A 288358-nucleotide genomic window follows, 5' to 3' on the forward strand; every position below is an offset into this window, starting at 1 on the left:
AGAAATGTTGGGAGGGAATAGAGTTATGCAACCCCAGAGCCATGTGAAGGTAGTCCTGCATAGGAAAGTTTTTTGTCCGTCCCCCCCATGTCTAATGTTTTATTATGTTTTTATAGATGTTGGAAGCCACCCAGAGTGGCTGGGGCAGCCCAGGCAGATGGACGGGGTATAAATAGGAAAATTCTTATTCTTATTTTTATTATGTACAGTGGTACCTCGGGTTACAGACGCTTCAGGTTACAGACTCTGCTAACCCAGAAATAATACCTCAGGTTAAGAACTTTGCTTCAGGATGAGAACAGAAATCCTGCACCAGCGGTGCGGCAGCAATGGGAGCCCCCATTAGCTAAAGTGGAACCTCAGGTTAAGAACAGTTTCAGGTTAAGAATGGACCTCCAGAACGAATTAAGTTCTTAACCTGAGGTACCACTGTAATAGGACATCCCTATTTTCTTTGGAGAAATATTGGAGGATATGTAGGACTTCCTCCCTAGTAAGAGTGTTTGGGATCTCAGACTAATACCTTACCTTTTCTGAGATGAGAACAGATACAGAAAAGAAGCCTCCTTGGGCTGTGGATGGACAATCATTTCCTTATGGAAACAGAACATTCCCTGCCCCTTTGCACTACTCTGGCACCGACCCAGAACTATGACTAGCAGCTTCATATATGTGCAAACATAAAGTGGGGGAAGAGGGTTGCTGTAGGGGGAAATAGCCTGTCCACTGTTCCCAATTGTAGCATACCCTCCAACATTTCTCTGATCAAAATAGGGACGCCCTAAGGAAAAGGGAGGGATGCGGGTGGTGCTGTGGGTAAAACCTCAGTGCCTAGGACTTGCCGATTGCATGGTCGGCAGTTCGAATCCCCATGGCGGGGTGAGCTCCCGTCTTTCGGTCCCAGCTCCTGCCCATCTAGCAGTTCGAAAGCACTCTTAAGTGCAAGTAGATAAATAGGTACCGCTTTATAGCGGGAAGGTAAACGGCGTTTCCGTGTGCTGCGCTGGTGCCGGCTCGCCAGAGCAGCTTCGTCATGCTGGCCACGTGACCCAGAAGTGTCTGTGGACAGCGCTGGCCCCCGGCCTCTTAAGTGAGATGGGCGCACAACCCTAGAGTCGGACACGACTGGCCTGTACGGGCAGGGGTACCTTTACCTTTTACAAGGAAAAGGGGGATCAAATAAGAAACTAGGATGGCTTCTGTAAATCCAAGACAATCTCTAGAAAATAGGGATACAGTGATACCTCGGGTTACAGGCGCTTCAGGTTACAGACACTTCAGGTTACAGACTCTGCTAACCCAGAAATAGTACCTCGGGTTAAGAACTTTGCTTCAGGATGAGAACAGAAATCACATGGCAGTGGTGCAGCGGCAGCGGGAGGCCCCATTAGCTAAAGTGGTACCTCAGGTTAAGGACAGTTTCAGGTTAAAAAAGGACCTCCAGAACGAATTAAGTTCTTAACCCAAGGTACCACTGTACTTGGAAGTTCGGTTGTAGTACTTGTGTGGGCCAGGCACCCCTCCCCCCACGTCCAGAAAGAACAGACAGAACAACATCACTTGGGGTCAAATCAGGCCAAAACCTTATCGATTCCAGATGTAAAGGTTTGGCATAGGCATTGGGTATAAAAATTGCACCTCCAGCCCACCTGCTGGGGTATACGTTTTGGGGTCAACCCGAGGCGAAGTGGTCCTATGGCACATATCAAGTAGGAACCCCCTGCGGCATTGCTGCCTTGAGGAGTGCTATGACCCTAACCTCTGCCTGGGCGTCTGGACAGAAGCAACTTCCACTGGATGCCTTCAAGGGGATAACTCTGGAAGACTGGAGGGGCAGGCAGAGGCTACAACCTCCCATCCACCAAAGAGTAAGGCTTACCCAATGCCTAGCCACCAAAGATGAAACAATTGCAATGAGACAGGCAAAACCAAGGGAAACAGCCAATTAGCCCAATGGACAAATTCCTGCCTGGTCTCAGATACAGTGGTACTTCGGGTTACAGACGCTTTGGGTTACAAACTCCGCTAACCAGGAAGTGGTTGCTCCAGGTTAAGAACTTTGCCCCAGGGACTTCCGGGTTAGCGCCTCTGGCAATGGCTGAATTCCTCTGATCGGGAGGAACTTGCTCCGTGGAGTTTAGGGTCTGGCCGCCACGGCGAAGGCAGAGACCCACTAAAAACCACAGGCGGGAGAAGCCTGTGGACGTGGGATTCGGCTGGCACCTTTTGCGCCTCCCCTACTCGCGGGGAAACCCGGTTTCGGGGATCCAGAGCGACGTGGGGTGAGTGGCGTGGTGCTTTGAATCGACTGCTTTTTTCATGGAGTGAAGCCGCATTGCTGTTGCCGGAGAGCGCTGACTTTTTCCTGTGGACAATTTGATCTTGAAACAACTACCCGTGAGTAGAACGGAAAATTGGATTTTTAAACGTCTTAATTTGGCATCGAACGGGGGAGGTTTTAAACAGGAAGTCCGCCTCCCCTTTTTGTAAATAGACTAAAGCAAAGAGGTTGCAAGCTAAAGTCTTGGAAAGTCTTTTGTAAAGAATTAAATTTCCATCGGCTAAAATTGTTAAACACCCCTTGGAAGCAGGAGAAGAGGGGGGAAATTTTAGATCGTCTGAGCCTGCAGGAGAGAGAGTGAAGAAAGATAAATTATCACCGTTTTGAACCTGGAAACGGGCTGCCAATAAAATTGACGTTTTGGGAAAGTTCATTGACTGTGAATAAAACCTATGTGGACAGATAGCTAAACAAGAGAAATATATTGTTTCCATTGTTTCCTTCTGCGCTCAAAAAGAAGCAAAAGTAACTGAAAATTGAAACTAATTTTGTTGCTGGATCTGCGTTTAAAAGGATTGATACAAATAGAAATTGTTTCCTCTAGAGGGAGTCTTTGAAACTGTTACAGGAGTGGATCTAGGGAATTTCCCAGCTGCAGAGATAAAAGACCGTGAGAATCAGGGATTGACCTTGAATGGCTAAGAATGTCGACAGAAGAAGCCTTAGTGACTGCATTTTGTAAGATAAGTGCTTTATTGGATCAGCTTCATAAGAAGACAGATGTTATGATTATTAAAATTGATAATCTGGGACAAAAAGTAACTGACTTGGGACAAAAAGTGAACATCTATACAGAAACTACGACATGGCAAGTTGTGGAGAAGGCGAGGGAGGAAGTGGTTGTTGAACCTCAAGTAATACAAGTGGAGAGAGCCCCAGCCTTACAGAGGCAATTTGATGAATATAAGTTGTTGCCTTCTATGACTGAATTTAGAGAAAGTCAGATTTTGAGGATCGGAGCCTTGCTTGGACTGGAGAAGGAAAGATGGACAGATCCCCTTATACAGGGATGTTCTGGCTTTTGGGATTTGGATCAGGAGGAGATCGGAGTTGTGGGGGCCTCCAGCTTTGGAGGGATTTTGAAACATGTCCCAAAATATCTTTTGGACTTTAATTTTGACTACGGAGAATGGGCTGACCTGTCGAGAAGGAATAAAGACATTGTTAGGTTGGAGCTTCCCCGAGATCTACTCCTCAGCGCCAAAGGGAGGAAATTAAGAACAAGATCAGCAGAAGATAAAGTAAAGCGTATGTATAAATATGAAGAAGATCCGCAGAAGGGACATGGAAAAGAGTTAAGAGCCTCGGACAGAAGATCACCAGGTTGATGGACCATATGGAATTGATAGAAAGGACTGGCAGAACCAGGGAGAAGAGACGGTGGAAGAAGATTGGAAAAAAAGTTTAAAAGTTATTTATAGAAATATTGTAAAATTAATGAGTGTTAGAAAAATCTTGGAATGAAATTACATGGCTTTAGTAGAAATGATATAAGGAGTTAAGTACAAATAAGTTTTATGGTATTAATGGTAAGATAAGGTTAAAATAAATTAAGATAATTATATGACAGAAAACAGAGAAAGATGGAATGGATTTGCTGAAATAATTAATAACTAGAATACAAAAAAGGGAGGTGTGAGGAGGTCGATGAAACAAGTAAATGAAAGACAAAGAAATGGAAAAATTGCATGTGTTTTCAACTGTTTTTGCTTTTATTTTTGTTTTGGATGTATTTTTTTGTTTTTGTGTATTGTAATGTATTGATTTGTTTTGTTTAATTTTCTTTAATTTTTTTTCTTCTTCTTTCTGTAATCTTTAAACTTTTAATAAATATATTTTTTATTTTTTTTTAAAAAAGAACTTTGCCCCAGGATAAGAACGGAAATTGCAAAAGCGCGCCTCAGGTTAAGAACCGTTTCAGGTTAAGAATGGACTTCTGGAACGAATTAAGTTCTTAACCCGAGGTACCACTGTACAACGACCAACAAATATTCCATAGCAAGGTCAAGCACACAGCATGTAAAACCAAGGCATAGGGAAGGTGGGTAGGAGATCTGACTTGTAACTGCATGGAGAGGTGGATGCTGGCTGCCAAAATATACCCCAGAGGCAGATCAGAGTGAAGCCTACTGTCTTCGTCCAATCTGCCACCTGGATGGAGCTAGCCAAGCAGTCTGCTTGTGATTGACCAATTTGTGGGCAGGCTATGATCCACTTCTCTGGCTGGTGCAAGGTCCATTTTGGGGTCGCACCAGCTAGGGAACCTCCCCTCCTCCTCGTCGGATCCTGATGCGGGAAGGCACCGTCTTGCAATGTTGCCTAACCAACAAGGGCAAGGGGTCTTCCCCACGTCTCATGCAAGTCAGTGAAGGGATGAGATTGGCTGGATCAGATTTTAAGTAGCTTCTGGTCAAGTCAATTTTACGATCGCAGAAAAAGGATAGGAAGGAGGAATGCTATTGACCATGTTGGAGTGAAGTAGCTCATGCTTTTCCAACTTATTAACAATTTACAAATAAGAGCAAGTTCTTTGGAGATATATGGTATGCATTTAAAGTGCTACATGTACATGAGTAAATCTACACCATCTTAGTAAAGGTAAAGGGACCCCTGATTATTAGGTCCAGTTGTGGACGCCTCTGGGGTTGCGGCACTCATCTCGCTTTATTGGCCGAGGGAGCCGGCGTACAGTTTCCGGGTCATGTGGCCAGCATGACTAAACCGCTTCTGGCAAACCAGAGCAGCGCATGGAAACGCTGTTAACCTTCCCGCCGGAGCGGTACCTATTTATCTGCTTGCACTTTGACGTGCTTTTGAACTGCTAGGTTGGCAGGAGCAGGGACCGAGCAACAGGAGCTCACCCCGTCGTGGGGATTCGAACCACCAACCTTCTGATTGGCAAGTCCTAGGCTCTGTGGTTTAACCCACAGTGCCACCCACGTCCCAAACCATCTTACTTCACTGTATTAAAAAAAATTTTAAAGAAAAAAATATGAAGCATTTTAAAATGCTCTAGGGATGGTTTTTGTGTTGTGTGGTTTGTTTGTTTGTTTTGGGTGTGTGTATGACTAATGATATAGATTAGAGGTGTGCATCAGGTTCAGATGAATCCAACATCCCGAGCCACATCAATCTGATTCAGAGGGATTTGAGAGGCATCCAAGCTAAAGTAGCTTCCCTTTGATTCACACCAAACAATCTGGATCATCCTGAAGCCTCACAAACCATTCAGAGTTTCAGAGGCAACGGGAGAGGCAAACCGTGTGCCAGCAAAAGTGACAATGTTTCTCCTCAAACTTTCCATATAAGGGCGGGGGGGAAACCAGGATGGGACAAACGCAGAGGGAGAGAGATTAGTGGTGTACTTTTGTGACTGACAGCTTTGGCTTCCAACTGGAGAATAGTTTACTCAGGGGCTCTCCTTTTCACTTTTGATCACAGAGCGAAGGGAATTTGAACAAGGATGCTCCTATACCAGCTGCTGCCTGTTCAGCAGGGGACTACAGCTGACAACTCCCCGAGTAGGCATGTGAAGTCCACCAAGTCCGAACAACCTAGGTCAATCCAACCAAGCACGTTTCCCCTGGCTGCTTGGTAGAGCAGAGGGTAAGGCATCCCTTCCTGCTAAAGGCAGTGGACGACCTTGGCATCTCAAATTTCAGCAGTGCTCTGTGCGACACCAAAATTCACCCCCCGCCTTTTCCATTCAACATCACAGTTGCAGCACCCCCTGTCGAGCCACTGAGGCTCCATGCCCAGTGTGACCGAACTGGTTGGGCTCTCTTAAAGTTGCCTCTTTTAATGATGATGCCTTCGCAGTAGCTTTGAGTAACTGTGCCACTGGCTCAATGCATGCATAAAACCCCAGATTCAATCCTAGCAACCTATGGAGTCAGGCCATTGGATCAGCTAGCTCTGTAATGTCTACACTGACTGACAGAGGCTCTCCAGATGGAGGTCTTTCCCAGTCCTACCTAGAGATGCTAGGATTGGCCCTGGGGCAATCTACATACAAAGCAGATGTCCTACCAGTGAGTCACAACCCTTCTCCAAGTAGTGCTGAGAATGGCTGGAACTCTGGAGAGCCACTGCCAGTCAGTGTCAGAAGTACAGAGGTAGGTGGATCAGTTTGCTCTGCCTTGGTATAGGGCAGCTTCCTATGTTTCGAATAAACAACTAGGGAAGCATAACTGGTGAGGGAAAGAAATGGCCATGCCACCTTTCTCCTGCAGCATAATGGAAAACCCAGTGGTGAGCTAGGCTGCCCGCTCTGAACCAAAGAGTGAGAAGGTCACATCCTGTTTTACTGAAAGAATGTACCGTATTTTTTTGCTCCGCAAGACACACTTTTTTCCTCCTAAAAAGCAAGGGGAAATGTCTGTGTGTCTTATGGAGCGAATGTGTGGTCCCTGGAGCCAAATTGCCCAGGGGAGAAAAGCAGATCATGCCTTTTTTTTTTTTTTTTTTTGAAAGAGGGAAGTGGGTGTTGAAACAAAGCCGCTGATCGTTTGCCGATTGGGGAGAGAGATAAGGGACGCTAGAGATAAAGGAGGCTGCCTGGGAGGGGGGAGGTAAAGACAGCAAACTTGCAAAGGGGGGAAACAGGAAGACTAAAGCAATAAGGAGAGAAATTTGAAGAAAAGGAGGAGCAAAAAACTGCTCCAGCTAAGGTAAAGACACTAAGGCAAACAAGAGGGAAGAGAGTGTTGAAAGGAAACAGCTGATCGGTGGGATCAGGAGAGAGATAAGGGAGGCTAGCGGAGGCTGCCTGGGAGGGGGGATGTAAAAGCCCATGGATCCTCAGGATTTTTACATTGGGTCACACCAAATTCACCCCAAATTCACCATCAGATCATATAGCATGTCCATGGCTACAGCCTGCACCAAAAAAATCACACATCCACTGTTTCCTGGGGCTGCAATGGTGCAAAAATGTGGTTACAAAGCACGGATCCACATGGATTCTCAGGATTTTTGCATTGGGTCACCCTAAATTCACCGTCAGATCACATGTCTGTGGCCACAGCATGAACCACAAAAATCATACATCCACTGTTTCGTTCAGAATAGTTTTTTTTCTTGTTTTCCTCCTCTAAAAACTAGGTGCGTCTTATGGTCAGGTGTGTCTTATGGACTGAAAAATACAGTAGGTGAAGGGGTACTTTGAGGGACTTTGAAGAAGACAAGTAGGGTTTTAGGGTTGCAACAAACACACCAAGGTTGGTGTTCAGCACCGTCGCATGGGGAAAAGTACAGCCGTACCTTGGATCCCGAACATCGCAAACCCGGAAGTGAGTGTTCCGGTTTGCGAATGTTCTTTGGAACCCAAACTTCCAGTGTGGCTTCTGCAGCTTCCAATTGAGTGCAGGAAGCTCCTGCAGCCAATTGGAATTCGCGCCTTGGTTGTCGAATGTTTTTAGAATTCGAACGGACTTCCGGAACGGATTCTGTTCAACAACCAAGGTATGACCATACTGCAAATTTCTCACTGAAGAGGGACAGAGAATCCCTTTTAAAAACACCCCACATTTCAAAGGCTCAGAATGTAAGATGTCCACAAGTGTCCATCTCATATTTTCTCAAAAGGGTGTTAATCACCCATTCCATCAAGGATGAAACACTTAAAAGTTTCTTTCTGTTGTGCAGGTTATTGACTTAATGGTACCTCTACGGTGTATGCATACAAACTGGCCACCAAACCAAAGCAATGAGGGAGCAAATTTTTTTGGCTCCTCCAAATTGTCCTGTGCCCATCCTTCTGAAATTTGGCAGATTTCTTATCTAGGGGCACCTCTATGACATATGCCTCTTTCATGCAAATTGGTCACAAAACAATGATTAAGCAAACTAAGCAAAGATTAAGTGAATAGTGTATTTTTAAACCACCCTGAAACTATAAAGGCTGCCCTTGCAGGAAAAATACAGCAGAACATCTCCTGAAATTCCATCTAGTTCGGCCACTAAACAGAAAAGTTATAGACGGCCCCTAATTTTTTTTTAAAAAAGAAAGCTAATTGCAATTGTTTCAGCAGCTTTAATTTCTGCAATTTTACTGCATACAATAGTTATCTATTTATAATTCTATCGTGAAATTGCTCTGTGATGCTTCTTAGGAAGCAATTCACAAATGAAATAAATAATAATATTAAAATGTACTTTTAACAAAATTGTACAATAAGGTTTGGAAAAATTTGTGGTCTGATTGGTAGTTGCATTCCAACCTGCATATAATCTTGGAACTAGTGAATTAGATTGGTTTGCTTTAAAATGTGAACCAAATGTATTTCTCCTCCTTCCCTCCACCCCCCCCCCACTTATGAGATCTGTTCCTTCCTACCTTGGTTGACTTAGTCTTCCCAGTCTTGGTTTACCTCATTCCTAGCTCCTGGCTGAGATCCTGGTCTCAAAATCTTGGTTTTCTAGCCTCTGTGATCCGGATTCTAGCCAATGGGGTGAAGGGACACTCCTTTCTGACACCCTTCAGCACTATTCTAATTGTCACTTGCCTATTGGATGCCGGAGAGCAAGGAAGGCGGGATCTTTCTTTTGCACAGTTCCCTTGGGAACCAAAGATGAAATGGTACTGGTAATTCCAACAGCTGCCATGTGGGGGCAGCCCTGTGCCCATATCATGTGGGGTTCCTCATCTTTCAATGCCTCATAGTCTCAGATCTGTTGGGGGGGGGGTTGCTTGTCCCTAAAAACAAATTCAAGATGTAACAGAGAAAGGGGGAAAATGTCAAATGCAACTATCCTCATTTTCATAATGTTCCCCACTCCGCAGGCCACAAACTCACAGATAATGGCAAGAAATAGTGCCACCAAAGTGTTGTTTGGCCCTGACATATGTGTGGGGTGTGTTGAGGGCTACAGTCTGTTTCAGACAGCAAAAGGGCTTTCATTGAACTTCTATCCCATAAGAAATAGAATTGTAGAGCTGTAGGAACATGCAGCTGTCTTTGGCATTATCAGCACCATGCTCTAACCCATGGGTAGGCAAACAAAGGCCCGGGGGCCGGATCAGGACCAATTGCCTTCTAAATCCGGCCTGCGGACGGTCTGTGAATCAGCATGTTTTTGCATGAGTAGAATGTGTGCTTTTATTTAAATGCATCTCTGGGTTATTTGTGGGGCATAGGAATTTGTTCTCCCCCCCCCAAAAAAAATAGTCTGGCCCCCCACAAGGTCTGAGGGACAGTGGACCAGCCCCCTGCTAAAAAGGTTTGCTAACCCTTCTCTAACCATTTGAGCTACACTGACACCAGGAAGAGCAAAGAAAGACCATCAGTTCTAGTACAATGCATGCTGTGATACAAACTACAATATTTCCAGAGTTTAGTGTATACTGAGAAGCAAGCAAGCAAGTCTCTGTCCTGAGAGCAGTCTTGCATTCTTGAACCACCAGCCATGAACAAGTTAATAATAATAAAAAATAGACAGCATAATGGGCCACACAGGTGAGTGTTAGGGGTGAGTGAGTCTCCAGTTTTTATTTCCCCATTCATAAAGTTCAGTTCAACATTTTTCGGCGTCAGTTTGCAATTTTCAGCAAAAGATCCTGGTGAAAGGTTATCAGCTTTTCCTAACAGAATACACTTCTTTTCAGTGTGTGCATTTGAATACACACTTTCCCTGAATGTGAATTTTTTTGTACACAACTGCATCACAAGGTTTGGAGAAGTTAGAATTTCAAAGGATAGCTCTGTTCTGCTTGGCATATTGTTTCAGGAAGTGCAAATAAGGTAGGTTCACCTAAAAAAATTAACCAAACTGAATTTCTCCTCCACTCATACTGGGGGGTGTAAAACAGAAAGCTGCAAATCCTGTTGTCCACAACACAATATAGCCTTTGAACTCCCTGAGCGGGCGCCACTTAGTCTAGGTCTTGAGAGGACTTGGTGTATTTAAACATGTTTGCTTCAGACTCTAATTTCTTCCAAAGCAGGCAAATGTTTCTTTGCTTCTTTATCTGCCCAGCTAATATCATATATGCCAGAATAAATGGATGCAACAGATTATTCTGCTGGGGGGTATTCAGATGCTCAGTTACTCATTGTGTACAGTAGGACAGAGAAACTGTGGCCCTCCAGCTGTTGATGGACTCCATCTCTGTTCAACAACATCTGGAGGACCACGGCTCTATTCCTGATGAGCAGGAAAGAATACATTCCCCATCATTTCCAAGTTCAATCAAGTTCCTGACGGAAGGCAAGAATATCCCACTGGAATATCTCTGGAAAAGGACCACTAGACAGAGCAATTTTGTTAGGGCTTTGTTAATTAGTCAAACGAGTTTCAATTTATTCATTAGTTGATACAATCTGCCCAAATATGCATATGTGTAAAACAATACCTGTGGTGAAAACAAAGCATTGATTTTGGGATATTTAGCTGATGCATGCACATTTCATAGCAGTACTTGTCTTAGAAGAGGCAACAGTGGCACAGACAAGGCAGGACTTTTCGACAAATGTCCAAATGCACTATCTCATCATTCTTCTGAAAATGAACAGAAGGGCTCTCAAACTCAGCCGGTTTACCAAATTTTAAAATAATACAACATCTAAAAAGGGGAGCTCATGTAAGACCATCAAGTCTAAAATGACCTTCTACTGAGAGGCATTCCTTCCTTTCTAAGATGGGAGGTGGAATGCCTCTTCTAATACAGTGACCATCCCCTTCATTTATAATAATAATAATAAACAACTTTTATTTGCATCCCGTCCTCCTGCTGAAAGCCATCTAATTAGATGGCTTTCGGCAGGATTAGGGTTGGGAACAGTAAATGCTCATCAGGCCCAACTGTTTATGCTGTTCTTATACGGACCTGTGAGAATGTAAGAAGTTACATTAAACATATTTAACATTTTTTTGAACTACCAGTTTTGCTGCCTGATTAATCAGGAGCACCTTTTTAACTGAGCAAAGTTGTTGCTATTTAATGAAAGATGTAATTTTTAAAGTATTTAAACTGTCACAACAATGGTTAAATACTTAATTGTCAAAACAAATAAAACAAACTCTGTTTTGAAATGCCTTGAAATGTTTGGAAATAACAAAGGTAAGCTGAAAAAAAATTAGGAGGCTGACCTGAATGTTCAGTAATAAGCTTTTGTTTGATGTTGTTGTTTTTAGGACAAAAATAGGGCCTTGTCACGCAACTAAATTGTCCCCCAAACAACTTCCCCAGTGCTTACCTGTCCATTCACTGTTGTTCACCATTCAGATTGGCAGACTTCTTTTCATGGAAACAGTACCATTTTCAGGTATCTAGGGAGATTTGTCTGCATCTCATTCAAGGCGAGTTAAGCTAGTGCTTAGTAAGGGAACTGCATTCACTCCGAATTTAACTCCGTTTGCCACCAGTGACATCATCATGTGAGGTCAAAGTTGCTCATGAAATGTGTCATTCCCTTCATTTTCATTCAGCCCTATAACCAACTAATATAACTGATTCACCAACTAAGCATTGCAGCCATACAAGTTGTATAAGAGGCAAATTTATTCCCAATTGTAGCTTTATTTTTTTTATCTCAGCAGGAGTTAAAGCGTGGCCAGACCAAGAGAGCTGGGTATTGTAGCTTCTTATCTCCTCAAAGCACAAGGAGAGCAGCATTTGATTAGCATGAAAAGCTCGTGATTTCAAAGCCATGTTTGGTATTTAGGCGGTCACAGTGTCGCAAGTCTTGGTTTGTCCTTTTCACGGTTGGATCTGCAGTGTGTTTTCATGGGGCCTTCTCGAAATTGATCCCCCCACCCACTACTTTATTGAATGAACATCTTATGTGGAATATAAGCCAGAGACTATGAATGCCACTTGAGTGTTTTGTCTCCTTGTGGCAAATACAAGTTTCATTGAATGACAGATAGGAGACCAACCCAAGAGGCATTGTTTATTTGTCCCTCTCTGACCAGAGTTGCGAGCCATGCTCTGCCATTATGCTGTGGGTCAAAGCAAGATCATGTCAATGCCCAATTATGCCTTTTCTTTCCTTAACTGCTCAAGAAATTAAAAGCAAAGACACGGTCACTGTGGAGTCACTGCGCTTAGATTTATGGCTGGGGTGTCTGATTGATCTCAATCCCAGCCTGGGAGGAGTGTGTGAGCTGACTGTACTATATCTCTGCAGAGCTGCAAAGGTGCCCTTAGCCTGCTGTTAAGTGAGAGGGGGAACAAATGAAGAATCACACAGGGGCCCCAACAAGCCCCCCAGACCCTCCAAGTGTCCCTATTTTCCAGGGACAGTCCCGGATTTATAGAAGCCACCCCGGTTTCTGATTTCATCACACAATGTCCTGTTTTTCCTTAGGATGTCCCTATTTTCATCAGAGAAATGTTGGAGGGAATGGGCTACTCCCCCACCCCCCAAAAATGCATTTTGAAAACATGATGATTAAAATATTACTTTGTGAACAAAATCTGGGGCCTGAATTATGTAAATGCCTCGGGAATCTATCCCACGAAGCCATTCCGAATACAGTGGACTCTCGGGTTGCGAACATGATCCATGTGGGATGCACGTTCGCAAACCGCAGTGGCGCGTCTGCTCATGCGCGGGTTGTGATTTGGTGCTTCTGCACATGCGCGACCACTGAAACCAGGAAGTAACCCATTCCAGTACTTCCAGGTTTTGACAGTCCATAACCTGAAAAAATGCAACTTGAAGTGTCTGTAACCTGAGGTATGACTGTAAAGGGTGCTATCGCTAAAAAGGCCCTTGGAATCAAACCCACAAGAATTCTACTGAAAATGGGATGAACCCTGATAGAAATCAAGCTTCAGAAGGCTGTTGAATGACAACATGCCTGACCTTGGGCCAGGCTGGCTGGGGCTGCATGTTCTCCATCTCTGATTCGGCAGGTGTGGCTCAAGACTAGACTTTGTGGGCAAAGCCAAGGCAAAGCTAAGCACTTTTCTGCACTGAATTTCAGCAGGGCTTCATTCTCCTTCACTCCACAGCTTCCTTTGGGGGTGGACTGATAGAGTTGCTGAGCACATGTCTCTCATGGATGTTCAATCCCTGGCACCTGCAGTTAAAAAGATCAGGTAGTAGGTGGTAGGAGACACCTGTGACTGGAACCCTGAAGAGGTGCTACCAATGAGAGCAGATGCCAATAAGCAAGAAAGAGACTTAGACTGACCTGGCATAAGCATCATCATCATCATCATCATCATCATCATCATACTCCACCCATCTGACTGGGTTTCCAAAAACTTTCCAATACAGGGCTGCCTTGAGATGACTTCTAAAGGTTACTTATATCCTTGACATGTGATGGGAGGGGATTCCACAGGGCGGGCACCACTACCGAGAAGGCCCTCTGCCTGGTTCCCTGTAACCTCACTTTTCGCAGTGCTGGACCTCAGTGTCTGGGCTGAATGACGGGGTGGAGACTGGGGGCCATGAGCAGGGGAATGCTGTTGGGCTCATGGCCTGCTTGTGGGCTTCCCAGAGGCACCTGTGTGGCCACTGTGGGAAACTGGTTGCTGGGCTGGCATTACATTCACATCATACATTTAAAGCACTCTTATAACAATTTAACAGCCATGGCTTCTTCCAAAGAATTGTGGGATCTGTAGAAGAGTTTGGATTTGATATCCCACTTTATAACCACCTAAAGGAGTCTCAAAGTGGCTAACATTCTCCTTTCCCTTCCTCCCCCACAACAAACACTCTGTGAGGTGAGTGGGGCTGAGAGACTTCAGAGAAGTGTGACTAGCCCAAGGTCACCCAGCAGCTGCCTGTGGAGGAGCGGGGAAGCAAACCCAGTTCACCAGATTACAAGTCTACTGCTCTTAACCACTACACCACACTGGCTCTCTTGTTAAGTCTTGTTAAGCATCTTGAGCAGGCATAGACAAACTCCGGCCCTCCACATGTTTTGGGACTACAATTCCCATCACCCCTAGCTAACAGGAACAGTGGTCAGGGATGATGGGAATTGTAGTCTCAAAACATCTGGAGGGCTTGAGTTTGCTTATGCCTGATCTTGAGAGTTGTTAGGAGACCTCTCACAGAGCTCCGATGACCAGCATGCTTAACAAATTCCTCTCCTTCCTTGGAGGTTTTTAAGCAGAGGTTGGATGGCCACCTGTCAGGGATGCTTTAGCTGAGATTCCTGCGTCGCAAGGGGTTGGACTAGAGAACCCTCAGGACCCTTTCCAGCTCTGCAATTCCATGATTCTATGAAATTACAGTTCCAAAGATTCTTGCAGGGTAACCATGATTGCTAAAGAGCACTTTGAAAATTTGGTGTGATTGAGACCTGGATGGACTTTTGGTTGGATGTAGCATGACTTTTCTATGATCTTATCCCTAGCTTCTGTATCAGGAGGACATCCTGCTAGTGAACCTCCTTAGATGACTCCTAAGATTAAAATACCAAAGGAGTAAGGCACTTGGTCACTGTGGGGAACAGGATACAGTGAAGTATGACCTAGGCAGACAACTGACTTGATCTGGCAGGGCTGTTTTTTATCTTAAGCCACCCTGCTAAGTTGCTTTGTGAGGACCTTCCAGCTGCATTAAAAATGGTGATTGCAAATTGGAAACTGGAACTCTTCAGTGACTAAGGGTGTTTTTTTTTTTTTTTTTAAGACCTTGAGGCACTTATGAGTTATGTATTGCATCAAGAACAAAAGCCATTAAGCTTGTGATCTGCACAGCGGCTCCTGGAAGGCTCAATTATTGCGAGCACGAGAGCACGGGGACCTCAGTTACAGAAAGAGGATTTGCAACCCTACACAAGAGGGCCAGATGACAATGGGAGCCATGGCTAATTGCAGCCTGAAGGACCACAGTGACCCCTCCAGTGTCAACATCCCTTCAGACAACCTTAGTAAAGCAGGAGTATAAAACAATGGTGATTTCTGCCCCTTTGCTTGTTAAGACCTCTCTTCAAAGGATGAGATGTGTCCCGACTGGTTACAGTTTCAGGATGTGCCTTTAATCAAGTTGCATAGAGGCTGAGATATACTTCTGGTCCCTCCAGACATCCCTTTTGTTGTGAAGTAATGATTATTTGCACTCATGATGGTATCAAGGTGGTTATAAACAATCCTGCTTTCAATACCCCTTGCCTGCAAAGGCTTTGGGGTGGGCATATTGCTTTGTATCCAACTGCTGCATGTCCTGCAACTTCTAGCTGAAATCCTATGGATTTTTGTACCACAGACATTCCAAATTATTATTATTTCTCCCAGCTTAGCCGTGTTGCAGTGCAAGGCTGCCCCTCCAGATGACAATGGGGAATGATTGCAGGACAACCAATAAAGTAGAACTCCATGTGTCCAGTCCAGCATAAATCTACCACAAATGTATTAGCAATGCTTCAATTACATGTTGCACAATACACCCCTTACAAAATGAGCCTGGAGGGGGCCCTTATTTTTTGTGCGGAAAAGAGGGCAAAAAGGTTAACAAGCAACTGTTGCTTGGGAAAAGGTCATCGGTGACCATCTTAATCTCTTTCCCAGCTACATCATTTTGTGGTGAAGATAATGACAGCGCAGAAACAATTTCTCCACTGGTTCTTTCTGCCCTTCCTTGCTGTTTGCCTTCTTATCTTAGGGGTGCCAAATGACTTTGGGGAGGAACCCTGTCTGGCTTGCTCTTACGCAATTCCTTCGCAGCAATTCAGTCTGCAGAAACTGGCAGGAAGGTGGCACTTGGCCATAAGCATGATCACTGGCCAATGTCTGCAGACCAAGCTGGTTGAAAGGCACAGCGATAAGGCGGATAGTGGTGGGAAGTGGGGAGAGGAGAGAGAGGTGGGGAAATATTGTTTAAAAAGGTGTAGTTGTAGGTATAGCAATGTATTCAAATCTGAATTGTCAAATTGTGTTATTATTGCTATTATGGTTTTTGTTGTATGTGTCTTTTGCGGTTGATGTTTGTATAAAAAAAATGAATAATAATAATAATAATAATAATAATAATAATAATAATAATAATTTATTATTTGTACCCCGCCCATCTGGCTGGGTTTCCCCAATCACTCTGGGCAGCTTCCAACAAAGATTAAAAATACATTAAAATGTTACACATTAAAAACTTCCCTGAACAGGGCTGCCTTCAGGTGTCTTCTAAATTTCAGGTAGTTGTTTATCTCTTTGACATCTGATGGGAGGGCGTTCCACAGGCCACTACCGAGAAGGCCCTCTGCCTGGTTCTCTGTAGCTTTACTTCTCGCAATGAGGGAACCGCCAGAAGGCCCTCGGCACTGGACTTTAGTGTCCCGGCTGAATGATGGAGGTGGAGATACTCCTTCAGGTATACTGGACCGAGGCCATTTAGAGCTTTAAAGGTCAATACCAACACTTTGAATTGTGAATTGTGAATTGTGCTCAGAAACCTACTGGGAGCCAATGTAGGTATTTCAAGACCAGTGTTACGTGGTCTCAGTGGCTGCCTCCAGTCACCAGTCTAGCTACCGCATTCTGGATTAGTTGTAGTTTCCGGGTCACCTTCAAAGGTAGCCCCACGAAGAGCGCATTGCAGTAGTCGAAACAAGAGATAACCAAAGCATGCACCACTCTGGCAAGATAGTCCACGGGCAGGTAGGGTCTCAACCTGTGTACCACATGGAGCTGATAAACAGCTGCCCTGGACACAGAATTGACCTGCGCCTCCATGGACAGCTGTGAGTCCAAAATGACTGCCCCCCTTTAAAGGCACAGTAAAGAAATGTGGCAACCCTATCTGGTCTTCTCAGACCCTCTTGTCCTGGGGAAGGGTCATAGCTCAGTGGTACAGCATGCATATATTTGTAAATAAACCACATATCCTAAAGACACTACAGTCTCCACTGGGCCTCACTCCAAAGGAAATATGAACCCTGGGTAAGTGCCTGGAATCCCTGGAATCTTGCACCACTTGGAGATTGGCATAGCATACAAGAATACTTTTTTTTTGCAAAGCATACAGTGGTACCTTGGGTTACAGGTGCTTCAGGTTACGTGTTTTCGGGATGCGCACTGCGCCTAACCTGGAAGTACCGGAACGGGTTACTTTCGGGTTTTGGTACTTGCACACGTGCTGAAGCACTAAATTGTGCTTTGCGCATGTGCAGAAGCACCGAATCGCGACATGTGTGTGCGCATGTGCAGACATGGCACTGCGGGTTGCGAACGTGCCTCCTGCACGGATCACGTTCTCAACCCGAGGTTCCACTGTATTCCGCTCCATCAATATTTATGTTTGCCCTAATACATGCATCGTTGTATATTTTCACAAATATCTGCATTTTTTTATACACACTTTACATTGTAGGGCACATTACTAAGCTGCAAAATTCAGAAAAGTGTGAAATTTGAAGGGTAACTGTGTTCTGGTTCGCATATTGTTTTGGAAAGTGTGGATTAGGTAAATTGCGCCTTTAGACGTGAACTGAATTTAATTGGTCCTTCACCCCTATGACATGGACTTCCTTCCTGGTCCACCTCCCTGTTACATGCTGGAAACCCAGAGCTACAGCATCCCCAAGAGGTGGCTGTTCAGCCTCTGCATCAAGACCTCCAGGCCACATAGGAGCTCCACTATGGATACTGTTTTCTTTGGGGGGGGAGTCTTAACCTCATGAAAGAGATCTAGCCCACAGGGGAAGCCTTGGGAAATCAACCATGCAGCTTTCATCCATGCCTGGAAAATGACAGGAAGTCCCAACATACAAATCTTCCAGCAGAGGGCATCATTGAACTATAATAGGGAAAGCACCTGCATTTATTTATTTTTTTAAAAACGGTGACAGCAAATCTCCATTGTTGGAACAGTTTGGAATTGCAGATTACAGGCAGAACTAAATGCTAAGGGAGAGGGATACACAGGGTCTTTCTGTAGGTGGAGCTATTTCTGCCCCTGCCATAAATCAAGTAGATAAAGACATTTGTCTGCTCTATTTCTGGCATTTTAACCCAATTCTTCCAAGGAGCGTGAGGTGGTGCATACACACTCACACACACACACTCACACACCCAACTGACATATCTCCATCCCCATTCCAGGAGAGTGTGGCTTAGGGGGAACCTGCAGGAGCAAATAGAGAGGTCTGGGGAGATGCTATATTGATCTAAAATATTTTAACGTGGTAATGGTTGGAATGTTGTGTGGACCACTCAACCTTTCACAACTCTGCACGTGAACTCGTACTCTTTTTCAGTCACTTTGGGGGCATCTCGCCATTGATGGATATACAGTGGTACCTCTGGTTGAGAATGGGATCCATTCCGGAGGCGCGTTCACAACATGAAAAGCCCGCAACCTGAAGCGCCGTATCTGCGCAGGTGCGTAGCATGATTTGGCGCTTGTGTGCATGTGCGAAGTTCGATTTAGTTCTACTGCGCATGTGCAAGAATTGAAACCCGGAAGTAACCCTTTCTGGTACTTCCAAGTCGCCGTGGGACGCAACTTGAAAAAACGTAACATGAAGCAAACGTAACATGAGGTATGACTGTACTTGTTTGCGCATTCAGATCTGAGCTAGGTGAACCAAATGGTCAGACTGAGCATGTCATATTCCTGCAATCCTAGGAGAAAAACATTTGATCTGCATGCACAAGCAGCCTCCATTGCATGTTAGTTTGTAGCATAAATGTCCAGTGTTGTTCTATGCACATGTAATAAACAAAGAACACCACCTGGGGCAGAGGGAATACTCTGATGGAAATATATTCAATTTACTCAGAGGCGAATGGATTAACACGAGAACTAGGGTTATTAGAGAACTAGGCAATATTAGTCTTTGACTGGAATTTAATCGCTCACTTTTCAGAGATCCTTTTATTCTGTAGTTTGTGGCTCGCAGCCAAAGCTTTCAATAGGGAATTTACATTGTTTGCAAATCGCTGCGTAAGTTTACATTACCGGACGACAGCATTAAATAGAAACCTCTCTGTGTTAGCTTAAGGTGTTAGACAAATAAAACACCTGCCTGCCTACTCACGTATGTGGAGATTTCCACCGAAGCCTGGAGATATACATCTCAAGGCTCCCAGACCCAATGACCAAACCAAATTATTCCTTTCTTCCCTCTTGGAAGCAGGGTGGGTAGCTGTTGCAATTTTCTCATGGCCTTGCCCGAAAAATTAAATAAATCAGATTGAACATCTAGAAATAACACCCATTAACCATAGCAGAAGTGGAAACTGCAATGAAATGTTGCAGTGTGGCAGGTTCATGTTTACTGTGCCGGTCATTCATTCATGCCCTCCTCTACAAGAGCACCTGCTTTCCATGCAGAATGTCCCAAATTCAACCCCCAGCATCTCCAGGTGGGGTTGGGAATATCCCCTGCCTGAAATCTCGAAAAGCTGCTGCCTGTCATTCTAGACAACACTGACCTGGATGATCACTGAGCACACTCCATGTTGAGTTGTTTTCTGAGAGTTCTCTTCCCTCTGCCTCCCCCATTTAGGGTTTTTACCTCCTAAATATTTCTGATATAGTGGTACCACAGGTGGTACCACAGGTTACAGACGCTTCAGGTTACAGACTCCACTAACCCAGAAATAGTACCCCGAGTTAAGAACTTTGCTTCAGGATCAGAACAGAAATCGCGCAGCAGCGGTGCAGCGGCAGTGGGAAGCCCTATTAGCTAAAGTGTTGCTTCAGGTTGAAAACAGTTTCAGGTTAAGAATGGACCTCCGGAACGAATTAAGTTCTTAACCCAAGGTACCACTGTACTTCTGCATGTGAAGGTTTTTTATTTGTTTGTTTTAATATCATTTGAAGTTGTGTGTGTTACCCCCTCCCTTCCAAAAACCAGACTGGGTTCCCCACAAGTCAGATGATACCTGCCTCTTTTGTAGTGATGGGAAAGTTGTGCCCCTCCTTGTAATGTTGTTGGACTCCAATTCACATCACCCCCAGCCTGTGTTTGGTCAACTGTCAGGATGATGGGAGTTGTAGTCTAAGAAAATCTGGAAGGTCACAGGCTCCCCATCCCTATTCTCTGTCTTTATTCAGCAGCGGCAGAGATTTTAGAATAGGGTCTCTAGCTGTAGCATTATGAAATCTGCTTCTGGCACAAATATTCATTGTCTTGCCTGTACTCTGTTCATTGGTTACATGGGATTTTCTTACCTTTATTTGTCTGCCAGCCTTGGAGATTACCATTATTACCATTTTGTCATCCCTTCCAATAATAGCTGAACAATTATTTACTTGTGGAATACACTCCGTATCTGGTGCACATTTTTCACATCAGCAAAGAGAGGTGGAGTGGATAGGAAATTGTTTAAGCACATGCATACCTTGAATTTCTTGAATAATCCCTGCAATCAGACTTTTCAGATGCAGCGTGAACAGGAATGATGGGAGTTGTAATCCAACAACACCTGGAGGGCTACCATTTCAGTCCCCCACTCCTGATATTCTGTTTTAGGGATGGAAGAGAAATTCAGTTTTCATTCAAAGGTGAACCTACCTAATCGGTACTTTCTGAAACAATTTTTTAAAAAGCAAAGCACAATCCTCCTTCAAAATTCACAGTTCTTTGAATTTCTCAAAGAAGTTCTCCAGCCAAGTACTGTGCACAAAACCCCCCAGCATGCACTCAGTTCAAGTGCCAATAAAAATACAGATAACAGCAAAAATTACATACAAAAATGCATTCTTCCAGGGGGAAACTGTTTTACAAAAAAATTAAAAAATATGCATATTGAGCAAAATTGCAATCACATGTGAAAATTGGGAGAAATTTGCACTAAAGTACTGATGAATTTTCATGTGGACTTTTTAAAAAAAGAAAATTCAAATGTAGAATTGTGGAGAATGAAATTTAAGACTAGAAAACTGGCATATTTAGTCATCTCAACTCAGTTTCCAATATGTGCCTCAGCTTCTGGGAAGCCCCAGGCTTATTCCTCAGCCTCACACCAAGAGTAGAAGCTACCATCCTTCTCTGTTTTGTTCTTCTTTAAAAGACCAGGCCCTTGACACACTCCAGCTCTGTTCCTCATAATGAGGGAGAAGAGAAAGCGAAGGAGGCACAAAGAGCTGTTCATCCATTCTGTGTTGCTTTTTCCTGAACGGCTGGGCTTCAGAGAAGTCTTTTTTTGAACGTCAGCTTTGCCTCACGAGGGGATGAGAAGAGGGATCTGCTTTCTCACGAGAACAAGAAGAGAGAGCTGCCATTCCCCTCCATATACTGCTGCAGTCGAGTTCCAGAAGTTTCCAGCAAAGGAGAAACCCCAGCCTGTTTATTGTGGATGTGAACCTGTGGAGGCTCAAAACCCCTAACTGCAGTTAATATCAGCAGCCATCTTAGACACACCCACAAAAGGCTCCTCCTCCTCCACACACGCTATTAGGAGGGCGCTCTCGTACCTTCTGCTGCATGTCACCCCAATCCCTGAATGTTGAGAGATTTCAGGGGTTCCACGCGCTTGCCCATGGTTCATGTTTCCTTTGGAAATGAGGCACAATGGAGACTGTGGTGTCTTTAGAATAGATGGTTTATTTATACATATATACAACTTGAGCCTATGATGAAGGGGCTCACAGCAGTAACACCCCAAATGGGTCTCGTTTCCCAAATCCTTGGATTCAAACATACATCAAATGTTGCTCTTTCCCTCTGTCTTCTCCCAGCTTGCTCCTTTACATCTGGCCCAAAGCACTGCAACTCAGCTCTAAACTCTGGCTTCATACTTCAGATTATTCACGAGCAGGGGCCCCACCCATTTGCTCTCATTCAGTGCTTGCTTATTTAATTAATTTATACACCGTTTTGCTGCTGGGTTTAGGCACAATAACCTGTCTAAATAGATACGATTATTATTTTTTTGCTTTTTGTGGGCTTGAAACCCCCACAAAACTCCATACATATGACTGTGCTTTGTCTTTTGCAAGCACCAGGCTCTCATGTCTCACTTTGGGAACCTTCAAAGACAGATTATGGTAGGGGATTCTTATGTTTAAAAGTGGGGGAATGGACTGCTACTTCCATGTGCTTCCATGGCCTTAGAGTCATAGAATCACAGAAGTGTAGAGTTGGAAGGGACCACAAGCGTCATCTAGTCCAACCCCCTGCAATGAAGGAATATTTTGTCCAACATGGGACTCAGACTCACAATCCTGAGATTAAGGGTCTCATCTTCTGTTGACTGAGCTACCAAAGCCTTGGAACTTGACAGCTGTCAAATGCTCTCTGAATTTTGGCCAGCAACAAGAGGAACTGGAGGTCAGTTATAGTTTCCACTTCATTTTTTAAAGGAAACCTCCAGAATTCTAATTCCCCTTTCTCTGGGAAATAGTTATTAAAAGTTGCCAGTGAGCAAAAAGGATCCAAGTATGACAAGTTCTCTCATCCAGATGAGATAGTAAGCAAAGGCCAAAAATCATTTGTTCTCTGCCCTATCATTTCCCAGGAATCTCCGCTGATTAACTGCTCTCTTGGGGAGTCAAGAACACCTGCAGCACAACGCAGTTGAAGAATGTATTTGCTTGATAAAATGTGGAATAAAGAACAAGAATTGCCAGCCGTTCCCTTGCTAAGGTCCAGCCCACCTCACCTAGAACTCATGTCTTCTGATGCCAGTAGCATAGGATGCATGGCTAAAGTAACATGGTGATGACAGAAAGGCTCTCTGCACGTGCTCAGACACTGTGAAAAATTCAAAATGATGGCTGCATGGTGTTAATCAGCTGTGGCTACAGTTAGAAGAACTCTGCCTGCCAAATATGCCAAAGTCCAAAAGGCCATGGGTCTATTTGTTCAAACCAGGGATGGGAACTTGGAGCTTTCTAGATATCATTGGACTCCAATTCTTCCCCAGCCAGCATGGCAATGAACAGGGATGATGGGAACTGTAATCCAACCACATCTTCCCTTCTTGTGTGACACCTTTTCTCAGGGTTATGGCTCTGCCATCACCTGTTTTTGGTTTTTTATGGCATCTCTCTCAGCCAATCTCCTGAGGAAGCTGGCGCGACTTATTTTCTAGCCCTTGTGAAATCCATTGATCAAACCCCACATTTACTGCTTTCAGAAATTATGGGGAGAACCTGGCACCCAGGAATTTTAAGGGATATTTTTTACCCCTTGCAAACCCATAAGTGAACATTGCGGGACAAGGCAGGGGAGATTGTAGTAAAACCTAATGTTGTTGGCAATGGATCACTCTTTTGAATTATAGTAAATGATGTGACCTCTTCATGGATCACTGCCTTGTCATGGCGAAGGGGCTTGAATGGAGAAGCTATGAGCTATGCCATGCAGGGCCACCCAAGACAGACAGGTCATAGTGGAGAGTTTTGACTACACGTGATCCACCTGGAGCAGGAACCGGCAAGCCACTCCAGTATCCCTGCCAAGAAAACTCCATGGACAAAAACAACAGGCATAGAAAAGTTATGACGCTGGAAGATGAACCCTTCAGGTCGGAAGGCATCCAACATGCTACTGAGGAAGAGTGGACATTAAGTACATTAAGAGCTGCTGAAGCGGCTGGGCCAAAGCCAAAAGGTCACTCAGTTGCGGATGTTCCTGGAAGTGAAAGGAAAGTCCAATGCTGTAAAGAAAAAAAATTGCATAGGGGACGACAGAGGACGAGATGGTTGGACAGTGTTCTTGAAGCTACTAACATGAGTTTGACCAAACTGCGGGAGGCAGTGGAAGACAGGAGTGCCTGGCGTGCTCTGGTCCATGGGGTCACGAAGAGTTAGACATGACTAAATGACAACAAAAATGATGTGAGGTAGTCTGTGGCCTCAGGATAAAATTTGGGGGATGACAGCCAGGGACTGGTAGGGTGAGGTGGGGTCAGTGATGACATGGTTGGTGAGTAAAATGAGACATGAAAGTAATATACAAATGGGAAGGCAAAAGAAAATAACTAAGGAAGACAATAGGTAGGACAAAAGTATAAAAGATCCTTTAACAATGTAAACAACACTTTAATAAATATTATTTTAAAAAACAACAATGTAAACAACACAACACACACATCCCAATTCTTTTTTATTAAAAAATAACAATAACAATAACAAAAAAAAATCCCAGAACAGTTTAGCTATCAAAAGACACCAAGAATGTGTGGTCCTTTCAAGTTGAGTGGAGCAGTCAGTCTTTAGAGGAGGAGGAGAAAGATGGCAGAAAGGGGTGAATCCTGGGGGAAGTGTAAGGTGAGAACTTTGTTTTTCTGAGAACAATGACAACGCAAGACACTGGGCGCAGAGAAATACCACCTATAGCAGCCAAGAATGAATGATTAATATTAGTCGAACTTAAGTTGCACTTTCAATCATGAAAGGAGTTTTGGGGACGAATAAAGGTCAAGGTCCATTGCAGTAATTTCACAATAAACTAGTTGGGGTTTGGTTGTAAGGTATTTGGCAAAGTGAATGATTTAGCAAGCCAATTTTGCACAAGGTGATTTCGAAAGCCAACGAATTCTAAAATTTCAGAGAGCTCAATTCCTGCAGCCATCAGCCCTAGCAAAGCATGGCCAATGGCCAAGGGTGACAAGAGTTTAGAGTTCAAAAAGTGAAATTCCGGACACAAAAGTTGTCGAGCTTTTTTCCTACTGCTTCCAACTGCAAGCTTGTAAAGGGCTTGTAATTCTGCAACATCTTGAGGGTACCAGCTTGATGTTATGCTTAACCATGCTTTGGCCTTCAGGGGCAGCAACGTGGGGGATCCTCGCTCAACACAACTAGAAATGTGGCTGAGATGAGTTGGACCTGCTTCCCATTCTCAGACTCTGAGCTCCATCCCTTTCTGGTGTCACCTGGCCAGGCAGAGGTGGGGGGAAAGCAAAAATCACTGGCATCTATTCTTCTGCCCCACCCCCACCCCACCTGAGGTTTGTATGAATTTAAAGGATCCGCCCAAATCCCTGGCTACTGGTCTTTAATCTCTTCATGATAAATTGAAGTTTCTTAATAAAACGGCAGTTTTCTGAAATCATTACCACATCCTGGATGAATTCCTCTTAAACTTGCCTCATCTCCTTTAGCTATTCCCTAAAACGGTATCAAACATTTAAAAAGGAAAAAGAAGCAACAATTGCAGAGCCTCTGTGCTGAAATAAGTAATTTCTCATTAAAATGGAAATTCTATTTTAAGCGCAATGACCTAAGGTTAACCTAGGGTATTGGAAATCCTATTAGACTGCAGAAATCCCTATTAGTTCATTTAAAATTTCCTGGCTCTTGATGGACAAAGGACACAGATCTGGATCTCGTTTTCTACTAAAAGCTTTACAGAATTGTAGAACTGTAGCGTTGGAAGATACACCAAGGGTCATCTAGTCCAGCCCCCTGCTAGGCAGTAATATCACCCATATCCATAGGATGCACAGGCAAAGCAAGGAGCACTGGTGCAGCAGGTGCAGGACCTGGCTAGGTGAGTGGAGGCATTGATCCAACAGCTGACATGCCCCCTGCATTCCTGTTAGAAATGAGTGGGGCAAATGGGGCTTTAGCAGGGAGGCAGCTTTGGATTGAGCAAGCAAATGAAAACCCACATGGGGGTTGGGGTTGAGTTCATGCTGACACTGGCATTTCCATGCCCCAGGCAATGGAGGGGGTGGCCATGCTGGCTTAGAATTGGACTGGGCACCCATCATCTCCTCAGTGGGCAGAGGTCAATGCCATACCCTCTAATGTTTCTGTGGTGAAAATAGGGACGTCCCATTCCACAATGATAATTTTCCTGTTTATACCCCACTCATCTGACTGGGTTGCCCCAGACACTCTGGGCAGCTTTCAACATATATAAAAACATAATAAAACATTAAACAGAAAACCCCCCTTCCCTATACAGGATTGCCTTCAGTTGGCTCAGGGGTCGGATAACTCCATAACCTCCAGCATATCTCCAATGAAAATAGGGACATCCTAAGGAAAAGTGGGACATTCAGGGATCAAATCAGAAACCAAGGCAGCTTCTCTAAATCAGGGACATCCCTGGAAAATAGGGGCACTTGGAGGGTCTGCGATGCAGATGAAGGCTCTGGTGGTGGAACAGGCTGGACTGGCAAACAGCTACAGCTCTCTCACTTAATGAAAAACAGGAGCAGAAATTACGGCTTAGCGCAAGTTGGCTAAGGGAGTGGTATTGCAGTCCGATACGGTCACAGCGAGTCAGGGTGGCCTCTTGACTTCAGCACAGCCAGGGAACACATCACTTCCTCCTCTACCGGCCATGCTGGCTGCTGGTGCTTGTCCGTGGTTGTAGCTCATAGCAGGTGAGCCAGAGGGCAGGGTTTTGGAATTCAGGATACACACCCAGTGCCTATGCTGAAGCCTGCTAACATCTTTAATCAACAAAGCTGTGATCTGTTGAAATCCTGTCTAGTTGCCCTGTGGCTATGGCATCTTTATCATGCCTTCACCCGGGGGCATAGCTAGCTGATCCAGCACTCGGAGTCTGCCTGGTGGATGCAAGCCCCACGCTGTCATTTCAGGAAGAGCAGGGCCCCGAGCCACCGCGTCACTCCCAGGAGAGGCACATGGCTCAGGTGCGCTCAGGTGCGCTGCAGGCCAGGCCCCGCGGCACGTGCCGCCCCCTGCGGTGTGCCATTTTGTTACCCCCTTAGGGATGACACCCAGGGTAGACCACACCCCCACACCCCTTCCTACCCCCTTGCCTCCACCCCACTGCATGTGGCTCCCCTGTACTCGGACCCACAGGTAGAGACTACCTTTCATAAATAGGGACATGTACTGGGGAGGGAGAGGGAAAATAATCTGAATTTCACTTATTGATTTGAACAAAACATCTGTGGGTCTCTGGTCTAATAATGCATTTCAGCAGGCCCTTCCAATGAATACCACAATTTCTGCAAATTGGACCACAATGTCTCAAGTTTCGACATCTCATTCCAAAGAAATGTACAGTCCCTAAAACTGCACCAGGCCCCTGGGGCATGAGGACATAGGGAGGTGCCTTATACCAAATAAAACCCTTGCCCCATCTGGCTCGCTATTGTCTGCCCCGACTAGCAACACTTCTCCACAGTTTCAGTCAGTGGATGCCCCCAATCACACCTGGAGTTGCTAAAGATTGAACCTGAGACCATCTGCATTCAGCCATGGGCCTTCCTCATCAGTATTGCAATAGTTAGGTTGTGAAACGAGTAACTGCTCCGAAAAGAACACAATGCACTGGAGTTGACACTTGACGGGCAACCTACCTTTTGACTCAATTTGGAATCTGATTAGCCAATTACATGCATCTTTGCTGAATGCTCAGAAACAGGCCAGGTATCTCCCCCCACACCACCCCATATCACCCCATCATTTTCAACCAGCCTCCACATCCCTACCCCCAAGACTTGGACAAGCAATTTTTAAGGCTTTGGGGATCTTCAGGGAAATCTGGTCAAGTCCCTGGAGATTTGACAAGGAGCTCTGCAATCAGAAGGCTCAGGTGAGCAAGGTCCAAGAAACGGGTCAGCCTAAATGACTGACATCTTGTAAGCCCTCTTCCTAACACTTTCTCGATCTGCCTTATGGCTATGCCAAAATGCTCTGCCCCAAGGCTTGACATTAGATGGAAAATCAATGGTTATACTATTAGAACTTAAGGGCAGAGCTTTAAATACCTTCACGTAGGATAATGCCACAGACAATGGGGAACTATAATGGCCACAAGGGGCATGCAGAATATTTCGCTACCTCTTGTATTTCCACAGTTTCTCTAAACCAGAGTTGGGATCTTCAAGCATTAGGGGGGTGTCACCCTACAGTCCTCTCTATCTGGCATGGGGGCTCTCCCCATGCCACACCCCTCCCCAGCATTGATTCACACTTTTCCATGTCGAAGGGTATGCTCTTCTTGAATGTTTTTTGTCTGACTGGAATCTGTTCATAGTGCTCTTGGTGGATCTCACAATATGGCTGCTCTGTGGTTCATGGCATAACACAAAATGGCTCACTTACCTGTTACAGCTCTGACTTCACCCATGGGTTAAAAACACCCAGGGTGGCTTACAACAATTAAAGCACAATATTAAAAACAGTTTTAAACAACTTTAAATTACAGAAATAAGGTGGGTTCTAAAAATATTATTATTACTATTTATTGAATTTATATACTCCCCTATACCTGGGGGTCTCAGGGCAGTTCACAGAATAAAATCAAGATAAAAAAACCACAAAATACATAATAAAAACCAAAACAACTCAATATCCCCCCGATTTGCATAGGATGTAAATCAGATAAACCAAAGGCTTGGTTAAAAAGGAAAAAAAATTACCTGGCGCCTAAAGATGTATAATGAAAGCGCCAGGTGAACTTCCCTGGGGAGAGCATTCCACAGAGGGGGTGCCACTGCAGAGAAGGCCTGTTCTTGTGTTGCCACCCTCCAGACCTCTTGAGGAGGAAGCATACAAAGAAGGCCTCAGAAGATGATGTCAGGGTCCGGGTGGGCAGTGGCGGAGCTAGCTGCTCGGGCACCCAGAGCGGCACTCACGGGTGGGATGATTCACCCAGTGGGCAGGGCAATCCTCCCAGGGGGTGATTGGTGTGTGGCGATCTGCCCACGGTGGATTTTGTCACCCCTCTCTGGGATGACAACCGGGGAGGACCACCCCCTGCCCCCCTTCCTATGCCCCTGCAGGTAGGCTTATATGGAAAGAGGCGGTCCTTGAAGTATTGCGGACTCAAGTATCAAAAGTTGGGGTAAAGAGGTAAGGAGGTATGTCTTTAGTATTTGCCAGGAGTTGTATAATGAAGGTGCCTGATGCACTTCTGAGGGAAAGGAGTTCCACAACTCAGCAGCTGCCCCAGAGAAGGCTCTCTCCTGGGTCACCAGACCCCAAGCTTCTGAGGGCAGTGGGACAACCTAGAAGGCCCCATCTGCTGACCTTAGCACCTGTGTGCTCCACCTGTAGGGAAGGAGGTGACCGTTTAGGTATTTGGGCCCTGAGTCTTCTAAAGCCCTAAAAACGAATGTGAGCACCTTGAATTGGGCCTGGAAATGAACTACCAACCAGCCCAGCAGTTTTCAAACAGGGCTTATGTGAGATTGGCCAATAATCTGATTGCTGCATTTTGCACCAATTGAAGTTTTTTTGAGTCATCTTCAAGGGCAGCCCCATGTAGAGTGCATTTTTAAATTTTTATTTTAAAAAGCCTAGAAGTTACCAGAGCAGGAAGTCCAATGACCTAGTCATCTCTGTCCAAATAGTGCCACAACTGGCGAATCTGCCAGAGCTGAAAAAGGCACCCTTAGCCACTGAGCTTACCTGAGCCTTCAGTGATGGTGTTGAATCCAGAACTTGGAACTGTGTAGGACACTACAGAACATCTCTATCTCCATAGCTAGTTCCTTGAAATGGCCCTGGAGGTAGGAATGGAATCACTGAAGCACAGTTCCCACAACCTCCAAACCCTTGGGATGCACCCGTAGGATACAATGGTCAACAGTATCAAAAGTTGCTGAAAGATCAAGGTGAATGAGCAGTCCCCACCATCTCTTTCCAAATATCCTGCTTTTTCAGATCCTTGCAACACAGCTCACAAATGGTATATATATATATATATATATATATATATATATATATGCGCGCGCACACACACACACACACATACAGACACTGAAGCAAAAAACTGAACCAAGCCACACAAATTAGAACTGGGTGTGTGCAGGAAGAAGAGAGAGATAAGATTTTGGGTGGAGGGCAGGATCAGCCAAAGTTCACAACTGAATTATATGTGCAACAATGGTTTCATATTCTCTATCCTACCATTATTTGACCTTTGTAGTGTCCCTACGGCTGCTTCTAAATTACTGAAGAACTTCCTCCACAGTTTGGTGGAACTGGACTTACTTAAGACACCTCGTCCCTATAAAAAGGGAACGAACGGTGAAGAGATAGAGGGGTGGGTGGGCAGAACCCTCCTTTTCTCTCCTTCGCCGTGCCGCAACAGGTCTACTGAAGGGCTGAAGGTAAGATATTGCTTTGGGTTCTTTTTGTCAACCACCTCTCCTGAATGAAGCCAACCAAGGCCGTACCTGAGCTAAGGGACCTTTTCTGGTCGCCACCATTAACCATAATGATGGTGACCAGAAGGTAATTTTAAATTCATTTTTAAAATAACAACAACAGCAGCAACAACAACACTGTAGAGTTCTTTCACTGCAACAATATCGTGCTTGCTTCTTTGCTTCATTATTTTTAAAGACTTCTGCCACTCTACTTCCTGAGCAATTCAATGATGATACTAATTCAACATACTAAAACAATATTTCGAAACGCAATCCCAAAATTCAGAAATGCGGAACCTTCTCCAGCTTGAGTGTCATATTCGCTCACAGGCAACTTTCCAGGAGCTGCTTATCAGTGGTGGATGAGGCTCATATCCAGGGCTTATTATTCTGTATTTTATATTGGGTGTTTTCTTTAAATGTTGTACGTTGCTTTGAATCCTAACTTGGGAGAAAGGTGAGATACAGTGGTACCCTGGGTTACAGATGCTTCAGGTTACAGACTCTGCTAACCCAGAAATAGTACCTAGGGTTAAGAACTTTGCTTCAGGATGAGAACAGAAATTGTGCGGCAGCAGCGGGAGGCCCCATTAGCTAAAGTGGTACCTAAGTTTAAAAACAGTTTCAGGTTAAGAACGGACCTCCAGAAAAAATTAATTTTTCTAAAAAATAATATTTATTCCAGTTTTAAAGGTTACAAAAGGAAAAAAGAAAAAACACCAAATTAAGCAAGAAAAAACAAGACAATACATCACAATAGGTAAAAACAAAAAACCCCCCCCACACAGAAAAATACAAACAATTAAGAAAAAACAACAACAAATCAAACCTTCCCATAACTTATTTTTCATTTGCTTGTTTCCTTGACCTCCTCACACCTCCCTTTTTTGTATTCTAGTTCAGTTAGATATTTCAGCAAATCCTTTCCATATTTGTTTTTATCCTAATAATTTATCTTAATATACTGTAATTTTACATTCTCTTCTTTCACCAATTAACAATCCATTTTTACTTAGTCCTTTATAACATTTCTGCTAAAACCACATAACTTCATTCCAGCATCCTTCTAACATTCCTTAATTTTACAATGTTTCTGTAAGTAAACTTTAAATTTCTTCCAATCTTCTTCCACCGACTCTTCTCCCTGGTCTCGGATTCTGCCAGTCATTTCTGCCAGTTCCATGTAGTCCATCACCTTCATCCAGAACAAATTAATTTTTTAACCCGAGGTACCACTGTATAAATATATAAAACGGACAAATAATAATAATAATAATAATAACAATAATAATAATAATAAAAAATAATTGCTGCGTGAAGAGCCTTTCCTCTGCCATTAAACAGCTTTCCTGGGCCTGCCTACATCTCCTCATGTTGCAAGGTCACCTACTGGCAGCCACACAAACTGTGCTGCATGATGACACCTTACATTTTCATGTATATAGGAAGATAATATGCAGCTCCCTGGTGGGGCCCTAGCAAATGGGCTGTGGGCACAGCATCGGATATCAGTCAGGCTCTCTCATCACCAATACTAGCCCCATGCCTTAATGTAACCAATAATGTTATGGACTACATCTCCCTTTTGTACCACTGCACGTGTCACAATGCAACCCTCTTTGGTGCCAGCCCACACTGCAGAAAAAACATTCTCTGCCTGTATGCTAGTCCAGTGAAATCCAACAGTTTCCTTGTTATCAGGCCGTTGTTGCAGGGCCATTTATTTCAGAGCTAACGAAGCATGCAGACTAGTTAATTGCTCAGTCCTGGGAAAACATTACTACATTTCACTAGCCTAATAAAACTCACTCTTCCTTTCCTCCACGACCACCACAAGCACAGATTTCCATCTCCAGTTGCGACTTTGGCAGTGTGCCACATCATGTAAACCTATGCATTCTGGGGGGTGACCAGGCCCAGAGAGCCGCAGATATGAAACTAGAGATAGGAAGAAGAATTGAGCTTGGGAATACTGAGCAACCTTGCAGCGATTCACATCAGGGCTCTCCCTATCATGGCCATACTGCTAACTGTCCTGATTTGACTGGGACACCCCAGAATTACAGAAGCCATATTGACTTCTGATTGGATCCTGGGATGTCCCATTTTGCCGATTATTACAATAAACTGTCATGAAATTCTACTCATATTGAGTAGGGGAGATTCCAACGTATAGTTAGCAGGGTAAAAACTTAAAACACATTGAGTGAGACTAAAGAAAATATAAATTTTTTTTGGAAGAATTGCTAGATTATATTTGAATGAGTGGACATGAGATTGTAAACAAGTTGATAATTTGTTTGGAAAAAACTTTTAACGATGTAAATGGGAGCGGGAGACGCGAGGGAGTCCAAAGAAGTGATGAAACTATGTTTGTGACAGAAGTAAGATTGTTTATTATTTGTGCATTTATATTTAAAAACTTTAATAAATATTTAAAACACATTGCAGGATTCCTCCCAAAATAGACCAGAGGTGATTAATATTTCATCCAACAGAGCTTTACTGCTGCTGAAGGCAAATGAGTGTAATGGTCACAGATCCAATACATACAGGATTGGCACCGTCCATAAGAAATCCAGTTGCAACAGACTTAACCTAAATTTACAATAACTTATAGTAAGACTAAAACCATAACATGAAGCATACTATGTACAGAACACCACACCAGAAGGAAAGAGAGATAGAAAGTGAAACCCAGGCTCCTTCTGGTCTTATTATTATAGCCAGCATGACCTTGACAGAAAGAGATAACAGAACCAGTTTAAGCCAGCTGTACTCAGCTTCTCTGAAGCAATAACCCAACCATCATGAAGCGTCTGCTTGTTTCTAGGCAGAATAGAAACTTACGTGTCAGCACCAGTTTCTTTCACACATAGAAGCTCCCAGATCAATACTTTCTGTATCAAGAAATGCAGACTGACATAAACAAATACATATTTCTTTACTGCCAAGAGCTTGGGGAGGGGGGTTACCAGTGTTAGGTAAAAGGAGAAAATTCCTTCCAGTAGCACCTTAAAGACCAACTGAGTTAGTTCTAGGTATGAGCTTTCGTGTGCATGCACACTTCTTCAGAAGTGAGCTTTCGTGTGCATGCACACTTCTTCAGAAGTGGTATCTGAAGAAGTGTGCATGCACACGAAAGCTCATACCTAGAACTAACTCAGTTGGTCTTTAAGGTGCTACTGGAAGGAATTTTTTTATTTTGTTTTGACCATGGCAGACCAACACGGCTACCTATCTGTAACAGGTAAAAGGAGATGTTTGAACCAGATGGTCAGAGCCAGGATAGGTTGGTGGGGACTGAATTATACCCTGAATCATAATATCTGAACTACTTTATTTTGCTGTCTTGCAGCCATGGCAAGGAAACAGCTACTGCTTTGGACCTGGTTGGCACTTCTATGTGGTGAGTTTGGAATTAACCATGAACTTGCAGGTTGACCCATCTAGGCAGACACTCCTTCCAGTTTTGTACCTGGTCACAACTTTCTCCCAAAGAACAATTGAACTGCTTACCCTACGCCGTACAGAGTCACAGCCTGGTATGCCTGGTACGAGTCCCAGCACTCTTAGAATATATAAATGACAGTTCCCAGGATTCTTTGGGGGAAGCCATAACTAACAGTAGTACAGTGGTACCTCAAGTTACAAAGGCCTTAGGTTACAAACGCTTCAGGTTACAAACTCTGCTAACCTGGAAGAGTTGCCTTGAGTTGAGAACTTTGCCCCAGGATGAGAATGGAAATCATGTGCCGGCGGCACAGCGGCAGCAAGAGGCCCCATTAGCAAAAGCACGTCTCTAGTTAAGAAGAGTTTCAGGTTAAGAACGGACCTCCGGAACGAATTAAGTTCGTAACTGGAGGTACCACTGTATAAGGGTGCTACAGACGCATGGTGTGGGTGTGACCTCTTCGGGGCAATTAGAGATATTGGCAGAACACTAACTTGCTCAGAGCCTGGCAAATTCCTCTTGACAAAAGCGTACAGTGCATGGCGATGGATATCCTGTTTGTTGTGGGGGGAAAACATGCCTTTCCCCTGCAGTGGTGGGGAGCCTATGGCTGATGATGCTCAGCTCCCAGACCCTGTGATCATCATCTGAGGCCCTTCTTCATGGGCCACCTCCTCCATGAGAGGTCCAGAGGGTGGGAACAGTAATAATGATCAGCCTCAGACAGCACAGCCAATATTCATGGATGATAGTGGTAGTCCATTAGAATCTGGAGTTCACCAGTTCTTCATCCGTGCAGCCAAGTATTTACAAAGTATAACTCTGCAGTGTGTCTTTTCTCAGGTCACTTAACACTCTGCTATGAACACCAAGCTTTAACAGATAAAAGAGGCAGCAATTATTCATCTGTTAAGGCTTGGTGTTTGTAGCAGAGTGTTGAACATTTCAGGGTTCAAGTCATCTTCCATACTTCCATCATCTTCCAGACTGATGTTTTAATGTACTTTTAATCATTTGTTGGAAGCCACCCAGAGTGGCTGGGGAAACCCAGCCAGATAGGTGGTGTATAAATAAATTATTATTATTATTATTATTATTATTATTATTATTATTATTATTATTTCATTCCCATATGACATTTTTTTTAAAAAAACCCAGTTTTTCAATAAAGCAATTATCTCTTTGCCTCCCTTTCCTGGCCCTAATTATATCTTTAAATTTTGCCATCTTTATTAAATCCCAAAATTTAATCATCCAGGTTTCTAATTCAGATGCTTAGAAGTCACTTTGCTTGCAACAGTTTGTGTAGAGAGCTGCATAAATTGCTCTATTTGGAACCGCCCAGAGTGGCTGGGGAAACCAGGTATAAATAAATCATCATCATTTTCCCCTCATGTTTAGGCCATGCATGTGAGCTGCTATTAAAAGATTAATACCCATTTTGTTTAGCTTCCTGAAATGCCACGTCCTTGATATAACCAAGTAGCATTATTAAAGGATTCCTTTAATTAATAATTTTGATTCTATTATCACAATTGTCCTGTCCTACGAGAATATAGTCAGAGGAGTACACAATATTTCAAATGCTACAACACCATGTGATTATGGCACCGTATTGAGCTGTGTTGAACTTTGTGCAGCTTCACATGTTTAGCAACCATCTGAAACCTCACACATTAAAAGCACACAAGGTAGAGAGCTTAAAAGACCTTTCTGTGTTTGGTTTTCCCAATGCGGAAAGAGCTTTTAAGTTTTCCACATTGTTTACCGGGCTCTGGGAGGCTCCTGGAAGATATTGTGGGGCTATCCAAGATCTTGTGAGAACCTCCGAGAGCCCAATAAACAACTTGAAGAGCTCAGAAACTATCTGCTCTACATGGGGGGGGGGGGCAAGGCTCAGTCGGTGCACTGTTCTGGAAAGGTAAGATTTCTTATGAAGAGTTGGTTCTGAGGATTGTTTTGACTATACAGAATTTCAGCTTTCACTATCTCCAGAATGTAATCCCTGCGCAAGCTACAAGTTTCACTTTGTTAATTATGCCTTTCAGGGTATTGTGGAGCAAGTTCCTGTGGGGAAGAATTTGTCACAGCCTTCCTTCAGAACCTCTTGGAAAGTCAACCCAATCCTAAGTTTGAGTTGCTTATCACTGGATATCATCCTGCAACAACCGTTACGGTCACAGCGAACAAGTCTACATTCAATAAAAAGGTTTCTGTCAATAAGCAGACAGTGTCAGTTGAGGTCCCAACCTCTTTGGAGATGAAGGGGACTGAAATCTTTGATGCAGCTGTGTGGATTCAAGCTGACAAAGAGATCTCAGTTGTTTCCCACAATTACAGGATCTCCACAAGTGCTACCACAATTGTGTACCCAACTCATCAGTTGGGCACATCATATTATGTGGTAACCCCAGTGGGGAATGACGCAAACACTTTCAAGGAATTTGCAGTTGTAGCCTATGAATTCCCCACTCAAGTCACTATTCACCTGAAAGGGGCTGTGACATTCCAAGGGAAGGTTTATGCTGCAGGGAGCAGGCTTGTTGCTGACCTCAAAGCCTTCCAAGCAATCCAGCTGCAAAGCTCAGCTGATTTGTCTGGCACCAAGGTTGAATCAGTTGCGCCCGTGGCTGTTTTGAGTGGGCACAGCTGTGCCAAGCAGTTCTCATATTGCGACCATGTTGCTGAGCAGCTCTTGCCTGTTTCCAGCTGGGGCACCACCTTCATAGTTCCCCCAGTGCCCTTCCAAACTCAGACTGACATTGTGTATGTCGTCGCTTCCCAAGATAACACTTTGATCCAATACCAGTCTGGGGCCACTCCAAGCTCCCGCCGTGCGGTGGCTGGGGAGGTCATCCAGTTTCAAATGCAGCCATCTCAGTCCTATTTCTTCTCTGCCAATGCAGGAATCCAGGTCCTTTTCTTCTTTGCTGGTAACAGCAAGAACTACGACCCTTTCCTCATCAATGTTCCTGCTCTAAAAAGCTATTGCACATCATATCACATTGATGGGATTAAGGAGTTTGATAATTTTGCTGTCATCGTAGCAAAAACCTTAGATTCATATGGGATCACACTAGAGAAGAGAGCCATTACAGATGCCAAGTGGACACGCATCCCTGGAACAGAGTATTCTTTCAGTCAACTTAGCTTGGGCAAAGAAACCAGTGCCCTCTCTGTAGAGCATCCCAGCACTCCTTTTGGGCTCTTCATCCTTGGAGGTGCATTTGCTGATGGCTATGGCTCTGTGGCCCTTTGCTCTTGTGGTAAGTATCCTAAGTTGCACATATAATTTGTGCATTTGTGCTATGAATGAGTAGTTTGATTATCTTCTCTGTACTTGAGAACAGAATGTGCTCTTTTTTTTTCCATAGAGAAAGGAACATGACTATAGGCAAAATTTACTGTATAAATCAGGAATGGAGACCCGGTGGCTCTCTGGATGCTGGATGCAACTCTCATGATCTCCAGTCAACATGACCCATAGTGAGGGGTGATGGGAATTGTAGTCCAGCAACATCTCACAAGGCACATGTTCCTCATTGCTGATATAGGTGGTTGTAGGAGTAGCAGCAGCAGGAAAAGTTGCTCTTATTGATCTTTATGGCTATTTCCATGTTGCAGCAGAAGAGGAATTGAGTTACATGGGCAAGGAAGGCAAAGGGAGGGTATATTAGCACATCTGCATAGAAGACTTCCTCCAAGCAGCTCAGGAAGATGCATATGAGGCTATGTTTCATGGCCGACTCTGGGGTTGCGGCACTCATCTCACTTTACTGGCCAAGGGAGCCGGTGTACAGTTTCCGGGTCATATGGCCAGCATGACTAAGCCACTTCTGGCAAACCAGAGCAGTGCATGGAAATGCCGTTTACCTTCCCACCAGAGCGGTACCTATTTATCTACTTGCACTTTGACGTGCTTTCTAACTGATAGGTTGGCAGGAGCAGGGACCGAGCAACGGGAGCTCACCCCATCACGGGGATTCAAACCACCAACCTTCTGATCGGCAAGCCCTAGGCTCTGTGGTTTAACCCACAGCGCCACCCACGTTAGGCTAAAAGAATTCAGAGCACTGTCGAGGACTATCTTTTAATAGTTTGATCTTGCACCGTTAACTGGGATCTTCTCTCTTTTGACAGCAAAATCCTGTCCTGAGAACAGCCATTATGAAGCCTGTGGGTCTCCATGCCCAGCCACCTGCAGCGACACAGTTGGGCCCAAGGACTGTTCCTCGTTGCCTTGTGTGGGGGGCTGCCAATGCAATAAGGGCTTTGTGCTGGATGAAGGGGAATGCATTCCCACTACGGTCTGTGGGTGTGTGTTCGAGGGGGACGCCTTCTCCCCCGGTGAGCAGTTCTGGGCAGACAAGACATGCACAAAGCGCTGCATCTGTGATGCAAAAACCAGAGATGTGAGGTGTTGGGCAACAAGCTGCAGAAGCTGGGAGCGGTGTGAGGTGCAGAATGGAGTCCAGGACTGTTACCCTTTCATACAGCCTCCGCCCACCAATCCTGCCCCCACAATCCCCACAACCCCGAGTTACCCAACCACCACCATTTCCCCTACCAGGAATGCCACCTGCTCTGCTTTCGGTGGCCCCCACTACCTTAGCTTTGATGGCCAGAAGTTTGACTTCATAGGCACCTGTGTGTATCAGTTTGCTGCGCTGTGTGAGAAGCGGAGGGGCCTGGTTGACTTCCAGGTGCTCGTCCAAAATGACCATCGAGGCAGCCAGTCTGTGTCCTTTACCCGGCTTGTAGAAGTGAAGGTTGATGGGGCATCCATTGTGATCAGCAGAGACAACCCTGCAAAAGTCGTGGTGAGTTTTGTTGAATAGTTTGTTTAAATGTTAGGGTTCGTTATTGTATCACAGGATGTGTGCCACTTTAAAAGCCAGGGTCCTGACCTAGTTTTTACAGCTGTGTAGAAGTGTAGCAGGTGCTGATAAGTCACTGTAATTAGCTGTGTCAGCAATTGTGGATGATGTATAATGTGCAGTATGTAGCTTACTCTGCCCTGGTGGATGGATGGGCCATCATTATGGACACTATGTAAGATGTATGTTAGAGGAGTTTTCTTACTAAACCATGCAAAGATATTTTTACGTCTCTTCAGTGTTTCCATTTGTGTGGTCTACTCCGCACCCACTCTGTGGCATGTTTCAAATGCCCAATCATTGAGGTGGGGAACCAAATGCAGCCCTCCAAGTCTTCCTGGCCCTCAGGACTCTCCCAACAGTGCACCCCCTGCCCTGCCATACTTCTCTCCAGGGTACATCCTTCCCTAACCTCACTCTGTAACCTCCTTGAGTGCTTTTCCTGATTTGAATGTGTCCGTTGAATCCTAATAATGTTTTTCTGGAAGAAAGATAAAGAGGGATATATGAGCACGTGTGAAACTAGCCTACTGTACAAAGGTAAAATTAGCATTCATTGCTCTGCCCACTTTTGCTTTTGGCCCCTCCCACCTGTGGCATGTGGTTCCCCAGGAAGTTCCCAGAAGGGAATGTGGCTCTCAGCCTGAAAAAGGTTCCCCGCTCCTCATCTGGAACATCACAGTTGGAAACTACTGAGAACAGTGGAGGGGATTATTATGATAATTAAGGTAAAGTTGTACCTTGCTGAACGCCTTGGAGCTCAGACGTTTTGGTTCCCAAACACCGTGAACCCGGTTTGTGAATGTTCTTTTGGAAGCCGAACATACAACGGGGCTTCTGTGGCTTCTGATTGGCTGCAGGAGCTTCCTGCAGCCAATCAAAAGCCACGATTTGGTTTTTGAACGTTTTGAAAGTCGAACGGATTTCCGGAACAAATTCTATTTGACTTCCAAGCTACAACTGTTCTTGGCATGGTTCCTTTCCTCTCCATGGCTAGTGCCCAGAAGAAAGATGAAGTGGGCTGTGTCCATTTTTCATTGCTTTTGCAAAGAGTCCATTTTGTGATTATATGAAATCTATTTTCCAGCAGTATTTCTTTTTTAATATGAAGTATTACGTTGGACAAAAAAATCCTGCATTGCAGGGGCATTGGACTATAAGAGTTGAATTTCCTACCCCAAATGATAAGTTTTGCTGTTGACCTCTGTACTCTGGAGCAGCCTTGGTTAGCCTTATGCATTCCAGATAGTATTGATCTCCCAAGGATCAGAATGCATAAGGCTAAGCAAAGCTGCCACAGATACATCAAGTATCACAGAATCATAGAGTTGGAAGGGACTCCATGGATCATCTAGCCCAGCAGTTCTCAACCTGTGGGTCCCCAGATGTTGTTGGACTACAACTCCCATCATCCCTGACCACTAGTCACGCTGGCTAGGAATGATGGGAGTTGCAGTCCAACAACATCTGGGGACCCACAGGTTGAGAAACAATGATCTAGCCCAACTCCCTGCAGTGCAGGAATACGTACCCATACGGGGATCAAACCCGTGACCTTGGCATTATCAGTACCACGCTCTAACCAACTGAGCTAACTGGCAAGGCTATTACAAAGGCACTTCTGAAATGTTCCCCTTTTAAAATGGGCTCTAGGTGAATGGATTGCTGACCAACCTGCCCTTCAGCATCGGCAACGGCAGAATCTCCATATACAAGAGAGGGCAAGAGGCAGTGGTCCAGACAGACTTCAAGATGACCATCACCTTTGACTGGCAAAGCCGCGCCACTGTGACTGTGCCCAGCAGCTACGATGGCGCCCTGTGTGGTCTCTGTGGGAACTTCAATGGCAACAAGCAGGATGATCTGATCATGAAAGATGGCACAGTGGCTCCAAGCCCATCGGCCTTTGGTCAGAGCTGGAAAGTGCGGGAGGTGCCAGGCTGCAGTGAGGGGGGCAAGGGAGAGTGCCCTGCACGGCTGACCATTGAGAAGCGTCAACGGAGCCTCAACAAAGAGTGTGGGCTCATCCTAGCCAAGGGCGGCCCCTTCAGAGAATGTCACAACAAAGTGGATCCAGAAGGATACTTCCAAGATTGTGTGTACAATTATTGCTTCTTTGATGGCCAACAAGCTGTGATCTGCCAGGTCATTGCCAGCTATGCTTCAGCGTGCCAGGCAGCTGGGGTGAACCTCTATCCTTGGAGATCGGACACCTTCTGCAGTAAGTGCCCAGAGCTGTTTTCTGAAATTCCTCAGATCTTCATAGAACATGGTAATTTATCTAAAATGGCACACAAAGTTACCAACCCTGCTTTTGCTTCTGAAATATATATACAGTGGTACCTCAGGTTACATACGCTTTAGGTTACATATGCTTCAGGTTACACACTCCGCTAACCCAGAAATAGTGCTTCAGGTTAAGAACTTTGCTTCAGGATGAGAACAGAAATTGGGCTCCGGTGGCGCGGCGGCAGCGGGAGGCCCCATTAGTTAAAGTGGTGCATCAGGTTAAGAGCAGTTCAGGTTAAGAACAGACCTCCGGAACGAATTAAGTACTTAACCCGAGGTACCACTGTACTAACTTTGTTTCTGTGCCATTTTGGGTAAAACCTTATGTCCAAAAATCTCCCTGCTGATGATCTGCCTTGAAGCAGATGGTTGGATGTAGCAATGACCCCAGTAGTGGCCAGTGGCATGGCCTGGACAGGGCGGCCTTGCTTATGCAACATTGGCAAGCCAAGCAAGCAATGCTGCCTTGCCTGTGCCCCAGGGGCTCCTGATTGCCCCACCTGGCCCCCTGCGCAAACATTCACTTCTTCAGTGATCAGCTGCAAAGGAGCAGGGGACTTTTGTAAATCAGCAGAGGCACCCACTATGAAAAATAGCACATACTACCATTGAAAAGGGGGGAAATGTAAATGTGTTTTGTGGGGCATGGACCCAGATGGGAGTAATAGGTCAAAGACCAGTTCACAGCCTGGAATCTGCCTTCAAACTGTCCATACAATGCTGGGGAACATAGGAGCCAACTCCTAGGGGCCATAGGCTCCAACTCCATGGGGTTGAGGACATCTCCTCCCTGCACAAAATATGTGGGGACAGGGCTGAGCCACGCCCCAGCCCATCTTGAGGGGTCAGGCCTTCCTGGGCCTCCACACAGTGGTGGCAGACCTAATCAGGCCTCACAGCCTCTTCCCAGTGCCTGTGACATCACACATGTGTGTCACACTTTTGATGTCATGAGCACTTGATGACCCCCTCCCCATGTTGGGTGGAACACAGCACCTCTTCTAGGTCCAAAGTCCCTCCATGGCCCCCAATAAAATATTTGAAGAGGAACGCCCCCCCCCCAAGTAATTGCCATTCAAATGGTGTGGATGCACCATAACCTGTGATCAGTTATGGGGGGTTGGGTTTACCTGCCCTCCCCTGATATTTTATTGAAGTTGGCGCCCCTGCAGGGGAATTACAAGTAGGACACTGCTATTGTGCTTCTGTCCTACTTGTGGACATCCCATTGTCATCTGACTGGCCACTTTGAGAATAGAACGGAACGCTGGAAGCCTTTTTGAGGCCCATAACCTCTGTTAGCAGGTCAACCCAGAACTTTGCTTTTTCAGCCATGTTCTTCCTGCCAGTTTTTTACCACCTTGCTTTGCTTTGGTAGGTCTTTCTTGTGCTCCAAATAGCCACTACGAGCTCTGTGCTAGCGGTTGCGCCAAGACCTGTGTTGCAGCCCCATGTCCCACTAAGTGCCAGGAAGACTGCGTGTGCAACAAGGGCTTCGTGCTGAGTGGTGACCGATGCATCCCAGAATTCCAGTGCGGTTGTCTCCACCAAGGCCAATACTACCAGGCAGGAGATACGTTTTACCCCTCGTGTCAGGAGCGTTGCACATGCCAAACTGGGGGGAGTGTGAGCTGCGTTGCATTCTCCTGTGGCCCCAATCAGGAATGCCGGTTGTCAGATGGCATTCGGAAATGCCACCCAGTTGGCAGCGCCACCTGTTCTGCTTCAGGTGACCCTCACTATCTCTCCTTCGATGGACTGGCCTTTGACTTCCAAGGCACCTGCACCTATACCTTGGCTAGGGCCAGCGGAAACAGCCAAGGTTTGAAGCCCTTTATTGTCAATGTGGAAAATGAGGCCTGGGCGGATGGGAAGGCGTCTGTCACCAAGATGGTCTCGGTCAGGGTCTACGGTGTGACACTCACATTACTACAGAACAAGGATGGTCAAGTGCAGGTGAGTCCATGCTAAAAGGGGAGGACAATCTTTAAATCTTTACTTATCCCCACCCCCTTTTCCCATTAAGGCATTGTTTTTGTTCATTTATTCAATGAGTCATGAAAACATCTGCCAATTTCTGTTTCTCTCAGTTTCTAATTTTTCCAGTCCTAAGTTCAGCTGTGCGCATTATTGCGAAGTTCTCTTAACATGCAAAGTTTTGTATGCAGATTCGTTTAATATACATTTTGTTGCAATCAATTTTTCCTACCAGGATGCATTTTGTATGTTGTTTTCACTAATAAGAAGCTTTAAAAGTATGCATTAAAGGACACTTGTACGTATTCCTGATGTCCGAAGAATAAACGGACATAAATCGGACATCAGGAATCACAAGACAGAGAAACCAGTAGGAGAACACTTCAATCTCCCAGGACATTCTATACAAGATCTCAAAGTAGCTGTTTTACTACAAAGGAATTTCAGAAATAGACTGGAAAGAGAAGCTGCTGAATTACAACTTATCACCAAACTCAAAACCATGGAGAAACCTGGTCTGAACAAAGACCTTGGATTCTTATCTCATTATACATGACAAAGCCATTTTTCACCTTTTCACCCCTTGCTTTTTCCTGTAAGACCTATTGCAGTCGTTAAGAGTCGTCAACAGGCTCATCACAGCTATCTGCCAATCACCCATTCCCACCACCCTTCTGAGTAATACCCCTCCCCACCTTCTCACTATATAGAAGGGTCTGGTGACTTCTGTTTCAGTGTATCTGAAGAAGTGTGCATGCACACGAAAGCTCATACCTAGAACTGACTTAGTTGGTCTTTAAGGTGCTACTGGAAGGAATTTGTTTTGTTTTGAGTATCATAGGCAAGAGCAGCGTGAGCCCCTCTCTTCCACCATGCGGACAGCATTCTGTTTGCATGATTCTTACCCTCTTTTCTTGAAGAGGAATGAATAATGAAATCTGGGCTTCTGTGTGATTGTACGCTTATGCAGAAGATCAGATTGGCACTGGGAGCAATCCATGTATGAGAGGGGAAAGTCTTGCGATTCTGTCTCTGGTAAATTTATGAATGGGCAGAGCACTTAAAGCAGAGATGGGGAACCTGTGTCCCTCCAGATGGGACCAACTCCTGTTATCCCTGACAATTGATTCTGCAGGCTAAGACTGAGAGGAGTTGGAGTCCAATAACCAAGGCAAGCTCACCCATGAGGGAAGGCCTCGGGTGGCAGGATCCATAGGGGCAGCACATCTGGCCTTCAAAAATGCATTGCCTGCTGCTGCTGCTGTCACAGAAGCAACAATAGCTGCTGCACGCTCCTTGAAGGCCAGATCTGATGCATCTACAGAAACCCCCACCCCATGGTCCTCTACAGTGGCCTCTTGGTGAGTAGGAGGCACTGCTGGTCTTCTAAGAAGGAAATGGTGGGGCTGCCCTCTGGAGTCTCCTGGGCTTTGCACCTGACTGGCATGATTCAGAGTAGAACCCTCCCACCTCCATTGTGTCCTTTGATACCCACTTCAACCATCAGGTAAGGTTCCTTTGATTCTCTCCTGCCCCAGTTCTCAATGTAGATCTTCAATCCCTCCTTGTTTCTGATGTAGATTTTTATTGCCCCCTGATTTGTCAGTAAGCTCATACACACAAACTCTCTTCCTCTCATGTCTATAACACCCATAAAGGGGCTAATACAGGCATAGGCAAACTTGGCCCTCCAGATGTTTTGGGACTACAACTCCCATCATCCCTGACCATTGGTCTTGTTAGCTAGGGATGATGGGAGTTGTAGTCCCAAAACATCTGGAGGGCCAAGTTTGCCTATGCCTGGGCTAATATATCAGAGTAGTGGGATAAAATACTGTCCCTGCATATGCTTCATGAACATTCTTCCAACATTTCTGCAAGAAGCCAGCCCTACTCAACCGGGGGATGTTCTGTTTCTTTCTCCCAGGTGAATGGCCAGTTCTACAATCTCCCCATAACCATTTCTGCTGACCGGATCAGAGTCTATCAGCATGGCACCGAAGTCCTGATAGAAACTGACTTTGGTCTCATTGTGAATTACGACCTGGTTTATGACATAAAAGTCACAGTCCCAAGCACTTACCAGAACCAAGTGGAAGGCCTGTGTGGGAACTACAATGGGAAAAAGGAGGATGACTTCTTGCTCCCCAATGGCAAGACAGCCTCTGACGTAGCTGTGTTTGGCGCTGCTTGGAAAGTTCAGGTCCATGGGGCAGTTGAATCTTGCTCAGATGGATGCTCTGGAAGCGACTGCCCAGTCTGCGAGGAAAAGAAAAGGGAGGTCTTCAAACAGCGCCACTACTGTGGGATCCTCACTGCATCTGATGGCCCCTTCAGTGCTTGCCACGGAAAGGTCGATCCCAGGCTATACTTCAGCAACTGCATCTACGATCTGTGCCTGGGTGGCGGGGACAGCAAGGTGTTGTGTGACAGCGTCCAGAGCTATGTGTCTGCCTGCCAAGTGGCCAAGGTCTCTGTCAAGCCCTGGAGGAGCCCTTCCTTCTGCCGTAAGTACTGGGGACTGAGCAGTGCTGTGCTTTTAACTGGAGAGGTGAAAGGAGAGCAGACTCTGATCTGACTCTCTGTGGCTTTGGGACACAATCCAAGGTGTGTGTGGTCAAATGCACCCGATACATTTCAAGTCCTCATGTGCTACCCCTACCAATGCCTAACCACCAATCCCAGGAAGTTGTGACAATTTGCTACAAGGTAGGATAAAAAACCAAGTGGCTGATGCCAATTTGCCAAGTGGAAAAATTCCTACCAGGCCCCTTAACAGCGACCAACCAAAGTCTATAGCAAGGTCTTATGAAACCTAAAGGGCGGGTGGGTGGGAAACCAGAGGAGCTCCGGCGGCAAAAGAGGGAGATCCTTGGCAGCGTCAATGCTAAATAGCGCAAACCACGCCTTCCCTGGGCCAGCCGATTGGCTGGCTAGGGAGATGACGCAGCCAAGGATTCCCTCAATGGCGCAGAGGCTGGGACCCAGCCCCCGCGCACGTGGGGAGGGGCGTGAAGCCCGCAACCCCACCTCCTCTCGAGCTCAAAAGTGGCCTTATTAGCTTGTTCTTATTCTTGTTTTTATCATGCATTTTGTGTTTTATATTGTGATTTTATCTTTTGGCACACCCTGCAGGTACAGGGCAGTGCACAAAATTAATTTATTAATTAATGTAAGAATTTTTAATAATTAATAATTCTAGCCAGGCAGAAACACTCAAGCCGGCTGCATAGCAGGGTTGTGTTTTCTGTAGTTTACTAGTCACACTCTCTGATTTCATTCTCCAGCTTCCCAGTCATCTTAAGTATCGCTGGGTATCTTTTTGCCTAATATGAGTGTTTTTCTTCTGTTCCAATTTAGCTCTGCGCTGCCCCGCCAACAGTCACTATGAGATTTGCGCCCAGCTCTGCGCCACCTCCTGTGCCAAGATCACAGACTCTAGGAAATGTCCGGAGACCTGTGCTGAGGGCTGCCAGTGTGATGATGGCTTTTTCTTTAACGGTGTTGGCTGTGTCTCTGCAAAAGACTGTGGGTGCTTAAAGAATGGACGCTACTACAAGGTAGGTGGCTTTCCAAACCTTATCTACCTCCCTTCCTTTTCAAATCAAATCCTCCAGCAGGATAGTTTAGGAGAGCCAGGATATGTCATGTAGCACACATAGCTCCAAAGAGGTGAATGGCCAGGAGGGCTTCGGAAGAAAGCAGCCAGATGCCCGGCCTGAGGAACTCTCTCCCTCAAGATGCCAGGAGGAAACAAGAAAGCTTTGACTTATGATTTATTCAGTCACTGCGGTAACAGACAAAGCATTTCAGTCTTCCCTCCATGATTGAGTTGCTCACTCTGGCTCCTCCTCCTTCCCCCTTCCTCAACAACATTGCTCCCTACGGAAGCCTCCTGTTGCCAAAGGTCTCTGCGTACATCGCTCTTGTACCCTTAACGACCGTCACATTTTAGGGGACGGAGGGTCCTCTATGCTGTCTACTGAAGTGTTTGCTGGCTGCTCTATCTCCCCCCTTACTTCTCCTTACTCCATATAGCTTGGCTGCTCGCCAGTCTGTGCTTCGTTATCTCCCTCATAGCTAGGCTGTAATTCAATACTGTCTCTCTCTCCCCTGTCAGCTACAGGAGATGGGGGAGGCGATCTCCACCACTCCTCTGCCTCTTCATTCCAGTCCCTGACACCAGAGGACACCTGGTTGGCCCATGGGGACGCAAAGGGCAGTTCTGTGGGTGGTCTTTGCACAGCCCTAGTGGATACTATTAGCAGTACACAACTACATCTCTATTGTATATCTGATTCTGCCCATATTTTATCACTTCTTCATTTTATTTTTTCCCAAATTTCCCATCAGCCCAACGAAAAGGTTCTGCAAAATGTATGCCAGGACAGCTGCCGTTGCATCCCAGGCCAGGGGGTTATCTGCGAAGCCCATAGCTGTGCAGCAAACGAGAAATGTGAAACCATAGATGGCGTCATGATATGTGTAAATAAGGGTAAGGAAAGATTCGTTCAAGAGAGTGGTGGGCAACCTGTGACCCTCCAGATGTTGTTGAACTACAATTTACCTCAGCCCTGAACGTTGTTCATGGCACAGATATACTGGCAAGAGATGTCCTGTTGTCTTTCGCCATGCCTAAAACTCAGCTCCACCTCTCCACTGATAGTTGCCATCCCTAAATAGCATTTAGCACTTTCTCATATTTCCTCCTTCCTTTTCAGATCCATGTAAATCCCTGAAGTGCCGAGAAAAGGAAACATGCAGGATTGAGAACGGCCAAGCCAAATGTATCCCAGACTTCTCAGGAAGCTGCTGGGGCTGGGGGGACCCACACTATCACACCTTGGACACCTTGAAGTTTGATTTCATGGGCACCTGCTCTTACACTATTGCCAAGTACTGTGGGAACGATGCTACGCTGGTGCCTTTCACTATCGATGAGAAGAATGACAACAGGGGCAACCAGGCTGTGTCCTACGTGCGTCTGACCAACATCTATGTCTATGGGTACAAGATCTCCATCCACAAACAGGAAACTGGAAGAATCCGGGTATGTTAAATAGTCAGGGGGGAACGACCCCACTGAGTGTAATGGAATTCATTCCGATATACAGCACTTTGAAAGCCCAATATTGGGCTAAAAGGTAAAGGTAAAGGGACCCCTGAACATTAAGTCCAGTTGCGGATGACTCTGGGGTTGCGCCGCTCATCTCGCTTTATTGGCCGAGGGAGCCAGTGTACATGTGGCCAGCATGACTAAGCCGCTTCTGGTGAACCAGAGCAGCACACCGAAACACCGTTTACCTTCCCACCGGAGCAGTACCTATTTATATACTTGCACTGATGTGCTTTCGAACTGCTAGGTTGGCAGGAGCAGGAAGCAAGCAACAGGAGCTCACGCCATCGCGGGGATTCGAACCACTGACCTTCTGATCGGCAAGCCCTAGGCTCTGTAGCTTAACCCACAGCGCCACCCGCGTCCCTTAATATTGGACTAATGTAGAACAAAAACAATAAGGAGGGGGAATAGAAGCCAATGATTGCAGGCCAGTGTCAAGAATTCAGATAACTATACAGTTCAGAAAAATGTGGTAATCGCCAACACACAACTTTGCATTACACTGAATAATGATGCTATAAATGCTGCAAAGTGAAAACTGAATGGTGCACAAATACACACACAATTTGAATCCTTGTCTTGAGCTCATGAGTTCAAGCTGGATTATGAGCAGCTGTTAGTACTTTTGGAGTTGGCTTGGTTATGGGCGCCCTTATGTGAACGCACTACTAAACCAGAAGTGTTCACTTGACTTGTCTGGCTTGCCAAGTAATGTTCCCAAGGACCATTGAACAGTTTAAGCTACCAAAAATAGATAATTGGTCATGCAAAGCAGAACAATGGATAGTGGTAGTTGGCAAAGGTCTCAGTTCCTTGTGAGTCACCTGCAGTCAATAGGTTAGGTCAGGGATAGGCAACCTGTGTCCCTCCAAGTATTGCTGGACTACAACTCCCATCCTCCTTGACTATTGGCCATGCTGTCTGGGGCTGATGGGAGCTGTAGTTCAAGAACATCTGGGTGCCCTACAGGTTCCTCATGCTTGCAGATTTCCCAGCCTATGTTTAAACAAGGCCTTGTTATGAGTAATGTTGTCTGATCATGTAAATAAGTCATGGTCTCTTGGGATGAAATGAGCCATCGCTAACAAAGGCGTCAATGAATGAGAAGGTGGCTGTGACTCAGCTCAGCAAACATGAATCAGGATGATGTCAACCACCAGCAAGTACAAATGTAGCCAATTAAATAAGAAAAACATCCAGGCTGGATTTGGCAGAGTTCCCTGATTTACATTATGAAGGGTAATTCCGCCCATACAGGGAACTTATCTCTTTCTCTGTTTATCTGTTGCCTGTGTGTCTTTGTCTATCTGTCTGTCTCTCTTTTAGGAATACAACCTACAAACAGCCAACCTTGATGTTAAATATCCCACTCCAACCTTTTACAGATATAGTCTAGAAGAGTGTCATCTTAGAAGATGACATCTCAGAAGAAGAAGAAGAACCCAAAGGGGTTGTCAAAACTTTTCTGAAAATAGGCTGTTCTGTTCAATACTAAATCCAGTATTGGTCAGTGGGATGGGGCAGCATCACTGACCTAATCTCCTGTCACTTGTGTCACTGTGGCTTTATGGGAGGGCTGAGACCACAGCAAGCTCAGTGCAATGAAAATGCACCAGCAGGAGCACTGGATTGGCACCATTGGTGTGTTTGCCTTTCTTCAGCCTCACTAACCCCTTGACCCTCCCCTTCCTGATAAGCCGCAGTGATGCTGGCAGTGGGAGGTCAGGTAAGCGCTGCTACTGCATATACTGCTACTGGTCCCAATGACAACTTTAACATCAAACAACACAATTCTAACCAAATCTACTCAGATATGAGTCATATTGAATTCAATAGGGCTTAGTCCCAGGTATGTGCAGTTGGAACTGCAACCTCAAGCTTTGTGGGATTGTATGGCACGGTTTCTAAAAAGCCTCCAATAATTCCTGTGTGTGTTCTGTCTTGCCATTCTGCCTCTAGTTAAATGACATTGTTACCAGCCTACCACTGACCCTTGAAGATGGTAAGATCAAGCTGTACCAGAGTGGTTCCTATGCTATCCTGCAAACAGATTTCGGCCTCCAAGTATCATATGACTATAACTGGTATCTGCTGATCACAATCCCCAGTAGTTACTATGGGGCCATTTGCGGACTGTGTGGAAACTTCAATCAAAACCCTGCAGATGACATGACCTACCCCAATGGCACAAAGGCTTCCTCCATCGAAAGCTGGGCCAGCAGCTGGAAAGTCAAAGACGGGGACCCCTTTTGTTGGGATCACTGCCAAGGGAATTGCCCAACATGTGATGAGAGCAAGAGGGAGCGGTATGGAAAGGAAGATTACTGTGGGCTGATCAGCAAAACTTCAGGGGGGCCCTTCAGAGAATGCCATGCCAAAGTGAATCCAGATGACTTCTTTGATAGTTGTATTTATGATGTGTGTCTCAACGGAGGGACCAAGAAAATGCTTTGCCAGGCCTTGGAGGCCTATGCTAAAACCTGTAGGAAATCAGGGGCCACCATATACGATTGGAGGACAACCTCTGGCTGTGGTGAGTGCTCTTCCTCTATACAGAAACACAATAGCTTAGTCCTCTCAGTAAGGCTTATAGATTATTGCAGCCTGTGGATATGGACATGCTGTTTGAAGAAGCACAGCCGGCCACCTGCCTCCTTCGCTCTTGCCCATCTTGGCTTCTTCAAACAAGCCATAAGGGATTGACCAGGTGGGTCCAAGGAGTGATTAATGCTACACTGGAGAAGGGCGAGGCACCAGAAGTTCTACAATGTCTATCAGCCAGTAGCAAATACCTCTTTTCTGGGCAAGGTGCTTGGGGAGGTGGCGGCAGTCTAGCTTCATGCATGTTGGAGGAAGCTGATTACTTGGAACCATTCTGGTTTGGCTTCAGGCCAGGTCATGGCACTGAATGCAGGGAGTGCAATCCTGCTCATTCTCCTTGATTTTGATATCTCAGTGGCTTTCCATACTGTTGACCATGGGATCCTTCTGCAGCATAACATGGAGGGGGAGGTTTAGTAGCACTGTACTTCAGTGTTTCTGCTCCTATCTCTGGGGCCATTTCAAGAAAGTAGTCATGGGAGGCTTCTGTTCAGCACCATGGGAGTTGCCTGTGGTGTCCCACAGGGTTCAGTCTTGTTCCCCATTCTGTTTAACATGTATATATACAGAAGCTGACAACACTGATAGCCGAATCTTATTTTATGCTGGTACCCTCTACCTCTACCACACCAAAAAGCAGCTTTGTTTCATCCCTAAATTTCCAAAGTACCTGTACGTCTAACATGAATTACACCAGCTTTTGCCAACTTGAGGCTTTAGCACATTCTATCAGTAGTTAGACCCCCGCTGTTCTTCTCCTCCTTACAGCCTTGCCGTGCCCTCAGAATAGCCACTATGAGTTCTGTGGCAATGCCTGCCCTGCCAGCTGCGCCGACCGCAAGGCTCCCTCTGCCTGCAAACAGCCATGTGTGGAAACCTGCCAGTGCAACGATGGCTACGTCCTCAGCGTTGAGAAGTGTGTGCCTGTCGGGAGCTGTGGCTGCACCTACAATGGGCTCTACTACAAACCCGGAGAAGAATTCTGGGCTGATGAGACCTGCGGTTCCCGCTGCACATGTGATCCCACCCTGGGCATCGTGGTGTGCAAACCAGCTGGCTGCAAAGCTAGTGAGCAGTGCATTGTGGTCAACGGTGTCCGGGGCTGTCACTCCAGTGTTTCTGCTACATGCATAGCAACTGGGGACCCTCACTATACCACCTTTGATGGGAAGAAATTTGACTTCATGGGCACCTGCATCTACCAGCTGGCTGGGGTCTCGTCTAAGGACCCGACTCTCAAGCCTTTCACTGTCACTGTGGAGAACAACCACCGGAGCAGCAACACAGATGTTTCCTACACCAAGGTGGTGACTCTGAAAGTCTACAATGCAACCATCATGTTGAGCCAGGAGTATCCACAAAGAATCCAGGTACTGACATGGGCAATAGTTGGATGCATGTTTTGGTTCCTTGGGTCATCACAGGATCCTTTTAAATGGTGCCTGTGGCTCCAAGGGTGGAGTGCGGGGCTTGCCAATGTTGTAAACGTTTCATTTATTTCACAGAAGTTACACCCCACCTGATTGTAATGAAACCTCTGGGTGGTTTACATGAAATATTGGAACAGTTAGCTACAAGTGATTAGCACTGTTTTAAAAATGCTTAAAATTAATCATAGACTTAAGTGAATTTACAGCAAGTTGGCATCTATGCGTCTTACTAAGCTTGCCTAAGCCAAATTGTTTTAAACCAGCACCAAAAAGGATACAGTAAAGTTACCTACCTGATGTCAAGGGGCGGGAGGTTTCAAAGTGCAGGTGCTGCCACAGCAAAATACAATTTTCTTATGTAAACACTCATTGAAGTACCTCTTTCATTTTGACAGTGGTGATGGTTTTACTCAAAATATACCCATTGAAATTAATGGCTATAATTCAATCATGCTCATTAATTTAACTGTGTCTACTTATTTGGATGACTGGTGTTCACCAATGTTGGATACATACTATAGCAGTGGTGATGGTTCCTTTGCATCACATTCCAGGTTAATGGCATTTTTGTGAACCTGCCTTTCTACCAAGGAGACAAGATAAAGGCTTATATCAGTGGTGTTCATGGCTTCATCAAGACTGATTTTGACCTGATTGTCACCTTCGACTGGAACAGCTACGCCAGAGTCACTGTACCCAGTGCATACGCCAATGCCGTTGGTGGCCTCTGTGGCAACAACAACTTGAACCCCAATGATGACTTCATCATGAAGGATGGGAGACAAACGTCTAGCATATCCCAATTTGCAGAGAGCTGGAAGGTGGCGGAGGTCCCTGGTTGTACACCAGGTTGCACAGAGAATTGCCCACCATGTGAAGAGGCACAGAAACTCCCCTATAAGGGTGACCGATTCTGTGGGGTCCTCATCAAAAAGGACGGACCATTCAGGCAATGTCATCAGCTCATCGACCCAACACCCTACTTCACTGATTGCATCTTTGACGTCTGCCAGTATCGTGGCCGGCACAGCATTCTGTGTGATGCCATCAGTGTTTATGTGGCAGTGTGTCAGAACCTAGGAGCTGTGATTGAACCATGGAGATCTAACAATTTCTGCAGTAAGTATCACCTCCTGGTGCTGCTTTAGCATAGGAATATGAGGAGCAACCTAATGCCAAGTCAGAGCATTCTCTAGCATCTCAGACAGGGGCCCTTTCCTAGTTGTATCTGGATATACTAGGGATTAAACCGAGTACCTTTTACCCCTGCCATGTTTTGCTGTAGGGAGTTGTGTGCCAAATGTAAAGGTGCATGAGCCGAAAACAAATTGCACAAAACCTTGACAAGTGTAAAATTTGAGGTTTGGAAGTAAAATTTCTCCTCTCTCCAAATGTTTTTATTTCAGTACTAACTTGAATCATGCTCAGAGCAGGCTAACTATAAATATCGGAAATTCTACCTCAGGTCCATTCATTTCAGTGGGGAAACTTTGAGTACAGTTTAGTTGGATGCAACCCATAGTGTATAGATTTCAAAGACTACGTGGAATATTTCTTAATTTGTTTGATCCTCTGGACTTGTCAGCCAACATTTATGTCCTGGCATGTACAGACCACTTAAGAATTCAGATCCACCTGAAAGATCCACTCTGTTAAAAAGGTCATATAAGAAATTTGACATTAGATTTCAAGTGTTTTGAATTTACTGATCTCCGCATCAATTTCATTTCAACCCTAATCATTCATGCCCCTGGTTCAGATCTGTCCAATTTTTAGTCTTGATCCCAGAGAACAGCTGGGCAGCACTATCGATCTTAGTCTGATCCATCCAGACATTATGAATGGTGTTACATCTTTAATATCTGTGCTTGGTATTGTTCAGCAGTTTTAGGTGTTGCAGGACAAAGCCAGGTAGTAATAGAAGTAGTGATAGTAGTATTTGCACAGACAGACATCTATGTTGTTCAACTACTTCAGTAACATGGGAAATACAGTAAGCCCACAACTTATGCATGGGTTACATTCTGGGGATTGCACCAAAAGTCAAATTGCTTATAATCAAAACACATTTGAACAGGCAGGATATGAATTAATGAATTAATGAATTAATGAATTAATGAATTAATGAATTAATGAATTAATGAATTAATGAATTAATGAATTAATGAATTAATGAATTAATGAATTAATGAATTAATGAATTAATGGTGTGTGGAATTGCCAAAGTCATTCTTCCTGGAACCCGAGCCCCCTTTCCTCCCCCCTTTTCATTTATTTATTCTTATTTGCCAAGAGCATAAAGCGAAATGTGCACAAGTTAAATGCATGAAGTCGTGAGCTTGCCTTATGAGAAAGCTGTTTTCCAGTCAGACTAGGATCTGCTCTAACCAGCAGATGTCACTCTGTAGACAGAATCTGCAACAGAGCACAACAGACCTATTCAACTCCAGGTGTCCAAAGAACCAGGTGTCTGCCAAAATAACTTACATGCTAGCTTGAAATTCTCCACATTCTGTTCTTGTCCTTTCTTCTAGGCCTTGCCTGCTCACCGAACGCTCGCTACGAGCTCTGTGGGAACGGCTGCCCTGCCACTTGCCGTGGTCTCTCGGCTCCTGAGGGGTGTGTGACGTCCTGCAAGGAAGGATGCTATTGCAAGCCTGGGTTTGTCTTGAGTGGGGACCAGTGTGTCTCTGTTGGCAGTTGTGGCTGTGAGCACCAGGGCAACTACTACAAGAAGGGAGAGGTTTTCTACCCTGGTTCCTCTTGCCAGGAACGATGCCAATGTGCAGACAATGGAGTTGTCAAATGCCAGAAAATCTCCTGTGGGCCCCACGAGGAATGTAGGGTAAAGGATGGTGTCCCAGGCTGCCATGCAGTAGGGTGCGGGAAATGCAGTTTGGCTTTGGGCTCCCACTACGTAACTTTTGATGGACGGGCCTACAACTTCCAAGGAACCTGCACTTATACTTTAGCTAAATTGCAGGGGAAGAATTCTCAGCTGGCAAACTTCTCGGTGTTGGTGGAGAATGACAGGTCACTGACCAAGACGCTTATAGTCTCTTTTCATGGATACACTGCTGTCATTGAGAGGGCGATGAAATGGAAGCTCAAGGTAAGTCCTGTTCCAGGTTTTGTCTCTTCATGGTAGAAATGGTGACAAAGTTCACCTACAGTTTCAGGAGCCCTGGGGAGAACTTCATCTCCCATTGTCCCCCATTCCCTATCAGTAGATATTGACTAATCTGCTGATTTTGTTTTCCCTCCATTTCTCATTTCCCCCAAGTTCAGTTCTCCAGATTTCTGCAGCAATATGTGATTTTTTAAATTAAATTAATGTGATTTTTTAATTTAAAAAATCCTCATAGAAATCCATCAACATTTTAGTGATACGCAGTCTCGATTGCTCAAAGATTGTTAAAATTTAGAACTTCTTTAAATAATAAAATAAATAATATACACATTTTGGCAAGCAACATTCCCCAACAGAATGTATTTTCATATGTTATTCTGGCCAGTAAATTACATTTATGAACATTTCCCCCAAATATATGTGTTTTTATACACATGCATTGGTTGGAGAACTGCATTGTAAAATCTGGAGAATTGATCATTTCTTAGAGGAGCTGCATTTCATTTCATGTATTGTTTTTGGGAGGTGCAAATTCAGGAGTTCGCCTTTCAAATGCAAGCAAGAACAAATTTCTGCCGCATCACACTGTAAGCAAGTGTGGTGGGGAGGGGAGAAGGGTAGGAGAGGAAAACCTCTCTCTGCTTTCCCTTCCGTATTCTGTAGCTGTTGCTCCTGCTAAGTGGAGACACTGAGGGTATGGCTGCATGGATTTTGCACATGGGTTCATGCAATTCTACCATAGCTGTGGGATTTGATCCTGAGTGAGAACAGGCAAGCTCCATCCCTCAGTTCTTTCAAATAGACCTTAAGGATTTCCCTTTTGACTGTAGTCTTTAGTAGCTAACAAATTATGACTTGGGCTGTAGTAATGGTATTATGTGGGCTGGCTCTGAAATATTACAGTAGTGCTGGATTATTATTATTGTATGTTTTATGCTCGCTTTTAATGGTCTTGTTGAAGGAAACATTTAAAAGGGGGGTTTGATATTGTGCTTTGATATATTGATACTTGATGCATCAATATTGTGTTGTTATAGGGTTCCTTCAGATGACCTCCTTATTGAGCATCCATCCTGATTTTCTCGTACAAATCTTGTGCGCTGGCTAGACTATGTCTGATCTTCACTGAGCATTCGTTCTGATTTGTTTTCAGGCAGGTCATATGCCACCGAGTATTCATCCTAATTTGCTTGAGGGGCATTTACACATCTTCCTGTTAAACATTTGCTCATTCCACACATTTCTGTGGGTTTCCCCACCACTTTCCTACCTGAAAAAAGTCAATTTTTAAAAAAGTGGATTTCTTGCCCTGGGGAGAAAGCGTACTTTAATCTGCTTCAATTAAGCAAACTTAAATTTCTGGCATGTGTTTGAATCCTTCCTGCAGTAGCAGCCTGCAGTAGCAGCCTGCAGTAGCAGCCTGCAGACACCCTTAGTTCAAAAACTGTGTTAGGAGGTATCCCCCCCCCAAAAAAAAATGTGGTTGATAAATCCATTTAACAATAAATAATAGTAATTTAAAACTGTCCCCTTACATGGTCACCTTCTCTGTGGTTAATGCAGGTGGATGGACAGCTCTACACGCTGCCCATGAAGACAAAGGATGGGAAACTCTGGGCCAACCAGGAAGGCAATAATATCATTGTCCAGTCTGACTTTGGTCTCAAAGTCCTTTTTGATACCTTTTCATACATCTTGGTGTCTGTCCCCAGTAACTACCAGGGACATGTCACTGGCCTATGCGGTAATTTCAATAGTGACAGGACCGATGACTTTACTCTACCTACGGGGAAAAGCACCCAGAATGTGATCGAGTTTGGGGCCTCTTGGAAGGTTCCCATTGATGGTGTCAGATGCTCCGATGGTTGTGGAGATAAATGCCCCGTCTGTGATGCAGTCAAGACAGCGCCGTACCGACCTGAGAGTTCCTGTGGAATGATCCAAGCCCAATCCGGCCCCTTCAGGAACTGTCACTCCTTGGTAGACCCTACCGAATTCTTCAACCACTGTCTGTATGACATGTGTGCAGCCAATGGTGCCAGAGAAACTCTCTGTAGGAGCATCCAGGCCTACGTCACTGTATGTCAGGCTGCAGGAGTTACAATTGGAGCCTGGAGAACAAACAACTTCTGCCGTAAGTTTGCACAGCAACCTGAAGTACCACCTTCTTTTTTATCCCACCCACTCACACTGATGCTTAAAATATTCATTCTGCTATATTAGACAAGATGTTGCTCTGCATGTGCTGCTGGACTACAGCTCCCAACAACTCTGGCCATTGACCATGTTGACTTGGGCTGATGGGAACTGGAGTCCAAAAACAACTGTAGGGCACCATATTGGCTACTCCACTATGTCAGAATAGACAGCCACTTTGATATATGCCATTGGGAGGAGCACAGTGGGAGAACATGGTCAACATTTAAATCAGCATTTCATATTCTCCAACATTTCTCCAGTGAAAATAGGGATGTCCTGCTCCATAATAATAATAACAATAATTTTATTATTTATACCCCACGCATCTCACTGGGTTGCCCCAGCCACTCAAGGTGGCTTCCAATATACATAAAAACACAATAAAACATTAAACTTTTAAAAAACTTCCTTATACAGGGCTGCCTTCAGATGTCTTCTAAAGGTTGTATAGTTACTTATCTCCTTGGCTCGGCGGTCACATAACTCCATTCCCTCCAATGAAAATAGGGATGAAAATAGGGATGTCCTAAAGAAAAGCAAGGCATTCTGGGATCAAATCAGAAACTGGGATGGCTTCTGTAAATCCGGGACTGTCCCTGGAAAATATTTTTTTTTTTTATAAATATTTATTAAAGTTTTTAAATATAAATGCACAAATAATAAACAGTCTTACTTCTATCACAGACATAATTTCATCACTTCTTTGGACTTCCTCACGTCTCCCGCTCCCATTTACATCGTTAAAAGTTTTTTCCAAACAAATTATCAACTTGTTTACAATCTCATATCCACTCATTCAAATATAATCTAGCACTTCTTCCAAAAAATTTTATATTTTCTTTAGTCTCACTTATCATCAAATTTCAAATCTAATTTAGTGGTGGCCAGTTTTTTATAATCTAGCATCCTTCTTAGCATTCAACCAAATTACAATGTTTTTGTAGATACTTCTTGAATTTCTCCCAGTCTTCCTCCATCTTCTCTTCTCCCAGGTTACGGATTCTGCCTGTCATCTCGGCCAGTTGCATATAGTCCATCAGTTGCATCTGCCACTCTTCCAGTGTGGGTAGATCTTGAGTTTTCCAGTTTTTTGCGATGAGTATCCTTGCTGCCGTTGTTGCATACATAAAGAATGTTCGGTCCTTCTTTAACACCTTCTGGCCGACAATACCCAGAAGGAAGGCCTCTGGTTTCTTAGTGAAGGTATACTTAAATACCTTTTTCAGCTCATTATATATCATTTCCCAGAAGACCTTCACCTTAGGGCATGTCCACCAGAGGTGAAAGAATGTTCCTTCGTTTTCTTTACATTTCCAACATTTATTATCAGACGAATGGTATATTTTGGCAAGTTTAACTGGGGTCATGTACCATCTATATATCATTTTCATTACATTTTCCTTCAGAGCATTACATGCGGTGAAGTTCAGCCCAGTGGTCCACAACCTTTCCCAGTCCTCAAACATAATGTTATGCCCAATGTCCTGTGCCCATTTTATCATAACCGATTTAACCATTTCGTCTTGTGTATTCCATTTTAACAGCAGGTTATACATTCTTGATAATACCTTAGTCTTTGGTTCTAACAATTCAGTTTCTAACTTCGATTTCTCCACCTGGAACCCTAACTTTTTATCATTTTTAAAAACTTCTTTAATCTGAGCATAATGTAACCAGTCTCGCACCTTATCCTTCATTTTCTCCAAACTCTGCAATTTCCAGTTGTCTCCATCTTTTTCTAATATTTCCCAATATTTTGGCCATTTAGCCTCCATATTGGGTCTTTTTAGGGCCTTAGCCTCCAGAGGTGAGAGCCACCTTGGAGTTTTATTTTCCAGTAAGTCTTTGTATTTTGTCCAGACATTAAACACTGCTTTCCTGACAATATGGTTCTTAAAGGCCTTATTGATCTTAACTTTGTCATACCATAGGTATGCATGCCAACCAAAAGCATTGTTAAAACCTTCCAAGTCCAACACGTCAGTGTCTTCGAGAAGTAGCCAGTCTTTTAGCCAGCAAAAAGCTGCGGCTTCATAGTACAACTTTAAGTCTGGCAGGGCAAAGCCCCCTCTTTCTTTCGCATCTGTTAATATCTTAAACTTAATTCTGGGCTTTTTGCCCTGCCAGACAAATCTGGATATATCTTTCTGCCACTTCCGGAAGCACTCCGTTTTGTCCACGATCTGTAATGTTTGAAACAAAAACAACATTTTTGGCAATACATTCATCTTGATAGCAGCAATTCGGCCTAACAAAGAAAGCTTCAATTTTGTCCAACTATCCAAGTCTCTCTTAATTTCAGACCAACATTTTTCATAATTATCCTTAAATAGACTCAGGTTTTTTGCTGTTATGTTTACCCCTAGGTATTTTACTTTTTTAACCATAGTTAGTTCTGTTTCTCTCTGAAACCTTTCCGACTCTGTATCTGTCAAATTTTTTCCCAACACTTTAGTTTTCTGTTTATTTAATTTAAATCCTGCCACCCGACCAAAATCCTGTATCAGTTGTAATACTCTTTTCGTACTAGATTCTGGCTCCTGCAGAGTCAAAACTAGGTCATCTGCAAAAGCTTTCAATTTGTATTGTTTCGCTCCGACCTGAATCCCTTCCACCAACCGGTCCCCTCTGATCAAGTTCAAGAGCACCTCCAGAACCGAAATAAATAACAAAGGGGAAATCGGGCAGCCTTGTCGTGTTCCTTTTTCAATTTTGAACTCTTCTGTGACCACATTGTTAACTATTAGTTTAGCCTTTTGTTCTGAATATATTGCGTCAATCCCATTCTCAAACCCCCGTCCCACTCCCATTTCATTCAAATTTCCCTTCATAAATTTCCAAGAAATATTGTCAAAGGCCTTCTCCGCGTCTATAAAAATTAACACTGCTTTTGTATTTATATCTGTTTGCAAAAGTTCCAAAACGTCAATAATGTTCCTAGTATTTGCAAACATATGTCTACCTGGGAGAAAGCCTGCCTGGTCTTTATGAATTACTTCATTAAGAACTCTTTTAAATCTACTTGCCAAAATGTCTGCAAATATTTTGTAATCCACATTCAGAAGGGAGATGGGACGATAGTTTTTAAGTTGTGTCTTTTCAGCTTCGGATTTTGGTATCAATGTGATAAAAGCTTCCTTCCACGATTCCGGCGCCTTCTTCCCTTCCATAATTTCATTACAGACCTCCATCAATGGTTGGATCAGATAGTCTTTTAGTGTCTTATAATACTTGGAGGTCAGACCGTCTGGCCCTGGATGTCCCTGGAAAATAGGGACACTTGGAGGGTCTGGCATTTAGATCAGGGTGAGAAATGAGACCCTCCACACTGCTCCATTTGGCCTATTAAGCCATTTTGGTTAAACTACACTCATTTGCCCTACATAGACCTGATATCAGCTATGATGTCAGGTGTGGCACAGGTAAGAATGAGGCTTGGCCAAAAGGGGCTTTGCAGGCCCTGCTAACTGAGTCATGGTTTTCCAGGAGTTTTGGAAGTACTTTGCAAGCTTTGCACATTGTGCCTGGCATTTGAAAAGCACTGAGCATAGGACTTACAAACCGCTTTGTGCAAGTGCTTTCCAAATGCTCCACCACCAGCTGGAAGCACTGTGTGCTTCCCAGTCCCGTGTCAATTTGCAGATTGATGGGTGTTTGGGACATACTAGGCAAAGCGCTTTGCAAGCTTTTTCAACTTTGACACTTGTGAAGCACCTGACATCATTATGACATCAGATGATGGGCAGGTAGGAGGTCCCACTCACCTGTCAAAGTTGTCCTGCGGGGTTGGGGAAAATAAAGCTCTGGCCTGCTTCTCCAGCCCTCATTTTGACGATGCAGCACCTATGTCCTTTTATTGCTGCCCTTAAAAATAATCCCTGATACAGGACAGTAAAGCAGCCAGAGATGGAACGGTGAGTGGAGAGGTGTCCTATATGGATGAAATGCTTCAGAATTTAAGAATGGTTAGCTGTACCTGCCTGAACTGTTCCTGCCTCTTTTTTTTTTTTTTTTGCATTTTAAATTTTTTTATTAATTTCATTCTAAATACAATATATCCGAAATACAGAACTTTCCATTCATTTTTGACTTCCTTCAGCGACGTTGACATTCCTTCGAATTTGAGTCTTTGAAACACATTCCATCCTTACATATTGCCATACATATCTCCCTTTATACATTATTTCGATTTGAACAATACTTGTTAATTCTTTACAGTGCCTCTTTAAAACCCACTAGCGTTGTATTTACAAAACATTTATTCTCCAGATAACCCACAAATTTCCCCCAATCTTCAATAAACTTTTGATCTTTTAGGTATCTTAATTTCCCTGTCAATTTATCCAACTCAGCATACTCTGTCAGTTTTGCTCTCCACTCTGCAACTGTTGGCATTTCTTCCTGCTTCCACCTCTGGGCTATCACAATTCTGGCTGCTGTGACCGCGTACTGGAATAGTTTACAATCCTTTCTCCTGATGTCCTTTCCCATAATACAAAGTAGAAAAGCTTCTGGTTTTTTAACAAAAGTGTAACCTAGCATCTTTTTCAGTTCATTATATACGTCCTCCCAGAAGCTTTTAACTTTCTTGCACTCCCACCATTGATGATAAAACGTCCCCTCCATAAGTTTACACTTCCAACACTTATTGTCTATCTTATACATCTTAGCTAATTTTACAGGAGTCATATACCACCTGTATTGCATCTTCATTACATTTTCTTTTAGTAGTGTACAGGCTGTAAACTTTATATTCACTCTCCACAGCTTTTCCCAATCTTCCATTTGGATGTTATACCTTAAATCCCTTGCCCATTGTACCATCACTGACTTCACTTCCTCATCCTTCGTATTCCACTCCAGCAGTAGTTTATACATTTTGGAAAGGTTTTTGTAATCACTATTTATTATCTCTTTTTGGAATATTGATTCTTTTTCTACGTATCCTCTTTCCTTCACCTCTGTTTTAAACATCTCATTTATCTGGAAGTAATGCAGCCAACCTTGTGTGAGCATTTTGACCTGGTCGTATGGTTTAACTTTCCACTTCCCTCCTTCATATACAACCATATCTTCATACTTCCCCCATTTTTCCTTCATGTTAACTTTCTTTACACCTATCATCTCCTGTGGGGACAACCAGTGTGGTGTTCTTGGTTCTAATATATTTTTATATCTGTCCCAAACCTCTATTAATGGTCCTTTAAAAATGTGGCTACCAAATCCCCTATGCACTCTCTTTTTATCCTTCCATAAATACGCGTGCCACCCAAACCTGTTGTTGTACCCCTCCAAATCTAATAACTCTTTGTTCTCTAACTTTACCCAATCTTTTAACCAACACAGACATGCTGCTTCGTAATAAAGTCTCATGTCTGGTAAGGCGAAGCCCCCTCTTTCTGTTACGTCTGTTAACAACTTAAATTTAATTCTTGGTTTCTTCCCCTCCCAGACATATCTGGAAATCGCTTTTTGCCATTCTTTGAAGTCCTTTGTTCCTTTTAAAATGGGCAATGTTTGGAACAGGAACAACAACCTGGGTAGCAGCATCATCTTCACCATGGAGATTCTTCCCCAGAATGATAGTTTCATCCTGGTCCAGAGCGTCAGATCTTTTTTAATTTTATTCCACACCGGTACATAGTTATTTTGGTATAGGTCGATGTTTTTGTTGGTAATCCAGATACCTAAATATTTTATCTTTCTGACAACCTCAATTTCAGTTTGTTGTTGCAGTGTTGTAACCTTATCTTGCTCCATATTTTTAATAATCATCTTGGTCTTACTCTTATTCAATTTGAAACCTGCAAGATTCCCGAATTGTTCGACCTCGTCCAGAAACGCCCTTATACTTTCTATAGGTTCTTCCACCGTTAAGACCACATCATCTGCATAGGCTTTAACCTTATACTCATTAAGGCCTAAAGTTACCCCTTTAATTTGTTTGTTTTGTCTGATTACATTCAGTAACACCTCCAAAACCGTTATAAAGAGCAGAGGCGAGAGCGGGCAGCCCTGCCTCATTCCTTTACATATTTTTATATCCTCAGTAATCACATTATTAATTATCAATCTCGCCTTCTGCTCTGTGTAAATTGCCTTTATCCCATTTAAGAACTTTTGTCCCACCTCCATAGCTTCCAAATTCTTTAACATAAATTCCCAAATTACATTATCGAAGGCTTTCTCCGCGTCTAAGAAAATTAAACTTGCTGGTTTGTCACATCTATCAGAAAGGTACTCAATGATGTTAACTATATTTCTCGTATTGTTTCTTATAAACCTTCCAGGAAGAAAGCCCGCTTGGTCTTCATGTATCAACTTTATTAATATCTTTTTTAATCTTTTAGCCAAAACTCCAGCGAATATTTTATAGTCCGTATTTAATAGGGAGATGGGTCTATAGTTCTTGATTTGAGTTAGGTCCGAGTCTTGTTTTGGGATGATTGTGATAAGGGCCTCTTTCCAGGAGCCAGGGATGTCTTTTCCTGTCAAGATGTTATTCATTACATCAGTTAGCGGCGTCATTAACGTGTCTTTCATTTCTTTATAGTAACTTGAAGTAAACCCATCTGGGCCCGGGGCCTTTCCTCTTTTTAATTCTTTTATCACTTCTTCTACCTCTTCTCTACGAATTGGGACATTTAGCTGTTCTCTTTGATTTGATGACATCTTCTTCACCATCTTTTCTTTTAGGTATCTTTCTATTTTTCTCTTATTGTTCCTTTCCTTGAACCTATACAGTTGCTCATAGAAATCCTGAAATCCTTTTCTAATTTCTTTCGAATCAGTTGTTTCTTTTCCATTTATTATTATTTTACTAATTGTATTTTGCTCTTTCCTTTTTTTGACTTGCCACGCAAGCCATTTTCCTGACTTATTTGCATATTCAAAGTTTTTTTGTCTTAATCTTTTGATATTCCACTCAACCTCCTTATTAATTATCATTGCGAATTGCGTTTGAAGGGATTTTATTTCCTGCATTATCTTTTCGTTGTTTGGTTTTTTAATCAGTTTTTGTTCATAGTCCATAATCTGTCCCAAAATCTCTTTTGACCTCTTTTCCTTAATCTTGTTTTTCAGTGCGTTTTGTTGGATGAAGAGGCCCCTCATTACAGCTTTACTTGCATCCCACACCGTACTTGTTTTCACCCCTTTATCTAAGTTATCCAAAAAGTATTCCGCTAATTTCTTCCGTATTCTTTCAGTAAATTTTTGATCATCCCATAGATTATCATTTAGTCTCCATCTAAAAGTCCGTTCTTCTACTCCCTTCATCTCCATTTCTATTGGGTTATGGTCTGATATAACTTTGGCCTGAATTTCAATTTTCTTTATTCTTGGTGTCAGCTCACTCGATATCCATATTTGGTCAAGTCTTGAAAACGACTGATTCGGTTCCGAATGATAAGTGAATTGTTTCTCTAGGGGGTGTTTCAACCTCCATATATCTATTAAGTTGTAATTTTTAATCAACGTAAAAAAGGTCTTGGGAAGTTTTCCTTCATTGTTCTTTGATTTTCTTAATCTGTCCATTTCAGTAGAGGTCACATCATTCATGTCTCCCATTATAATAATTTTCTGGTCCGCATATTCAAATAACTTTTCTTCCAATGAGCTAAAAAATTGTGTCTTATTTCCATTAGGTGCATAAATCCCTACTATTATCATTGTTTCACCTTGCCAGCGAATGCGCACCGCAATTATTCTCCCTTCCTCATCCTTAAATAGTTGGTGAGCTTCGATTTTATTTTTAATATAGAGTACTACTCCCCTTTTTTTCTCTTTATCTGAGGAGATAAATTCATTCCCTAGCCTCCTATTGATCAAAATTTTCCTGTGTTTCTTAGCCACATGTGTCTCTTGAAGGCATATGACATCTAGATTTTTCTTTTTTAATATATGCTCAATACCGTTCCGTTTCTTCTTATCGTTCATCCCATTGATGTTCCAACTCCATAATTTTAGTGTCATTTTTTTTTTTTTTTAAAGAGTTAACCACTAGTTAGATTTGGGTTTAAGTTTAAGTTTTTAGCTAAAGCCTTTCTGTTTCTTCTTCTTCTTCCTCTTCTTCGTCTTCCTCCAACTTTCTTCTAATCTGTTCTTCCTCTTCTCCCAGCTCTGAGTCCTCCCTCTGTCTTGTTCCACCTTCAGCTCCTTTCAGTTCCTCCTCTCCTTGTTGAAGTTCTTTGTATCTTCTGGTAAACTTTCCTATTTCCTCTGGGCTTGTTAATCTTCTTTTGACTCCTTTATAGAAAAAAGAAACGCCCTCCGGAAATTCCCAGCGGAAATCTATCCTGTTTTTTTTAAGCAGTTGCACCAGTGGTTTATAAGATTCTCTCCGTTTCAAGAGTCTTATAGGTATATCTTTGAAAATAATTACGTAGTTCCCGTCAATGTACAGTCTCTTCTCTCTGTTCCTCTGTAGAATCAAATTTCTCATCTCCCTATCTTTAAATGTGATTAGGCAATCCCCAGGAAATCTCTTTACTTTACTTGACTTAATTTTCATCCTGTAGGCATTTTGTATTGTCTTTGCCACCTCCTCTTCCTCTAACTCCATCCATTGTGCTATCTCTTTTATTAATCTTTCCTTTATATTTTCATTTTGTAGTTCCGGGATCTGTCTAAATCTTAAGTTCACTTCTCTTTGTTTTAATTCATTCATCGCGATAGAATCTTTTAATTCTTCCTGTGTTTTACTTAAATCTGCTATTTCATTTTTCATTTTTTCTTCTTCTCTTTTCATTTCTTTCATTTCCTGTTTAGTCTTTTTAAATCCCTCGTCTACTCTTTTCGCTACTTCTTTAATCTGTCCTTTAAGCTCGCTTACTGTCTCCTCGATTTTCTTGTCCATTTTTCCAATTTTGTTGTCTACCTGTTCTAGTTTTGTCTCTAAATTTTTCTCACTTTGCTTTATTTCTGCAAACATCCTCAATATTTCTGTTCTAAATTCTGTTTCTTGTTTTGATGCTCTCCTATCTGTTGGGGTTCCCCCCTCCGTCCCTTTTTTTTGATTGTATGACATTATCACTGGTCTCTGAATAACAAATATTCCTCTAAACTATACCTGTCTAATATTCTTATCCTTACTAATTACAAATACTATATTTGACCACCAATGAGCATATATCGAGTCTCAAACATCTGCCATCATATGCCAATAATAGAGAACATAACTACTAATAGTAAAAGTCAAAAAGAAAACCAAATCAAAAAAGCCAGAGCACGGGATAGTGCCTCCAGTTCCCCTCTATTTATAGTATTTGGTCTGTTATCTCTAGCCCCCCCCCAATGTTAAGGCAAGTTGTATGATCGCTGATTCTTAAAAATAGTCAATTTGTAGTCTTCTTGCCCCTATTCGGGCTAATCCAACCGTGATCTTCTTGCCCCTATTCGGGCTAATCCAACCAGGGTCTTAATGACCGTGGACCTTCTTTATGGATTTATGAGTCCGTGCCAGTCCCAATAATGATGATAAATAGCGATATGACGGCAGTACTTAAAGCTTCATATATAGTCCAAATTTAGATATCAATTTTAATATATTAACTGTTTTCAAGTTACCTATTCTTTACTAATAAAAATTCGTATTCAGAGATATTAGTCTAGCAAGTAAAGTGAGATTTCTGCAAAGCTATCGCTTTACCGGTAGTCCAAAAAAAAAGAAAGTCCAGGAGAGACTCAGCTAGAAATTTCCTCAGTTATCAAATAAGGCAGTGCAGTGTTAAGCACCTACCTTCGTGATAGATGGTCTATTTTCGCCCCCGAGAGAGTTTCTTATTTAGCTTTCCGAACAAAAAAAAAAAAAAAAAAAGTGGAAGAAGAGTGGCCACACAGCAAACATACGGTAGTAGGGTGAGGTAGCCCCCCAACGCTAGGGGTTATTTTATGATGTTTTATACCCCCAAAGTTAAACGTTTTTCCTTTTTTTTAAAGCCACTTAGATATGGCGTCTGCAGCTCCGTTCCTTTTCTGCCTTCCTTTCCTCCGCAATTAATATGGCGTCGGAGAGTCTTCTCACTGTTTAACTTTTCCACAGGGTTCTAAACGACGATCTTCTCTATATTTTCCGGGGTCTCCTACACTCTAGAGACTGGGTTCCCCTCTATCACGCCTCTTCTCTGCTCCCTCTTGACTCCCCCCTTTCCTTTAGAAAGAAAGGGTTTCTTTTTAAACTTTTAACTTATAAGTCCTGTTCCTGCCTCCTATAACCCCTGGTCCTCTCTCTCCTTCTTCTCAGCTCTCACTTGCCCGCCCAACAGCCACTACAAGTTGTGTGCAAGGACCTGTGGTTCCACCTGTACCAGCTTGTTCACTCCGGGCCAATGCTCAAAGAAATGTTTTGAAGGTTGTCAGTGTGACAGTGGCTACCTGTTTGACGGTGACAGGTGCGTGGCAATAGAGAACTGTGGCTGCGTGCATGAGGGGCGCTACATCAAGGTAAGTCCAGCACTTGTGGAAACTGTTGTGTCTGTGCATATGTGTGTGCCACTTTAAGACCTCACGCACACTTCCCTTTGCCCTGCTGCTTTCCACCAGGAAAACCCACGGTTTAGCACTAAATTGGAACAAATGGCAATTAGGTATTCTGCAGATTGCTCCAATTTAGCATTATAGAAAGGGTTTTCCAAGGGGAAGAGGTGGGGCAAAGGCAAAACAGCTTGGAAAGCACAGGACAAGTGGAAAACATCTAGGCAAGGGACAAGCGGAAGTCTACATGAGCCCTTAGTGAGTCTGCAAGGGCTAGTATCTCTTCCCTCCATCGGATTGCCACTCATGCATTGCTTTGTGCTGAACTCAAATTTTCACAACAGTAACATAGGTGAATGTACCAGTATATGCATGCTTGTAAGTGAGGGGCTTGAAGGAGCACACCATGTCAAAGGGTGGTTGTCACCTTCTCATACCCACCTCAGCCTCATAAAGGACAGCTGGTGAGGCTGACAGCAGCAGCAAAACACAGAGAGACGAAAAGGAGGAAGAGTTGCTGATAAAGGCCAAGATTGTGGAGCAAAGGAGATACAATAAGAATATAGGGAGGCAGCCTCTGGCCCAGCAAAACTGCTGGGACAGAGTACTAAAGGAGAGAGGGAGGACAGCAAGAGAAAGCTGGCTGTTGCAGAGGCCAAGGAAGGAGGCTGAGGGAAGCAGATGTGAGAGGAGCAGCTGGGAAGGAGAAAGAGATGGGTGGTGAGGGAGACCTGAGGTTATAACAAAGGTAACTAAGAAGGCCTGCACATCACAGCAGAAAACCTTTGATAAGAAAAGCGCTTTCCTCCTTGAGGAGTTGAGGAGCCAAGAGGTGGAACCTGTAATAAGCAACTGGCTCTGTGAAAATCCTTGGAGATGATGGACACAAGAAAACTTAACATCTGAAATAATTAGTATTATTTGAGTAGGAATACAATACATTGCACCAGAGTGCGAGAGGGTTAGGCACACCACTGATCTGCACTGAACTGTTGATGGGCAATAACTCCTGTTTTGCCTTTTTATGGTTCTTTATACTGGACAGTAGACAGGCCTTCAAACAGAGGACTGCAAAGGAGGACAGATGGGCACTCTATTCCTTGTCCAGGTTGTGCTCCAACAGAGCTATATAACCTCAGCTATATAACAAAGCTTTATTTGACCCCTGAAGAACAGGGTTTCACCTCCAAACATGTTGAGCACAAAGGAGTTAGTGAGAGGATGGATGGACTGAGTCCAGACCTGCCCACTGTATTTGGGGAGGGGAAGTTATTTGCTTCCATTTTGGACTTTGACAAGGGGCCAGAAAAATCTGAAAGGCTTCTGGGACTTTGTGTGATCCTGATAATGTTATATGCAGCATGCTATGACATATAAATCTGGACCCTTTGAAGAATCCAGATTAGATTCTTCCCTATTCTCTGCCCCATTGAATGTTGTTAACAGGGATAGATATATCTGTCTCTTTCTGGTCTATGTCAGTTTCACATCCATTGATTAGCATGGCATAGAGTTCATGCGAAAATAGTATGAAACGTATTAAAGTACAAAATCTGACCTATTTTAATATCCATTTTACTATCAATTTATCATTTATGCAGCACTGGTGTACTAGATTGTAGCTTTATAGAGGTAATTATAAGTACTCAGGCTTGTACATGTTGAATTAAAAATAATAATATTTTAAAACATTTGCATTTAAATTTTAATTCTTTTTTCTCCCCTCCCTCTCTCTTGGGCTGTAAATCTTACAGGCTGGAGAGAATATTGTCTCAGAAGACTGCCTGAAAAAATGCACCTGCCGCCCATCAGGCCAACTGGTTTGTGCAGAAAACAGTTGCCAGCAAGGAGAAATCTGTGCCCTCCATAACGGTGTGCGCGGTTGCATAAGGCCAAACGGAGAGTGTGCCGTCCTCCCTGGAGCACACGTGACTTCCTTTGACGGTGTCTCTGGGAAAATTCTATATCTAGGGGCTTATGAGGTTGCAACCCTTTGCAATGGCAGTGACCCCTCTTGGTTCAAGATCGTGGCAGTTGTCGACAAACACGACAGCTGGGATTTGCCAGCAGTGACAACGATACATGTATTTTTCAAAGGCCTGTTTCTCACTGTAAAACCGAACAAGGAGGCATGGGTAAGTTCCCGGTGCAGGATCCTGGCTTGCGTCCAATGTTAGTCACACACAATGGACAGGACTAACTTAGGTCCATTCATTTCAGTGGATCGACCCTGAGTAGATTCAATGTTGTGCTGCCCAAGTGCAAAGCCTTGCTAGGCTTTCACCAACAGAGCAACAGGCTTCTTTAAGCAACTAGTCATCCTGGCCAAGGTGAGAGATGCTGGGAATTGTAGTTGAGCAGCATCCAGAGATCACATTGACCAAAGCAGGAGAGGGTAAACTGAGGCCATCCAGTCATCTCTATCTGGCCCATGGGACTCTTCCTGGGTCACTTCCCCTTCCTTGGCCACACCTCTTATCATAGCACTTCAGCAGGAATAATGCACATGGGTTGCCTAGATGGATAATAGAGAAGGGACATCATATTCAATCATCATCCCTTTATTATTATACCCTGTCTGTCTGACTGGGTTGCCCAAGCTACTCTGGACTGCTTCCAACATATATGTATATAAAAAATTAACATAATTATAGCCTACACTGTGGATTAAACCACAGAGCCTAGGACTTGCCGATCAGAAGGTTGGCGGTTCGAATCCCCGTGACGGGGTGAGCTCCCGTTGCTCGGTACCAGCTCCTGCCAACCTAGCAGTTTGAAAGCACGTCAAAGTGCAAGTAGATAAATAGGTACTGCTCCAGCGGGAGGGTAAATGGTGTTTCCATGTGCTGCTCTGGTTCACCAGAAGCGGCTTAGTCATGCTGGCCACATGCTGGCTCCCTCGGCCAGTAAAGCAAGATGAGCACCGCAACCCCAGAATCGGGCACGACTGGACCTAATGGTATGGGGTCCCTTTACCTTTTATACAAAGATAAGTGTGTGGCCATCCATTGCCTTGGCTCTTTTGCCTCTGGTCCCACCCACTACTGGCACGTGGCCCCCCCATAAGGGAATGTGGCCCTCAGGCTGAAAAGGTTTCCCTGCCCTGCTCCACCCATTAACCCAACACCTTTCTCCCTCCTTTTCTGCACTTTAGGCCAATGGGCGCAAAATTACGCTCCCAGCAAAGGTCTCTGAAGATGCCCACATGAGCCTCTCTCAAGACGGGATAACTATTCATTTGGCCTCTGAAGTAAAAATTCTGCTCGGACCTCGTGGGGAAATGAAGGTGAAAGTCTGTAAAAGCCTGGCAGGAAAGCTCTGTGCCTCCTGCGGGAACTTCAATGGAAATCGCTCTGATGACCTGAAGCTGCCCAGTGGGAAGGTAGCAAGAAGCTTGTCTGAGGTCATTGCTGTCTGGAAGGAGGGGGAATTCTGTGCTAAGTGAGCGGCTCTGAGAAAGGTCTTTGACCAAAGAGGACATGTAAGTGTTGCAATTATTCTAACAAGTATATATACCTATTAAGAAGTCATTATGCTTTCTGAAAAAATTGATTTCAAATATCAGTGTATTTATCCATACATACTCTATGTCTAAAAGCAATCCATTTGCATGTTGCAAGTGTGGTCATATCTTCTATCCTTCATGAGCCAGTGTGGTGTAGTGGTTAAGAGCGATAGATTCGTAATCTGGTGAACCGGGTTCGATTCCCCGCTCCTCCACATGCAGCTGCTGGGTGACCTTGGGCCAGTCACACTTCTCTGAAGTCTCTCAGCCCCACTCACCTCACGGAGTGTTTGTTGTGGGGGAGGAAGGGAAAGGAGATTGTGAGCCGCTTTGAGACTCCTTCGGGTAGTGATAAAGCGGGATATCAAATCCAAACTCTTCTTCATTCAGAGGTGGGCATGGTACACTGGTACCTTGGTTCTTGAACTTAATCTGTTCCGGGAGTCTGTTTGACTGTTCCGAGAGTCTGTTTCAGAAACCAAGGCACGGCTTCCGATTGGCTGCATGAGCATCCTGCACTTAAGCAGAAGCTGTGTCGGATGTTTGGCTTCTGAAAAATGTTCGCAAACCAGAACACTCACTTCTGGGTTTGCGGCATTTGGGAGCCAATTTGTTTGGCAACTAAGCCGTTCGGGAACCAAGGCACGACTGTATTATCTTTCCAATGTATCAGTATCAGTCTTTTAGCAGAAGTAAGGCCATGGAAAGTTGCTCATTAGCTAAAAAGGCACTCAGAGCAGTTTTCAAAAATTGGTTATTAAATCCCTGCCTGCAGACTTGCAGTCTAAAAGGTCATGACACAAAAGGGGCGAAACCAAGAATAAGAGGAAGGATGGAAAACTCAAATGCAGACTCAACTCTTCGAGTTACGGGTCTTGGGGTTTTCTAAGTTCTTGTCTTTTAAAAAGAGCAGCTCTCCCTGGAAGCATCCTTCCATCCCAGATCAAATCTAGGAGCAGAGAAGGTGACAGTGTCCAGGTCAGGAGGACAAGGCAGCTCCTGCCATGCACCCTTTCCCCAGAGAGCAGGCTGGATGGCAGGCAGCCTGTCCCTACAGACAGAAAAAATAGCATCTGGTAGCAAACAGCACGTTGTAAAACCAGGAGTAATTGATTAATTACACTCAGAGAGCAAAGTCATTGCAAATTGAGCCGTTACGTGTTAAATAAAATTCTACAGTGCTGCGGGAAGCATTGGGAAGATTCTCACTGAGACATAAATACACTCACATTGCCTTCTTCACAATTTTCTCTTCTAGTGAGGCCTAAAAAGTGCCTGAAGCAAAATGAACCCCTCCCTATGCTGCTTCTGGGAGAAACTTCGCATTTAAGCTCTGGGGCAAAATTTCTTGGTATGGCATATTCCCTGGCTTCACAGTTCAATGTTGCTCAACCTGTTATCAAGTTTACTTTGACTGCCTAATAAAATGATGGCACTTTTGCTTAAGAATCAATAAAGCTTTTTTTTTTTTTTTTTCAAACTTCACTTTGTTGGCATGATTTTAACTCTGGGAATATGCAGAGATGTGAGAGGTCTGGTAGGAAGGCGATGTTCAAGCAAGAAGGCAAGGAAGCAATATGATCTAGAGCAGTGTTCTTCAACCTTAAGTCCACAGAGCTTGTTGGACTACTCTTCACCATAAGGTCCAAGGGCAGACTACAATGCACAGTTGTAAAAACCGCTACAATTATTTGCGAAACAAAAACATTCCAAATGGAACAGAACGGTTAATAAATGCAGCAGAAAAGGTGTGTCCCACAAAACATTGCTTTATATAAAAGCGATATAAAATAAATAGCCATATAAAATACATGCATAAAGCAGTATAAAATATAAATAAAGCAATATAAAATATGCTAGGTTCCCTAAAATAAGCAGCACATATACAAATACAGTGGTGCCTCGCAAGACGAAATTAATCCGTTCCGCGAGTCTCTTCGTCTTGCGGTTTTTTCGTCTTGCGAAGCACGGCTATTAGCAGCTTAGCGGCTTAGCGGCTTTAAGAAAAAGGAAACAAACTCGCAAGAACTCGCAAGACGTTTCGCCTTGCGAAGCAAGCTCATAGGGAAATTCGTCTTGCGGAACGACTCAAAAAACGGAAAACTCTTTCGTCTTGCGCGTTTTTCGTCTTGCGACGCATTCGTCTTGCGAGGTACCACTGTAACAGTGGTACCTCGGGTTAAGTATTTAATTTGTTCCAGAGGTCCGTTCTTAACCTGAAACTGTTCTTAACCTGAAGCACCACTTTAGTTAATGGGGCCTCCTGCTGCTGCTGCGCTGCCGGAGCACGATTTCTGTTCTTATCCTGAAGCAAAGTTCTTAAACCGAGGTACTACTTCCAGGTTACCGGAGTCTGTAACCCGAGGCGTATGTAACCTGAAGCATATGTAACCCAAGGTACCACTGTACATACAACAGTACATATCACAGTTTCAAAATAAAAAAAGGTAAAAGACCACTGACAGTTAATTCCAGTCACAAATGACTTTGGGATTGTGGTGCTCATCTCACTTGACTGGCCGAGGGAGCCGACGTTTGTCTGCAGACACTTTTTCCAGGTCATGTGGCCAGCATGACTAAGCCGCTTCTGGAGAAACCAGAGCAGCACACTGAAATGCCGTTTACCTTCCTACTAGAGCGGCACCTATTTATCTACTTGCACTTTGACGTGCTTTCGAACTGCTAGGTTGGCAGGAGCTGGGACCGAGAAATGGGAGCTCACCCCATCGCAGGGATTCGAACTGCCAAGCCCAAGACTCAGTGGTTTACACCACAGCGCCCCCCCCCCCGCATCTCATAACAGTGGTGCATTAATACCCATATCCATCTCTCTAAGTCTCCCAAATACCGTCCCACTTCATTCATTTCTTCCCCTTTGCTCACATTTTCCTTTCGTTTCCACAATTATAAATTATTTTGTTATGTTCAACAGAGACCACTATTCGTCAGCTGTTCCCTCAGGGCACCATCTGTTTCCACTCCCCTTCTTGCAAATAATGATGAACAAATGTTGGCTCTGGGGTATGTAATGGTCCGTACAGGCTTGAGACTTCTACTCTGGGATCAGTCCAGCGGAATCCTGAACCTCCTCTTACGCAAACCCATGAAATTTGGCTTCCACACTTTTTTGTTGAACTTGGCAAGAACCTCGCCGAAATCTGTTGGTTTGGAATGGGCGGCTGAGACTCAGCTCAGTCTAGGGACTGAGTTGGCCATGGTCACTTTGGTGGATGACATTTACAGATGTGTGTGCTCCACTATGGCCACATGCACCATGCCATTCATTTGAAGTACACTTAACACACATTTCATAGAATCATAGAGTTGGAAGGGAACCTGGGGATCATCTAGTCCAACCCCCTGCAATACAGGAACATGCAGCTGTCCCTTACGGGGACTGAACCTGCAACCATGGCATTATCAGCACCATGCTCTAAGCAACTGAGCTATTTGAAGTGCATGACTTCTCCCAGTGAGTCCCTGGAACTATAATTTACAAGTAGAACTATGAGAGGCCCCAGTCTGATATCCTGCAGACCCACAGCCTTTTGAAGGGGTTGCCAACCTGGTGCTTGCAGGAACCAATACATTTCCGAGCACAATTCAAAGTGTTGGTGCTGACCTTTAAAGCCCTAAACGGCTTTGGTCCTGTATACCTGAAGGAGCATTTCCACCCCCATCGTTCAGCCTGGACACTGAGATCCAGCGCTGAGGGCCTTCTGGCGCTTCCCTCATTGCGAGAAGTGAGGTTACAGGGAACCAGACAGAGGGCCTTCTTGGTAGTGGCGCCCACCCTGTGGAACACCCTCCCTTCAGATGTGAAGTAAATAAGCAGCTATCCTATCTTTAAAAGACATCTGAATTCAGCCCTGTTCAGGGAAGTTTTTAATATTTAACGCTGTACTGTTTTTAACACTTGATTGGGAGCCGCCCAGAGTGGCTGGGGAAACTCAGCCAGATGGGCGGGGTATAAATAATAAATTATTATTATTATAACCAGGGTGCCTGCGAAAGTTTTAATTGGTGGCCCTGGGCAGAGATCTCAAACAGTGTGCTTTCTTTCTTTTCTTTTCTTTTCTTTTTTTAAAGTCTTTTTTTAAAAGTGTGATGCAAACATTCATTGCAGGCGATTGGACTAGATGACCCTCATGGACCCTTCCAACTCTACAGTTCTACGATTCTGTAATTCTATGAGAGGATGGCTACTCTTCTAAGTGGTTTCTGTCAAAGGAGCTCGGGTAGCTGTTCCACCTCACCAGTGCCAGATTTACGTATAAGCTAAACAAGCTATAGCTTAGGACCCTACTCTTTTGGGGGCCCCCAAAAAAATTAAAGGAAAAAAACTGGATGCACATTTCCAAAATATAAGATACAAAACAAATAAAATAAAACCTACATATAGCAACAGTTTTTTGTGTTGTGTAGGCTCCTATGTTGCAAATATGGGCCCCACCTGCTAGCCTGCTCTCTAAAATATCACTGGTTTGCTCATTTCTATATATAGGGTACCTACATTCTGCATGGACTGGTTGCATGGTGTTACGGTAAAATCTGGGTGCGAGGCTGCTCTGCCACCCAGCTCGTCGGACTAAGTCCGCGAGTCCCTGCGGAGGAAAATGAGCTCAGCCGGAGACAGGAGCAAGCTGCAGAAGATCCAAGTTTATTGCACAACAGGTTCAAGGCGAGATTGAACAGCGAGAAAGGGGTGACATGAACTTTTGAAACTTCCCTCCATGTCCCAGAATACAGTGCAAAATACATCCCAGTTACATCATGAATACATTAAGAAGAGGTTGGGTTACACAGATTACATCATGAATACTTTAAGAAGAGGTTGGGTTACACAGGATTAACATATGGAGGAGGGAGGGGGGAATATGCAGAGCTGGAGATATGCGCAGATAAGCACATCCTGAGTACCTGTGATGAGAAGACAATGGTCCATGTACGCATAGTCTGCCACCTGGCATTGCCCGGAGGAAAGGCTTGGCAGAGTGATTTCACAGGATTAGGGTCTTGACACCTTGCTTGAGGGATTATGGAGGACAGGAGAGGTGTCATGGAGTCCTAGAGAAATTGAGCAAATTGGCACGTTGATTTTCTATGAATTTTATAGATTTTAGTCCCTTTTGACATTGACAATTGGAAATAAATGGATATATTGTAGCGAAGAAGAAGGTGAAGAAGACATCCCCCCCCTTCCGTATCACATGGCAAAATGTCATAATGGCTTTTGATACCTATTAGGTCCATAAATCACCATATAGCATATATTCAACACAAAAACAGTGACAATTTGGTGTTGACAAAGGACGGCTAGACATATAAAGGGCCCCATTACCTTCAGTAGCTTAGGGCCTCATCAAACCTAAATCCGGCCCTGCACCTCACAGTGTTTTTAGCCAGTAGCTGCTCAGGCACAGAGCTTTAAAGTGTGAGACCTTTGCCTAGGAAGCACGGGACAAAAGGTAAATGTAGATGAGCCCTCCTTTTGCTAAATACCTCTATCCCTGGTAAACTCCTTTTTTCTACCACAGGGATGGAGAACCTGTGGCCTTCCAAGTCTTCTTAAACTACAACTCCCATCACTCCTGGCTGTTGCCCATACCGGCGGGGGCTGATGGGAGTCCAACAACATCTGGGAGCCACAACTTTCCCTTCACTGTGTATCAGAGAAGTATCAACAGACTCAGGATATATTCGATCCGAAACCAGCATGATCAAGTATTCCAAAAGGACTGGAGTAAATTTATACGATATTTGAAATATTACTCTAAGCAATTTAACATCACTAGCAGGGTTGTCTGAAGACTTGTAATGAGAAACTTTCTCCCTTTTTATTTTAACCTAAATTTTAATGTATTTTTGTAATGAGTAAAACTAGAATTGGAAAACGTATAAAATGCAATGATATAAAGTTGATTTTGAAAACCATAAGGTGGGAGGGAAGGAAGTCGATGGGCTCTAAAGAACCAGAGAGGTAAAGTGGATAACAATGATATGATTGTATATTATTAAATGGAAAACTAATAGAAATTATATACAAAAATGGGAATAACACTTGTAGTTTAATGGTGAATTTTGGACACTATGGAGATGTAAAAGATTTGGATTATCATAAAAGATGCAGGAGGAAATGATTAACAATAGGACCCACAAAGGGGAGGAGGGAAGTCCAGGAGATTCTTTGGAATCTTGTTTTATGTTGTATGTTGGATATGTGTTTGTAAAATTTTAATCTGAAAAACCAAATAAATTAATTTTTTTAAAATGAACTGGAGTATTGTGAAGGAAGGTATGCCTGAATGACTAGTGAACAGGGCTTTGTTTTTAGATGGAGATGCAATTATTTAAATCAGATATTTTTTGCAGTAAGCCCACATGAAAATTGCAACCAATATCCTAATTGGTTCCAAGAGAGGAAAAAGGGATGGTTTGCTTTGGTCATTGGGTCTGGGCGGCTTGAGGTGTACGTCTTCAGGCTTCAGTGGGAATCTCGTATACGTGAGTAGGATGTCAGGTGTTTTATTTGTCTAACACCTTCAGCTAACACAGGAGAGGTTTCTGTTTAACTCCATCCTCTGGCAATGTAAACTTACACAGTGATTTACAAGCAATGCATATTCCCCAGGGAGAGCTTTGGCTGAGAGCCACAAACCACAGAATAATAGGCTCTCTGAAACTTCGTAGTGAGCGGTTAAATTCCAGTCAAAAACTGATCTTCCGGGACAAGTCCCTAGGTCAGGAAATTAAATATATTTCCTTCATCATTCCGCACATTCAGCAGGTGTTGTTTATTTGTTTGTTGCATGTGCATGGAACAAAATTGGGCATTTATGCTATGAACCAGCAATGTGCAAGCAAAGGTTCTTGTGCTTGCAGAACAAGTGATGTGCTCCTAGAAACCAGGGGAACTGCAGAATCAGACCATTTGACCCAGCATTGTTTACACCAGGGGTGGGGAAGCTGTGGCTCACCATGTGCCAAATTTGGCCCAGCAGGAGTCCCAATTTGGCCCATGAGGCTGTTTTTCACAAACCATGCCCACCTGCCCCACACCTGAAGCCATCTAGGATGTCAAGTGTGGGGCATGTACTGACTTGGCTACAAAGGGACAATCTGGACAATCAGTTAGCTCCTGATTGTTCCTTTTTTCTTATGTTTTAGCGGTGATTTCAATGCAACCCACTTCAAGGTAGCGATTCCTGCAGCTGGTAGGCTTGACTTCAACACCCATCACCTGATGGTCATTGAGCTGATGAGCAGCTTTGCAAATGCCAAGTGCAGGGCTGAGAAAGCCCCTTGTGCTGTGGTTCCCAAGCACTCGACAACCAGCAGGGGTGGAGATACATAACGAAAACATTCTCCACGCCTTGTCTATACTGACTAGCAGTGGCTCTCCAGAATTTCAGATGAGGGTCTCGCCAAGCATTATTAAGAGTTTCTGGGGATCGAACCTGAGACCTTCTGCATGCAAGGCAGGTGATCCACCACTGAGCTGTAGCCCTTCCCCTGTAATGCAAACAGACATTGGATTCCAAGTACTATGCTTTTTCTCTATGGGTTCTTTATAGGGATGGGGGAGAAATCCGATTCAGTTCATGTTGAAAGGCAAATCTCATGTGAACTTTCTGAAACAATATGTCAACCGAAACACAGTCATCCTACAAAATTCACATTTCTCCGAATTTTGTAATGTGGTTCTCAGAGCCCCTGTCAGGTTGGGGGGAGCAGAAAGTGGGGTCTCAGGGAAGGCATTGGTGGTGGACCCTTGCAGGACTCAGGCAGTTCCCCAGGGATAAACAACAAAGATCCCCTGTGTTGCAAACAGAATAATCTATCAACCTCAAAGCAACATGGTAGGCTAATATGATTACAGTGGTACCTCAGGTTAAGAACTTAATTTGTTCTGGAGGTCCATTTTTAACCTGAAACTGTTCTTAACCTGAAGCACCACTTTAGCTAATGGAGCCTCCTGCTGCTGCTGCACCGCCGCTGCTCGATTTCTGTTCTCATCCTGAAGCAAAGTTCTTAACCTGAGGTACTTTTTCTGGATTAGTGGAGTCTGTAACCTGAAGCGTCTGTAACCTGAGATACCACTGTACAACACTTCTATATCACTACTGAATTGATTTACAATCAGATAGCCTACAATATATACATGATGACACCAACTAAGATAAGTTAAGAAAATGTCCCAAAGTAAGGGATTGTTTGGTTAGTATAACATCACAAAGAATCACTCAAGCTTGAGGCAACATGCCTTCCAAGGTAAGTGTAAAGTCAGACAAAGCACAACTTATGCAGTGTTTTGCAGGGAATAAGTTGAAGGATGTTGGTGCTCCAAAAACAGCAGCAGGACAGTCCTTCCAGGATAACCGACTGTTTCAAATGTTCTTCCTCAGCTGATAATAATACCAAATAAAACCAAGTACATTCAAATACAATAAATGAGATGATATACTTGAACATTCTACAAATGGTTATTACACAATAAGAGATACATTACCAAATAAAATGTCCAAAAGGGTACACAGGATACAAATGGTTCAGCTTTCACTAATCAGTGTAATTAGCTGACACTGTGAGCTAAAACATGGTTGCATACCCAGGGATGTCAGGTGCTCATGCCAGACTCTTAATCTCAGGGTCGTGGGCTTGAGCAAAAGATGTTGAGCAAAAGATTCCTGCATTGGAGGGGCTTGGACAAAATGACCCTCGTGTTTCCTTCCAACTCTATGATTCTCTGTCTCTATGTCTCTGTGCCATGGCCTTGAGGGTTAGGGAAGGGGAACATGGTAGCACGAGAGGCAGCAGAAGCAGGCAGTTGATGTGAGTGTCTCTGAGCCTTCATGAGCGCTCAGTTATCTGAGGTTTGGACAAGGGGAGTCTGGTTCTTAAAGAGAGCCATGAGTCAACAGGGGACATTTTTGCTATACCCCCAACCATGAGATGTTTCCTGCAGCAACGGAGCTTTGTGGCGACCATATGAATCAGGAAAGAACAGGAAGCAGTTTGTGCTGTTTGTGCGGCTGCAATTGCTTTGTGTTGTGTTACAGATAAGGGTTCTTGGCATATGGAGAGAAAGTAAACAGAGGAATAACTATTTGGCGTGGCTCCACTAATAAAGAGGGCTTAGCTTTTCTAGGGCAGCAGCAGTTGCGGCCCAGCTTGGGTGCTGGTGAGCCAAGGGGTAACATAGTTGTCCTGTGTGGCCGGCTGTCATCGTGGCAGCTGTGGGTGCCGGTGGGATTGCCCGCCAAACAGGCCAATCTCAGCCCTGGGGGTGTGGTGGGGCTCTGGCAGCAGACCTGTCAGGGTCTGTTATGCCCAGGTAACAGACCAAAGGCAGCTGTGCTACAATTGGGCAGTGCAGTCACAAACTGGATGTCCCACCTGCCCACCCTCAATGCTGTGGCTCTGTCCATGGCCAACAGGGCACATGTTTAGCCTTGCTGTGGAATTATTTGATCACTGTAGTTGGGGCCGGAAAGGAATTTCAGCCTGTCTGGGTTTTTGTTTTGTTTCATTTTGGCTTTGCCTTATTTGGAGCAACTGTCATGACCTTTGGTGGGAAAAGGCATAGGGTTGGATCCTTAGCCTAAAGCTAAGGATCAAATTCAGCTTCAGGATCAAATTTCAGGGTTAAAGGGCTCCAGGGCGAGTGTTATGTCCTGAAGCCATAGAAACACCTCAAATGGTGACCTGGAGGGTTTCGCCTCATTATGACTTGTGTTCTGAGGGGCTTCCTTATCACTAGGATCAACTATGATGGATTATCATCCTGCAGGCGCATTGGCTAATTCAGGATACATAGCCAATGCCTGCTTACATCTGTAATCAATAAAGTTGCGGCCATGTTCAATTCCAAAACGCTGCTGTGCCATTCTTGCTGTTCTTACACATCCACAATCCTTACAACCCCGCGGGGCAACCCCTGGCCTGCTGTGCTGTGGTTCACAATAGCACCAGCTCATTAATGTGCTAAGTGAGACCCCTAAGGCAAATTGCTTTTCATGTTACCCAGATATAAGCAGGAAACACCAAGCATAAAATGAATTCCCCTCCAATTTGAGTCATTTCAGATATATTGCAGCAGCAGTTTCCTGAATACACAGGGGTGAGAAGCAAGCTTGGCTTCCACATTCATTCTCTTGTGTTGCTCAATCCAGCAAAATCTGCAACTCATGCTGGGTATGTGGGACCATGAACTAATTTGTTTGTCTCAGGTTCTCATTTTTTCCAGTCTGAGATTAAGCTTGTTACATTCCTGCACCAGTAGTTCTTTTTAAAAGTCTAATACATACATGATTTTTTTTCAACATTTCCCCAAATGCACATACTTTCGTATGCAGTTTTGCTTATTTTACAATATCCTATGGCTCAGCCAGAAAGTATGGATTAAACAAAACAAAATAAAAAAACTCAACTCACTGGAAAGGAGTAGTTTTGCATGAACTAGGATTGTTGAGCTTTTTTGGCATAATCGCAAAAAAGACATTTTTGAGGTATTTTTTTTTTTAATCACCGGAAACGACGCTGTTGACATGGGTTACCAGTATTCCGGCTATGTCTGGGAAATTCCAGGTGTATGGCAACCCTAGGATGAGCCCGGCAATTACACATTTTAAAAATATTAAAGTCAGTTTGTGCATTCCCACATTAGTTCCCTTTTTAAAAAAAAATAAAAAAAATAGTCCTTTTGAAAGTTGTCAGCATCTACGTGTACATTTCTCCCAGTGTAGATGTTTTTGCAAACAGTTTCCTTTGACATAATGTCATCTTTTTCATCTGTGGTATCTGACTTCACTGGAGAAAAAGTTGATGCAGAGATAAGGTTTCATTCAGCAGCTCTGTTTTTGTACCGGGTGCACAATCCAGGATCTTGAGTTTGTTGTTTGCTCACAAGTAAAGAGTGATGCCTGTCATCCTGAGCATTTCGTGATGTCACAGCCCACAATAGTCACTTTAAACCCTCAAGTTTGTGCTCTGCACAGATGGTCACAGCAAAGTTCTGGTGGATTCTTGCATCTACTGCAGCAAAACGGTCACACTCTGTGTGCTCCATTTGTCCTCAAGCGCTACGTGAAACTAATGGAATCTCATGGGAAACGGCCCATTAGCCTGTAAGTGCTAGGTTGGCTCACAGAATTATGAAGGTGGCCTCTATGTCCCCACAAATGTCATTGGTTGGATGACTGAGTTGGCCACCCCTGGCCAAGGCCCTCGGTGTAACATGCAACACAAGGCATCAGATAACAGAAAACATTTGCAGTGGGTGAGTTCCAGTGGGTGGCATGAGCTCTTAATCCTCTTGACTGACATGACTTAAGTCAACAGAGGGTTAAGGAGCCATGACTGCCGAAATACATTCCCATCCCCTCCCATGTGAAAAGAGGCAACAAATATTGACCAAAGGGCTCAGCAAACTCTTTTAAGGAGGGGGTTCCAAGAAATGTTAGAGTAAGAGGTGCGGTAGCACTGAGTAGTGAAGACAGGGGCGTGTGGTGTGAGAGCAAGAAATGAAGGCTGGAGACGTTAATAAAGGAAGATCCTCTAAGCTAAGCTAAGAGGAAGGCATGCTGGGCAAATCCTCACCTTGATGAACCTATGTCCCCACTGCAGAAGGATGTGCAGATCCAGAATTGTCCTCCATAAACACCTACAGTCACACTTGTTTTTAAAAAATAATTTTTATTAAAGATTTCTTAATTTACAAAAATACATGCATTGTCTCTTTTTCCAAGCTGCGTTTTCTACAGGTCAGTTTCATTTGTTGTGAGACATTAGTGTTATATACAATGTTAGGTTAGGAAGAAGATGGGGAGGGGGAATGGGGAGTGGGGTGGGGTCGGGTGGCAATGCTACAATTCATCTACTTAGTGTATGTGTGGGGTTTTGTGTCAGCGTCAGTTGTGTGTGTTCTCTTACTATTCACTTGTTGTATTTCCTTGGGGGTGGCCTTGGGTTTGGTTGGTTGTCTTTGGTTGGTTGTAGTGAGCTTTGTTTTTGTGTGTGAGTGGTGTGTGTGTGTGTGTGTGTGTGTGTGTGTGTGTATTTGCCAGATTGATTCATATGCTGTTGGCAGGTTCTTGTTGTTGTCTTGTTGGGCTGTGTATGTGATAAAGGGTAACCATACCGGGGCAAAAGCATCTTCTTCTATTTGTACCCGTGTCAGTTTCAGTTTGTTGGTACCTACAGACACACTGTCAAGACCATATTCATTGAAGACAATCTAACTCAGCTACAAGTGAGAAGAAGGAGGAGGAGGAGGAGGAGGAGGAGAAGGAGGAGTGGTGGAAACTGTCAGGAAGTTTTACCCCCTAGACTGGTAGCATGTAAGGCAGGCAGGAGGGGGCTGGCTGAGGACACACTGAGGGCACACATTATCATTAATTCCATTTATTCAGAATTAAAAACAGCTGCAACAGAGTACAGCCACAGAGATAGGGTGAAACCGGAAAGCACATATCTCAGGTGTCAAAAGACCGGGGTTAAGAGGGATGTCTTCTGCATTCACCAAAAGCTGTAATGAAGAAGCCAGGCATATCTCTGTGGGAGGGAGTTCCACAACCGCAGAGAATGTCCCCTGCCAGGCCACCACTACAAAACCTATGTGGAAGGTGGAACTACCAAGAGGGGCTCCTCTGATGATCTTAATAGACCCAGAGAGGATCTGTAGGAAAGGAGGTGGTCTTTCAGATTTTTTGGGCCTAAATAATGTAGAGCTTTGAAGAGTAGCAATAGCACCTTGAATTGGGCTTGGAAGCAAAACGCCAGCTAGTTCTTAGTACAGTGGTACCTCAGGTTAAAGATGCTTCAGGTTAAAGACGCTTCAGGTTACAGACTCTGCTAACCCAGAAATAGTACCTCGGTTTAAGAACTTTGCTTCAGGATGAGAACAGAAATAGTACGGTGGCGGCGCAGCGGCAGCAGCGGGAGGCTCCATTAGCTAAAGTGGTGCTTCAGGTTAAGAACAGTTTCAGGTTAAGAACGAACCTCTGGTACGAATTAAGTTCTTAACCTGAGGTACCACTGTATAAGAGGTTGGTTGGGCAGTGGTGAGGCATTTGTCCTAATCAATCAGCTTCCACTGGTGGGGATTACTTCTGAGTAAACCTCTACAGGATGCATCTGCAAAAGAGGATGCACTACATGCCCTTTTAGTACTGTTGGGATGAAATTCGAGATTTTCTCCAGAAAGCCTCTCTTGGGCCCTAAGCACACTGTGCTGAGTAAACCACACTGCCCCAAGCACTCCAACTCATGATCCTTTAAGTAATCCAAACTTAAACACGTAAACACTTTCGTGGTAAGGAGAATTCCATGTGCACTGACCCAAATCTGGGCTTACTGTCCCTCCTCCAGGAAGCAATGACTCAACCTATCACACACCTCCGTATATGCTACCTTAATGTGCTGGGGACTCCCTCCAGTATAAATGTGGCAAACTTGTCACCGAGAGAATTAGGAGCTTCCCAGCAGGTAAGTGGACTTTTCTCTTTAGACACATGTGAAATGAACATGGGCGGAGTGTGAGGAAATGGATAAGTCCACTGAGCTTTCTTTGATTATGTGCTATCCAGTTTCAGAATTCCGTATGGAGGCTATATTCAAAATTATATCTTAATAGATTTGCAAATGAAGTAAATGGGGGAAACATACTTTGTTTTTAGAGGAAAAATATACTTCACAGCAAGCATCGTCTTAGAAGAAGCACTCTGTGCTTCACAAGAATGAATTGGGAATGCCTGCTTAATACCCATTCTTGTTATTTTTAATGATATAGTAATTTTTAAAATAAAATAAAATAAAGTGATTCATCCATCAAAGACTTTTTATTCCATTTGTTCCTAACCGTTTAATCCTATAAAATGAGACAGCCTTAATAGATAGATGCAGTATTTCTTAAAGGAGGGTTTGACATATTTATTCATTCAGAAAGATTTGCAGACCACTTAATCACAAAACTCTCAAAGCAAAAATTATCAGTAAAATTATCAACAGAACACAGCTAAGATTCAAAACCTAAAAAAAGAGAAAACACAGTTGAAATCAGTCAACAAAAGCAAAAATTGGTACAGAAATAAGCTTTCCGTAGGTATCTAAAACAGTACAGTGGTACCTCGAGTTAAGAACTTAATTTGTTCTGGAGGTCCATTTTTAACCTGAAACTGTTCGTAACCTGAGGTACCACTTTAGCTAATGGGGCCTCCCGCTGCCACCATGCGATTTCTGTTCTCACCCTGAAGCAAAGTTCTCAACCCAAGGTACTATTTCTGGAGTCTGTAACCTGAAGCGTCTATAAACCGAGGTACCACTGTATAGCAAAGGTACCTGCATAATGTTAATAGACAGGGAGCTCCAAAGCATAAATGATGCCATGTTGAAAGGCTGACTCCTTGCAGATGCAGAATGAATATCATACTGTATGCCAGTAAAGGAAAAGAAATAATACATTCACATATTTACCATTGGCTCTAGTTTGGTCCTTACTCTTTGATGCACTTGCATCGTAAGGTTGATCACCAAAGTGCCATTCCTTTTTCTTCTCTTCTTGTTTTGCAGCCATGGGGATGAGGATGCTGCTGCCAATCGCTGTGGGGCTCACCCTCCTCGGTGGTGAGTAGAGACTTGGGTGGTGTGACTAGGAAATTGTCCAAGGACGAAAGTCTGCAAATAGGAGGACTGAATGGGCAACCCGCAATTCAGCCATGTGACCAGATAACAATTGGTAGCAGATAAGAGTCACATAGTTGGGGAGATCTATAGGCAATGTATCCATGCCTCTGATGAGGTTTGCCACAAATTAAGTGAATTGTCAGGAGTACAGGCTTTGGATATGGGATGGTTGTGGGCTTAGTGATTGAAAAATCTAGGCAGACCCTCAAATCATGTACTAGGATGAACATCTTTCAGGTGCTAGCCAGTGAATTCTACTTGTTTTGTGAGCCCACCTGGAGTAGGAATCACCACTTAAAAGGATCACAGGGCTAAGAGTGTCTTAACCCCTACCCTGCCTGAGACATTTGTGGGCTTCTGCAAGCCAGGGTAGATAATAAGACTAGACGGGCCAAGACACTTCAGTGTGTAGTGATATGTGTACCTGTGTGCAGGGCTGGATTTAGGTTTGATGAGGCCCTAAGCTGATGAAGGTAATGGGGCCCTTTATATGTCCAGCTGTCCTTTGTCACCAACAAATGGTCACTTTTTTGTGTTGAATATATGCTATATGGTAATTTATGGATCCAATAGGTATCTAAAGTCATTTGCACATTTTGCCATGCAACCAGTCCATGCAGAATGTAGGCACCCTATATATAGAAATGAGCAAACCAGTGATATTTTAGGGAGCAGGCTAGCAGGCGGGGCCCATTACTTACATCATAGGAGCCTACACAACACAAAACACTGTTGCTGAATGAACTTTTATTTTATTTTTTGTATTTTATATTTTGGAAATGTACATCCAGTTTTTTTCCTTTAAATTTTTTGGGGGTCCCCAAGAGAGTTGGGCCTAAGCTACAGCTTGTTTAGCTTATATGTAAATCCAGCACTGCCTGTGTGCATGCAAGGACGCTGAATATGAGGGTGTGAATAAACAGAGTCAGAATCAAATGTACTATTCCTGAGCAAAATCTGGGACCCTGAGAATTTAATTATTCCTCCCTGCTACTCTTTTCTTTTTTAAAAAAGAGCAAGTTGAAAGTTTAAAAAGAGCAAGTTTCCACTAGCCAGTGGAAAGTATGAGATATTATTATAGAAGAGAGTGTCAGTTTGAAGTTTCAGAAAGCAGAGGATATGTCTACACCTGATTCCAGGTAGGCCCTAATTGACAGAGGCAGGACCCTTTACTGAAGGAACAGCCTAGAGGGAAGCCCTCCCTTTGAAAGAGTCCCCTATTTGAAGGGATGATTAGACTCAGCTACACAGCTGCAAATAAAACGTTTTAAGTGTGTTGTAAGGCACATTATACAATGGTGGCACTAGATGGCAATGGTCAGTTACGGCAAATTCAATATATTTTTCAAAACATTTTTTTAAAGCATTTTCACACTATTTATATGTGTGTAGATTCCACCTCAGCCTCATTTAAAGTTAAAGAGATGCCTGAAGTATCAGTAGCAGCAGTAGCAGTAGATAATCAATGAAATCCAGCAAGCAGGTTGTTAGGGGGCAGCGAGGCAAGTCTGGATTCAGTCTCCCTTTCCCCAGCAAAACAGCTGAGGGCCAGAATGAAGCCTTTTGAAAAAGAGCTAACTACACATGTATGAGAAGCCCAGATATTCTGCATGAGCCAGGGGCTCATGGGTCTGCCAGTATCTTCTCTGGCACACATGACCTCTGTCTATGCCACCTCAAATATCCACAATGCATGAGAGAAGTGTTTGCTTTTCTCAATCAGTTCCTGTTTGCTCTGGCTTAGCCTCTCCTGCTTTGAACACAACCCCTTAGGCATGCCCACATTTTGTTGGGTGTGAGGATTGGACGCTCACCATCTTTTCCCTGCTGAACAGAGGGACGCGGCAAAGAATGTCTCTCTGTGGGGCTGATGTCACTGCCTCCCCCTCCAATCTTTTGTGGTCCTGTCTCTTTTTCTGCTCTTCTAGATCCATTTTGTGTTATGCCACCCTTTTGACATCCATTTTGTGAGGGGTGCCCATGGCACTTTCTCAAATTTCCAAAAATGCCTATTGCACTGGGAAGCTGGAAACGTCTGACATGGGGGTACTCTGTTAGATAATGTAATAAGTATTCTTATTTCTGGGGTGTGTAAAGAAATGTTTTGATGGGCTAACCCTTTGGTAGGGCACATTGTCAAGATTTTCAGGCATTAATTGGGTATTTGGATGCTTTTACTGCCTTCCCATAAAGTCCTTGTTCAATTAAAGGAAAAACAAAATATTTATTTCCCACTGTCAGATATTTTGGTGGGGGGATTTTATAGACCCTGTCATAATACCCAGACATCATATTGTCCAACCTTTGGAGATCCAAACCCAGAGGTATGTCTTCTGGGATGTGCTCCTGGGCAAGTCAGGTGACCCACTCCTACCTCTCCAAATCTCATGAGGTGCCTAAAAACACACGAGATTGCAGCCCCCCAAAAGTGCTTTCTGGGTTGCAGAAGGACAGTGGAAGAGCATGCTTGCTTTTCTTTCTTTTCTTCCAGGCTTCCATGCTGTAATGCCCACTGGCCGGGAGTTCATCACAGCCTTCCTGCAAAACCATAAGCTGGACTACTCTGAAGCTCAGTTCCAGCTCTACATTTCTGGCTACTCACCTTCTACCACCGTCACCATCTCAGTCTACAAATCTAAGTTCCACAGCCAATTCCCCCTTGCCCGGGGTCAGACCGCAAAGGTGAAGATACCAGCTTATGCGGAGATGGCCGGCACAGCTAAATTCTGCTACACCGTCGTGGTGAAAGCTAACCAAGACATCTCTGTGTTGGCTCTCAACTCCAAGAAGAATACAGCCGACACCACTGTGATCTACCCAGTCCACAGCCTGGGCACTGAATACTACATCCTCACACCTCCTGGAGAGCTGTCCAATTCATACAAGGAGTTCTCCATCATTGCATGGCAGGACCTCACTGCGGTGGAGCTCTATCTCAAGGGCAGCGTGAGATTCCAGGGGCGCATCTACCCAGCAGGCAGCAAGCTGAATGTCGTCCTTTCTCCCTATGAAGCTATCCAGCTCCAGAGCCGCCAAGACCTCTCTGGAACCCTTGTAAGATCAGCACGGCCAGTGGCAGTGCTGAGTGGGCACACTTGCGCCAATATGAACACCAATTGCAACCATGTTGTGGAGCAGCTTCTGCCAGTGTCTAGCTGGGGCCGGGCCTTCTTTCTCCTCCCACTCTCTTTCCAGACAAAGTATGACCTTGTGTACATAGTGGCGTCCCAGCCCACCACAGTCACCTGTGTCTCTGGTGGGATCCATACGAACTACAACCTTGTGGCCGGGCAGGTGCTTCAGCTGAAAGTCTCACGTTCAGGTCCCATTTACATCACAGCCAACGTGGGCATCCAGGTCTTCTTCTTTTGTACCGGTGGTACCCATTCTGGCCTGACCTTCGACCCCTTCCTCCTTAGTATCCCTGACGTGTTCAGCTACTGCACATCTTACACCCTCGGGGGCCTGGAGGACTTTGACAATTCTGCGTTCATCATTGCTAAGACCGCTGCTGCTTCTGGGATCACCATGGATGGTCGTGCATTGAGTGGCACCTCTTGGAGACAGATTCCAGGAACAGAATACTCCTGGAGCGAGTACAGTCTGGGGAACAAAGAAAGCACCCATTCCATGACACATCCCAGCATCCCCTTTGCCCTGCTAAGTTTTGGCATTGCCAGCAGGAATGCCTATGGTGCATTGGCACTCTGCCATCGTGGTGAGTTGTGGGGCTTGTTAAAGTGGGAGATCAAGGTGCTGAATTTCCATTGAGCAAAGGATGATCAGCACTGCAGGGTCCGAATCCCTGCACAGCAATGGAACTCAATTCATGATCTTGGGCCAATCTCTCTCTTTCAGTGTAACCAACCTCACAGGGCTCTTGAGGAAATAAATTGGGCTTCCCTCCTTGTGCATAGTTTCTTGGAGAAAGGGTTGGATACAAAGATAGTCTCCAGTTCATGGGAACATAGGAATATAGGACCTGCCTTAGAATCATAGATTTGTAGAGCTGGAAGTATCACCTAGTCCAACCCCCTGCAGTGCAGGAATCTCAACTAAGGCATGCGTGACAGATGGCCATACAACCTCTGTTTGAAAACCTTGCATGTAGGAGAGGTCACCACCTTCCAAAGTCTGTTCCTTATACTGAGTCAGACCACTGGTCTACCTAGCTCAGTACTGTCAACACTGATGGTCAGTGGATCATCTGCCATAGCAGTTTCCCCCTCCCCCCACCCCAGTCTTACGTAGTCTTCCTGGATTGCCCACATGACAAGGAGAGAGAGTGTGCAATCAGGACTGAGTAGCTGACAGTCTTAGTAATATACAACTCTCTCGTGGCTTTTCTGCCTGGAAACACATGGGAGGGACCTCTTGCCATAGCAACACATTTGGACTGCAGAGCACTGGCCAGATAAGAGAAGATGGACAGAAATGTCACCAGGAGCTTCTCTAAATTCAAATGTTAGTAGAAAATGTGTGCAAGGCAAGAAAGCGTGTGTAGCTTTGAGATTTTGGGGGGAAATCTTTTTTTAAAAATTCCTTGAAATTCTCCTTGGGAGGTCTTTGCCCTATAGCCCCAAGTGCAAGAGCCTTTGCTGTGTGCAGTGCCTATATAGCTGTGCATGCCTAGGTAGGCAGCCCCTTGCAGATGTTGCCTTGAGCATGTGCACATCTAGAGGATTTAGCTAGCAGCATGCATGATGTTGAGGGCCTGAAACATTGACATGGACCCACCAACCTTCATCTCCAAATGTTTGGCGTGTATATGGAGAAGGTCAGACAATGGGAGGACAGCTTAAGTACTGCTATCAGAACTTTATCATTTAACTTGTTGGATATGTTGGGCTATACAGGGGAAAACGTTGGCTTCCTCCATCCCTCAATCTATTGCTCTGATTGTGTCGAAGGCCACCCATTCGACCTCTCCCCCCCCCTCTCTCTCTCCTTGTGCCCATTCTCTTTCTCTCTTCCCCACTGTTATACTAACCCCTCCTCTGTTCTTCCCAGCCTCTCAGCCTGTCCCCCAACCATCCTGCAGTTCCACCAAGTGCCGGAAGAAGGAGACTTGCCAGATCAGGAATGGACAGCCTGTATGTGTGGCACAGTCTACTGCCACCTGCTGGTCTCTGGGTGACCCCCATTACCGTACTTTTGACAAGCAGAAATACAACTTCATGGGCACCTGCACCTACACGCTGGCCAAGACCTGCGGATCAGACACGACACTCCCTGCTTTCCACATCACAGCCAAAAATGAGAACCAAGGCAGACGGAGCGTGTCCTTCATAGGGTTTGTGACGGTCGAGGTCTATGGATACCACATAAGTGTGGCCAGAAAGGAGTATGGCATAGTCAGGGTAAGAACAATAGCATTCCATTGTCTTAACTGTATGAACCAGGGCCCATATCAGGCTAGGGATGAATGGGTCAGTCAACTTCCATTCTGTGTCACTTTTGCATGTGCTAATTACACTGAGGACTGATTATCCTATTAGGACTATCCCTCCTGATATTTCTGAATGGGCATGTGTAGTTCTATTTTAAATAGCTTATTGCGGCACACCATGACTTGGATTGCATAGGTTGGGTGCCACACTGGGTGTGGCTAGTCTTGTTTCACAGGAGGTAGTTGGAACAACTCCCAACTCTATCCTTACCCTACACTAGGGGCTTCCATAATGCATATCTAACAGTAACATATTCTGTGCCAGGTGAATAACCAACGCTCCCGGCTGCCCATCTCCCTGCAAGAGGGGAAGCTGCGTCTATACCAGAGCGGGACCTCTGTCTCCATCGAGACCGACTTCTCACTGAAGGTTTCCTATGACTGGAACAACCGCCTCTGGGTGAAGATTCCCAGCAGCTTCTTTGAGAACGTTTGCGGCTTGTGCGGTAACTACAATGGTGACCCTACTGATGACTTCAAGACCTCGGCTGGGTCCTTGGCCCCCAGCCCTGTGGAGTTTGGGAAGAGCTGGAAAGTGGAAGATGGCAACAAGCTCTGCTGGGATGACTGCCATGGAGAATGCAAGAAGGTCACTTTGGAGGTGCTCATCAAATACAAAGTGGAGACTTTCTGTGGCTGGATCAGCAAACGGGAGGGCGGCCCATTCAGCCACTGCCACTCTGTCGTTGACCCTGAAATCTTTGTGGAAAACTGTGCCTATGACCTCTATATCTACGAAGGCCACCGAGAGACTTTGTGCCAAGCACTGCAGAGCTATGCCGATGCCTGCCAGAGGGAAGGCGTAACCCTGTTGGACTGGAGAAGACTCACAGGCTGCTGTGAGTAGAATTAATTGCTTATGACCGGGGTCCCCAAGCTCCTTTGGGCCCAGGATCACATTTGGAAATATAAGAAACTGTTGTGGGCACTACAAATTGCCTGTTTCCCAGAAGAAAAATTGGTGGTGCTCATAATGCTTTCCTTCCCCAAAATTCAAAACACTTATACATTGCTCAAAACAAATAAAACACAGGAGGCAACTGAATTAAATAACACTGTAAATTAAATAACAAACAATTTGCCTCTATTTCACAACACCCAGCCTCAGCAGCTTAGGGCATCCATCTCAATCTACCTAAAGGCTGTCTTACCATTGGTGCTGGCATAATAGGTGTGCAATCTCTCTGATAATAAATCCCAATGAAAAAGAAAGGGATTGTGGATAATTGTGCCCTTATTCTTCTCTGTCTCTCTCTTTTGCAGTGCTCTCCTGCCCTGAGAACAGCCAGTACAAGCTCTGCGGCTCAGCCTGCCCGGCCACTTGCAATGACCAAGCTCTTCCTTCCAACTGCTCTTCATCACGCTGCGTGGAAACTTGTCAGTGCAACGAGGGTTTTGTGCTGGAAGATGGGAAGTGTATCCCCAAGGCAGCTTGCGGTTGTGCCTTCGAAGGGAAGCTCTTTCCCCCTGGCGAGCAGTTCTGGGGAGACAGCACATGCACAAAACGCTGCGTCTGTGACCCGCAGAGCAAGCAGATGAAATGCCAGCCTGCCAGCTGCAAGGCTGGGGAGCAGTGCAGGGTGGAGAATGGCCTCCAGAACTGCTACCCAACTGGCTATGCCACCTGTTCTGCAGCCGGTTACTCTCATTACCATGGTTTTGACGGTCAGAGTTTTAACTTCCAGGGCACCTGCCTCTACACATTTGCAGGACTCAGCCAGAAGCGCAACGACTTGGTGGATTTTCAAGTCTTAGTCCAGAACTCGGGCCAGGGCAGCTGGTCTGCATCCCTCAACAAACTGGTCAAGGTTCAAGTCTATGGCCTGGAGATAACAGTCAGCTGGGCTCATCGTGGAAGAGTTCTGGTGAGTCTAAATGAGGCCTCCTTTGGTGAGCGAGTCTGTTAAAAGCCTGCACACATCTATGGAGCACATATGCGTGTGCCCCATCCCCATTCCACCCTCTTCCACCCTCCGTTCCACCCTCGTTCTGCCTTCTTCTGGGTCCAAAAGAACACACATGTCGGCGATCGCATGTAAATTTTACGCACCAAAAATGTCTTTGCTAAGCCATCGTTTGGCATAGCTCAAAGCCATAGCACCAGATTTTGAGCATGATCTTCCCCACTCACCCTTCCCACTTTATCTCTCCTCCCAGGTGAATGGTTTGCTGACCAACTTGCCCTACAGGATGGGCCTGGACCAAGTCCTCATCTATCAGAAGGGCTGGGATGTTGTGATCCAAACAGATTTTGGCCTCACCGTCAACTCTGACTGGCAAAGCCGCTTCACGGTCACTGTGCCAAAATCCTACGAAGGGGCCCTCGGTGGTCTCTGTGGCAACTTCAACAGCAACAAACAAGATGACTTGGCATCCAGTGACGCAGCCTCAGGTTCGACAGCCTTGGGACGGCGCTGGAAGGTGGCCGAGTCCCTGGGATGCAGAGAAGTGAGCCCCAGGATGTGTCCGGACTTGGAAAACATTGCCCAGCGCCAGCGAGGCGTCAGTGCAGAATGTGGACTCCTGGTGGACAAGAGTGGCCCGTTTAGGGAGTGCCATAGCAGAATTGACCCTGAGGTGTTTTTCCTGGACTGTGTTTTTGACTACTGCACCTTTAATGGTCAGAAGGCTGTGCTGGGCCATGTCATTGCTGCTTACACTGCAGCCTGCCAAGCCATACAGGTGACCATATATATCTGGAGGATCCACATATTCTGGAGTAAGTATGATCCAGTTTGCTCCAGTTGTGAAGAGGGTGGAGCTCCCTAGGGCAGTTTTTTAAAAAAAGCTTGGGCCCCTCAATATTGCTGGATTGTGTAGAATAGGGTTAGTTTAGAAGGTGCAAGGCAAGTTATATGGCATAAAGGATAGGAGCGATAAAGATTTGATCCAGTTCTCGCCTGAAGGCGAAATTACACAATTCACGCTTTCCAAAGCAATGGGTGAACCAAAAGGCAGCCATCCCTCAAAATCTACACTTTTCCAAATTCCACAATGCATTTCTCCAGCCAAGTAATGTGCTCCAAAAATGCATATATTAGGTAGGGTAAAGGATAACAAATGAATACATCAATGACAATAACATAGGGGGGAAAGATGATATAAAAGGGGAAGTTGTGTTAAAATACGTAAGGAGAAAGTTGCTCTAAAATGCTGGAGAATGTTTGTGGGAACATTTGGGCATTGTTTTTTAGGTGGGGGGGGGTTGCAAACTGATGTGGAAATATGGAGAACTGGGTTTAACATTGGAATAATGAGAAACCAGAATTGGCAGATTTCCCTGTCCCTACATATTGCTCTTTCCTCCCATGTCTCATTCGTCTCCACCTCCCAGCATCTGCCTGCTGAGACAGCCCTCAGCCCTGGTTCCAACCCTTCCATTTCCTCTTCACTCTCTCACAGTTTTCCACATCTGCAACAGGCAGCCAATAATCTGTGCCCCCCTAAGCGTGCTCTGTCTCCATTGGGTTGTTTAGGGCAGGTGGGTTGCCCCTTAAGGTTCTCCTGAGCCTGCTGACATCTCCCTTTCCTGTATGGGTGGGTGATGCAGCTTTGGCTACATAAGCAACAGCACTCACACCCCAAACATTGGAAACAGGGGGAGCAACACTGTCACAACAGCCTGCGTTTATGTTAGTCTCTGGTGTAGTAACGGAAATAGAAAAGTTGATGATATTGATGGGAAATGCATTTCCTAACCCTCCCATTCCAGAGCCGGTCTGTCCCCGAAACAGCCACTATGAGCTCTGTGCCAGGAGCTGCCAACAGACCTGCAGCAGTCTCTACTCCCCTCTGCCTTGCTCAGCACACTGTGCAGAAGGCTGTGTCTGTGATGAAGGCTTTGTGCTCAGCAGCGACCGCTGCGTCCCCATGTCTCAGTGTGGCTGCGTCTACCAGGAGCAGTACTATACAGCTGGGCAAACCTTCTACCCAACCAGCAAGTGCAACGTGGAGTGCGTGTGCCAGGCTGGTGGAGCGGTTGCCTGCAAGGAAATCTCATGTGGCCCTGGTGAGGAGTGTAGGGCAGTGGACGGCGTCCATAAATGCCACCCCGTTGGCTCAGCCACTTGCTCAGTCTCTGGTGATCCCCATTACATCTCCTTCGATGGAGTACGCTTCAACTTCCAGGGCACCTGCACCTATGTCCTTGCTAAGGCTGCCATCACAGACAAGAAGAACTTGAAGGCTTTCACCATCACTGAAGAAAATGAGGCCTGGGGGAGCAGAAAAGCCTCGGTCACCAAGATGGTCTCTGTAGAAGTCTATGGCACCACACTGACTTTGATCCAGAACAAGAAGGGACAGATCAAGGTAGGTGTCTGCATGCTGTCCATGCTCTTATCCAAGGAGCTCTGGGCAGTGCACATAAATGGACCCCTGACCATTAGGTCCAGTCGTGGCCGACTCTGGGGTTGCAGTGCTCATCTCGCTTTACTGGCTGAGGGAGCCAGCGTACAGCTTCTGGGTCATGTGGCCAGCATGACTAAGCCGTTTCTGGTCAACCAGAGCAGCACATGGAAATGCCATTTACCTTCCCGCTGGAGCAGTACCTATTTATCTACTTGCACTTTGAGGTGCTTTCGAACTGCTAGGTTGGCAGGAGCAGGGACTGAGCAATGGGAGCTCACCCCGTCGCGGGGATTCGAACTGCTAACCTTCTGATTGGCAAGTCCTAGGCTCTGTGGTTTAACCCACAGTGCCACCCAGGTCCCTGGGCAGTGCACATACTTCTCCATTTTAACCCCAAGGGTCTTCTTCTTTCTTCTTCTTTGGTGATCACTTGTAACTGAGTAAGGTTGTCTTCCATAAACACGATTTTAACAATGAGTCCGTAAGTGACTGTGGAGGCCAATTCTGGATCCACGTGTCCTTCCACAGTGGGGACATAGGTTTCCAGCCAGGGAGTTGATCATGGTGAGGGTTTGCCAAGTGTGCCTTCCTCTTAGCACGTTTCTCCCTTTCATCCTGAGTTTGAGTGTCTTCAAAGTCCATGACACCTTTGGTAAAGGCTGTTCTCCAATTGGAGCGCTCGCAGGCCAGTGTGTCCCAGTTGTTGGTGTTTATACTACATTTGTTTAGATTTGCCAAACTCCAAGGGTGGGGATGCCTAATTAGGCAGACCAGGCTGTTTCGGCCAAGTCACACCCACCTGCTCGTTACATTCACCCAGGGCTTTATTCCTGCCAGAACTCACTGGAACTCAGTTCTGGCACCTCTCAGGTGGGCGCCATTGCTATTATAAGAGAACAAGGGAGATATTCATAGTGAGTTCCGGCACCTCTTTCTCTAGAAAAATAGCACTGCCTACACCTGATGTTGTATATGCATTTGGGGTATTTCTGAGCCAAGAATTGCATCGCCAAATTCAGAGATGTGTGAGAGCCGACAGATAACTGTGTTCTGATCCAGGTATTTGTCCAGACAGTACACATCGGATGGAGTTTGCCATCTACAGTTCATTTTATACAGCTAATTATAAGGAATTATATCTAACACTCACTCACACACATGTGTATGTTTAAAATTAGGGTCACAACTATCCTCTCTGAATTTTTAATTGTGTCATTTTCGGTTTCACTCGGCAATTTTATCTCCTCGGTGGTGCTAACATATATTTGCACTTTTGTACACAAAGTGCAATGGCCAGGAGCTCATGCAAACATAGCTAGCTGTATATATTATCTCCTGAACATCTTAAGTCAATTAAACATTAATAAAGCTATTGCTTAAACCAATGAAAAGTTACAGCCCTATCATTTCAATGAAAAATTCAGCTGCTATGTTTGAACATGAGATCTACTTCACTGAATAAATCCAGACTTGGGAGAGAAAGACCAGTGCTTTAATCATGGCTCTAGTTCTACATTAGTATATCCCAAGAAGACCACAGATGCATTTGACCTTGGTTAGGGCAAAGGAAGTTGCCTTATACTGAGTAAAACTTTGGTCCATCCAGTTCAGTATTATTTGCTCTGCAATGACATGGAGCAGCTATCCAGCATTTCAGACAGGCAGTTTCTTCCTGCTCTACCTGGAGATGCTGGGGAATGAACCTGGGACCTTTTGCATGCAAATCATGGACACTACCACTAAGCTGTGGTCCTGTAGTTTTTGTGCTGAAGGGGTCGCACTACTCAAAAATAACCAGTGATGAGTGTCTTAAGCACAAGAGCCACCAATTCAGCAACTTTGAGATGGGGCTGCTATAATACAATATGTCTTCCTTAGCGTCCAGGAAGTATGACCTTCTGCCAAGTTCCAATAATACAATTTGCACACTAGATTTGCATGTGAATGGATCCGTGTGAGTGGATATGTTTACATATGTCTGTACACAAGAATCTGCTTTCCAACAGATCTTAAAGATAACTTTGCTCATGAGCTTGTTACATGTTGTACCATTCACAAGGTGCCCCTGTGCATGCAAATCCTCTGAAAATGTCAACTTAGGTGGAGTTCAACAATACTTGTGAGAGAAGGGCCTATTGCTGGAGGGTCAAAGATCCCTGAGACCAGTTTTGTGTCCTTTGAACATCTGCACTTAGAGACAACATGTCCCCTTCTTCCAGGTGAACGGAGTGTTTCATTCCCTACCTGTTGAATTTTCTGGTGGCCGTCTCAGAGCTTATCAGCATGGCACTAAAGTCCTGATAGAAACTGACTTTGGTCTCATTGTGAGCTATGACCTGGTTTACCGTGTGACAATCACCGTCCCAGGAAGCTACCGGAACCAAATGCAAGGCCTGTGTGGGAACTACAATGGGAAGAAGGAAGACGACTTCCTGCTCCCTGATGGCAAGACAACCTCTGATGTAGCTAAATTTGGTGCTGCCTGGAAGGTTTCAGTCCCTGGGGCAGTTGGACCTTGCTCAGATGGATGCTCTGGGAGCAGCTGCCCAGTCTGCGAGGAAAAGAAGGAGGAGGTTTTCAAGCAGCGCCACTACTGCGGGATCCTCACTGCATCGGACGGCCCCTTCAGTGCTTGCCATGCAAAGGTGGACCCCAGTGTGTACTTCAGCGACTGCATCTACGATGTGTGCCTGGGCAATGGGGACAGCGAGGCCTTGTGTCAGAATATCCAGAGCTACACGTCTGCCTGCCAAGAAGCCGGGATCCCCGTCCAGACCTGGAGGAGTCCATCCTTTTGTCGTGAGTACTGAAAACTACAGGTAATATTATTATAAAAAAAATCTTTTTTGAAATATGTCATGTACCTTTTTCTTCAAACCTTTCTCTGTTGCAGCTCTCAGCTGCCCTCCAAACAGCCAATATTCACTCTGTGCTGATCTCTGCTCCACTCACTGTGCTGGGATCACCGACTCCAGAATATGCCCTGGGACATGCGCAGAGGGCTGCCAGTGTGATGACGGGTTCTTCTTTGATGGCCTCGGCTGCGTCACAGTGGAGACCTGCGGGTGCAATGACAATGGAACATATTATAAGGTGCTTTCCCCTAAAGGAGATAGTGTTGCATTGCTTTGAACAAGTGCAAGGTAGGAAGTTCCCTCTTCAGCTATTTAAAGGGCTATTAAACCAGGAGTGCAGAACCTTAGCACTAGGGGCTAAGTGTGGCCCTCCAGGCTTCTCTATCTGCCCCTCAGGACACTCCCCTCTCCCCAGGCCACACCCCCTCACTGACCCTGCACCACACCTTCCTTGAGTGTTTTTACCTGGCTAGAATGTGTCCTTGAACTCATAATGCCTCTTGCTTGTCTGGATGGAGGATAGAGAGGAATGTGTGAGCGTGTGTGGGAACTAGACTACTGCAGAAAGGTGAAATTAGTTTATATTTAAATTCCACCCACTTTTACCCTGGCCCTGCCCACCTCTGGCATGTGGCCCTCAGAACATTGCCCAGAAGGGAATGTGGCCCTGGTGAGCCACATTTATTTTCTGTTGCTCCGGAGGGCTGAACACAAACCAATAGGCTCAAATTCCGAGGAAATAATGATGTAACCTAAACAGGTATACTGGGCCAAGGCCATTTGGTAGTTGGCCAGATATTCTCTTATCTTCCAGAAGAAGGCAGACTCTAAGCTGCAAATGGCTACATTGGCACTGGGATTGGGGAAATAGCACTCCTTTAGGACTGCTACTATTTTCTTGCAGGTTCCACTCATGGGTGGTTCATTTCTCCTCCACCACCATTGAATCGCTATGGCCCAAAGTCACCCAGTGAGCTTATGACCAAGTGGAGGTTTGAACCCTGGTCTCCCAGGTCCTGGTCAAACACTCTAACCACTACACCACACTAGCAGATTGTACCCATGATATAAATATATGGGAGCCTAGATTCTTGAGTTCACTTTCTAGAATGATCTGGAAGAGGGGGAAGTGATATCGCAGGTAGAGCACATATGGTTTGGGAACCTGTTCCTCAGTCTGGCCTTCACATAACTGAAATATGTGCTTACCAGTAAATGCTATGGTGGTTGGTCATTTAATGGTTTGCTTTCCCCTTGGCAAATGCCTCGGCAGCCCCATGAGAAGGTCCTGCTGAATGAATGCCAACAAATCTGCAGCTGCATCCCAGGCCGGGGAGTCACCTGTGAGTCACACAGCTGCACCAGCGATGAGGCCTGCGAGGTCCAGGATGGGGTCATGAGCTGTGTCAATAAAGGTGAGAGGCTGGATGCATTTTCAGAAGGACAATTTGAGGACCTGGCTGACCCAGGTCTCAACTAGGGATGGGGTGGGGGGGTGTCAATTTAGTTTGCATTCCAAGATGAAACTACTTAACCCACACATCCTGAAACAATATGCAAACTGAAACAACGCCATCCTTCCGTGTCCAGTCTTCTCTGAATTTTGCAATGCAGTCCTCCAGGGAAGCCATTGTCAGCTTAGAAGTATGCCGCTTTTCCACAATTGTGCCCAAAGTGGTCCAAAATGCACAACACTAAATATAACCATTAAAAATAAGCATATCAAGAAGCACAGAGAATGAGTGAATAATAATATAAATTATGTGCAATGGAAAGAAGTTATCCTAGATTTACAGCTTTAATCTAGAAATGTGTACGGAATACATACAAATAGGTAAAAAGTATGTAAAATGCATGTATAGTAGTGCAGAAATATTACACGGCATGCAAAAATAGTAGGGGAAATTATTTGCAAAATTGTGCATATTAAGCAAACTTGCATAAATAGGTACCTATATACTGGGGAAAATATACACTAGCATGCTGGTTTCATGAGGGCTTCTTAAGAAAAATCATAAACTGTTGTGGAAAACAATTTAAGACTGGAAATATGAGAAACTGAGAAAAACTGAAATAGATAGATCTGCCCCTCCCTAACCTCAGCTCCCTCCAGGACTGCTGCATGCAGAGTAATAAATGTAGCACTTGGCATGATGAAGGCTGTGGTGATGCACACACTGAGCATCCATTGGGGAGTTGCCATTGAATGCATACCTTAATGTGTTCTGGGATCGCGTGTCTGTCTTTCACATTTTTATGCCCATAGGGCACTGTTGTACATGGGTTGCCTTTCAGAACACCTGGCTCTGATCATAGAAATTCTGGTTAACTTCTGGAGCAGTCCCAAAACACAACCATCAGTACACATAGACTCACAAGTCATTGAAATGGACCTGGGCTGTCACCATAGGGCTGTTGGCTTTTGGCCCCCTCGGGAAAGGCTGACTCCTCTTCCCAGGCGCTGGGGCCTGTAGCCGGTGATATGCCCCTAGCTGGTCTTCTGTCAGTCCAGGGAGATCGGTAATTAGCGACACCTCCCTTTTGAGAGATGCACACTCCCTTTCCCCTTGCATCTCAGCAGAAGAAAGAAACACAGTCCGAAAGTAGTCTAATTCATTCTACTTTTATTCCTGGACTGTACACTGTACATGAGCTTGCACAAAGCATGTCTGCTCTCTCAGAACTGTCCGTACAACTGACTCACTCTCCCTTTACAGCAACAACAGGAAGGTCTCAAGTTACACTGAGAACATAACTTTGAGAAGAACGTTGAACATCCTGTCTCACGCTCAGTCACATCATAAGAATCACATGATATAAACAATGAGCTGCTAGTTCGCAGCTGCTGAGCACTCATATTACAACAAGGGTGTCATATGTTCAATGTCCATGCGGTGATGTACACCTCTTTTGCCAAAGGCTTCCCATGTGGGACCTCTGCTTCTGCATCGAGCCCACAATGGTCCTTTTCTTTCATTTTAGATCCTTGCAAAGCCTTAAAGTGCCGGACCAAGGAGACGTGCAAGCTGGAGGATGGCAAAGCAACATGTGTCCCAAATTACAACGAGACCTGCTGGGGCTGGGGAGACCCGCACTACCACACTTTCGACGGGAAGGACTTTGACTTCCAGGGCACCTGCACCTACACAATTGCCAAGTATTGCAGCAATGACACCACCTTGGTGCCGTTCACGGTGGAGGCAAAGAATGATCACCGGGGGAGCCAGACCATGTCCTACGTGAGACAGGCCAATATCTATGTGTATGGGCACAGCATCTCCATCCGCAGAAAGGAAGCGGGCAGAATCCGGGTGAGTCTTTGCAGTGGTGTCTTCGAATTACAGAACTGTGGAGTTGAGAAGGATCCCAAGGGGAATCTACATACATCAGGACATGCTACAGAGGAGAAAAGCCCTCTGGGGTGTTCCTGATGGTGAACCTGAGAGACAGGTGTGATCCTGCAAGCCTATCCATTGGGCCCTCGGGACTCTCCCCAGAACATACACTTTCCTGGCAACACTTCCTTTTGCTTAGGCACACACACTAGTGTGGAAATTTGGGGGAATAAAATTATGCTGGGAAAATGAGATTCGGAGAGAAACAAAAACCAACATATTTGCCCAACCTTAGCGTGGAAAAATAAATGCTATATTCACTGAATTTTATATGGATGTATGAATGAATAAATTTTAATTCTTAAAGTCATAGGACATCATAATTTGGATACAGCAAACAATCATTTTGACAAATTAAATAAACAAATATAAATGCAAAAAAAAATCTCTGATTATTATTCAGTGCTTTGTTTTCTGGGCTACTCAAGGGTATGCAGTACCGGCAGCTTTTTCTCCTCCCAAATGTTAAAATGTACTTACTGTAACAACTATATGGTAAGTACCGACAACTTAAAAACAAACAAACAAACAAACAACATTGTTGTTCTTGTTGGTGGTGTTGTTGTTACCTTTATTTAGTTATTGCATTTATTTCCCTGGTCTCCCAGGTCCTAAATAGTGACTGTATTTTTGCCTACAAATGGTACATATCTGGTCCAGGAGGGGTGTTTTTGACAGGGACTGGAGAACAGTTAAGGGATGTGTGCCAAGGATGCTTATGTAAAGGGCAGTTTTGCAGGCAGTGGGAGACAGTGTCAAGGTCCTAAGCTGGCAATCAAGGGTGCTATTTCAGAAACTAGTGTACTGATGACTTTCTCTCCCCTGCCTACAGTTGAATGGTATCATCACAAGCCTGCCTGTAACTTTGGAGGATGGGAACCTGTGGCTCTTCCAGAGTGGCTTAAACGCTGTGCTGCAAACCAACTTTGGCCTGGTGGTGACTTTCGACTGGAGCATGATCCTGGAGGTCACTTTGCCCAGCAGCTACCACGGCACCATCTGCGGCCTCTGCGGGAATTTCAACCAAAACCCAGATGACGAGATGGTGACGCCCACAGGCCACAAGCCTACTTCTGAGGTGGAGTGGGCTAAGAGCTGGAAGGTGAATGACCGCGACCCTTTCTGCTGGGACGTCTGCGATGGGAACTGCCCGACGTGTGAAGAGAGCCAACGGCAGCTCTTTGGAAGCGAGGAGTTCTGCGGGCTTCTCACCCAGCTGGGAGAGGGACCCTTCCGCGAATGCCATGACAAGCTGAGCCCCGACAACTTCTTTGACAGCTGCCTCTATGACGTCTGCCTCAACCACGGGGCCAAAAACATCCTGTGCAAAGCGCTGGAAGCTTATGCTACTGACTGTCGCAAGGAAGGCGTGGTCATCCACGAATGGAGAACACGGAGCGGCTGCGGTGAGAATGAGTCAGGGAGGGAAGCAGCTCCCCTGCATTGTGCTCCCAGTCCTCAAATGCTGATCCCCAACAAAGTTTCATTGGGCCGGTTTGCTAAGCTAAACCATGGCTAAGCATGAAAGAACAAACGTGCAGGCTTGCAGAGTGTGTGTTGGGGGGGGGCATGGCTGCTTTGTTCCCCGCACAGCCCTTCAGCTGCTGCCATGCTACCCAAGGCTCAGCTATGGTTTGGTTTAGTGCTAAGTCTAAATAAACAACAACAACAACAACAACAACAACAACAACAACAATAATAATAAATTATTATTTATACCCCGCCCATCTGGCTGGGTTTCCCCAGCCACTCTGGGCGGCTGCCAACAGAATATTAAAATACAATAGTCTATTAAACATTAAAAGCTTCCCTAAACAGGGCTACCTTCAGATGTCTTCTAAAAGTCTGGTAGTTGTTTTTCTCTTTGACATCTGGTGGGAGGGCGTTCCACAGGGCAGGTGCCACTACCAAGAAGGCCCTCTGCCTGGTTCCCTGTAACTTGGCTTCTCACAGCGAGGGAACTGCCAGAAGGCCCTTGGCTCTGGACCTCAGTGTCTGGGCTGAATGATGGGGGTGGAGAAGCTCGTAGTGAATGCCATGGTGGGGCAGTGGTGCTTCCTTGACCTCCCATTGGTTGCAACAAAGCTGCTTACCAGGACGATTAGGGCAAGAATGGAGGTGATGTGGTCAGTGCAGTGCAAAAATAAAATAAAATTGCCCCACGGTGATTTCACCCCCCAGCCTCAAACTCCCAGGAAACAGCAGTGATGAAACTGACCAGGGGTCAGGGGTGCACCACAGCCACCACACCATCCACTACTGCAGAAGACAGCTTGCCCTCTGGGGTGGAGGAGGTAGAGCAAGAGCTGAGGTAGCCTTTGCTTGCTTCCCTCTCTCTCCTCCAGTCCTTCCAGCGGAGCAGTTTATGACAGGTGGCTTTGTGGAAGTGTGCGGGGGGCAAAGGGGATAGTCTACCTGGAGCAGGCCCTGGGGTGGTCTTTGCCTGCCTCCTTGTCTCACGTAATCCTTCCCACTTGATTGTGAATGACAGATCCTGTGCAGGTAGGGAGAGGATAGACTTGCTGAAGTAGACCCTGAGGTGGTTTTTGTCCTCTCTCTCCTGTGATCCTATCCCTAGTGTCAGGCTTCGGAGAAACGGCTTCCTCTCCGCCACCCTTTGGCCGTGCATCGGCAGAAGAAAGCAATTAGAGTCCCTTACCAGTTTAAGGGGATGTGGGTGGTGCTGTGGTCTAAACCACAGAGCCAAGGGCTTGCCAATCAGAAGGTTGGCAGTTCAAATCCCTGTGACGGGTTGAGTTCCCGTTGCTCGGTCCCAGCTCCTGCCAACCTATCAGTTCAAAAGCACGTCAAAGTGCAAGTAGATAAATAGGTACCACTCTGGCAGGAAGGTAAACGGCGTTTCCATGTGCTGTTCTGGTTCGCCAGAAGTGGCTTAGTCATGCTGGCCACATGACCTGGAAGCTGTACACTGGCTCCCTTGGCCAATAAAGTAAGATGAGTGCCGCAACCCCAGAGTCGGCCACGACTGGACCTAGTGGTCAGGGGTCCCTTCACCTTTACCTTTACCAGTTTAAGATTGTTTTAATGGTCACAGCAAAAGAACAACGCAGCCATTCTCAGAGTAAAGGTGCTCCCAATTAAGCTTCCCTCCTACTCCCCCCCCCCAAGTTATCTTCATCGCTTCCCCCTTCTGGCACCCTGATCTCGCAACCACTGAGCCTTCTGCGTAGCAACCTTATCAGCTCTCCTTGCCCTTGGAGATAAAAGCTGGACACTTTCTAGCGAAGGGAAGTCAGTTATCCCTCTCTCCTAGCTGTGCCCCACTCAGCTCTGCCCAGCTGTTGTTCTCCGAACTATGTCCCTCTGCAAACCAATTCTCTAAATCTATACTGCTCCACTGTTCCTGGAGAGCTTCTGTCAGGAGCAGCAAGAGGGGGAGGTTCCCACCATTCTTCATCAGAGCTGTAATCCTCAGTCTGGTCTCTGACACCTAGATTAGTCAGCGGTAGATGGCCATGAGGTGGCAGTGCTGGTACTTGATCTCTCCTTTTGTTGCAAAGTCTTTGTTGCTTTGCCTTCAGCTTTGTCGTGTCCTGAGAATAGCCACTATGAGGCCTGTGGAAATGCCTGCCCAGCCAGCTGCTCTGACCGATCTGCTCCTTCGACGTGCGATAAGCCCTGCGTGGAAACCTGCCAGTGTGACCAAGGCTACGTGCTCAGCACTGACAAGTGCGTCCCTGTGAAGAGCTGTGGCTGCACTCACAATGGCCTCTACTACAAGCCGGAGGAGGAGTTCTGGGCCGATGAAACCTGTGGCTCTCGCTGCAGGTGTGATCCCAGCCTGGGCATGGTGGTGTGCAGTCCAGCCAGCTGCAAGGCTAGCGAAAGGTGCATGACAGTGGATGGCATCCGGGGCTGCCACCCCATCAGCTATGCCACTTGCACAGCAACTGGGGACCATCACTACACCACCTTTGATGGGAAGAGATATGACTTTTGGGGCACTTGCGTCTATCAGCTGGTTGGGCTCTGCTCCAAGGACCCAACTCTCACTCCGTTCACCATCTCGATCCAGAACAGCCAAGGCAGTAAGACGATGCCTTTCTCTTCTGTGGTTACCTTGGACATTTACAACAGAACAGTTACGATCAGCCAGGAGCATCCTCACACAATCAAGGTATCGGGGACATAGGGAAAAGAAATGGTATGGGATAGTGCAGGCATGGGGACCCTGTGGCCCTCCAGATGCCACTGGGCTGTGATTCCTTTAGGAATTGATTTAGACACTAGGAGAAGATATATTGTTTAGCTACTATCTTTCCTTGCTCACGAGAGGAAGATCAGCAGTGCACTATCCTTGGAAGCTTAAACTTGGAAGCAAAGACAAGGTTGATTTAACTTCCTCAAAACAATGATCCAGGATGCTTTAAGGCAGACTGGATTTTCCTTGGATTTACCCCTTTTCTCCCTCTTAAAAATAATAGCTGCACATAGACATTGCTTTTGTGAAGAAGCAAAAGTAGTATTTACTTACATACGTAATCTAGGTCTTAAAGCAGCAGCTAAGTAGCAAAGTAAAGGCAGCAATAAACATAGGAAATTGCATCAAATTAAGTCAGATCAATTGACCCATCTAGCTCAGTACTGTTGATGCTGACTGGCATCAGTGGCCTAGGTTTTCAGAAAAGTTTTCACACTCACCCTGCAAGTTACATGGAGGTGTCAGGGATTGAACCTAGGATCATCTGCATGCAAGACAGATGTTCCACAAAACAGCTAAGGCATAGGCTGTGACATATTTGGTTCATTTAGAAGCACAGAATTGTAAAGTAGGAAGAGACCACAAGGATCATGTAGTCTAAACGTCTTGCAATGCAGGAATCTTTTACCCAATGTGGGGCTCAAACCCACAACCTTGAGATTAAGAGTCACGTTATCTACTGACTGAGCTATACCTCATGGACAATATTCCTGTATCTAAATTCTCCAGTCAACATAAGCAATGGTTGTGGTAGTGAGAAGTGAAGCTCAACAACATCTGAAGTGCCGTAGGTTCCTCCTTCCCAGCAATAGATCTTTTGGTCAAGTTCTTAATCCACCCTCCTCTATCGTCTTCTTTGGGTTGGCAGGCTATGTTTTGGCACCTTGACAACATTTTCTCTGTCTCCCCTAGGTGGATGGAGTATTTGTGGATTTGCCCTTCTACCATGAAGATAAGGTGAAGGCCTACATCAGCGGAGCCCATGTCCTTATAATAACCAACTTTGATCTTACCGTGACCTTTGGCTGGAACAGACTGGTCCACGTCACTGTTCCCAAGAGTTACCGCAATGCGCTTTGTGGCCTCTGTGGCAATGACAACCAGGACTCCAGTGATGATCTGATTATGAAGGGCGGAAGCCCAGCTGCCAATGTCAACCAGTTTGCAGAGAGCTGGAAGATAGGCGAGATCCCTGGCTGTGGGAATGGATGCACCAGCAACTGCCCTGTGTGTGAAGAAGCACAGAAACAAACCTACAAGGAGGACCGGTACTGCGGGATCCTCATCAGAAAGGACGGGCCATTCAAGCAGTGCCACAAAGCTATAGATGCAACAGCCTACTTCGAGGATTGTGTTGTTGATGTCTGCCGATACAAAGGCCACCACGAGACACTCTGCAGTGCCATCAGTGCTTACGTGACAGCCTGCCAAGCTCAAGGCATCCAGATCGGGCAATGGCGATCAGCCTCCTTCTGCAGTAAGTATTGGATCTGCTTCAACAGGGTAGCACTTATCTAAATTGGGCTACAGTGATTTTTGAAATTGCTACTAGCATGCAGAGTTTCTGCTGTGGTGCTTTGATTGTTCTCAAGCTAACTTTTTAGACTATCATGGAGTGTGGTTGTATTTAATGGGGAATTGTGCTTGGAGTAGACCCATTGAAATCAATGGGCTTGTCATATTCAGAGTAGACCCATTAGAATTGATGGGCTTATATAACTAGTTGAGTGGGTTGTATCTAACTTACTCAGAGTAAATCCATTGTAAATAATGGATCTGACTTGGTCAGGTTTGGGTTTATTCAAAGTAGAACTGGCATTGGGTACAACCCATTGATATTATTGAGTTTATTCTGAGTATGACTTAGTTCAATACCACCTAATATTCTGAAATAGCCTTTAGAGGGGTTATTTACATTATTCTGAAGAACGTTTTCTAAAAATGCAGTTTATACATTTACTAAACTTAAATTTGTGGGTGAAACAACCAGCCAAACCATGGTTCCCAACAACACAAGGGGTCAGTAATAGATGGGGTGAACATAGAATCATAGAATTCTGTGACGGAACCCCAAGGTTCATCTATTCCAAGCCCCTGCAATGCAGGAATAATACACTGCACATATATTTTAGCCTAAAATCAGGCTGGCAAAGTTGGGAAGGGGATTATTAAAATTAAACTAATTCAGATGATTTTGTGTGTGTGCATGACAGAACAGAAAGTCCTGGCTGATTCCACCTGGCTAAGATAACACCTAGCATTGATACCCCCTACCCCATCTTTTCCTCCTCAGCTATTCATGGTCTCTGATGTTTCCTTCCAGGTCCTTCCTGCCCCCGTAACTCCCGCTATGATCTCTGTGGCAATGGCTGCCCTGTCACCTGCCATGGCCTCTCGGCTCCAGATGGGTGTCAAATGTCCTGCAAAGAGGGATGCTATTGCGATGCTGGGTTTGTCCTGAGCGGAGACCAGTGTGTCCCTGTCGGGGACTGTGGCTGTGTGTACCAAGGCAGGTACTACAAGAAGGGAGACAGTTTTGTCCCCAGCGCCTCCTGCCACGAAAGATGCCGCTGCGGAGACAACGGAGCTGTGGAGTGTCAGAAGGTCTCCTGTGGGGCCCAAGAGGAATGCAGGGTGGAGAATGGCATCCAAGGCTGCCACTCCATCAGCTGTGGCAAATGCAGCGTGGCTGGAGGAACCCAGTACCTTACCTTTGACGGACAGACCTTCAACTTCTTCGGCTCCTGCACTTACACCTTGGCCAAAGTCTGCAGCAAGAATCCCAAGCTTGCACACTTTTCAGTGGTGGTGGAGAATGAGGGGTCAGGTGACAGTGAAGTTGTGCCAAAGATGGTTGTTGTCACTGTGCATGGTTACGCCATCAGTTTTGTGAAAGGAATGACCTGGAAGGTTCTAGTAGGTATCTTGTTCTGTTCATCTGCTAGAAGTAGTCTGCTTCCTGTCCACATGTGAACATCACATAGAGACACTATGTGAAAGTCTCCCACTTCCTTGTGGCACTGTTACCTTTCCACTGGCCACTGCTGATCTTCTGTCGCTAATTTCCACCAGGTCTAAAAGGTCTGTAGCCCAGTCCAAGAAATAGTGGACATAGGGAGCTGTCTTACACTCAGTCAGACCATTGGTCTATTTACAGTATTTTTTTGCACCACAAGACACACTTTTTTTCCTCTTAAAAAGTAAGGGGAAATGTCTGTGTGTCTTATGGAGCAAATGTGTGGTCACTGGAGCCGAATCGCCCAAGTGTGGCACACGCCGTTGCCCCGCCCTCCTGGGTTGCCGGCAGCCTCCCCTTTCCCCTGAAGCCCCGTGAAGGTTTGGGAGCAGCAGGCAGGCTGTGCGATGTTGCCTTGCACTCCCGGGCTGCTCTCTTTGAGAGAGGCTTTGCTGACGGCCTCCCCTTTCCCAACTGCTCTGGGGATGTTGGCCGGAGGATGGCGAGAAGAGGCAGCTGCCGAGAGAGGGGAGGGACAAGGACGGAGAGAAGGGGGACCGAGAAGTGGGGTGAAGGGAGAGCAGGTAGGTTGCTGTGAGTGGAGAGTCACGGTAGAGGGCAAAGGAGAGGCAGCAGCAAAGGGGAGAAATCGCAGATGTCACCTGAGGAGTTTGGGTGAAAGGGATGGAGAGGAGGAGGCTGGAAATGGGGCCTGTGCTGCTTGGGGAGGGGGAGAAAAAAGTGGGGGGAGGGAAAGTCTCCCAAGTCTCTGTGGGAGGAGAGCGATCCCTGCAGAGGCTTAGGGGGCTTGGGAAGGAAGCTGTATGGTTGCCAGGGCGCAGCTTCCTTCCCAAGCCCCCTAAACCTCTGTGGGGATCGCTCTCCTCCCGAGAAGGCTGTGATTCAGAATATATTTTTTTCTTGTTTTCCTCCTCTAAAAACTAGGTGTGTCTTATGGTCAGGTGCATCTGATGGCCAGCAGGTCTTAGTCCTACCTCGAGATTGAATTTAGGAACTTTTGCATGCAAAGCATGGAAAGCAGATGGTCTGCCACTGAGCTACTATTGACAACTCGTATGGAATATCCACCAGGCTGGGCTGTCTCCAGGTTTGAGGGGGGCCTTGAATAAAGTTCCTTCTGGCTGGTCCCCTCTCCTATAGGAAGGAGAAGCAGCAGACAGTAACATCCCAAGCACCATCTGGTGTCTGGTTTTAGCTGCCATTTATATTTCCTACAATGCTTCAAAGTGACGCTAAGATGGCAGTTCACACACGCAACTGCTCAGCACTGACTGGTGCATAGAAAAGCTTTTTTAAAAAGTGTCCCAAGGCATGCACTAGTAGTGGGCTCTGCCAAGATCTCATGGCCCCAACATCTGCCGGAGACTTCAGAGTACTGATGCTGGTCCTGCCACCAACTTAAAAGTTCAGCGTATGGTTCTTAACTATATCTCCATCCAGCATTGCAGGTTACAGCAGGATAAGAGGAAGCATGAGTGAATCGGGCTTCCCCTTTCTGTATTCTCGTTGTATTTTATTTATTTGACAATATTAATATACTCCTGAATCAACTAAAACTTCTAAGTGGTTTACATAACACAATATAAAATACTGATTCAAATCAAACATTAGAGACAAATGGGCATAAAATGTGTCAACATATAAATAAAATCAGCAATTTGAAAACAGATGTACATTTTAAAAAATGCATGTTTTAAAAATTACATGCCTGGGTAGACTTGGCTAAGCTGTTGATTTATTTATCATGATTTGTGTACTGCTCAGTTATCAGAGCAGTCTACATCAAACAATGCAAAGCATTCATTGAGACAAAATCAAATGAAATCAAATGTCGATATCAAATTTATCAAGGTATAAATAGAACCAGCAATTGAAAAACAATTACACATTTACAAAATGACATGCTGCAATGTACAAAGTGGTAACTACTGCTCATGCATCTCCTTATTAGATGTTCAAATTTGTACAAACATGGAGGCCTGGGGACAGTAAGTTCCCACAGTTTGACTGACTCGGTCGTGCTTCCCTCCCTGCTGTATCCAGAAACACATGAACTTGCACCATTGTCTGTCTTCATTCTAATACAACGGCCCATGTACTTTTCTTTTCTCTTCTGTCTGATCTGCATAGGTGGATGGAGAGATGCACGCCCTGCCGCTGGTGATAGACAGGAGAGACGTTTGGGTAAATCAGGAGGGGAAGAATATTGTCCTGCAGACAGATTTTGGCCTAAAGGTCCTCTTTGATTCCTCCCGCTACATTCTGGTATCTGTTCCCAGCATGTACCAAGGTCAGATGTGTGGCCTTTGTGGCAACTTCAACAGTGACAGGAGCGACGAATTTCAACTGCCCGATGATAAGAGCACTGGGAACGTGACAGAGTTTGGGGCTTCCTGGAAAGTAGAGCTCAATAATGCCGGCTGCTCAGATGGCTGTGGTAAGAAATGTCCCTTGTGTGGTGCTGCAGAGACAAAGCCGTACCAGGTCGAGAGCTCTTGTGGGCTGATCCAAGCCGCGTCAGGCCCCTTCAGCGAATGCCACTCCTTGGTAAAGCCGACTGAGTACTATAACCGTTGCCTCCATGGCATGTGTGCTGCCCATGGGGCAAAGGACATCCTCTGCCAGAGCCTCCAGGACTACGTTGCTGTGTGCCAAGCAGCTGGAGCAAACATCAAGGCGTGGAGGACAGCCTCCTTCTGCCGTAAGTTTATATGTGGATCTGCTTCTCCATTGGTGGTTAGCTTATACTATAGGCCTGCAGCGTTTTATGGTTTCTCAGCTTTTTCTGCCGTTCTGGACCCAAATGCAGGTCCCCTCTCTGTTCACGCTCTCTGGGTTTTCCACCTCCCTCCTTCCTGACAGGCAGTGCGGTGCAGTGGTTAGAGCATAGAACTAGGGCTGGAGAGGCGCAGGCTCATATCCTAATTCAGCAAAACAAACAAACAAAACTTATTGAACAGCATTGGGCTAATCACTTTATTTAACCCTCCAGCCCCACACACTGCCCTTAGGCTTGTTTCCTGCCCTGTCTCTCGCTAGTGCCTAGGGATGGAGGAGACATTCAATTCAGTTTGCATTTAAAGGCAAACCTAACTACTTCAGACTTTCCATTAACAGTGCACAAACTGAAACAAACTTTGCTCTCCTCTGAATTTTGCTATGCGGTTCTCCAGCCAAGTAATGTGGACAAAAATACACATACTGTGGTTGGGCATGCGTTTAAAAATGAATAAATGCATAAGTTGGTGAAAAAAGCATCTTTAAATGCACAGTACCTCAAGTGGTACCTCAAGTTACAAATGCCTCAGGTTACAAACTCTGCTAACCTGGAAGAGTTACCTCGAGTTGAGAACTTTGCCCCAGGATGAGAATGGAAATCGTGTGCCAGCGGTGCAGCGGCAGCAAGAGGCCCCATTAGCGAAAGCACGCTTCTAGTTAAGAACAGTTCAGGTTAAGAATGGACCTCCGGAACGAATTAAGTTCGTAACTAGAGGTACCACTGTACAAACGTAATTCATTCTGGAGGTTCTTAACTTGAAACACTTGGCAATCATATCACTTGGCAATTGTATCACTGTGTTTCCCTTCTCTCTCCAGCCCTTGCTTGCCCTGCCAACAGCCAATATGAGCTGTGCACCAGGTCTTGTGACCTTACATGTGCAGGCCTTTCTGCTCCCACCCTGTGCACCAAGAAATGCTTTGAAGGCTGCCAGTGCATTGCTGGCTTCGTGTCTGATGGGGAAACCTGCGTGCCAATGGAAAGGTGTGGCTGTGTGCATGACGGGTACTACATCAAGGTGTGTCCAATATATTCCTCTTTCCTTTTTATTTAATACATTTATTTATTTGGTTTTTCCGATTAAAACTTTACAGTCACATGTCTCCGATGGGCGGGCTCTTCCCTGGACTCCAACTCTCGGGCCCCAGACTCTTGGCCCGACGCCCCTGAGAGCCTAGCGCCCGGGTGCCCCACATGGTTAAGACAGCCCTGTGTCCAACATGAAAACAAGATTCCAAGGAATCTCTTGGCCTCCCCTCTTCCCCTTCATGGGTCCTATCGTTAATCATTTCCTCCTGCATCTTTTATAATAATCAAAAATGTTTATCTCTCCATTAAACTACAAGTGATATTCCAGTCCTATTAATGATTTTAACTTTTTAAAAGTTACATGACAAGAGCTAGAGCTGTTCAGAAAATCTCTCTCTCATCCAACTTTCGCAGAACCATTTTCCCCTGTGAAAATATTCAGGGAAGGAGGATTTTCATCTGTTTTGGAGGGAGAGGAAGAAATATCAGGGCATGTCAGAGGGCTGGCTTACCTTTGCTTGTTTTTAGACAAGTGGACCAAAGGCATACCCTCCAAAATTTTGAAGCCCAAATCTGGGATGCCATCTTCCCAGACACTGTCTTCCCAATTTTTATCTTGACAGCATGGTGACCATTTTGGTTCTTTTCACTTTGAGGCATTACCAAATAGAGCTAGGCCAAAAATATCAGCCCAGCTCTAGTCAAAAGTTTGACGACCTTACCTTTTCCTATCAGTTCAAAAGCTACTATTGATCAGACCAGCGCAAATAATCAACTTGCATGTCTGGGGATTCCCCTGTAGGCTGAAGAAAGCATCGTCTCCAAGGATTGCTCTGAAAAATGCACCTGCCATGCCTCAGGCCGGCTCACCTGTGAAGAATTCACCTGCAAGAAAGGAGAGGCATGTGCCCTCAGGAACGGCATGCGGGCCTGTGTGAAGCAGGAAGGCCAGTGTACCCTCACCTCAGGAGCCCAGCTCACCACCTTTGATGGTGCCTCGGGGGAAATACTCTACAGTGGTGCCTATGAAGTGGCTTCTCTCTGCGACATCCACGCCCATACCTGGTTCCGAGTGGTGGTGGATGTCAAGGAGTGCAGTGATGGAGACGTGATGGCTGGGGCTGCAGTCTATGTCTTTTTCCGAGATGCCTTCATTGCCATCAACAAGAACAAGGAGGCTTGGGTAAGAAGCCCTGACTTGATCCTTCTGGTCATGTCGGTTGGTGCCTCTGCCCACAACCTGGTTTGGGGTTCTGACTCCCAACTCAAAGGCTCGTGAGCTAAGCAACCTTGATATGTGCCATGTTCTCTTTCTCTGTCTGTGTGCTCCAGGTGAATGGACAGCCAGTGAAACTCCCAGTGACTGTCTCTGAAGTTGTGTCTGTGAGCTTCTCCCAGGATGTGGTTGCAATCAGCCATGGGGCTGGTCTTCAGGTTCTCTTTGGACTCAGAGGGGAAGTGACAGTGAAGGTCAAAGACAGCTTGGAGGGCAAGCTTTGTGCTTCCTGCGGAAACTTCAATGGTGACAGCTCTGATGACCTGATACTACCCAACGGGAAGGTTGTGACAAACATCGCTGAGGTTATTGATTCTTGGAAAGCCAGAGACTTTATTGGCTGGTGAGTCACTTCGCAGTTGTTCCAGTGCTCTGTTTCCTAACCTAGACATTTGCTTGCAAATGGCAGACCTGTCATCTAATTGAGGAAGAGTTTTGAAACCACAGCTCTTTCCTTCCAACCCCTAACCCCCTTTTTGGGCACAACAGTAACCATGAAAACTAATATTAACATCCAGTTTAATTGCCATGTCTTCTTGTCCCAAAGCATCCTTGGGAATGGTAATTTTGTGAGGGAGCTAACTCTTTGTTAGATTTCTGGAACTGGGATTCCCACTGGGTAATTGGCTAATTAATGATGGCTGAATAGAACTCAAAGCGCCTTTGATGCATTGCGTAGGCTTGCCCTTAGGACAGCCTTTCCTAACCTGGTGCCTCCCAGACATTTTAAACTACAACTCCCATCAGCCCTATTGGACTATCTCCAATAGTCAGAGAATTTGAAAGTTGTAGTCCAACAATCTCTAGAGGTTGGGGAAGGGCTGCCTTGGGAGCTTGAGAGGTAGGTTTCAAACACTGTCTTTGGCTGACCCACTCCTTGGATCAATGAGTAGCCAAATTATGTTTGAAATGGCTAAAAATAGAACAAAAATCCTCTCTCAACCTGCAGTTTTCCAGGCACTGCCATGTGAGCTTAACTGCACCTGGAAACATTCACCCAGGTGTGTTCCTGGTTTTAGACTTGACTGTTAGATCTTGGCTACTAAAGGCTAAACCACGTATGACATGGGAGATCTACAAATGGGTCTCCCACCATTTTTTAAATTGTTTTTTTTTTTTTTTACTTTAAAGAAGCCTCTGTTTTTTTGACACACCCATTTATTTCTGCTATTCCTATTCTTAGTTGGGGCAATCATCTATGCTGCTATTAGGCCTGTGGTGAAAAATATATAGGTGCTTTCATGATGTCTGCAGTGTGGGGCAGGCATAGTGGTTTAGATTTGGATTAAACAGTTTAGGAATAAAGAGCTAATGCCCCATCCTCCCCAGTAGCATTGCCCTAGTCAAAAAATAAAATCAACCTTTTTTATTAAAAAAATATGTCTAGACAAAGGTCTTTCATTCCACCTGCTATCTGATCCTTGTAACTGAGGTTGCCAAGGATTGAACCTGAGACCTTCTTGTATGCAAAGCTAGTGCTCTGCCACTAAGCCAGGGGTGGGGAATCGGTGACCATCCAGATGTTATTGAACTCCAACTCCCATCAGTCCCAGACCAGCAAGGCTAATGGCCAAGGATAATGGAAGCTGATGTCCCGTAACAATGGAAGATCCACACTTTCCAAACTAAACCATGGACCTTCTGTATTGCCTGCTGAGTACCTCTGGTTTTTGGATCACAAAGGCCAGCTGACAGCACAATCCTAGTCATGTCTGCTCAGACACAAGTCTCAATGGGGCTTAATTTCGGGTAAGTGGTTAAAGGACTACAGCCTAATTCTTTTTTGTCTCTCTGCTGCAGTGAGCAATAGTTGGAAGTGACCATCAAGACTGGCACCTGCCTGTTGCACCAGTGATAGCTGCCTGCAGCTGCTTTTTACAATGTTGCTTTGGAGCATGGCTACATGTCAAGCCTGAGTAAGCTGCAAAAAGACATGAAGGATGTTATGAAATAAATGTGCATGGTGAATGTCAATAAAGATATCTGCAGATTTGTCTCTAGAAAAATAATTCTGACCATAGGTAGAAGCCTTTGAGATTCTCAATCGGGAGGCTGGGCTGATGTAAGCCTGCAAGTTCCTTTTAAGAGAGGGGTGGGGGAGAGATGATTGATAGGTGCAGTAGACTCAGTGGTTTACCAGATCCTTTAAGACGACCTCAGGGAAACAGCATTTCCTTTAGATTGCCTTCCAGCCAGTGCTTCTTACATCACACAGCCCAGTAATAAATAACAGCTGATTGGAGCAGATCATGTGAGCGATGATGGCATGAAAATGACCTTCTACATGTCTTTGGCTAACACATGGGAGAAACTTGATTGGAATGAACTTTTACACTTTTCTGAATTTTCCAATATGCTTTTTTTGGCTGCAAAACTTGCTAAAATATGTAAGCACATTTATTTTAGGGTCAAATGCATTTGGAAATGCATGCATTGAGGAAAAACATCTGTATTTCGTTGTAAAAGACATATTTTATATATAGCTACAAATGTTCACACACTTTTTAATTTTTTTGAAAAATCACACATTTCTGTGGGAATGTGATGGATAGAATTGACTCATGAATGAACAGAAGCCAATGCTAGTCCTACTCAAAGTAGACCTTTAAATGCTCGCACATGACTAAGCTATGTCCATTAATTTCAATGGGTCTGCTCCAAGTATAACTTAGTTGGAGACCCATGAACTGTAAATAGACTCATCCGTATTTTCCTGCTTCTATTAATCTCAAATTGTGCAGATGACATTTCATAGCAGGCCCACCTTAATGGTCCAAGCTAAATCAGACTGGATAGACGTTTCATAGCATCTGCATCCATCCTGGGTGTGCAAGAAAATGAGTTTGTACAAACAACAGAAGTCTGTCAAAGGGTTTACTTCTTTATAGATAAGGACATGAATTTATAGCGCTTGGTTAGAGTGCAATAGGTTTACACATTTTCATCTTTGAACATCCTGAGATTCACAAGCCACCAAGGGATCAGATGCTGAGCTCTCATCAAACGTCAGGAAACATTTGGACAGGCTGAAGATAAAGGACTTCATATTGCTAGAACAGGTCAAAGGTCCGGCTGCTTGAGCACATTTGAGTCCCACAGTTGCCAGGCAGATCTTCATGGAAAGCTGACAAGCAGAACAAGAAGCTGAGAGCTATTTCCCCTAATTGTTTGTCTTCAGAATGTGGTACACAGAGCTACTGCCTCTGTACATGAAGGCTCCATTCTCAGTTATTGTAGATAATCACATTCCATTTATTAACTGGATGCTCCACTCGTGCAGGAACTTTTGGATGTTTCTTTTTTTAAACCAAATACAGCATTGTTCTAAGGTGCTTGTGCATCCAGTGCATGCTTCCAGATTGGGATTTTAGATATATCTAGAGAGGAAAAGGCATAAGAAGAGTTGTGTTATGCAGAGGCCATGGGCTGAGCCTGTTTTCGTAGATGCTCTAGTTGCACAGTAACACAGGTGCCGAGTTGCACTCAGCATTGAGGGGACCCAATGCGTGCAGAGGAGGCAGATCATCAGGAAGGTATGCTGGCAATCCATCTGAGATTGTCAAAGGGACATGCAGGGCTAAGGTGTCCCTTTGAGGATCAGGAAGGTGTGCTGGCGATCTCAAATTGGCGCTGGTCATTTGGTTTTCTGCCAGCTATGCTTCCCAGAATGCTTTGGGAACAACACGACGTGGCATTGCTCTCAAGGGCAAGTGGGATGTGTCTAGTAGTGGGATGCTAGCAGGACACATTAAAGAAAGAAAGAAATTGGGGTTGGGGTCAGAAAAAAGGTTGGTCTTCTCATAAGTTGAAGGAATGGAAATAGCAACTTCCGCTCCCAAAGATGGTTGCTTTGCTTCTCCCCTCCCAACTCCTGGTACTGTGCTTCTGCAAGCCAAGTGATAGTTTGGCTTAGTGTGTTTAGCTTACTCTAAACAAACCATGGATTGGGCCCTTAGAAACAACAGCAGTCTGGAGAGTCACTTACCAGTCTAAGGAGTATCTCATGTGCAGGTATCAGTAACTGTAGAAGCAAGCAGAGGAGAGAGAATTGTGAGGCTAGCCCTCAAGGTGTGCCATCTGGCAGCCCAATGTTTCTTCCTGTTACATGCTTCTAACACTGACTGTATGTATCCCTCTGCATAGCATGTGCGTATTTTGGTTTGGGGCTGAGGAGTGGGAAATAAAAAGTCCTTGTACAGTGGTACCTTGGGTTAGAGAAGCTTCAGGTTACAGATGCTTCAGGTTACAGACTCTGCTAACCCAGAAACAGTACCTCGGGTTAAGAACTTTGCTTCAGGATAAGAACAGAAATTGTGCGATGGGAAGCCCTATTAGCTAAAGTGGTACCTCAGTTTAAGAATGGTTTCAGGTTAAGAACGGAGCTCTGGAACAAATTAAGTTCTTAACCTGTGGTACCACTGTAGCTGCTTAACACTTGCAGGAAGTGCTTGCAACCCATTTCAACCCAGCAAGGTCGAAACCCCATCTGCACTAGACATTTGCAGCAGTATGATACCACTTTAAGCAGTCTTGGCTCCCCCCTCAAAATCCTGGGACTGTGGTTGGTTAAGGATGCTGAGAGTTCCCAGGAGACCCAAATTCATCTCAGAGAGCTACAGTTCCCAGATAACAGCCGATCCCTCTCAGTGAACCCTAGAAATTGTAACTTTATGAGAGGAAAAGGGGTGGCCTAAAAATTTTCAGCACCTTTAACAAATTACAGTTCCTAGGATCATTTTCTAGGGAGGCATGACTGTTTAAAGTGGCATGATGTTGCTTGCTATGCATAGTGCAGATGGGGCCTTAGAAAGGGAAGGAGGCGAGCCGTGCGAGGAAGTGGGGTGTTAGACCTGGTGTGAAATATATGGGGGTGAAAATTTGAAGAGAAGCCAATGGTTCGGGAGGCACAGAGCTGCCTTTAGGCAGGCATGATGATGATGATGATGATGACTGTTTGTTATTTATACCCCGTCCATCTGGCTGGGTTTCCCCAGCCACTCTAGGTGGCTCCCAACAGAATTAATGATAATAATAATAATAATAAAGAAGTGATAAAACATCAGACATTAAAAACTTCCCTGAACAGGGCTGCCTTCAGATGTCTTCTAAAAGTCAGATAGTTGTTTATTTCCTTGACATCTGATGGGAGGGCATTCCACAGGGCAGGTGCCACTACCGAGAAGGCCCTCTGCCTGGTTCCCTGTAACCTCACTTCTCACAGTGAGGGAACTGCCAGAAGGCCCTGGGAGCTGGACCTCAGTGTCCGGGCTGAATGATGGGAATGGAGACGCTCCATCAGGTATACTGGGCCGAGGCCGTTTAGGGCTTTAAAGGTCAGCACCAACACTTGGAGTTGTGCTCAGGAACGTACTGGGAGCCAATGTAGGTCTTTCAGGACCGGTGTTATATGGTCTCGGCAGCCACTCCCAGTCACTAGCCTAGATTCTGGATTAGTTGTAGCACTAGGGATAGCCCTGGAGAGAAGTGATAGTCATTTCTGCAAAGTATAGCATATTCTTCACATGCAGAAGGTCCCAGGTTGAATCCTGTGCACCTCTAGTTAAAAATCTGCCTCACTGCTTGAGAACCTGGGAAGCTGCTGCCAGTCTGAGTAGGCAGTGCTGTGCTAGATGGACCCTCTGACCTGAGAGAAGGCAACTTCCCCTATGTCCCTATGAGTGTAGGCTAGTTCTGTAGCCTAAAGCTACTCCCGGCTTCCCCAACCTGGTGCCCTCCAGACGATTTGGACTACAACTCCCATCATCCCTGGCCATGGGAAGCAACTGTTGAGAGTTGGAGCCTGATACGTCTAGAGGGCACGGAGCTGGGGGAGGCTGTTTTACCTTATCACAAAGAGCCAAGAGCCACAGTCGGACCTACTCACCACTCTAAGAAGTCCCTAGCCTTCCAGGCATCAACGACCTCAGCAATGTCTCCTGCAATCTGACCACTGGGCAGCCGCAGGTCATCTGAGACTTGATTGTTGAAGTTCCCACAAGGGGCACACAACTTCCCTGCCAGGCTCTCCGTGACTCTCACGGTCACTTTGCCGTTGGAACCGAAGAGAACTTGCATCTGGGAGCTTTGGTCAATGACAGTGGTGTCCTGAGATTCAGTGATAGACACGGCGTTGGAGACATTCAGTGGAAGCTGCACCAAGAGCCCATTGACCTGAAAGGCAAAGAGGACAGGCTGAGGCAGAATCCTGCTGAGAATCATTGGGGGTGAATGGAATTTGTTTCCTAATTCCAGAAGGAGAAGAAAAAGAGGGGCAGATCAAAGCACAAACAGGACATACATAACAAACTTTTGAATAATTATTATTATTATTATTATTATTATTATTATTATTATTATTATTATACTTTGCCTTTCTCCCTGACTCACGATAGCTTACAGATAAAAATAAGAACTGCTAAAAACATAGAAAATACAATCATTAAAAACAATTAAAACATTGATGGAATTAAAATTATATGCATATATGAATTCTATTAAAGCCATATCAATAATTACAATAAAAACAGCACCAGCCCTTTCATTAAATGATTGATACAAACTAGAGATAGACTGATTGGTCCATCCCTAACCCAGCATCCTGCTTTACAAAGTGTCCTGCTAATTGCTTCCAGGAAGCCCAGAAGCAAGGCTCTTCTATGCTTTATCTCCCAGCAACTGATATTTAGAGTAGGGATGGGTGAATCTGTCAATTTTGGGTTCACCCAGTTTCTCATTTTTCCAGGCTAAAGTTGAGTTCTCCACATTTTTGCATCATTTTGCAACTCTCTTTAAGTCCTCGTGAAAATTCACCAGCATTTTCATATGAATTTCTCTTCATATACATGTGTTTCTATGCAGATTTGCCTCATATACACATATTTGCAGAGCCATTTTCCCCAATATAATGCATTTTGTATGCTCTTTCAACATATGCATTTTATGCACTCTTTACCCCAGTACATGCATTTGTGCACACATTTCTTGTGCACTGTACTGCAAAATTCAGAGAACTGCAGGTGTCAAAGGATGGCTGTGCTTAAGTTCTTACATTATTATTATTATTATTATTATTATTATTATTATTATTATTATTGAAAGTGAAGTAGGTGGGTTTTGCCTTTGGATGTGAACCGACACCCATAACATTTGGGCTGTAGGTTCCACTGAACTATCGTGGCCTACAGTGGCTTACCCAAGTCTCCTTGTAGTTGGTCACTGAGATGAACGCTTCTCGGAAGAAGATATAGACGGCTGTCCCAGCTGGCACAGTGTCTTCATTGCATTCACTGACATCCACCAGCACCTTGAACCAGGATGGTGACTGCTCATCGCAGTAGGAGGCAATCTTGTAGATGCCACTAGCAAGCAGTTTCCCTTTGGCTCCATCAAAGGAGGTGAACCAGGCTCCTGGGCTGAGTGTGCAGTGCCCTTCCTGCCTTACACAGCTGCGGACCTTGTCTGTGAGCACACAGGTCTCCCCTGCAGCACAGCTGGTTTCTGCACAGGTGAGCTGGCCTGAGGGACGACAGGTGCATTTTTCTGAGCAGTTATTGGAGATGATGGTCTCTCCAGCCTGGAAAGAAATTCCAGAAAGATGATAAGACTTCCTGTTGAAAATCAACTTTTAGATATCAAAACCAATACCGTAAATCCAGGAGGGAAGGATGGGTTGAAGGAGAGGACAGGAAATAGAATCAAAATTATTTTATTTGTTTATTAAATTCCTTTCCCACTCTCCTAACCAAAGAAAAAAAAGTACTTGAAACCTTTTTAAAAAAGAAGATCGAAGAACATTATTAAAAATTAAGAACTTCTCATCTTGCTTTTCAGGCCGAGGGAGCCAGTGTTTGTCCACAGACAGCTTTCCAGGTCATGTGGCCAGCATGACTAAACCATTTCTGGCACAATGGAACACTGTGATGGAAACCAGAGGTCATGGAAACTCCATTTACCTTCCATCCACAGTGGCACCTATTTATCTACTCACACTGGCATGCTTTCAAACTGCTAGGTTGGCAGAAGCTAGGATAGAGCAACGGGTGCTCACCTCATCATGAGGATACGAATGGCTGACATTCTGATCAGCAAGCCCAAGAGGCTCAGTGGTTTAGATCACAGTGCCACCTGCTCCCCTACTTAAGAACATTTTAAAACCAACCACATATCCCTGCAGCTGATTATTTCAGTGTGGCTGAGAACAGTCTCTTTCAGCCATGAAATGAGCATAAACATGGTGGGGTTTTTTGTTTTAAAAAAGACAGGTGACATCTCCAGGGAAGGCATTTCACAGGCAAGGAACTCTCACCAAGAAGGCCCTGCCATGTGTCCAATGATGGTTGTATAGATCCATGGTGATCAAACTTTGATACAAAATAGGCAGCTGCTGCAATGGAAGCAAAGACTGAGAAACAAGAGGCCCTCTCCTGTTTTATACAACCACCACCATAAAATCAGCACATACACCATAATCTGGCCATTGCAGCAAGACAGACAGACAGACAGACAGACAGACAGACAGACAGACACATAGATATAAATAGATATACGTGTGTGTGTGTGTGTGTGTGTGTACATACAAAAGTTCCTCTAAACTGTGTTACAATCACTGCACCGCTGAGGAACCTTCTGCTTCATAAACCATCACCAACCTTGATGTAGCGCCCATCATAAGCACAGCCACACTTGTCCATGGACACACAGTCTTCCCCATCAAACACGTAGCCGGTGTCACACTGGCAGCCTTCAAAGCAATCTCCGGTGCACTGAGATGGAGCAGATAAGGCAGCACATGTGAAATCGCAGGATCGGGTGCACAACTCATAATGGCTGTTAGCTGGGCAAGGTAGAGCTGAAAGGAAGAAAAGAAGGTGTACAGAATGAGATGATCTGCACTCAAGGGTTACCTGCTGTACAGCTCTCCTTCGCCTATGCTAGAGCTATGTTATCTGTCAGCTCTTCGTAGCTCTCTGACTGTATTGGCCTTTGAGGGCTAATGGGAGTTTGAATCCAACAACATCTGAAGACTTGGCTCCCATGATGTATGAAAGTGTTCTTCAATCTAGTGTTCTCAAATGTTATTGGACTACAACTCACCATCCCTGATCATTGGCTATGCTGATGGGAATTGAGTCCAACAATAGCTTGAGAGCCAAGGCTGATGAGCACTGATGCATGCCATGCTGAACTTCTTGGAGGAAAGGAGCAATGGAAATGAAATTCAGCAAACAGAATTATACAAAGAACAGTTGTTTCTTCTTCTCTCTCTAGTACTCTAAAAATATGTCAAGAGCTAGTGTAAAGCAACATGATGTATCTGAAAAGAGAGACCCAACTTAGGCTCCCCAATCCCTCCTCAGACACAAAATATACTGTATGGACTTGGGAAAGTACAGTACAGTGTTACCTCGGGTTAAGAATTTAATTCATTCTGGAAGTCTGTTCTTAACCTGAAACTGTTCTTAACCTGAAGCACCACTTTAGCTAATGGGGCCTCCTGCTGTCACTGCTCTGCCGCTGCACGATTTCTATTCTCACCCTGAAGCAAAGTTCTTAACCCGAGGTAATATTTATGGGTTAGCGGAGTCTGTAACCTGAAGTGTATGCAACCTGAAGCATCTGTAACCCGAGGTACCACTGTAATGGTCTTTCAGATCTGGTTCTTCCTAATGTGATCCCCCCCCACTACTTGTGCCCTTAGCTGTGTAAGAGAGATCAAATCGCAATAAGATATGTCTTCATAGAGTTGGAACAGTCAAGCAAAGGTCTGCAATACATACTTTTGTGACCCAGCTTCATTTAGACTTACAAATTATCTCTCACCATTCAGACATTAGACACGTTCTCAGTCAATGGTGCCAACAGGAGACCTTTCTCTCATGCCAAACAAGAACAAAACAGCTTTAGAGGAGTGATTTTCCTTAGGGATAGAACATATGAGGAAAGGGTTGAAATTTGCTGACTTACAACAGAAGGAGGTCGTTCTCCATGCTCCAATCTTGACTCCAGCCAGTTGGCATGCAGCTGCATAGGCTTGAAGGCTTCGGCAGAGAGTCTCTGCAGCTCCATCGGCCACACACATGTCATGCAGGCACTGCCTCAAGTACTCAGCAGGGTTCACCAAAGAGTGACAGTCTTTGAATGGACCTGTCTTGGACTGGATCATTCCACAGGAGCTCTTGGCCTCGTATGGTGCTGCCTGCGCTGCAGCACAGGTGGGACATTCCACACCACAGCCATCAGAGCAAATGGCACCATCCACAGGGACCTTCCAGGAGGCTCCAAACTCATCCACACTTTGGGTGACTTGTCCATTAGGTAGCATGAAATCATCACTCGTGTCACCATTGAAATTGCCCCCAAGTCCACACATATGTCCCTGGTAGGTACTAGGAAGAGACACATGGACGAACGAGGAGGTATCATAAAGGACTGTGAGGCCAAATGATGAATGAACAATGATATTGTTCCCCTCCTGGGTGATCCAGAGTTTCCCATCGACTGTATTCATTGGCAAAGTGTAGAGCTCTCCATCCACCTGTGCAAACAAGAAATCATATTAGCTGGATGGAGGTCTGGTTTTAAATTCAAAAACAAGTGGTCATCACTAGGAAGTACATACCATAGCTTTCCACTTCATCCCTCTTTCAAGGGCAATGGAGTGTCCGTGAACAGAGATCACAACTGTCCTTGTAATAGGAGAACGTCCATAGTCAAGCATGCCGTTCTCCACCAACACAGAGAACTTCACTAGATTAGGGTCCTGGCTGCAGACTTGGGCTAAGGTGTAAGTACAGGAGCCATGGAAATCAAAACTTCGTCCATCAAAGGAAATATAATGGGGGTCACCAGATGCTATAGTTGTGCCATACCCCACGGGGTGGCAGCCTTGGATGCCATTCTCCACCCTGCACACCTCATGTGCTCCACAGGAGAACTGCCCACATGTAGTAGCTCCATTGTCCAGACAGCGGCACTTCTCCTGGCAGGAGCTACCAGGATAAAACTCCTCTCCCTTCTTGTAGTATCTGCCCTGGAACATGCAGCCACACTCTTCTGGAGGGACGCACTGATCCCCACTGAGGATGAAGCCAGTATCACAAAAGCACCCTTCTGTGCATGGAGCCTCACACACTTCCAGAGCTGAGAGGCTGTTGCAGGTGGCAGGGCAGCCACTTCCACAGAGCTCGTAGTGGGAATGGCGTGGACAGGGAGTGCCTGGAAAAAGAAGCAAGGAGGAGGAGAGTGACAGCCATTGCAGATTAACAGTGAGGATGCATCCAACCTACATTTCAAACAAAGGTTATTTTAATGGAAATTTTAGTGGTCTTGAATAGTGGGGAGGGAACACTCATCCAGGAAGAGAGATGTGTTCATTGGGATTCCTAATGTTTTCTGGAAGGATGATGGGACTGAGTGGCTGGAACAGAACAAATGGCCTACATGAGGACTGTATTGTGTAAGTATCATTTAGAGCGATAGTGCAATAGGACTTCCCAGAGTACACTGCAATTAGAGACAAGCCGTTCTGGGACGCATTTCCAGTAAAGAAGAGAAAAGGGAAGGATGATACTGCCGAAGGGTCTCTTATGGGAATACCATAGAAGGAGACTATTAAGCTAGTAGACAGCTGTTTTTCAACAGAGGATTTTGTGTTCTGTTGTCATAGCCCAACTGAACAACAAATGATTAATGTAATGCATAGCCAATAGGGCTATGTATCCTGAGCTCAATGCAGCATTTTGGATTGCATGCCCTCCAATGTTTCTCTGATGAAAATAGGGATGTCCCACTCCATAATGATAATTTTACTATTTATACCCCACACATTTTACTGGGTTGCTCCAGCCACTCTGGGCAGCTTCCAACATATATAAAAAACCCCAGTATAAAACATCAAACATTTTTTAAAATTTCCCTATACAGGGTTGCCTTCAGATGGCTTGGAGGTCAGATAACTCCATGCCCTCCAACATTTATCCAATGAAAATAGGGACATCCTAAGAAAAAGTGAGACATTCTGGGATCAAATCAGAAACTGCTTGTCTAAATCAGGGATGTCCCTGGAAAAGAGGGACACTTGGAGTGTCTGGGATTGGCCTAAGGCTGGCCCAGATCTGGGTCCTAAATTGATTAAGAAGCCAGCATTCATGTTTAATTAGAGCTTCACACCTTATGGTGGCCTCCAAATGATGTTGGACTTCAACTCCCATCAGTCCTGGCCTGTATGAACAATGGTCAGTGATGAGGGGGCAGCAAATTCTAGAGGGCAACATGTCAGCTATCCCAGTATACTACATGAGTTCCCACCCAACCACTGCTTGCTAAGTGTTATTGCTTATTGCAGTTGTAGATTTTTCTTGGAGCATTTCAGTCCCAATGAGGTTCAGAAGTCTGCAATCTGCTTCCAAAAGATGTCGTCATGAACTGGTCATTGAACTGATCAATATTGTCACCAACCTTTCCTTCTCGCCTTAAAGCAGAAACAGAAGGAATCCCAAACAAGGTTTCTCAGATCAGTTCTGAGGCTAAATTGGCTTTGAGGGTGAATTTTTATGGCCTGTGTGCAATTGTTTAGATTATCAAAAGTCAAATACAGTATTTATTTCAACTCAAAAACTGTAGGAAATATTGGCGCGGGGATATGCCACTCTACATAGTCTAATGCAATTTTTATTCCTGAGAATCTTTAATTATTATTATTTTTAAATAACATAAATTTGGAAGGTCACAAAAGTGATGCCCTCTCTTCAAACCACATTTTCAACGAGGGGCAAGGCATCTGCCCTCCACTTACAAGGGTGGGGAGCATGATACCCGGGGGGGGGGGGGCTGGCTCGAAACACTTTGGCACCTGAAACAAACCACAGAATGGCACCATCCCTCCCTGCCAGGGAAGAAGAAGTGAGTGAAGATCTATATCAGGAACAAGGAGGAGAATAAAGGTCTACATCAGGAGCAGCTGCCCCTGTGGATCCTGCTGCCTGAGGCAGTTGTCTCACCTTGTCTCATGGGTGGACCAGCCCTGTCTTCAACAGTCACTTAACTAAAACTCCCATTATCGCTGACTGACTGGGGCTGATGGGAGGTGGAGTCCAGGAACATTTGGAGACCCTCAGATTCCCCACTCCTGATACATGAGGCAAAATCATGGTTTTGTACCTTGGACTGGTGCATATATTTTTAGCATTCAGTGGATATTTGACACATGCTCATGCAAAGGCACATGAGCACATGATGCACAGATGCAGGAGAGCCCAAACTTACTGCAAAAAGAGGCTGATCTCCATTTCTCAACCTTGACGTCCAGTGCTTGGCAGGCTGTCACATAGGCACTGATGGCACTGCAGAGAGTGTCATGATGACCCTTGTATTGACATGTGTCAAAAACACAGTCCTCAAAGTAGGATGTTGGGTCAACGGCCTCATGGCACTGTCTGAGCGGTCCATCCTTCCTCTTGAGGATCCCACAGAACTGGTCCCCCTTGTAGGTCTGCTTCTCTGCCTCACTGCATACTGGGCAGTCACTGCATCCTGCGGAGCATCCTGGGACCTCCTTCAACTTCCAGCTGTCTGCAAACTGGATTTCATCTGTCGTCTGAGTTCCATCCTTCATGACAAAATCATCACTGGGATCCTGATTGGCATTGCCACACAGTCCGCACACAGCATTGGCATAAGTGTTAGGAATAATGACCCTGGCATAACTGTACCAGTCAAAGCTGACTCTCAGATCAAAGTCTGTTTTGATGAAGCCATGGACTCCACTGATGTAGACCTTCAGTTTATTTTCATAGGAGAACGGCAGGTCCACAAAGACTCCATTCACCTGGAAAACATTGAAGTGACCACACATAGGGTTTCAGTGAAACAACTTCAGGTAGGGCTAGGTAAGGCTCCCTGTCTGAAACTCTGGAGAGATGCTAGAACTCACTATTGACAATACTGAGCTGGTTGGACCAAAGGTCAGTATCAGTATAAGGTAGCTTCTTATCCTCCTATGCTCAGAAGACCTTCTATTGAGAACACTTCTGAGATTTTTCTTTCCCACACTACTAGGACACTGTAGAATTTTCTCTGAATATTCTCCATCATATGTGTGTCAGCCAACCACGATTTCTCCTGATTCCTACAATGCCTTCGAATGACACCAGATCTGGGGTATTGCAAAAGTTGAAAAATAGTGTCCAAGTTGCTACCACAGATGCTGCTATTGTCATTTTAAGCAGCAGCAATGAACAAACAAACAGAAAATGCTTGGGAGGGGGAAAATGTGCTAATGGTAAGTCCAACCCCCTGAGGTTCCCTGATTTAAAGCTTCCCCACACTTTCCCATCCTCCAGCATTCTTTTTCCCTTTGGTACCTTAATCTTGCGTGGATGCTCTTGGCTCAGACTGATGGTCATGCCATAGACCTCCAGAGTCACCACTTTGGTGAAGGACACTGCCTTACTCCCTCGGTTGTTGTTCTCCACTGTGACCAAAAATGGGGTGAGGGTGGGGTCCCCGGAGCAGACCGCTGCCATCTGATAAATGCAGGTGCCTTGGAAGTCATACTTCCTCCCATCAAAGGTGGTATAGTGAGGGTCGCCAGTTCCTATGCAGGTGGAGTATGTCGTCCCCTTGCAGCGGCGCACACCATTCACCAGGGCGCATTTCTCATTGCCTTTGCAAGCGGCCTTCCGGCATCTCACTTGGCCCAGGCTTGGATCACACTTGCAGCGAGACTGGCAGTTCTCATCGGCCCAGAACTCCTCTCCAGCCTTGTAGCGAAGGCTGTTATGCATGCAGCTGCAGTTTTCAACAGGGACACACTTGCCACCATTGAGGACGTACCCATCGTTGCACTGGCAAGTTTTCACACAAGGATCTTTGCAAGCAGAGGGGGCTGACGGTTCAGAACAGGTTGCTGGGCAGGCATTTCCGCAGGCCTCATAGTGACTGTTTTCAGGGCAGGTGTCGGCTGCTGGGTGGCGGGGAAGAATGGATTAGATTTTATAAGATATTACTTTTACATATCAATTAGACAAGTAGCACGTGGGACTCACAGTCAGTTTTAGAAACTAAAAAATAGGGAAGGGACCCAAGGACCCAAATGCTAAATGCAGCTCTCCACACCTCTCTATCTGGTCTACAGAGCTCTCCTTGGACCACACACTCTCTTCATATGGCCATCAATGGCCCTGCTTTGCACCCTGGGCATTTTTGCCTGACTGTAATGCATACTTTGATCATTCTTCTTGCTGATCTGGATGGAGGGTACAGAGGGGTGTGCTACTGTGATGCTTCACCCACTTTTGCCTCTGGCCCTGTCCACCAGTGTCGTGTGGCCCTTAGAAACTTGCCTAGAAAGGAATATGGCCCTCAGGATGAAGAAAGTTCCCCACTCCTGGCATAAAGGTAACTAACCTGCTGATGGACCAAATCCTACTTGGACCAAGTCTGTTGATAGAATTGTAGAGTTGGAAGAGACCATGAGGGTCATCTAATCCAACCTCCTGCAATGCAGGGATCTTTCACCTAAAGTAGGGCTCAAATCCACAACCTTGGGATTAAGAGTCTCATGCTCTACCAACTGAGCTATCCCAGCAGTTCAATAATTATTGTCTAGATGCATAATGGGGGCAGCAGTTGCAGGTAATCATTGCACACCCTGGGACATGAGCCTAAAGAACTGTTGCTGGCCCCTCTCCATTTTCCCAGTGGCCCTGGTTGCTTCAAGAGCATCCACAGAGACTGTACATTTTCATGGGGCAGAGCAATGCAGGAAGAGAAAGCCACGGGATTAGCTGAGGGTTGCTTTACTCTGTAGGGCAGGCATGGGGAACCTGTGGCCCTCCATATATTGCTTGAACTGCAGCTCCCCTCACCCCTCAACATTGGCCATGGTGGCTGAGGCTGTTGAGAGTTGGATCCCAACATCTGGAGAGCCACAGGGTCCCTTAAGTCCTGCTCTAAGGGAGCACTTCCTGTAACTCCTTGCCTCTGCTTCCTTGAACCCCAACCCTAAACTAGGTTTGCGACCACTTCTCATTTCATACATGCAGTGCTGCTGTGGATGGGTTCACCAGGTGAATGATGGACATTTTCTTGGGGAGTGATTTCTTCAGCATACGTCTCATTTGCCTGTTGGTCAGGATGGGCTTGTCCACAACCGGATGTCACCTTCCATTCATCAATGGCAATGCCCTCTTCTTTGCAGGCAGTGGCATATGTCTCCACTATTTGGCACAACACATCTTTGTCCCCTCCTTTTAAGCACATCCCACTGACACAATCATTAAAGTAGCTGGTGGGGCTGACGGTGGGGTGGCATGCTCCAAAAGGGCCTCCTGAAACTTGGCTGATGACCCCACAATACCTTTTGCTGCCAAACAGTTCCTCCTGTCTATCACTGCAGGCCAAGCAATCTCCTTGGCAGGAATCTGAACAGGTAGGGTCCTGATCATCGACCTTCCAGCTCCTGGCCCAGTCCCCCACTGAGGAGGTAAAGGTACCATTCAGATAAGTCATGTCATCATGGGGTTCGGTGTTGAAGTTCCCACAAAGCCCACAGGTGGCTCCATAGTAGCTGCTGGGGAGAGTTACCACTACAACCCCGTCAGTGTCATACATCACACGGAGGCCAAAATCTGTTTCAATGATGGGCAATCCATTGTTCTCAAAGACCTTGATTTTTCCACCCTCCAGAGTCGCAGGGATGCTAGCTGCCACATCATTCACCTAAGAAGAAAAAAGAAGGGGTAGCAGGGTAAGGAAGAGACACACTTTATAGTCCTCTCTGGCAAACTTTGTCCCCTGGATAAGTCATCACTTTGTGCCATTGGTTAATATCCTTAAAAACAGGTACCAAGGCTGTCTGGGAAGTATGCCCTCCATGTAACAAAATAACCCTTTCCTCTTTTGGTGCCTGGGTCACCATGGGGCACTGAGAAGTAGGCTTCCTCCGAATGAGGAGGCTCAATTTTTCCAATTGACCCCTTCTCCCTCTGGGTACTCCATGAATGTGTCAATATTTTTTCATGATCACACCTAGGCTTGTGGCCATCTCCTCAGCCTGTAGCTTCCAACCTTACTATGGATACATTTGCACCATACATTTAAAGTGCTTTTACATCATTTTAAACATGCATGGCTTTCCCCCGAAGAATCCTGGGAACTGTAGCTTGTTGAGAGTTGTTAGGAGACCACTATTCCCCTCACAGAGCTACAGTTCCCAGAGTTCTTCAGTAGGCAAGATTTATTGTTAAACCACTCTGAGAATGAACATGTCTTGAGGTGCCCTTGTTTTTTCTGATTCCTATTAGTGCTGGTACTGAAAAGAGTCACTGGGACGAAACACTTGTGGTCTCTGACTCTCCTTATGCCCCACTTTTAGCATTTAAAGGACCACAAGATATTTGGAGCTATTTGCAGCTCATTTAACAGATTATTTGGGGTTATGGCAGGGATGATTGCAGATTCATTGAGATCCCTCGAGTTTTTTCACTATCGTTACTGCAGCTCATTATGCACTTCTGACACCATGTAACAATTCTGGGTCTGCAGACAGATATGAGGAATTATTTGGAAGTACCTGGGTCACGGGACTCGGGTACCCAAATTACCAGCTTCTTAATAATAAGGGAATAGATCCAAATTACGAACTCTAATGTGGTCTCTCTCACCACCCCCACTAAAACTATGAATGGAAATGACCCAAACCAAGGAACCTGGATTCTTACCATGAGTTGGACACTTTCTCCCTTGTTAATGGTGACCGTGTGACCATACACTTTGAGATGGCTCAGCTGCATCTTGGTGGCATCCTGACTGTTCACATTGCTGCTCTTCTCCTCCAATGAGAAAAAGACCAGTGTGGAGTCACTGCCACAGTACTTTGCAATGGTGTAGGTGCAGGAGTCTTGAATGTCCACCAACAGACCATCAAAAGTCTGGAAATCCTGGGCAGCAGAGCCCTGGCAGGTCCCCATGTACTCATGGACACATCTCGCTTGACCATTCTGCACCACACATGTTTCCTTTGTCCTGCACTGGAGATTTTTGCAGGGATCTGTGAGAGGAAAAAGCAACCAAGTCATTTTAAATAGGTTCAGGTAGATAATGGCTTAAACATTAAGATAAAGTAATACGAGAAAGTTCACTTAGGCCATAGAAGTCTAACATGAAAAGTTATGAGTAGGAGTGGAAATCATATGGAGGTTTGGGGAATGCAAAATAAAGAGCATGGGGAATAGTGTAATCCCTCTCCTTTCCTATAATCTTTTGATATGATCAAAGTATTTCAAAGTATAATACTTTTAAATTTAGGTGCTCAGAAAAAATTGCATAGAAATTGATCAATAAGAGTAATTTAAATGATGTACAGGATAAGTTATGGTTTTTATAAAATTTTATAAGTGAAAATGAGGAAATATGTGCTATTTTTCGTAGTTTTGAAAAGTTCCTATAGTCTATTTATTGTAATTTATGATATATGAGAATAGTGCTTTTTAAAGCATGTGGGGGCCCAGTTTTCAACACTGCCTTGCTATATTTTCTATAAAAGTGTGGTGTGTGGGTGTGTGTGTGGGTGTGTGTGTGTGTGACTGACCGTAATAGAGCTGGGCTCTATCACATGGAAGTTGTTTCAGTTTGCATACTGGTTTTAGAAGTGCAAAGTAGGTCATTTCTCATTAGCATGCAAGCAGGACTGAATTTCTCTTCCAACCCTAGCCCCAGACAACATGGTCAATGGTTTGGGATGATGAGAAGATCTAGAGGGCACTAACATTGCCTATCCCTGAGTTGAAGGATGAAAGAAGAGGAGAGGGAAGAAGAGGTGGGGAGAAGGAGGGGAAAGGAATCCCATTTTACCATTTGCACAAATAGCTGGGGAGCCATAAGCCTTCTCATTTCCAATTCCAACACTCAGCAGCCCAAAGGGGGAAGAGGCATGTTCTATTGTGTGGACTGTATATCCCTGGCCCAAGCTGTGTGATGCCCAGGAGTATTCAGTGCCAGACACCAGCTTCCACTGAAGACCACTCAGTGGTCTCTTATCCAAGGTGATCCCAGAAGTCTCTGAAGATTTTGCAACGATAAGGGCATAGTTTTCAAAATGGTCGTGCCCATAGATGTGGTAGGCCTGACAATAGCTGGAGATGTCAGGGACTGCCATGAAGAAAGGGTCATATTGGAGGTTCCCATAGGTTCCGCCATCACTGAAGAACATCACCTGGACGCCAGAACTAGCTGATAGGGACATGGCAGTTGTCCCTTGAATGCCATACATTGTCGCCCGGGCAGCAGGCAAATTCCGGCTTCTCTTGCTCTGTCCCATCTGAGTATTGGCATGAGTCTTTTGGGAAGTGGAAACAAACACCATGTCATACTCCATGTTAAAGGGCAAAGAGGGAATGATGAAGTTGGTGCCCCAGCTGGAAACAGGCAAAAGCTGCTCAAAAACATGGTCACAAGCATGGACTTGCCTGGAGACGCATGTGTGTCCACTGTAGACGGCTACTGGTTTCTGGGAGACTATTCTAGTGCCTGAAAGGTCCACTTGGCTTTGTAGCTGAGCAGCTTGATAAGGTTGGAGTGAGATGGGGAGCATGGTCCCCCGGGGATAGACTCTTCCTTGGAACGTAATAGCCCCTTTCAGGTAGACTTCAACTGTTGTAGGTTCTTCCCAAGCTATGATGGCTACCTCTCTGTAGCGATCTGTGCCCACGTTTGGGGTAACGACGTAGTACTCAGTGCCTAAGCTTGCTACGGGATAGACAATGGCGGTGTCGGCTGTCTGGGGTTTGTAGTTCAGAGAGAGAATGGATATGTCCTTGTCAGCCCGGACAGTGAGCGTGTTTTCAAAGACAGTGCTTCCAACCATCTCCGCCTCTGGTGGGATTTTCACTGACAGTGTTTGGCCAGCATTCACCTCGGTCTGTACTCTTAAGGCAGGCCGCTTCATGGAGATAGTAATGGATGTGGCAGGAGCATACCCAGTGATGAGCAGCTTAAAATCTCCCTGGAACATCCGTGGCAAGCCATTCTGCATAAAAGCTGTGATGAACTCTCTTCCTAAGGGGCTAGAGGAGACTGTGACAGGGAGCATGTTGAACATCATCCAGGCAGGACCACTTGAAATACCTAAATGGGGGGGAGGGAGAGGAAGTTTGAGAAAGTCAATGAAACTTTTCATTGTGGGCTAAAAACTATTAAAGTAGGGCTCCTTGAGGAATTCATTAACTGCAAATTGCTAAATGAATTCAGAAGAACCCTGTTGAATGTCTAATTCAGTATTCTGTTCTCACAGTGGCCAACCAGATGTCTGTGGCAAACCCAAAAGCAGGAGTTGGGTGTGATACTCCAATCCTGATTGCAAAACCCAGTAAATGGCATTTAGAGGCAAAATGCAAGAAAAATCCAGCATGCATTGCACTTCAGTTGCAAAACCAGGAGGTTCACATCTCAGTTAAAGAGTATGCTGTGAGCTCAGCTTTCGCATAACAGTCTTCACCAAGTTGACTTGCGGCAGAATTCTGGACCAAAGGATGCTTGCTCTGGCACAAGTCAGGTGGTTTGTGCCAGAGCGCTTGGGACAAAAAAGAGAGAGCACCCCAGTTTTGGTCCCCAAGGTTTTGGAGGGTATGACACTGCATGAGAAGTGAAAGAGAGCTGCATGAACTGGGAAGAGTTGCAAGGATGTTTGATGTCAGCATGGCAAATAAAGTCATTGGTAAACAGGTCAGGGAATCCAATCTCATTCACAAAGGAGAAGATTTGGGAAAGGGGGAGGCAGAAGAAAGCACAGCAAGTGTACAGCCTTGTTCATTCTCTGGATTAGAGCCAATAGTATTGAACAGACTCCAGAGTTTTGCTGATTTGTGCTGCGTTGATGTGGAAAGATTCCTATATGTGTACAGCCAGGATTTTGGGGTTTTGCTGCCAGCTTTGGGAGAAACGAAAGGATCTTGCTTGTATTCACAAGGGGCAGAGGTGTTAAGACTTTTGTCTAGTTACCCTCCCTCTTTGACACCCTACAAAGAGACCAATGAGCATCAGTTATGCAACAGAGTACTCACCCCATAGTAAACAGAACCTGGTCCAGAGATTGATCATCCCCATGCTTGACAACGCACTAACAGCGGCTGCAAAATACATTTTGTGATTAGATTAGAACACTTGGTCCTTCCAAGAGAATAGCCACCCACCCAACATTTGCCAGATGAAAAGAGCTGGAGGTTTTCGCAACGCAAGTTGTCAGCCCAAACTGTGTTTGTGAGCAAGTGAGTCAAGTTCAACTGGGGTCTGCGTGATGCAGAAGCTGCAGCTCTTCATATACTGGTGAGTAAATCCCAGTAAGACCAATGGGCTTTCCCCACACAGATACGTGAATGAATGCAGCCATACTTCCCTGAAATCTGGAGAGGTGTTTTGTTTGTTTGTTTGGCACATTGCAAATCTACAGAACTTACATTACACAGAGTCTCACTCCAAAGAGCCTCTCCTCTTTTCTTTTAGTTAGCACATTTTAATAATTTTTGTACATAGTCATGGCTACTAGCCAGAATGGCCATGTTCCACTGCCACTATAAGAGGCAGCCTGTCTCTGAATATCATCTGGTGGCAACTGCAGGTGGGCAGAGCGCTGTTGGGTTCAGGTCCTGTTTGCGGCTTTCCCACAGGCATCTGGCTGGCCACTGTGAAAACAGAATGCTGAACTAGATGGGACATTGGTCTGATACAGCAGGCTCCTCTTATGTTCTTACACACACTTCAAGTCTATTGGGGGGGGTGTCATACCAGTGGTGGACATTGGGGCCTCAAATTTCACTGGCACCCTGTGTGATGCAAAATTAGCCCCCCACCCTGACTTTTAAGGTTCCACTCTAAATCATAGTTCAGCTCAGTAGGAGAACATTTGTGTTTCATGCAAAAAGTTCCAGGTTCAAGTCCTAGCATCTTCAGGTAAGGACTGGAGAGACCCTTGTCTGAAACCCTGGAGAGACATACCGCTTTTCAGTGTAGACAGCCCTGATCTAGATGGATCAATGTCTGACTCAGTATAAGGTAGCTTCCTATGTTCCTAGGTGTTTTCAAGTATGGCCACTACTGAAAGCAGGATTCTGAATTAAGTGGACCCTATTGGTTTGATGAAGCAGGTCTTCTCTGGGCTGCAACTCAGAGCACTGTCATGGTCTGCAACATACATCTGCAAAACACCCTCCTCCTTCAGTTTTGTTAGGCTGGCAGGGAGATAGCAACCCAGAATTACAGGAAATATTGTGACCTTGCCCTCTTATGTCAAAACAGAACATAGGCATGGTTCAGTCTGTCTCTTGGACTGTCTTGCAGGAGTGGAGAAATTGTGGTCCTCCAGATACTCTTGGACTACAGCACCTCTCTTACATTTTTTTAAATCAGTTTCCAATTACAGTCCAATGCCAATTTATAATACAATTATTAATATCAATCATTCAAATACTAAATTATGTAATTTAGATAAAGTGGCTCCCCTGCATGCTAGATTTGATGGCTTGATTATTTTCTTTATTTCTGTGTTACAAAATCTTATTAATTTCAATTGCATTCCGGTCATAATAACAAGCCCTTATATAACAACTGCAATATTAATAACTTCTACTTGTGTTGACACATTAAATGATTTATAAAGCTACAAGGGAGGAACTCAGACTGTATCCTAGTTCTTCCTGTGTGGGGGTGTCTACATGAGTCAAGGAGAAGAGTGTGACCAGGGGTGGTGAGGGAGGTGGGAGGCTGAATGCGGGGAACCCCCCTCCACAAAGCAGGGAAGGATTTGGTGTCATGAGAGAGAGGGTATTCCCAACCCCCCCCCCAACCTGTCCTTTATTTTGCCCTACCAAAGGTGGCAACCCTAGTGGCCTGCTATCAAATCTGCTGTTTCTACAGTGGTGCCCCGCAAGACGAATGCCTCGCAAGACAAAAAACCCGCTAGACGAAAGGGTTTTCCGTTTTTCGAGGCGCTTCGCAAGACGAATTTCCCTATGGGCTTGCTTCGCAAGACGAAAATGTCTTGCGAGTTTTTTCCCTTTTTCCTCCTTTTTCTAAGCCGCTAAGCTGCTAAGCCGCTAAGCCGCTAATAGCCGCTAAGACGCTAATAGCCGTTAAGACGCTAATAGCCGCTAAGCCGCTAATAGCGCTAATCCGCTAATAGGGATGCTTTGCAAGACGAAAAAACCGCTAGCCGAAGAGACTCGCGGAATGGATTATTTTCGTCTTGCGAGGCACCACTGTATATGGGAATGGGAATTTCCCCTCTCACCAGATTTAAGAACAGTTTTTGCTGGAGTTATTCATATGGAGTTATTCATATGGAGTTATTCATAAAGAAAACCCACACCATTTCTTACCTTCAGTTTGCTTGTGTTTCTGATGCACTCGAATCGAGAACAGAGGGAGTTGCTGCTGCAGGATCCCTTCCTCTGTCTTCTCCCTCTTCCATAGTTTCCCTTTATATAGGGAACAAATGCCAGTTCCAGGAACTCCCCAATGGGACTTGAGGGTTGATGGATTCTTTTTTTCTTTCTTTTTTTTGACCAGAATTTATTTAAATTAAAATGGGCTGTGAAGATAACAACCAACTTGGGACCTGAGATTCCTGGACCAGCCCTTTTCCTGATGAGACTGCAGTCATGTCTTTGGTTGTGAAATGTTTTGGCCATGGGAAAGCCACTGGTGATTAATAGGAAGAAATGATAACATATTCTGGCATCCCCCAAACCAACCTGCTCACAATTCACCACATCTAAGCCAACGACAGAAGATAAATTATTTATTGGGTGTCAGAGCAGTGACATAGTTAGCAAATCTGGTGCAATGAGCAAGACCCCAAAGGCTTACCAGAAACCGCAGGACATAGGTCTGAAAACTGAACATCCCACTCCAAACCAGCAGATTCCAGTGAGCTGGTTGCCAAGTTGAACAAACAAATGGGGAAGCCAAATTTCATGTGTTTGTGTAAAAGGAGGTTCAGGATCGCCCTGGACTGTGCCCAGATTAGGAGTCTGAGGCCTGCGTGGACCATTAGAGCCTGAAAAGCCAACATTCGCTCATCATTGTTTGCAAGAAGGGGAGTGGAAGCAGATGGTGCCCTGAGGGAACAGGATAGCTGGCAAATAATGATCTCCTTTTATCGTAACAAAACAAGTTGTAAGGAAATTAAAGGAAACTATGAGCACAGGGGAAGAAATGGATGAAGGCGACAAATGGTATTTGGGGGATTTACAGATGGATCCTCTGTTTTATTAATACATAAGCATTTTGATATAGCAATATGCATTGTTGTATGTCTCTGTATATGTGCTGGTTACTTTGGGAAAGTCAGAGTGTTATATACCTATATGTATATTTTTATGTTTCTTTATTTATATTATTTATTGCTTTATGCAATAAAGCATTGTTTGGTGGGGCCCACCTCTCTTGCTAACTTTACACTGTTCTCTTCCCTTTGGAACAGCTTTACTCATTTAATAATTGCAATGGTTCTATCTATCTTTACAGCTCTATATTCTATTTTTGTAACCCGACCCGGGACCTTATGGTGGACGCCAGCAAAGAAATCTTATAAACAAGCAAACAATATGCTTACAAGTTTTTTTGTCAGGGAAGTGGTATGCAAATCTCATCAAATAACAAGGAAATTATTGATGGATTGATTTGTTTGTTTGCTTTTTTGTTTAGCACAATGTTTCTGCACCACCAACTCTCACACACAAAAATCATGGTGGCATGAAATAAAACAATCAGAACACCATACATATATAAAATTCGGAACAAATGTTCAGCTCTGAATCCTAGATCAATGGAGCTAAGATAATGACCAAAGAGAATTGCACATTTCATAGCCTAGGGTGCATAGTGAGGGCCCCCGGCTGCTGAGCAAGTAGGGGTGCTTACAGGTTGACAGCCCCGGACCCCACTGACCACAGTACATTGTTCACTGACTGCAGTTAGCTTGTTTGCAAACCACTCTGCCCAGGGTGGATCGCATGTGCAGTGGGAACCATAGGTCTCATCAGCCCAGAACTCCTCTCCGGGTTTGTAATAGAGCCCATTATAGGTGCAGCCACAGCTCCCGACAGGCACACACTTCTCAACGCTGAGGATGTAGCCATCATTGCACTGGCAGGTTTCCACACATGGCTGTTCTCAGGCAGAGGGAGCATTGCGATCGGCACAACTGGCAGGGCAGGCACTGCCACAAAACTCATAGTGGCTATTCTGAGGGCATGGCAAGGCTTTGAGGAGGAGAAGAATAGCAAGAATTTAACAACAGATAAAATGGCCTTCAGTTACTGCCCAGAAGCAGCCACTTTGTTTGACAATGGGCGATGCTGTTGTTGTTTAGTTGTTTAGTCGTGTCCAACTCTTCGTGACCCCATGGACCAGAGCACGCCAGGCAGTTCTGTCTTCCACTGCCTCCCGCAGTTTGGACAAACTCTTGCTGGTAGCTTCGAGAACACTATCCAACCATCCTGTCCTCTGTCGTCCCCTTCTCCTTGTGCCCTCCATCTTTCCCAACATCAGAGTCTTTTCCAGGGAGTCTTCATGCTACAGTAATCTTAAAAGCTGGCATGCAGTGCTGGAAGGCAAAAAGGTGGAAATATTGGGAGTGGGAGAAACCACAGGATATAGGGATATTTAAATAAGATGTAGCTTACTTTAACCATACAGTCTAGTAGCACAGAAGACTAATAATAATAAATTTTATTCATACGCCGCCCTCCCCAGCCATATATTATGCACAGATTGGGATACTTACTACAGGAGCAAAGGGCTGTGGAACCAATGCCAATGAAAGGTGAGACTCCAAAGATCAAGAGTCCAAAAGGAGTACTGGGATGCTCTACAGAGACAGCATTAGCATTTCTGCCCAAACTGAGCTGAAAAGAATATTCTGTTCCAGGAATTGGTCTCCACTCAGTGTTTGTAAAGACTTTCTTCTCTAATCTGATCCGACTGGAAACCGAGGTTTTGGCTTTGACCACAGCAAAGTTTGCAAACCGTCTTATCCCACCAATACGATATGATGTGCAATAGCTGGTTAAGGCTGGAATATTGATGAGGAATGATTCATGCATGACGTTTTGGTTTTTTGCACCAGTATAGAAGAAAAGGACCTGGATTCCTGCATCGGCAGAGAAGTAAAGTGGCTGAGAGGGTTGCATTTTGAACTGGATGACTTGCCCAGCATTTGCCTGACGGGAACCCTGAGTGCTCCCAGAATGGTATTTGATCAAGGTATTTTGGGAAGCAATGACATACACAATGTCAAATTTGGTTTGGAAGGCGAGGGGGATGGGAACTATGAAGTTGGTACCCCAGCTGGAAACAGGCAAGAGCTGCTCAACAACATGGTCGCAAGTTGTGAATTGCATGGCGCAGCTGTGCCCACTCAAAACAGCCACAGACACAATTGATTCAACCTTGGTGCCTGATAGATCAAATGAGCTTTGAAGCTGGATTACTTGGAAGGCTTTGAGGTCAACAACAAGCTTGCTTCCTGAGATCGAAGGTACATTCTTTCACCTTTGGTGGACATGCCCAAGGATTAAGACTTTCTGGGAGATGATCTATAATGAAATGAAAAAGGTATTTAAATATACCTTTCTGAAGAAACCAGAGGCCTTTCTCCTGGGCATGGTCGGCCAATTGGTGTCAAAGAAGGATAGAACTTTATGTATGCTACAACAGCAGCAAGAATACTTATTGCAAAGTACTGGAATGGCAGATGAAGGTGATGGACTACATGGAACTGGCGGAAATGACTGACAGAATCCGAGACCAGGGAGAAGGGTCGGTGGAGGAAGATTGGAAGAAATTTAAAGACTATTTACAGAAACATTGTAAAATTAATGAATGTTAGAAGGATGTTGGAATGAAGTTATGTGGTTTTAGCAGAAATGTTATAAGGGTTTAGGAAAAAAATAGACTGTTAATTGGTGAAAGGAGGGAAAGTAAAGTTATATCATATTAAGAGAAATTACAGAACAAAAATTGGAAAAGATGGAAAGGATTTGCTGAAATAGTTAACCGAATTAGAATACAAAAAAGGGAGGTGTGAGGAGGTCAAGGAAACAAGCAAATGAAAGATAAGTTATGGGAAGATTAGTTGTGGGTTTTTGTTTTTTGTTTTCTTTCTTCCTTATTGTGATGTGTTGTTTTGTTTTTGTTTAATATGGTGTTTTTATTTTTGTTTTTTGTAACCTTTAAAATTTTAATAAATATTATTTAAAAAAAAAAACCAAGCTTGCTTCCTGCAGGATAACCCTTCCCTTTGAATGTCACAGCCCCTTTCAGGTGAATAGTGACTCGAGTGGGAGATTTATGGGCTACAACTGCAAATTCTTTGAAATTGTGAGGCATGTGATTGCTTGCTGGGGTTACCACATAATACAATGTGCCCAGCTGTTGGACTGGGTACACAACTGTGGCAGCACTTGTGACGGCCTTGTAATTGATGGAAAAGACAGAGAGGTCTTTGTCAGCTTGAATCCACACAGTCTGATAAAAAATGTTGCTCCCCCTCATCTCTGAGGAGGCTGGGACCACAACAGACACGGTCTCTTTCTCATTGACAGAAACCATTTTCTGGAATGTAGACTTGTTCACTGTGACTGTGACGGTGGTGGCAGGTTGATATCCAGTGATAAGCAGCTCAAATGAAACATTGTGCTGGCTTGGCAAGTAGTTCTTCAGGAAGGCTGTGACAAATTCTCTCCCACAGGTACCGGTACTTGCTCCACAATACCCTGAAAGGCAGATTGAAATGGATAATCAGACAAGTGCAGACATCTCAAAGCTGTGCTCTAAGAAGTTTTGTTTGTGGTCTTGAGAGGCCTGAAGAGAAACTTCACTATCTAATCCCTCTTGTTCTAAGCAAGCTGAATTGAAAGAGCATCTGGTAAACATGTTCCTTCCTTTCACTATAAACCTCTGCCATCTTCCCTTATCATGTGTAAACCTAAAAGTAAACAGAAGAGCATCTGACAATTCCTAGAAATAATCCACCAAGATATGATTATCTACATGCCACTCCTTTCTATACCACCCAACCCCCATAATTACCCTCAATATATCTTATAGCTCTACAATTCTATGATTCTAAGTTTCAGTTGTCTGACACTCTTGCCAGCAGAATTCAAAATAATCTTTCCCCCATCGCACTTGGACAACAGAATAAGATTTTTCCAGAAGCTATTTCACAGAAGAAGAAAATGACAAACTTTTCGTGGCTTTCGTGGCACCATTTAAAAACTTTGAACACTCATTCACTGTTAGGAAGCCAGTATTTATAGTTTTTGTTTCTATGTTAATTTTAAAGCCAAATTTAGCCATAAGATGTGATGCTCTCTCCTTCCTAGTTAGGCATCTTTTGGATACCAAACAAGCCTCATCCTTCACATCTAGACATTTTATAATAAACAGCAGTTCATATAACTTTATGTCACACATCGGAAAAAATGAGAGTGACATGAATTGGAAACATGGCTGATTAATATTTGGCAAAGAGACTATTGTTTTATTGAAAAAATGAGGTTTTAAAATATGTTGTTGTTTAGTCGTTTAGTCATGTCCAACTCTTTGTGACCACATGGATCAGAGCACGCCAGGCACTCCTGTCTTCCACTGCCTCCCCAGCTTGGTCAAACTCATGCTGGTAGCTTCGAGAGCACTGTCCAACCATCTCGTCCTCTGTCGTCCCCTTCTCCTTATGCCCTCCATCTTTCCCAACATCGAGGTCTTTTCCAGGGAGTCTTCTCTTCTCATGATGTGGCCAAAGTATTGGAGCCTCAGCTTCACGAATGGAGAGGTTGGATCTTCTTGCAGTCCATGGGACTCTCAAGAGTCTCCTCCAGCACCGTAATTCAAAAGCATCAATTCTTCAGCGATCAGCCTTCTTTATGGTCCAGCTCTTACTTCCATACATCACTACTGGGAAAACCATAGCTTTAACTATGTGGACCTTTGTCGGCAAGGTGATGTCTCTGCTTTTTAAGATGCTGTCTAGGTTTGTCATTGCTTTTCTTCCAGGAAGCAGGTGTCTTTTAATTTGGTGACTGCTGTCACCAAAGCATTCTGGGGCAGGGGGTGTACTTAATTTTCTGGGATCTTCTTAATTAGCAAACCTGTGTTTAAAGAGCAGGTTGATATTTACTAAATAATAAAATGTAAGGAAGTTGTCATGCTGCTGTTTGTGTATCTACCCACAGGTGGTGCTACAAACTGCAGCATGATGATGGGACAGCAGTGTTGGAGGAAGAGGGAGACAGGGCAAAGGCAGGCAGGAGCTCAGTGAGTGAACAAGTGCCCCAGACAGGCAGGTGAGCAAGGTGCCCCAGGTAAGCTGCAGAGCAACAGCCAGACCAGGGCAGCTCCCCAGGAACTGAAGCTGCTGCTGTTCACCTCATACCTGTTTTGACCTCAGCAAATTCAGAGGCCAAGGAAAAGAGAAACAGATGTGGCAATTTGCCCAAGATGAGCCACAGGCTGTGCAATGTCAGCACACCATGCGACATGTGCAAACAACATCAGCATGCCCCATGGCAGATGCGCATGACGTCAGCATGCCCTGCCGCATGCTTGTCCTGTGTCACATGCCACAGTGCATGCTGATGTCATGGAGCATGCTGATGTATGCTGTGGATACATGGAACTTTGAGGGGTCCCAGGCCCTTTGCTGAACTTTTTTGGGGGGCACCCCTCTTGGCCCCCTTTACTTGGCACTGTTGTTCCTGACCATTGGCAGTGCTGGCTGGGACTGATGGGACAACATTGGGACATAGGTTCCCCACCATGGTAGGGACTGGGCATGTGGTAACTCGGCCAACAGTCTAAGGTTACCAGACGTCCCCGTTTCCTGGGGACAGTCCCCAGATTGACAAATCAGTCTCCATACAAAATCCATTGAAGTTGATAAGTGTCCCCCGATTCATTGAAAAAAATCTGCTAACCTTACACTAGGCTCTGTGCCAGATAGCCACAGTCATGGAGTAGATTTTTCAGTCAATGAAAAATGCACCAGGCTGTGAGTAAGTCCCTGTTCTGTCAGCATCTGCAACTGCCCCACAGAGACAACAGTACAAGAAAAATCTCCCTTGTAGGGTCAACCTGCCAGTTGCTGGTTAGTACCAAACTCACCATATAGGAGCACTAGCTAGTTCCAAAGCAGCAGCAGCAGCCTCTTTGCCATGACTACAAAACAGCAGAAGAAAGTGGTTCAGGTAATCTGCAGATTTAATATAAGTTTCCCCTTCCCCCGGCACTCTGATCATTTGCTCCTTGAACATCTACAACATACCTTCTAGAGCCTGCAAGACGACATATGAATTCTGGCTCCCACAGCTCCTTTTACCTAGCTCAACAAATTGTAATCATTCTAACTCCATTTCTTTCAAACAGCTACAACTACGGTTATACAAAAAGCTCTTTTGGCTAGTTCAAGATGTTTCACAAGGAATTAATTCCACTTTTTGCTCATCCCTTTACAAAACAAAGTTAGTCAGTTCCCATCGAGTTGACAGTTCAGCTCAGGTTCCTTCAAATGATTGTTGTCAAAAAGTTATCAGCATTCAGAATGCTAGAAGCTGCTCTGCTAAATATGCTTAAGAAGACTAGTAAAACGTCAACATACACAGTGGAATACGAACTGATTAATTTATTTTGCTCAACAATTCTGTTTTTTAAACTTAAAGGCCAAAAAAAGCCTAAAGCTAAAAGAAAAGAAAAAGCAGGTGTAAGAGAATGAAGCAGCACACAGACACAGAGTAAATGATATAAAACCAGAGCAGAGCAGCACACAGACACAGTTTAATTAATTTAAATCCAGAGAAGAGCAGCACAGCACAGCACGCACGCACACACAGAGTGACTGCCTTGAGGTCGGAGAAGTGCAGCACGCGCACCCACAGGGGCTCTATTGCTGTAAAGCAAAAGGCTTCAGAAACAGAAACGAAGCTAGGAACAATCAGGTAAGAAAAAAGGGGGAAATTAGAAGGCGAAAGAAGGCAAGACTTCCCTTTCTCAGAAATCTTCCTCAAGGTCCACGTGGTCGCTTCTCGCTGCAAGAACACGGAAGGGAGGGAAAAAAAACAACCGCTCAGCTGCTGGGCGAGGGGAAAAGAGGGCGGTCCCTGGGCGTGCCTGGCCTTAAGTAGCCCAGGCCGCGCCTCCCCTCGCCCGCCGATTGGCGGGCTGGGTTGCAGGCACGCCCAGGGATTCCCCAACTCTCGCGGGGGGCGAGGGAAGCCCCCCGCGAATGTGGGAGTGTCCTGCCCACAACACCCTCTCCTCTTCATGCTCGGAAAGGGCTTTGTCGTGTTGTGCTTTAGAACTCCAAAAGTTGATCACACCTTAACTCATTCTTTGCCAACATGGTGTCCTCTAGATGCTTTGAACTACTGCTGCCATTAGTCCCAGCTGTGGTTGTAGTCCAAAACATCTGGAGGGCACCAGGTTGGCAAAGCTCTCCAGTCACTTCCACCGGCTGTATAGTTCTGAGGTTTGAACTTTTATCTTCCTACCAAGTGGCATGTAAATCTTACAAAAAAAAAACCCATTCCAAATGGCTCTTCTGCGGGCCAAGGAGCACCAGGCATGCAGGTTGTTTACCTCACCCAACATCAAAGCAACACTAACTCAGCAAAGAAAGGAAGTGATCTCACTCACCTACTGAACGCATCTCACTAGTTCAGCATTCACAGGAGCTGGGCTTCTATAGTAGCTTATCCTTTAATGGCTCAGCCAGTGTCATAAGACTTTATAACTGATAGTTCTAAACAGGAAATCCTGCTAACTGACAGCCCTAATATGACACTGTGCAAAATCTATAATCCAGCCAATGTAAATAAGAAACAATCTGCTTTCTCCTAGAATTTAGTAAATAAGGAACTACTTTCTTTCTCCAGAACTTCACAAGCGTTCAAATTGCCACATAGAACTTTGCAGCTTGCATAGCTATGATGTACAAAATGTGTTTTTTATTTCTAAAAAGGCAAAATTATTAGTAGCAATGGAAAGAGAACATTTTGTGGTGTAGGTATGACTCGAAGTAAGAGTTAGATAAGCATAATCCTGCAGTAGCAGGAGAGGTTTATTGGCCAATCTCACATAAGCCCTGTTTTAAAACAGCTGGGCTGGTTGGCAGTTCATTTCCAGGCCCAATTCAAGGGCTTTAAAAGACTCAGAGCCCAAATACCTAAAAGGCCACCTCCTTTCCTACAGGTGGAGCACACAGGTGCTATGGTCAGCAGATGGGGCCCTCTGGGTTGTCCCACTCTCCTCAGAAGTTTGGGGTATGGTGAGCCAGGAGAGGGCCTTCTCTGGGGCAGCTGCTAAGTTGTGGAAATCCCCTCCCTCAAAAGTACATCTGGCACCTTCATTATACAGCCCTTGGCAAATGCTAAAGACATACCTCCTTACCTCAACTTTTGATACTTGACTCCACACGTTGGAGGGGGTTTTTCCTCTGGTGGCAGATGACAGAAACTATGACACCACGAGACCGGTGTAAAACCAAACCAAATAAAGGTTTTATTACAAAACAAGAAACAACAAAGCTGGTGGGTGTTTTTCCTTGCAGGCAAAGTTCAAACTGCAACTTTTCCTCCTTTTGTAGTCATGACCAGCTGTACCCAATCTGCCCAAAGCTCACAGAAACAGTTCTTAAAGGTACAAACATCTTTACTGTTTCTTTGCAGAATGACTCCCAACACCACAATACCTCAAGGACTGCCTCTTTCCATATGAGCAGGGGCATAGAAAGGGGGCAGGGGGTGGTCCTCCCCAGTTGTCATCCCAGAGAGGGGTGACAAAATCCACCCTTGGCGGATTGCCATGCACCAATCACCCCCTGGGTGGATTGCCCCGCCCCCTGGGTGGATACTCCTGCCCCTGAGTGCCGCTCTGGGTGCCCGAGCAGCTAGCTCTGCCACTGCCTATCCAGACCCTGAGATCATCTTCTGAGGCCTTCTTTGTATGCCTCCTCTTTGAGAAGTCTGGAGGGTGGCAACACGAGAACAGGCTTTCTCTGCAGTGGCTCCCCGTCTGTAGAATGCTCTCCCCAGGGAAGTTCATTATACACCTTTAGGCATCAGGAAAGAAATTTCCTTTTAAACCAGGCCTTTGGTTTATCTGATTTACATCCTATGCCCTTTTTTAAAAAAAATGGGGGGCAGGGGGCTATTGAGTTGTTGTTTTTGTTTTTATTATGTATTTTGTGGTTTTATATCTTGATTTTATTCTGTGAACTGCCCTGAGACCCCCAGGTATAGGGGAGTATATAAATTCAATAAATTGTAATAATAATATTTTTAGAACAAAAAAATTCCTTCCAGTAGCACCTTAAAGACCAACTAAGTCAGTTCTTGGTATGAGCTTTCGTGTGCATGCACACTTCTTCAGATAAATATTTTTAGAACCCACCTTATTTCTGTAATTTAAAGTTGTTTAAAACTGTTTTTAATGTTGTGCTTTAATTGTTGTAAGCCACCCTGGGTGTTTTTAACCCATGGGTGAAGTCAGTGTGAGAGCCAGTGTGGTGTAGTGGTTAAGAGCAGTAGTCACGTAATCTGGGGAACCGGGTTCGCTTCTCCGCTCCTCCACATGCAGCTGCTGGGTGACCTTGGGCCAGTCACACTTCTTAGAAGTCTCTCAGCCCCACTCACCCCACAGAGTGTTTGTTGTGGGGGAGGAAGGGAAAGGAGAATGTTAGCCGCTTTGAGACTCCTTAAAGGGAGTGAAAGGCGGAATATCAAATCCAAACTCTCTTCTTCTGAAGTCAGAGCTGTAACAGGTAAGTGAGCCATTTTGTGTTATGCCATGAACCACAGAGCAGCCATATTGTGACATCCACCAAGAGCACTAAGGACAGATTCCAGTCAAAACACTCAAGACGAACATACCCTCTGACATGGAAAGGTGTGAATCAATGCCGGGGAGGGGTGGGCTTGGGGAGAGCCCCCATGCCAGATAGAGAGGCCTGCAGGGTGACACCCCCCTAATGCTTGAAGATCCTAACTCTGGTTTAGAGAAACTGTGAAAGTACAAGAGGTAGCGAAATATTCTGCCTGCCCCTTGTGGCCATTACAGTTCCCCATTGTTGTGGCATTATCCTACGTGAAGGTATTTAAAGCTCTGCCCTTAAGTTCTAATAGTATAACCATTGATTTTCCATCTAATGTCAAGCCTTGGGGCAGAGCATTTTGGCATAGCCATAAGGCAGATTGAGAAAGTGTTAGGAAGAGGGCTTACAAGATGTCAGTCATTTAGGCTGACCCATTTCTTGGACCTTGCTCACCTGAGTCTTCTGATTGCAGAGCTTCTTGTCAAATCTCCAGGGACTTGACCAGATTTCCCTGCACATCCCCAAAGCCTTAAAAATTACTTGTCCAAATCTTGGGGGTAGGGATGTGGAGGCTGGTTGAAAATGATGGGGTGATATGGGGTGGTGTGGGGGGAGATACCTGGCCTGTTTCTGAGCATTCAGCAGAGATGCATGTAATTGGCTAATCAGATTCCAAATTGAGTCAAAAGGTAGGTTGCCCGTCAAGTGTCAACTCCAGTGCATTGTGTTCTTTTCGGAGCAGTTACTCATTTCACAACCTAACTATTGCAATACTGATGAGGAAGGCCCATGGCTGAATGCAGATGGTCTCAGGTTCAATCTTTAGCAACTCCAGGTGAGATTGGGGGCATCCACTGACTGAAACTGTGGAGAAGTGTCGGGGCAGACAATAGCGAGCCAGATGGGGCAACGGTTTTATTTGGTATAAGGCACCTCCCTATGTCCTCATGCCCCAGGGGCCTGGTGCAGTTTTAGGGACTGTACATTTCTTTGGAATGAGATGTCGAAACTTGAGACATTGTGGTCCAATTTGCAGAAATTGTGGTATTCATTGGAAGGGCCTGCTGAAATGCATTATTAGACCAGAGACCCACAGCCAAGAGTTGGATGTTTTGTTCAAATCAGTAAGTGAAATTCAAATGATTTTCCCTCTCCCTCCCCAGTACATGTCCCTATTTATGAAAGGCAGTCTCTACCTGTGGGTCTGGGTACAGGGGAGCCACATGCAGTGGGGTGGAGGTAGGGGCGTAGGAAGGGGTGTGTGGTCTGCCCCAGGTGTTATCCCTAAGGGGGTAACAAAATGGCACACTGCAGGGGGCGGCACTTGCCGCGGGGCCTGGCCTGCAGTGCACCTGAGCCATGTGCCTCTCCTGGGAGTGACGCGGTGGCTCTTCCCGAAATGACAGCCTGGGGCTTGCATCCACCAGGCAGATTCTGAGTGCTGGATCAGCTAACTATGCCCCTTGGTGAAGGCATGATAAAGATGCCATAGCCACAGGGCAACTAGACAGGATTTCAACAGGTCACAGCTTTGTTGATTAAAGATGTTAGCAGGCTTCAGCATAGGCATTGGGTGTGTTTCCTGAATCGACCAGCCCCTCTGGAATCCAGCGACAACTGAGGCCTGGGCTTGTATAACCAGAGAGTGGATCTTGTTTCCTTCTGGTCATCTTCCAAAACCCTGCCCTCTGGCTCACCTGCTATGAGCTACAACCACGGACAAGCCCCAGCAGCCAGCATGGCCGGTAGAGGAGTCTGTGCTGAAGTCAAGAGGCCACCCTGACTCGCTGCGGCCGTGTCGGACTGCAACACCACTCCCTTAGGCAACTTGGGCTAAGCTGTAATTTCTGCTCCTGTTTTTCATTAAGCAAGAGAGCTGTAGCTGTTTGCCAGTCCAGCCTGTTCTGCCTCCAGAGCCTTCATCTGCATCACAGACCCTCCAAATGTCCCTGCTTTCCAGGGTGGTTCCTGATTTAGAGAAGCCGTCCTGATTTCTGATTTGATCATTTTCCTTAGGATGTTCCTATTTTCATTTGAGAGATGCTGGAGGTTATGGAGTTATGAGACCCCCGAGCCAACTGAAGGCGATCCTGTAGAGGGAAGAGGGGTTTTCTGTTTGTTTTTTTAAAGTTTGATGTTTTATTATGCTTTTATATATGTTGGAAGCTGCCCAGAGTGTCTGGGGCAACCCAGTCAGATGAGCAGGGTATAAACAGGAAAATTATCATTGTGGAATGAGACGTCCTTATTTTCATCACAGAAACCTTAGAGGGTATGGCATTGGCCTCTGCCCACTGAGGAGATGACGGGTGCCCAGTCTGATTCTCAGCCAGCATGGCCACCTCCATGCCTGGGGCATGGAAATCCCAGTGTCGTCATGAACTCAACCCCAACCCCCTTTGTTTGCTCAATCCAAAGCTGCCTCCCTGCTAAAGCCCCATTTGCCCCACTCATTTCTAACAGGAATGCAGGGGGCATGTCAGCTGTTGGATCAGTGCCTCCACTCACCTAGCCAGGTCCTGCACCTGCTGCACCAGTGCTCCTTGCTTTGCCTGTGCATCCTATGGATATGGGTGATATTACTGCCTAGCAGGGGGCTGGACTAGATGACCCTTGGTGTATCTTCCAACGCTACAGTTCTACAATTCTGTAAAGCTTTTGGTAGAAAACGAGATCCGGATCTGCGTCCTTTGTCCATCAAGAGCCAGGAAAATTGAAATGAACTAATAGGGATTTCTGCAGTCTAATAGGATTTCCAATACCCTAGGTTAACCCTAGGTCATTGCGCTTAAAATAGAATTTCCATTTTAATGAGAAATTACTTATTTCAGCACAGAGGCTCTGCAATTGTTGCTTCTTTTTCCTTTTTAAATGTTTGATACCGTTTTAGGGAATAGCTAAAGGAGATGAGGCAAGTTTAAGAGGAATTCATCCAGGATGTGGTAATGATTTCAGAAAACTGCTGTTATATTGTTGTTGTTGTTTAGTCGTTTAGTCGTGTCCGACTCTTCGTGACCCCATGGACCAGAGCACGCCAGGCACTCCTGTCTTCCACTGCCTCCCGCAGTTTGGTCAAACTCATGCTGGTAGCTTCGAGAGCACTGTCCAACCATCTCGTCCTCTGTCGTCCCCTTCTCCTTGTGCCCTCCATCTTTCCCAACATCAAGGTCTTTTCCAGGGAGTCTTCTCTTCTCAGAAGGTGGCCAAAGTATTGGAGCCTCAGCTTCACGATCTGTCTGTGCTGTTATATTAAGAAACTGCAATTTATCATGTAGAGATTAAAGTCCAGCAGCCAGGGATTTGGGCGGATCCTTTAAATTTATATAAACCTTTAAATTCATACAAATCTCAGCTCTACCAGAATCCTGGTAAGGTGGGGGGGGCAGAAGAATAGATGCCAGTGATTTTTGCTTTCCCCCCACCTCTGCCTGGCCAGGTAACACCAGAAAGGGATGGAACTCAGAGAATGGGAAGCAGGTCTAACTCATCTCAGCCACATTTCCAGTTGTGTTGAGCGAGGATTCCCCACGTTGCTGCCCCTGAAGGCCAAAGCTGTGGTTTAGCCTTCCATCAAGCTGGTACCCTCAAGATGTTGCAGAATTACAAGCCCTTTACAAGCTTGCAGTTGGAAGCAGTAAGAAAAAAGCTCGACAACTTTTGTGTCTGGAATTTCACTTTTTGAACTCTAAACTCTTGTCCTACCTATTGTCTTCCTTAGATATTTTGTTTGGCCTTCCCATTTCTTTATATTACTTTCATGTCTCATTTTACTCACCAACCATGTCATCACTGACCCCACCTCACCCTACCAGTCCCTGCCTGCCATCCCCAAAATTTTATCCTGAGGCCACAGACTACCTCACATCATTGTTATGGATTGGTCTCTCCCACAAACGCAAGACAACTCTGACTGTTTATTATTTCAGATTTATTGCTAAAACAACAAACTAAGATGGAGCTCCTCTACTCATCCATCCTCCCCAGAAGATGGAGTTGTCCGGACTGAGCTCCTTCCCCAGCATGGAAGCCCCCACCTTCTCTTCCGGTATCTTTCATGCATCTCTGCCACTTTTGAAATCCTACGTGATTTGGCAGAGCATATTTCCTGCATTCCAACATCTTGCCCACTATCGTAGTTCTAACACATCTGTCTGTCCCTTTGGTCAGAGCTCAGATTACAGCTGCTCTCCCCCTCCTCTCTGCTTTCTGCTGTTAAATGTCCTCTCCCTGTGCCTGCTTCTCCTCCTCCTGTCAGCACCTGAGCTTCTCTGATACTGTCCTATTGTTCCCAACCAGCATGGCCAGTAGGCAGAGATGTTTGCAATTGTAACTGAGCAGTTCAGAGTGTTAAACTGGCTGGTCTAGGCCAATATTCCATTTTTAACAAAGGACCACTCCGTAGCTAGTTGCAAAACATCTGAAAATCATTTGGAGGAGGAAATCGCTCAGATCAATGCTGATTTTGATGCCACAGTTGAATCAGGCTGGGTGGAGCTTCCTGAAGCAATATTGAATTACACCTTGGCATCAGTTTCAGGATACCCTCCAACACTTTGAAGCCAAAATCTGGGATGCCACCTTCCTGTTTTTTTATTGTGAGAGCTCAACAAACATTTTGGTTGCCGCAATTTTGTGCCACAGACACCCCCCCTTTTTGGGCACGGTGCCCAAAAGCGTGTGTTTGGGTGTGTCATGCAAGATTGCGGCTCCAAAAAACCCTGTATTTTTTGGGGGGGGGGAGAGACTTGAGCTATGAAATTACACGAGGTCACAGCACCCAAAATGATTACCATCCTCTTGTAATAAAAAGTGGGGTGTCCTCATTTTTCTAGGACACTTGGAGGGTATGGTTTAAATTGCTGCATCCTAAGAATGGACACTTGTAGTGGCCAGGCCATCAACAGGCCCTCTTAATCGCTTTCTGTCATGGCTGGTAAAATATAGTGGGAAAGGATTGACAGGATGGGCCCAGAGAGTGGTCAATGCTTTATTAAAGGAGAAGGTCATGACCATTGCCTTGAAAGAGGAGACATGGCTCCTCTTATAAAGGCCTTTCCCCCCAAATCCAGAGATTTAGCAAACTAACATCCTGTCTCTTATATTCCCTTCCTTGGCAAAGTGATTGAGAGGGTCTGGCTATCCAGGTGCAAGGTCTTGAAGGAAGCAGATAGTCTGGAACCACTCCAGTCTGGTTTGGAAGTGAAACAACCTTGACTATCCTGATTAATGACCTTTATCAAGATTAATGATCCAGTGAGGTGTTGTGGTTAAGAGTGGTAGTCTCGTAATCTGGTGAACCGGGTTCGCGTCTCCATTCCTCCACATGCAGCTGCTGGGTGACTTTGGGCCAGTCACACTTCTCTGAAGTCTCTCAGCCCCACTCACCTCACAGAGTGTTTGTTGTGGGGGAGGAAGGGAAAGGAGAATGTTAGCCGCTTTGAGACTCCTTCGGGTAGTGATAAAGCGGGATATCAAATCCAAACTCCTCCTCCTCCTCCTCCTCTTCTTCTTCTTATCACTGCTGCTGGGTAAGCCCACCAGCGCCCACCCATGGAGGATGGGAACCCACTAGAGTGTAGTTGGGCCAGATGGTTGCTTTGTAGCCAGGCCAGTACATGCCACACACCCGACAACCCATATGTCAGCAAGTGTGGGGCAGGTGGGCATGGTTTGTGAGAAATGGACTCATGGGCCAAACTGGGACTCCTGCTAGGCCAAATTTGGTGCATGGGCCAGAGGTTACCCATCCATGGAGTAGACAATACTGATTTAGATGGACCAAATGGTCTGATTCAGTATAATGCAGCTTTGCTGCAGGACACACACAGTAAAAGAAATATATTTAATTTACTCAGAAGAGGATGGATTGACATAGGAACTCATCTTGGACTATCAATCTAACTGGAACTTAATCTTGGCACCTGGCTCCGGAATTTACACTGCTGTTAAGACACTATGTAAGTTTACATTGCAACTATTTACATTACATTAAGCAGGAACTTATTCTGTGTTAGCTGATTGTGTTAGACAATAAAATATTTGTCTGTCTACACATATATTTAATTTTTTTAATAAGAGAAAATAAACATTTAACAAATCCATCATTTGCTGTATACCCTAGGGACTTTCCTTTTGTTGTCTGATATCGTTGTATGTCTTCCTCCCATTTCTGATGCTGATCTACACTTCTCTCATTTCCATATTTCCCAAGTGAAGATCAGCATCAGGAAGAAGGGAGGAGTGAGGATCAGCATCTGGGTTGGGGGCACGTGATGAGCCTCAACAGTATGTATATAAGCACCCTTAACAAACTACAATTGGGGTGGTGTGCCAAAATGTCTGAGGACCTCTAATACCAGGTGGCAGCCCAGTCAACCCAGGAGGATGACAATGTGTCTCCTAAAGCCAGTTTTCAAGCTCCTGTTTGCTGCTTCTGTGGAATAAATCAAAGAAGGACGCTTTGAAATCTGGCTGTGTCACACATAATATGAACCTTAATTTATATAATCCTCACAAATCTATGAGGCAAATGTGCCTCTGAATACCAGAAGGACTAGTAGAAGAAAGCTACTGCCCTCATGATCATCTACTTAGCAATTGTAAGAACAGAATGCAGACTAGATGACTTTGGTCTGGTCCAACAGAGCTGTTCTTAGATGAGAATGAGCACCAAATCCATACCTTTAGTACTCTGATGCTGAGCACAATTTGGAGTCTAGAAGGAAATTCAGCATTCTTTGTCCCCAAATAGTCTTGAGTGACAACACCCACCATCCTCAGTTAGCTTAACTAATGGTCAGGGATGATGCAAACTGTGATCCAACAACATCTGGGGACCCATCAGCTGGATATCACTCTAGACCATATTGTTTCCTTGACTTCTTGCTTGAATATAACAATTGTTAGAGCTTCCCGCACCCCACAGTTATTTTTGCATATCCACAGAGCTAAAATCATGATGAACAAAGTAATGTCAATCCTGAGAAGTTCCTACACCCAAAGGATTTATTGATTTTTAGGGGAAAGTGTCATCATTTTTTGTGTGTGTAATCAGAGTCATATTGATAGAGGTTTGAGCAATACGAAAATGTTTTGCAGGTGGGATGTTATACACAGAAGAATGTTGCTCAAGAACTTGCATGCAAATAGTTGCCACGGATGATTGAGCAGAAAAGGGAGGGTTCCACTTTGGCTCAGACAGCTTTTAGACATCCCTGTAAAATAAGATTGTGAAGAATGTAATGTGAGCTTGTTTATGACTCTGTGACAATCTTCACAACACTTCCCGCCCCACTGTAGATTTTTTTTTTAACACTAGCAGAAAGTGCCCGGCATTGCTCAGGAATCCTAAGAAACCAACAAATACGGAGATATAGAAATGGATAGTGTAATTTGTTCATTTTGAGGGCTGTGTCTGCCCTCCTTCCCCAACTCAACCCTGAACGACTCATGGAATGCCCAACCATGAACAATTTGAGGGATAGGGCTAATGCAATTTATAGTTTTTTGAACCCTATATGATTGGGAAAGGGGCAGAGGAAGGAAGTGCTGTGTCGTTGTCCCTCAACCAAACTGAAGAAAACAGAAAGTCTCAGTCCTGCTGTGCATTGCCTTGCAAGCATGTTCTCTACACAGAGCATGACGGTAAAGCAGATTCTTGCAGCCAGCAGTGTTGCACCATTGGTGGGCTGCTCCTGCACTGCCATAGCATGGACTCAACCACCATGACATGCCTGCTAACCATACCCTCTTTCCCCTTCCTCCTCCTGCATCATTGCCCCCAACGTATCTCAGCTCATTGGAGTACAGGTCCCAGCCACCCTTGCCACTGACAACAATATCCCACTCCAGGCTGATCTCACTTGCTGCAACCACTGCCACCTGCATTTATGGAGAGAAGTTGCCTGAGCCAGCCCTGCCTCACTCACTATCACCTCCCAAATTGACTCCTCCATCAGCCATCAGCATCACTGTGGAAACCATAACTGCTGGCAGTGAGAAACCATCCAACCACCAGTGCTGGCACAACACAGGGGCAGTAGCCAGTATCTCTCTCCTCCCCTCTACCCCACTGGTCACAGGGCTAGCTCTCTTCTTCCTACCTTGGGACCTCTGCAGCGCTGTCAACCCCTCTTTCAATACTGCTGGGGGTAAGCTTCCCCAGTGTAGTGCCTGCGGGTAACATGTTTGTGAAGCAGTCCTGGGCAGCCAGCAGGATTTCATCCTCTGCTCACCAGCCAGTAAGTGGAGAATTCAGTCCTGTATAATTTGACTGTGTGATTGAGTTCTCCTGCTAGGAACAGGCATGTGCAGCCCAAGTGCAATGCAGGGCTGTTTGAAAGCCCTTTTGCAAACAGCCCTATCTTGCTCTTTGCAGAGGCTGCCTGGCTGTCCTTTTTCCTTCCCAGCGCCCCAACCTAATTTGGTCAAGGCCATGTTCTGATCTGGAAAATTGTTTGCTGGTTCCCTGATTTCCTCCTCCAACACCAAGAGGAGTATGCTGTAATGTGCCTGTTTTACCCCATGTCGCCTTTAGGCAAGACCTTTCCCAGAATTGCTCACCTGCCAGAGAAGTCCTCAGCTTTCCAGGCATCAATGACCTCAGCCATATTTCCTGCTATCTTCCCGTTGGGCAACTTCAGATCATCAGCACCATTTCCATTGAAGTTCCCGCAGGAGGCACAGACTTTTCCTTCCAGGCTTTTACTGATTTGCACTTTCATTTCCCCACTGGGTTCAAGGAGAATTTTTACTACAGAGGCTAATTTAATCACAATCACATCCTGAGAGAGGCTTATAGAGACATCTTCAGAAAATGTCACTGGGAGTGTCCTTTGGCGCCCATTTACCTGAAATGCAGAAAAGAGGGTGAAAGGTGCTGAGCTAGAATAGGTGTCCCCCCATTTACTCAGGGGTTACCTTCTAAGGCCCAATGCACATAAGTGAAATCACACAAAATGGGGAGCAACCTTAAACTGCCCAGGACTGCAATACTTCAAGGACCGCCTCTCTCCATATGATCATCCTCTAAGCCCCTTCTTCATGTGCCTCCTCTACAAGAGGTCCAGGGGGTGGCAACATGAGAATGGGCCTTTTCTGCAGTGGCTTCCCATCTGTGGAATGCTCTCTCCAGCGAGGATCACCTGGTGCCTTTCTTATACACCTTTAGAAACCAGGAGAAAACATTCCTCTTAAACCAAGCATTTGGGCTGATTGACGTTCGATGCCCTTTTAAATGTGCTGTGGAATGGGGTGGGGCGGCATTTATTGGTTTGCTTCTGTTCTTATTTCTATCGTGTATTTTGTCTTTTTTATTATATTGCAATTTTATGTCGTGAAGCACCCTGAAATCTACAGGCGTAGGACGGTGTATAGAGATTTGATAAATAAATAAAATAATAAATAAATAAACACCCTTTCAATGCCCTCTCTGCCGTTCTCTCTTCCATCCATACCAAAATAGCTGTATCCAAAAATATGCACAACTAGTGTTGAAGCTCTGGGGCTGGCAGGAGGCTGGAGGACACGCAGGAAAGTACGCCACCACACATGTCAGCTGTTAGGCAGGGAGGCTGAACAGCCTAAACAAAGCCCTGTTACGTCTTCAGTCTCTTTGGGGCTTACGTAGCCCTTAATGAAGTCCTCTTTGGACTCCAGGGATGGTCTCCCCACAAGTCACAAGGACTCTCCAACTCTCTCTCTCCATTTCTGGGTTTGAACTGAGTCACAAAAGTCAGGCTTCTAAACACATAGGACTCTCTCATCCATTCAGGCAACCAGAAGGTATTTTCACACCTCAAGGGGTATGGCCTGGGAAGGGGGAGGTCCAGAGGAGAGTCCTGAGAGTCAGACAGAAGGACTCAGAGGGCCACATTGGCTCTTGGGCTCAGGTTCTCTACTTTGAGATCAGGGGAGCCAACATGGTAATCGCTGAATGTAACTGAGCAACAATTCCCAACAGCACTGACTATGGCCAGGATAGCAAGTTGCTTTTTAAAAATGAGGAAACCCTTTTGCCCTGTGGGTGAGAGCTTGCATTGGGCCAGCATACAAATGCCGAAAATAAACAAACAGATAAACAAGGGGTTGTGTCCAACTCATGTCTACACAGAGCAGGCGTCTTGAAATTAACGGACATAGTTTAATCATTATGCAAATATGCCATTGGATGAAATCTGAGAACCTGCCCAAGGTCAAACGACCTTGACAGATTAGAGAACTGGGCCAAAACAAACAAGGTGAATTTTAACAGGGACAAATGTAAAGTATTGCACTTGGGGGGGGGGGGGAATGAGAGGCACAAATACAAGATGGGTGACACCTGGCTTGAGAGCAGTACATGTGAAAAGGATCTAGGAGTCTTGGTTGACCACAAACTTGACATGAGCCAACAGTGTGACGCGGCAGCTAAAAAAGCCAATGCAATTCTGGACTGCATCAATAGGAGTATAGCATCTAGATCAAGGGAAGTAATAGTCCCACTGTATTCTCACCTCACCTGGAGTACTGTGTCCAGTTCTGGGCACCACAGTTCAAGAAGGACACTGACAAACTGGAACGTGTCCAGAGGAGGGCAACCAAAATGGTCAAAGGCCTGGAAACAATGCCTTATGAGGAACGGCTAAGGGAGCTGGGTTATGTTTAGCCTGGAGAAGAGGAGGTTAAGGGGTGATATGATAGCCATGTTCAAATATATAAAAGGATGTCACATAGAGGAGGGAGAAAGGTTGTTTTCTGCTGCTCCAGAGAAGCGGACACAGAGCAATGGTTCCAAACTAGAAGAAAGAAGATTCCACCTAAACATTAGGAAGAACTTCCTGACAGTAAGAGCTGTTTGACAGTGGGATTTGCTGTCAAGGAGTGTGGTGGAGTCTCCTTCTTTGGAGGTCTTTAAGCAGAGGCTTGACAACCATATGTCAGGAGTGCTCTGATGGTATTTCCTGCTTGGCAGGGGGTTGGACTCGATGGCCCTTGTGGTCTCTTCCAACTCTATGATTCTATGATTCTATGATTCTATGATTCTATGATTCTATGATTCTATGATTCTGTGATCTTACCCGTGTCTCCTTGTTCGTTTTTACAGTGATAAAATACATCCCTTTGAAAAACGCATGTATTGTTGTCACAGCTGGCAAATTTGAACCGTTGTGTTCCTGGACAACTGCTACAATCCTGAACCAAAAGGGGTCGTTGTCGTTGCAGAGGGATGTAACCTCATAGGCTCCTAGGTTGGAAATTTCCCCTGAGGTTCCATCAAAGGAGGTCAGCTGTGCTCCAGGGGTGAGGATGCACTCGCCATTTTCCCTTATGCAGGCACGCAGACCGTTGTGGAGGGCACAAATCTCTCCTTTCTGACAACTGTTTTCTGCACAAACCAGTCGGCCGGATGGGCTACAGGTGCATTTTTTCAAGCAGTTGTCTAAGACAATATTCTCTCCAGCCTGGTTGATTTACAGCCCACAAAGGGAGGGAGGGAGGGAGAGAGAAGTAGAAAAAGTTAAAATTTAAATGCAAACTTTAATTATTTTTTAATAAGATAAAAAAGAAATCATATAAAAACAGACATTCAACATATACAACTGTGTACTTAGAAATACCTCTATACAACTATATTCTAGTACACCAGTGCTACATAGTTGATAAATCAATAGTAAAATAGGTCACATTTTATACTTTAATATATTCATTCATACTCTATTAGTATGACATTTATTCCAAGTTCTCTCTCTCTCTCTCTCTCTCTCTCTCTCTCTCTCTCTCTCTATATATATATATATATATATTGCACCACCGGCTTCCACCTGTGTCATTTTTCTTTATAATTTCCATATTTCTTTAACACTATTGTCAGTTTGATAAATGCCACCTTTCCCCATAATCTCCTAGCTAATTCCTTCTTATTCAGTTTATAGCTATCCTTCCAAGCTTTTGAAAATGTTTCTTAATTGTCAGCGAGGTTTCTAGCTTCCATGAACATACCCTGCTATATCTAAAGCACAGATAGCCAACATGGTGCCCTCAAGATGTTGTTGGACCCTCCCCCCAAACTCCCATCAGCACCAGCCAGCATGGTCAACAGTCAGAAATGATGGGAATTGTAGTCCAACCATATCTGGAGAGCATCATGTTGCTACTCCTAGACTAAAGGAATAAAAGGAAGAAGGGGGAGACTATGCCAGTACATGTATCAACATATGGGGTTTTGTTTTGTTTTGTTTTGTTAAACTATTAATTCACAAAAATATAAAATGAGAGCAGGATCCTGAATGTAATTCTATAGTATAGAAGAAGTATAGTATAGAAGCAATGGCCTTTCTGTCATCCATGAATTTTGTGTGGGGAAAACAGTAAAATGTGCGTGAAGGACATATTTAAATATTTTCTGCCAATACAAATAAACAAAATTGGGGATTAATGTAGTAAGGGCATGGAATAGAATTATGAATTATGAATCACTGCATGTGAAACAGATGAGCCAAAAATAGACTAATATAACCAACCCTGTTACCAACACAAACATTAGCAGCAGTATACCACTTCCAATAAACTTTTCTGGCTTTCAGAGTCCAAAATAGAGTTTAAAAAAAAAAAAAAAACTCCACCTCTACAAATGTTGTTTGCAGGCAGGTTTGGACTCAGTCTAAAACCATCCTATTGCTAATTCACTTGTTCCCAAAAGGAAACTCTGTTCATCAGTGGACAAGGGACTTGGGGTTGGACTCGATGGCCCTTGTGGTCTCTTCCAACTCTATGATTCTATGAGTCGTCATCCAGTAGAGGATGGCAATATGAGAAGGGTATTTTTTTGTGATGGCTCTATCCTTGTGGAATCTTTTTTTCTCTTGATGATGCATTGCTTCTTCTGGGGTCTATTCATGAAAAACATGAGGCCTTACAGGCTGACTTACAAGAGGCACAAGCGAATGCACAAACATCGCTGTTTTCACAGCTGTTGCAGTTACCTTGATGTAGCGTCCATCATGCACGCAGCCACAGTTCCCCATTGCCACACATCTGTCACCGTCAAACAGGTAGCCGCCATCACACTGGCAGCCTTCGAAGCAATTTTGGGTGCACCGAGGCAGAGTGGATAAGCTGGTGCAGGTGGAATCGCAGGTCCTTGTACACAACTTGTAATGGCTATTGGGTGGGCAAGTGAGAGCTGAAATGAGAGTGAAGATCAGCGATTGAAGGAGTCAAATGCAGTCCAGGCAGGGATGGTGTATTGGCTAACTATTTTTAATTATAGAAGGGGTTAGGAAAGCATTTCATCCATATTCATTTGGATGCACAGTACGGGGGAAAATTATAATTAAAGTTAATTAAAGTCCTACTCCGTGTTTTTAACTGGCATAATAATCATGATTCTATTGATTAGGTCCTGGAAGGAAAAGAAGAAGATTAGAAGATGTAACTGCAGGTTCCTGCTGTGCAAACTTACGACAGAAGTTGTTTGTTCTCCAGGCTCCAATTGTAACTCCTGCAGCCTGACATACAGCTACATAAGCCTGGATGCTCCTACAGAGAGTTTCTCCGGCACCATTGGCTGCACACATGTCATACAGACAGTGGTTGAAGTATTCAGCAGGGTCCACCACGGAGTGACAGTTCCTGAAGGGGCCAGATTGGGCTTGGATCATTCCGCAGGAACTCTCCGGTCGGTACGGCGCTGTCTTGGCTGCATCACAGACAGGGCATTTATCTCCACAGCCATCGGAGCATCTGATACCATCAATGGGAACCTTCCAAGAGGCCCCAAACTCTTCCACATTCTGGGTGCTTTTCCCGGTAGGCAGAGTAAAGTCATCAGTCCTGTCCTTATTGAAATTGCCACATAGGCCAGTGACAAGTCCCTGATAGTTACTGGGGACAGACACCAGGACATAAGAGGAGGTGTCAAAAAGGACTTGGAGACCAAAGTCAGACTGGACAATGATATTGTTGCCTTCCTGGTTGGCCCAGAGTTTCCCATCGTTTGTCTTCATGGGCAGCGTATAGAGCTCTCCATCCACCTGCATTAACCACAGAGAAGGTGACGGTTTTAAATAATAATAATTATTAATGTTTATTTAATGGTGTCTTGGACTCCATTTCAGGTGGAAATTCCTCCCAAAGCAGGTTACAAATGAAAGCTGCCTCTAAATTGCTCCTGTTTTGTGGGAGGAATTCATGCACACACCAGAAATGCAGGTTTATGCAATCGAACAGGATTAAAGCACCCTGTCTCCCCAAGGTGACAAATCTACTTAAAAACAACCAAAATTCTAACTTTTCCAAAACTGCATTGCAGTTCTCCAATCCCAAAAGTGGACAAAAATGCATATATTTGGAGATGTACATTAAAACCCACATTTAGGTGAAAATGACAAATAGAAATGCATTATATTAGAGAAAATTGCTTTCAAAAATGTGTCCATTTGTTTCTTTCTTTGTTTGTTTATAGCTTTCATAAACTGCTTTATGTTTTATCAAATCTTTAAGCGGTAAAAAAAGGGGGAGGGTTGTTAAGAGAAATTTGTACTTAAAAGCAGGAGGGTTAAGGGGAAAAAAAAAAAACAATTGCGAATTGCCACAGAAATCTGGAAACCTGAATTCAGTACTGGAAAAATGTGAAATTGAGAGAAACGAAAACTGTCAGTGATGGGGCACAAGGGACAGTGGGAGATGAAATTCTCCCAAGGACTCCTGCAGTTGTAGGAATCGTGGGTGAACTATGGTGGCATTTCTACTTCAGAGAGACATACCTTGAGCTTCCAGTTTGTTGCCTTCTCAATGACAGCAGTGTATCCATGAAAAGAGACTACAATCATCTTAGTCAGTGACCTTTCATTTTCCACTGACACGGCAAAGTTTGCCAGCTGAGCATCCTCTCCTTGGACTTTAGCTAAAGTATAAGTGCAGGTTCCTTGGAAGTCATAGGCCCGTCCATCAAAGGTTAGGTAGTGGGAGCCTGCGGCCAAACTGCAAGTACCAGACCCTACAGGATGACAGCCTTGGACACCGTCCTTCACCCTACATTCCTCATGGGGCCCACAAGAGATTTCCTGGCATTTGACAACTCCATTGTCTGTACATTGGCATCGTTCCTGGCAGGAGGAACCGGGGTAGAACTCCTCTCCCTTCTTGTAGTAGTTGCCCCCGTGCTCACAGCCACAATTCCCAATAGGGACACACTGGTCCCCACTGAAGACGAACCCTGGATTGCAATAGCATCCTTCTTTGCAGGTCATTTCACACCCATCAGGAGCCGAGAGACCACGGCAAGTGGCAGGGCAGCCATTTCCACAGAGCTCGTAGTGAGAGTTAAGTGGGCAGGCAGGGCCTGGAAGAAAGGACAAAAACAGAAAGTGGTGAATTTCAAGCTAGTATAGAAGTTTTTTCAGAAGACGTCTGATTCTTTGGTCACCTGGAGTAGAATAGGTCTGGTGTGCTCTGTTATAAAGTATGTCTATGGAGTGACATCTGCTGGTTAGAGAAGATGTTAGCAAAGGTTGCCATAGGATTAAATTGTATTTCGATATACCATAAGCCCGCAACATATGGCATGCACATCCTTGGAGCAGAACATTGTAAGGGAAGATGATTAGCTCACTGGTAAACAGGACGTTTTTCATACAAAAGGTCCCAGGTTTAATCCCTGGCATCTCCAAGTATGACTGGGATAATGTCCATAACTGAGAGTCTGGAGAGCCAATGTCAGTGTCAATGTCAATGTCAATGTCAACAGTAGATGATCTGAACAGGTGTCACGTTACTGCTTATGTTCCTCTGCTAAAACAGCTTCAAGAGGCAATACTTACTGCAGAAAGACTCTGTTCTCCATTCTTCAAGCTCAATGTCCAGATCCTGACAGGCTGCCCCATAAAAGCCGATGGCATTGCACAGAATGTTCTGCAGGCCATGATACTGGCAGACATCAAAGATGCAATCATTGAAGTAGGGTGTTGGGTCGATGATCTCATGGCAGTGCCTGAAAGGCCCATCCCTCTTGATGAGGATCCCACAGTATTGGTTGCTCTTATAAGCTTGTTTCTGTGCCTCTCCACATGGTGGGCAATCGGTGGTGCAACCCTGTGAACAACCTGGGACCTCTGCCACCTTCCAGCTCTCTGCAAAATGGAATATGCTAGGTGCTTGTCTCCCATCCTTCATGGTCAAGTCATCACTGGGGTTCATGTTGTTGTTTCCACAGAGGCCACAAACAGCATTGGCATATGTACTGGGTACAATGACTTTGACATAGCTGTTCCAGTCAAAGGTTACTGTCAGGTCAAAATCAGTCTTGATGAAGACCTCACTCCCACTGATATAAGCCTTTATCTTGTCTTCATGGTAGAAAGGCAGGTTCACGTAGACTTCATTAACCTGGAATGTGATGCAGTAGGAATTGTTACCACTGCTCTTACCAAGTGGTTGTGTCCAGTATTAGTTTTAGAGAAACAGACCCATTGAAATTAATGAACAAGAAGCATATAACATAAAGACTATAAGGTTTCTCCTGATTCACATGTTCTGGAAAAATAGAGCATAGTACCATCAACAAACAGATGGCACCTTGCCCCCAAACTCCTAATGATCACTCTCAGTGGCTTTAGATAGCACTGGAGATAAAATAGCGCCCTGCAGCATCCCATAACATAGTCACTGAAGAGCCAAAAAGCACTGTCCCAGTTCAGTCCTGGAGGTAGAATTGGCACCACTGTAACACAGAACCCCCAATTCCCATTCCTTGGAGGGCATGAACTTCAGAGTTGGCCCAACAGCAGCCTCCACATGGATATTGAAATCACCTAGGATTATTCTCCTGGGGTCCTCCAACAATATCACAGAAATGACCCTGACCAGCCTGATTGGTGGTATTGCTGGGCAACAGGGTTCTTGGTAGACAGTACTATCCCCAACCTGGGAAGACCAACTCATTCCCTACAGACCCTCTCAGATGTTAAGATTGGCAAATCAAATTACCTCTTGGTAGTTTGTGGGTGGATGGGATCTGGTAGCAGTAATTCTCTGTGGTAGCTCTTAAGCTGTGAAATTCCCTCCCTGCTGAACTTCATTTGACACATTCATAAGTTCGATTTTGTCATGTGCTGAAAACACATCTCTTAACCATATATATATATATATATATATATATATATATATATATATATATGGATGCAGGTTTTGGTGTCCTCGGGTGTCTTCCCGTGTAAAAGTTGGGGTGTCTAGGCGACGTTTCGACGAGGTCTCACTCGTCATCTTCAGGCTGGTGCTTTCGGCTTCTTGTTACTGGAGCAGCTCTGCTCCAGTAACAAGAAGCCGAAAGCACCAGCCTGAAGATGACGAGTGAGACCTCGTCGAAACGTCGCCTAGACACCCCAACTTTTACACGGGAAGACACCCGAGGACACCAAAACCTGCATTCCTGTACCCGTGAAAATCTACGAAAGCAAATATATATGGATATATATATATATATATATATATATATATGTGGAGTTTGGAACAAACAGGGTTAAAACTCCGTGGTGCCCTGCATCTGGGAGGGGCCGGAAGCAGGGCTCTACGTCACAGGCTTTGTCTGTGAGAGTTACGTTCAGTTCTCACTGAGAGACGGAGAGAGACGCAGCTCAACTGACAGGCTGTGTCTGTGTGCTTTTGGAAGCACGGAGAGATGCCAGAATGGCGGAGTCTTCTGACGGGAAAAAGACTGATTTATGGCTTGTAAATAAACGCTTCTAGAGATAAGAACCGATCTGTTTTTTGGACTTGATTTATCCCTTTCTCACATGGACTCAGGACCGCTGCATTTACTCTGCTAGGCCAGCTCAGAGCTTCCAGGGATACGGAGCTGAACTGGGAAGCTTGCTGGACCCAATATCCGCAAAATATATACTGTGATGTATATATATATATATATACTGCGATGGATGTGTATTTTACAGATTCGCTTTTTTATCTGACTCTAAATTGTTTTAACTCTTTTTAATATTGTAATTTTAAGTTGTTGTAACCCAACTTATGAAAAAAGGGCCAGTGAAAAATCTAATCATCGTCCTAGGCTCCCATAATAGTTTCTGGATCAGATAAACTCATTGTTCTAGGCAGCTGGGGGCCCTGCCCTCACTGCTCACAAATCATGCTTGTCCCATACTTAGGAACTGGATCTGACAACTCTTGTGGCCGTCAACAGCACATATCTAATGCTGAATTTTGCAGCACATCGAGCTTACTTCATCTATACTTTGCATGTCAACAGACCCTGTAGTTCAAGTTACAATGTCCCATGGGGTATAGTGCTATTTGTCACAGATAAACCATCCCCTATGTCTAATGCAGGAACTGCTTCAATGCTTACTTAGAAAACTAGCAAGGTACCCTGCCCAAGAGCCACCCTCTGAAACAGCCCTGTAATGACACTAAGAGGAAAACAACCATACATTCACCAATTGTCTATACCTGGATCCTGCGTGGATACTCCTGACTAAGTGTGATTACGACATTGTAGACCTCCAATGTCACCACCTTGGTGTAGGACACATTTTCGTTGCCTCGGTTGTTGTTCTCCACATTGACAGTGAAAGGCCTGAGAGTTGGGTCCTTAGAGCACAGCCCAGCCAGTTGGTAGACACAGGTGCCCATGAAGTCATATTTCTTCCCATCAAAGGTAGTATAATGAGGGTCCCCGGACGCTGAGCAAGTAGCGGTGCTTACGGGATGACAACCTCGGACCCCATTGACCACAATGCACTGCTCACTAGCTTTGCAGCCAGCTGGTTTGCACACCACAATGCCCAGGGTGGGATCACATGTGCAGCGGGAACCGCAGGTCTCATCAGCCCAGAATTCTTCTCCAGGTTTGTAGTAGAGCCCATTGTAGGTGCAGCCACAGCTCCCAACAGGCACACACTTGTCGATGCTGAGGACGTAGCCATCGTTGCACTGGCAGGTTTCCACACATGGCTGTTTACAGGCAGAGGGAGCCTTGCGGTCGGCGCAGCTGGCAGGGCAGGCATTGCCACAGAACTCATAGTGGCTATTCTGAGGGCACGGCAAGGCTGTAAAGAGGAGAAGAACAGCGGGAGTCTAACAACTGATAGAATGTGCTAAAGCTTAAGTTGGCAAGAGCTGATGCTGCTAATATTGTACATGTCATATACAGTGTGTGTGTGTGTGTGTGTGTGTGTGTGTGTGTGTGTGTGTGTGTTTAAGAATGAATTCTTGGGTCACAAGATCCAAATTGGGAGCAAGTATTCTTTGGTGAGAGAACCCTAGCAGAGATTTAAAATCACAAAACATGCAGCAACGCCAAATGTGAAAATATAGGCTATAAAGACTTTTAAATATGCTCCTCCAAGTGAGTTCCAACCCCTACCCCCAAGTTTATTTCCCTCTTCCACCAGCATAGGAAAAAGACCCCACATTTGAGAAGTTTTAAAAAGAGCTTACTTGCTCAGAGTCATGTGAAAGTTGCACCGGCAGTAAAACTTGGCTTAGTTCCAAAGTGGGGAAGAGCACTCACCACAGCCAGAGGCTGTCCTCCAATCGTATATGGTGGCACCCTCTTTCCTACAGGTTTTAGCATAGGCCTCCAAGGCCTGGCAAAGGATGTTCTTGGCTCCTCCATTGAGACACACATCATAAATGCAGCTGTCAAAGAAGTCATCTGGATTCACTATGGAATGGCATTCTCTGAAGGGCCCCCCCGAGGTTTTGCTGATCAGCCCACAGTACTCTTCCTTTCCATACAGCGCCCTCTTGCCCTCATCACATGTCGGGCAATTCCCTCGGCAGTAATCCCAGCAAAAGGGGTCCCGGTCCTTGACTTTCCAGCTGCTGGCCCAGCTTATGATGGAGGCAGCCTTGGTGCCATTGAGAAAGAGCATGTCGTCTGCAGGGTTTTGATTGAAGTTTCCACACAGCCCGCATGTGGCCCCATAGTAGCTGCTGGGGAGAGTGATCACCAGGTGCCATTGCCAGTCGTACGTTACTTGGAGGCCGAAATCTGTTTGCAGGACAGCATTGGTGCCGCTCTGGTACAGCTTGATCTTGCCATCTTCAAGAGTCAGTGGCAGGCTGGTAATAGCATCATTTAACTAGAGACAGGATGTCAACACACACATATGAATTATTGTTTTATTTTTCCTTTGTTTCCATGCAGCCATGTGTCTAAGAAACAGGAATAGACAAGCTGATCCTAGCCTTAGACTCTTAGACTGAAATTCTAACCCCACTTACGAAGGAGTAAGCTTCAATGAATTCTTTAGACAAAGACTGGGGAATCAGCAGGCATTTTAGCCATGGCCACAAACCCAGTGACAGGGAATCTATGGGCCATCCAGGTGTTGTTGGACTACAATCCCCATTAGTGCTAGCCAGCATGGTCAATGGTCAAGGATGACAGAAGATGTAAACCGTTCCCAGCCCCTTCCCTAAGCTATTACTGCATGTGATTCTCAGGGAATTTACACTTTCACCATCTACCTCTGTCCATGGTACTGTTTCACATGAGCAAGCATTACTTTAGATAGGTTAAGTTTTTTAGTGGACCTTGGGAATATTAGTTGGCAGCGCAAACAAGTCTGTTGGGCTTAGGTGGCCCAAGTGATCACTTATGTTTGGGCAGTGCAGTCACATAGGAGGGTCAAAGTCAACTATAAGGTGTAACCAAGCCAAATCCAGTTGCACTAGCAGCTGCTCCTACTCTGGTTTCAAACCATGAGCCCAAGAAAGGGACTCAGATTGTGTTTATCTGTACACCATTTGGTTGCCAACTTGCAGTATTTACGGAATCTTTTTAAAATGCAAACATCACAAAACAAGCTCCTCATTGGATCCTTATTGGGTAGATCTAGAGCACACATTTGCCATGCCGAAGCATCAAGATCAGGTAGATCCTGCTATGGTTTCTTGTGACCAGCTTTGAAAATCAATATTATGCCAAATAGGATTGAAGCTTCATCACATCACATTCCCCCGTTCCCCATATTCTGCCAGCCACAAAGGAGAAAGAGATCGGATGTCTGGATAATGAGGGTCTTTTAATCATGCAAAGTGGCATGAAGGTCAATAACTTCCATCATTCGGAGTGGTATAGAGGTTCAATAATCTCTTGAGAGTGACCTGCAAGCACTAGTATTTCTTCTCCCTCCTGATATAGCTATTCCTTTCATGCTACTTTAGACTAATATCGGGCTCTCAAAGTGGCTATATATTGGAATGAATTCCAGTACATTCACGAAGGTTATCCCATCCCCTGAATATTTAACATACCCGGATTCTTCCAGTTTCCTGTTTGTGGATGGAGATCTTGTACCCATAGACATAGATGTTGGTCAGACGCACATAGGACACAGCCTGGTTGCCCCTGTTGTCATTCTTCTCATCAATAGTGAAAGGCACCAGCGTAGCATCATTCCCACAGTACTTGGCAATAGTGTAAGAACAAGTGCCCTGGAAATCAAACTTCTTTTTGTCAAAGGTTTGGTAGTGTGGGTCCCCCCAGGCCCAGCAGGTTCCTGTGAACTGTGGTTTGCATTTGGCTTGGCCGTTCTCCATCTTGCATGTCTCCTTTTCTCGGCACTTCAGGGCTTTGCATGGATCTAAAATGAAAGGCATGAAACGTGAGCAGGAGCTAGAAGTCATTCCGTAAAAACCTAAAGGTGCAAAGGTGGAGGGAAGTTTTATCCATTAGCAAAAGGGCATAGGTGGGCAACATGGTGCCCTCTAGAAGTGGTTGGAGTCCAATTCTCATCAGCTTCAGCCTGCGTGGTCAAAAGTGATAGGAGCAAGAAGATCTGGACGGTAACATGTTGGCTGTCTATGTGACAGGGGAAGCAACACACAACCCTGCCTCATATTTATTAGACTGGAATGTGCCCTTGATCTCTGATATTGCTTCTTGCTTGTTGGAATGAAAGACAGAGAAGTGCAGGTAAGTTTGGAAAATCTGCCTGCTGTACAAAGGAAAAATGTAGAATTGCAGCTCTGTCTACTTCTGCCTCTGGCACCACCCAGCAAGTGGCTCCAGAAGTCTGCCCAGAAGAGAATGCTGCCCTAGAGCTTTAAAAAATGTACCTTGCCCATTATTTATAGACTCACATACTACATTCCTCATATAAGGTGCTATAATTTCCCAGCACATCAGTGCCAAGACCAGGGGTTAGGCACAATGAGAATTGTAATCCAGCAACATCTGAAGGGCCACAGGGTCCCCACCCTTCGCTTGATTGACTCTCTCCTTACCCTTATTAATGCAACTCATGATTCCATCTTGGACCTTGCAGTTCTCATCGGCAGCGCAGTTGTGGGCCTCACAAATTACTCCCTGGCCTGGGATGCAATGGCAGCTCTCCTGGCACACGTTCAGCAGAACCTTCTCATTGGGCTGTTGGGAGATTTGGGAAACAATAAAATAGAGCAGCAACAGTAATCCCATCAATGCTTTTCTGAGGTATAGCTTGAATGGGAAGGGTCTGAGCATTGGAGGAGGAGCGAGATTCCTTTTAACAGAAAGGGCTGTTAAGCAAAAATGGTGAAATGGGTGCATGAATGAATCACCACCAACTGCACATCACGGTGTGTTTTTCCCCCCATCTCAGCTCCCAATGCCACAACTCCTCAAGCCTTTCAGTTGAGATAATTTGCCTATTCCACAGCAAGCAGCCAGGTCAAATAATTTGCATGCATGTACAGATGACTCTCGGGGGACGCGGGTGGCGCTGTGGGTAAAAGCCTCAGCACCTAGGGCTTGCCAATCAAAAGGTTGGCGGTTCGAATCCCCGCGGCGGGGTGCGCTCCCGTTGCTCGGTCCCAGCGCCTGCCAACCTAGCAGTTCGAAAGCACCCCCGGGTGCAAGTAGATAAATAGGGACCGCTTACTGGCGGGAAGGTAAACGGCGTTCCGTGTGCTGTGCTGGCTTGCCAGATGCAGCTTTGTCACACTGGCCACGTGACCCGGAAGTGTCTCCGGACAGCGCTGGCCCCCGGCCTCTTAAGTGAGCTGGGCGCACAACCCTAGAGTCTGTCAAGACTGGCCCGTACGGGCAGGGGTACCTTTAACTTTACTTTACAGATGACTCTCAGCTTATGTTGGGTTTATGTTCCTTGAGGTTGCATGTAAAGGCAAAATCACACAAAGTCAAGATGACCCCTGGAATTGCCCCCACTGTCCAAGATCTCACAGGTTCTTGGATGGCCAGTGATATCTTGTGGGAGCCTCCCAGAGGCCTTGTATGTCTTTCTTAGAGCTGGTAAACAAAGCAGAAGGATTAAAAGCTCTTTCTTCGAAGAGTTTTCCTGCCCCGCACCTTGCTTACTGGGTTCTGAGATGGTCACATGAGCGTTCTCAAGGCTCCTGCAAGATCTCACGATAGCCTCCAGTGCCCAGTAAGCCAGGTTATCCCACCCCTTTCTAATTATTTTTCAGTGATCTGTGCAAAGGAGTAAGTAAAATCACATTAAGTCGACTACATAAGCAAGCTGTTAGTAGTTCTGTCCTATCGTTACACTTAAGTTGCACGATTCCGCCACCTGATGTACCAGCTCCTACCAATGACAGTTCATTTTATTTATTCCATATTTCAAAAAACAGCCATTGAAACATTTCAAGACCTGAGAAATTCTGGAGATGATCACAACAGCTTGTGGTTTGGGGTTCAAAGAATGTGCAACTGGGAAAGCATGCTCTGGAAAAAGGGTTCAGAAGATCAGCTACCTTGTAGTAGCGTCCATTCTTTAAGCACCCACAGTCTTTTGCGGCGACACAGCCAAGGCCGTCGAAGAAGAAGCCATCATTACATTGGCAGCCCTCAGCACAGGTCTCCGGACAGGCTGCAGGGTCGGTGATCTTGGTACAGGAGGTGGAGCATAGGTTGCTGCAAATCTCATAGTGACTGTTGGCTGGGCAGCGCAGAGCTAAGTGAGGAAAGAAAGAAAAAACATCCATGTTAGGTGAAAGGCTCCCTGGTACTATCTGGGATGGCTGGGAAGCTGGCAAGTGAAATGCAGAGAGAGTGGCTGTTAAAGGGCAGAAAATGTCTTTGACAGCTGTTGTTTTTGCAAAAGACGAAAACAGAAAGCTGACGCTAGGATGAATTTATGTTCCTTAACCCCACTGTTTTGATCATTTCTTCACTTATCTCATATATTTTTGCTCCAGCCATTGAAAACTTGCCCATTCAAGACAATGGAGGTTTTTTAAATATAAAAAATGCTTAGGTTTCCATAGGGAGAGGAAGTAAGGAGGATAGTAAAATGCTTCTGAGATCTTGTAAAGGCAATTTGAGCAGTGGGACAAACCCAATCTCTGAGCAATGTGAGATTCCAGGGTTTACCTAGGGTTTGATTTTCTTGGAATGAGGGTCAGCAGTGACTGTGATGTGTTTATGATATATGGCTTATTTGCACATACAGTTGTACCTTGGTTCTCAAACAGAATGTTTTCCCGGAGACCATCTGACCTCCGGAACTGTTCAAAAACCAATACATGGCTCCCAGTTGACTGCAGGAATGTCCTGCAGCCAATCGGAAGCTGCAAAAGCCACGCCAGATGTTCGGCTTCCAAAAATTGTTAGAAAACCAGAACACTCACTTCCAGTTTTTGATCGTTCAGGAGCCAAAACGTATGAGTTCCAAGGCATTCGGCAACCAAGGTACGACTGTATGTACAACCCTAGCCTATGATGGGGCTCACAGCATTAACATCCCCAAAATTCTTGCTTATCCCAGAGCCACAGTCCTGGATTCAAGCAGAAATCCAGTGTGCCTCTCTTTCTCCAGCTTCTGCCTGCAGCTTGCTCTCTCTCTCTCTCTTACACCTCTGGCCCTTGTCCTTCTCACCAACAGCCAGGGGAGAGGCAGGGGCCACCTATGTGCCTTCTGGCACAAAGCAACTTCCTTTGTTTGTTTGCTGTGTATTCTGAGAAGTGTCTTGCTAGGTACCAATTGGTCTACAAGGCTGCTGACTCTCTCTGGCTCCTTCGGCTGCATTTCATCACTCAGACACAGACTGAGCTCTCAGACTAACTGTCCTTGCATACCTGCTTGATTTCCTGCTTTCCAGCATACCTTGGTTCAAGGATGGTGAACCTAGGGACCAGCCCCAAATATGGCCCTGTCTATGGCCCCAGAAGGTTGCCAAGAAGGAATCACAACCCTTGTGCTGAACAAGGCCCCCACCCTACCAACTTATACTGCTGGTTCTGGCAGGAACTCATTGAAAACAATTTTCTATATACCTCTGTGATTTGAGCTTGTCAGTAGGTTGTGGAACACATAGTCAAGAGGGTGGTGAGTTCAGTCTCTGCACAGCTTGAGGCAGTTAGAGCCTTACAAATAAACACACACCTCTAGATGTGTGCCAAAGTGACGGGGGTCATTTCAGTTTCTGCTCCCATTTCTCTTCTCCCCCGAATGTTCAGTCCCCAGTACTTACGACAGAAGGAAGGGCTCCTCCAGGGCTTGACAGAGACCCCGGCCTCTTGGCAGACAGAAACGTAGCTCTGGATGCTGTTGCACAAGACCTGGCTGTCCCCGTTGCCCAGGCACACATCGTAGATGCAGTTGCTGAAGTACACACTGGGGTCCACCTTTGCATGGCAAGCACTGAAGGGGCCATCAGACGCAGTGAGGATCCCACAGTAGTGGCGCTGTTTGAAAATGTCCTTCTTCCTTTCCTCGCAGACTGGGCAGCTGTTCCCAGAGCATCCATCTGAGCAAGATCTATCTGCCCCAGAGACCCGAACCTTCCAGGAAGCACCAAATTTAGCTATGTCAGAGGTTATTATGCCATTGGGTAGCAGGAACTCATCGTCCTTCTTCCCATTGTAGTTCCCACAGAGGCCTTGCATCTGGCCCTGGTAAGTGCTTGGGACTGTGACCGTCACGTGGTAAACCAGGTCGTAGCTCACAATGAGACCAAAGTCAGTTTCTATCAGGACTTTTGTGCCATGTTGATAGGCTCTGATCCGCCCAGCAGAAAAGGATATAGGGACGGTGTAGATCAAGCCATTCACCTGGAGGAAGAAAACAGAACATTCACTGGTTGAGTAGGATTGGCCTAAGGGTTGTTTCTTATGTTGCAAACTCATACTCAAAGGATTGGCAGCTGGGGGGCACCCCCCCCCTATATTAGGAGACATTTGCAATAAAATGTTAACAAGTTTTCATTAGAATTCTTGGGAGAAATACCAGCTGATACAGAAATGTGGAGAACTGGACTTAGGACAGGAAATATTAGAGAAAGAAGCTGATGGACTTGTCCTCCTTAATTAAATAAATGAGCCAAGACAATGTCTTAATGTGGAAAAAAGATGAATGGCTAAAGATCTAATGATTTGCCTCTCCTTTCTGCATGGACTCACCTTCACTTGACCTTGCTTGCTCTGCAGTAATGTGAGTGTAATGCCATAGACAGTGACCGAGACCATCCTGGTAACAGCAACCTTCCTATTCCCCCAGGGCTCGTTTTCCACGTTGACAGTAAAGGCTCTCAAGACCCGGTTGTTTGTGCTGACCTTAGCCAAGGTATAAGTGCAGGTGCCTTGGAAATCAAAGGCCAGTCCATCGAATGAGAGATAGTGAGGGTCACCTGAAGCAGAGCAGGTGGCGCGGCTGGTGGGGTAGCAGTTCTGAATACCCTTCTCTACCTTGCACTGCTCCCCTTTCTTGCAGCTGGCGGGCTGGCATTTTATTTGCTTGCTCTGTGCGTCACAGATGCAGCGTCTCGTGCACGTCTTGTCTCCCCAGAACTGCTCACCGGGCGAGAAGGACTTCCCCTCAAACACGCACCCACAGGCAGCCTTGGAGATGCATTTCCCAGCATCCAACACAAAGCCCTCATTACATTGGCAAGTCTCTACGCAGGGCATTGAGGAACAGTCTTGGGGCTCAGCTTGGTTGTTGCAGGTTGCAGGGCAAGGAGATCCACAGGCATCATAATGGCTGTTCTCGGGGCAGGATTTGGCTGTCAAAAGAGACAAGATGATTGTCAACAAGGCACAATTAGAAGACACAGGGAATCTGAGAGTTTGTTAGGATATTTCCGTTCCTCCTTAAAAAGGGAGCAGGCTGTTGTGTGTCACAAGCCTGCGTACTTCCTGCTAACAGGGAGTTTCCATTTCGTATATAGCTTTTGTTTTCTGTCTGTTGCCTCCACACGAAGGCAGGCAGTCATGTTTTCCAGTCCTTTGACTGATACTGTTTCCTCGGGAGACCGGGAGGCGTCGTGGAGGCATGATGGCCTCTGACTCCCTGACAGTATCCCAACAAAGTTAAGCTATATTTTGCTAATGTGGGACAAGGGAAAGTGTACTGAACCATGTTTTTATTTTGATTATGTATTTTGTGGTTTTTATATTTTGATTTTATCCTGAGACGTACGAGTATAGGGTGGTATATAAAGTGGTGCCCCACAAGACGAATGCCTCGCAAGACGAAAAACCCGCTAGACGAAAGGGTTTTCCGTTTTTCGAGGCGCTTTGCAAGACGAATTTCTCTATGGGCTTGCTTCGCAAGACGAAAATGTCTTGCGAGTCTTGCGATTTTTTCGCTCCCCCCCCCCTTTTTCTAAGCCGATAAGCTGCTAATAGCCGCTTTGCCGCTTTGCCGCTAATAGCCGCTAAGCCGCTAATAGCGCTAAGCCGCTAATAGGGTTGTTTCGCAAGACGAAAAAACCGCAAGACGAAGAGACTCGCGGAATGGATTCTTTTCGTCTTGTGAGGCACCACTGTAAATTTAATTAACAGCAACAGCAATGACCAAGATGTCCTTAGCCTGGCCTGCCTCTCAGAGTATTGTGCGAATCAAATGGATGCACCAACCGTAAGCTGCCAGGAAGATGTATTCAGTACAGATGTAACATTAAACTAAGGTTTGCAGAGTGGGCCCTCTTGGTAGTTCTGCTACCCTTGGAAGTTTGGGGTTGTGGTGGCCTGGAGTGGCCATTCTCTGTGGCAGCTGCCAAACTCTGGCATTTTCATTGTACAGTGGTACCTCGGGTTACAGACTTTTCAGGTTACAGACGCTTCAGGTTACAGACTCTGCTAACCCAGAAATAGTACCTCGGGTTAAGAACTTTGCTTCAGGATGAGAACAGAAATCACGTGGCAGCGGGAGGCCCCATTAGCTAAAGTGGTGCTTCAGGTTAAGAACAGTTTCAGGTTAAGAATGGATCTCCAGAACGAATTAAGTTCTTAACCCGAGGTACCACTGTATAGCTTTCATCATATGCTGGAGACTTCTATTTTTACCCTGGCCTTTGGCATATGTGTGTGTATATATATGAAACCCAGTCTATTCTGGGTCTGGAAACCAAGTCTTATGAGGAACGGTCGAAGGAGCTAGGTATGTTTAGCCTGGAAAAGAGGAGACTGAAAGAAGGTATCATAGACATCTTCACATATCTCAAAAGCTGTCACATGGAAGATAGAGCAAGCTTGTTTTCTCCTGCTCCAGAAGATAGGACTCGAACCAATGGCTTCAAATTACAAGAAGGGAGATTCTGACACTCACAGCAACCGATGGGGGTTCTCCAGTCCAAGACAGCAACTTGCTTTTCCCGACAAGCTACTGCATAGTTATTCAGTGCCTCACAAAGAAGCTCCTTCAGGCCATCATTCATGCAGAGGTCATAGACACAGTTTTCCAGAAAAGGGCTGGGGTCAATCACAGCATGACACTTGCTGAATGGGCCATCTTCTCCTTTGCTGAGCCAGCCGCAGAATGGCTCGCCTTCATACTTCTTGACCATCTCTGGGGAGCAGCTTTTGCATTCCCCATGGCAGTCATCCCAGCAGAACCTGTCGCCATCATCCACCTTCCAGCTCTTTCCAAACTCAATGGGGTTGGGAGCCAAGGCCCCATCGGGGGTGCTGAAGTCATCAGTGGGGTCTCCATTGTAGTTGCCACAAAGACCGCAAACATTTTCAGAAAAGCTGCTGGAGAGCTTCACCACCAGGTAGGTGTTCCAGTCATAGGAGACCTTCAGGGAGAAATCTGTCTCAATGAAGACAGAGCTCCCACTCTGGTAGAGACGGAGTTTCCCTTCATTCAGGGAGATGGGCAGGCGGAAACGCTGGTCATTCACCTGAAGAGAGAAATCAGATTCAACCAACAGTGGAACAACACAGTGGATTGTATTCAATGTCAGTCAGACTCAGAGTAGACCTGTTGAAATTAATGCACATACGTTGGGTCTACTCAGACTAAAACTTCGATACAACCAACTTTTTTTGTTATTTATTCTACTCAGCAAGGTGGACATAAAATGATGATGATTGTAAAAAGACCAACACACACTTGCAATAATAAAGGTAGATTGATTCAACAGGAATGTGCAGAATTTGCAGAGTCCGTACTTCAATGGTGGACCATATGTTTTGCAGCACATGGAGTGCATCTCAGCAGCAGAGCACACGCTTTGCAAAAGGTTCCGGGTTTAATCTCTGGCAGCTCCAGTAAGGGCTGTGAAAGCTTCCTGCCTGAAATCCTTGAGACCCACAGCCAGTCTGTAAATGGACCAATGCTGGAATGGACCAATGGTCTAAGCATAAAGCATCTTTCTATGTTCTTATCTTCCTGAAGAGTTTTGATAAATCTCACCAAAACTTCTCTTGCTTTCTTTTAAAATACCTTTGAAGTTTTTCACAAACAGTAATACCGAAACTCCTTTTTAAAAAAAAATCTCACTTCTAATCATATTTAGGGAGAACTCGTTTAAATTAAAAATGGTGAGAAGTCTCCGAAGCCTCAGCTATTTGGGCTGTACTGCCGTTCCCAGTGCCCAATGGCAGGCGGATACAGCCAACCGCAAAGTCGGTATGGCATAAAATGAAAACAGCTCCTCCTCAAACATTAAATAAGTGGGGAAGGGCAGAAGGAGGAAGCAGGGGTGGTGGCCAGAGATCAGTCCACGTTGGCAAGTGGGGGACAGGGAAACTTTGCCAGATCTTCTGTTTCACATGCCTACATTACAGCATGCAAGCAAGACAAGAAGCAAGCAGAGTAGATTGTGATGTACTCTTGGGGAAAAATAGGTTGCTTTTTTTAAGCCAGAGAGAAATAGAAATATGGTCATCTTTCGTTCTCACCCTCACAAAGCCTTGCTCATTTCTGACCACCTTGATGATGGTGTTATAGACTGTGACTGTCACAGAGCCAACATACGAAACACGAGTATTTCCCCTGTTCTCATTCTTGGCTTCAACACTGAAGGAAGGAAGAGTGGCATCTGAGCCGCAAGTCTTGGCAATAGTGTAGGTACAGGTGCCCATGAAGTCAAAATTCTTCCCATCGAAGGTGTGATAATGAGGATCTCCCTGGGCCCAACAGCTGGATTCAGACTCTGGCACACACACTGGATCACCTCCTATGATTTCACACTTCTCCTTCTTCCTGCACTGGATCAAGCTGCATGGAGACACTGGTTTGTCTGGAATGGAACAATGGTGGTGTCATTGCAAAAGCAAGCATTGTTAGTAACTAGGGGAGGATGTGGCAGATAGACAAAACAAGGCAAGAAAAACAAACAGGCTTCTGAATAGCCACTTAATCTGGTTGCCTCATGGACATTCCGATTGCTCAGGGAATAAGGCAATCAAGATGGTGGGAAGCTGAATTTCACATACTGATTTGAACCAGTCAGACTGTTACTGCAGTCTAGAACTTTGTAGGTCTCATGTCATGTCCCCTTCCCTCTGGAAAATGGGAAACTTGGGTCTCAATAAGATTTTTCCGAACTTGGTACAAAAAGTAAAAATTCATCAAATCAGACCATTTTACAGTTCTTTAACCTATATTATGATAAGTATTCCAGGCAGAATGGAATAGTGAAAACTAGGAGATGATTTTAGACCCTAAAATAGTGGCAGCCAGAGTTCCATTCCCATGTCCATTTTGATCTACTGTGGTCCTCCACTTATCACCCATAAGGGGTCACTTTCTTTGACAATCTACAAATGAGCACACAGTAATGTTAAAACACAGCATTCAGTGCTGGAAAGCAAAAAGATGAAAAAAACCACTGGGTACTCAATAGGATGTAGCCAACTTTAATTATTTATTCAAAACCCTCATTTGTAGCATAAAAACCTAAAGTATGTGCACAGATTCAGATACTTACTGCAAGAGCAAAGGGCCACAGAGCCATAGCCATCAGCATGTACACCTCCAAGGATGAAGAGCCCAAAAGGAGCGCTGGGATGCTCTACAGAGAGGGCACTGGCTTCTTTGCCCAAGCTAAGTTGACTGAAAGAATACTCTGTTCCAGGGATGCGTGTCCACTTGGCATCTGTAATGGCTCTCTTCTCTAGTGTGATCCCATTTGAATCTAAGGTTTTTGCTACGATGACAGCAAAATTATCAAATGCCTTAATCCCATCAATGTGATATGATGTGCAATAGCTTTTTAGAGCAGGAACGTTGATGAGGAAAGGGTCGTATTTCTTGCTGTTACCAGCAAAGAAGAAAAGGACCTGGATTCCTGCATTGGCAGAGAAGAAATAGGACTGAGATGGCTGCATTTGAAACTGGATGACTTCCCCAGCCACCGCGCGGCGGGAGCTTGGAGTGGCCCCAGACTGGTATTGGATCAAAGTGTTATCTTGGGAAGCGACGATATACACAATGTCAGTCTGAGTTTGGAAGGGCACTGGGGGAACTATGAAGGTGGTGCCCCAGCTGGAAACAGGCAAGAGCTGCTCAGCAACATGGTCGCAATATGAGAACTGCTTGGCACAGCTGTGCCCACTCAAAACAGCCACGGGCGCAACTGATTCAACCTTGGTGCCAGACAAATCAGCTGAGCTTTGCAGCTGGATTGCTTGGAAGGCTTTGAGGTCAGCAACAAGCCTGCTCCCTGCAGCATAAACCTTCCCTTGGAATGTCACAGCCCCTTTCAGGTGAATAGTGACTTGAGTGGGAAACTGATAGGCTACAACTGCAAATTCCTTGAAAGTGTTTGCGTCATTCCCCACTGGGGTTACCACATAATATGATGTGCCCAGCTGCTGAACTGGGTACACAACTGTGGCAGCACTTGTGGAAAGCTTGTCATTGTAAGAAAACACCGATATATCTTTGTCAGCTTGGATCCGCACAGTCTGATCAAAAATGTCGGTCCCCTTCATCTCTGAGGAGGCTGGGACCACAACTGACACGGTCTCCTTCTCATTGACAGAAACCGTTTTCCGAAATGTAGATTTGTTCACTGTGACTGTGATGGTGGTTGCAGGATGATATCCAGTGATAAGCAGATCAAGTTTAGGAGTGCCCTGACTTTTGAATGAGTTCTCCAGGAAGGCTGTGATAAATTCCGTCCCTCGGGAACTTGCTCCACAATACCCTGCAAGGCAGAAGGAATGGATAATTAGTCAACTGCAAGTATCTCAGTGCTGGGCTTTAATCTCTTGATGTGGCAATGGTTAGAGTTTTTGTATAATGATCTGATTAGTTTATCTTACAGCAGTAAGAAAATGATTACTCAAAGGAACCTATTAATATTCCTGTTTGGTTGTATTAAGGAAGTGGTCTCTGAGGAACAAATGATTATTCATCTGTTAATACATTATGAACCCTCCCTTAAAAATATCCAGCTTTTCCTATGATAGCCTGCATCCCAGAAGGAAGTTTTGATTGTAGCCTGGAGAGGCTTCTAGTGAGACTTTGTTACCCAGGCTGTCATGTTCCAAGCAGTTAGAGGTTGGTAGCTGAGTTGGTCTGCCATAGTCGAAACAAAATAAAAAAATTCCTTCCAGTAGCACCTTAGAGACCAACTAAGTTTGTTATTGGTATTAGCTTTCGTATGCATGCTCCAAGCAAACACTGTTGTTCCAAGCAAACACAGTTGAAAGAGCACCTGGTAATTTTTTTCTCTCTTTGTTCAACTCCTCCTAGAAGTATTGAACCAAGATATGGTCATCTACATGCCACACCTTCCTTTCCCATTCCCTCACAATTACTGATCAGCATTTTGCAGCATGATAGCAGAACCACTGGTGGAGGAACAGGGGTGCGGGGGAAGCGCACCGCTCCTGGCGGCACAATCCTGGTAGGGTGCCATCACAGCTGGGCCCCCCCCCCATACTGGGCGTCATGACCCTGGGACATGCACCACACCCCCAGGATGCATGCCAGCCACGCCCCCACCTGCTCTCAGACCCTCCCCTCCCTGCCAGAGCTTGAAGCTCCACCACTGAACAGAACAAGAGTGTTGGAGTGCAGATGCAGGAATGCAGGTGGTCCAAGTGAATGAATGGGTGGCCTAGGAAGATGGCTGCATGTGTGCATGGCTGAAGCTGACAGTGGGGAGCCCAAGCAAACAGAGATGGAGGCAGAGCAGGCAGTCCAGGCAAAACTGCAGAGGAACAATGAGGACAGACTAAGACAGCTCCCTGTGACTATCTTGCCCACTTCAGCCTCAGCAGCTTCAGAAGCCAAGGAGGAGGGAAATGGATGTGGGCATGTGTCCTGGGTGAGGCACTGAGGAACAGGCAGGGCTGGGCAGGCAGCTCACCAGCAACAGTCCTGCTCTTCCACTGCTGCCCATGGCTTCCCTTGTCCTCACCCTCTGCAGTTAAGTATGAAATGGCCCTGGCAGCTGGGTGGGATGTCTAATGGGAGGGGACATAGTTCAGGTGAGCTCTGAGTGGAAGAAGGCACTGCGTTTGGGCAAGCTGTAAGGGGCAGTAGCAAGGTCAGTGAGAGTGCAGAGTTAGAAAGGTGGTGGAGTTGTAAAAGCAGGAGGAGAAGGGCTTGATAAGGTGCATAGGGAGGAGGAATGGGAATGGCTGGGTGTAAAGGAAACAGAGTTTGACCAGGTGTTAAGGAATGGAATTGGTGAGGGGGTGGGGGATCTGTTAGGGTGAATGAGCAACAGTACAGCCCCTACCCCTACCCTAGCTATATCGGCAAATTTGACTTATGTACTATATGAACAGATCACGTATTATTTTTTTCAAAAAAAGGAAAAGAATAAATAAAACTTTGAATTAATGAATCAAAGGTATTTCTCAGCTACCCCATAACAAACGTTCTCTAGGTACCTTACCAAATAATAGTTTAAAATATGATGATTAAATAAACAATAACGTAAAGTGCAACACAGCAAATAGGGTATGTAAGCAATAGGGTTAAATACAAACATGCCTTCAAAACTTTTCAAGCCCCAAAGCCATTAAAAGCCAGGTGGAATTTTAAAAAGATGAAGGTGCTGCTGGCTCTAGAAAGAATACAAGGCAGGGGCCAGGCGGGACTCTCTGGGGAAGGTGCTACCGTAGACTGGGGTGCAGTCACTGAGAACAGCAACTGAATCTATGAATAAAGGCTTCAGTGTTTGAGGTCCGAACAGTGTGGAGAGAATGGAGAGAAAGAAGAACTGCTCCTTTGTTCATATATTAAGATTTTAGGTTGTTAGCAGAGTATTAGCTGAGCTGAGAAAAATAGACAGGCTTGCCTTTTGTAAGTTGCATTCTGTAAATCTTTGACTTTAGACATTCAGAATCAGTGCCCTCCAGATGTGGTTGGACTCCAGGTCCCATCATCGCTGACCATTATCTTTGATGTCTGGGGACGATGGGAGATGGAGTCCAACAACATCGGCCATGGGTTCCCCACAATGGTAGGGACTGGGCATGTGTTAACTCAGCCAACAATACATTGGGCTGGGTGCCAGATAGCCATAGACACAAAATGGAATTCTGGGTCAAGGAAAGTTTTGCCAGGCTGTGAGCATCTGCATTTGCCCCACAGTGACAAATGTGCAAGTAATGTCTCGCTTGTAGGGCCAACCTGCAGGTTACCGATTAGCACCAAACTCACTGAATAGGAGCGCCAGCCAGATCCAAGGCAGCAGCAGTCTCATTGCCATGGCTAAAAAAAACAGCAGAAGAAAGTAGTTCAAGTAATCTGTAGATCCAAGGTAAATTCCCATCCTCCGATCTGATCATTTGTCTCTTGAACATCTACAACATGCCTTCTAGAGTCTACATGGCAACATATATGAATCGTGGCTCCCACAGCCCCTTTTACCTGGCTCAGCAAATTGTAACCATCTTTCTCAATGTCTTTCAAACTATGGTTGCATGAGACGTCTGATCAGTTTTGCCTTTGTCTCACAACTTTTCCCTGAGAAAACCCATTGTTTAACACTAACTTGGAGCATATGTCAATCTGCAAAATACCGGATTGCTGTTGGCTCTGATTCAGTGCTAAACCACAGGTTTTCCCTCAGGGAAAGTGGATGGGTGGCTGAGCCTACAGATGATAATCAGAAATGACTGAAATCATTATTATTATTTTTTAAATGGATAAAGTCTTGTTGGCATAAAAGGATATTCAAGACACATCTGAAAAATAACATCAAGAATCCCAGACAAATGTCTGCTGCAAGAGAATTCCACAGCATGGGAATAAATGTCCAACTTCTAACTGAAGCCAGTTGGGCTTCTGATACATGGGGGCAACTAACAGTACTTGACAGACCAACATGATACCGATATCAATAAGGAACAGAAATGTTCTGTTACAGATCTTTAACTCATCGTCTGCAAATTCTAACAATTCTGTTTCTAGATCCTGAAATTTTGTTGATTTATTTTCATTTGGTGCATATATCCCTACTAGAATTATTTTTTCTCCTTCAACTTTAATTTGTACCATTAATTTTCTCCCTTTCTCATCCTTTTGAATTAGTTGTGGTTCAAGTGCAGGTTTTATGTGCAAAACAATTCCACATTTTTTGGAAACATCTGATGCAATGAAATGGCTCCCTAACCTCTTATTACTCAAAATTTTCTCATGTTTTCTTGCAACATGGGTCTCCTGTAAGCAAATTATATCCAAATTCTGTTTTAAAACTTCATGCCACACCCTATTCCTTTTTATATTGTTGTTAAGGCCGTTAACATTCCAGGTTAATAATTTAAGATTTGCCATTATCTGATTCGTTTAAAAAAAGATTTGCTTTTTTTGCCCTGCTCTTTCAGTCTTTTCCAATTCATCTCTTTGCATTTCATAAGGGGTTCTAGAACCTCTACCCGAGCTTTGAAACTCTGGGTCTTTACCATGTTTTTCCCAAAATTCCTGTACCTGACTCTCTGAGACTAATCTAAATCTCTTTCTCCTGTAAGTAAAGGAAACTCCCTACTCATCATTTGCCAATCTGGTGTCTTCCAGGTGTTTTGGACTACAGTTTTCCCCAGATGTGTTTACAGTCCAGAACATCTGAAAGGCATCCACAGCTTGTATAGTTGGATTGCTTATATTCCAAATGGCTTTTCTGCAGACCATAGGAAGCTGCCTTATACTAAGTCAGACCATTGGTTCATCTTGCTCAATATTGTCTTCACTGACCGACAGCAGCTCTCCAGGGTTTCAGGAAGGAGTCTCCCCCAACCCTACCTGAAGATGCTGGCGATTGAACCTGTGGCCTTCTACTTGCAAGGTAAAATGCTCCATCACTGAGCTACGGCCCTCACCAAGGAGATCCCGGCATGCAGGTTACTTACCTGTCCACATATCAAAGCATCACCAAGTCAACAAAAACAGGCAATGACCATGCTTACTTTCTGAAGGCATCTGGTTAGTTCAGCACTCAAAGTAGCTGGGCTTATATAGCAGCTTACTCTTTAGTAGCCCAGCCAATGCTTTAAGGGGGCAGGGAAAAGGGCAATATCACTTTCTAAGCAGGAAATACTGATAACACGGTCACATAATCATCAGACCTAGTATGTGAATATGCAAAATCTATATTCTATAGCCCTCATTGTGGTTATAAGCAGGAAATTTGGAGGAAATTTGGCCATTTGTCTGATCCAGCTGGTTCTTATCTTCAGCAGGCTCTTATCTAAGTTATGCTGTCTGGTCAATATTTGGTTTCTCCTAGAACTTAATATTCAAATTGCCACACAAAACTTAGTAGCTTACATAGCTAGGACATGCAAAATAGGTTTTATTGTTTGGCAATTTGTGAAAGGTCAAAAATGATTGGTAGCAATATTAGATTCCCTTTGAGGGACCAAATTTGCAGTATAAGTGTGACCCTGAGCTCAGAGTTAGAGACAATCATAATCCTAAGGGCTATACTTGTGGTGGTGTTTCAATGTATATGAAACTAGGTGAAATAGTTGCAGGAACAGACAGGGAGAGTAGCAGGCTTTTAATCTCAGGAGCCAGTGTGGTGTAGTGGTTAAGAGCGGTAGTCTCCTAATCTGGGGAACCGGGTTCGCGTCTCCGCTCTTCCACATGCAGCTGCTGGGTGACCTTGGGCCAGTCACACTTCTGTGAAGTCTCTCAGCCCCACTCACCTCACAGAGTGTTTGTTGTGGGGGAGGAAGGGAAAGGAGAATGTTAGCCGCTTTGAGACTCCTTAAAGGGAGTGAAAGGCGGGATATCAAATCCAAACTCTTCTTCTTCTTCTTCTTAATCTGCTCTTACTGTATTTAGTGTTTGGTGTGAATTACTCCGAATATTATTTATTTGTATGTATAGCCAAAGTCATTACAAAAGATAAAATACATAATAATAAAAACAGGATGAAATACATTATACAGGTAAAATAATGATTAAAACCAGATGATCTATCAGGTAAGAGTTTGCTCCTCTGAAGAATTTATCTTATCATCCCCACCAGGGCTCTTTCTTTCTTTCTTTCTTTCTTTCTTTCTTTCTTAGATTTTATATTATTTATTGAATTTTGAAGATACAAATATAAAAAAGAAGAAATACATAGACAAACAAAAAATAAACTGCTATTTACACAAACAAAGATCATATCCACTCCCGTGACTACCCACCAACACACCCATGACTTCCCTCCACTCCATCTCGACTTCCATATAAATTTGATACAAAACATTGCAGTCTTTTGAGTTATTGTGTTTTATTCGCTTTATAATATAATTTGTTAGTGAGTTCTATTTCACTTTACTCCTAGCATGTTCTTTTTGGAGCAGTGTTTATCCATATATTCTCTGAAACATTGCCATTCCTGTCTAAGCTTTTGATTTGACAGGATCAAACACCCAATCAATCTCCTAACTGGGAGATTTAAATCTTTGAGCTATGCTGCTCTTCTCATTGATTGGGCAAACCAGTAAGTAGTGGGGTAAATCTTCAGGCACATTACCTCCACATGGGCAAACTCTTTCTACTTAAGGAATCTGCAATAATGATATTCTACTGTGGCAGAGTGTATAGACAGGAACTGAAGTGCTATAAAGGAACTGGGTATGTTTAGCCTGGAAAAAAAGGAGACTGAGAGGAAATACAATAGCCATCTTCAAATATATTCAGGGCTGTCACATGGAGGCGGGAGCATGCTTGTTTTCTCCTGCTCTGGAGCGTAAAATTTGAACCAATGGCTTCGAGCTGCAAGAAAGGTATTCTGACTAAACATGCGGGAAAACATTCTGACAGTAAGAGCTGTTCAGCAGTGGAACAGACTCCCACGAGAGGTGGTGGACTCTCCTTCCTTGAAGGTTTTTAAACAGAGGTTGGATGGCCATCTCTCATGGATGCTTTAGCTGAGATTCCTGCATTGCAGGGGGTTGGGCTAGATGACCGTTGGGGTCCCTTGCAACTCTAAGATTCTATGATTCTATGTGTACGAGAAAATTGCAGTAAAATGCTGCTGAACTTTCACGAGGGTTTGTTTGTTTTTTAAATTGCAAACTGTTATAAACTTGAGGCTGGAAAAATAAGAAACTCCTTCATTCATTCCCTCCTTGTTTCCAATGTATACTCTTTATACTCCCCTTGTTCCTGATGCAGATCTTCACTCACCCCTTCTTCCCTGGTTGGGTGGGGAAGGTGCCATTTTTGGTTCACTTCAGGTGCCAAATGTCTTGGGCCAGTGCTGGGGAGAGGACAGCCTTTCGAGAATTTCTCCTCCAACTCCCAGGCCCAGCAGCTCTCTATTCCATGGGTAGCAAACTAAGGCCCAGGGACTGGATCCGGCCCAATCGCCTTCTCAATCCGGCCCATGGACAGTCCGGGAATCAGTGTGTTCTTACATGAGTAGAATGTGCCCTTTTATTTAAAATGCATCTCTGGGTTATTTGTGGGGCATAGGAATTCGTTCATTCCCCCCCAAAAAATATAGTCCGGCCCCCCACAAGGTCTGAGGGACAGTGAACCAGCCCTCTGCTGAAAAAGTTTGCTGACCCCTGCTCTATTCCCAGCCCCTTTCAGCAAATACCATTTTAGCTGATCTGGCACAGATCAAACATACATAGTCAAAAACAGAAAACTTTGTTTGGATTGCTGGGTGCGGGGAAAGGGAAAGTAAGGTTTATCAGCCTCACAAAAGGCAGTAATGCTTTCCCAGGAACCAGCAATTGACCAGCTGTTAAACGCTTAATGGCACATCCTTCACCGACTCTGAAATAAAAGGTCACACAATGATTTCATTGAAAGGAATTTATTTTAAGGGAAAATGTTGGGCTTCTGCAGAATTACATGCAGACAGCGTGCATATGCAGGATGCTTTATGGGTGGTCACAAGTTACGGAGCTCTCCTGTCGAGGGACTGAGCTATAGCCTTGGGATGGATGGCAAAAATCAATAAAAGGCATTCTGCACCTGCATCAGAGGGAGCAAGTGGGAGAGATACACTTGGTAGGAGAGGTCTTCTTGATCATGCCACCACTAGGGTCTGCCTGATTGGCATTGACTTGTGACGGGGCCTTTTCTGTGATGGTTCCCCATCTGCTCTCTGATGAGCTGATCCTTTATCCGTCATTACTGAGTTTCAGGAGGAATTTCACCCACTCTCCTCACCACCATACTGCCGCTCCTTTTGAAGCCCATCCCCCATTTTGACCCAGATGGACTTATGTGCTTCAACCCAATTTGACAGAATCCCAAATCAATCCCAATTAGTGAGATAGCATTTTCTCTGAGTGGCTGTGTAGCCCTGAGGGAACTTTCATGTGAGTATTAAGTTGAATCTACCCTTGTTGAGTACGAAACCTGTCCTAAAAGAGAAATCCTTTATGTACCTTTCTCCTCAAATTATATATTTTGTCCAGTTTGTTCAGTAAGGTGTTACCAGGATTTATCTCTGGACTCTATCTGCTTTATGTAAGTGGCTTTGCTAACATATGGAACAAAATACTGAGAAGAGTCCTAAGGGCTAAAGAAAGAAACCTTCTTCCTCTGGGTCTGTTTCCCACCCCTTGCCAAGTGGAACAAATGGCACAGCACCTTTATCCTTTTGACATGTATGGAAATGAGAGCTGGACCATAAAGAAGGCTGATCACTGAAGAATTGATGCTTTTGAATTATGGTGCTGGAAGAGACTCTTGAGAGCCCCACGGACTGCAAGAAGATCAAACCTATCCATTCTGAAGGAAATCAGCCCTGAGTGCTCCCTGGAAAGACAGATCCTGAAGATCAGGCTCCAATACTTTGGCCACCTCATCAGAAGAGAAGACTCCCTGGAAAAGACCCTGATGCTGGGAAAGATTGAAGGCACAAGGAGAAGGGGACAACAGAAGATGAGATGGTTGGACAGTGTTCTCGAAGCTACCAGCATGAGTTTGACCAAACTGCAGGAGGCAGTGGAAGACAGGAGTGCCTAGCGTGCTCTGGTCCATGGGGTCACAAAAAGTTGGACACGACTAAACAACTAAACAGCAAGGTACAGACAAAATATCTAGGATGATAGTTGTCAGTCCTGCTCTCCTGTGGGAGAAGAATAGACTTTGAAGGTTAAATCATAGTCTGAGAGCTAGTAGTTCCTTGTATTTTTCTCTCAGAGAGCTAGTGTGGTGTAGTGGTTAATCTGGTGAACCAGGTTCGCGTCTCTGCTCCTCCACATGCAGCTGCTGGGTGACCATGGGCTAGTCACACTTTTTTGAAGTCTCTCAGCCTCACTCACCTCACAGAGTGTTTGTTGTGGGGGAGGAAGGGAAAGGGGAATGTTAGCCGCTTTGAGAATCCTTCGGGTAGCGATAAAGCAGGATATCAAATCCAAACTCTTCTTCTTCTTCAGTTAAAAGGCAATAACAAGGGAATAAGAGTTATTACCAGCTTGATTACTGAAACAGATATTTTGAGACTCCACCCTTACGCCCAGCCCAGGATTCATTCTTCAACCATCATGCAAATATTTGTACAAGTATTTGTGCAAATAAATTATGTCTATATGGAAGGCACTTTGTTTTATGGTGGGTTTTTAAGGGATGTTGACAGTAGCCTTGTAAAATAGGGCAGAACTCATTTTGCAGAAACGGAAATCGATTCAGATATGAAATATTACAAATCCAGAGCAACTCCGGTGATGTTGTTCAGAAGGCAGAGCCTAAAGCAGGCTTCCTCAGACTCAACCCTCCAGATGTTTTTGGCCTACAACTCCCATGATCTCTAGCTAGCAGGACCAGTGGTCAGGGATGATAGGAACTGTAGTCTCAAAACATCTGGAGGGCCGAGTCTGAGAAAGCCTGGCCTAAAGCCTATCCCAACCTTCATTTGCCACCAAGTCTGCCCATTAAGCCATGCAAATCCTACATATCAGATAGGGATGAGCGACTCTCCTTTTCTATTTCTCTCCCTTTCTCATGTTGTTGTTGTTTAGTCGTTTAGTCGTGTCCGACTCTTCGTGACCCCGTGGACCAGAGCATGCCAGGCACTCCTGTCTTCCACTGCCTCCCGCAGTTTGGTCAGACTCATGTTTGTAGCTTCGAGAACACTATCCAACCATCTCGTCCTCTGTTGTCCCTTTCTTCTTGTGCCTTCAATCTTTCCCAAGATCAGGGTCTTTTCCAGGGAATCTTCTCTTCTCATCTCCCTTTCTCATGTTTGCAATCTATCTTCAGTTCTCTACATTCCGTCTTCAGTTTGCTTTTTTAAAAAAAAATCATGAAAGTTCATCGCCATTTCAGTGTGAATTTCTCCTAATATACACATTTTGTAAGCAATATATGCTTTTTGGCAAGCATATGCATTTTAATGCACACTGATATGCCATTTTGTACATTTTACTTGGTTTGAGAACTGCCCTGCAAAATTTGGAGAAGTGGAAATTTTGATGGATGTTTTAGCTTGCATTTTGATTCAGGATGTATGAGTTCGGTAGATTCCCCTTTAAATGTGAACTGAATTTAACACACAGACACACACACTGGGCATGCTATTGTTTTTGAGCCCAGCTTGAGGACAAAATCAATTGCAAGCAGCCAGGGCCCCCCTCTCACCTGCTGATTCCTCTCTTTCAAGTTTTCCCTATGTTGCAGGAATTTATGTATAGGTTGGGGGGGGGTTGCCCCTCCAGCAGATATCATGCACATGCAGCCCAATACCAAAATCACCACAATCACTTTTGTGGCTTTCGTGATTTGTCCCCACAAAACACTTCATCACAGTTTCTTCCTATCTATTCAAAGGGTCTTTGCTGCACAATACCAAATGTAACAATTCACTGATAAATGTATCTATGTACTGGCTCACTGGGAAAACGTCAGAAATTCATATAGAGGTGTGAGCTCAGCTACTCAACAGTCCCTCTGCCTGAGTGATAATTCCTGGCATCCTGATACCTGAGTGGCAGACAGGTAGCCATTCCAGGAATAACAAACCCAGATGGAGGCAAAAGGGTGTGATTAACTTGGCTGGGAAACAGGGAAATGTAAATATTCCTTTTGTTACACTTGATGGGTGTTTGGTGAAGGGCAAGGGGAACCATGGGGCAAGGTCCAGGATGCTCAGATTACTGCCACCAGACCTCCTCTTTCATGATGTAACCATGATGTACAGTGGTACCTCTGGTTACGTACTTAATTCGTTCCAGAGGTCAGTTCTTAACCTGAAACTGTTCTTAACCTGAAGCACTACTTTAGCTAATGGGGCCTCCCACTGCCACCACACGATTTCTGTTCTCATCCTGAAGCAAAGTTCTTAACCCGAAGTACTATTTCTGGGTTAGTGGAGTCTGTAACCTGAAGCGTATGTAACCTGAAGTGTATGTAACCCGAGGTACCACTATATTAGTGATGTAGTGGGGGGGGGGTAACATGGGGATTACCAGCTAATAAAAGTTTGAGTTCTCTTTTGTTCGAGGCTTCCATCTTGTTCCACCTTGTGGCAGGTGGGAGTCCTGTCACGACAGTCTTCAATAAAGACCAAGCCTTACTGGCTGCTGTTTTGCTCTGGTATTCCTGGCTGCTGTCCTTATTTTTTGTCCAAGGGAGCCCTCAGATTTCTCTGTTAACACCTACCCGCTCCCATAAGAATATGAGGGACTGAGCACTGACTGGAGTCTAGTTCAAAATTCAACACCCTTTGCCTCTCGAACATTGTTTGTCTAGGTTCCCAGATGTTGTTGGACTATAACTCCCATCGTCCCCAGCCCTCTTAGCCATTGGTCAGGGATGATGAGAATTGTTGTCAAACATCTGGAGGCTGAAGAAGATGGCTTCCTTGCCTCCTTGCTTGAACATAGCCATCAGAGTTTCCCACCACCCATCCTATTTATTTGCATATCTACAGTATTAAAATCATGCTGACACAGTGAAGTCAGTGTAGAAAAGCTTTCCAAAAAAAGAGAGGATTTATTGATTCTCAGGAAAAAGTGTCATCATTTTGTTTGGCAATCAGATAGCAGGTTGAAAAACACGAAGATGTGAAGCCAGGGAATACTGTATGCAGAACAGTTTTGCTCCGAGCTCAGATGCAAATAGTTGACGCCAACAGTTAAACAGCAGAGAGAGTCGCTCGCTTTGGATCAGACATCACTGGAATAGAAAATTTTGAAGAAGTCAATATGATCTTGTTTATGTATCAGGGAGAAACTGTCCAATACTTCCCATGCAACTGTAGAATTTTATTGAATAGTAATGGCTCAGTTTATGGGTATTTTACTGTCTGAATGTAACTCATCATTCTGGTTTTACAATCTGCTGACTGCTGCCAGATGCTAGATGCTGTCTATAGGGAACAACTGACTGCCAGCCAGCCAGCCAGCTGTCTGAAGGAAGAACTTGTGGCATGAACTGCCTTGTCCTCCTGGCCTGGGCATTGGTTTACTTTTTTTTCTCTTTAAAAATAATAATCCTAGTAGCTTGGAACACCTAGCAAGCACAGCAAGTAATGTGTGGCTATGAATAGGCTAGGGCAACTTTCCCTTGGAGGGGCAGTGCATCATGACTGACCAATGACATTCTGCCCTAAGGGACTTTGTATTGGTTGTGGTGGTGGGGAGATGGCTTCCCCCATGTGCTGATGGAGCACACAGATCCCTCCCCCATATCATGCGTAGATTTCCCCACAGCTCTGACGCTGCAGACTTTTCATCAGTCAGTGAAGATGCAACTCTTCAGCCTGGCCTCTGGGAGGCAGCTGAGAACTCAAAACTGTCACAAGCCACTCAGATAGAAGTTGTTTCTCTGTTGCTGAATTTTAAGGATGTTTTCATATATATGAGTATTGTTTAAACAGTTTGCTGTTGTTTTATTGCTGTATTTCTGCCCTGGGACCAGTTAGTGAAACACTGGGTTATAGCCAACTAAATTCTAGCCAGAGTAGAATTATAGGAATTATATAATAATAATAATAATAATAATAATAATAATAATAATAAATTATTTATACCCCACCCATCTGGCTGGGTTTCCCCAGCAACTCTGGGTGGCTCCCAACAGAATATTTAAAACACAATAAAACATCAAACATTAAAAATTTCCCAAAACAGGGCTGCCTTCAGATGTCTTCTAAAAATCAGATAGTTGTTTATTTCCTTGAAATCTGATGGGAAGGTGTTTCACAGGGTGGGCGACACTACCGAGAAGGCCCTCTGCCTGGTTCCCTCACAGTGAGGAAACTGCCAGAAGGCCCTCGGAGCTGGATGGAGTAATGTCCGTTAATTTTAGTGAGTCTGCTTTGGAAATGTCTAATGTTAGATGCAACTCAGAACAAAGAGACAAGTAGCAGACCACTTCAGGAGATTTGTCTGGGAGACAGATTCCAGGGCAGGCCATGTTCCAACTTGCAATATGGGTTGGGGGCTTCAGAGCAGACTCCTTGAACAACTCCTCAGTCCCTAAGAGGATCAAACAACAAAGTACTTCTTTTATCCTCTTTAGGCAAAAACCTCCCCCAGAGCCACTCACCAGCTAGTGAAGTCCCTGGCCTTCCAGGAATCAATGACCTCAGCAATATTTCCTGCTACGTTCCCATTGGGCAGCTTCAGGTCATCAATACCATTTCCATTGAAGTTGCCACAGGAGGCACAGAGTTTTCCTTCCAGGCTTTTGCTGACTTCCACTGTCATTTCCCCACAGGCTCTGAGGAGAACTTTTACATCAGAGGCCAAATTAATCACGACACCATCCTGAGAGACGCTTATGGAGACACCTGCAGATACCATTGCCGGGAGTGGCACTTGGTGCCCATTGACCTGAAATTCAGAAAAGGAGGGTGAAAGGTGTTGCGTTAATGGTTAGAGTAAGGGAGGGACCCTTTTTCAGCTCAAGGGCTGCATTTCCCGATGGACAACTTTCTGGGGTCCACATGCCAGTGGTGGGTGAGACCAGAAGCCAAAGTGGATGGAGTAATGGGTGGACTGTTACTGTTGTACAGTAGGTGACCTTCCAGCCTCACAAAACCCAAAGGTTTCTGCACCGACATGGACAAACAACATTCCACCCTCCATCCATCCAGGCAAGCAAAAACATTATCACAGTTCAATAAAGCATCCCAGTCAGGCAAAAGCATGTGATGAGATATGGAGCAGGACTGGTAAGAGGTGTGCCCTAGGGGAAAGTCCCAAGGGCCAAAGGGAGAGGCCTTGAAGACTGCATTTGGCTCCTGGACTCGAGATTCCCCACCCTTGGTCAAGAGGAATTAGTATGCAGAGACAGCTTGCATATTCCTACTGATTTATCATATCCAAAATTACTCCAAATTCAGAAGCTATGTAACTGATTATCACACACTGAGCACAAACAACATGAAAGGCAAGCCTGTGTGTGTGTGTGTGTGTGTGTGTGTGTGTGTGTGTGTGTGTTTGGAGGACTAGAGAACCAATCCAAGAGCACAGCCTATTTTCTTATCTGGTCTTTTTTCTTTCCTGCAACAGATTAAAGTCTGACCAATTTGGGACTTTGGTGTGAGCCTCCATACTTGAACCCCTCAGGGACAATTTTCCTCCACAGAACACAGTACCCTTTTCAGTCTTTGCTTTTACTGCTGTACGACTTTGGTTTGTTCTGCCACCGTTTACTTCTCGATAGCTGGGCCCTGAACCACCTTCCTCTTTCTGTCCTCATATTGTCCATTATTCATAATCCTTTAGAGCGAGGAGTGCTTTTCTAGAGCCATATTCTTTCATGGCAGCATTCGGGGAGCTGCATCGCAGCCAGTGCCATAGGAATAAAGTGGGCAGATCAATGCATGCAATTCTTACCTTTGTACGGTAGGATACATAGCAGCCACACAAAAGTAAGTCCTTTAAACATGCAAACCTTTCTACCACTCGCCCAGGTGAGCAAGAGGTAGAATCACAGCTCAGAGGCACATTCCAACCCAGCAAAAGCACTAATGGGAATGGAATGGAGCAGACCAGTGAGGGGTGTGGCCTGGCTATGGGAGTAGCCTGGAGCAAGTACTAAGGGCCATACCAAGAGGCCTGGATGAGATATTGTCTCCGGGCCCCAGATTTTCCACTTCTGTTTTAGACCAGGGCCAGAGGCATACCTATTGTAGGCTCCCTTGCACCCTTGAGAAGGAGCTGCATTGCCACCTCCAAAGCCAAGAGAGACTAATTACAATGAAAGGTGATTTAGGCTTACTTTTGGTTTTTTGCTGTCTTACGTAGTTACTGGTGTGATGTTTTCTTTTTCTTTTATTTGTTTTCTTTACCTCTATATTGTAAGCTTCCTAGAGAATTTTAATGAGATTTCACTACATAAATGCAGAAAATAAACAAACAATTAAATAATGGATTGTCTCCAACTAGCATCTTCTCTGAGCAGACCCACTGAAATCAATGGGCTGACGTCAGTAATGTTTATTATGTATGACCTACACAGGAGATGTAGAGCCTGCCTTCAGAACTTACCCATGCCTCCTTGTTTGTTTTTACAGTGATAAGCATCCTTTGGAAAAATACGTGTACTATCGACACTGATGGCAAATCCATTTCGTTGCATTTCTTGACCACTGCTATGATCCTGAACCAAAAGAGGTCATTTTCATTGCAAAGGGAAGCCACCTCATAAGCTCCTTCATAAAGGATTCCCCCAGAGACGCCATCAAAGGAGGTCAACCGTGCTCCAGGGACGATGATGCACTCGCCTTCCTGCCCCCTGCAACCACGCACACCATTGTGGAGGCGACAAATCTCTCCTAACTGGCAGCTAGTTCCCTCACAGACCAGTTGGCCTGTTGGGCGACAAGTGCAGCTGGTTGAACAACCTTCAAAAACAATAGTCTCGCCAGCCTGGAAGATTTATAACGCACAAAAGGGAGAGGGAGATAAGAAAAGTGTGGTTAAATTAAAAATTTAAATGCACAATTATATATGATTGCTACTAGAATTCCATTTGCAAGCAAACATTCAAAATGTATATTTACAGAACCAAAGTATTTAAAACATGCAGCTATACAACTAATCCACCTTGCTGACAAAGGTCCGTATAGTTAAAGCTATGGTTTTCCCAGTAGTAAGGTATGGAAGTGAGAGCTGGACCATAAAGAAGGCTGATCACCAAAGAATTGATGCTTTTGAATTATGGTGCTGGAGGAGACTTTTGAGAGCCCCATGGACTGCCAGAAGATCAAACCTATCCATTCTGAAGGAAATTAGCCCTGAGTGCTCACTGGAAGGACAGATCCTCAAGCTGAGGCTCTAATACTTTGGCCACCTCATGAGAAGAGAGGACTCCCTGGAAAAGACCCTGATGTTGGGAAAGATGGAGGGCACAAGGAGAAAGGGGACCACAGAAGACGAGATGGTTGGAGAGTGTTCTTGAAGCTACCAGCATGAGTTTGACCAAACTGCGGGAGGCAGTGGAAGACAGGATTGTCTGGTGTGCTCTGGTCCATGGGGTCACAAAGAGTCAGACATGACTAAACGACTAAACAACAACAACATACAACTATACAACTAAATCCATAAGGGTATGCCAATGCAACATAAATGATAAACAGATAATAAAATAGATACTAAAAGAGGTCACATTTACTTGAATTAGCATTAAATCAATTTCAACCCTGACTATGCTATGTTCTCTCTTCATATATTGCACTTGTTTCCCTATGTCCCTTCCTGCTCTGCTCCATCAGCTTTGCTGGTCCAGAGGTTCTCCCCAACTTGTCTCATTCTCTCTCCATCACTCTGCAGGCTTGGCCTTTCTCAGCAACCCTTTCTCCTCATCTACTCTATGTGACCCTAGGGTGAGAATGAGAAGGTGCCACAGACATGTCTTCTTTTTCTGGTGGCCAATGCATGAGCGGCCATCTTAAGGAGGTAAGAGAAACTAGCTCTTTGGGTTTGCTTAGAGTGTTATTCATGGACACCACCACTTTCACTGTACTTACCTTTATGTAGCGCCCATCATGCGAACAGCCACAGTTCCCCACTGCCACACACCTGTCACCGTCAAACAGGTAGCCATAATCACACTGGCAACCTTCAAAGCATTGTTTTGTGCACCGGCCTGGAGTGGATAAGCTGGTGCAAGTGAAATCACAGGTCTTTGTACACAACTCGTAGTGGCTGTTGGGTGGGCAAGTGAGAGCTGAAAAGGAAGGGAGAGGAGACAAGTGATGAAAGGAGACAGTGATGGTTCAGACACATATAGAACATTAGCTAAGCATTCTTAAGTTAGGGGGCAGGGGAGAGATCACCTATGTTCATTGGGGTGTGTGATAAGGGCAAAATAAAATAGAAGTTCAATAAAACACCATTTTTAAAATTTGTGGAAACCTGCCCACCCATACATGCAGAAGCCCCACCTATGCCTGCCCCACACCTGTATATGTAGGGTAGGCAAAGGTGGCTTGACCACAATGGCCTCACGGGCCAAATGGGAAGGGTGTTGGTGGACCTAATTTGACCTGCAGGCCGGAGGTTCTCCACCCTGTTCTAAATGCTGAAGGTGAAACCATTTTCTATAGGCAATGCATCTTCACAAACAGAGGATGAAGAAATTAGCTTTTTATTTATTTAATTTTAAAGAAATAGCTTATTTTCTATGGGATCCAAATACAAATACCATTGAAGTATCTGTTGGCCAATATAACAGGACGGATGGATGGATGAGAGAGCCTTTTAAACTGTGGGGGGCGGTATTGTCATTATTGGTTACTATGTTACATATTCTTGTGTTTTTATATTGTAAACCACCCTGTGATCCTCAGCTGAAGGGTGGTATAGAAATTTAATAAATAACAATAAATAACAATAACTGCAGATTCCTGTACAAACTTACGGCAGAAGTTGTTTGTTCTCCAGGCTCCAATTGTAACTCCTGCAGCCTGACATGCCGCTACGTAGGCCTGGATGCTCCTACAGAGAGTTTCTCCTGCACCATTGGCTGCACACATGTCATACAGACAGTGGTTGAAGAATTCAGTAGGGTCTACCAAGGAGTGACAGCTCCTGAAGGGGCCGGATTGGGCTTGGATCATTCCGCAGGAACTCTCAGGTCGGTACGGCGCTGTCTTGGCTGCATCACAGACAGGGCATTTATCTCCACAACCATCAGAGCATCTGATACCATCAATGGGAACCTTCCAAGAGGCCCCAAACTCGATCACATTCTGGGTTCTTTCCCCCGTAGGTAGAGTAAAGTCATCAGTCTTGTCCTTATTGAAATTGCCACATAGGCCATTGACAAGTCCCTGATAGTTACTGGGGACAGACACCAGGACATACGAGGAGGTGTCAAAAAGGACTTGAAGACCCAAGTTGGACTGGACAATGATATTTTTGCCTTCCTGGTTGGCCCAGATTTTCCCATCGTTTGTCTTCATGGGCAGCGTATAGAGCTCTCCATTCACCTACATTAACCACAGAGAAGGTGACCATGGACACAGTTTAAAATTGTCAGAATTTAATGGATTTAGATACCACTTTTCAGGCAAAGAATGTATTTTGTGGTTTTATATTCTGATTTTATTCTGTGAACCTCCCTGAGACCTGTCCATATAGGGTGGTATATTATTATTATTATTAATAATAATAATAATAATAATAATAATAATAATAATAGAATGCCTCCCGAAGCAGTTTACAAATTAAGGGTTCCTCTAGACTCCCACTATTCTGGAAGGATTCAAACACACAGCAAAAATTTAGGTTTGTGCCATTCAAATGGATTCAAGCACCCTGTCTCCTTAGGGCAACAAATCCACAGGCCTTTTTTACATAGAAGATAGAAATGTATTAGGATATACACTGTAAGATATAATATTAAAACCATTTTAAATATCAATTTCCTTCAAAAAGACAAAAGCAAGCATAAAACATACAATAAATACCAGCACAGCTAGTATCTCAGAGCCAGACCACACAATACCATTACTACAGGGCAAATCATAATTTGTTAGTCACTAAAGACCTAAAGACCAGTCAAAAGGGATCAAGGGTTTGCAGCAGAACAGCCCTGCAGTGTTGCCAGTGGGTCTTACTCTCTGGTAGTTGCTGTCCAGTTGGGAGGGGACTTGGGATGCCCCAAAATGAATGCTTCAAAAGTTTTCTGAGCCGATACCTAGCACTCATCAGTTCAACCTAAACACAAGTGGGTGGAGAAATCAGGGCTAGCTTCCAGTAGCAGCATCCTAGTCTAAGATCCATGCAGCTTGCTTGTTTCTCTAGTGGACCCTCTAAACTCCCTAAAACCCTAAAAAATGAAATCAACACACCCTACATTTCCTATACAGTTCCCTTATCACTTGCATGTTTTAATTTCAAAATCATGTTTTATTGTTTAAAGCATTTATATAACAGGTTGCTGCAGAAAAAAATGGAGAATTGAATTGAATATTGGAAAAAATGAGAAACTGAGACAAACCCAGATTGTAAGATGGGGTGCAGTGGACATTGGGAGACGACGTTCTCCCAGGGACTCCTGCAATTGTAGAAACTGCTAGTGAACTTTGCTGGCATTTCTACTTCAAGAAGGCTAAACCCAAAACAGAACTTACCTTGACTTTCCACTTTATTGCCCTCTCAATGACAACGGTATATCCATGACAAGAGACCACAACCATCTTGGTAAAAGACTTTTCATTCTCCACCATCACTGAGAAGTTTACCAGCTGAGAACCCACACCGACAACTTTAGCTAAAGTATAAGTGCAGGTTCCTTGGAAGTCGTAGGCCCGTCCATCAAAAGTTAGGTAGTGGGAGCCTGTGGCCAAACTGCATGTGCCAGACCCTACAGGATGACAGCCTTGGACACCATCCTTTATCCTACATTCCTCATGGGGCCCACAGGAGAAGTCCACGCATTGGACAACTCCATTGTCTGCACATTGGCATCGTTTCTGGCAAGAGGAACCGGGGTAGAAAACCTCTCCCTTCTTGTAGTAGTTGCCCTGGTGCTCACAGCCACAATCGCCAATGGAGACACATTGGTCCCCACTCAAGATAAACCCTGGATTGCAATAGCATCCTTCTTTGCAGGACATCTCACAGCAATCAGGAGCCGAGAGACCATGACAAGTGGCAGGGCAGCCGTTTCCGCAGAGCTCGTAGTAAGAGTTGGGTGGGCAGGCAGGGCCTGGAAGAAAGGACAAAAACAGACTGTGGTGAATTTCAAGCTAGTATAGAGGTTGTTTCAGAGACATCGACAGGAAGAGGTCTGCAGGACTCTTTTGCCTATTCTGTTTATGCAGTGCCATCTACTGGTTAGTTTTTAGTGAAGGCTGTCATCTGAATTCATATTTAAATCCATTAATGGAATAGTTAGAGAATATAGAAGTATCTCATTGATCATCATCATCATCATCATATCGCTTTGCCCTGCAGCACTTGAAATTGCTGAATAAATTCAAAACGAAGCCTGTTAAAAGATGTTACAGCATTTTAAATGCCTGGATGGTTTAGACTAAGAATGATACTGCTTCCCTGCCCCTCTCCAGGATCAACATTTAAAATTGGATATATGTGAACCCCCGCTACTTGAATTATCAAGGTTGAAATGAATTTGACACTTAAATGTTCAATCTGAATGTGGAGATCAGTAAATGCAAAATGCTTCACATCTAATGTCAAAATTGCTATATGCAGATTGGATTCCGACTGAATTTTTCAGGGGAATCTTAGCTCTGATGTGACCTGTATGTATCAAGTCATAGATGTTGCTGACAAGTCAAGAGGCTTAAACAAAAAGATTCCAACTGGTCTTTCAAAATCCAAGGGTATTTAAAAATAAATAATCTTAAGCATTATGGGCTGTATCCAACTAAGTTTTACTCATTATAGAGCCATTGAAATTAATAAAGCTAAGGTAGTCATGTTCATTCATTTCAACTGGTGTACTCTGAGCATGACTAACATTGAATAACAGACCATAAGAGTTAAGACCTTGTCTCTGCTGGGAAAGAGAAAGAAGCCTATTACTATTTGCTTTTATACAATGATCTGGTACCTATTCAAATACTCTGATGAATGCTGAAATACATTTAGGGAGAAAAGAATCTAACTGCAAACCTCACATTTCAAAATTTGATGAATGTCAAGTTTATGCAGCACTTCCCTTCAACTCATGCACATCCCTAAAGTTGAACTAGGGGAGGGAGTGCAGCTCAGTGGTGGATCACGTGCTTTTCATGCAAATAACTGCTAGTTCAACCCCCAGCAGCCCCAGGTATGACTGGGAAAAGTCCCTGGCTGAGATCCTAGAGAACCAATGCCAGTCAATGTCAACAATAGATGATGTGACTTATTGAAGCTTCAAGAGGCAACACTTACTGCAGAAAGAGTTTGATCTCCATTCTTCAATCTCAACATCCAGAGCCTGACATGCTGCCACGTAGATGCTGATGGCATCACACATAATTTTATGCTGACCATGATACTGGCAGGTGTCAAAGACGCAATCTGTGAAGTAGGGTGTTGGGTCAAGGACATCATGGCATCGCCAGAATGGCCCATCCTTTTTGATGAGGATGCCACAGTACTGGTCGCCCTTGTAGATTTCTTTCTGCGCATCTCCACATGGCGGGCAATCGGTGGTGCAACCTGGTGTGCACCCAGGGGCCTCTCCAACTTTCCAGCTCTCTGCAAATTGGGAGATGCTGGATGCATGACTCCCATCCTTCATGGTCAAGTCATCATTGGGGTTCAAGTTGTTGTTGCCACAGAGGCCACAAACGGCATTGGCGTACGTACTGGGTACAGTGACTTTGGCATTGGTGTTCCAGTCAAAGGCTACCGTCAGGCCAAAATCAGTCTTGATGATGCCCTCATTCCCACTGATGTAAGCTTTTATCTTGTCTTCATGGTAGAAAGGCAGGTTCACAAAGACGCCATTGACCTGGAATGTGATGCAACAGGAATTGTTACCGTAAAGCCATATCTAATGGAAGGCTACATTCACACCATGCATTTCAAGCAGTATGATAGCACATTAAACAATTGTGGCTTCTCCAATAGGATCTTGGAAGCCAGAGCTTGCAAAGTGTGCTGAAAGTTGTTGGGGAACTGCTATACTCAGAGTTCTCTGTGAAGAAGGATTGACTGTTAAAGCACTCTTTCAGAATAAAAGCAGGTTAACTCACCGTTGCTGAGCAGCTGCGCTCACTGACTACAAACCACCTTTGCCTAGTTCCATCTTCAGGAGCTGCAATTGACAGCCCTCAGTGGGCCACCAGCTGCATATAATCCACAATGAATTATGATTGTAACTGTGCAACATCTCTACGTGACGTAGCCTATACTCTGCATAAGAAGAGCCCAGGTAGTTAAAGCTACAATGTCCAAAGATACAGAAACTATTCCAAGAGCCTCAGCCTCAGTCCTGAAAGGACGCAAAGAACCTCCACATACATACATACATACATCAATTTCCTGTGTCAATACCTGGATCTTGCGCGGATGCTCCTGGCTCATAATCACAGTTACATCGTAGACCTTCAATGTCACCACTTTGGTGTAAGACACCTTTGGGTTGCCTCGGTTGTTGTTCTCCACATTGACACTGAAAGGCCTGAGAGTCGGGTCCTTGGAGCAGAGCCCAACCAGCTGGTAGACACAGGTGCCCATGAAGTCATATTTCTTCCCATCAAAGGTCGTATAGTGAGGGTCCCCAGTTGCTGAGCAAGTAGCAGTGCTTACGGGATAACAGCCCCGGACTCCGTTGACCACAGTGCACTGCTCACTGGCTTTGCAGCCAGCTGGTTTGCACACTGCAAAGCCCAGGGTGGGATCACATGTGCAGCGGAAACCACAGGTCTCATCAGCCCAGAACTCCTCTCCGGGTTTGTAGTAGAGCCCATTGTAGGTGCAGCCACAGCTCCCGACAGGCACACACTTGTCGACGCTGAGGACGTAGCCATCATTGCATTGGCAGGCTTCCACACATGGCTGCGTGCAGAAAGAGGGAGCCGTGCGGTCGGAGCAGCTGGCGGGGCAGGCATTGCCACAGAACTCATAGTGGCTATTCTGAGGGCACGGCAAGGCTGTAAGGAGGAGAACATCAGGAATTTAAGAACTGATAAAACGTGCTGAAGTCTCAACTTCGCAAAAGCTCTTGTTGCTGATATTGTATGTGGAAGCAGGAACACTGGGAGTTTAAAAGTGCACTTACATGAAAGATACTATCCTTTTCCCAGGATAACATAAGGTCCAGCAGCCACACGGTCAGATGGATTAATCAATAATAGGCTTATACAAATTCATGGCGAATAGGTTGCTATGTTCTACCTTCACTGTGGGAGACAGAATGCCTCTGAATACCCTTTGCTGGGACTCTGAAGTAGGGAGAGTGCTGTTGCACTCATGGGTTGCTTGTGAAATTTTTTGGGCATCTGATTGGCTGCTGCAAAAACAGGATGCTAGACCTTGTGTTCTTATGACTCAGGTAGCAAAATGTCTTGGTCCAGCCATGCTTCTATTCATTCCAATAGCCAAACAGATTCATGAAGCTCTGCTGCTAGAGGAGTGATGTAGTTCATGGATTTGTTTGCTTCAGATACAGCTATTCTCAACCACAAACTGATATACAAAGCAAACAGGGTATCTCATTCGAGGTTTTCCTCTTGTTTATGCTTTTAGCAATGAAAAAGCATGCACTTAGTGGGCTATCTTGTGCACTGTGGCTTTCTTTCCCAGCCTCTTTGTGTGGCGTCAGATATTTGTGGAGGGTTGGAAGTTGAAGGTCTGTGGACTATTAATAATCACTGCTGCTCTAAGCCGTAGGTGTCATTACATACATTGTGTGTATAAAGGAAAAGTACTCACCACAGCCAGAGGCTGTCCTCCAATCATATATGGTGGCACCCTCTTTCCTACAGGTTTTAGCATAGGCCTCCAATGCCTGGCAAAGGATGTTCTTGGCTCCTCCATTGAGACACACATCATAAATGCAGCTGTCAAAGAAGTCATCTGGATTCACTATGGAATGGCATTCTCTGAAGGGCCCCCCCGAGGTTTTGCTGATCAGCCCACAGTACTCTTCCTTTCCATACAGCGCCCTCTTGCTCTCATCACATGTTGGGCAATTCCCTCGGCAGTAATCCCAGCAAAAGGGGTCCCGGTCCTTGACTTTCCAGCTGCTGGCCCAGCTTATGATGGAGGCAGCCTTGGTGCCATTGGGAAAGACCATGTCATCTGCAGGGTTTTGGTTGAAGTTTCCACACAGCCCACAGATGGTCCCATAGTAGCTGCTGGGGAGAGTGATCACCAGGTGCCATTTCCAATCGTACGTCACTTGCAGGCCGAAATCTGTTTGCAGGACAGCATTGGTGCCGCTCTGGTACAGCTTGATCTTGCCATATTCAAGAGTTAGTGGCAGGCTGACAATGTTGTCATTCAGCTAGAGGCAGAAAGGCAAGACAACACACACACAGGAATAATTCCTTTGGTTTTCTTAGGCTTTTTTGGAGATTGTGCCACACAATCCCATGTAGTCACAACTGCAGGAAACAGGGACAGACAGGTTGATCCTAGCCTTATAACCCCACTTACTTGACAGCAAGTCCCACTGGATTCAATCAGACTTGTATCTCAGCAGACATGGTTAGGAATTGTGTTGTTACCATTTAAGGAGTCATGGCTCCCATCACCATCATTGTTATGGCTTTTCAAAAGTGGGAGAGGCAAGGCAGCAGTGAGGATGTAGTGAGGCAAACACACCAGCAAAGCCAATTCTGCTGATGCATTTGCACTGCACCAACCCTGCCACTGTCTCGCCCCTCACCACAGTGACACAAGCTCAGGAAAATGAGATAGGACATGCTGGCAGCATTAAGATAAATTCAACTGTGTAAATAAGTTTTGTTGGATGCAATAACGGAATACTGAATGGTATAGTTTTTTGTAAAGTATGCAGGGATTTATGATATGTAAAATGAACCATGGAAAGAGAAGGAGGGAAGTCAGTGATATCTTAAGGATGTAAAATGAGTATTTTAAATTGTAAAACAGAAAATATAACAAAAATTATATACCAAAAAAAAAGGAAAATGAGATAGGACTCCTGGATAATGAGGGCCTTTTAGTTAGGTAATAGCATGATGGTCATTACCTCAGTTATTCAGAGTGGTATAGCAATCTGATCTGCAATCATTTGTTTCTCTTCTCCATCCTGACATACATATATACTCTTTAATGCTATTTTAAACTTTTGGGCTCTGGCTATATATCAGAATGAATTCCATTACACCCAGTGGGGTCATCCCATCCCCTGGCAATCTAACATACCCGGATTCTTCCAGTTTCCTGTTTGTGGATGGAGATCTTGTACCCATAGACATAAATGTTGGTCAGACGCACGTAGGACACAGCTTGGTTGCCCCTGTTGTCATTCTTCTCATCAATAGTGAAAGGCACCAGCGTAGCATCGTTCCCACAGTACTTGGCAATAGTGTAAGAACAAGTGCCCTGGAAATCAAACTTCTTTTTGTCAAAGGTTTGGTAGTGTGGGTCCCCCCAGGCCCAGCAAATTCCTGAGAAGTTAGGGATGCATTTGGCCTGGCCATTCACAATCCTGCATGTTTCTTTTTCTCGGCACTTCAGGGATTTACATGGATCTGGAATGAAAGGGGCGAAATGTGAGTGATTGCTAGATGCAATTCGGGGTGAATATCTAATTGCGTGCAGCCAGTACGGTGCCCTCCAGATGCTGTTGCCCTCCAGTTCCCATCAGCCTCAGCCAATATAGCAGATGGTCAGGACTGATGGGAGCTGTAGTCCAAGAACACATGGATAGTACCATGATAGCCTCACGGCAATAGGGGAAAACAAAAAAGGCAAGAGTAACACATAAGCCTCACTTCCTGTCCCACTTTTATTGGGCTGGAATATCTCCCTGAACTCTGATAATGCTTCTTGATTGTCTGGGTAGAGGACAGAGATGTGTGAGTGTGGATAAGTCAAAGAATCATAGAGTTGGAAGAGACCATAATGATCATCCAGTCCAACCCCCTGCAATGCAGGAATATACAGCTGTCCCATACGGGGATAGAACCTGCAACCTTGGCATTATAAGCACCATGCTCTAACCAACTGAGCTATCCATATCTTTCAAAAGCCACTACTTGGGCAGCAGGTAGTGCCCTCTGTGCCCTAGTCAATGGTCAGGGACAATGACGTCACCTTGAAGGGTCACAGTTTCCTCATCTCGTCCTTTAATTAATCTCTCCTTACCCTTATTAATACAACCCATGACTCCATCTTGGATCTTGCACATCTCATCAGCAGCGCAGTTGTGGGCCTCACAAATCACTCCCAGGCCTGGGATGCAGTGGCAGATCTCCTGGCATGCATTCAGCAGAACCTTCTCATTGGGCTGGTGGGAAATTTGGAAAACAATAAAATAGAGCAACAACAGTATTAGGGCAGAATCAGATCTACACTAAAGGTGTAGGTGAAGATGGCAAATAGCATCCAGCCAAGAGTTCTGAATGTGGTTCTCTGTTGCAACTGGACCTGAAGTCAATAACATTATTTACGAATACATGTCAGCTTCTAAATGCTCTAAATGCAACAAATGATGGCATGAAAACATTAACAGGTATCACATTTCGAGGAGAAACCCATTAATTGGTCGAGTCACCAGGGCTGGAAGGGAAAGCGAGCTTCAGTTTAAGAATGGTTTCGGTTTGAGAACGGATTTCCGGAACAGATTAAGTTCATAAACCAAGGTACCACTGTAATAATAATGATAATGACAATGACAATGATGATGATGATGATGATGATGATGATGATGATGATGATATGTTATTATTTATACCCTGCCCATCTGACTGGGTTTCCCCAGCCACTCCACAACTAAGGAAGAGGGCTATCGAGCTCATGCCCTGCTTCCAAGCACCCCATAAACAGTTATGTGTGTTGGAAGCTGCCCAGAGTGGCTAGGGCAACCCAGCCAGATGGGTGGGGTATAAATAATAACGTTACTATTATTATTATTATTATTATTATTATTATTATTATTATTATTATTAGCCTCTGTACTGAGAACAGAATGTTGGATTAGATAGGCTTTAGGCCTGGGCTCTTCTGTTTCATATATAAACATGGCCTTAGTAATTCTGTCATATCCTTACATTTAAAAATTCATTATTCTGCCATTTGCTGCACCTCCTCATAACAAGGGCAGTTCATTTGTTAGGACTTTGTTACTTCCAGATTACAAAAGAAAACCACACCTTAAGACACACACACAAACGACTTGACTCAATTATTCAAAGGCTGTGGAATTCCCTAAGTCCTAGAAATTATCACAACAGCTTGTGACTTGTGATTCGAAAGAATGTGAAACTGAGCAAGCACAGAGGTAAAAGCAGATAAAAACAACTTGATCCATAATGATTGGGGACAGTAAAAATAAAAAATGTAGTTTAATTTTAAAAGGAGGGGAGGAAAATCAGGTTCAGAAGACCATCTACCTTGTAGTAGCGTCCATTCTTTATGCACCCACAGTCTGTTGCAGGGACACAGCCAACACCATCAAAGAAGAAACCATCATTACACTGGCAGCCCTCAGCACAATTCTTCGGACAGGGTGCAGGGTCTGTGATCTTGGCACAGGAGGTGGGGCAGAGCTGGGCGCAGATCTCATAGTGACTGTTGGCAGGGCAGCGCATAGCTAAATTGGAAAAGAAAAAAAGATATTAGACCAAAAGCACCCCGGTGCTTCTTAAAATGCTTGTGAAAGACAGCATGTGAAATCCAAAAGAGGGACTAGTTCTTTTTCCTGGCTAGAATGTATCTTTGAACTCTGATCATGCTTCTTAATTTCCTGGATAGAGGATAGAGAGGGGTATAAAAGATTGGGGGTAGATACTGGCCCACTGTACAAAAATAACAAATAACATCAATTGCTCCACCCATTTTTGCTCTGGCTTTGCTCACTATTGCCATATGGACCCAAAAAGGTTACCAAGAAGGAAACATGGTCCCAGGACTGAAAAATGGCTCCCCACCTCTACCTTAGACTTCTGGCTCTGGCAGGAACTCATTGCAAACAATTTCATAACTGGTGTATCAGAAATAGTCAAGAGGGTGATCGTGTGTAATTGGAAAGGTCAAATGAATTCAGCCTTTGCAGAGCCTGAGACATTTTAGGGCTTTGCAAATGAGCACACCCCTCTAGTTTAGCCCCAAAGTGACAAGGAACCAGTTCAGATACTTCTCCCATTTCTCTTCTCCCATTTCACGTCCCCATGAACGTTCAATCCCCAGTACTTACGACAGAAGCAAGGGCTCCTCCAAGGCTTGACAGAGACCCCAGTTGCTTGGCAGGCAGATACGTAGCTCTGGATGCTGTTGCACAAGACCTGGCTGTCCCCATTGCCCATGCACAGGTCATAGATGCAGTCGTTGCTGTATACATTGGCATCAACCTTTCCATGGCAAGCACTGAAGGGGCCATCAGATGCAGTGAGGATCCCGCAGTAGTGGCGCTGTTTGAAGATCTCCTTCTTCCTTTCATCACAGACTGGGCAGCTGTTTCCAGAGCATCCATCTGAGCAAGATCCAGCTGCCCCAGGGACTGGAACCTTCCAGGAAGCACCAAAGTCACCTGCATTGGAAGTTGTGCTCCCATCGGGTAGCAGGAAGTCGTCATCCTTCTGCCCATTGTAGTTCCCACAAAGGCCTCGCATCTCACTCTGGTAAGTACTTGGGACTGTGACTGTCACACGGTAAACCAGGTCGTAGCTCACAATGAGACCAAAGTCAGTTTCTATCAGGATTTTTGTGCCATGTTGATAGGCTCTGATTCGCCCAGCAGACAAGGATATAGGGACGGTGTAAATCAAGCCATTCACCTGCAAGAAGGATTTCCTCTTTGAGAAAGGTTGGTTTTTTGAGGTCGCAGTGGAAAGATAACCATAAAAGCTCCTAGGAGGAACATTATTTTATCCTAGCCCTCTCAGTGATGATAACCTGAAACAGGTGTGCTGAAAAGGGCATGTGAGGAAGAGTGTGTGTGCTTGAGGGTGCTAGCTCTGCCCTCACCCCCACCCTCGTTGCTGTCACCCTTCTCAACCTCTAGATAGGAATGGGGGAGAAACTTGATGCGGTTTGCATTTAAAAGTGAATTTACATTTTCTGAAACCATATGAGAACCAAAACACCACTATCCTTGAAATTTTCTGAATTTTGCAATGCAGTTCTCTGGCCAAGTAACATGTACAAAAATTGCATATACAGTAGCAAAGTAATGTTTGTATAAAAATGCATATATTAGTGAAAATGACATATAGCAAGGGTAGGCAACCTGAGGCCCATGGGCCACAAGCAGCCCACAAGGGTCATTTAACCAGCCCACAAGCCGCCCCCGAACCGAGTCGCCACATGTTGCACTAAACCAGCGCGGCGTGGCGCGGTGACTCACTTCCAAGGCGCCGGAAATCATGTCTGTGCATGCTGGAAACACCGCAAATCATGTCTGTGCAGATTCAGACATGGGAAATTGTGGCCATGCACACTCATGCGTGCACGCTCCGACCCACGGAGGGATCTCCACTGGAGTGAACCGGCCCAGGCGAGGTAAACCTTGCTGGCCCCTGACATATAAGAATGCACTGAAGTAGGAAATATTACTTGCCACAGTATGTATATTAGGAAAAAACTGCATGCAAAACTCAGTAGATTAGGATAAATTTGCAATAACAATTGCGCTAAAATGTAGACAAATTTTCAGGACTCTCTTTTTTAAAAAAAATAAATGTGGAAATATGGGAAAACTGAAATTAGGGCTGGAAGAAAGAGAAACCAAACAAAAATTATCAGATTCATTTAGGACAAATTGAATGACTGAGCAAAGACAATGTCTTAATGAGAGATAAAAAAAGATGAATGACTAAAAATCATAGAATCACAGAGTTGCAAGGGACCCTGTGGGTCATTTAGTCCAACCCCCTGCAATGCAGGAATCTTAACTAAAGCATCCATGACAGATGGCCATCCAATTGCCCATTCCTTATAGCTTGGACTCACCATCACTTGACCTTGCTTGTTCTGCAGTAATGTAAGTGTAATGCCATAGACTGAGACAGAAACCATCTTGGTAACGGAGACCTTCCCATTCCCCCAGGCCTCGTTTTCCACGTTGACAGTAAAGGATCTCAAAAGCCGGTTGCCTGTGTTGACTGTAGCCAAGGTATAGGTGCAGGTGCCTTGGAAGTCAAAGGCCCGTCCATCGAAGGAGAGATAGTGAGGGTCACCCGAACCAGAACAGGTGGCATTGCCTACAGGGTAGCATTTCCGGACGCCATCTGACAACCGGCATTCCTGATTGGGGCCACAGGAGAATGAGACACACCCAATACTCCCCCCAGCATGGCACATGCAACGCTCCTGACAGGTTGGATAGAAAGTCTCTCCTGCCGGGTAATAGTGGCCTTGGTAGTGACAGCCGCACCGGGACGTGGGCACGCATTGATCGCCGCTCAGCAAAAAGCCCTCGTTGCACACGCAGTCTTCGTGGCACGTAGCCGAACAAGGGACTGTAGCATAAAAGCTGCTGCAGGTCTGAGCACAGCCTCTTGCACAGAGCTCGTAGTGGCTATTCGGAGCGCAGGAAAGACCTGTTGATTGGAACCAGTACAAAGAAACATTGAGAGGGAGGAAAGGGCCAGGATGTTCTAGGATGGCATGCTGAAAGGGGTTATTATAAGCATAAGGAAAGTTCTCCTGGATCGCATGAAAGGCCTATGTAGTCCAGCATTCTGCTCTCAACCAGATACCTACATAAAGTCCACAAGTAGGACATGAACACAACAGCACTCTTCCACTCCTGATTCCCAAATATGACATGGACAGCTTTCCAACCGAGAGCTGGTCTTTGACCTATTTCTATACCTGTTTGGAATCCCCACTTTTCAATGGTAGCCTGGTGTGTGTGTGTGTGTGTGTGTGTGTGTGTGTGTGTGTGTGTGTGTTTACACTGCACACACACACACACCTGGTTTACAGAAGTCCCATCTTTCTTTGCCTCTGATCATACAAGAACTGAATGCCTAGACTGGGAGAAAATAGGGATGTGGGAGAAATACATTTCAGCTCTCATTTAAAGGTGAAACTGCTTAATTCATAATTTCCAAAATCGCAGTGCAATTTTCCAACCAACTAGTATTTCCAAAAAATGCCTATATTTAGTGGGAAATGGCCATTAAAATGAACATTTTAGTGAAAATAGCATACCAAAGCACATTATCTATGGGGTAATTACTTGCAAAAATGTGTTTGTAAGTAGAAATTGGTACTAAAATGTTGACAAATTTTAATGGGGATTTCTCCCCCGCTTTCAAAAATTGCAGATTCCTTCTGAAATGTGGACAGCTGAATTTCAAATTAGAAAAACTAAGAAACTGAGAGAGTGGGCAGGTCTGTCCATCACTTGGGTTGGGGGGACAGTGAGACTTTCTCAGCTGGGAAAAGTTTTACATGAAGTTTTACCTGAAATGGTACAGAGACAAAATTTGAATATATACTTTAAGAAAAATAAGCATTGATATATTTGCATGTCATTTTAGATAGGTTACCATGTTCTCTGTAACTCTGAAAATCTGAGAAATTTCAGAAAACAGCTCAGGGCATTAGCACTTACTGCAGAAGGTGTCCGATCTCCAAGGATAGATGGTCACCCCAGCTTCCTGGCACGCTGCAGCATAGCTGGCAATGACCTGGCAGATCACAGCTTGTTGGCCATCAAAGAAGCAATAATCGTACACACAATCTTGGAAGTATCCTTCTGGATCCACTTTGCTGTGACATTCTCTGAAGGGGCCGCTCTTGGCTAGGATGAGCCCACACTCCTTGTTGAGGTTCCGTTGATTCTTCTCAATGGCTGACAGAGCAGGGCATTCTTCCGTGCCCCCTTTGCTGCAGCCTGGCACCTCCCGCACTTTCCAGCTCTGACCAAAGTCTGATGGGTGCGGAGCCACTGTGCCATCTTTCATGGTCAGATCGTCCTGCTTGTTGCCATTGAAGTTCCCACAGAGACCACACAGGGCACCACGGTAGCTGCTGGGCACAGACACAGTGACCCGGCTGATCCCATCAAAGATGACAGTCAGTTGGAAGTCTGTCTGGACCACTGCCCCTTGCCCTTTCCTGTATACGGAGATTCTGTTGATGTCGATGCTGTAGGGAAGGTTGGTCAGCAAGTCGTTCACCTAGAGCCCATTAAAAAAAAAAAGGGCATTTCAGAAGTGCCTTTGTAATCCATGATGTTTCCCCAACCTGGTGCTCTCCATGTACTTTGGACTACAACTCCCATCATCCCTGTTCCTTGGCTGTGCTGGCCAGGACTGATGGAAGTTGGGAGACCAGTAACACTTGGGATGCATAAGGCTGCTCCAGAGCACAGAGATCAGCAGCAAAACTTACCATTTGCAGGGAGGAGGGGAAATTTAACTCTTTTTAAATTCTCTGTTAGGTATCAAGTATCTCCCCACTAATAATTCACTTGCCAATCTTAGCTTTATGTTTGGCGTGAAACTTCTGGTAACACACAATCTGGGAAATTTGCCCCTGCCTGTTTTGTTCCTCTCACCTCTGCAACCAAAAAAAGGATAACCCTCTGTACTCTATTAGTGAAGTAAAGTCTCCCTTAAAAAAGATAATAATAATACTGGAAAATAGATTTCATATGATCACAGAATGGTCTCTTTTCAAAAACTATTGAAAATGGGCACAAGGCTGCCCACTTCATCTTTCTTCTGGGCACTAGCCATGGAGAGGAAAGGAACCATGCCAGGTACCTTCATTATCAGAATAATCCCCTCCCCGATTCTCAATAGTTTCCAACTGTGGTGTTCCAGATGAGAAGTGGGGAACTTTTTTCAGGCTGAGACCCACATTCCCTTCCGGGCAACTTTCTGGGGGCCACATGCCACAGGTGGGAGGGGTCAGAAGCAAAAGTGGGCAGAGCAATGAATGTTAATTTTACCTATGTACAGTAGGCTAGTTTCACACATACTCATATATGCCTCTCTATCTTTCTTCCAGGCAAGCATGATCAGGGTTCAAAGGACATGTTCAAGTCATGCAAAAGCACTCAAGGAGGGTACAAAACAAGTCCAGGGTAAGAGATGCCTTGGGGAGAAGAATAGCAGGGCAGGGAGTGCAGTGTTGGGAGAGTCCTGAGGGCCAGGAAGGCTTGGTGGGCTGCATTTGGTCAGCAATGGGGAAGCCGCTTGGGCACCTGGGGTGGCATGTCCAGGGGCAGGGTGAGCAACCCATAGGGGTGGCATGCACTGTGGGGCCTCTGGAGTCCGCCTGCCTCCTCCCACTCAGCTGCCCTACAGCTGGGGGGGAGGCAGCGGGTGGACCGTTTGGGCAGGAGAGACACATGGCTCAGGTGTGCTGCAAGCCCCGTGATGAGTGCCGCCCAGCATTTTGTCACTCCTCCCAGTGGTGACACCTGGGGTGGTCTGCACCCACCACACCCCCCTTCCTCCTCCCCTGCTTTTGGTTCCCCACCTCTATGATAAACTCACCGTGACTTTTGCGGGGTTCCCTCTGCTCATCACAATGGATGCCCCGTAAACTTTCACCTCTACAGTCCGGGTATAGGACACAGACTGGCCGCCTCGCTGGTCATTTTCGACGAGGACCTGGAAATCGACCAGGTCTTCCCTCTTCTCACACAGCCCAGTGAACTGATACACGCAGGTGCCCTGGAAGTCAAACTTCCGGCCATCAAAGCTAATGTAGTGCGGGTCGCCAGAGGCAGAGCAGTTGCCAAAATCGGTTGGGTAGCAGTTCTGGATGCCACCCTCGACCCTACACTCTGTTCCCTTTCCGCAGCTCACTGCCTGACAGCTCACTTGTCTTGTCTGTGGGTCGCAGAAGCACCTTTTCGTACATGTCTTGTCTCCCCAGAAGTGCTCGCCGGGAAGCAAGTGCTTCCCCTCAAACACACACCCACAGGCAGACTTGGGGATGCATTTCCCAGCATCCAACACAAAGCCCTCGTTACACTGGCAGCCTTCCACGCAACACATCGAGGAGCAATTCTTGGGCCCAGCTTGGTCATTGCAGGTGGCAGGACATGGAGACCCACAGAGCTCATAATGGCTGTTCTCGGGGCAGGATACACCTGTCAAAAGAGACAAGATGCTTATCAATAACACAAGATTAAAAGCTTAGAAGACAGTGCGGGCCAGAAGCAAGGTGTTCTAGATTCTGCTAGCCTAAACTCCCTGCTAGAGCACTGCAGAAATAAAACAGGATAACCTCATATGCAATTCTCGCCTTGAAGTGTTCAATACAGGTGAAATAAGGCATCCACCATTTGCCTTCCTAGCCCATCCCTATTCAGCTGTTACATTGATCTGATTTTTTTAATTCTGCCTCTGTTGTCACACTCTATTCCCAGAGTCCCTTCAAATCATCTCTCTCTGTCACAGTGGTGTCAAGAATCTTCCTTAATAGTGAATGCTAGGCTCAGTGAAAAAGTCTTCATGCAGAGATCTGCAGAACATGAAATGCCCTGGCTTGACATTATGTACCTCATGACATAAGGGAGAACATAATTTTTAAGCCAAATAATGAAAATAAAATCTGCTGTGCTCTACTCAGCACCCAGGAACACTCACCGCAACCAGTGCGGATCCTCCATTCAGATATAGCAACTCCCTTTTCCTGGCAAGCAACTGCGTAGGTATTCAGCGCATCACAAAGAAGCTCCTTCAGCCCATCATTCAAGCAGAGATCATAGACACAGTTCCCCAGATAGGGGTTGGGGTCGATCACAGAATGACACTTGCTGAATGGGCCATCCTCTCCTTTGATGAGCCAGCCACAGAATGGTTCACCTTCATACTTCTTGGCCATTTCTGGGGAGCAGGTTTTGCATTCCCCATGGCAGTCATCCCAACACAACCTGTCGCCATCATCTACTTTCCAGCTCTTTCCAAACTCATTGGGGTTGGGAGCCAAGGCCCCATCGGGTTTGCTGAAGTCATCAGCGGGGTCTCCATTGTAGTTGCCACAAAGTCCGCAGACATTTTCATAAAAGCTGCTGGAGAGCTTCACCACCAGGTAGGTGTTCCAGTCATAGGAGACCTTCAGGGAGAAATCTGTCTCAATGAAGACAGAGCTCCCACTCTGGTAGAGACGGAGTTTCCCTTCATGGAGGGAGATGGGCAGGCGGAACCGCAGGTTGTCCACCTGCAAGAGAAAACTCAGATGCAACAAACAGCAGGACAAGACTGTAGATTGTATTCAATGTCAGTCAGACTCAGAGCAGACCTGTTGAAATTAATGCACTAACTTGGGTCCATTAATTTCAGTGGGTGTGCCCAGAATAGAAATTGGTTGAATACAACCTATTGGGTTTGTTACATCATACAGCCTGCTGAATGAGATGGATGTAAAATAGGAATGTATATGAAAAAGACCAACACACACACTTTCCTTGGCTCTGATTCGACATTTTACTGCCGAATCAGAGCAAATGAAAAGCAAGTTTGCTGTCAATGGCTTTTTGATTCAGTGGTAGAAAACAGGTTTTCCCAGGGGAAGTTCCAGGGCAAAAGAAAAAGAAAAAGTAACACTTGGACACAGAGCTTTTAACTGCAGACCTGTGGCTGGAAAGTACAGTGCAAGAAGGAATAATTGAAAATGCAGTCACTAGAGTGGATTGCCAGGCAAATATCTGGAACCCTGTAATCCAGATCCCTCCCCCCTCCCTTGCAAAAAAAGATCTCATGAGCTAAGTGACAGAACAGGACCAAGCAGAGGTAGGTGCTGCTCCTGGGCACTCACTGGATCATTGATCCCAACGATGGATCTCACCAGATCAGTTTACTGAGCCATCTAGGCTTGTAGCTAATTCTGTCTCACTACCGCTCTTATTTTGGGAGAACTTGTTTAAATTAAAAATGGTGAGAAGCCCCCGAAGCCTCAGCTATTTGGGCTGTACTATCGTTCCCAGTGCCCAATGGCAGGCGGATACAGCCAAGTGCAAAGTAGGTATGGCATAAAATGAAAACAGCTCCTCCTCAAATGCTAAAAAAGTGGGGCACTGGCTGGTGGGGGGAGGTGCAGAAGGAGGGAGCTGGGGTGGTGGCCAGAGATCAGTCCAGGTTAGCAAACTGGGGCAGGGAGACTTTGCCAGATCTTCTGTTCCACATGCCTGCATTACAAGACAAGACAAGAAGCAAGCAGAGTAGATTCTGATGGACTCTTGGGGAAAATAGGTTGCTTTTTTAAAGAAATAGAAATATTTCTTTCGTCCTCACCCTCACAAAGCCTTTCTCATTTCTGACCACCTTGATGATGGTGTTATAGACTGTGACTGTCACAGAGCCAATGTACGAAACACGAGTATTTCCTCCCCTGTTCTCATTCTTGGCTTCAACACTGAAGGAAGGAAGAGTGGCATCCGAGCCGCAAGTCTTGGCAATAGTGTAGGTACAGGTGCCCATGAAGTCAAATTTCTTCCCATCGAAGGTGTGATAATGAGGATCTCCTTGGGCCCAGCAGTTGGATTCAGACTCTGGCACACACACTGGATCACCTCCTATGATTTCACACTTCTCCTTCTTCCTGCACTGGATCAAGCTGCACGGAGACACTGGTTTGTCTGGAACAGAACAATGGTGGTGTCATTGCAAAAGCAAGCATTGTTAGTAACTAGGGGAGGATGCTGCAGACAGACAAAACAAGGGAAACAGGCTTCTGAATAGCCACTTCTCTGGTTGCCTTATGGACATTCTGATTGCTCAGGCAATAAGGCAATCAATATGGTTTAAATTTGCCTTCTCAGGAAGAAAGGAAAGCTGTGAGTACACTGGAATTAAGATCCAAGTGGAGAGTAGGTTTCTCAGAGAGCCTGAGGGGCAGAAGGAGGCCATGGGAGACAGTGAAACATGAGGAGCAGGGAAATACAAGATGGCTGCAGGGATGGTGCAGATTAGGTAACGGAGTTAGAAAGAGGAGACAAATGAAGAAGAGGCTGGAGGACACAGGCAAGGAGATGGAACCTGTGATAAAAGGGGGCAGATTTGAGAGTGGGAGGCAGAAAATCAAAATTCATCAAATTAGACCATTTTACAGTCCTTTATTCTATATATGGAAAGTATACTGGAAACTAGGACACTGAAATAGTGGCAGCTAAACTTCCATTCCAATGTCCATTGAGATCTACTGTGGTCCTCCAGTTACCGCTCATAAGGGGCCACTTTCTTTCACAATCTACAAATGAGCAGACAGTAATGTTAAAACACAGCATCCAATGCTGGAAGGCAAAAAGATGAAAATATTGGAAGTGGAAGAAACCACAAATAAGGATGGGGATATTCATTAAGATGTAACAAATTATAATTAGATAGTCTAACGTCTCATTTGTAGCAAAAAAACAAACCTTAAACCATATGCACAGATCTGGATACTTACCACAGGAGCAAATGGCCACGGAGCCATAACCATTGCTTTTGGCACCTCCAAGGATGAAGAGCCCAAAAGGAGTGGTGGGATGTTCTACAGAGAGGGCACTGGTTTCTTTGCCCAAGCTGAGTAGAGCAAATGAATATTCTGTTCCAGGGACTGGTGCCCATTCAACATTGGTAATGGCTTTTTTCTCCAGTGTGATCCCACCAGAAACTGAGGTTTTGGCCATGATGACAGCAAAATTATCAAAGTCCCTAATCCCATCAATGTGATATGACGTGCAATAGCTTGTTAAGGCTGGAACATTGATGAGGAATGGATCGTACTGGCAATTTCCATTATTGGTACCAGTGTAGAAAAAAAGGACCTGGATTCCTACATCAGCTGAGAAGGAAAGGACCTGAGAGGGCTGCTTCTCAAACCGCATGATTTCTCCAGCCACTGCACGACGGGAGCCTTGGTTGACCCCAGACTGGTATTGGATCAAAGTATTTTGGGAAGCAATGACATACACAATGTCTATTCTAGGTTGAAAAGACAGTGGAGGAACTATGAAGGTGGTGCCCCAGCTGGAAACAGGCAAGAGCTGCTCAACGACATGGTCACATTCTGAGAACTGTATGGCACAGCTGTGCCCACTCAAAACAGCCACGGGCGAATCTGATTCAACTTTGCTGCCAGACAAATCAACTGAGCTTTGCAGCTGAATTGCTTGGAAGGCTTTGAGGTCAACAACAAGCCTGCTCCCTGCAGCATAAACTTTCCCTTGGAATGTCACGGCCCCTTTCAGGTGAATAGTGACTTGAGTGGGAAACTGATAGGCTACAACTGCAAATTCCTTGAAAGTGTTTGAGAGATGCCCTTCTGGGGTTACCACATAATATTGTGTGCCCAGCTGATGAACTGGGTACACGACTGTGGCAGCACTTGATGTAAGCTTGTAGTTGTAGGAAAAGACTAAGATATCTTTGTCAGCTTGGATCCTGACAACCCCATCAAAGATATTGTTCCCCGTCAACTCCAAAGAGGCCGGCACCACAACAGACACTGTCTCTTTCTCATAGACTAAAACCGTTTTCTGAAATGAAGATTTGTTCACTGTGACTGTGACAGTGGTTGCAGGATGATATCCGGTGATAAGCAGCTCAAGCCTAGGACTGTGTTGGCTTGCCAAGTAGTTCTGCAGGTAACATGTTACAAATTCCTTCCCACGGTAATCTGCTCCACAGAATCCTGAAAGGCAGAAGGAACAGATAATTTGTAAGGTGCAAGTATCTTGATGCTGTGCCCTAATCATACGATGTGGCAGCAATTAGAGTTTTGTGTGCTTTATTATCCTATCTTGCAACAGACAGAAAATTAAAGGAAGCCATTAATAATTCTATTTGCTTATATCAAGGAGATGGCATCTGAGAAAGTTCAATAAATGATTATTTATCTATTGACATGCTATGAAGCATCCCTAAGAATATCCAGCTTTTCCTGTGATAGCCTGCACCCCAAAAGGACGTTTCTCAATGCAAGTATCTCAATGCTGTGCTATAATCACTTGGTGTGATAGCTTTTGGAATATTCTATACTGATCTGACTTTTGCATCTTCTTCCCAAAATAATCATCTCTCTCGATAATCGACAGAAAATTATCAGAGGGACTTTTTAAGAACCCTATTTGGTTATATCAGGAAAAATGTATCTCAGGAAGATCAGGAATATTCCTCTGTGGGAGAGGCTCACAAATACATCTCAGGTAGTTTTCAAAATGTATCTCAGGAAGATCAGGAATATTCCTCTGTGGGAGAGGCCAAATACAGGGGAAAATGAGAACCACCTAAATCAGAAATCTGACTGATTAAAGTTTAGTACAGGTGATGATGACCTGTGGCATGTATTAGCACAGACTCAGCCAACAATACATTGGGCTGTGTGTATGATAGCCACAGTGTGGGATTTTTGGACAAAGATAAATTTGCCAGGCTCTGAGTGAGTCCCTGTTCTGTCAGCATCTTCAGTTGCTCCATAGAGACAAAGTTCAAGAAGTGTCTCCCTTGTGGGACCAACCTGCAGGTTAATTAAGTACCAAACTCACCAGATAGGAGTGCCAGTCCGGTCAAAAGCAGCAGCAGCCTCTTGGCCATGGCTACAAAACAGCAAAAGAAAGAAGTTCAGGTCATCTGCAGATTCTGTGTGTGTGTGTGTGTGTGTGTGTGTGCATGAGTTTTCTTTTATTTTCTTTAACTTTGCTGCTCTGATCATTTGTCTTACCTGGGTAGGGATGGGGAGAAAATTGATTTTGTTTGCATTTCCACAAGGAACTGTGGAAGTCACACAATTCAAACCAATACACAATATGGAATGCAGTTATTCTTCAAAATTCACACTTTTCCAGATTCACACTTTTGCAAGGTAGTTTCAAAATTCACACTTTTGCAAGGTAGTTTTGCAACCCAACAATGCATACATTGGGTGAAAGTGTGTGAAACAGTGGGAAATTTTGTGAAAATAACACACCAGAAGCATTGTATTTGCAAAAATGTGCAAATTATTGAAAACAGGGCTTTTTCCAGCTGGAACTCACTGGAATTGAGTTCTTGCACCTCTTTGGTGCATTCCTGCTGCGCAACAGAGTCAGAAGGGGTGTGCCCCCCCAAAAAGGTCAACAAGTTCTGGCACCTCTTTTTCTAGAAAAAAGATATATACTGTCAGGGTACTGCCATTGGAACAGGGTAGGGAAGCAGAAGGGCAGTTGGGTTACAGGGAACCTCTGAAAATCTTGCGAAGCAGTTCCTCTTCCTGTGGTGGGGAAAACCACAGCTCCAGTGGGGAAGAGGGGAGAGGACCAGAGGATGCTGCTGGGAGCCTCAGCACCGCTCCTGGCCAAGCCGGCTAGGAGGGAAGCACGCCTCTTCCATTGCCCACCCTGCACAGGAAGCTGGTGGAAGCAAGCCAGGGCAAGTTAAGCCAAGATAAAGTTGCACCAGATCCAAACCCTGTCCACACCACAAAAACAACAGTTTTAAGGGGGGGTGTTGGTGTGTAAAAGCAATAAAAATATTCATTAAAAAATGTCAGTCCAAAACACAAAAACAACAGCAATAAAATTATTCATTAGAAAATGGCAGGCTCGCCTTAAGACAATTTGAACTGAATAGAGGGTCCTGTTGGCATGAAATGGTCTTCAAGAAACATATGAAAACTAACAGCAAGGAGGCTTGCCAAATCTCTGCTAAAAGAGTTCTGCATTCCATAGCATGGAACTAGTGCCACTAAATACCTGATTTCTGGTTGAAGGCAGCTGGACTTCTGAAACACAAGGGCTACCTAACAGCATTTGATAAGACCAGCATTGGGTCAGGAATAGAATTTTCATGCTAAAAAACATGCCCACGCCTTTCTGCAGCCATTGCATGCCCTCCAACATTTCTCTGATGAAAATAAGGAAAAGTTAGACATCCCAGGATCAAATTAGAAATGGGGACGCCTTCTATAAATCCGGGACTGTCCCTGGAAAATAGGGACTTACTGGAGTGTCTGCAATTGCTAACCAGATATGCTTTCCAGCCGCACACAAGGGCTATATGGTTAAGATTGCTTTCATTCCCAGTGGCTTTTCTGCAAGCCTGGACTTTTCTGCTGACATACAGGTTACTTATCTCTCCCCATATAAAAGCATTGCTCACTCGGCAAAGAATAGAAAAAGGATCTTGCTTACCTGCTGAAGGCACCAGACTGGTTCAGCTCACCAAGTAGCTGGGCTTATATAAGCAGCTTACTCTCTAGTGGCTTTCTGTGCCCTAAAAGTGGGCAGGGGAAAGGGCAACATTTTGCCTGATCTTTCTTGGCAGCAAGCACTGATAACACTATTTATCAAAGAACTGACAGCCCTGGTATGATGATAACTAAAATCTATAACATTGTGGAAGTGGAATGAGGGCAGAGGTCAGGGAGGAGGGAAGCTTTAAGAAACCAGGCAAGTCTGAGGTTTTGGTGGGTTTTTGGTGAGGCAGAGATGGACAAATGTGTCAATTTCGACTTCTCTCTTAAATCTTAAATGCAGTTAGTCCCATTTTGAAATTTTAGGGTTTTTCTTTTCAAGAACAAACAAACCACCTGCATGGTAATTCTTATTCATTGTCATGCACACCTCTCATAACATATGCAATTTTCAAAACAGAATTTTGCCTAATATATGCATTTCTGCAAGTTCCTTTCTCTAACGTGTTGCGTTTTTGTGCATTGTTTTCCTGAATATATGCACATGTGTGTGTTTGAGTAGTGAACTGCATCTCAAATCCTGGTAAAACTTTTGATACCATCCTCCTGCTTTGCTTTGGGAGAGGAGAGATGCCAGACCACCCCTGGAGGACCCTGGACCCACCCACCACTGATTTGCAACAGCTGGCCTTGACATCTAGCGGAAAGATAAATTCCCAGGCAGGTATGCTTCTGCTCTGCACCCCCACCAGCTTCAGGAGAGGAGCAGTAATAGTAGTAGTAGTAGTAGTAGTAATTTATGCCCCGCCCATCCGGCTGGGTTTCCCCAGCCACTCTGGGCAGCTTCCAACAGAATATTAAAATACAATATTCTATTAAACATTAAAAGCTTCCCTAAAGAGGGCTGCCTTCAGATGTCTTCTGAAAGTCTGGTAGTTGTTTTTCTCTTTGACATCTGGTGGGAGGGCGTTCCACAGGGTGGGTGCCACTACCGACAAGGCCCTCTGCCTTTTTTTTTTTTTTTTACTGTAACTCACTTGGAGACCTTTGGGTGACAAGCAACAAATAAGTCTAATAAATGAAATTAAAACCAAGAGAAAGGTAAATGTCAAAGCTGCGTTTCACTTTGAGTATTTGGTTTGCGTTTTGCGAAGGTGGGCTCCCAAAGGAGCCCAAGGCAGCAAACATACAAGTGATTCAACCATTAAATGCAGAGTGAATTTGCTGACTGGGAATTTAAGGGTTGAGTCTATCTTTTAGGTAGGCCCCCTAATTAAGCTAGATGTGTTGTTAATTGCATTATGCAGTCGAGGTTTTTTGTTATATAAATGCCTGGTGGAGCCAGGCCTTGAGCAGCCTTGAAACTATGAGGAGGTTTTTTCTTTTTCTTTTTTGTCTCCCTTCCATTTTTCTGACAAAAACCACTTTTTTGAAGCTGTTATCTGCATTTCAACAGAAGCCTCCACTGGGACTGCCTCCTGAAATCATCATAATTTAAATTGCTATAGCTATCAGCCAACAAACTGGGCAGTTTGAGAGCTAAGAGTTCCTTGTGTTATCTCAGATACAATTAAAAGGTGAATCAGAGGTTTATTACCTACTTGATTAGTATCTGGTCAAACATTTAGAGGCTCCACCCCTCATCCCAACTCAGGGAATGCCCATTTAAATCATTGTGCAAATATTTGTGCAAATAAACAATCTCCATATGGAAGGCACTTGGACTCGTAAGGGATATTGACAGAAGCCTTGTAAAACAGGGCAGAACTTGTTGTACAGAGATAGAAATGGGCTCAGCTGTGCAAAAGTGCAAATCCAGAGAAACTAATATGTTCAATGGGCAGAACTTAGAAGGTTATCCAAAATCTGTGTTTGTCAAGGTAAAGGAAATGCAGGTGTAGGGGCGAGGCCCAGGGAAGAATTGATGCAACAACCGCCAATTCTACCAGGCAAATCCTTCCTCTCATATGATTCCCCCCCCCCCATACATGTGCTTGTCTCTGGCTTGGCCACATGTAGAGACACGCACATGTAGAAACCTTTGACCTTTGCTGCTGTGCAAAGATAAGAACAGCATTCATTCAGTGGTAGCTGATGCTCACTGGAACTTATGGAACAGAAAGCAAGAAGCCCAGTAATGGGGGAACCAGAGCCCATGAACCAGGAAAGCCAACTAATTCTTGTTTTGTCCTCTTCTTCACAGCAGAGTTCTACAAGGGGCAACACTGAGACTAAGGGGGAGAAAGCTGATAGGCAGGGCCACTCCCCGGCAAGCGGGGCTGGCTGAGCGGAGACTGAGTGTGGTAGGGTAGGGCCCCATTTCGTAGAAACATGGAATTGTAGAGTTGGAAGGCACCTTAAAGAGTTATGTAGTCCACCCCCCCCCCCCCACAATGCAGGAATCTCAACTAAAGGATCCATGACAGGTGGCCATCCAACCTCTGCTCAAAAACCTCCGAGGAAGGAGAGTCAAGTGGACTCTCCTTCAAATGCCCCAATGGACTGGACTCCACAGATAACAGAATGGGGTCTTTATACTGATAAATGTATACTCTGCCCTTGGTTGGCTTCGTTCAGCAGATGTGGCTGACAATGAGGAACCCCAGGGAAGTCTCTTACCTTCAGCGCTTGAGTCAACCTGTCACGGCACAACAGAGGAGAGCAAAGGTGGGTTCTGCCCACCCACCTCACTGCTTCTCTGCTGTCCTTTCCCTTTTTATAGGGTCAATGAGTCTTATGCAAATCAAGTTCCACCAAACCGTCCAGGAAATGTCCACTCTTTAGAAATGGTAGTTGGGCACGGTGAAAGTCAGATAACACAAGATTAGAGAGCGTGAACACAGAGTGACATGTTTCTCAACTGAATTGCAAAATATAGGTGATCCTTGTCACACCCCCCCCCCAAAAAATGTTCTCTTCCTCTCCTTTCCACTACCACCCCCAGCTTCTAATTTCAGTAGCTTGGTTATGTTCTTTTGCACAACTTGCTATTTTTCATATATTGTTTATTTTAGGCTTTTGCTTCTTAGCTGCCTTGGCAGGACCTGGGACACAAAGCTTCAAATGTCCACTCAGAAATAAAGTAACAATCGCCTGAGCAGAGAATGACTAATATGTAATTGGGGGGGGGGGATTCCTAAGAATGCATACCCAGTTCCTATATGGTGTGCACTTTGTCGAAGGGAAACTCCCCACCAGAGTAGAAATCATATATCAAACAAATGGAAAGCTCTTTAATCTGAGCAGGCTGAAAGCAAAGATTAAAGTTACCCTAACTTCCGTCATAGAGCTTCAGTATGCTGATGACAGCATAGTGTGTGCACACTCAGCGAATGACCTCCAAACAATTCTAAATATCTTCGCAGAAGCTTACGAAAAATTTGGCCTATCGCTCAACATCTAAAAAACCAAAGTGCTGCACCAGCAAGTACAAAATAACCCCTCTGCAGCACCACAAATCCAACTCAGTGGTGTAACGTTGGAAAATGTCGATCACTTCTCCTACCTGGGCACTGATGCCAAAATCCAGCATTGCCTGAGCTCAACACGGCTACCTATCTATTGCCTGAGCTCTGCGATTGCTGCTTTCTCCCAATTGAAGTGCAGAGTGTTTGAGGACCGGGACATTCGCAGGAAAACTAAAATGCTTGTTTACAAAGCTATTGTACTACCAACCTTACTGTATGCTTGTGAAACATGGACCATTTATAAACGCCATCTCCAACTCCTCGAAAGATTCCATCAACGGTGTCTCTAAAAAAATTTACACTTCACTTGGGAAGACAGGTGAACTAATACCAGTGTACTGGAGGAAGCAGAAATCACCAGTGTTGAAGCAATGATTCTTCAACATCAACTTCGTTGGACTGGTCATGTTGTGTGGATGTCTGATTATCATCTTCCAAAGCAACCACTCTATTCCAAACTTAAAAATGGAAACATCATGCTGGTGGTCAACAAAAGAGGTTTAAAGACTATCTCAAGGCAAATCTAAAAAAAATGTAGTATAAACACCAACAATTGGGAAACAGTGGCCTGTGGGCGCTCCAATTGGAGAACAGCCTTTAGCAAAGGTGTCATGGGCTTTGAAGACCCTCAGCTTCGGGATCTGTCCTTCCAGTGAGCACTCAGGGCTGATTTCCTTCAGAATGGATGGGTTGGATCTTCTTGCAGTCCATGGGACTCTCAAGAATCTCCTCCAGCACCATAATTCAAAAGCATCAATTCTTTGGTGATCAGCCTTCTTTATAGTCCAGCTCTCACTTCCATACATCACTACTGGGAAAACCATAGCTTTAAATATGCGGACCTTTGTTGGCAAGGTGATGTCTCTGCTTTTTAAGATGCTGTCTAGGTTTGTCATCGCCTTTCTCCCAAGAAGCAGGCGTCTTTTAATTTCGTGACTGCTGTCACCATCTGCAGTGATCATGGAGCCCAAGAAAGTAAAATCTCTCTCTGCCTCCATTTTTTCCCCTTCTATTTGCCAGGAGGTGATGGGACCAGTGGCCATGATCTTCGTTTTTTTTGGTGTTGAGCTTCAGACCATATTTTGCGCTCTCCTCTTTCACCCTCATTAAAAGGTTCTTTAATTCCTCCTCACTTTCTGCCATCAAAGTTGTGTCATTTGCATATCTGAGGTTGTTGATATTGTAGCCATCATTGCCCTTTAATGAGGAGCTTTAGGCTTTGTGGTATTATTATTATTATTATTATTATTACTACTACTACTACTACTATTATATATTCCAAGTGCTGTCTGATGAGGGCAGAATAGTGTGGTACTGTTACTTCCCCTGATCTGGACACTATACTTCTGTTTATGCAGCCTAGAATAGCATTAGCTTTTTTTGCTGCTGCATCACACTGTTGACTCGTGTGAAGCTTGTGGTCCACCAAGACCCCTAGATCCTTTTCACATGAACTGCTAGTAAGCCAGGTGTCCCCCATCCTATATTTGTGCATCTGGTTCTTCCTGCCTAAGTGCAAAACCTTACATTTGTCCCTATTGAAATTCATTTTGTTAGCTTGCGCCCAGTTCTCCAATCTGTTAAGATCATTTTGAATTCTTATACTGTCTTCTGTGGCATTAGCTACCCCTCCCAGTTGAGTATCATCCTTTAAAACAGCTGGAACATCTGAAGTATGCAGCTCGGAAATGTTTACACACCTTTGCTCCTCCCTAGCAACTATTGTCTATTTTGTTGCATTTTAACTTTGTTGAGTTGGTAAGGCGCTTAAATTCCAAATAAATGAACACATAAATTTAGTTTGCAATCAAAAGTCGTTGCATTTTTGTTTCATTCACTGTCATAATTTAAGAGGGATTTCTGCAGTTTAGAGTAACATGCCCAATTCCATGGCTCTGTTGCAGCACTGGAGTTTGTACTTTTTCCTCTTTCCTTTCAAAAGGTGATGTGGCACTTTGGGGGAAGGTTGGAGATGACTCAACTTTAAGTGCAATTCGTTTAGGATGTGGCCATCATTTCAGGTAACAGGAAACTGCAATTGATCACGAGGAAATGAGAGGCGTGCAGCTTGAGATTTGGATGGCTATTAATTCTAAATAATGTGAATTCCACCCCTGCTGGTGCCTGGTTAAGTGGTGGTGCTGAGGAAATAATAAACGCTACTGATTTTTATCCTCCCTGTCCCCAGCCAGCTGACATCAGGAAGGTCTGGAGTTTTTTTTCTTCTTTTTTGCCAGCAGTACAGTGGTACCTCGGGTTACAAACACCTCAGGTTACAAACACTTCGTGTTACAAACTCCGCTAACCTGGAAGTAGTACCTTGGATCTCAAAATTTGCCCCAGGATGAGAATGGAAATTGCTCGCTGGTGGCGCAGCATCAATGAGAGGCCCCATTAGCGAAAGCGCGCCTCAGGTTAAGAATGGTTTTGGGTTAAGAACAGACCTCCAGAACGAATTAAGTTCATAACCTGAGGTACCACTGTAGTCAGTTCTGTGGCAGCACCTTGGCTATGTTAATCTGCTGCCATCTTTGCTTCACTGCAGGTGTGACTGCAGTTGGCTCAGCAAACAGTTTGCTGAGTATGGGAGGCAGAGGCAAAATTTGATTTTGTTTTCATTTCAATGAGAAGCTAACTAATTTTCACTTCTTGAACCATTATGCAAGTTGAAACACAGCTGTATTTCAAAACTGGCACTTCTCCAAACAGGGCAATGCAGTTCTCCAGTCAACTGATGTGTAAAAAGATTCATATGTTAGAGGAAAGTATACCCTCCCCTCAAGAATCCAGATATTTGGGGAAACAACATACAAAAAAGCGTTAGGGGAAACTGCTTGCAAAATGTGTATATTAGTCAAAACTGCATGTACATTAGGATAAATTAGCATGAGTATTCTTAAAAGGACAGTTCTCAAACCATTGTAGAAAAGTGGAGAACTGAATTTCAGACTGGGAAAATGAGAAACCAGAATTGACAGATTCATCCACCACTAGTAGAAAGCACCACTTACCGCTGCAGAAAACTGATCTCCATGGACCAACCTGCATGCCCTGAACTTGACAGGTGACCACATAGGCTCTGATGGCCCTGCACAGAATGTCATGGTGACCTTTGTAGTGACAGGTGTCAAGAACACAGGCATCCAAGTAGAAAGTTGGGTCCATGGCCTCATGACACTGCCTGCATGGCCCATCTTTTCTGATGAAGATGCCACAGTACTGGTCCCCCTCTGTTTCTCTGTCTCACTGTATCCTGCAGAGCATCCTGGGACCTCCTCCAATTTCCAGCTGCCTGCAAATGGGATTTATTCCTTGCCTGAGTTCCATCCTTCATAGCGAAGCCATCACTGTTATTCTGATTGGCATTGCTGCAAGGTCAACAGACAGCATTGGCACAAGTGTTGGAAATAATGACCCTGGCATAGCTGCACCAGTCAAAGCAGACTCTCAGATCAAAATCTGTTTTGAGGAAGCTGTGGAGTCCGCTGATGTAAACCTTCAGTTTATTTTCAATAGGAGAGTGGCAGATCCACGAAGATTCTGTTAACATGGAAAGCATGTGAAAGGGACTACCAAGGGTTTTCAGTGAATTCAGTAAAGGATGTGTGTTGGTTAGAATAAACTGGTGAACTAGTTATGCTGTATGAAATGCACTTCCAAAAACCATCCACTTAGTTATGCTCTTCCTTATGAAATTGTGTGGATTTATAAATGCAGCTCATGTCATTAATATGATAAACTTATCAGTGTTGAGCTTTTTTGCCTGCTCTTTGCATAAAGTGAAAACACTGCATTCAAGGCAGCAGCCCTCTGGTGGACGTTTTTAAAACCAGACTTTCACATGCTATGTTGCAGTCATCAAACACATGCAAAACTTTGCCTTGTAAATCAGGCTGAAATTAAGTGGTACTGTTTTTACAGGAATCCAGAGGAGCAGGGAAGGTTCTTAGAACGCAGCCAAATCCTTCTGAAAATTAGGTGAACATTCAATCTAACTGGGTTAAAAACAGAACTTTATTTAACTTTTAAAAAATAATAGAACAGAATAAAGAGGTTTGATACATATTTTTAAACATCATTATTTATGACTATATCATAAGCATCAATGCTTCTAACAAAGATTAATTTACTAGGGACTCAGCTACACAGCTGCAAATAAAACATTTAAAATGTGCTGCAATAGACAAATGAGACACTAGATGGTGACAGTGAGCTATGCAAACTTCAATGTATTTTTCAAAACTTTTAAAAAACACACACACAAAAACCCCACAGCATTTTTTATATGTGTGTTGATTCCAACTAGGCTCCCAGATACTCAGGTTAACCCATTGCTTCTGTTTATTAGGGATGCCAGCTTACTAAAACCATGTTCAAAGATACAAAATGCATTTTAACTGTGACACCATCTCCCACTATCTTTTCCCCTTAATATGAGCAGGGCTGGCATGTGACAAGGGCTAAATGGCAATACTGAGAACTAGACTTTAAAGAATTAATGAAATGGAGAAGGATAGCGGCTCTGAAGTGTCCTCCTCTTAGCAAGGCATGTTGGAAACAGACTGGGAAAGGCTGGATCTGTCTATTATCATTTCTCTAATTTTCCAGTTGCTAGTTCAGTTCTACTCCATTTCCAAATCAGTTTGTGATTTTCTTAAAAATCAAAGTCTTGTGGAAATTCATCGGCCTCTTAGTGCGATTTTTCTCCTAATATACACGTTGGCGTGCAGTTATGCCCAATATTCACATTTTTGAAAAGCAGTTGTATTTGCAGTTAGTTTCACAACTTGTTTTTGTTCCAGGTAAAAATTTCGTTTGTCTCATTTTGTGAACATCTGTCTGTCTCAGGAGAAGACAAACTGTTGGAAGGTTTCAGCACCTGCTGTGGCTGTAGAGACCAATGCGAGAGAGACATGCTTTGTTGCAGCTGGGGCAGCTGGAGGCGTCTGGTTGTGCAGATGCAAGTGCATCATGGTGTTTCTTCTCTCTGTACTCCTCCCAGCGGACATTCCTCCTCTGACCACTTCTATGGATACCCAACCTCACTGCCTGTCTCCAGGCACTCATCTCATTTTGTACTTTTCCATTTATGTACAATAGTACATAATGGTATACACCTTCACCTGCCACATACTACAGTGGAACCTCGGTTGTCGAACATAATCCGTTCCGGAAGACTGTTCAACTTCTGAAACATTCAACAACTGAGGTGCAATTGCCAATCGGCAAAATTCATTGAAGAAATTGAGAAACACGCCTCGGAAGCCATTTGACTTCTGAGGCGTGTTAAAAAATGAAAGCATTTACTTCTGGGTTGTCGGTGTTCAGGTTCTGAATTGTTCGGCTTCCAAAGCGTTCGACAACCGAGGTTCCACTGTATTGCCCTTTTTATTTATATATTGTTTTTATTCTTACATTTCAGTTCCTTCTGAGTTGATATGATTTTATTATTTTCCGCAGTGATTTAAATAAATTTTTATGACATATCATTCTTACTTTTGTTCTGACTCAGGTCCTTTCTTGTTACCACTGCTAACTCACCCAAGGCCGAGGCAGAAATTTGATTCAGTCACATTTAAAGCTGAATTTATCAAATCCACACTTTCTGAAACAATATGAAAACCAAAAAACAACTGTCCTTCAAAATTCACACTCAACCAAATTTGGCAAACGCAGTTCATACACAATGTTAATAAAAATGCATATATTAGGGGAAATTGTGCATAAAAATGAATATATTTGTGAAAATAACATACAAAATGCATTATATTATGGGGAAATGCTTGCAAAAATGCACACACCAGTCAAAAGTGTATATTAAAATCTGTTTTTAGGAGAAATTCACACTAAAATGCTGAAGCAAGCTCAATAGAGCTAAATATAGGGTTTCTAAAATAATAATAATAAATATTTGAATGGTTTAAAATGGAGGTGCTCCTTTGTAGACAAAAGCGCCACACAGAAAAACATGATCTTTGTGACCCATGTGTGCAATAACATACTTGTGTATACACCGCTTTAGTCTTTAAGGTACTACAAAACTGTTTCCCCACACTGCCACGGATAACAATTTTATATCTGACGTTCATTGCTTGACTATTTTTCAGTTGATAATAATACAGTGTTCATCACAAACAATGCAGTTAAGTATTAATGTAACTAATGGGTCACTGAAGAGTCAGCCTTGTTATTGTCAGCTCAGGATTGCTTCTACACAATATAATTCAACAAAATCCATTTTTGTGTTTTTTGTTGTTGTTTTCCAAAGGAGAAACTATGGTGTAATTGCCTACATCTCTGCTCAGAAATAAGTTGAAAATAAGCAGATCTGCAGTCCTTGTGTATTAAGAAAGACCAGCCGCCCACAGAGAAATATGCTCCTTTTAGAAGTCTCTGGCCTTCCAGGCATGTAGGACCTCAGCAACGTTTGTTTCCACCTTCCCGCTGGGCATCTTCAGATCATCAGAGCTGTCGTCATTGAAGTTTCCACATGGGGCACACAGCTTCCCTGCGAGGGACTTCCTGACTTTCACTCTCACCTCTCCACTGGGATGAAGGAAAACCTGCACCTGAGAGGCCTGGTCAATCTGCATCCCATCGTGAACTTTGCTCACAGACACCTCTTTAGAGACCTTGTATGGCAGGCTTACTGGACGTCCATTTACCTGGAACACGTAAAGATTGGGGCATGAGATCTTGTTTTGATGAAGGCCAAGAAGCCAGCAAGAACCTCAGAATTCACACTGACTAATAAAGGCAAAAGCCAATTAACATGTAGAATACACCAGAGGCTAACTTTGCATTAAGCATCTAAAGTCAACAAAACATTGGAACCAACTCTAAATAAACTTAAGCTACATCTACTAAATAACAACACCAAGTCAACTTCACCATTCACTTATTAGTAACTCCCTAGGTATTCACAACCAGAGTTAAATAATGGTAAAGGGCTCCATGATCACTGCAGATGGTGACAGCAGTCACGACATTAAAAGACGCCTGCTTCTTGGGAGAAAAGCAATGACAAACCTAGGCAGCATCTTAAAAAGAGACATCACCTTGCCAACAAAGGTCCATATAGTTAAAGCTATGGTTTTCCCAGTAGCGATGTATGGAAGTGAGAGCTGGACCATAAAGAAGTCTGATGGCCGAAAAAATGATGCTTTTGAATTATGGTGCTGGAGGTGACTCTTGAGAGTCCCATGGACTGCAAGAAGATCAAACCTATCCATTCTTAAGTAAATCAGCCCTGAGTGCTCACTGGAAGGACAGATTCTGAAGCTGAGGCTCTAATACTTTGGCCACCTCATGAGAAGACTCCCTGGAAAAGACCCTGATGTTGGGAAAGATTGAGGGCACAAGGAGAAGGAGACGACAGAGGACGAGATGGCTGGACAGTATTATCGAAGCTACAAACATGAGTTTGACCAAACTGTGGGAGGCAGTGGAAGACAGAAGAGCATGGCATGCTCTGGTCCATGGGTCATGAAGAGTCAGACATGACTAAACGACTAAACAACAACAACCACAAAAGGATAGATTGCCCCAACTCTTTGACTGGCAGGAATGCAGGTATTCTTATAATGAATGAGAGCACAGAACTGGGGACACGTAGTTATTCTGCAGTCGTCCTTTAATCTCAATTAAAAGATCACAAAGGTATATGTGGAGAAGCCGAATTTCATCCACCGTTGAAGAGCAAAGGAATCAGCAAAGAAATCATCATAACCCTATGGCCTTTCAGATGCTGGCCTTCAACTTCCATCAGCCCAAGCCAGCATGGCCAATGAATCATGAGAGCTGCAGTACAACAACATCTGGAAGCTATCTCTGCTTTAGCCTTCCACTGTTGAATGAGATGGATGATTTCTTGAGAAATACGCCCTTTTGGTTGAATTAGGCCCTGTGCCTTAACAGCTGCTAAGCAGGCAAAAATTGATGAAAAATATAATTCTCCATCAAGGAGGTGCAGTGATGGAAAACCTCCGGCTATCCAAAAATGATGGTTTCCTGTCATAAACCATGAGATTGCCCCCATTACTCTTCAGCATCATATTATTAAAAATGAGCAGGCACTGGGCGATTTCATTTTTCGCATTGGCAGGGGACTCTGTCTTGTGAGTGCCTCTAAAAATAGTCTTGGAAAGATCAGAGGTAAACTATTTAAGAGGACCTACCTTAATCTTCCAGCTAGTCAGACTGCGCAACTTTTAATTATTTCCATGAATTAATTAACGTATACTTCCCCAACCAAGCAAATGCCAATTAGTATATAAAAAGGGGTTGTGTAATAGTCCAGAGAATCTCTTTTATGATAGGAAGCAGCCAATCCACTTGGCAACATAGGAAGGTGACTTAGACCAAGTCAGGCCATTGGGGACATCTAGTTCATTATTGTCCACAATGACTGGCAGAAGCTCTCCAGGGTTTTAGGCAGGGAATATTCCCAGTTCTAACTCAGACTGGACCTGGGACATTTTGCATGCCAAGCAAATGCTCTGCCACTGTCAGGGATTGTACTGAAGAAGAGGAAGAATGGATCTCTCCCCCCCTTCTCCTGTAGCTTCCAGAGAGGAGGAAGGCAGCCTTGAATTACAGCAGGGCTTTGAGGAAGACAGCAGCCCAGAGACAGGCAAACAGCAGAGATATGTTGTGTTAGGAGAAGGAGGGATGGAGGCAGAGAAACTAGCTGACACATCACTGGACAGCATACCCAACCCCCCCCCTCCCAAAATGCAGTGTTTGTTAAGAGTGCTAGAACAAAGAGCACATAGACAATTGTCCATGGACAGACACTGTAGAAGCAGGTGTTGTTGCAAGAGAGGGAAGGGGGAGGAGCTCAGTGCGAGCAGCTCCATTATGACCGAAATTCTTTGTCTTTTACCGTTATGACTGAATAAATCATACATAATAACTTTCTTGTTTTCTCCCTGCCCCTTGGTGCCATCGGGGGGAGGGGAGGATTCCTCAAGCCTGACAGCCACTGAGCTGTGGTCCTGCACTTTATTGTGAAGGAAGCCTCAAGTAGGATTATTGTAAACAAGGAATACTTTGAATTATCTGTGGCTATTTCAGGGGCTGTGGCTTCAGAGGTATACCACGTGACAATTGGCTCAGGTCATTTTGAAAATACTGTGAATTTCCTGCAAGTTCTAACTCCCCAAACTATTGTAGATACGTCCCAGGGGTGGGGACCCTGTGGACATCCCATCAACCCCAGTTAACAAAGCAAATGGTCAGGGATGATGCAAGTTGTCACCCGGTAACATCTGGAGGGCCACAGATCTGCCATCCCTGATGTATACTTTCAGACTTCACAAACAATCAAAGTTGAACAACTGACTTTTAAAAACTAAGACATTTAAGGGGGGGTCCAAGTTATTTGAGGGCTTCTTCCTCTCTGTTTACAGCAGCCTATGATAAGCCCACGCATCATGGAAGCAAATAATAAGCTGCAGTGACTAGTGGTGAGCACATAGACAAGTCATAAGAAGATATATATATATTATTAGGACCTAGATATATTTTTCCCCATGGCATACTCCATCCTGAACTCTACTTACCCATGTCCTGTTGTTCTTTTTGACAGTAATGGCTGCATCAGGGAAGAAAACATAGACTGCTCTTCCAGCTACCAAGCCATCCTCCTTGTCCTTTCCAATGCTCACGGACACCCTGAACCAGAAGGGGGCACTTTCGTCACAAACAGAGGCCAAATCATAAACTCCATCGCAGAAGTACTTCCCTGAGGCACCATCAAATGAACTGAGCTGGGCTCCAGGGGTGAGTTTGCACTCGCCCTCCAGACGTTCCATGCTCTCACAGGCACGACGACCATCCTTAAGTGCGCAGGTGTCTATTTGGCAGCTGCTGTTAACACAGGTAAGTTTGCCCAAATCACCGCAGGTGCATTTCTCCATGCAACTGCTTGAGAAGATGCTCTCTCCAGCCTGTTGGGAAATTCCCGGATAAAGAAATAAAGTTAGGGGAGTTGGAAAATAATGCAAACGTTCCAACAGCAATTTCTTTTTATTTAATGGTGTTGGCTGATTTAGATTGTTCACATGCTGATTCCCCATGTAAGAGATGCACAAGTTTATTTCTGACCTAAGGAAAACTAACCCAGTGTACGTTACCCCTATTCCAAACTCCACTCAGTAGCAAGGCTACTGATGGCTGAGCTGGCCTGAGATTGACAGAGAGAAAACAAGACTTTGAAGCAGAGTTTCATTTACACCACCCTTTTTGTCAACTTAAGTTGCACAGGGTTACACTAGTCATGTGACTGACCAGGTGGCACTGGGAAGTTTTATCTCAAGCAGCAAAATGTTCTAGCCAGCCCTGGGCTTAGCTGAGGCTCAGCTGGAGATCTGCCTATTCCAAATTCACTCATCCAAATGGATCCTGGGTTTAGATTGTGCCTTGAAGGGGGGTTTCAGCATTGGATCCACAGCGAGCTTCTTCACACCAGTAACAACTACTTCATCTTATAAAAATGTGTTTTATTTATTTAAGAATGTAAGATCACTACTAGATTAAAGGACTATCTAGTCCAGCATTCTGTTCTCACAGTGGCCAACCAAATGCCCACAGGAAAGCCATAAGAATAACATGAGCGCAGTCGCAATTATCCCTTCCATTAGAAGTATGTGTGTTATTTGTAAAATCATATCCTTCATTATTGATCAATCTGTTTCGGTTTCTCTCCATTTCCCAATCAGTTCTCCACACTTCCATATGTCTTTGTGAATGTTTATTATAAAAGGCCTTGTGAAAATTCATCAGCGTTTTAGTGAAAATTTCTCCTTATACATTTTTAACACAGTTTTGCCTAATATATACAACTTTGCAAAGCATGCATCTTGCATGTTGTTTTCACAAATTTGTGCATTTCTATACACACGTTATTTGGCCGAAGAACTACATTGCAAAATTCAGAGAAGTGCGAATTTCAAAAGATTGCAATGTTTCAGTTCTCATATTGTCTTGGAAAGTAGGTTCACCTTTATATGCCAACTGAATCAAATTTCTCTCCCATCCTTATAAACCACTTGCACTGGCCCCTCTATATGGGAACCCCGATAACTAGGATACAAAGACTTACTTTGAGGTAGAGACCATCATGCACGCAGCCACATTTGTCTGTAGGCACACATGTGTCCCCATCAAACAAGTAGCCATCATCACATTGACAGCCTTCAAAGCATTTTCTGGTGCACTGGAGTGGAGTGGATAAGCTGGCACAGCTGAAATCGCAAACTGGTTTTGTACATGTCTCATAGTGACTATTGGCTGGGCAGGTGAGGGCTACAGAGAGAGAGAGAGAGCAGAAAAAGTAATGTTTGACAAACATGGAATAGGGAGGCTTTCCAAAATGAAAACAATTATTTTCAACCATTTTGCTTCATCAGTATTATGGCACAGAAGCTTCTGACACTATAGTTGACTTGGAAGTGTTCGCAAACATTCCAACCTCTCAGGGAATAAATATGTAAATCAAAAATATTGGTAATATTAGGTAATTGTTGTTTTGAGGTATCCTATGTTGGGTTGAGATATCCCATGCCAGGCAGAGTGCCAATGTGCATTACTTAACAATGTAAACCAGACCTGCTGCATTTATAGGCCCTCTCACAAGGAACTCAGGAGTCAAGAAAGATTGCAAAATAAGGCAGCAGGTTGAAAAACAGGAACCCCATAGAAAGATAAGAGGGAGAAAAAGGTTGAGGAAAAAGATGAGAGAACAAGTGATTGCATAGCACTGAAACTTACATAACTCAACCAATAGCTCAGATTACTTTGGGTTTGGGGGGGACTCACTACTGAAAAGGCAGAGATGAAGAAACTTTTTCATCCAACTTACAACAGAAGGATTTTGTTCTCCAGGCTCCAATCTTGACTCCAGCAGACTGGCATGCAGCTGCATAGGCTTGAAGGCTCCGACAGAGATATTCCTGCTCCCCTTTGGCCGCGGTCAAGTCATACAGGCATTGCTCAAGATAATCTGAGGGGCTTACTAATGAGGAGCAGTCTTTGAACGGCCCTGTCTCTGACGTGATCATTCCACAGGAGTCATCGTTCTCATACGGTGCTGTCTGGGCTGTATCATAAGTGGGACATTCCTTACCACAGCCATTGGAGCAGATGGTACCATCCAGAGGGACCTGCCAGGAGGCCCCAAACTCATCCACCGTTTGTGCAGATTCCCCACTAGGCAGCATGAAATCATCCCTCTCATCACCATTGAAATTGCCACCCAAACCACACATGTGTCCCTGGTAAGTACTGGGGACAGTCACACGGACATAGGAAGAGGTATCATAAAGAACTGTGAGGCCAAAGGATGCATGGACAATTATATTGATTCCCTCCTGAGTGATCCAGAGTTTCCCCTCGTCTCTATTCACTGGCAAAGTACAGAATTCTTCATCCACCTGCATGAGCCAAGAAGGAAGAAGCATATTCATGGGGGTCAGCTCTGGGCACACACAAATTCTCAAGCACACACAAATACAAAAGACACATACATCCTTTTGCACATGCTGTTTTTCATTCCAGTGATCTAAATAAATGTCATCATTTTTTTTTAAAAAAACACCAATTTAATTAATACACCAAATGTGTTTCCTGTAATGTTATGACTGCAAGCTGCCCTGGACTCTCTTTGCATAAGAAGGACATGTTATTAATTTGAAATAATAGGTAAAGGTAAAGGACCCCTAGATGGTTGAGTGCAGTCAAAGGTGACTATGGGGTGTGGCGCTCATCTTGCTTTCAGTCCAAGGGAGCCTGCGTTTGTCCACGGACAGCTTTCCGGGTCATGTGGCCAGCATGACTAAACTGCTTCTGGCACAACTGGACACTGTGACGGAAACCAGAGCACACAGAAACACCGTTTACCTATTTGCACTGTGTACTTTCGAACTGTTAGGTTGGCAGGAGTTGGGACAGAGCAACAGAAGCTCACTCCACCAAGCGGATTCAAACCGCTGCCCTTTCAATCGGCAAGCCCAAGAGCCTCAGTGGTTTAGACCTCAGCGCCACCCACATCCCTTTTATTTGAAATAATATGAGTAGCCCATACATACCATAGCTATCCATTTCCTTCCCCTTTCGAGGACGATAGTGTGCTGATGAACAGAGACCACAACCTTCCTTATCAGAGCAAGGTGTCCATTTCTAAGCTTCTCATTCTCCACCAAAATGGAGAAATTCTGTAGCCGAGGCTCTGTGCTGCAGACTTTGGCTAAGGTGTAAGTGCAGGAGCCATGGAAGCGAAAGCTTTGTCCATCAAAGGAAATATAAAGGGGGTCACCAAGTGCTATAGCTGTACCATATCCTGCAGGGTGACAGCCTTGGATGCCGTTCTCCACCCTGCACTCCTCATGCGCTCCACAGGAGAACTGCTGGCACTTGGTGGCTCCATTGTCCAGGCAGCGGCACTTCTCCTGGCAGGAGCTACTGGGATAAAACTCCTCTCCCTTTTTATAGTATCTGCCCTGGTGCACACAGCCACACTCTGCAAGACGCACGCACTGATCCCCACTGAGCACGAATCCAGGATCACAAAAGCACCCTTCAGTACATGGTGCATCGCATGGTCCACCACACTTTATGGTGGAGGAACGGTTCTGGCATGTGCTGGGACAACCGCTTCCACAGAGCTCATAGTGGGAATTGGGTTGACAGGGAAGTCCTGGAAATAAAGAATAAAGACAATTATACCAACCTTTGGAATATAACTAAGACTCAGCAAAAGCACCACCAAAGTGTTATTATGTGAAGACTTTTGGGCACCATGTGGTTCAAAATGTTCTCTTAACACACACACTGCAAAAAAATACATGTGATTTGCTTATTCTAGTGCTTATTCTGTTGCATCTGAGTCAGGAGGGGCTGTGACTGTTATGAACTGGTGCCTAGATTCAGTGGTGGGCTGGATGAGGGACAAAAAACATAGGTTTGTCATGAAGTAGTGATCCTGTGAGCAAGTATCGCTGGGTGGGGCCCCTCAGGCAGGTGGTAACAATTAGTTCCCAAAGTGGGATCATGTGAAGGGGTTGGCTTTTTGCCAGCATTCCCCAACCCCTATAAATCTTCGAGTTAACCTTCCGGCTAAGGGAGAGAACATGCCATGTTTTCAACTTGCTGTTTGATGTTCTGTGGCTGGTGCCAAAGCAGAAACCAATAAAGCTTGGCAACCTGTTCAGTGCCTGTGTGTGATTGATTAGTAGCTTGGAGGGAGGACTTGGGAAAGTGACCCCCTCCTTGACACTCATTTCTGGAGATGAGTGAAAATGAAGCACCCCTATGTATTTGGGAGAATGGTAACTGCTAATTTAACAATGCAATACCTTCTTTGTGCTCATGCAGCAGGTCAAGAGATCTTTCATTTTTTTAAAAAAAAAACATACTCCCATTCGATTTGGCGTTGGAAAATAATGTGCACAAACTGGGCATCTTGGGATGTGCAGAACTAAATCATTGTGCTAGTGCAATGCCTGCTAGGACAATGGGACTTTTCTCCATTCTCCTCCCCCTGCACGCCACCACACTCTCCCCAAATCTTTTCTAGGGAGTTGGGAGAACCCTGGGGCAAAGAAGTGAGATCATTCCATCAGGCTGATGTGACGGTCTCCTTAATGCTATGTGGAATACAGTGGTACCTCGGGTTACAGATGCTTCAGATTACAGACGCTTCTGGTTACAGACTCTGCTAACCCAGAAGTAGTACCTCAGGTTAAGAACTTTGCCTCAGGATGAGAACAGAAATCATGCTCTGGCGATGCGGAAGCAGGAGGAGGCCCCATTAGCTAAAGTGGTGCTTCAGGTTAAGAACAGTTTCAAGTTAAGGACGGACCTCCGGAATGAATTAAGTTCTTAACCCGAGGTACCATTGTACAGCCCCAGGTCTGTGAGGCACTACAGGAAAAAACCAAAGCACAGGGAGTCATTCCACCTAGTATTCCTGCAGAGTTGCAACTCTCTAAGCAATCCTTGATACAATGTTGTCATTTACACAGTACCCTGAAATCTTTATCAAATGATTCATGGTGGGTTGGGTTTTTTTCCCAAATGCTAAGACTGCATTGCGGCCATCAACACCCAATATTTAACTGAACTCAGATCCAGATTCAGAAAGTAATACAGTACTTACTGCAGAAAGAGGCTGATCTCCATTTCCCAACCTCAATCTCCAAAGATTGGCAGGCTGTCACGTAGGCACTGATGGCACTGCAGAGAGTGTCATGATGACCCTTGTATTGACATGTGTCGAAAACACAATCATCAAAGTAAGGTGTTGGGTCAATGGTCTCGTGGCACTGCCTGAACGGCCCATCCCTTCTCTTGAGGATCCCACAGAACTGGTCCCCCTTGTAGGTCTGCTTCTCTGCCTCACTGCATACTGGGCAGTCACTGCATGCTGCAGAGCATCCTGGGACCTCCTTCAACTTCCAGCTGTCTGCAAACTGGATTTCATCTGACGTCTGAGCTCCATCCTTCATAGCAAAGTCATCACTGGGGTCCTGGTTGGCATTGCCACACAGTCCGCACACAGCATTGGCATAAGTGCTGGGAATAATGACCCTGGCATAACTGTACCAGTCAAAGCTGACTCTCAGATCAAAGTCTGTTTTGATGAAGCCATGGACTCCGCTGATGTAGACCTTCAGTTTCTTTCCATAGGAGAAGGGCAGGTCCACAAAGACTCCATTCACCTGGAAAATATATGGAAGTGACCGTCACACTGAGAGTTCAGCAAATTCGGGGGGGGGGGACCAACTTGCACATGTTTTCACTAGTGAAAAAAATCCTTGCGGGATTTGACATCTTTCCGCATTGCAGCTGCAAGACAGAGCTGTTCCACCAGGCCTTTGGTCAGGGCGCAGCCTGACTCCCTCCTTTGGCAATCTTTACAGAACTTAAGCTTAATGGTTGTCATCAATTTGATTTTAATTAATTTTATAATGAAATGTTTTTAGAATGTGGCACTATTTTATCGTTGTTAGCCACCCTGAGCCCGGCTTCGGCTGGGGAGGGTGGGATAATAATAATAATAAATTTTATTTATATCCCGCCCTCCCTGGCCGAAGCCAGGCTCAGGGCGGCTAACAACACTAAAACAGTGCAACATTATAAAAACATTATAAAAATTAATTAAAATCAAAATTGATGGCAACCATAAACTAAAGTTTTGTAAAGATTGCCAAGGAGGGAGTCAGGCTGCGCCCTGACCAAAGGCCTGGTGGAACAGCTCTGTCTTGCAGGCCCTGCGGAAAGATGTCAAGTCCTGCAGGGCCCTTGTCTCTTGTGACAGAGCGTTCCACCAGGTTGGAGCCGCAGCCGAAAAAGCCCTGGCTCTAGTTGAGGCCAGCCTAACCTTTCTGTGGCCTGGGACCTTCAAGATGTTTTAATTTGAAGACTGTAAGTTCCTCTGTGGGGCATATCAGGAGAGGCGGTCCCATAGGTACGAGGGTCCTAGGCTGTATAGGGCTTTGAAGGTTAAAACCAGCACCTTAAACCTGATCCTGTACTCCACCGTGAGCCAGTGCAGCTGGTATAGCACCGGATGAATGTGATCTCGCAGTGAAGGCCCCGTAAGGAGTCTCGCTGCGGCATTATGCACCCGCTGGAGTTTCTGGGTCAGTCTCAAGGGCAGCCCCACATAGAGCGAGTTACAATAATCCAGTCTGGAGGTGACTGTCACGTGCATCACAGTGGCTAGGTCAGGGTGAGAGAGGTAAGGAGCCAACTGCTTAGCTTGGCGGGATATAAATAAAATTTATTATTATTATTATTGAGAGGCACAATCTGTGCTGTATGCCAGGGGTGGGGAGCATTTGGCCTCAGCCAGCATTGCCAGTGGTTAGGAATGATGGGGGATGTAGTTCAGCAACACTTGGCAGGCCACTTATTTTCTACCCTTGCTATATGTTGTATAATCTATGGGTTTTATTCACTTTTGCTGGCCCTACAATGAGAAGGAAATGACTTGTCCCCATATGACATCATCAGAACCCTGAGGCTAAGAAAGAAAACTGCTTCTACTATTGAATGTTCAAACAGGAATTTGTCATTTAGAGATACAGTGGTACCTCAGGTTAAGAACTTAATTCGTTCTGGAGGTCCATTCTTAACCTGAAACTGTTCTTAACCTGAGGTACCACTTTAGCTAATGGGGCCTCCCACTGCCACCGCACGATTTCTGTTCTCATCCTGAGGTAAAGTTCTTAACCCGGGGTACTATTTCTGGGTTTGCAGAGTCTGTAACCCGAAGCGTCTGTAACCCGATGTACCACTGTAAACCCTCTGTGTTCTATTACACTGTGCTGGTTCCAGGCTCTACAGGCTCTTAGGCAAAATGGCCTCCTCAGACCCCTCTCCCTCAGTGTGTCCTCCTTCAATGAGTTTTCGACCTGATCTCCGTTCTTGCCAACTGCTGCTCCTCTCCCTTGCTTGTCTGACAGAGAGCCAGTGAGCAAGCAGGCAGTGGTGTCTACTGCTCCTCTTAATCATCACCACTATTGTCTCGGCCAGATACACAGTGAGGAGGGTGTACAAGCAGGTAGCCATTGTGGGGAGGTGGAGCAGGTCCAGGAGGCTGCTGTCAGTGGACTCAGGCTGGGTTGTGGGTCATCAGCAGACGCCAGGCTCTTGTTGCTGATATCACTTTGCCACTGACTTTTAGAAAGCTTGAACTCCCCCAACCCAAGATTATCTACTGCTCTTCTCTAGTACCTCTGGGCTCTTGGAAAAACTGTCCCACTTAAGACAGATTTACAGGGCAAAATTTGACAATTTCAAGAAGCCATGGAATGGCCTACTTATAAGAACATGCACCAGAAAACAGATTTTATGTATAATGCCTTTTCAGCTTGTGAAAGTAGCATGCATGCTTGAGGCAGAAAGCCGATATGTCTCTCACATTATAATCACCATATGAAGCAAGCAGAGGTGCCGATTTGCATGTCTGAGCTGAACTTGAGACCAGCAGCTTATAAATTGCTTTGTTAGATCTGGGGTAGTTCAGTCGGTTCAAGCTGCAATTTGGCAAAAGATTCCAGCATTGCACGGGGGTTAGGCCAGATGACCTTGGTGGTTCCTTCCAACTAGTTCATTCTATGATTCTATGAATCACATCAGTGAAATGATATTAATCATAGTTCCCTCCTCACACAACTTTTTGGCCCTCATAACATCTGCAGGGTTGGCATGCCAAGTTCTCTACATTTCTGCAGCAATTTGTGATCTTTTTAAAAAAGCTAATAGTAGTGCCAACTTCTCCCAATAAACACATTTTTGTTTGCAATTTTGAATATTGTACACAGTTTCAAGTGATTTTCCCTAATATGTGTTTCCATGTGTTATTTTCAATACTATCTGCATTTACATTGCCGTAGTAAATGCATTTTTAAAGACATTATATGGTTGGAGAAGTGTGAATTCTGAAGGATGGTTGTGCTTCAGTTTGCATATTGTTTCGGAAACTGCTAATTTGGTATTCACCTTCAAATGTGAACTAATTCAAACCATTTCTGCATCCCTAGGTGCTACCGCCTTGTATCTTTCTTCTTTGTTGCTGGTATCCAGTATAACACAATACAGAACACAATTTCCTCATTCAGCACATTTGCCTGTCCTAGCCTCACATCCTTTAGCCTTGTAAACCACAACAGAAAGACTGTTGGTATTCTAACATTAAGAATCAGATGCAATGGCTCTGCCTGAGGACCTCATTGCACGTTGAGGTGCTGGTTGAACCAAAAATCAAGTGCTGAAGTTAAATCTGCCCCAATCTTCTTATCACCCGGCATATGTACCTTAATCTTCTGTGGATGTTCTTGGCTCAGACTGATTGTCATGTTGTAGACCTCTAGTGTCACCACTTTGGTGAAGGACACCGCCTTGCTGCCTCGGTTGTTGTTCTCCACCATGACCAAAAACGGGGTGAGAGTGGGGTCCTTGGAGCAGACTCCAGCCATTTGATAAATGCAGGTTCCCATGAAGTCAAATTTCTTTCCATCAAAGGTGGTGTAGTGAGGGTCTCCAGTTCCTATGCAGGTGGAATAGCTGATGGGATGACAGCCCCAAATGCCATTCACTAGGGCACATTTCTTGTTGGCCTTACAGGAGGACTTGGTGCACGTAACCTTTCCTAATTTGGAGTCACACTTGCAGCGAGTACGACAGCCTTCATCAGCCCAGAACTCCTCTCCTGCGCTGTAGCGCACCCCTTTGTAAATGCAAGGGCACTTCTCCACTGGGATGCAGGCTTCAGCACTAAGGACGTAGCCCTCATCACACTGACAGGCCGCCACACAGGTATCATTGCACGTTTCGGGAGCAGTTTTGTCGGAACAGGTAGCTGGGCATGGAGTTCCACAGGACACAAAGTGGCTGTTTTCAGGGCAGGGTACTGGGGCTGAGGTGGGAACTGGAGGAATAAGAATGATCAAAGCTGGTCAGGTGTGATTTTAAAAAGTTAAGGAAAAACAAAGCTTTTTCAAGGCTGCAGTCAGGAATGAAATGGTTCTGGGGCACACACTTTCTGCAGCAAATTTCCAAGTCAAACCTTTTATAATACAGTCGTACCTTGGATCCCGAACGCCTTGCGAGTTGAACTTTTTGGCTCCTGAATGCTGAAAACCCAGAATTGAGTGCTCCGGTTTGCAAATGTTATTTGTGACCTGAATGTCTGATGCGGCTTCCACAGCTTCCGATTGTGTGCAGAAAGCTCCTGCAGCCAATCGGAAGCTGCACCTCGGTTGTCGAACATTTTCAGAAGTCGAACAGACTTCTGGAATGGATTCTGTTCCACAACCAAGGTACAACTGTACTGCAATCATCTAGGGCCTTCTTCCAAGTCCCTTAAAGCTCCATTAGTAGGGCCTTTTTTGTTGTGGCACCTACCTTATTAAATGGCTTGTCGAGGAAGTTCCATTAGGTCCCATCGCTCTACTGTGTCAGGCAAGAGGTAAGAACCTGGCTTTTATATTAGGCCATTGAAAATACTACGTAAAATTTCCTAGCACCATTCTACATTGTTTTGGGGTTATTGAGATTTGTTAAAAGGGTTGCTAATTTATTAACTGGAATGAATATTAGGAATTTTGTTCTGCTCTTTTTCTTGTATTGTTTCTTAGGCTTCTTGGGTCTCTTTGGAGAAAAAGGTGGGATAGATTTTTAATGCATAATAGTGTTCTAGTTGCCGTGTCACAAAAGGGCCATCCTGGAGCAAGGAAAAGGACAAAAAGCGGCAGCTGAAATGGTTGAACTGTCAGAAGTACAGTGGTACCTCGGGTTAAGTACTTAATTCGTTCCGGAGGTCTGTTCTTAACCTGAAACTGTTCTTAACCTGAAGCACCACTTTAGCTAATGGGGTCTCCTGCTGCCGCCGCGCTGCCGGAGCACGATTTCTGTTCTCATCCTGAAGCAAAGTTCTTAACCCAAGGTACTATTTTTGGGTTAGCGGAGTCTGTAACCTGAAGCGTATGTAACCCAAGGTACCACTGGACCTTGCATATGAGGACATGATATATTTGGTATTTTTAAAATGCAGGGAAAGTGGGGAGAAAAAAATATCTCCCATGTTAGTGAAACTAGGCCTTCTCAATGAAATTGATTTGCACGTGGCTCAGGACTGTAAAAAACACACAATTAGATTTAGGCAGGGATGGTGGAATGCCTATTGCTTTATTCCCCTGTGGTCACAGAGCACTACAATCTCCATGCATCAGACAGATGTTCATACCTTACTCATGGAGGTTGGGGACAGGGGAAGCCATGTGACCTCAGGGAAAGGGGCATGAGTTGACATCTTCCCAAAATGAAGCCTGTTGACCTTGGAAGGAGATGGGATTTGCAAGAAAAGGTTGCATCTTCAGCCACAGAATGACCTCAAAGTTGATTCCTTTTTGCCACCCACAAAACCCTTGCATGCAGTTGCTGCTCTAATTAAGGATGGCAGGGTGAAAAAGTCTTTTGTGTCTTGGTTCGCGAGGCAGCAACTGAGTTGAAAACGTGAGAGCCACTGGTATCAAGCTAAATTGCAGGCTAGGCTTGACACCCGCAAGGGCTCAAATTGGCTTCACTTGATTCTCTGAACACATCAATCCACGCCTCTCCTAACCCAGCTCTGGCAGCAGAGCTACTTCTGAATGCTCACAGCCTCCATCCCCTACAGTGCCTGAGGCTTTTCTTCTTGGCCTCACAAAAAAGTCTTTCTGCACACAACCGTCCCTAATTTGAGGTAGCAATTGCAAACAATGTGACAGTCTTCATCAGCCCAGAATTCTTGCCCTGCATTGCAGTCCATACCTGTTGAAGTGCTGGGGCAGCTCTCGACTGGGACGCATTTCTCATCATTAAGGATGTATCCCTCATCGCACTGGCATATTTCCACACAGGCATCTGTGCATTCATTGGGAGCAGTTCTGTCTGAACAACTGGCTGGGCAGGGATTCCCACAGGTCTCGAAGTGGCTGTTCTCAGGACAGTCTATTGGGGGGTCAGTGGGACCTGAAGGAAAGCAATGTTCAAAAGTAGTCAGGTGTGATTACATATTTTAAAAATCAAGAAAAGCAAAGTAAGGACGAAAAAGATTGAGGGAGTCAATAATGTTGTTGTTGTTGTTGTTGTTGTTGTTTATACACCCCACCCATCTGAGTGGGTTGCCCCAGCCACTCTGGGCAGCTTCCAGCATATATAAAAACATAGTTAAACATTAAACCTTAAAAAGCTTCCCTATACAGGGCTGCCTTCAGATGTTTCCTAAATGTTATGTAATTACTCATCTCCTTAACATCAAATGGGAGGGCATTCCACAGGGCGGGCGCCACCACCAAGAAGGCCCTCTACTTGGTTCCCTGTAAGCTTCTTTTCTTGCAGGGAGGGAACTGCCAGAAGGCCCTCGGAGCTGGACCTCAGTGTCTGGGCTGAACTATGGGGGAGAAGACACTCCTTCAGGTATACAAGGCTGAGGCTGTTTGGGGCTTTAAAAGTCAGCACCAACACTTTGAATTGTGCTAGGAAATGTACTGGGAGCCAATGTAGGTCTTTCAAAGAGTGGTGTTATATGGTCTCAGCAAGCAAATATTATACTCCCTATGTAATTTGGCGTAACGCTTGCAGAGAGTCTGGCCGTCTTCATGAGCCCAGTACTCCCGCCCTGCATTGCAGTTCATACCCATAGAAGTGTTGGTGCAGCTCTCCACTGGGATGCACTTCTCATCACTGAGGACGTAGCCTCTATTGCACTGGCAGATTTCCACACAGGTCTCTGTGCACTCAGAGGGAGCAGTTCTGTGAGAGCAGGTGGCTGGGCAGGCACTTCCACAGGCCACAAAGTGGCTGTTTTCAGGGCAGGATAATGGAGCCACGGTTGTGTCTGGATCAAACACTGATAAAAAAAAAAAGGTCAGGTGTGTTCTCAGGTCAATTAATGATTCAAAATTCCTTCACTTTTTTATGTATGCCACAACAGCAGCAAGAATACTCATCGCAAAGTATTGGAAGACACAAGATCTACCCACCCGGGAAGAATGGCAGACGAAGGTGATGGAATATATGGAATTGGCTGAGATGACTGGCAGAATCCGGGAGCAAGGAGAAGAGTTGGTGGGAGAAGATTGGAAAAAATTTAAAGTATATCTTCAAAAATATTGTAAAATTAAGGATTGTTAGAAAGATGTTGGAAAAAGAAAATTATGTGGTTTTGGTAGAAATGATATAAAGGATTAAGTAAAAATGAATTGATGAAATTGATGAAAGAGAGAACGTAAAATTACAATATATTAAAACAAATTATTAAGATAAAAACAAGGTTGGAAGGATTTGCTGAAATAACAATTTGAACTAGAATACAAAAATGGGAGGTGTGAGGAGGTCAAGAAAATAAGTAAAGGAAGAAAGTTATGTAAAGGTTTAATCTGTTTTTGTTTTTTTTTTCTAAATGATTGTAATTTTTTTGTATTTTTTTCTGTCTTTTGTATTTTTCTTTTTTCTTTTTGTAATCCTCAAAATTCTGAATAAATATTATTTAAAAAAAAAACAAAATTCCTTCACTTCTGAGGAACATTTTTCTATTGACATATTGGCTTGTACAGTGGTACCTCGGGATGCGAACAGGATCCGTTCTGGAGCCCCGTTCGCATCCAGAAGCAAACGTAACTAGTGACGGTATGTCTGCGCACGCGCGTGTTGCTTTTCGCCACTTCTGCGCATGCGCGTGATGTCGTTTTGAGTGTCTACGCATGTGTGAGCGGTGAAACCCGGAAGTAACGTGCTCCATTACTTCCAGGTTGCCGCAGAGCGCAACTCGAACACGCTCAACATGAAGCATATTCAACCGAGGTATGACTGTAGTTTTGTGCCCCAGCACTTTAATTCATTGTAGCCCAGTGGCACAGGAAATAAACTGGGTACAAACAGGAACTGCCAGCTGGGTTCCAATTAGCAGTCATCAAATGTGACATTAGCCTTATTTTTATGTCATTTGTGCTTTTGTGGCATGGGAATATTTGTGGCAACTGTTTGGACAGCTCACTGTACATTTTTCACCCTTAGTATTATTATGAAAATTTGGTCACATTTTCCACAGAACCTAGCTACAAACGAAGGTTTCAGGAATGATACTGTATCACCAAAAGCATGTGTACACTTCTGTGTACAGTTAACCCTATGCATTTTTGTAAACATGTGTTGGTTGGGGGACTGCAATGCAAAATCTGAAGAAGTGTGAATTTCAATGGGTAGTTGTGTTTTGGTTCATGTATTGTTCCGGAAAGTGTAAATTATGTGGGTTCATCTTTGAGTGTGATCAAATTGAATTTCTCCCTCCATCCCTAGTTCAAATGTGGCAATAATTTCATCTGTGGGATTCCAAAGTGAAGGAGCCACATACAGATTACAGTCAAGAATAGGGCAGGAAAAGAAAAGAGTTGCAGTAGAAGGGAGAAGCAGTGGCTGTGGGGGGCATTTCTGAGGCAGAAAAACAATGCAGAATTTTTTGCAAGTCCACCTATCCAAGAGTCATGACCAGGCTTCCTCAACCTCAGCCCTCCAGATGTTTTGAGACTACAATTCCCATCATCCCTGTCCACTGGTCCTGCTAGCTAGGAATCATGGGAGTTGTAGGCCAAAACATCTGAAGGGCCAAGGTTGAAGAAGCCTGGTCAAGACTATTGTCAACTATTTGTTCATTCCCTAGTAGCCTATTCAATACTTACCAGATGAGCAAAGGGCTATTGAGCCATAGCCATCGCGGAATGAGCCTCCAAAAATGAAGAGTCCAAAAGGAGTGCTGGGGTGCTCCAGGGAGAGGGAACTAGCTTTTCTGCCCAAGCTGAGCTGGGCAGAGGAGTATTCTGTGGCTGGGATTGGTCTCCACTGGATGTTTTCAACAGCCCTCTTCTCTAATGTGATCTCGCTGGTTTCTGAGGTTTTGGCTATAATAACTGCATAATTATCAAACCCGGCCATTCCCTCAATGCGGTATAACCTACAGTAGCTTGTCAGTGGAGGAATATTGATGAGGAATGGGTCATAGATCGTGCGTCCTCTTGATGCACCAGCAAAGAAGAAAAGGACTTGGATTCCTCTGTCAGCTGAGATGTAAAGTGCCCGAGAGGGCTGGATGCTCAACTTAATAGCTTCTCCAGCTCTCATATTATAGTTTCCTGCTGTGGGTCCGGATTGATATGTGACTGAAGTGTTTTGGGATGCAACGATATACGCCATATCGTATCTGCTCTGGAAGGACACTGGGGGCACAAGGAAGGTGGCACCCCAGCGTGAAACGGGCAGGAGCTGCTCAACAACATGGTCACAGTGTGTGTGGCTCTTGGCACAGCTGTGCCCACTCAAGACAGCCACAGGTCCACTTGATTCAACCTTGGTGCCAGATAGATCCTGCAAGCTTTGCAGCTGGATTGCTTGGAAGGCCTTGAGGTTAACAACCAGAATGCTCCCGGCGGGATAAACACGTCCTTTGAATGTCACAGAGCCCGTCAAACGGATGTCAACCCTAGTGGCTGCTTGATAGGCCACAACTGCAAACTCCTTGAAAGTGTCTGCCATTTCACCCACTGGGGTTACCACATAATACAACGTGCCCAGCTGCTTGACTGGGTACACTACCATGGCACCAGTTGAATAGTCCTTGTGGCTGCGGGAAAAGACAGAGATGTCATGGTTTGCTCGGATCGTCACAGCCCTGTCAAAGGTGTCTGTCCCCACCATCTCTGTGGAAGCTGGAAGCTCAATGGACACAGTTTCCCCTTCATTGACAGGAACGGTGTTTTGGAATGTAGCTTTGTTTGATGTGACCGTGACGGTGGTTGCAGGATGGTACCCAGTGATGAGCAACTCAAGCTTAGTATTGCGTTGATTCTGTTTGATGTTGAGCATGAAGGCTGTGACAAATTCCTTTCCTTGGGAACTTGCTGTACATGGCCCTGAGAGGAGGAAAATAGAAACGGATTGAAAATAGTATTGCAAGTCTCGTTCACAAATATATACAGAATGGTGTGGCCACATTTGGAATAATATATACTGGGGAAGAACCCCATACAACTATGAGCATCTGAATAATCACATGGAGAAAGTGGGTAGTGAAATTTACTTCCCTCTCTCATGAAACTAGGACCTAGGCTTGTCATGAGAGATAGCTCAGTTGGTAGAGTGTGAGATTCTTACTCTCAGGCCCATGGGTTTGAACCCCGTGTTGGCAGCCAGTATTCCCTTCATGGTGCAACAAATTAGTATAAACAATAAGAGGGGACAGTTAATGCAAATGTCTTTCAGTGATGACTATGTAGCTCTATATGAGAATTTTTTTAAAAAAAAAATTAAATAACTTTTAAGGAAGTGGCTCATACTGAACGTATACCAGCATCCCCTTTTCACATCCATTTGTGTAGTAAATTTTCACCGTGCCAGGCCATATGAAAGCGCATGCTCCCTTACTGGCCATCCCCAAAATGAGGAGGTGGCCTTTGGTCCAGTTTACTTACCACTCAATAGTGCCAGACCAGTCAAGAGGAACAATAACCTCATTGCCATAGCTGCAAAAGAATATAGGAAAGAAGTAAGACAGATTGTTTTATGCAACTCTAAATACAAATCCGACCATGTTGCCTTTCCTACAACATGAAACGCAGGGCAGTTTCCAAAGCACTTCCTCCGTCGCCACATGGATTTATGTTTGTGCAACCAAACTCTCCCCTCCTCCCCACAAATCTGCCCTAGAGGTTTGGATGAATGCCTAGAACAGATTTGTGAGAGATGGGGCAGGAGAGGGGGGAAATGTTCCCTTGCACAAGCAGAAAGCCTTGCACTGATAGGATATTCACGTAACACTGCTTTGAATTCTACTGGGAACTTCCAACTATGCAGTCGCAACAATAACTTTTCAGAAACTTGACAAGAGTGTGAACTGTCCTTTAACAGTCCTTTTTCAGAACACTATGCGTCAGGTGTTCATTCGGTGGCAAACTTTGGGCTCTCAAATTTCAGGGGCGCCCTTTGTAGTGCTAAGATTTTGTGCCCCCCACCTCTCATGCTCAATTTGATATCATTGTTGCGGATCCGTGCCCTGCCCCCCCCCCCATGGCACCTGCAACCCAGTGCATCCAAACCGGTCCTACTGCCCTAAAACTGCCTCTGATTCATTAACCTACTGCAATGCGTTGCATGAAGGGAACTGGAGTTGGTTCAAAATTAAGCCACCATGCTCAGCAGATGGCAACGTTTTGTGACTGTGTGTAAACAATAACAGTGGCTCCCAGTCTGGTTTGTGGCACAATTCCAATAGTGCAGCTTGCCTTTAAAGCACCAAACAGTTTGGAACCTAGAGGCATTCCTGAAGGACTACTTTGCCCAACTTTGTTCTGCCTCTTCTCAGATAAAGTCTTCTAAACCCTCACTATCTGTGCTAAAGCAAATGGTGACTAGAGAAAAGTTTTCTTGGTGGCTCACCCCAGAGACGCTTGCACCCAGACGTCATTTAAAATAGCAAAGCAGAAGATACAGCAATCAGAGCTGGCAGATCTTATTTCCCCCAAAGGAGCTTTTTGAAGGCCTGCCCACCCACTGCAACCCCTCTTCAGTTAAATGTCTTCTGGACTAACTAGTACCAGTGCAGGAATGGGGGAGAAGTTCGATTCAGTTTGCATTTATGGGTGACTAAATTGTCACTCTCCAAAACAATACATGAACCAAAGCACAACCATTCTTTGAATTTTGCACTTCTCTAGCTAAGGGGCATGTACAAAAAAATGCATATACTTGGATAAAGTGTACATAAGAATAGCATATATTAGTGAAAATAAGATACAAAAGTGCACTGCATTAAGGGAAATGTATATGAGGCAGAACTGCATTCAAGCATATGTATATTTGAGGGAAATTGCATTAAAATAAAACCTTTCATGAAGATTTTTTTAAAAAGAAAGGAAATAGAAACAAAAATTGATAAATTCATCCAACACTATACTAGCAGCACCAAAATCACAAAAGGCAAGAAGGATCCTTGTTTATCTCAGACAGATCCTTCCCTTGATCAGCAGCGGATTAGAATCACAAGGCACTGTTCAAAACAATATCTTACCTTGTGCCCCTAAGTAAGCTTGTCTTGGCTGGATGAAGAAGAATTTGGTCCTCTCTCCTTTTCTCTCAGCTGCTCTTTCCCTTTTTATAGGCTGAAGGAGTCAAAACCCATCTCCCAATTAACTATTAGGAAAGCAGCAACAGTCCATAAGGGCTGGGCTTTGGGAAAATGCAAGAGTCAAATAAAAAAACAGAGAAACTTTGCCTATCCTCTCAGCCCCAGAAAAAAATGCAACTGACTGGATTGGGCAATGTGCCTTATAGGTTAGCATTTAACAAATGTTTCTAAAATGTATTTGAATACTGAAATAGGTGAAGCCAAACCTTTTTTCCTATTTGCTGTTGTAGTTCTTCATAATTAGCAGGACATCAATGAAAGAGGCAGCTTTATCTAGACATTATTCTGTAAGAATTATGGTACTTGCTATCAACAAAACCTGGCAAGCTAGACAGTAAGCTTTTTGCTGTTTGTGCAGTTCTGCTGCTCAGGGGTAGAAGACCGAAGTGTCCTTGACCTGACTTGTTGTTTGGATAGGAAACTAACATGTTGTGGATCTTACTGCCAGGCAGATGTATTAGCAAGTTCCAGAGAAGTAGAGTTTGGCCTCTGGGAATTTTCTTCATAATCAGAAAAAAGAAAGTGAAACTGACCTTGGAATGCTCTTCTCGGCCAAAATCCAGAGAGCTAGTTCAGGGAACAGTTCAATGGGACATTTTAGTTTCCCGCTTTGAACAGCTTATCTCCATATCCGAGACTGCTTTTGAAACTTCTCTGAGTTGGGAACTGGAAACTGCTGTTTGCAAAAGAGGAAGGCCAATGCACCACTGGGCATGTGGAGCTAACTGCATGTTCTCTGGGTCATGCCCAGTTCAACTTAAGGCTGTCCGGGAAGCCTGGGTTAAAATCAGTGCTATTTACTAGCAGGGATATTTTGCATGACACAGAATGAAGCATGCTGCTTCAGTGGCAGATCTAGACCCCCTGCGAGTGGCGGCGGATCCACCCATTGCTGCCTCTGCCATAGCTGCCTCTTCCTCTGTCTGTGAGCTCTCCTGTGCACATCCTTTACTGCTTGCCTACTCCCTGCCTGTCAGCTGCCTCTGTTGTTGCTCAGGGGAGAGAAGCAGCTCATGGAGAGGGTGCCTTCGCTTGCACATCTCTCCCCCCCCCCCTTATCAATAATCATGTGGCCTAGGTAGGCTGAGGCTGCAATTGGCTCAAGGCGACCATGTGAGCTTTACAAGCTGGGATTTGAACCTGATATCTGAGCGTGTTATTGGGTGCATTGGGTAGGTGGGGTGGGTCTGAAAATTGGAATGCTAAAAGCAGGTGACTTATTGAAAGTTCCTGAGGGCACGAAACACTACAGCTTGACTTTTGTGTGCTTCATTGTGTGCTGGCTACAGAGTGGTGTGCACTGGAGTTGTGCTCAGAAGTCTGGCTTTGTACTTTTTTCAGATAAAGCAAATTTCTTCCACACCATCACCTGCATCTCACCCGAACATACTTGTCAATATTTCCCTTTTTTAAAGGGAAATTCCCTTATTCCAAATAGAATTCCTCGCAAGAAAAGGGAAAAGTTGACAACTATGCATCCTAAACTGAGGGGTGGGAGAGGCGTGATTCTGTAGTTCGCCTCAGGTGCCAAAATGTATTGGGCCTGCCTGTTGGAGAAATCTGACAAAAATTGAAATGGCAGTTGAAATTGCTAATTTTCGGCTATTCATCCTGTATCCATCAACCATCCTAGCTGTGAGTCCTGGGAGATCTGTTCCCTGCCTTGCTAGCCCTTTCTCACTTGGTCTGGGAGGGCAGGGCATTGACTGACTGCAGCTACAAAAGCTAAGGTTGCTCAACACACTCTTGGGCTGGGGTATTACTGAGGGAGTTATTGATATATTGTTGTTATTTATATATATTCTTTTATTTTTAAGTGTTGTTATGATTTATATGGAAATGGTTTGATTTTGCTGTGTACTTTTTGATGTGTCTTATTTATTTTATGGCTACTTTTGTAATTATGTAAATCTTTTTCTGCTGTAAGCCACCTTCAACATAGCTTTGTTGTTGTTGTTGTTTAGTCATTTAGTCGTGTCCGACTCTTTGTGACCCCATGGACCAGAGAACGCCAGGCACTCCTGTCTTCCACCGCCTCCCACAGTTTGGTCAGGCTCATGTTTGTAGCTTCGAGAACACTGTCCAACCATCTCGTCCTCTGTTGTCCCCTTCTCCTTGTGCCCTCCATCTTTCCCAACATCAGGGTCTTTTCCAGGGAGTCTTCTCTTCTCATGAGGTAGCCAAAGTATTGGAGCCTCAACTTCACGATCTGTCCTTCCAGTGAGCACTGAGGGCTGATTTCCTTAAGAATTGATAGGTTTGATCTTCTTGCAGTCCATGGGACTCTCAAGAGTCTCCTCCAGCACCATAATTCAAAAGCATCAATTCTTCGGCGATCAGCCTTCTTGATGGTCCAGCTCTCACTTCCATACATCACTACTGGGAAAACCATGGCTTTAACTATACGGACCTTTGTTGGCAAGGTGATGTCTCTGCTTTTTAAGATGCTGTCTAGGTTTGCCATCGCCTTTCTCCCAAGGAGCAGGCGTCTTTTAATTTTGTGACTGCTGTCACCATCTGCAGTGATCATGGAGCCCCAAAAAAGTAAAATCTCTCACTGCCTCCATTTCTTCCCCTTCTATTTGCCAGGAGGTGATGGGCCCAGTGGCCATGATCTTCATTTTTTTCATGTTGAGCTTCAGACCATATTTTGCGCTCTCCTCTTTCACCCTCATTAAAAGGTTCTTTAATTCCTCCTCACTTTCTGCCATCAAGGTTGTGTCATCTGCATATCTGAGGTTGTTGATATTTCTTCTGGCAATCTTAATTCCGGCTTAGGATTCATCCAGTCCAGCCTTTCGCATGATGTATTCTGCATATAAGTTAAATAAGCAGGGAGACAATATACAGCCTTGCCATACTCCTTTCCCAATTTTGAACCAATCAGTTGTTCCATATCCAGTTCTAATTGTAGCTTCTTGTCCCACATAGAGATTTCTCAGGAGACAGATGAGGTGATCAGGCACTCCCATTTCTTTAAGAACTTGCCATAGTTTGCTGTGGTCAACACAGTCAAAGGCTTTTGCATAGTCAATGAAGCAGAAGTAGATGTCTTTCTGGAACTCTCTCGCTTTAGCCATGGAAAAGCAGCTTATAAAGAAAACGATGGTGGTAGCTGGAAGAGAAATCAATCCAGCAAACATGACTGGTATTTGCTGTTGCTGTTGCTTTGAGTCTGAAAGTGATATATAATTGATTGTGTATTTTCCCCCATTTGCATTGCCTTTCTTTTCATTGAATGGACTTTGATAAGGACTTTGACAAAGTAACTTCCATAATTATGTAAGACAAATAACAGGGCTTTTGTGCAGGGCTTTTTTCCAGTCTGAACTCAAGTTCTGGCACCTCTCGGGTGGGCACCATTGCCATTATAAGAGAACAAGGGAGGACTTCTGGAGCAGCTGCCATGGCAAACTGCCAATCCCATGGTAGCGGATGCCAGCCATGCAGTTAATTAAGGATAATTTGGGAGTAATTATCCTTGCAAGCCCCCCCTCCCAATTCAGGGGAGGAGGGCTTTCTCTTGCAGATCATCCAACTGCCTCTCGCTCCGATGGAATGTGGGGGCAGGAATGCAGAGTGAATGCACATATTGGAAGCTCCCCAATGTGGTTGCCATGAGCAGACATATCTGTTTCTTTTAAGATATATCTGAATTTGGACTTCAGAAACAGACCTGTTTTGGAAGAAAGAGAAAGAGAACCTGCAAAATGAATCAGCCACTGAGTGCCAAGGTTTTGATCTGGAGAGCACTCTTGTCATCATAATTGGAATGATATGTAAGTGCTATGTTGTTCTGTCTTTACATTATTTTTTGCTGTGCTATGAATCAGCAAGCCTTCACTGAAAAAGAATCAATTATTAATGGAGTGAAATTATTAATGGATTACAGCTATGTATGGAATGCAGAGGGATTTAACAAGATCTTATGGTTTTCTTTATGGAATGCTTGAAAGAACAGACTGTGTGAAATTCTGTGATGACTTGTAACATTGCCAACTAAAGAGAGCTCTAAAAGGTAAAGGGGCCCCTGACCGTTAGGTCCAGTCGTGGACGATTTTGGGGTTGTGGCGCTCATCTTGCTTTACTGGCTGAGGGAGCCGGCGTACAGCTTCCAGGTCATGTGGCCAGCATGACTAAGCCGCTTCCAGCGAACCAGAGCAGTGCATGGAAACGCTGTTTACCTTCCCGCCAGAGCAGAACCTATCTATCTACTTGCACTTTGATGTGCTTTCGAACTGCTAGGGAGCTAACCCCATCGCAGGGATTCGAACCGCTGACCTTCTGATCGGCAAGCCCTAGGCTCTGTGGTTTAGACCACAGCACCACCTAAAGAGAGCTCTAGTTCTGATTTATTACGGTTTTGGTGAGATGCCAGCTTGTTAGAAGATACAAGGAAATAAACACTGGAAGTGGTCCAGAAGTCTCGGCTGGGCCCTGGATTGCTTTCGGTTTCAAAGCAAAATGGAGAAGTTATGGCGTACTTATAAATGAGTTCTCAAAGGAGGGGCAAGGTTGAAGAAAGTTGACTGGTTGCAACATGAAGCAAAGAAGAAGGTAAACAAATATTTCACACAGCTACAGGATATAAATTTCCTCTGCAGGTTAATGGATATGGATTTATAAAAATATGATCAATAGTCATTACATCAGTGGCTGCTAGAACAAAGGAGTAAGATCAGAATTGTGGAACTTGGACTAATTAAGAGAATTGGCACAGGATCAAGAAATAACATCAACTCCTGATAGCCGGAACACGGGAAGTCATCCAAAAATGTTTAATTTGGAACTGTTTAATTGGCACTTTTCGCTGTATTGTGATTTGGCATGATTTGGCATTGTATTCATGTGGCCTCCATTGGATTGTTATTAATGAAAAATTAATAAAAATTATGTAAAAAAAATAAGAGAGAGAGAGGGAACAAGGGAGGCGTTCTTGGTGAGTTCTGGCACCTCTTTTTCTAGGAAAAATAGCACTGCTTTTGTGGAAGATGCACATTAGCAGTGTTGCAAGTGATGAATACAGAGTGGAAAGGAAATTCTTATCAACATCCTTACTTGCTAGAAGGACAGGGGTCTCATCCAGAAAAGCAGAGTCACATTCAGTAGGGCTGAGTTGAGTCACTCTAAGTAGGATCACATCAGGCAAGGAAAGCGTAGTTGGACAAAACACTGGACCAATACAGGGGATATATTCTTTATTGCAGCTGGGAGTGATGAAGGTGTCTGGTTTTGCTATTAGAAATCGGGGTAGACCCACTGGAATTAAAGGATCTAAGTTAGTCGTGTCCATTAATTTCAATGGGTATGTACTGAGTAGGACTGGCATTTGAAACAACCATTTGGGATCTATACAACACTTCACAACATATTTGTTTGTTTTTCATATATTTTTATTAAAGATTTCTCAGTTTACAAAAGTATGTGCATTTGTCTTTTTTTCCAAGGTGCATTTTCTACAGATCAGTTTTATTAGTGTTACATTGGGAAGAAAAGGGAAGAAGAGGTGGAGGGGGCAATGAGAGTGGGGTGGCGTAGAGTGGCAATGCTTTTATTCTACTTAGTGTATGTGTGGGGTTTTGTGTCAGCGTCACTTGTGTGGATTCTCTTTACTATTCGCTTGTTGTATTTCTTTGGTGATGAGAGAGGTTGAGGGTGGCCTAGGCCTAGAGTGTGGTTGGTTGTCTTTGATTGGCTGTAGTGAAATTTGTTTTCATGTTTGTGTGTTTAGATCAGTTTAGCTGTTGGAGGTTTCTTGTTGTCTTGTTGTCTATTTGTCCCCGTGTCAGTTTCAGTTTGTTGGTTAGTTTTTCTAATAAGGCTGTTTCTATGTGATACCATTGGTCCGATCCATGCTTACTCCTGACAGGTCTCTCCAGTGTCTGGCTATGATGCTTCTGGGTGCTGAGAGTAGGTGGGTTATGAGCTCTTTGTGATGTGAGTGGGATGTTTAGTAGGGCCAGTTCTGTGGTGATTTCTAATACCTGCTTAGTTATTTTGCATATTTCTTGTATGATTGATGGCCGGAAGAGTTGGATTTTGGGGCACTCCCACCACATGTGGAGGTATTCACAACACATTTGTTGAATTAAGAATGTGCCTCCAATTAATCATGCCATTAAAAAAGAGTTTAAAATGTTAATTTTTTTAAATCTAAGTCCAATAAAGCTATGGGTGGCAGATATCGCCTCAGCAGAGGTCTGCCTGCTTCTCCCTGATGGAAGGGAATACCTCTTTTGAGGTCCATGCATCTTCTGAAACTAAAACACCTTTTTAAACTATCTGTTGTTTCTTGTATGCAAATACAGTTAATAAAAATGATAAAGTTTTTAGCAATGATTTTTTTAAAATGAATTACAGTCTGTTTGCAAACAGTGGTAATTATTTAGCAGGCAATTTGCTGTCATGGGTTATTTTTGTGGAAAATCAGAACAATGCAGCTGAACGCCTTGGGGCCCCAAGATGACCCAAAACATTAAAAGTTGAAAAGACGACAAGGTCCCTGCAGAGTGGATTGGCAGACTAAACTACTGGACTATGCAGAGATGGCGAGAATGACTGGGAAAATCAGAAACCAGGAGGGTCAAAACTTCAACAAAGAATGGGAGAAATTTACATTATATTTGACAGACTACTGTAAATATCTGAACTCTTTGGAAGGCCTTAAATAACTCTTGTAATGTTACATAGACTTTGGATACAATGGAGGCCTGAAATTTAGGAGGATTTATGGTATGCAGTTGAAAAAGTTAACCAAAGAACCCATGGAGGGGAGGGGGGAAGTCCCAAGATTCAGAAGATTCTTGTGTAATTTTCATTATTTTTGATTTTGGATGTGAATGAATTTGTAAAATCAAATAACAATTATTATTTTTAAAAAAACAGCACAAAACATTAAAGGTCTTTGCAGTTTTCTGCACTGCTACTAATAGCTCCAGACTATTTTATTTCTGTTGTTTGGAGGCTAACTTTTCTCCTTTATTGCATTCAGATATTTGCTGTTGCCCTTGAAATGCCATAATGTTCCAGAAATGATGCTCTTGGGACAAAATTATCCATTCCAGTGGATGGCTGGTAAGTTCACAGTTTGAGAACTTTATGGCTTCTGATAATTTCTTCTTCAGTTTGCAGGAGCATTAATAATCTTCTTTTCCATACAGCAGCATCCAGGGGGCTGAGGCGAGCAAGAATGTGATGATTACTGGTTTAGAATAATTTCCCTGCTCCTGTGATTACGCTGAACAAAATGGCGTCCCTTCACTCTGCTTTGTGTGTTGGACTCAGGAGATAGGTCCAGGTCAGAGAAGAGGGTGGGAAATGAGTATGGAATCATTCCAGGATGCAGCAGTTCTGGAATTCACAAAGAAAGGAGATTTTAAAAGGCTTACAGCTTGATCCTATACGCTGGCTTACACTGCCTATACTGTTTTGGCTTATACTGCCCAAAAGCAAAGGTTGTCTTCATGCTGACATGTCTGCACACCTTTGAAGGTGGGCAGTGTTGGGACCAGACCACGGGCCAGGCTAGTGAACTGGCAGCTGGGTGGGCTACAATGGGGCTGCCAACCAATAACCTGTGGACATTCGTTAGGGGTCAGGCCCAGCTGGCCAATGAGTACTGGCTGGGCCCACTCCCAGGGGAATACATTGTGGCCGATTCATTGTGGCTGTAGAAACCAATGCGGGAGAGACATTACACATCATAGTACATTGTGAGCTAGTGGTGTTCTGGTGCCCAATTGCTCCAACTTTACCCTCTGCTGGCTTGAGCAGGATAAATAAACCAGGAAACTTTGACTTCCTATAACATCCAATTCAGCTGTCATCGTTTGTTGTTCTCCAGTAAGCCACAACCACTAGCCAAACACAAACCATGACTTGCCGTTCTCTTACTAAGTGTGGGAAAAACAAACCACAATCCCTGATTTGAACGTTAATAGGAAGCCCAGATTTTCTGGCTGGTTTACCCCATTCTCACCAGTGGAAAAGCAAAGCAGGAGTGACTAGGCCATGGGCACCCACATCCTCTTTTTGATCTAAACCATAACAAGCCAGAAATTCAGACGTATTGTGATGTGCAAGCTCTGCCACTCTAAACATACATATGTGAAAGCAGCTCCAGCTGAAATCATTCTGAATAAACATGACTAGGCTTGGGCTATGAAACAGCCTCCTCCAGTAGATGATGGATGGATGAAAGCAGGAAAGGTTCTGGAGAGAGAGAGAGAGAGAGAGAGAGAGAGAGAGAGAGAGAGCGCACTCAGACTTGGAGCTTTAAAGCACAGAGCTGTACCTGGAAAGCACAAGGCAAAAGGTAAGCGTGGCTCAGTCCTTCCCCTCTGTTGCCCAGTAAGGGAATTAAGATCAACAAATGGAACTTGTCTAGCCCAGTAATTATCAGCTTGTGATGACTAGGAGGTGGGTTTCACTGGCTGCATTGGCATTGTGGAATGAACTCCCTGCTTAAATATGACAGACCCAATTGTCCTGGCACTCTGCCAGCTTTTCAAAAGACACCTGTTTACACAGGCATTCCCTTGATCTCTTCGCCTGGGCCTCCTGCTTTAATTGCTGCGTTGTTTTAATGTAGGTATGAGCTTTCGTGTGCATGCACACTTCTTCAGATACAGTGTATCTGAAGAAGTGTGCATGCACACGAAAGCTCATACCTAGAACTAACTCAGTTGGTCTTTAAGGTGCTACTGGAAGGAATTTTTTTATTTTGTTTTGACCATGGCAGACCAACACGGCTACCTATCTGTAACTTGTTTTAATGTGTTTGCCTCGCTGCATATGCATACTGTTCATTTTTTTTCATTTCAAAAACCGGGACACATATCTTCCGGGACACACTCCCAGGTGAGTCACTTGACCCTTGCCACAACTTCACCCTGGAAAAAGTGCTTTTTCAGAGTGCATTTTGGGATGCTGCATGAGAGCACATCATGAAAGCGTGGGAGATCACAGCACCCAAAATGGCTTTTGCAATCACCCACAAAAAATGGGATGTCCTGTTTTCTCCTGCACACTTAGAGGGTATCCATATGCTAATCATACATCATTAAAACAAAGAATAATTAAAAATACACCATAATTAAAACCAAAAAGAAAGAAAAATCCCGTTAATTATAAATGTCCATGATTAGCACATTTATCTAAAGATTGTAGATGTGTTAATCATGGACATTTATATTTAATGGGATTTTTTTCCTTTTAGGTTTTAATTACAGTGTATTTTTAATTATTCTTTATTTTAATGATGCAGTACAATGTAGGTTCTTATGGGCAGATCTACACTTGTGGTTTTTCACGTTAAGCAAGGGTTTCAATGATGTTTTTGGACATATGATGTCCTACTTTTAATGTTCATAATGTGCTATTAAAATGCGACACCGGAAGGCACTGCAGAGCAACCAGCAACCAGCAGTAGGGAGACAGTGTTTTGACCAAAAAAAGGGGTTAAAAATGCTTTAATTTACAAGTATGCCCTGTGATGTTTTAGAACAACATATCTATAATCATTCTAATACAATGGTACCTCGGGTTAAGAACTTAATTCGTTCTGGAGGTCCGTTCTTAACCTGAAACTGTTCTTAACCTGAAGCACCACTTTAGCTAATGGGGCCTCCTGCTGCTGCTGCGCCACCGGAGCACCATTTCTGTTCTCATCCTGAAGCAAAGTTCTTAACCCGAGGTGCTATTTCTGGGTGAGCGGAGTCTGTAACCTGAAGCGTATGTAACCTGAAGCGTATGTAACCCGAGGTACCACTGTAACATTAAACAGGTCAGTGCAGATCCAGCCTAAGTTTGGCAAATCTCTTTGAAGCCATCTTGGCATGAAGTAGCATATCAATTAAAATATAAAAGATAAAGGTACCCCTGCCCATATGGGCCAGTCATGTCCGACTCTAGGGTTGCGCGCTCATCTCACTTAAGAGGCCAGGAGCCAGCGCTGTCCGGAGACACTTCCGGGTCACGTGGCCAGCGTGACTAAGCGGCATCTGGCGAGCCAGCACCAGCGCCGCACATGGAAACGCCGTTTACCTTCCCGCTATAAAGCGGTACCTATTTATCTACTTGCACTTAGGGGTGCTTTCGAACTGCTAGGTGGGCAGGAGCAGGGACCGAATGACGGGAGCTCACCCCACGGGGATTCGAACCGCCGACCTTGCGATCAGCAAGTCCTAGGCATTGAGGTTTTACCCACAGTGCCACCCGCGCTCCTAATTAAAATATAATAATAATAATAATAATAATAATAATAATAATAATAATAATAACAACAACAACAACAACAACAACAACAACAACAACAACAACAACAACAATAATAATACAGTCACAGCGATCTTACTAATATTAGAAGTCCTTGGCCTCCCAGGCATGTAGGAGCTCAGCAGTGTTTGTCTCGACCATCCCATTGGGCAGCTTCAAGTCATCAGAGCTGTTCCCATTGAAGTTTCCGCATGGGGCACACAGCTTTCCTGCGAGGGTCTTCTTGACTCCCACCGTCACCTCCCCATCAGAGCGAAGGTGAACCTGCACCTGAGAGGCCTGGTTAATTAGGATCCCGTCCTGAGTTTCGCTCACAGATATGGTTTGGGAAATCCTGTATGGCAGCCTTACCAGGCGTCCATTTACCTGGAACACATAAAGAATGGGACATGAGATCTGGCGCCGAGTAAATGCCAAGAAGCCAGCAGCAGCCTGAGAACCAAAATCCACGCCAACCCCACATGCTATCAGATGGAACACCCCAGAGGCTGTCAAACTTTGCAAGTGGAAGTCAAAAAACAGGGGAGCCTGTTATGAATAAACGGAAGTTGCATGCTCTAGCTCAGGTAATATTAAATGAATACAATGAAGAGAAACTGCCAATGGATGCTGCCTTTGAATTCCCACAGAAGTTGGTCTTGGAGAGATGAGATAAAAAGTTCTGAGAACAAAAGTCTTATATGATTATGAATTTTCCCCATTGATTCGCTTTAGCACTGCTGCAGAGCAAAAGAGCTAATGTCAACGATGCAGAGATCCTTCCAAGAATCATAGGGCAACTCTGAGGCACAGAATCTGCTGGTGCCCCATCAGTCCATGCATTGGATGAAGAAGCAAGCACAACACTTGATTACAATAAAGAAGAAATGCTTCTTTAAAAAACGAGGGTTTCTCAGCGGTTCTGAATCTACAGCCCTGGCATAAACTATCAGGAGATTCCTCCCACACTGGACCAGTTCCCATGTAATGCTAAACTGTGCTCAGATCTTTTAAGCCTCATGTTGAAGTGTTACCCTCTTCTCCCCGCATTCATTCAGGAGAAGGAATAAATTCACCTGCAATTTTCACTACCAGGAATTGAGATTCATTAAACAAGACAGCTTCATCATCCATTGTTTGAAATTGGCATGTTTTGCAATTGCCAAGAATCTTTATCTTAAGCAAAAATATATTGATCCCCAATTAGTACATAATGAGAGGCCAGGCACAGCAGGACATACAACTGAATCAAGGTTTATTCCTCTTCCTGGCTGTGCAGGAATGGGAGGGGACAGCAATCGAGCCCAATACTTTACTAATGGCTCTCAGAGCTTAACACACTGTTCCCCCTGACTTTCTCTTACCCATGTCCTGTGGTCCCTTTTAAGAGTGATGGATGCATTCTGGAAGAAAACATGGACCGCTCTCCCAACTACCAAGACATCGTCGCTGTCCTTTCCGATGCTCACTGACACCCTGAACCAGTAGGGGACACTTTCATCACAAACGGTGGCAATGTCATAAACCCCACTGCAGAGGTACTTGCGCAAAGCACCATCAAAGGTAGAGAGTTGGGCTCCTGGAGTGAGTTTGCACTGGTATTCCTTGCTTTCACAGCTGCGCACACCATTTCTAAGCGTGCATATCTCTTCAGCCTGGCATCTGGTTTTCTCATAAACAAGTTGACCTGTGGCATTGCAAGTTATTTTTTCCGTGCAGTTGCTTGAGAAGATGTCCTCTCCAACCTGTAGGGAAATCCCAGAACAAGGGACATAGCTGTGAGATCTGGAAAAGAGACTGAACATTCAAATACACTGCTTTTTGTTGTTGTTTATTTTATTTATTTGTGAAAATTAGCCTGCTGTCCTTCCAAGATCTACATGTAGGAATAGGAAGAGACAGTGATCTAATTCCAGCAAATGCTTGTACCATAGGCACACCAGTTTTCTTTCAGTTACAGATAGGTAGCCGTGTTGGTCTGCCATAGTCAAAACAAAAGAAAAAAATTCCTTCCAGTAGCACCTTAAAGACCAACTAAGTTAGTTCTAGGTATGAGCTTTCGTGTGCATGCACACTTCTTCAGATAAGATGGTATCTGAAGAAGTGTGCATGCACACGAAAGCTCATACCTAGAACTAACTTAGTTGGTCTTTAAGGTGCTACTGGAAGGAATTTTTTTATTCAGTTTTCTTTCAACATTCATGATGCTCCACCAGCAAAGCTGGCCTTACCTTAATGTAGAGACCATTATGCACACAGCCACATTTGTTCATAGGCACACATGCATCCCCATCAGACACATAGCCGTCATTGCACTGGCAGCCTTCAAAGCAGTTCTTTGAGCATTGCACAACAGTGGACAAGCTGGCACAGGTGAAATCGCAAGATCCAGCGCAAGTCTCATAGTGGCTGTTGGCTGGGCAGGTGAGGGCTGAGAAGACAAATCAAAGCCATGTTTACCAGACATTCTTCATTACATAAAATAGGAAAGAGTCTTCTTAAGAAGCAGGTTTTCTTTTCAGCTATTTTCTATTCTCTGTATTGTGTTGTTATACATGCACACACCACTTCCGCAAGTTATGAGAAGTTCCAGGAACAGCAGGTTTCCTTTGGAGGAGAGGTCACCAAATATTTATGGCTTTTAAATAATAGTTGGGTTTCTTTACAAATATGCACGTCAAGCATAGGTGAAGTCAGAGACAGCAAAGTCTTTGTAAAAAGCTGGAAATCCACTGCCCTCATCAGATACCCAGTGAGGTACGCAATCCCTGCAAGATGTCTCTAGACTTCCAAACCTCAAAGCTCTGTCTCTCACTTTTCCTTTCTCCTTTGTTGCTTCTTATCAGGGATGGGGAACCTTCTCCAGATGTTGCTCCACTACAATGCCCATCAGACACAGAAAGGATGGCCAATACATGGGGATGGTGGGAGGTGTAGTCCAGCAACATCTTGAGAACTTAACATTCCTCACATTGGGTTTTAATATACTCATCTATTTTGTGTCCTCTCCATGGATGGAAAGATAAGTGGGAGAGAAAAGCTTGAGGAAACAATGCAGAAGACAAGTAAACTCATAGCACTGAAACCAACATAGCTCAATCAAAGGCTCATACTACTATGGGTATTGGAGAGACTCACTACCGAAAAGGCAGAAATGAAGAAACTTTTTCATCCAACTTACAACAGAAGGATTTTGTTCTCCAGGCTCCAATCTTGACTCCAGCAGACTGGCATGCAGCTGCATAGGCTTGAAGGCTCCGACAGAGATATTCCTGCTCCCCTTTGGCCGCGGTCAAGTCATACAGGCATTGCTCAAGATAATCTGAGGGGCTTACTAATGAGGAGCAGTCTTTGAATGGCCCTGTCTCTGACGTGATCATTCCACAGGAGTCGTCATTCTCATACGGTGCTGTCTGGACTGTATCAAAAGTGGGGCATTCCTCACCACAGCCATTGGAGCAGATGGCACCATCCAGAGGGACCTGCCAGGAGGCCCCAAACTCATCCACCGTTTGTGCGGATTCCCCACTAGGCAGCATGAAATCGTCCCTCTCGTCACCATTGAAATTGCCACCCAGACCACACATGTGTCCCTGGTAGGTGCTGGGGACAGACACACGGACGTAGGAAGAGGTATCATAAAGGACTGTGAGGCCAAAGGATGCATGGACAATTATATTGATCCCCTCCTGAGTGATCCAGAGTTTCCCCTCGTCTCTATTCACTGGCAAAGTGCAGAATTCTTCATCCACCTGCATGAGCCAAGAAGGAAGAAGCAAATTCATGGGGTCAGCTCTGACCACACGCAAATTCTCAAGCACACACATATACAAAAGACACACACATATCCTTTTGCACATGCTGTTTTTCATTCCAGTGATCTAAAGAAATGTCACCATTATTTAAAAGCAATTTAATTATTATACCAAATGGTTTTCCTGTAATTTTATGACTGCAAGCTGCCCTGGACTCTCTTTGCATAAGAAGGACATGTTATTCATTTGAAATAATAAGTAAAAGGTAAAGGACCCCTGGACGGTTGAGTGCAGCCCAAGGCGACAATGGGGTGTGGCGCTCATTTCGCTTTCAGGCCGTGGGAGCCAGAGTTTGACCACAGACTGCTTTCCGGGTCATGTGGCCAGCATGACTAAACCACTTCTGGCACAACGGGACACCATGACGGAAACCAGAGCACACAGAAACGCCATTTACCTTCCTGCCTATTTATCTACTTGCACTGGCGTGCTTTCGAACTGCTAGGTTGGCAGGAGCTGGGACAGAGCAATGGGAGCTCACCCTATTGCAGGGATTCAAACCGCCAATCTTCCGATCAGCAAGCCAAGAGGCTCAGTGGTTTAGATCTCAGCACCATCCGCATCCCTTTTATTTCAAATAGTAATAATAATCTGATATGAGTGGCCCATACGTACCATAGCTATCCATTTCCTTCCCCTTTCGAGGACAATAGTGTGCTGATGAACAGAGACCACAACCTTCTTTATCTGAGCAAGGTGTCCATTTCCAAGCTTCTCGTTCTCCACCAAAATGGAGAAATTCTGTAGCCGAGGGTCTGTGCTGCAGACTTTGACAAAAGTGTAAGTGCAGGAGCCATGGAAGCGAAAGCTTTGTCCATCAAAGGAAATATAAAGAGGGTCACCAAGTGCTATAGCTGTACCATATCCCACAGGGTGACAGCCTTGGATGCCGTTCTCCATCCTGCACTCCTCATGCGCTCCACAGGAGAACTGCTGGCACTTGGTGGCTCCATTGTCCAGGCAGCGGCACTTCTCCTGGCAGGAGCTACTGGGATAAAACTCCTCTCCCTTTTTGTAGTATCTGCCCTGGTGCACACAGCCACACTCTGCAAGATGGACGCACTGATTTCCACTGAGCACGAATCCAGGATCACAGGCACACCCTTCGGTACATGCAGCATCACACATTATTGGGGAGGAGACACTCCCACATGTATCAGAGCAGGCATTTCCACAGAGTTCATAGTGGGAATTGCGTGGACAGGTAAAGCCTGGAAGGAGAGAATGAGTAGAGAGGTGTGTTATTTTCTTTCCCCCTGACCATTGTAATATACAGTGGTACCTCTGGATGCGAACAGGATCCGTTCCAGAGCCCTGTTCGCATCCTGAAGCGAATACAATCCGTGTATGCACATGACATCATTTTGAGCGTCTGCGCATGCGCGAGCGGCGAAACCCAGAAGTAACACACTCTGTTACTTCCGGGTCACCACAGAGCGCAACCTGGAAATGCTCAACCTGAAGCTACTTCAACCCGAGGTATGACTGTAATACAAACTGCCTCGTATCTGCCAAGTCATGGCTACTAAGCACTGTGGCTCTATTGTACCTCTACTGTCAGAGTGTCGGGATACTGTCAGCGGCTCCCAGCAGGCTGCTCAGGAAGGTATAAAGGAAAGGAAAGGTATCTTACCATCCTTTTTTATTTCACTATTACACAGAGCTTCTATAAAGCCCAGCCGCTTGGATAATGCTGTTGTCCTGAGTGAATCTCCCCCCTCCCCCCCACCTCTCCCACTTCCTCATTTGTCACTTCTATGGGTGCGGCTATATGCCCTCTGTCTTTGAGCTCTTTGCTCTCCTACTTTTAAGGCTTGCTGGGTTCTGGGAGATTGGGGGGGTGGTAGTCTCCACCATTTCTCCTCTGCCCAGTCCCTGACACAGAGACAGTGGGAATTGCTGGGAATCACAAGTGGGGAGATGCTACTGCATTCAAGTCCTACTTTAGAGTGTCCCATAGGTGCATGACTGCAAAAGCAGGAAGCTGGACTGGATGGGCCACTGGCCGGCTCCATCATGCTCTTCTTACATTCCTATGAACCAGTCCACTGATCCATCTAGCTCTGCAGTGTCTACCCGGACTGGCAAAAATACTCTAGGATTTCAAGCACGGTTCTCCCCCAGTGGTACCTGGAGATGCTGGGAATTGAACCTGGGATCTTCTCTATACAAAGGACAAGCTCTACTGTGGAGCTACGGTCCTTTTCCAAGAGCTTAGGGAGCTAGACAAGCCATTAATTTTACCCCGCTCTCACAGTAGCCACTTGAAGAAAGCTCCCCACGTAGAAGGAGCAACAGGATGATTCTGCTTGCCATTTCTGGTGTCATCTGGGTCCCTTGAAATGCCCTGAAATCCATGCATTCTGTCTGTGCAGAATATCTGCACAGAGGATGCCCACACTCATTTCTGGAGCAAAAATGAAACTGAGATTCAGGAAGTAATACTTACTGCAGAAAGAGTCTGATCTCCATTTCTCAACCTCGATGCCCAGAGCTTGGCAAGCTGTCACATAGGCACTGATGGCACTGCAGAGAGTGTCATGATGACCCTTGTATTGGCAGGTGTCGAAAACGCAATCATCGAAGTAAGGTGTTGGGTCAATGGTCTCATGGCACTGCCTGAATGGCCCATCCCTTCTCTTGAGGATCCCACAGAACTGGTCCCCCTTGTAGGTCTGCTTCTCTGCCTCACTACATACTGGGCAGTCACTGCATCCTGCAGAGCATCCTGGGACCTCTTTCAACTTCCAGCTGTCTGCAAACTGGATTTCATCTGTTGTCTGAGCTCCATCCTTCATAGCAAAGTCATCGCTGGAGTCCTGGTTGGCATTGCCACACAGTCCGCACACAGCATTGGCATAAGTGCTGGGAATAATGACCCTGGCATAACTGTACCAGTCAAAGCTGACTCTCAGATCAAAGTCTGTTTTGATGAAGCCATGGACTCCGCTGATGTAGACCTTCAGTTTATTTTCGTAGGAGAAAGGCAGGTCCACAAAGACTCCATTCACCTGGAAAACATGGAAGTGACCATCCAGGGATTTTCAGTTAAATCAGAAAAGGATGGTGATTAACTGATATACAAATGTAGAATTATGTTATACAGGGTTTCAAAGCTGGTGAAAGAGATTAGTTGCCAGATGAGAGGGCTAAAATTATGGGCACAAGGAAAAACACATTTCTCCTATGGACAGTTAAAACAAATCTATTGCATGAAGGCAGCGCCTCTATGTTCCACTGGCTTTTAGGCGGACTTGGCCATCTCTTCCTAAATCCTCTACTGTGCTCCCCTCGGGTCAGGCTCTGCACCAGATGCCAGGGGTGGTAGCTATCCTGCCTACAGCCCAAACAGCATTGCCATTTCAGCCACTCCGCTGCATTGCAGCTGCAAAGTCCTGCTCACTCATCCTCCTGCCCTCAATGCCTTCTTTGCCTCAGTCTTCTCCAATAAAGAAAACAATGCCCGACCTGAAGAATTTGGAGCAAATGATTCAGCAGAGGAAACACAGCCCAGAATAACTAAGGAGATAGTACAAGAATACTTGGCTAGTTTAGATGTATTCAAGTCTCCAGGGCCAGATGAACTGCATCCAAGCGTATTAAAAGAACTGGCAGATGTGATCTCAGAACCACTGGCAGTCATCTTTGAGAATTCCTGGAGAACAGGCGAAGTCCCGGCAGACTGGAGGAGGGCAAATGTTGTCCCTATTTTCAAAAAGGGGAAAAGAGAGGACCCAAATAATTACCGCCCAGTCAGTCTGACATCAATACCAGGGAAGATTCTGGAGCAGATCATTAAGCAAACAGTCTGTGAGCACCTAGAAAGGAATGCTGTGATCACCAATAGTCAGCATGGATTTCTGAAAAATAAGTCATGTCAGACTAACCTGATCTCGTTTTTTGACAGAATTACAAGCCTGGTAGATGAAGGGAACACAGTGGATGTAGCCTACCTTGATTTCAGCAAGGCATTTGACAAGGTGCCCCATGATATTCTTATAAAGAAGCTGGTAAAATGCGGTCTTGACTATGCTACCACTCAGTGGATTTGTAACTGGCTGACTGACCGAACCCAAAGGGTGCTCATCAATGGTTCCTCTTCATCCTGGAGAAGAGTGACTAGTGGGGTGCCACAGGGTTCTGTCTTGGGCCCGGTCTTATTCAACATCTTTATCAACGACTTGGATGATGGACTCAAGGGCATCCTGATCAAATTTGCAGATGACACCAAACTGGGAGGGGTGGCTAACACCCCAGAGGACAGGATCACACTTCAAAACGACCTTGACAGATTAGAGAACTGGGCCAAAACAAACAAGATGAATTTTAATAGGAAGAAATGTAAAGTATTGCACTTGGGCAAAAAAAATGAGAGGCACAAATACAAGATGGGTGACACCTGGCTTGAGAGCAGTACATGTGAAAAGGATCTAGGAGTCTTGGTTGACCACAAACTTGACATGAGCCAACAGTGTGACGCGGCAGCTAAAAAAGCCAATGCAATTCTGGGCTGCATCAATAGGAGTATTGCATCTAGATCAAGGGAAGTAATAGTGCCACTGTATTCTGCTCTGGTCAGACCTCACCTGGAGTACTGTGTCCAGTTCTGGGCACCACAGTTCAAGAAGGACACTGACAAACTGGAACGTGTCCAGAGGAGGGCAACCAAAATGGTCAAAGGCCTGGAAACGATGCCTTATGAGGAACGGCTAAGGGAGCTGGGCATGTTTAGCCTGGAGAAGAGGAGGTTAAGGGGTGATATGATAGCCATGTTCAAATATATAAAAGGATGTCACATAGAGGAGGGAGAAAGGTTGTTTTCTGCTGCTCCAGAGAAGCGGACACGGAGCAATGGTTCCAAACTACAAGAAAAAAGATTCCACCTAAACATTAGGAAGAACTTCCTGACAGAAAGAGCTGTTCGACAGTGGAATTTGCTGCCAAGGAGTGTGGTGGAGTCTCCTTCTTTGGAGGTCTTTAAGCAGAGGCTTGACCACCATATGTCAGGAGTGCTCTGATGGTGTTTCCTGCTTGGCAGGGGCTGGACTCGATGGCCCTTGTGGTCTCTTCCAACTCTATGATTCTATGATTCTATGATTCCTCCCCTCTTGGTCCTATGCTCACTCATCCTCTTGGTCCTATGCTCACTCATCCTCTTGGTCCTTGCTCACTCATCCTCCTCCCCTCTTGGTCCTATGTAGATGGCTGCAGAGACACTTTTAGATAGGAGCTGAGTGACATCCAGCATTGCATGTGTATGAGATATAACATAGCAGCCACTCAGCACAGAGTAATTCTTCAGCTCCCATCCCTAAACTGTTGCCAGGGAACCAAGTCTGCAAGGGTGGAGGGAGGAGGGAGGAGAATGATTGGTGATGAATGAATGACTCCCTACCCTTGTACCAGCTGGTCCTCTCACAGCAAAGTATGTAATCAACAGTTCCCCCAATCTTCTCTTGTCACCTAGCATATATACCTTAATCTTGCGTGGATGCTCTTGGCTCAGGCTGATGGTCATGCCATAGACCTCTAGTGTCACCACTTTGGTGAAGGACACCGCCTTGCTGCCTCGGTTGTTGTTCTCCACCGTGACCAAAAACGGGGTGAGAGTGGGGTCCTTGGAGCAGACTCCAGCCATTTGATAAATGCAGGTTCCCATGAAGTCAAATTTCTTTCCATCAAAGGTGGTGTAGTGAGGGTCTCCAGTTCCTATGCAGGTGGAATAGCTGATGGTATGACAGCCCCAGTTCCCATTAACTAGGGCACATATCTCTCTGGCCTTACAGGAATCCTGCAGGCACACAGCCCTCCCTAATCTGGGGTTACATTTGCAGCGACTACGGCAGCTTTCATCAGTCCAAAACTCCTCCCCAGGACCATAGATCTTGTCGTTATAGGTACAGTTGCAGTTCTCCACTGGGATGCACGTTTCATCACTGAGGATGTAGCCCTCATCACACTGGCAGATCGGCACACAGGTGTCATCACACGTTTCGGGAGCGGTTCGGTCAGAACAGGTGGCTGGGCAGGCATTTCCGCAGGACTCATAGTGACTGTTCTCAGGGCAGGATATTGGAGCCAGTTCAGAATCTGATTGAAACAAGGATTAAAACCCATTCAAGTCATTTCTCGGGCCTGTAGGTCTATCAAGATGTCGTTGACAACTGAGATAAGTAAAGGGAATAGGTAAGCGATCCCTGGATGGTTAAGTCCAGTCAAAGATGACTATGGAGTTCCGGCACTCATCTCGCTTTCAGGCCGAGGGAGCCGGCGTTTGTCCAGTTCATGTGGCCAGCATGACTAAACTACATCTGGAGCAACTGGACACCATGACAGAAACCAGAGTGCATGGAAACGCCATTTACCTTCCCGCTGCAGCGGTACCTATTTATCTACTCGCACTGGTGTGCTTTTGAACTGCTAGGTTGGAGGAGCTGAGACAGAACAACAGGAGCTCATCCCATTGCAGGGATTTGAACCGCCAACCTTCTGATTGGCAAGCCCAAGAGGCCCAGTGGTTTAGACCTCAGAGGCACCCGCATCCTGAGATAAATGCACTCAAAGAGGGAATGAATTGTTTTATTGTCAACTGACCTGGAATTAAGTGATAGGACCACCAAATGGGATGTCAGGCCAACATGGCTACCCACAGGCCCTTCTGATAATTTGCTATTCTTTTATGGTTTCATTTTATGTATGGTTGCCGTTATGTATACTGCTTCGAAATACCAAGAGTTAAGTGGAATATAAATGCATCAAATAAATAAAATCACTGAAAAGCAATCTTATTGTAAACACTCCCATCCCAAAAACTTCAGAGAGTCACGTATGCTTTGATACACCTGTGTCAGAGGACTCATTTGTGTGCCCACCTGTGACAGAAATAAAATTGGTAGGCATATGGGGCAGGGTCTTCTTGGTGGTGGCCACACACCACCAAGAATTTGCTTCCAAGTGAGATCCCTGCAGTTTTTTCAGTGGGCCCTAGAGGTACATTTGTTCTATATCACTTTTATGGAGTGATTTTAAGCAGGTTATTGGCTTGCAGCTGCTACTGCTTTTATTCTGTTGATAATTGTGATTTTATGACAGATTATTGTTTCTATTTCTAATGTATTTGGAGGTGTTTTTTTAAGTGTGATGTTTTAAATTACCTTATGCTACATTTGCTATGTGACAAGTTTTTCCTAAAAAGTAAATTTTTAGAAAAACTATCCTAAATACACAAACAAATTTGCAATGTTATGGTTAGGCAATCAAGAAGAAAGAAGTGGGGGGGGGATAGCAAAACTGCCAGATTATGATGAGCTTTTCTGGAGGAGATGCAAATATACACATTCACCCCTGCATGGAGATAGATGTGGGAGGGACCTGTCTATAGTGATGCTTTAAGATTGGCTTAGGTGTTGTAGCATAAGGTGTTGTGCAAAGAGATGATTGGCCATAGCACAAGAGATCACTGTAAAAGGAACTTATACTGGATAGGTGGCAGATGCAGTTTAAGAATCTCCTGGAGAAATTATCCTTGCAAGCTGGTTCCCCACCAACCCCAATACATCTACTTAGGATGTAAACCCAATATGAAACTTAAATTACCTGATAAGACAAAAGGTGGTGGAGCAAAGCCATAGCCTTCATAGTTTCGGCCACCAAAGACCAAGACGCCAAAAGGAGTTTGAGGATGTGCTACAGATATGGACTGATGCCTGGGGCCCAAGTTGTATACAGCCCATGAATAAGGTGACATGGGAATCATTCTCCATTGAACGCCTGTGATAGCGGTCTCATCTCGGGTAATCCTCTGGGTTTCAGAGCTTTTTGCTATGATAACAACATAGTTCTCAAAATTCTTTATCCCATCAACGTGGTAGGATAGGCCATAAGCTGTTATGGCTGGGATGTTGATGAGGAATGGGTCATAGCCTGTGTTTCCCGACTTGAGGCCAGTGAAGAAGAAGAGGACCTGGATCCCAGCATTAGCAGAGATGTAAAAGGCATTGGGGAACTGGATCTCAAACTGCCTAACTTCGCCAGCCACCATGTCTTGAGAGCCTTTCTGTGCTCCCAGCTGATAGTCAACATGAGTGTCCTGGGAAGCCACCACATACACAATGTCAGGATTGGTCTGGAAAAACACCGGGGGGACGACAAAGGTGCTGCCCCAGCTGGAGACCGGCAGCAGCTGCTCGACAACATGGTCGCACTGGTAATTTTGCACCACACAGACATGACCACTCAAGACGGCCACGGGTGTCGACGACTCGATTCTGGTGCCCGACAAATCATTTGAGCTTTGCAGCTGGGCAACCTGGAATGCCCGGAGATAAACTGTGATTCTTGACCCTGCGGCGTATGATGTCCCACCAAAGATCACATTCCCTTTTAGGTAAATACGAACTGTGGCAGGAGACTGTGAGGCTATGACTGCGAATTCTTTTAAGTAGATGGGCAGTTTGGTACTTGACGGGGTTATGACATAATAGGTTGTGCCAAGCTCATGGGATGGATACAGAGCTGTGGTTGCCACGGAATACAACTTCCGGTACAGTAAGACAGCAGAAATGTCCTTGTCAGCCTGAATCAGAACAGACTGATCGAATGTGGTGCTGCCTTTCATCTCTGCAGTCTCTGGGATCTGAACAGGCACCATTTCACCTTCTGAAACTGAATAACTTTTCCGGAAGGCCGATCGACTCACTGACACAGTTACCTCAGTCAGGTTGTGGTGGCCAGTGAGGAGCAGCTGAAAGTTTGTTTCGGAGGCTCGGCTCGTCTCAAAATTTTGCATGAAGGCCGTGACAAATTGTTTCCCATAGTGCCTTGCGCTGGCGTGACCTGAAGAGGTTAGGACATAAAATACACAAAGCGATTTTGGCAAACGATAGCAATGGAATATCAAAGCAAAAAAGAAATCAGATGAAAAGAAAACTTATATATCAGGGATGCTGTTGGACTGCAATTCCCATTGCCTCTGACCATTAGACATGCTGGCTGGGTTTGGATGGGAATTTGAGCCCAACTGCATTTGAAAAGACACGGGCTCCCCACCTTTGGTTTAAGCGCAAAACATTTGACCTACTATCTGCTCCATGGCACCACATTCTGCTTTGCAGCAAAACCTCCCTGGTTCTGCTTGGTTTTCTTTCAGTCTATTCTTTGAATTAGGAGAAAACCCACATGCCAGTCATATGATGTCATTATGACATCACCATTGGCAGGCGAGTTGTCCTGCCTATCTGTCAAAATCCCTTGCGCAGGGTTCTGAAGCGCCCAACAGTGAACTGGCTGTCATGCGCATGGGGAGTGCAGTGAAAGGGGCATTGCCAACCCTATGCTCTGTGTTTTGGAAAATGCCCAGCATGGGATTGGAAAAGTGATTCTTTCTCACCTCCCCATCAACTGATGTGGGCAGAGGGTGGGGGGAGGGGGGAAAACCTGCTATTTGTGAGAAATCATTCTTTCAGCCAATGCATGTGGAAAAACATCTCTGCTTCCTTTGGTTGCACTTGCCTGTTCCTGGTTTGTTTTAAGTGTTTTAATGTTGAATTTTAGATTCTTGCCGGACAGAAGATCACCAGGTTGATGGACTATATGGAATTGACGAATGACTGGCAGTATCCGAGACCAGGGAGAAGAGATGGTGGAAGAAGATTGGAAAAAGTTTAAAGTTTATTTTTAGAAATAGAAATATTGTAAAATTACTGAGTGTTAGAAAAATGTTGGAATGAAATCTTATGGCTTTAGTAGAAATGTTATAAGGAGTTAAGCATAAATAAGCATTATAGTATTAATGAAAAATAAGGGTAAAAATAAGTTAAGATATTTATATGACAGAAAATAGAGAAAGATGGAAAGGAATTGCTGAAACAATTAATAGAAGTGGAATACAAAAAGGGAGGTGAGAGGAGGTCGATGAAACAAGGGTATGAAGGATAGAGTAGTGAAATGGTATGATGTATGTTTTTAAATTGTTTTTGTTTTGTTTTGTTCAATGTGTCAATGTGTCAATGTTGTGTTTTGTATTGTTTATATATTGTATTGTATTGTTTTTTCCCTTTCTTGTTTTTTTTTCTTTTTGTCTTTTTTCTTCTCTTTCTTTTTTGTAAGTTTTAAAAGTAATAAATATTATTATTATTATTTTTAATGAATTTTAGATTCTTGCAACCTGCCCTGGGACCTGCTGGTGAAAGGCAGGCTATAGATTGCATTGTTGTTGTTGCTTGTCTTTTTAAAAATAGGGTGCAGATTCAGAAATAAATGCATCCCCAGTCTGGATATGAATGTTCTGTATGTGCATCATCAGCACATGAGAAAGAAGCAGGAGCAATATGGGTGCTCTATGTGCAGTTTCCTAAGCTATAGAAGAGAGAGAGAGAGAGAGAGAGAGAGAGAGAGAGAGAGAGAGAGAGAGAGGGAGGGAGGGAGAGAACACCCAGCAGCTGAAGTGAGGAATGCATATACATCTTAATTGCTTTTGTACTAATGTCGGTCACCCCTTTTGCAAAAAAAGGGGGGGTGGCTGGGCATTGACTGACTAGATTCTGTCCTCATGATTTATTCCTCTAAAAAAGTGCATGATGTGGAATTGAAAGTCTGGCACGCTTCAGCTGAGCCTCAGCTCTGCTCTGGACGTATAGCAGAGTGTTGCGATCAGCGGTGTGTGCTTTGTGTGGAGGAATCTCAGGCGCGCAGAAAAACACTCCGTACACAGCTTCTTTCTAATCTAAGAAGCTTTATTTATAGCAGAGAAAATAAATCAGCAGTCCGGGAGAGCGAGCAGACATGCTGTCTCTCCCCTCATAGCAAAAACAAAAGTAATCTCAGCTCACATAACAAAGCGTCAAAACCCCATATGTGCACACCCCCATGGACAGGACATCACTCCATGAGCTATTAACCCTGTGAGCTTTGCTTCTCCTCACACACGACTGTGCATGCACTGCTGCTGGGTACAATGGAAGGTTCTCCCTCTTCCCCCTCCCAACCTCACCTAAATTTGTTAGGGGCTCCCTGAACCCTCCTGAGCAGATTTGGGGAAGGCACAGGTTCAGAGCAAGGAGAGAGGGGGTGTTCCATTGCACAAGGGTAAATCCTTGTGCTAATGGAACAAGTGAATTGGATACCACCCAGGGGCTGTAAGTGGGCTAAACCAGTGTATTGTCTCACACTTCTATACCCAGCCCATCATTGTGGTCTGTGAGAGGGGGCCTCTTGCAGAGAAGATCTCACCAGAAGCTCTGCACCACGTAATATAGGAAGTGGGCACTTGCCGTGTTGGCACCAACCGTCTTGAACTCACTCCTGTTACCTATCAGACAAACATCTCTATTGTCTCATTAGGGCCTATTGGAGAGCTTCTTGTTCCAGCAAGTTTTTCCAGTGCAGTCTCTCTCTCCACCCCATTGCAATCAGTCTCTGTACTGGACTTGAAATTGTTGCTGCTTATTATTGTTAAATCACCGTGGAGTGTTTATGGGAAGTGAAGTAAATAAAACAGGCCACTGCTGTTGTGGCCAGATTCAGGTACATCCAGTGGCTACAGCGGATTACTCAGTGCCAGGAAACTGTTCAAAGGTTTTCAGTGGAAGAATAGATTTCACAATATTTGCGGAATTCTGGTAGTGATTAAACAAATGCATTCAGCAGAGATAAGGGTGATGTAGGGAGGGAGGCATCTTGATAAAACTGCTTCTTTCTACAAAATATTTTGATTCTCATTGTGGTGCATCTGTTTTTACTAATTGCAGTGAAGGCCATAGCTTGCTTTTTTCTGAGTTAATGTGTAATACTGTATTTAATGTGGGATGTAATTTGGCCATTAGGTCTAGGCAACCTGTGACCCCTCTAGACGTTACTGGACTCCTATTCCCATCAGCCTCAGCCAGCATGGCAAATGGTGAGAGATGATGGGAGTTGTAGTCTAGTAAATATATGGAGCGTGATCAGGTTCCTCATTGCTGTGCTGCCTAACAATGCATACTGATAACTGCATGTGTAACCTGAAGAGGAAAAGGGATCTGATCCCAGGTTACTCACCGCTCAGGAGCATCAAACCAGCCAGAACGGTGAGGAGCCTCAGCATCGCCATGGCTGCAAAACAAGGAATTTTGGAATAAATATTAAACATGATTTCAGGACCGGGGTTTTCTCGATTCAGAAAGTTATGGTAGCAATGATGGAGATTTTTGAAGAAACATAACCTTTGAGCTGAAGTAGGCACTACACCTATAACAAAAATCAACAGCAGCAGCTTTTCCCAGTATGGAGGTGCAGTCATGGAAAAGGACTTTGTTTCTTGCAAGAACTCCAAAGGCCCATATGGCAGCAGTGGACCAAAAAAGGTAGATCTCTGCCAGATATGCAGTGGAAGGGCAAGGGGCTCCTCTCTTCTGATTGCTTAACTGCAATAACAAAATAATTTCCCACCTATCCCTAAATGGGCTGCTGAAATGAAGAAAGATAGCCAGGAGGGGACTTCCGCCAGAAAGGACTATGAGCTCAGCTCAGTTCAGGTACTGAAAACAAATCCCTAGGTTCATAATGTGCTTATACAGTAAGCACCCTGTTCTTTTAATTCTGACTGTATGTCTTTTGCAGCTGGCTGTGGTTGGTGTAGCTTGAGGTTCTATTAAAAACTGGGTGGTGGTCAGGCAAGGGTACTTAAGTCTAAGTGTAGGAGTGGCCAATTGTTGCTCCAACACTCCAGCTCAGAGCATAAGCCCAGGGAGGTGCGACAGCTACTTAGGTACCAGAAGTGTTTGTGGTTCATTATGCACGTGCATAATGTAGTAATCTCTGGTCCCAGTACGCTAGATGCTACCCTGCACTACCAACTAGAAACAAAACAGAAATCTACTTGGAGACTTAACCCACTCCTACTCCAAAAGAGAGAGATACTAGACAGAAGCAAACTAAAAAATGGGGAATTCTATGTACATAATGACCCCTTACAACATGCAGAGGCTCTATTATGTTGACATACTAAAGGCAGATGCAAGTTTATTAGTCAAAACAGCTGGTGCAGAATTCAGTGGCGAAGTTGCTCAATGGGGCAAGACTGCTCATTTTGACCGAACAGGCATGCACAGCCAAACTTCCTTCTTCCTGCCCAATGCCTTGACCCTTGACAGCCTCAAATCACTCTGGGAGGCTCAGCCAAGGGGGCTATTTGATGTGACCAAAGTGCAGATCCCACCAAATTGGCCTGATTCAGTTCAAGCGTCAGACTTCAGACTTCTGCCAAATCCAGTGTACAGCCCTATTTTTGATGTGAACCTGCCTAATTTGCACTTCTCCTAAATAATCAAATCACAGCTCCCTGTTGAAATTTGTACCTCTGAATTTTGCATTGAAGTTCTCCAACCAAACAAAGTGTAATGAAAAAAATGCATATGTTAGGGGAATTGCATATATTAGTGAAAATAACATGCAAAAATGTATTATATATGGGGAAACTGCATGCAAAACGGTGTATAAAAAATTGCACTGAAATGCTGCCAAATTTTCATGGGAACTTACAAAAAATAAACTAAAATTGCACACTGATGCAGAAATGTGGAGAACAGAAGACCAGAAAACTAAGAGAAACCAGAATTGACAGATTCATCCACCCCTAGAAAGACTCACTCTGCCAAACCCACCTCACAGGATTGTAGTAAGGGTAAAATGGGACGATGGAGAAGAATAAGGTACCTGAGCTCCTTAGAGGAATAACAGGGGAGAAATGGAAGAAAATGATCACAATAAAAACACTCTGAATCGAAAGCAGCCTCTTACCTTCCACTTTTCAGCAATTCTAACTTGGCTTGCTGTAGGAGAGAGGAAAACTCTTTCTCTGCTGCTGTTCCCCTTTATATAGAGAGAAGGGCTCAAAAAGTGAAATTCCACAGAACTGGTCTGAAAGCTCTGTCTGTGCCAGGAAGGCAGCTGCAGTTATTTTATCTGTTTGTTTTGTTTGATTTTCTCCCCCACTCTCCCTCCCAAAGGAGCCAAGCGAGAGACGGTGAGCTACAACTATATAAATCTGTATTTCTGGCTCCTCTGATTGATTTATGCAACTCTCAAGAACAGCTTGAGAGTTTTGAAAGACTGAAGTCCTCCAGATTCCACCTGACTGTAAGTTCTTGAAGAACCGCCTCCCTGCTCCTCCATCCACCTCATCCATCTGACCTAAACACATGCAGGCCCTGCGTGATTCCAGCTTCAAGAAGTCACTTCTTCTCCAGAAGAAGGGTACCAGGAGCCAGCGGCCTGTCAAGAGATAAGCTGCTCAGTTTTAATTTAAACAGCCAACCTCTTGGAAAGCTTATCCCAATACAATACAGTGGTACCTCAACTTACATACGCTTCAGGTTACAGACACTGCTAACCCAGAAATAGTACCTCAGGTTAAGAAGTTTACTTCAGGATGAGAACAGAAATCGCGCAGCGGCAACACGGTGGCAGCAGGAGGCCCCATTAGCTAAAGTGGTATCTCAGGTTAAGAACAGTTTCAGGTTAAGAACGGACCTCCGGAACAAATTAAGTTCTTAACCAGAGGTACCACTGCATGTTGTTGTTGTTGTTTAGTCGTTTAGTCGTGTCTGACTCTTCATGACCCCATGGACCAGAGCACGCCAGGCACTCCTGTCTTCCACTGCCTCCCGCACTTTGGTCAAACTCATCCTGGTAGCTTCGAGAACACTGTCCAACCATCTCGTCCTCTGTCGTCCCCTTCTCCTTGTGCCCTCCATCTTTCCCAGCATCAGGGTCTTTTCCAGGGAGTCTTCTCTTCTCGTGAGGTGGCCAAAGTATTGGAGCCGCAGCTTCACAATCTGTCCTTCCAGTGAACACTCAGGGCTGACCACTTCATGTCATAGTGTATATATTCGATGACAACAACAACAATGTATTCTGTGGTTGCAGATTCTAAACCATTCACCATGGTGGCCAACCTCTCACAAAACACATCTTCAGGGGCCGAAACTGATCTTGTGTATGTTTAAAGGTAAAGGTAAAGGTACCCCTGCCCGTACGGGCCAGTCTTGACAGACTCTGGGCTTGGTGTGCCCATCTTACTCAAGAGGCCAGGGGCCAGCGCTGTCCGGAGACACTTCTGGGTCACGTGGCCAGTGTGACAAAACTGCATCTGGTGAGCCAGCGCAGCACACGGAAACGCCGTTTACCTTCCCGCAAGTAAGCGGTCCCTATTTATCTACTTGCACCCGGGGGTGCTTTCGAACTGCTAGGTTGGCAGGCGCTGGGACCGAGCAGCGGGAGCGCACCCCGCCGCGGGGATTTGAACCGCCGACCTTTCGATCGGCAAGCCCTAGGCACTGAAGCTTTTACCCACAGCACCACCCGCGTCCCTCTGTGTATGTTTGGCCCAAGGTAAATACCTGCAGATCACTATTCAGATGTTATCAGAAGCCTTCTGATTTGCAGGCTGTTATACATCTTAGAGATCTAATTTATGCATTTATAAAACAGTAACTCTCTTGTAAGGTTAAAAAAAAGAAAGAAAGATAAAAGACCCCTGGACAGTTAAGTCCAGTCAAAGGTGACTAAGGTGTTGTGGCGCTCATCTCGCTTTCAGGTCAAGGGGGCTGGTGTTTGTCCACAGACAGCTTTCTGGGTTATGTAGCCAGCATGACTAAAATATTTCTGATGCAACAGAACACTGTGACGGAAACCAGAGCACATGGAAACACCGTTTACCTTCCTGCACTGGCACCTATTTATCTCCTTGCACTGGTGTGCTTTTGAACTGCTAGGTTGGCAGGAACTGGGACAGAGCAATGGGAGCTCGCCCCGTCATGGGGATTCAAACCACCGACCTTCTGATCGGCAAGCCCAAGAGGCTCAGTGGTTTAGACCTCAGCACCACCTGCATCTCTCTCTTGTAAGGGCCAACCCTGTGTGTGTGTGTGTGTGTGTGTGGTCAACCTGCACACTTCCATCTGCAAAACAGGAAACTAAACAATGCCACCTGAAAGAAGAGAGATCATAGCAACACTGGTAAATGCTCCAGGCTAGATCCACACTAAGTTCATTGAGCTTTGTTCCCATTGCAACATATGGGGCTTATGTCATGACTCACTTACCATATCAATTACAGTGGGAACTGAGTTCAACTTTTGGTGAACGAGGAAGCTGCCTTACACCAAGACAGGCCTACCTGAAGCTGCTGGGGACTGAACCTGGGTCCTTTGTCATGAACTTGCTCTACCTCTAAATGATTACCCTTCCTCTTAATCTGGATCCAACCCTCCTACAGCACCCATAGCAAGTCTGTCATAAGGCACTAGCCATTGTTTTGCACCCTCACACTATGCATGCATGGGAGTTACTGAAGTGCCCACTGGTGGCTTAACAATCCTGACATCACCTTTCACTGGCTTTCTCCAACTCCAGATGTTTGCAACTATAACTCACATAATCTCTGGCCATAGGCTGTGTCCTGTCCTATACAGTGGTACCTCGGGTTAAGAACTTAATTCGTTCTGGAGGTCCGTTCTTAACCTGAAACTGTTCTTAACCTGAAGCACCACTTTAGCTAATGGGGCCTCCTCCTGCTGCTGCTGCGCTGCCAGAGCACCATTTCTGTTCTCATCCTGAAGCAAAGTTCTTAACCCGAGGTACTCTTTCTGGGTTAGCGTAGTCTGTAACCTGAAACCTATGTAACCTGAAACATATGTAACCTGAAGCGTATGTAACCCGAGGTACCACTGTATTGTACACTTAACACGTGATCTCATCTATGCAAAATTTTGGGGCAAAATTCAGATTTCCTGGACAGCAAATGAGCAACAAGGCACCAGGTTAGAATTTCAAGTACCTGAATGCATGTCATATTGCCAGTATAGGCAATAAAAGACATGTTGAGCATTCAGAAGCAACGCAAAGCTACAATATCAAGCACACTTGGCAAACTACAATTCCTAAGATTCTCTGGGGAAAATAAGTGCTTTAAAAGTGCACTGGGCATGCTTTAAACGGATCGTGCAGATGGTGTAAAAAAAGCCCCCAAAAAGTGGGGAAATAATAAAGACAGAAGAGGGAGAGGGAGAGGAGCTTAATGGAAACCAAGAAAAAACATTTTTTTACCAGCCTCCTTCAGGTTTGATCCAGAGTCCGTAGAAAGGAGCTATTGCTCAAGAGGTGCGAAGTGGACCTCAACCGAGATCTCTCGAACATAGGAATGTGGGGATTTGACTGGGAGGGTGGGAAATGGAAGAGGGGCTCTTATGAAGGGCAAGCAGGAACTTTGGAGGTGAAAAATAACAAAGGGGAATTCTTGTGCAACAAAGCAGTTGTTGAGATTAGAGTACAAATCTTTAAGTGGTCCTTGGTGGGGGATTTCCCCAGCTGCTTAATAGGAAAGCTTTTGTTTTCCCCTTGGCAAATAGAAGGAGCAGGAGTTTCTCAGGAATTGTAGTGTTTCCCTTTCCCCACCATGGGTGTTGAGTACAAATGTGTGTGGGGTCAGGCGTGGAAAAGGGGGGTTATGGTGTATCCTTTTTCGGGGGGCATGACCTTAATATAGGGGTACAGAACTCTTTTTCATCCTGAGTGCCACATTCCATCACAGGCAGATGGGAATGCACTGGCAAAGCAGCACCCAGCAGGACTGAACCTCCTGCTCTCCACAGTACATTTGATGGGCTGGGGGACCATACGTCTGACAAACCGTTAGAGCTGTGTGCTGGAATTGCCCGAGGCCCAAACCAAATCAGGCAGGTTGGGGGGGGATCTGGGTGTTGGCCAACTCAGACTGAGACAGCCCTGGAGCACTGTAGTTCAGGCTGGGTACCCAAAGTGATCTGGGACTCTCATAAGGCAGGAAGGAGAAGTTAGGAAGAAAGGAGAAACCACAAGAGGTCAGCTGTGTCTTCTCTGGAGGTGGGTTGAGGCGGGTGGCGGTGGATGCTTTAGATATTGGAGGCAGGGTGCTCTCTTCCGCCTGACCTCTCCTTTTTCCTGCCTGATGCCACTAGAGACTCCTTCCTCCGCAATGCCCCACCCCTGAAGCAGCACCTATTGGCCTTGATGCCTCTGCACAACAGCTGCTGGACAGGGAAGAAGAAGAAGAAGAAGAAGAAGAAGAAGAAGAAGAAGAAGAAGAAGAAGAAGAAGAAGAGTAGTAGTAGTAGTAGTAGTAGTAGTAGTTTGGACTTGATATCCCGCTTGGACTACTGCAATGCGCTCTACGTGGGGCTACCTTTGAAGGTGACCCGGAAACTACAACTAATCCAGAATGCGGCAGCTAGACTGGTGACTGGGAGCGGCCGCCGAGACCATATAACACCGGTCTTGAAAGACCTACATTGGCTCCCAGTACGTTTCCGAGCACAATTCAAAGTGTTGGTGCTGACCTTTAAAGCCCTAAATGGCCTTGGTCCAGTATATCTGAAGGAGCGTCTCCTCCCCCATCGTTCTGCCCGGACACTGAGGTCCAGCTCCGAGGGCCTTCTGGCGGTTCCCTCACTGCGAGAGGCCAAGTTGCAGGGAACCAGGCAGAGGGCCTTCTCGGTGGTGGCGCCCGCCCTGTGGAATGCCCTCCCATCGGATGTCAAGGCAATGGACAACTACCTGACATTCAGAAGACATCTGAAGGCAGCCCTGTTCAGGGAAGTTTTTAATATGTGACATTTTAGTGTATTTTTTATCTCTGTTGGAAGCCGCCCAGAGTGGCTGGGGAAACCCAGCCAGATGGGCGGGGTACAAATAATAAATTATTATTATTATTATTATTATTATTATTATTATTATTATTATTATTATCACTACCCTAAGGAGTCTCAAAGTGGCTAACATTCTCCTTTTCCCTTCCTCCCCCACAACAAACACTCTGTGAGGTGAATGAGGCTGAGAGACTTCAGAGAAGTGTGACTGGCCCAAGGTCACCCAGCAGCTGCATATGAAGGAGCGGGGAATCGAACCCGGTTCACCAGATTACGAGTCCGCTGCTCTTAACCACTACACCACACTGGCACACAGGGTATTCAACACTGCAGGAATGAACTTTCCCACCCTGCTCTCAAGTTGATGGGAGACTGGCCCACCCTCACCGGCAGAGGAAGGGGGTGAAGTGGGTGTGGCCTGCCCCGAGTGTCATTAGCCCCTCCCCCACAGATGGCTAGCCCCACCCCCAGGTGCACAGCATGTGCACCACTCCAGGTGCCGGAGCAGTTAGCTTCGCTTCTGCTCACCCTCTGTTAGCTATGCATGGGGTCACCCATTTGTCAATGCCGTTCATATAGTGTCAGGTGTCAAGGGATGGACTTAGGAGGAATGGTGGGAACCATGCCCCCCTTCCTGCACCTTCACAAGAAGAGGAGGACAGTATAGACTTAGAACAGTGGTCTGCAGAAGGGCATAGTTCAGAGTCTGCAGAGGGGAGGAGCTGGGAAATATTGGGAGAGCAGCAGGAAGAAGGAGACCAGGGGAGAGACAGCTAACAGACTCAGTGTCTCTTGAAAGCATTCCTGACGCCCTCCCCTCCCAGAACAAGGCGTGACTTGAGAGTAACAGAACAGAAAACTCAGAGGCAGAAAGCACAGATCAGCCAGTGCAGGGGTGATGTAGAATAGGAGGGATGGAGGGGGTAGGACTTTACTTGGAGCAACGCCATTATCTAAGAGAGACAGCATTCCTTCATCTCTCTCTCTCTGTGAATATTGAATAAACTACATGGTAAGAACTCTTCTTGTAATTCTGCTTCTTGGCATCCCACCGTGAGAGGGACAGGGTCTCCTGAAGCCTTGATATCAGGTGAGTCGACTTCAAAGGAAGTATCAGGTGCGGACTCCAGCTGCACTCCGAATTCTGCCTTTGCAGTCCTGGCTTGAAGTCAAGCTGTGGCAGCATAGATTCCTGATGAAAGCAGGGCATCAGCTGCACTGTGCAGCAATGGGCTCCACTTGGAAGTTCCAATGGGGAATTTCAAGCTCCCCTTGGTATCTGTTGAACTACAACGCTCCCTGGCCCCAGCCAGCATGGCCAACTGCAAGGGATAACAGGCCTTGTCATCCACAAGATCTGGAGGACAATATATTCATGCGCCCCCCCCCCCCCCAGATTTGTGCACATGTCAATAAAAGAGTCGTGCCATTTTACTGCAGATTGCGAGGTAGGATTTGCATAGGCACAAGTCCCTAGGACACAGTGTATTGGAAAACACCTCTGATTTCAGTTCTTTGCAACATCGGGGGTTGCTCAATCCATTGCTTGAAAAGGACTGGCATGGTTTTAGGGAACTGTACATTATGGAGATGAAGCAACTTTAGGCAGCTGTGGTTCATTTCGACCTGTGGTTCAATTTTGGGGAACTGTGGTGTCCATTTCAGGAGTGTGTTGCAATGGATTGCGGTTGTGCTTCTCCACGGCACAGCACATGCTTAGCATGCAGAAAGTCCCAGGTTCCGTTCATGATATCACCACATAGGGTGGAAAGAGACACCCCGCCTGACAGGAGCGACTCCCTGTCAGTGTGATCAATACTGAGCCATATGGACTAATGGCCTGACTGAGTATAAGGCATCTTCCTATCTTACTAAACTATTTTCTGGTACCTGCTTTGATTGTGGTCCCTACTTTGTCTTTGCCTGTGCATATTGACCTAGCAGTGTTTCATTTGCTAGAGATGTGAGGAGGAGGGAGACAGACTCAAAGACTGAGGTTGCCATCAATCCTCTTCCACTGTTGCTTCAGAGCTCTGCTGTGCAACTAAATATTCTGTTTATCACCCTTAATTTTTCAAAATTGGAGGCTGATCTTCTCATTAGCATCTGCAGTGCAGGACAGTGCAGGACCGGGGGTTGCAGACGAAAGCAATACAGAATTTGAATTTGCACATTTTCATATGGTGCTTAACAGCAGGGTGAACCGTAGGGCATTGTGTAGTTCAAGTAAATGTTTCAGATTCCGTTGGCCTCTTGCAACATCAGAGTTTGTGCAAGTCCCTGTAAAGGGGCTGGAGCAGTCTTAGGGGACCATGTCTCTCATGCAAAAGGGCTGATTCAGTTTTTGGCATTGTGCAACACCTTCAGAAGTGTGGTGTGGTTTGGGGAACGTGCTATATCCAGTTCAGAGGACTACTGCGTTTTCAGGAACCTTTGCCATTTCTTAGGAAGAGACCAGGGACCTGAAGCCAAAGTTCTGGATGGTTAGTTCAAATCAAGATTAATTGTTGCATGATTATTTAAATTTGTATCCCAGCCTGACTCTCCCCAAGGCACATAACAATAATTAAACTACATAAAAGCAAGTAGTGTGTTTTTGGATGTGTTAAACTTGCATCCTGGTCAGCACATTCCAGTTCGTTTATTTCTTGCATTTCCATCTCAGCTTTTTCTCCAAGGAGCTCAATATGGTGTACATAGTTCTCCCCCTCTTCATTTGATCCCCACAGCAACCCTGTGATGTAGGTTAGGCTGAGAGGCAGAGACTGGCCCAGGGTCACCCAGGGAGCTTCATGGCTGAGTGGAGATTTGAACCCTGAACTCCCAGGTTCTAAGCCAACACTCTAACCACACCGCCACACTGGCCAATGCAAGGGTGAGAAGCCTCAGGCTTTGGGTACCGATGCAGCCTTCTAGGCCTCTCATTCTGGCTCTATAGACTCTCCCCAAGTCACTTACCTCACTGATTGTGCTTTATCTGCCTCCATTTCTTTTGCTTGGCTGGAACGTGTCTGTTGTAATAGTGCCTCTTACCTACATGGATGGCTGCGCATATTGACGCCTCCAACTCTTGCGTGGCTGGTCTTCTGCATTAAAAGTTGCATCCATTGCCAACACACACCCAGAAGGTTGCCCATGAGAAAACACAGCCCTCAGGCTGAGGATGTTCCCCCGTCCTTGCTGTGCCATACTGCAAAGAGCAGTTCATAGTGCAAAACCTTCATTAAAGTATCTTCCAGAAGCCTGGACAAATACAAAAATGTCTTGGCAGCTCTCCTGAGTGCAGTTAAAGAGGAGGACTGCCAGGTTTCCCCTGGGAAGGAGCTCCATAATACGTTTTCCAAAGCATCATCAAGACATCATAGATATGTCACAGAACAGCTGTGGTCTAAGGTAGAACCTGAGCTCCAGGCATACCCCTGTCACTCAAATATAGTCTTTCACATGTACTCCATCACAGTACAGTTGTACCTTGAACGCCTTATGAGTCGAACATTTTGGCTCCCGAACGTCACAAAC

General features: G+C 44.9%; 7 protein-coding genes and 1 long non-coding RNA gene across 9 annotated transcripts; 2 read left to right on the forward strand and 6 right to left on the reverse strand.

Moving 5' to 3' along the window:
* Positions 1-30174: 30174 nt before the first annotated feature.
* On the forward strand, positions 30175-72803 carry LOC309345539 (IgGFc-binding protein-like). Its single transcript, XM_081868613.1, has 19 exons — positions 30175-30239; positions 33637-33687; positions 35781-36998; positions 37873-38552; positions 40263-40830; positions 42277-42854; positions 44803-45382; positions 46236-46435; positions 47229-47370; positions 47597-47925; positions 49954-50527; positions 51364-51965; positions 52580-53144; positions 54560-55137; positions 56719-57289; positions 67598-67797; positions 69582-69962; positions 70982-71308; positions 72591-72803. The coding sequence occupies exons 2-18, from the start codon at positions 33639-33641 to the stop codon at positions 71270-71272; spliced, it is 8106 nt and encodes a 2701-aa protein (XP_081724739.1). The 5' UTR covers positions 30175-30239; positions 33637-33638; the 3' UTR covers positions 71273-71308; positions 72591-72803.
* A 3168-nt stretch (positions 72804-75971) lies between these two features.
* LOC309346274 lies at positions 75972-76517 on the reverse strand. Its single transcript, XR_014158554.1, has 2 exons — positions 76467-76517; positions 75972-76317 (listed from the first exon to the last, which is right to left on the reverse strand). It is a non-coding gene; the product is annotated as an uncharacterized lncRNA (long non-coding RNA).
* Positions 76518-85902: 9385 nt separating this feature from the next.
* Positions 85903-116355, forward strand: LOC309345535 (IgGFc-binding protein-like; the record flags this gene model as incomplete). Its single annotated transcript, XM_081868606.1, has 20 exons — positions 85903-85954; positions 88506-89732; positions 91025-91374; positions 91729-92302; positions 92727-93328; positions 93621-94182; positions 95176-95774; positions 98033-98612; positions 98707-98906; positions 99942-100083; positions 101651-101979; positions 102896-103469; positions 105606-106201; positions 107198-107762; positions 108609-109201; positions 111393-111963; positions 112860-113059; positions 113873-114253; positions 114403-114689; positions 116147-116355. 20 exons carry the CDS (start codon positions 85903-85905, stop codon positions 116154-116156), a joined length of 8994 nt encoding a protein of 2997 aa, XP_081724732.1. The 3' UTR covers positions 116157-116355.
* An 848-nt stretch (positions 116356-117203) lies between these two features.
* On the reverse strand, positions 117204-137844 carry LOC309345548 (IgGFc-binding protein-like). Its single transcript, XM_081868628.1, has 14 exons — positions 137716-137844; positions 135406-135471; positions 133199-134470; positions 132067-132395; positions 130384-131065; positions 128707-129308; positions 127610-128171; positions 124965-125560; positions 124310-124880; positions 122995-123194; positions 121539-121919; positions 120231-120517; positions 118332-118367; positions 117204-117723 (listed from the first exon to the last, which is right to left on the reverse strand). Exons 2-13 carry the CDS (start codon positions 135446-135448, stop codon positions 118361-118363), a joined length of 5532 nt encoding a protein of 1843 aa, XP_081724754.1. The 5' UTR covers positions 135449-135471; positions 137716-137844; the 3' UTR covers positions 117204-117723; positions 118332-118360.
* A 113-nt stretch (positions 137845-137957) lies between these two features.
* LOC309345802 (IgGFc-binding protein-like) lies at positions 137958-146171 on the reverse strand. Of its 2 annotated transcripts, XM_081869201.1 has the most exons (4): positions 146033-146132; positions 141610-142116; positions 140127-140855; positions 137958-139544 (listed from the first exon to the last, which is right to left on the reverse strand). In XM_081869201.1, exons 1-4 carry the CDS (start codon positions 146043-146045, stop codon positions 139315-139317), a joined length of 1479 nt encoding a protein of 492 aa, XP_081725327.1. In that variant the 5' UTR covers positions 146046-146132; the 3' UTR covers positions 137958-139314. The 2 variants fall into 2 exon arrangements, 1 of the variants encoding a protein (XP_081725327.1); XR_014158366.1 differs by lacking the exons at positions 137958-139544; positions 140127-140855 and adding an exon at positions 144506-144559 and having other exon boundaries at positions 141970-142116; positions 146033-146171.
* A 9082-nt stretch (positions 146172-155253) lies between these two features.
* On the reverse strand, positions 155254-180315 carry LOC309347204 (IgGFc-binding protein-like; the record flags this gene model as incomplete). The annotated part of the gene is made up of 17 exons (XM_081871544.1): positions 155254-155422; positions 156771-157057; positions 159266-159649; positions 161171-161370; positions 161650-162220; positions 162953-163530; positions 164009-164573; positions 166650-167248; positions 167713-168286; positions 169464-169792; positions 170436-170577; positions 171906-172105; positions 173625-174204; positions 174553-175154; positions 176702-177275; positions 178279-178619; positions 179310-180315. The coding sequence occupies 17 exons, from the start codon at positions 180313-180315 to the stop codon at positions 155413-155415; spliced, it is 7542 nt and encodes a 2513-aa protein (XP_081727670.1). The 3' UTR covers positions 155254-155412.
* An 11407-nt stretch (positions 180316-191722) lies between these two features.
* On the reverse strand, positions 191723-219341 carry LOC309345537 (IgGFc-binding protein-like; the record flags this gene model as incomplete). The annotated part of the gene is made up of 20 exons (XM_081868610.1): positions 191723-191917; positions 193292-193578; positions 195241-195621; positions 196722-196921; positions 197615-198185; positions 199332-199909; positions 201103-201667; positions 202213-202811; positions 203593-204166; positions 205054-205382; positions 205999-206140; positions 207246-207445; positions 208049-208628; positions 209803-210392; positions 211415-211982; positions 213309-213910; positions 214410-214983; positions 216057-216400; positions 217213-218439; positions 219293-219341. The coding sequence occupies 20 exons, from the start codon at positions 219339-219341 to the stop codon at positions 191908-191910; spliced, it is 8970 nt and encodes a 2989-aa protein (XP_081724736.1). The 3' UTR covers positions 191723-191907.
* Positions 219342-228379: 9038 nt separating this feature from the next.
* On the reverse strand, positions 228380-280225 carry LOC309347205 (IgGFc-binding protein-like). Its single transcript, XM_081871545.1, has 22 exons — positions 279954-280225; positions 278214-278267; positions 273774-275012; positions 271654-272267; positions 268627-269188; positions 266793-267388; positions 265544-266114; positions 264594-264793; positions 263727-264107; positions 262471-262749; positions 251992-252082; positions 250397-250447; positions 248612-249838; positions 246571-246783; positions 245703-245903; positions 243206-243819; positions 239542-240103; positions 237473-238080; positions 236248-236818; positions 235489-235691; positions 233948-234334; positions 228380-231049 (listed from the first exon to the last, which is right to left on the reverse strand). Exons 2-22 carry the CDS (start codon positions 278263-278265, stop codon positions 230768-230770), a joined length of 9504 nt encoding a protein of 3167 aa, XP_081727671.1. The 5' UTR covers positions 278266-278267; positions 279954-280225; the 3' UTR covers positions 228380-230767.
* Between the last annotated feature and the right edge of the window lie 8133 nt (positions 280226-288358).

Source organism: Podarcis erhardii (genome assembly GCF_964252035.2).
Source record: "Podarcis erhardii genome assembly, chromosome: 7".
Lineage (NCBI taxonomy): Eukaryota > Metazoa > Chordata > Lepidosauria > Squamata > Lacertidae > Podarcis > Podarcis erhardii.

Coding starts and splice junctions, on each gene's coding strand:
- LOC309347205 (XM_081871545.1), bottom strand. CDS start 278,265: ATGGCGATGCTGAGGCTCCTCACCGTTCTGGCTGGTTTGATGCTCCTG. Junction 250,448..251,991: donor AGCTTACTTAGGGGCACAAG/GTAAGATATTGT, acceptor ATTCTTTTGCAG/CTATGGCAATGAGGTTATTG. Junction 240,104..243,205: donor AACATCCACAGAAGATTAAG/GTACATATGCCG, acceptor TATATTTTCCAG/GTGAATGGAGTCTTTGTGGA.
- LOC309345539 (XM_081868613.1), top strand. CDS start 33,639: ATGGCAAGGAAACAGCTACTGCTTTGGACCTGGTTGGCACTTCTATGT. Junction 36,999..37,872: donor TGTGGCCCTTTGCTCTTGTG/GTAAGTATCCTA, acceptor CTCTTTTGACAG/CAAAATCCTGTCCTGAGAAC. Junction 40,831..42,276: donor GAGATCGGACACCTTCTGCA/GTAAGTGCCCAG, acceptor TTGCTTTGGTAG/GTCTTTCTTGTGCTCCAAAT.
- LOC309345548 (XM_081868628.1), bottom strand. CDS start 135,448: ATGGGGATGATCAATCTCTGGACCAGGTTCTGTTTACTATGGG. Junction 121,920..122,994: donor ATGATGGGCGCTACATCAAG/GTTGGTGATGGT, acceptor ATTTCTTTCCAG/GCTGGAGAGACCATCATCTC. Junction 120,518..121,538: donor CCAACTACAAGGAGACTTGG/GTAAGCCACTGT, acceptor TTTGCCTTTCAG/GTCAATGGGCTCTTGGTGCA.
- LOC309345802 (XM_081869201.1), bottom strand. Junction 140,856..141,609: donor TCCTGCAGGAAGCAAGCTTG/GTTTTTTTTTTT, acceptor GAAGCAAGCTTG/TTGTTGACCTCAAAGCCTTC. Junction 139,545..140,126: donor CACAGCCCTTTGCTCCTGTA/GTAAGTATCCCA, acceptor CTGCCCTGCCAG/TTGTGCCGATCGCAATGCTC.